Below are 288358 nucleotides of genomic sequence, written 5' to 3' on the forward strand. Positions count from 1 at the left end.
TGAGAAAAATCCTGATCCTGTCTATATTTAAAATTTGTATATTTTGTTCTTCAAGGACTTTTTGCAACAATTTTCATCTTTGAAAATATTGCATTATAATATTATTTATTTCGCTAATTACTGAATTTGTTGGCATGCTCTTAAATTTTGTGTCTCAAGTAAGTTAATCCCTCACCCAACTGTAGTACCAGCTGTAAAGTATCTGTAGGATGTTTTACCAAACTCTCATGGGAAGGCTTTTCCTGTTTTCCTATTCAATATAATGGGTTATCCCTCCCACCCCCATAGGTCCTTTAAAAATGAAGGGCTTTTCTTTTATTCCTGGCTTGCTAAAAATGTTTACTAGGAATGGTTGCTGGAGTTTAACAAGCGCTTTTTTAGCATCTCTCAAGATGATTATATAGTGCTTCTCCTTTGATCTAAGAAGTAGTGCATTACATGGATAACAATGAGTAAAGTTTTCCCCAAGTTTTTGTTATCATAAATAAATTATAAGCAATTATATTGTCATTTGGATTATATCCATAAGTCAGAAACCTTAGCATTCTCATAAACGGAATTAGTGGGTTGCCGTTTTATTTTAAGCTTTTTCATTTTAAACTTTTCCCAATGAAATTTTTTTTTAATGCTATTATCACTAGTAGCCATCTGCCTTCACTAGAAGTCTGGGGGAATTTGACGCATTTTCACTTCCTAGGGCCTCTCATTGTTTCCTGACACAGTTTCAATAACAGCGAAACCTGATGGAAACTTTCAATACATTTTTATGGGAAATGAAAGAAAATCCCCATGTATGGCAAAATTCTGTGAGGGGGGTTTACTACTGTAGCATCCCCCTAACATATCTGAACGCCACAGAAAAAAAAGTGGGAGCTTCGGTACAAGAAAAGGTAGCTGGCTCTTTTCTGTCTTCTCTTCAGATCGTGACTGAGAATAGGGAGTCTTTTATGACTGACTCACCAAGGGCAGTTAGGTCTCTTCTCTCTTATCTAGGAAGATCTGATGACTGATGGTTAATTAGGTAAGTCAATGTGAAGTCCTGCAGTGGAAGGACACAGCAGCACGGTGAAGCTGAGACGGTAAATGCGATAGCCCAGGAATGTGGCAGGGGTTGGGGAGCAGACTAGGATTAGCATATGTGCCACGAGAGCAGGGGCCTTGTCTGTCTCCATAGCTGCGTCTGTCCCACTTGGTATAAAGCCCCAAACACAGGAGTACTCGGTAAATACCCAGCGGTGAATAAAAGAATGAGCCACTAAATCCTGCCAGACCCCACCATCAAGGACTGAGCTAAAAAGTGGATTACGAGAAGTGATCAGGAAATCCAAAGACATGGTGTCAGTGCCAGGGAAAGAATGTTTCCAGTGGAGGAAATAGACAGCCTTGTCTTAAAGGTTGCCGAGACGTCGTAGCAGTTACAAGACAGTGTTCACCGGAAGTAAAAAATAGAAAAAGACCATCACGATGACTTAAAAATAAGGGTTTTGATAGTAGTGTTGTTTGTATGGTACATGACAGGAAGTTCAGAGGGAGGTAGGCTTAGACAGGGGCAGTGGCTCAATAATGCCATAGAGGCCCAGCTCCTTTTTCTCTTTCTCTGCCATCTGCAGTGTGTTGGTTTCCTTCTCCTGTCTCAAGATGGCTGCAGCACCTCCAGGTATCGTGTCCACATCCATAGCAGGAGGGGGATAGGCAAGAGGGTAAGGAGCAGGACACCTGAGTGTGTCTGTTTCCTCAGGAATACCTAAGCTTCCCCAGAACAAGCTTTTCTTTTCCACGCTTTGATGAGATTTAGGTCATATGGTCACCTTTAGATCAATTCCTGACCAAAAGTCTGCGATTCCATCACTGTTTGAATTAATCAGATTCATTCTCTATCCCTGAGAATAAGGGGTCTCCAACGGTGACTCGAAAAAATGGGCCTCTGGTGGAGGGAAGAAGGGAAGATGCATGTTGGGTGGACAGTGGATGATGTCTGCTACAGAAGTTACATTTTTAAAAGACCCAAGCAGGATTGGCTGCATAATTTGTGGGGCCAGGGCAAAATGAGAATTTAGAATCCTCTGTTCAAAATTGATTAAGATTACCAAGACAACAACAGCGGAGCATTAAACCCAGAACGAGGCCCTTCTGAGAGTGTGGCCCTGTGCCATATGTGCCTTCGTCCCATATCTGTGAAGTCAGCCTGGGACCCAAAGCCATCCATTGAGCTAGGCAGTCGGAGACCATTGGTCAATTCAGGTGAAGTGGGGAGGAGGGAGGAGAGGAGAATGCAGTTGGTTGAGGAGTGAACGGGAGGTGAGGAAGTAGAGATGGCATCAACACTCCTTGGAGAAAATAGACCGATGTCTTAGCAGAAAGCTCCTAAATCGGGAAAGAGAAGAGAGTGGGAGGCGACGATATGTACCCAGCAAAGTGCTGCCCAGGCGTTTTCTGTCTCTCTCTCCTGGGCCAGCTTGCATGGCAGCCTGGGGCTCACTTTCCTATAGGGCAAGTGGGGGAGGGGCTGAGACTGAGAGCCCCACTCACTCCTCATCGAGGCACACGCTGCCACACCAGGCGATCACGGAGGCAGAGGAGAGAGCCCCGGGTCAGAAAATCCCAGTTCTGCTAGGGACTGGCACCACTCTGAAACTCTTGTCTCTTAGGTCGCTCACCTGTCAACTGAGGACAGCAAAGCTTCTGTCACACAGTTAAGGAAGGTGACCTTCAAGCACGGTCGTTGCCCTTGGAGCAGACCCCTCCTGTCCATTCCCCATTACTACTGGCCCCAGCTCCTCCTTACGAATTGTAAGAAGGGGTGTCCATGTTAAGAGAGTCCATGAATTCTACAAGGATACTGTCAATACAAGGGGCAGGTGCGACGGTGAGGGAGGGGAGGGAGAGGAAAAGGCAGACATGTTTGTTTATGTAAACCCACTCTGTTCTCCCCGGCCCTGCCTTTGTCATCCATTAGAGACTTGGGCTCAGGGCTTTATGCAGCTGGGTGATGTAAACGGTGCTTTAGTGATGTCACCCCCATCGATGCCAGCAGACATAAATTTCATTTCCCAGAAGATGCAGCAGCCAGTGGCTTCTGGGCAAACAGTGACTCTAGCAATAAATATTGGCAGAGGAGAGAGACCTTTAATGGAAGAGCTTTATGAACCTAGAGCAGCCAGGCTGTAAATCTCAAAACAGAGAGGGATTTAATACTTTAGATCAAAAGACAGAATCATCAGATGCAAGATAAATAATTCCAAATGCCCATTGGAAGGAATCAACTTAAAATCTAAATACTAAAGAAAAATCACATCTAATTGAGGTAAGAAACCACAGAAAAAGAGGCAAAAGCTATCTCCACCCTATCGAGAGCTAGGTGACTCAGCAGAGGAGCATATCCTCCCCAGAGGTGGAGAAAGCATGGCCAACCAGGAGATGGTGGGCGGAGCCTGCTCTGGGGGGTGGGGGCAGGAAGACCCTGACACTAAGTCCTTTTCTAGAAGGGACCCCCACGGCCTGGACAGGAGTGTCCTCTGAGGTCTGGAGTCCACCTTCGCCTTTCCCACACTGGTTGCTTCTCTGAGTAGGCGGGGATGAGGGAGGGTGCTTGGCCCAGGGCGTTTGCCCCATAGGGTGACCCTGACCTCAGATCCAGATGTGGTCCATGAGAATCATCACTCTAGAGATTTCCCAGGGGAGACGATGACAAGGCAGGCTTGAGAACTACGGTTAGATGGTCACACCCTGAAAACAAGACCCACCAGGCCTTGTTCTTTCAGCACATTGTGTAACGTTTCGTATCCTCAAAACCTGTTTACTGAATAAATGAACAAATACAATTTGGATAAAATAACTGCATCTGAGTCTTGGCTTTGCCACCCAGAGGGTCTGTGTCACTAAGGAAATCCCCAAAGCTCTCTGAACTGTAGTTTCTTCAATAAATAGAACTATACCTTCTGGGGCTGTAAGGAGTAGACGTACTAAAGCATGTGAAAGAGACTGAGAAATTAAAATGCACTAAAAAATGTAAAACTCCAAGAGGAAGCATTGCTAACATTAAAATCCTTTTCTTGGTGAAAGGATTAAGAAGTACAAATTGGTGGTTACAAAATGGTCACAGGGATACAAAGTACAGCAGAGGGAATATAGTCAATAATATTGTAATAACTACGTATGGTGTCAGATGGTGCAAGACTTATGGGGGATCATTTGTAAGTTATGTAAATGTCCAACCATTCTGCTGCACACCTGAAACTGATATAATAGTGAATGTCACTGTAACTGAAAATATTTTTTAAAAAATTTAGAAAACAAGACTCCTTTCCTTGACCATCTGTTGTCTTTCCTTGCTACCCAATCTCTCCAGCTTCACACTAACTTATGGTCTCCCTGCCTGGCCTAATATGCTCTGGAGTGATGATGGATGGAGGGGGTAAAAAGGTAAATCAGGGCGGCCAGTTGGCTCAGTTGGTTAGAGCGCAGTGCTCATAACACCAAGGTCGCTGGTTCGATTCCCACATGGGCCAGTGAGCTGCACCCTCCACAACTAGATTGAAAACAACTACGTGACTTGGAGCTGATGGGTCCTGGAAAAACACACTATTCCCCAATAAAAAATAAAAAATAAATAAATAAATGGTAAATCAGCCTTACATCGCTGACAGTCTACACAGGGAAGTCTCTCTTACCTGGAAGCAGCGACTGTCTTAAAAATGTATCTGTAATTACCAGGGCAACCTGGAGACTGCTCTCCTGGTGTCCAGTACAACAGCTATGTGTCATGTTTTAGATAGATGTGTGTGTGTGTCCGTGTGTGTGTGCGTGCACGTGAGCATGCACCAGGAGTGGGGTGCTCCAGCTGTTGGGACACTGTGCACCCAATGGCTATTAAGAGCAGAAAAGTGCCCACTGAAAATCTGTGTACTCCCATTGGAAACAGGAAGTGGGCCTTTTGTGATGCATTAAGCCATGGGTTGTAAACTACAACCCATGGGCCACACCTGGCCTCTTGCCTGTTGGCACACAGTCCACAGTCCAAGAACAGTTTGTATGTGGTTGAAAAAAATCAAAAGAAGAGTATTCCATGATATGTGAAAATTATGTGACATTCGAATGTCCATGGCCATAAAATAAAGTTTTATTGGAACATCACCCCCTCCTGTGTTTACCTACTATCTGCGGCTGCTTTCACAGTTGGACTAGAGCTGCAATAGAGAGTGGACGGCCCACAAAGCCTAAACTATTTCCTATCAGGCCCTTGACAGAAAAAGTTTGCCCAGCCCCAGTCTAGGCCTTCACGTCAGCAAAGTTTCCATGAGAAGGGCCTGTGCCAGGCACAGGGCTTGTCCCTGGGTACGCTGATGATTGAAGCACCTCCTCTGTCCTCAGGAGGCCCAAGGTGTAGTCGCAGAGCACACAGGCTGAACACCTGTATTCTGTGTTCCCAGGGACGCCTGCTCCATCCTGGGAACCTGGATGGCGTAGAGATCCCAGTTTGAGGATATGTGGTCCCTACAGGGGGTCCTAGCCATTCATAATTCCACTGCGGGTACTGTTCTGAGCGGCACAAGTTGGTCCCTTGAGGTTCAGGGGTCTCCGCCAGTCCTGGGTATGTATGGGCTGGCATGCAGGTGCCACCCTCCGCCAGCCTGTTCTGACTGGCTCCTTGCAAACAGGTGTGGGGAGATCCAATTATGATAGGCTGAATTCCCTTGGGCCAAACTCCTACAGTCCATGGGTCACCTGCCCTCTGTGCATAGCTGTGTCCCCTGTTCCTTTAGTGGATTGTTTTATTGTTGCACTTTTACCGTTTTATTGTGGGTACTTCATGCAATCTGGTCTCTCCCTCTTACTACTCTCCCGGCCTCCCATGGACGTGTAATGTCTCCTTCCCTGGGGAGACTCGCCAAGTCTCTCCTGATGTCACCTTTGGTCAAAGGCTTTTCACAGGAGGCAGAGGCAGAGCCAGCAACATTTGGCACCAAGCATGAAGCAGTGACAACAAAGTGATAAATGACAAAATCATGTTCAAAATGCCAGTAGCCTAAGCGTTAACCTTTTTGGTGCAGAAGCAGACTGTCTCTTAGCTAAGTGTGAGGGAGGAAGTCTACACTGAAAGTTACACAGGCCAATGGGTAGTGCGTCTTTCAGTGCCCAGCACATGCACAGTGCTGTCTAATGGGTTCTGTGAGCTGAGCTCAGACGTAATGGGCCGGGTTAACTAATTTGGGTTTTGAAAGTAAAAGAAACTCCTCGCGGCGGAATGGCAGGGACATGAGAGAGTCCAGGGAAGGTCCCCAAGGACACTATTTGGCAAGGAGAGAAAGAAGAAGAGAAATAGGTGAAGTAAACCTATTGTGGAAATGAACACTGGTCTGGCCTAAGAGGACTCACTATGGGGGGTGAAGGGTGTATGCATGGAGGAAGGAAGATTGTGATGGTGGGAGGCTGGGTTGCATGTTTTGGCAGGGGGCACTCAGAATGAAATTTGGAATCTTACGGGAGAGTTGAAATGGGCTGTGGAATTAAGTAACAGGTGAAAGATTTCACTGCGGTGAGGGGTGGCAGGGCTTGTGCACCTGCTTTCAGGGCCTGTTTTGTCCAGCTGCAGCAGCGAGTGGCCAAGTGGGTTTAGTACACACAGCCTCTGACTCTGAGGTCCAGGGCGTGGCTGGCAGCCTGACACAAAGGACTCACCCTGGGACAGACTGTGGGACAGTCTGAGGAAGTCCCAAATGCATCGCTGCCTTCACCATCTCTATACCTCGCTTTCTAGAAAGTTATGTATGAACAAGATGCATATAATGTCAATCAAAATACAAATGCACTAATGGACATTACATTTGCCATTGGTGTTTCCAGAGTGCTTTACAATGGCATAGGCTACTTTTAAAGGCACACTCTTCCCTTAGTCTCTGTGACAATCACGGGAGGTGGCTCTTATGGGTTTTACAAGTTTACAGATAAGGACGGTGAGACTTGAGAGGGAGCAGGCTACCTCCCATGGCAGTCAGTGCAGAGCGGGAAGCTCGAGGTGAGTCCAAGGACTCACCAATGTCGTCAGCGTTCCTGGTGCTGGCTGTTTTTTCCACTCTGCCCTCCTAACCTCTCAGCCTTGTCCCCAGGCTGTCCTCTTGGGTGAGAAGGTGGCTGCCCCATCCTCACACCACAAAACCCAGCGGCATTAAAGGGACTGTGTCTTCCCTGAGTTTATTTTTAAGGCTGAGTAAATCTTCACTAGAAGCCCTTCCCTGCAGACGTCTCCTGCCATGTTACCTGGAGTAGGGGTTACAGGTGCGCTCCCAGGAGAATCACTGGAAGGGGGGATGTATGATCAGGATGGGCTTGGATAAAATGCACCCACACTGACTGGTTTCACCCTAAATTCATGACCACTAACCTCAAGAAGGCTCTTACTGCTGCCTTGCATTATACCAGATTTTCTGATATCAGTGCTTCTCACACATACTTGTCCTCCTGGAAGGGCTTGGTGAGAAGGGATGGCTGCACTTAGAGACAGTTTCTGATCCAGGAGGGCTAGAGTGGGGCCTGAGAATTTGCATCTGACAAGTTCTCAGGTAACACTGACGCGGTAGGTCCCGGGACCACACTTTGGGAACCAGTTCTCCCTGACTCTCCGACTGTCCCAACACCATCAGCCTCTCCTCTGCTTCTCCCAAACGACTTTAACACCTCCCCACCACTTGCTCCTTAATCCTAACGGCTACCTCGCTGCCCACTTCACTGAGGACAGAAGACAACTTGGTGCCACCGTCACATCGAACACATTCCTCGTACACTCTGGTTTCCATTCGGTTACTGTGGATGAACTGCCCTGCTCCTGTTTACGGCCATCCCTCCATGTGAGCACTGAACCTCCTCTCATCTCTCCAGGAACACCTCTGCAAAAAATGTGCCCCTCATCAGCAAACATGCTCTGATAATTTTCTATTCTGAAACAAAACAGGAAACAACAAAAATAAAAACAATAACTCCCTTGACCCGAATCCTTTGTCAACTATTACCTCAATGCTGTTTCCCTTTTATCGCAAAACTCTGGAGACGTCCATACTTGCTCTCCTGGTTTCCTTTGTTTCTTTCTCTTTGGAACCCAATCCAATCTGACTTTTGTCCCCCCTCTCTCTCCCATTGAAACTGTTCTTGTCAAGCTTAGCGATGACTTCCTTGTTTTCCATTCCAGTAGTAAAGTCTCAGTTCCCATCTTACTGAGCCCATTAGCAGCACCTGACACCCTGGTCACTTCTTTCTTGGGACCCTCTCCCTTGCCTCTGGCCATTGCTGTCTCTTGGTTCTCCCCCTCCTCTCTGGCTGTTCCTTCTCAGTCTTTTATTTTTTTTTTCTGGGTTTTCTTCATTTCACTGACCTCTGAAGGTTGAGGAATCCTAGAGCTCATACTTCTCTACACCTCATTCGATGTAGTTCCATCTAGTGTCAGCATTTTAAATGGTACCTACATGCCGTGACTCCCAAATTTCTGACTCCAGCCTAGATCTCTCCACTGAACTGTAGACACATATATCCATGGCCTACCTTCCATCTCCAGATATATAACGGGCATGCCAAAATGCACATCTCCAAAACCAGGCTCCTGCTGCTCCCCAGCAACTCCGCACACACAGATACCAAGTTTTTCTGCCGACTCACAGGAACTGGAGACTTCATTCTTCCAGTTCCTCATGCCAAAAGCTTGGAGTCATCCTTGACTCCCTTTCCTCTCACACACCACATTCAAACCATCAGCAAATACCATTGGGTCTATAGTCAACATGTATCCAGAATCTGACCCCTGATGGCTGCTTCCTCAGCCACTGACCAGGGTCTAAGCCACTGTCATTTCCTGCCTCTACTATCACAAAAGATCTTAACTAGTCCCCCTGCTTCTACCCTTGGCTCCCTCTCCCCACCCCTTCACCTATTATCAACACAGCCAGCCAGAGTAGTACCATTAAAATGGGAGTCAGATTCTGTCACTCTTCAGCTCAAAATCCTAGTCTGAGCCAAAGCCAGCATCCGTTCACAGGCTGCAAGGGCTCTGGCCCTGGATACGTCTCGGACATCGGCCCCTTCCCCTCTCTCACTTCTCTGCAGCCCCACTGGCCTCCTTGCAGTTCCCTGAACTCATCCAGGGCAGGCTCACCTTTACACCTGCTTTGACTCGGCTGGGGGTATCCCTCCTGCAGAAGTCTCTGGTTCTAGCTTCTTCCGATGTCTCCTGATCAGAAAGGCTCTCCCTGACATTGCCAAATGAAATAGGAATAAAACCCTGTCTCCACTTCTACCCCAACACGTTCTCTTCCCCTTACCCTACCTTCATCTTCTTGCAGCACATATTACTCCCAGATGTTTTATATGCATACTTGCTTCCCCTAGAATGTATGTCACCTGAGGACAGGGAATTTGAGCGCATAGCAGGCACTCAGTAAAATCTGTTGACTTAATGGAAAGTGGAGCTCCCATAGTAAACCAACAAATTGGCAACTAAGTTATACTTTGGACTCTTATGGGTTAGGTTAGTGGTCATCAGTCCTGCAGAGTACTGTCAACTCTATTTCCAGAATGAGCTTCTGAATCTGCAAGGCCAAGAAACAGACTTTGGACTACGTCATCTCTTTGTAGGTACTGTCATGCCAACAGCCCCAGCCAGCCAGCTGCCCTCAAAGGAGTTCCATCTTTTCTCAGATTCTCCAAGTCCTGGGTCCTTAGTATTTAAAGAAACTCGTGGCAAATTTCTTTTGCAATCCAGAGAATTCCTCCCCGATTGTCAAGTTCACAACCAGCATTGTTTTTCTCAAAGCTGGCTACACATGTATGCACCCAAAAAGAAACCTACCCGGTACAGTTCGCCCTCTCCTTTCCTACCACCAGGTAATACTTAGTTACAACAACCTGACCATCCAGACTAGGATGGTCTGGATGACTGTCCAGTCACCATATAACCCACCTGTACTTGACAAAAAAGTGGATTATTCCATCAGGAGACTCACTCTTTTATTGGCATTGATGTGACTTTCTTCTTGCATCTGAGCCAAAATTTTTCTCATCCCCAGACAATGATGCTCTTTTGTTTAAAAAAAAAAAAAAATAGAAAAAACACAGCATCCTGTAAAACCGGCAAGAATTTCCATGAGGAATTGTCTCGTTTGGAGCCTTGCCAGTGTGGCATTTAACACATGCCTACACTACTAAGAGACGTGACGTGACCTCTGCAGGGGACTTTTTTGAGTAGCCAGGCTATGGATTTTTTTCTCTTCCATGAAAGATTGCACTTCAGGTTAGAGAACAATCCGATAGGTCATGAAATTGGCAAAAGGAGGCACAGGCACCCGACTGGAAATGAGACAGGGTCACCTTCCTGCACCCTGCCACTGAGAGGGATTAAATTGAACTAATTGGATTACAGGCTAAAGCAAGGGGTCTGGGACGCTGAAAGGGGCCAGGAAGGCTTTTTTATTATCTTACCAACAGTGGTGCACTGGTCTCACTGGTGTAGCCCAAGGCACCTGAATTCCAAACCCAAGGCGAATTCCAAACCCACTGAGTGAAATGTTAACTGCATTGAACCTCAACTCTCCACCCCCTTTCAGCAAGAAACTAAGACCCTTTTGGGGGCATATAGTTTTGAGAGGTAGCAGAGCTGTATGAAGCAGGCAATCAACACCTGAATTCAGAATATCAGGTTCGCCCTGTCTGCAACTGGGTCAAAACACGGTGAAAATGGCCTGGGGCCACCCAAGAAAAGAAAAGTAGTAGGTACTCCTGATATGACAGTTAAGGGATTAGGTAGTTTGTTTCCCTTTACCTGGGCTGGACTTGGGTATTTCAACATTTTTTTAATAGATATACAACTAGTCTTAGGTGAAAGTGCTTCATAAACTGCAAAAGGTTAAAAAAGAAAAAAACTGTTATATATTTTGTTATTTCGCGGCTATTATCCAAATTCATAATTTATATATTAAAAAGCTCGGTGAGTTCCTGTGTTACTGAAGCCTTAGTTACTCCGGTAAGATATTATTGCTGCTATGCCTGAGGTCCTCGCTTATCTGACTATACTATCAAGATTCAGGTGGCCAGGGCGAATTAACACTCAGAACTTACCTAGCTCAAGAGCGGAACCTGTCAAACTGTAGTGTCACCTTCAAATTAGCTGGGCCATCCTGTTCAAATGCAGATCCTGGTGGGCAGCCCGAGATGCTGCATTTCTAGCAAGTTCCCAGGCGCTGCCAGGACCTCTGGTCCAAAAACCACTCTCTGCGCAGCTGGGCTCTGGGCTACACAATTTACAACCTCAGTTTTCTTCTCAATGATGGAATGTCCAAAGCAATGGGTTGGATGTATATAACCGGGTAGGTCGACTGGAGCTGCGGTGCTCAAAGTGTGGTCCAGGGGTTGGCTGAATGGACATCACCTGGGAACTTGTTAGAGATGCTAATTCTTGGGCTCCCTCCCCAGAGTTTCTAACGCAGAAACTGGGAGTCAGAGGTGGGGAGTAATCTGTGTTTGATAAGCCCTCCATTGATTTGGAGGTGCACCAGTGTTTGAGAACCATTTCTCCAGCACATTAAAATCACCTGGGGAGTTAAAAAAAAAAAAAAAAAAGCGAGGCCTGGGTCCCATCCCAGAGCATCTAGGGGTGGGACCCAGGAATCAGGATGTTTTAAAAGCATTTATGGGGATTCTAATGTGCAGCCAGTGTTGAGAGCAGCTGGTCTAGAACAGAAAGCTAAGGCTGCTCACGTGGAAGAGGTCGTGGTGGAAGTGACCACCACGCAGGTGTGGACGTCTGTCTGAGCAGTGTGCACCCTGGGTCTCCAGGGTGACTGGGGCACCGAGTGTGGACAACGCAGAATGAAGTCCTCACTCCTCACCCTGACACTCACCCTCGTCCCTGGCTGGCCTCTCTCTCCCTTTGCTCATGATGCTTTCTGGCTGGAACACCCTCCAATTGTACTGTCACCAAAATTTTCACCCATCCTTAAAGGCCCATTCAAGCCCAGGTCTTGAGAAGTCCCTTCCTATATTCTGTTACTAGGTTAGATTTATCCTTCCACAGAATTTCATGGCATGTTATTTGCCATTCTTATTTTACCTAGACTGAGGTTATTTCTTGACTCTTCCCCTGCACAGAACTGTAAACTCTTGTACATCAAGAACTGCAGAACATCCAACATTGTCTCTCTTTCTCTGGTGTAAGGGCTGCACTGGACCCTCGTAGGGCTTTGCTAAGTATCTTCTTGAATCTGGGTTTGAAACATGTGGGTTTGAGGCTTGCCTTTGCAATTGGTGGCTGTGTTCCAGAGGGTTAGATCTCTTTGGGCCTTGCTTCTCTGTACAATCAGGATGTCGAACGAGATGGTCTTTAAGGTCCCTTTCAAATCCCAGATCCCATTATTCTTAACCCTGGACGAATAAGTGTAAACATAAACCCTACTGATACTAGGTGTAGTTGGCTGCTGGGTGATAGATAGCCATAAATTCTTTGATTCTCCTCCCATAGAGAGATGGGGCTCCATTTCCCCTCCCCATGATTCTGGGGTACACTGTGACATGCTTTGACCAATAATAGTCTGCAGCAAAAGTGACGTCGTGCCAGTGCTGAACACAGTAAATTGGTGTCTGAGTCAGAGTCGGGGGGGAGAAAGAAGGAGAGAGGGGAAGGAAGAAGTTGGGAATGTGGGGACTCCAAAGAAAGGCCTTAAATAGGGTCTGGCAGCCAGCTTTCTGTGTCCTGCAATGCCTGGTATTGGAGACCTAACCATCATTTAAAAAGTCTGGCCGCTGTGCTGGAGAGACTATGTGGAGAGGCGTTGAGCCTACACAGAGAGAGGGGCCCCTGGACGTCAGCCTTACAGCCATCCCTGCCAAGGTGCCAGGTGTGTGAGTAAAATTGTTTTGCACCCTCCAGATTCTCTCCACCACTAGCTGAAAACCACCGAGTGACTCATATCGATGCCACAGGGAGCAGGAGAATCACCCAGCTGAGCCCTGCCCTCATCCCGGATGTACAAAATCACAATACGTAATAAAATGGTTGCTGTTTAAATCCCCACGTTTGGGGGAATTTGCTATGCAGAAATGGATAACCAGGACATTCCGTAAATAGCATTATCCTTGTATGTGAAATTCTGTGCCATTTAACATGCAAATACTTGCTAGATGTCCGAGAAAATATTATATATACAAATACACACATACAATAATGGGCTTGGGGAAATGCACGACATTTTGTGCTCTTCCCACTGATTTTGATTCCTCAAGTCAATTACATGGCCTGTGGGTACATTTCTAGAGCAAAACGCACAACCACTGAAAACAAGCACCTGCTTGACAATCACGTTCAAGGCCTACGTACGAAACAACACCAAGTGCAATGTCGGGATTTGCTAAGCAGATGTAGGAGGAGCCTGGGAACTGGAATGAAGCCTTGAGAAGGCGGAGCCCTTACACAAAGAGCCTTTTGTCTGCTCTTGTACACAGTGTGGCCATTTCCTGGGGTGAAATGTTCAGTTTGGGAGAGATTTGCAATTCGAAAAAGGGGGGTTTTGTTTCCTCTTCTCCCCAACTAATTTAACCCTCCTCTGATCCCAAGGGAGCTTTTTAGTGCTGCATAATAAGGACACTTTCAGAATCACAGCTTCTTTTTCTGAATGTGTTTCTTATGTAAACGCTGCGTCACAGAAATTTCCCTCTGCTTTCCACTTTAATTCTGCTTTTAAAACCTGCAAAACAGAAACACAGAGAAAGACACCTTGAAAATACTCTGGGTTTCATCTGTTTTCCATTTTTTACGTCAGGCTCCCACGTTTTTGTCTTTTTTTTAAAATCTGGTTCTTTAAGTATATATAAAAATCATTCTCTGTTGAACTGGGAAAGCAAAAAAAAGAAGAAGAAGAAAATGACGATTCCTGTATATTTAGGCTGCCCAAATATTCCAAGAAATACAAGACACTTCATAATGATCTAATAATCTTCAACATGTCACAGTGAAGTCAGGTGGCCCAGGCAGGAGAGTCAAGGGACATTTAAAGAGGTTCCACCTGAGGCCTCTGTGCCCCCTCCCCCATGCCACAGTACTTCTGGAGGCAGCAGGGGGTGGAAGGGGCGGGGAAAAGGCCTGATTCCATGGGTCTCTTTCAAGAAGGTTTTCTTTCTTTTCCTGACTCCTTGGTATTTAGTGTTCCTGGGCATCCACGGTACCCCACACAATGACCATCAGACTAGTGGTCACCTTACTGTGAACTGATTTGTTCACGTCTATTCACCCATTTGAGAACACAGCAAAAATAACAGTTAAAGAATAATAATGAATGAATGATAGTTTAAAAAATGAATGAATGAATGGATGAGAAATACACAGGAGCACACAGCAAAATAAAGAATAAAAATATGCTTAATGACTGAATGACTGAATGAATGGGTTTGAATTCCAACTCAGGCACTTACCAGCTGCATTTCTTTGGGCAAGTTATTTCATGTCTGAGAAGACACTGGTTTCCGTCTCTGTGAGATAGGGAGAATAGCAACCACCCCATGGGTAGCTGTGAGGAATAAAAGAGGTAACATTTGTGCAGTGCTTGGCAGGATGTGCTACGCAGTACATTCTCAGCTGAGGTTCAGCCACTCCTCTTTCCCAGACCCACCACCGAAGGCCGAAGGCCAAGGGCCGAGTCCAGGGATGGAATGGGCCCTGCCTATGTGCTGCAGGGACACTTGTCAGGCTTGCTGTGCCCTCAACACTACTCCACATTCCTGGCTGTCACTTAAATCAATTTCCTTAAGGAACTGTCTTTTAACTGGAGGTTTAGATTCTACTTCAAAGGCAAATCTTGGGGTGGGAGAAGGGGGACCCTTCAGGCTGTTGTCAGTCCCTGGAACCTCAGTGTGAAGCAGTCCCAGACTCTCCTCACAGAACTCACTGTAATGGAGAAGTGGGGCAGAGAGGGCAAATGGTGCCGGAGACAGGGTTGGAGATGGGATAAGGGGAGAGAAAGTAAGGAGGACATTGGAAACGTTGGGACCTCAAAGAAACGAATCAGGAAGGGCTCCTGGGATACAGCAAAACATTGCAAAGTCAGACAGAGATCAGGGCTCAAGTCCAGACTTTTCCTGCTGCTGGAAGAGTGACTGTCAGCAAGTTACTTACCCTCCCTGAATTGTAGTTTTCTGATCTGTAAAATGGGGCTAATACTAGTTAACGTGTGGGGTGATTGTGGGGGTTAAGTGGGGCAATGTATATAAAGTTGCTTAGAAGACGGTTGGAGCTGGCACCCATGCACTGCGTGTGCTGGAGAGAGGACTGTACCAGGCTGGCTGGCCCCACCACTTAGCAGGAAAGACTCATCACGGCTGTGGTTATTATTTCCCTTCCTTCGCCTCCATTTCTCAGGCTCTGCTCTTTGCCAGGGCCAGCGGTGACCACAGTGACAGCCACTTAAATTAATTATGAGAGAATACATCTCCATCCTCAAATCCCAAACCAAAGACAGGGGCGAGAGAACAACAATAATACATCACTCTAGCGAGACAGTCTCCTCAGCCCCAGCTCCAGGACAGTAATGGTGAAAACATTCCACCATCCCACGGCAAGCTAGGAGAAATGCAATCAGGTAGGAGGCAGGGCTGGGACCCGGCAGGCGGAGCCTGCGCTCCCGGATGGGTGCAGGTGGGACCAGCCCACCCGTTCCCCCAGGGCGTCATTAAAACCGGGTCAGGCTCCTTCCTGTCCCCTGGGACGTGCTCCTGCCCTTTTGTTTTTTTGTTCCGAGCCTTCCCCCACCCCACCCCGGCGCCCCCGCTGCTCCTGCACCCCCCTCTCCAGGTGCCCAAGTGGGGGACACCAGGCCCCCAGCCGCAGCACGGTGGGGGACCCAGAGAGCAGGGAGCTGCCAGCAGGGTCGCTGCCTTAGTCGTCCGCGCCCCTCCCCTGGCTCCGCCTTCCCTTCCTTTCTCTTTCCCTCCTTTCTCCTCCTCCCCTCTCCGTCTCCTTCATCTCTCCCCACGCCTGCAGCCTTCCCCTGCCGGGCTGGTGCCCCTGATGGTGATCCCAGCACATTGCTGACCTTTTCTCGCTTTGCAGGAAAGACATGTCCGCAGCCGCGCCCTGGCTGGCATGTCCCAGACGGCCAGCCTGCAGGGCTTGCTGGGAGACGGGAGCCTGGGCCCTGCTCCTGGGCATTCCACGGACTGGCACTCCCTGGGTGTCCAGTCTATGCGGGCCCCCAGCCCCAGTAAACTAGACAGACTCAGTGACATCACCTCTGAGAGCCACAGGCTGGGGGAAAAGCGAAACGTAACAAAGCTAAGACATCTTCCACTTGGCCCTGGGGACAGAAACACTCCAACAGGGCTGGGGTTGTTCCCGCGGCCCAGTGTAGGGGTGGAGGCAGGAGCAGTGTGGGTACAGCCCAGGGATGGGGCTCCAGGGGAGCCCTTCGGCTAAGACTGCAGATCCTTCTGCCTAGACCTGCCCAGAGCAGAGCGGAGCCTTATCTAGATTCAATCCTGCCTTCTGGAAGCCTTTGACATTTCCTCCTCTGCGGGATGGGCTGCACTATAGGTCACTTTGCTCTAGGAAAGAAAAAAGAATCGTGATCTGAATTGTTGTGGAAAGGATTTACTTAGAATCTTATTAAGGTTTATTTTTAGAGCCTGTCTGCTGGCCTTATCACCAGACAAATTCTAGAGGGGTCTCTGCTCTGCTGACCTTTAAGAAAAGGCTACCGAGATGAAAGAAGAGCAGGGAGGCAGGGTCTGTCCTGGAGGGACAGGTTTTGCAGTGCTACAGCCCTCACCTGCCTGGACAGGGAGGCAGCCCTGGGGTGGGGGGGACCAGCAGGCAGCCTGAGGTACCACATAATGCAGGACGGGGGACTCCTTTCCAGGGGTGAAGGCCCTGCCCCTCCTTTCTTTCAAGCCTAGACACCACAAAAGACAAGTCTCTCTACCCATACCCACCCCACCCTCCTGCCCAGTGGACCCTGGGAAAAGGCCAGATTGACTTCTGGAATAGTCTCATTATAGCAACGACAGCGCTTTCTACCTGCCAGGTACTGTTTCAAGTGCTTTACACACTGTCACTCATTTACATCTCACCATAACCCCATTCCTAGCCCCATTTTACAGATTAAAAAATAGAGGCACAGAGGGCTTGAGCAATTTGTCTGAAGTCACAGAGCTTTCCAATTGTTTTCCTCATCATAAGAGAGTCCCTGCCAGGAGGCACCCTGCCTAAGCCTTACTGGCCAAAGGGCACTATTGAGGGTGGTCACACCTGGGACACCTGGGCCCGGGGGCTGAGGACAGGGGAAGGAGACAAGGTGCTAAGGAGAAGGGCGCATGGGGCAGGAGAATTGAGCCGCTGCAGAGGGAATGACTATGCATGTTATCTCGGAGCCAGTGCCAAGAGCTGCCTGCCAGGCTGCAGAACCCATCTCCCTGCCTCTTGAACTGCTACTTCTATCCTAGGAGCCCACCAGCAGCTTATTGTCACACTCTCCATCAGACTCCAAATAGTCACAGGTTCTAACGGCCCCCACAGTTCCCAGTTCTCCCAGCGTGGCAGGGTGATGTGGAGGCTATGAGTGAAATCCGCAGAGGTCCAGACAGGAGCCTGCAGGCATCTCAGAGAGTGATACTCCCCCCACTTGGAAACCAATGAGAGACAGAAAGACTAGGAATGGGGGGCCCTCACCCATGAGCTGTGTCCACCGGGGTGGGGTACAGGCAGGTCAAAAGGGGATGGTGATGGGGTACAGAAAGGCTCGGACACAGCCCTGCCATGGCTCTGGGCACTGCGTCTGAACCGAATGTTTGCCAGCTCCCTTCTGATGTGGCTGGGGGAGGGCCAGGGCAGCCCACATGGCAGGGGAGGAGGGCAGAATCCAAAGCTGGAGGGGCTGCTCCCTACAGGAACAAAATCAAGCCCACAGAGAACCAAGCTGCATCCCTCAGCCTGGGTCACCCTGGAACATTGCTGGGGGTCTTGGATCATCCCAGGAGGGACGTCAGGGTAGCTATAAGCCACAGCTGCATTTAGAGCCACTAGGAGCGTGCGCCCATGCACACGCACGAGGGTACACAGTTATATACCTCCCTCTTTCGCACACACACTTGGACACAATTTATGCTCATATTGGTACGTAGCCATATTTGGACACAAGCCCTCACACACACACACACACACACACACACACACCAGTAATGCACACCCTTGTGAGATACACATTTGTCCGTTTACACCCGCAGACAGACCCAGACCCAGAGATAGGCTGTGACAGGCTCTAAGACATGTCAACTGAGCATTCCTGGAGAGGGTCCCTGTGGCCCACTGCCGGCCAGGCCCAGACAGCTGGCCCCAGAGCCCCGGTGTCCAGCAGCTGGTGCCCAGGCTGGTTCTGGGAAGCTCTGAGAATCCCGGGACTTGCTCCAGAGGTGCCGAGCTGCCCAAATGGATTCCAGACACTCTCAGTCGGGGGTGACCTGAGAAGCTCTGGGAACATCCCAGGGAGGAAGGATAGCTTTGTCTACTTGGAATGGCCTAAAGCTTCCATGAGGTTCCTTGTCTCACATGGGTGGGGGTCAGCGCTAATCAACAGTACTTCTCGGCTCCACAGTGTCCACTGGCTTGGACACCAAGTGTCATGGTGGCCACAGTTTGTTGTGTACGTAGATCCACACAGCAAAAAACACCAGAGCTGCTGGCTGAATAGCACGGGGTTATAAAAGCACCAATTATGGAGCCAGACAGTCTGTGTTCAAATCTGCGCTCTGCCACTCACCAAATGTGTGACCCTGAGCAAGTTCCTTAGCCTCTCTAGGCCTCAGTTTCCTCAACTGTGAGACGAGAACAATAATAACACGTATCTCCGAGGATGTGTCAGAATTAAATGAGTACATTTGAACAAAGTGTTTAAACATTGCTGTACTTCCAGCGCCCTGAGGAGGTGAGAAGACAGGTGAGAGGGCCTGAGGCCCACGGGCCAGGTGACAGGTGGCTGATGAGAAAAGAGGGTGGGGTGGGGAGAGATTAATGGTCTGGAAATGACCATAGACCTGTGTCTCTGTGCTGTCAACGTTGATACTCTGAAGGGAAAATAAATAAGAGCATATTTCCTCATGGAACACGGTGTGCTCAGAACACAGGAACATTTTCTCATTATTATATAATAACATGAAAGGCAATGTCCTCCTTCTCATAGGAGCCCAGAGCACTTAGAGACTGCGTAGTCAGAGCCCAGCTTGCACAGGCCCTGGGCTGGGTGGCCGAGGCCAGCAGCGGCCGCGCTGGGCTGCTCCTGTAGTGGGGATGGCAGCACCTGGGCCAAGGGCATTGTGGAGAGCCCCCTCACCCCCCCACACACTCAGCAGAAGGGCTCCATCCTCAGCTCCTGCAGCAGGGGGGCTGTCACGTGGCTGACCTGCATAGACAGGACACCAACCTTGGAGGTTACCACCAGCATAGAAGCCTTGGAGGAGCTCCACAGAAGGAGCAGAGGGGTCCCTGCTTGCTGCATACCATGTGTCCCCGAAAATAAGACCTAGCTGGACAATCAGCTCTAACGCATCTTTTGGAGCAAAAATTAATATAAGACGTCGTATTATATTACATTATATTATATTATATTATATTACATTACATTATATTACATTACATTACATGGACCCGGTCTTATAGTAAAACAAGACCAGGTCTTATATTAATTTTTGCTCCAAAAGACGCACTAGAGCTCATGGTCTGGCTAGGTCTTATTCTCGGGGAAACACAGCAGTCAACAGGAGAAATGGGGGCTTGTTGGAGGCCCGCCAGCTGCATAATGGCTCTTACTTCCCTCCTCCCTTGCAGGCTATGTATGTGTCTGAGAAGTTCCCATGAGCTGGGGCAGAGTAGCCAGAGGGACGCTCCATAAGGGAGGGCAAGAAGTGACTCCTTTTCTGTCCGGCGCAAGCCCTTGCTGCCTTGTGAACTCCATTCCCGGGCAGCTTCTGCTCTGGACCGTTCTGCGCGTGTGGGGAGAGAGGTTTTCTCCTTCGTGTGAAGAATCAGAGAAACCACTGAAGGACTGCATGAGTCCAAAGATATTTCAGAGGGTTGGTGACCTGACAGAGTCACTGAGGCAAAGGAAAGCTGACCAGGATCAAGTGTGAGTCTGGTGTGGGGAAGACTCCATACTTTTCTCCACTAGGAAACCATATTTGACATTTTCCTCTTAGGAGAAAGAGGGAAGCAAATGGCTCCTGACTTGAGGTCTCAATGCCCTGATTGTAGACCTCCTGCCTTCCTGGGCTCTCAGATGCAAACACTGTGCTTCAAGCTGACCCCTAAGCCCTTTTGGCGAAGGATGCATGGACCACTAGCATTTCCTGAATACTCCGCAACCGGCACCAGGGAACCCAGAGCCATAACACTTTTCGCCTGGATGTCTGCAAGATCTAGGTCTCAGAAAGGGGTCATAAGACAAGTAAAACCACTGTATTCCCAGTGCTTTGAGTCAGGCCCAGAGGTGCTTCCAGCTTTTCAAGGCTTTCCCATCACTGACAGCTTAAGAAGAGCAACGACCCTGACATCAGCAGTGATGACCCACCTCTGCTGAGTGCTGATTATGGGCAGGCACGGTGCTGCATGCCTTGTAAGTATTATCTCATTTAATGTTCTCAGCAACCCTACGAGACAGGTAGTCTTCTTAACCACGGGGGACAGATGAGGAACTTGAGGCACAGAAAGGTTAAGTACTTTGCTTAAAGCCACACAGCAACTAAGTGACGGGGCCAAGCATTTGAACCTGTGTAAAGTGCAAGCATCTAGCTGAGACACACAATGTCTTTTGGCACAAGCTTCAGTCCCCTCTCCAGCTTTAGCTCCTGACACTTTATACCTCGTACTCCACTAACAGCTATAGCCTTTCTTCCTCTGCCTCTCCCCTCGCCCTTCTCCCTCTCCCTCTCGCTCTTCCTATCCCTCTCCCTGTCTGCCTAGGCTGTTTTTTCTACCTCACCACCCTCCCTCCAGCTTCACCATACCCTTCTCCGGGTTAATACCTAGTCTTTTTCCATAATTCATTTTTCCCTGTCACCTCCTCTTGGAAGCCTCCCCAGATGCCCACTCCCTAAGTCTCCAATGCTGAGCTTGGTGCCCCACTTTTGTGCCTCTATAGCAGCATGTGTACATGGGTATGACCCCATCGTTGCACACATTACACTTGCCGTGACGGTGAATTTATTTTCTGTTTTGCATGTAACTATTGCTCCATGAGGTCAACAAGGGTCTTATCCATCACGGCCTCACCAGCACCTGGCAGGATGGTTGGTCCTTGGCCATTGCTTGTTGAGTTGTGTACTGTACCTATAAAGTGCCAGAGGGTCAATAGAGACTTTGTAGGCCACATGCAGACTCTATCACTTCCTCTCCTCCTCCTCCCCCCAACCCTTTAAAAACGTGAAAACCACGCTTAGCACGAGGATCACGCAACAACAGTGGGTCTCACTGTGCCTGCGGTTCATACGATGCCAGCTCCACTGGCGTTGAGCAAGACAGTGCTAAACAAAAAATTACTAGTCAGACTAACGCCATGAATTTCAAAATTGGGGGAGGGGTGAGCAGGTGGTTTGGTTGCCACGGCGACGAGGGGGCATTGGTGAGCCACACACAGTGGCCAGAGCCCGGGCAGCCCTGCAGAACTGGGAGTGACTCACCGAGGAGCATGGCTGCCCTTCGCGGCTTCTCTCTCATTGTTTTCCGGTAGCGGTGAAGCCACCTTGGGAATTCACTGAAAGAAAAGACACTAGAGAACCAATTCCGCCTCAGATCCAATTGCTTCGGTAGTAAGGCTAGGAGAAATGAGAATACAAGCCTCCAGGCGAGGCCCCTCCTAGGTTCCTCACGGCATCCCTGGCACAATGCCAGCACACACAGGCCTCCATTGCTGTGACTCTCACCCATCTGTGCTCCTGAAGCTTGGCAGAGGGGGGCTACACCTCAAGATCTGCTGTAGCTTCCTGTGTCTTCTGAGGTCTGCCCACAGCAGGGCTGGCCCTGAAAGAGCAGGACGATCACTTGTCACAAAATGGGTCACCATCTATCTATCCTGAGCAGGCCGGATCCTTCTGTGAGGCGTGTCCCCTGGAGGCATGAAGATGCGTGTTGGCAGGCTTCATTGCAAATGCACGACCAAGCCATGCAGTGGAGAGGCTTGACGACTGCCCCTCCAATAAGCCCAGAGCAGCCTGCAGAAAGCCAGCGGATTCCCTCTTTCTCCCTCCCTTCGTCCCCATTACACATCTGGAGTTTACGCACATACCTTGCGGCTTAAGTCACTTAGGTAAAACTTCACATACTCTCATCGCAATAACTCATCAAATATTAGTCTAAACAATTACTCAAGTGCTGGTAGGCACATTAAAAACTGTGCCATAAGCACAAAAGGGTTCAGTCTTCCTTTTGAAACTTCCTTTGGAATAGCTTCAATGGTCACCCCCTAGCCGTAGAGACCTGAGTTGGAACTGGACATAAGACGGGGTTCGAGACCACTTCTAGCCCTTCTTAGCCGTCAGTGAGTTCCTTACTCACTTAGCGTCTTCATTTCCCCATTTGTAATGCCAACGTGATCCATCCCTTCCCAGCCTTTTTCCTGGGAGTGATTTTGGTAGTCCAAAAGATATGAGGCATGTCAAACCTTTAACAAACTACAAAGTACCATGAAAATATCAAATGCCTTAGGATGTCTTGTTTCTACACAAATCAGAGTCTGGAACTTCATAAAAATTCCGTCCGCCTTGGAATTATTCCTCTTTAAAACAAACTTGTTATTTGCACAAGAAAATAGGTCATATCGACCTTTCATTTTTGGGCCAGAGATTAAGGGACAAAAGTTAGTTCCAATTTTACAGCATGATTTGGGAGTTCAGTGATAAACTTTCAAAAAGCCTTGGGGTGATTTATTTTCCATCTATGTATTCATAGCAAGGGTTCTGCATTTGCCCAGAAGCTAGGTGTTCTTAAGGAGGCTAATTTATTTTCCCCATATCATAGCAACCTCACGAAGTAGGTATTATCTGTCTTTTACAGATACGAAAACTTAGAAAGTTTAAATAACTTGTCCAAGGAAATTCAACAAAAAATTAACCGTGTCATTAAAAATACCTAAAAACAACTTTCTATGAAATGTAGTTATTTTCATCTTCGCTGGAAGACTGGAAACGAGTATTTCCTTCTTGTTAAATCACCCACACAGGTGCAATCATTCTTCAGCAAAACCCAAAATAGGCAAGTGCAAAATAAATCAATAGGGGAAAAAAATGCAAATTCCAAAATTTCAGACACATGGCTTTTAGGTTTTTTTTTCCTATGTGCTGAAAGCGGACCCTACAAATCAGTTTTTAAAGAAAAACAGAAAATGAAGTGAAATACGGTTGAAAACTTTAGGAAGAAGGAAAAGCTTTGTTATAAGGATTTAGGGCTGTTAATTCTCTTTCCCCAGAATCCTTTCTTGTTAGTGGATCTCTCCTGTGTCTCAAAGGCATGGAAGCCATTTTTACCTCGTGCCATGAACAGGAGCCCTCAGGCCAGAAGCAAATATTTTCTCTCCCAGCGCCTGGCACTCCACTCTCCTTTGGCTTCAAGAACTCCATGTTCTCTGGGCTTCTACAGGCCAGAGAGGCTCAAATCCCAAAGCTAATTGGACTCATCATGTTCATGACAGGGCCTGCCAATGAGTTGTTTTATTGTCTTGAGTCCTTGATTGCCAGGTTCTTAGCTTAATTTCTAACAAAGGAGAAGAACAGACAGTATCTATGAGGTTATAGGAGGTGAGAGAAGTAGCATACTCTTTTGACATTAGCTTTATTTTTGTCACCCCACCTTCACCTCTGCCAGCCCAGAAAACACCGAACAATATCCATCTCTCTAAAGGCTTTAGGAGTGGCCTTCAACAGTCATGTGAGTCTGTGAGTTCACTCCTCAGATGGGTGTGAACTGAGCAGGCCATGTGTGCCATGGGGCAGCAGTCTTGGCTGGGCACTGGGGGGAGACGTGTCCACAGGGCAGGAGCTACTGCCACTGGCAAAGTTTCCGCTAACCAGAAATGGCCCTCGGCTAAGACCCTTACTATGGAGACCCTACCCATTCTCAAGGCCCATCTCATACACTTGACCTTGACCGGTCAGCTGGAAGGGACCCCTGTGCTGCTCTGCACCACAATAAAGCATGTGACACCGACCACCATGTATCCTATTTGCCTGAGTGTCTTGGGTTCCCTCCTAGACAGTTTCTTGAAGGCCAAAGCTAAATCTCATGTAGCCTTGGACCCAAAACAGCACCTTGCCTAGTACTTGGTACACAGGACGTGTTCGATTTTTTAAAATAATGGCTTCTTTAAATTCCTGCAGTTTTCCTAGGCTTAATGGTTATAAAAGCAGATGTGTGGAAATCTCTAAACACTTGGAAATTAAACACTTAAAAATAATCCATCAGTCAGAGAGGAAGTCTCAAGGAAAATGAGAAAACATTTGAATTAAGTGAAAAGGAAAACCTACCAAAATTAATGGGACGTACCTAAAGCAGGGCTTGGAGGGAAACTTGTAGGATTAAATGCTTATGTTAGACAAAAAGAAAGGTGTCGAATCAATCATCTAAACGTATACCTTAAGGAACTAGAACAAGAAGACCAAAACCAATCCAGAGCAACAGAGGAAGGAAATAACAAAATAAGAGCAGATAGCAATGAAACTGAAAACAGAAGAACAATAGAGAAAATCAATGAAACCAAAGAAATGGTTCTTTGAAAAGGTCAATAAAATTGATAAACATCTAATAAGGAAAAAAAAAAGGCAAGAAGGCACAAGTTACCAATATCAGGAATGAAAGAGGGATATCATTCTAGGCGCTATGGACATTAATTAATGAGATAATTACTACAAACAACTCTACACACACAAATCTGACAATTGAGATGAAATGGACCAATTTCTCAAAAACCACAGACTCCCAATTCAGTCATGATGAAATAGATAAGCTGAATAGTCCTATAATGATTATAGCCACTGAATTCATAGTTAGAAACCTTTCAAAAAAAGAAATCTCCACGCCTACATGGTCTCCTTGGTAAATTCTAGCAACCGTTTCAAGAAACAATGAGACCACATAGAAAATTTCATTTTCGTTTATGAGGCCAGTATTACCCTGATGCCAAAACCACACCATGGCAGAAGAAAACTTCAGATCAGTAACCCTCATAAGCTTAGGGGCAAAATCCTCAACCAAATATTTGCAAATTGAATCCAGCAACACGCAAATAATAATGCACCATGACTAAATGCCCTCCAATGAGTGGTACTGATACTCTTCTAGATTCTCACCATGGTGATGGTTATACAAACCTACACGCCATTATAAGTCATAGGACTATACACACAGACATCAATTGCACTGTAAGTGACTTTCAAAAGGTTTTAAACATTTGTGTGTTTTGAGTGTGTGTTAGCTCTGTGATGATGGTAACTAGCATTTGTACTATATTTTTCAGTACAAAGTGCTTCCAAATACATTTCCCATAACTTTCTCCACAACAATCATATGAAGTATGTGTTACTGGTCTCCTTTTTTAGATGGGGAAACTGAGTCTTGGGTGAAAGTCCTCCCATGCACTAATGAGCAGAGCCAAGCCACAGGTCCAGGCCCTCAGTGGGATGTCCCCATCAGCAGAGACCCCGCAGACTCGCCCCTGGCCCAGGGCTTATACCCCACTCCCACCCCCCAGATGGTGATGACCATGAAATTCTGTCTCCCAGATGGAAAGTGAATCCAGGATCAACTCTGCTCAAGGCTGGTGGCTGCTGGGATCTCGGTGGAAAAGGTTTTCCGCAAGAGTGTGTGCGCACAGCTTCCGGCTACTGCCCTCAATCTCCGTGACACGGAGAATGCAGTTCACCCACAATAGGTGCTTCCGCCCCTTTTCAATGTCTGCTCTCCAGACATTTATTTTTTTTTTCATTTTGTGATTATCTCTTCTTGCGTAAGGGTATGGTGGTATTCTATCACGTTCCAAGTAAGCAGGGGGAGGTGGGTTTGGAGGAGCAAGAATAGAGAGTGCTTGAGTATTCTATTTTATTTTCTTCAATTCTCTGCAACTTTAAAACATGTACCTGAGAGACCCTCTACTCCCCACCCCTGCTCCCCCCCCCCAAAAGCATGTTTGCTAAGGAGGAGAGAGCAGAAAGTAGGGAAGAGACCCACAGGGGTCTTGATTAATTGAGGTGGTCAGAAGAAGTGGGTGGTATCGCAGGAACACGCTAACGAAAAGTGTGCTAATGAAAGACTGTTATATATTTGTATTTCTCTCTCCTTCTTCCAGTGCAATTAATATGTATCACATCTCTGGAAGGGTATGTGTCCAAGCAATTGCTTCTATGCCTTCTTCATCAGAGACATAGATCTTGATGGCCAAAGGTCATTTTTAGGGGACTTCATTTTGAAATGGAATAACAGCTCGAGATACTGTCGAAACTTTTGCCAAAACTCTAGAAGCCATCAGGAAATTTTGGACAAGTGAGGGGCAAGGGAGTTTCCCAGTGGTCACCAGGGCAGTGCTTACTCTGCTGGGATCACATCTTGTTGGAGAGACACTGTGCTTCCAGAGGCTTCATTCTGGCTTTCACATCCCAAAGCTGCATCACCCCCTACCATTCCAGCCTCTGTAAGAAGTCTGGCACGGGGGCTGTGGGCCTGAGTGAGCTTTGGAAGGCATAGAAAATATAAAACTGAGTCTGCGACGATGTTGGCAGAGAGCGGTGGGCTAAGGGAGAAGTTTGCAGGCCTCTGCAATCTGTGTTGGGTGAGTAGAGACCATGAGCCAGCCACGTTGCACATACGGGCACTAGCGGGTCACGGCAAAGGGCAAGAGATGACTTTACTTTTTCTGGGAGCATGAGGCATCAGGCCGACGTTTTAGGGAAGGCAACCGTGTGGCTCCTGTTCTTGAAGCCACAAACCGTAATGGTTGGAAGAGCTGCAACCCTAGGAGGATGTATTTCAGGGAAGAGTAAGAAAGAGCCCAGGTGCTCCTCAGGCAGCCCGAGGTTCTCCTGGGAGACCAGCATTCTTTCTTCCTTAAGAATCCAGAATGGGAGATTTAGAAATAATATTGTTAAAATATCCCCATAGCCAGAAGTGGGGCAGACAACCTGCCTTAGTGTTGCCCAAATAAAGCCAGTCCAAGGACCAAGAATCATCCTGAATACATTTCATGATGATGGAATGCTTTATTTTCATTTAAGAAACAATTTCTCACATGCCGTCTCATTTGTTTTTCCGATTCCGTGAGGCATGTTCTATGATCCCCACTCTACAGATGAGGAAGTTGAGGCTCAGAGAGATTAAGAAGCTTGCTCAAAAGCTCTCAACAATTCCGAGGCAGAGCAGGAACAAAATCTGGGTCTGGGCCCTGCCCTTCATCACCTCTCCTTTCTGGACTGAGGCTCTCACACTGAGAATCATCTCTAGGGATTGTGAAGTTGACCAAAGCAAGATGAGAATTTCCCTTTTATTTTAATTCTGAACTTCACAAGATATTAACAATTGCTCCTCTGCTGACTGGGGGTATTTGTTTAAATGCTTCCCTAATCCATGCCTTCCTTTTTTCCTTCCTCTCACGAAGACACTCTGAGGGTCTACTACACAGACAGGACGACGTTTGGCATCGTGGAGGTTACAAAGATAAGCGAGACTCCGATTCTTCCCTCGCAGGGGTTACAGGGTCGGATTTGATCACCAAGAGGCATGTTACCAGGAGGCTGTAATGAAGGCCGTGAATCCAGGAACTCGCTCCTCTGCTGTACTTACTGGAACCTGTCATTTCTTTGCCTGCTTCCTTCGGTTCCGTCCCCTGTCACCAGCAAGCGCCCTATGAGCTGGAACTCGTTTGTCCCATTCGCCACTGCTTCTCAGTGCCCGGAACAGCACCTGGCACATAGTTGGTGCTCTATAAATATTTGTGAACTGAATGAATAAAGAGAAATTGGTCTTGAATGGGGGCCTTCTGGAAAGTTTGAAGGAAAAAGTAGCATTTGCACTAGGCCTTGATGAAGAGGTAGTTTGACAGGTAGGTATGGGAGCTGTGCGTGGTCCAGACAGAACATAGGGAGCGTGGGGACAGGCAAGGACAGTGGGGCTGTGCGTGAGGGACGTGAGTTTGGTTAATGCACAGGGTACACGTGGGAGGGAAGTCCGGTTGGGCCTTAATCATGGAGGGCCCCGGATGGCAGTTGTTTGTTCAGTGGGCCACAGGAAACCTTTCAAGTGTCTGTAGTGGGGAGACCTGTGTGTTGGTGCGATGGCTCTGGTGATGACGCTGTACTTAGGTCAGTGTGGAGAATGACCCCATGTATGCTGTGGAGGGTGTTCAGGGCAGTAGCGAGAGCCCATGTGAGAGGTGACACGGGCTTGCACTGGGTAGAAGTTGTGGGACGGTAAAGAAGAGGGCACTTCACTACCAGAATGTCCAGGTCTCAGGAACCGAGTGAGTGTGGAGGTTGAAGAACAGTGAGACTTTCAGGATGATATTGAAGTTCCCAACTCAGAGGCCAGGAAGAGAACAGGGGTAGTCAGGGGAGTTAGCTGAGAAGAGGGGAGGAAGGGAAGGGTGATGTGTTTGGTTGGTGCATCTTAACTCGGAGTGCTCAGTGGGATGCCTGGTGAAAATGTCCAGCCAGCTGTCAGAATGTCAGAGATATGGGTGTGGCCTGACAAGCTCTGTAATCAGTGAGCCAAAAATAGTCAGCAGCGCTGGGCTTGCCTTTGATGGCTGCCTGAAGGATACAGGCTGCAGAGCACCAGGCTCGGAAGGGACCTTGGGGCTCACTCCTCTTCTGTACAGAAGGGGAATCAGAGGTCTGGAGAGGTTGGGTGACTGGCCCAAGGTCAAGCAGCCAATTTGTCCTCTCTGATTCTTATAGGAGGTCAACTAACTTTTAGGCGATTGGAATATTAAAATTGAAAAGCTCCCAGCTTACATCTCTCTATGTGCAAAACTGACCTGGGTACTATAGTAAAGGAATAAAGAGAATGATCTCTGTCGGTAAACGTAACTGCCACCCAGATGAGAGCAAGGTCCTAAAGGAATCAGAGGCAGGAGGGGTGGTGGTTTGGACTTTGTTTGTTTGTATTTATTTTGGTTTTGGTACGCTTTTGTCTCCTAGGGTCTCCCGCAGAGCACCCCACAAGGGCCACAGCGATAGACGATCAACTTCTTCTGAGTCCTGAATTCATGACCTCTCACTGAGAAAATGTTTCCAGACTCCTGGGAGACAGAGAGCAGGTCGAAAACCAAGGCTCGTACTGCACCCCGGACTCCTTTCTTTCTCACCTAAAGGACATTGGTCCAATTACAAACTCATGGACTTTTAAGAAAAGCAAACACAATCCCAAGCACATGGCAAAGGTCATCTGGCCCGTGGGGAGAGTGAATGATTAACTCCCGTGAAAGTGAGTTTTGAGGATTCTGTTTTACAGTGGTTCAAAAGTGCAACTAGAAAATTTTAGCCCGGGGCAAATTCTAACAGCGGCTCCCTCTCCCACCCATCATCCCATGTGCTCCACCCCTCCCCCCTTTCCCTAAGGACCTTGACCATGTCCACGTGAGGAGTGTCCTATGTCCAGAGCACAGGGTGTGGGCCCCTCCCTACCAGCTCCCTCTCCCTTGGTTCTTGCAGGCTCATTTGGTTGCAAAGCCAGCAGGAAATGCTGAGGCCTCCAGAACCCACGGCCTGGTCTGCTTTGTCTCTGCTGTCACCTGCCCTGTGAGAAATTCACTAGGACAAATGCACAACACATGGCTCTGCTCACTTCCAGCAGGGTGACCGTCGGGGAGCTCCTTTTTCTCTGAGTCTCCACATGCTCATCAGCAAAATGGGTTTATGATGCTTACCTTCCTCAAAGGGTTATTGAGGGGATTAAATGAGGTAAAGCATAAAGCACCCCAAAAATGTACCTGGCACACAGGAAGTATGGGCACATGGCGGCGAGTTTTCCTTTCTTGGAGCCTCCCTTCCATCCTTTCTCTCAACCCTCTTACCAGGACGCCTCAGGGCTTCTACGTCTCCCTCTCCTTTCCCCTCATACATTACCCAAGGGAAAGGAGTCCACAGAGCAAGACAGCTGTCTTCCCTTTCCTGGGGCCCCTCTAACCCTGCAGGGGAGGTGGCTGAGCGCCCTGCAGCCGCACAGGTGTGTGTGCAGGAGCTGCTGCCCGTGCTGAGGTGGACTTGACTCCCCTCATGCAACAAATAACCCCACTGAAGAGGGGCCCAAGGGAGCATGGTCAGCCCTGTGGATCAGGCCAACCTTTCTGGGTACCAGGTGAGCTGAAGGGTCACCCCAAGGGCGCAGGGCTCAGGTGGGGGCCGCTGTGGGTGCGTGCTACGCGCCCCTGAGCGCAGGCACGGGCGGAGGTCGCCTGGCAAGCGCCTGCGAGCAGCACAGGGACACTGGACTTCGCGGGGTGTGGCCTGGCAAGGCCCGCAGTATCCCCGCCTGCTCTCGGGAGAGGGGCCGAATTGCCCCGCTGGTCGGAGCCCTGCAGTCAGTTGCGTGGTCTGCTCAGAAAGGAGCCGCGGGTGCCCCCTGCTGCTTCACACTCACAGCGCACCGGAGACCCATCCCTTCCCATCTTCCCCTCCAGCCTGGCTTGCTGAGGGTGTGACCAGGCCTCGCCCTGCGCAGGGCGGGACGGTCACCTGTACCCCCCCCACTCTGTGGCTCCTCCCCACTCCTTCAATAGCCCTTGTCCTAGTCACCAAGGGCACAAGTCACTCATGGTGACCCCTGGACAGAGAGAGTCAGGGTGGACCTTTCTTGAGGTCCCTCACGTCTCACCAGGTGGGCAAAGAGCATCTTGGAAGGAGGCAGAAGAGGAGAAGAAAGAGCAAGATGAAAGGACGGCCCCGCTGAGAGGCTGTGATGATGGGGAGAAGCTTGGAACCCAGAGCTCAGCTCCCTTTGTCCCCCCCCCCCACACACACACCACCACTAACTGTCCCAAACCATGCCTTTCACCATACCAGGGCAGCCTGGCTTGCTCACCTGGTCTCAGACGTGAAACCACACCTTGGGGCACTCATTAGTGAACACACAGCGTCCTAATATCCTAACATCCCTCTGTGCCCTGAAGAGGGCAGTGCCATTTTACATGATACTCAAGAGCTCTGCCTTAGATCCTTAGGGGATTGTGTTCATTTACATTGACCTTCTCTCTCACGGGAGGGCGTCTCACTTGGTCTCTTGCGTTTGGTGTTCAAGAGTTAGGCCCTTGACAGGAGACGCACAGGTTACAAAGCCCAACAACACAGCCAAAAAATAAAGTTGGTTGAATGAGAGGAAACGAACGGTCTAGACTCAGAGATAACGAAAAGCAACAGAGACCTTCTGCCAAGACCACTACTGTTTGTTCCCATGCTTGGCAGGAAGGGAGGGGGAAGAAGGCCTGAACTCCTTTCTGACGTGCTTTGTTTAAATGAAAAGTGTGTGTGTGTGCGTGTGTGCGTGTGTGTGTGTGTGTGTGTGCGCGTGTGTGTTGCTCACACAATGCACAGAACGCCCATGTAGGATCCGGTCGAGCCGGCTGTCTCCTGCAGCAGCAGCAGCTAAATGAGTATCAGCGGGCGGCAGCCTGGGCGGCTGGGGTATGGAGCCGGCCCCTCTGCAGCATGAGTGAGCTTCCATCCTGCAGCAAGAAGAGCCAAGCCCTTCCTGGAAAAGACGCTGCTGAAGCCAGAGGTAATTTTTCTTTCTCTAATGCTAAAGATGTGATTCTTCAACCTTCACAATGTTCTTCTGTAGGGGAAAGAACCTGGCCTGAGAGTCAGAAGGCCTGGGTTCCAGTCCAGGCTTTGCCACGAAGCAGATGACTGTCATGGAGCAAAATCATTCGCCCTTCATCCAATTATCTATCCATTTAACAAATATTCATTGTGCGCTTGCTATGTACCAGGCATTGCTCTGGGTGCAGGAGATACTGCAGTGAATGAGACAACTCTCTTCCAGCAAGGAGCTTACATTCTAAGAGGGGAACAGGAGACTATGGCAAAAGTAAAGGAAGGGACAGATGATGGGATGCTCTCTGTGTTAGACTGCCAGGGAGGGGTGGGCTGTGTCAATATGCAGGGCAAGGGGTTTTTGAGCAAAGGAGCAAACAGGTACACAGGCCCTGGGGCAGGCATGAGCTCAGTGTGTTAGAAACAAAGCAAGGAAGCCAGCATCCTGTGGCTGGAATGAGGTGGAAGGAGTGGTAGTGGGTGAGGGCAGAGAGAAGGGCAGGAAGCAGATCCTGTGAGCTTCATGGGCCACGGTGAGGAGTTTCAGTTTTTTCCTATGAGGGATGGGAAGCCATTGGAAGGATTTAGAGCAGGGGGAAACCATGATTGGCTGTGCACGTTGAAAAGACCACTCTGGCTCTTGTATGGGGAACCCTGGTGGGATGGGGCAGAGTGGCAAGAGTGGGTACAAGGAAACAGGTTAGGAAGCCTGTGCAGTCTAGAAAGGAGAGGAGGAAGGCTTGGCCTGGGGCTGGGGGCAGTGGAGGGTCATACTTGGACTACTTTTAGGAAGTAGAGACAAAGGATTTGCTGGTGGATTGAAGGTGCTGGGTGATGGGAAGAGAGGGCTGGCGGAAGGATAACTCCTGGGTTTCCAGCTGAAGCAAGTGGTGGAATAATGACTCCATTTACCGAGGTGAGGGGCAAGTTTGAGAGGGGAAATCGGTTCAGTTTGGGACACAAAACATTGGAGCAAATCATTTTTCCTCCTCTCTTGGCCTCTGCCTTCTCACCTATAAAAGGAAGGGGCTGCCCGTTCGATCACTGGAATCTCTTTGTGGTGACGATGGTTATTTTTCCTAATTCTTTCACATTCCCATGTCTGTTAAACCCACCAATATATTCTGAATTCAGAGAAAAGTGACAGGACTCTTTTAATTCTCTTTTGATGACGGAAAAAGAGGGAGATTTTTTTTGGGGGGGGGAGAGAGGGGGAGAGAAGGAGAGAGGGGAGAGAGAGAGAGAGAGAGAGAGAGAGAGAGAGAGAGAGAGAGAGAGAGAGAGTCCCCATGTCCCACAAGGAGTCCTGCCCATGCTGATGTCCTGACAACCAGGAAATAGGAAACAGGGTGGGGGCATGGGGAGTGAGTCAGAGCAAAGGGCACAGATGAGACAGAATCACCAAAAATGTATGCCTGCAAAGTTCAAGTTAGATTTCATTTCCTACATTTCTTAGGTTTGCATTTTAGACTTTCAATTGCAGATTAGCTGAACATTTGAGATCTGAGCCCAGTCATTCAACCTGTCTGAACTTCAGTCTCCTCCCCGTTAAACGTGAGGGCCTCTACTATCTCTTCAAGCTAGAAAATTCTATGATTCTGTTGCTTTTCAGGAAAGAAAAAACCCAGATGCATGTAAAAATCCAAGAAACTTGAGACTGAAATGGATAGTTTTTGAAGGAGTTTTATAAACACTTTCATTTAACACATTATTTACTGGGCACTTACTTTGTGCCAGGGTTGTAAAGATACAATCTTGAAAATACAGATAAAGTCTCTTCCCCGTAGAACTTTCAATCTGGTGGGTGGGAGATAGGTAGGTAGGTAGATAGATATAGAGAGCTAGGTAAGTAAGTAGGCAGGTAGGTAGATAGAGAGATAGGCCAACCATCCAGATGGTGCTAAGTGATATGGAGAGAAAACAAGCAGAGAAAGGGGATAGGACATGTCAAGACTGGGGTGAACAGGGGGGTGGGGAAGGTCTCTGGAGACCTTGGGGAAGGTCTCCAGACAGAGGGAACAAAGTCACGAGTCGTGACTGGAGGTGGGTGTGAGAAAGAACAGAAGGAGGAGACAGGTTCAGAGGTGGGGTTTCATGTCATCTAGGGCTTTGGATTTTAGGATGAGTAGGATGAGAAGTGTTTGGAGGATTTTGACCAGAGGACTAACATGATCTAAAAAATTGAAAGAGGACCCAGATTCTGAGTGATCCACAGAGACAAGGGAATCCCTGGGAAACGAGACACCATATCAAGATGCTTGAAGCTCTACAGCAATCAGGCATATTTGTTCCAGCAAGTGCTTAACCAAAGCTGTTGACCATGGTGAGAAGCCTGAGCCATCCCCGCTGGAAGCTTCATCTGCTCATCCACTGAAGGGTTATTGATTACTGGGGAGACGATGGGATAACAGACACGGTCTCTACCCAGTCTACAAAGAAGCTGAGGACTTGCTAAGTTGGGCAATAAGCAAGGCTACAGGTTAGGAAGTGGCAGAGCTAGAATTCCAACCCAAGGTTGTCTGACTCTAGACAAGGTAACCAACATTGGCAATCCTGCCTGATATTCAGATGAGGTAAAGCACTTTGAGAAATGAAGAGACTTGCCCCAAAGCACAAAGTTGTAAGTGGCATAGCTGGGTCTCAAACGGATGCCAGTAGACTCTCTACCCATGTTGTCATAGGTTGGGCTCCCTGGAGAGCAGCTCTGTGATGGAGAGGGCAGCAGATGCCTAGTGGGGAGTGCTCTTGGGATCAACCCCAGTTAATAGAATGTGTCAGGGGAGGAAGCAGAACTAAGCTGAGGAAACAACTGAGCTGTGATGCAGGACCAACGAAGGCCTCAGACCATGTCACCAGGAAACTCTGGAGTTGGAGTAGTCTTTCCGAGTTGTCCCAAGTTGGGGTGAGGGGGCTGGGCCTTTACACATCCACACTGATCAGTCCTTGGGTCTGGGCTGCCCTTGGAAATGGGGAGTGACCTTGGGTGATGCAGTTTTCTTCAGCCAAGGCCATCCCAAAGTGGGATGACAGCTAAGGGTTGCCCTTCTAGCAACTGAGGACACGAGTCCTCATTCCTCTTCCCATCCAAAGGGATCTGGGCAGAGGTTGTCTCTCACCACAGTCTGTGACGTCCCTGTCCCTTTTTCAAGTTACAGAAACATCATTGAATCCTAGTTTACATTTGATTTTTAAAAAATTCTCTTTATGCTGTCTTTCCCACCATATTTTCCATTTCAAAATGAGTTTGTTTCCCTCTCATTTTAGACCCCTGCCCTACCACCACCCATGCATTTCACTAATCTGTTTCTCACCAGTCTTCTGGAGATGTTGGGCAATGGAGAGAGTGGTACTCAGGTTTTTTTTTTTTTAAGAGCCCTCTTTGTACAATTAGGGGGAAAAATAGAAATGCTCCATTTTATATATTAAAGCTACCAATGACCAGTAGAATATCAGCTTGCGAAACTCCCTGTAAGAATTACATGAGTCTGTCTGAGCAAAGTCAGGGGGTAACATTAAGTTGGAACTGCTCAAGAAATATCAGGTGGAGGTGTTCTGTAGGAATTATCTGGAATACACAAGGAAGGTCTGGCTGGAGCTAGGCACTTGGACACCCTGGGATCACAAATAGTATTTGGAGCCACAGGAGTGGGTACAATTGTCTAGGCTGAGTGTGTAGAGTATGAAGAAATATGTACATGTAAATATATACCTTTGAGTATACCTTTGAGGACCGAGCCTTTGAGGGAGTGGGTGAGAACACTTAGGTTGGGGGCAGAGAAGGAGTTGGAAAGGATACCATAGAGCAGAAGGAGAAGCAAGAGAGTGTTGTCACAGGAATCTAGAGAAGAGTGGTGAAAGGAGGAGAAGTCAACTGTGCTGAATGCTTCAGAGAGGTTGTGTTAAATAGGAACTGAAAAGTCACATTCAACTTGGCCTGTGGGGTGGGGCGGAAGCCACATTTGAGTTTACGTTTGAACGAAGTTTCTAGCTGGCTAGGGTCGGGCAACATACCTGGTAGTATAGCAGATTAAGCACTCTGTATGACTCCCCCAACCAAAAGAGCTAAAATGCTGGGTTAAATACAGAGGATGCCAAAAAAATGTATACACATTTTAAGAAAGGAAAACTATTACAATTGTAATACCCAATATATACTGATAAGAAAAGAAAGATGAATACAAGTCACGTTTGACTTCTGCAATTACAAGAGGTGCTCAAAGGGGTTACCATTAGTGTCCAGACACTTCTGATTATGGTGAACTACTGCTTGAGCAACGCTGACCTAAGTGTCCATTCATATACATTTTTTTGGCACCCTTGGTATATATTTTTTAAACTTTTATAAATATCTCCCTGAGTTAGAATGAAAATAATAAATTCATGGGCTCCCAAAATGAAGTAGAATTAGGAACCCTGGCAGGTGACTGAACAGCGAAGCTTGCTTTGTACCCTAGGGGTCTGCTGACTCTTACAGACCTGGACCTTTCATTGGCAGCTGTACTAGTCCAGAGGACAGATGAGAACATCTACAGCCTACCCACAGTGAGAAGTCTAGTAGTGTTCCCGGTATAAATTTGGAGCTCAGAAGGCTATGCCCTCAGAATTAAGGTGAGTAAGAAACAAATCTTCCATGAAGGGGGAAACCAGAGTGCTTTGACCTTGGCACTGCGTGGAGGGAACCCACTCCTCCAAATCTGCAATCACAAGCTAGCCTCAAATGTTTTCTGTCTGAATTCACCCATCTGTCAGCCTGAAATTTTTCTAACATTTAAATTTAATTTAGTGCTCGCTTCGGCAGCACATACACTAAATTTAATTTAAATGGTCTCGGGTTATTTCAATGAGATTTTAAGGGAAAATGAACAGTTCACATTAAAACTTACAAAACTTACAAGGAAACAGGCTCTATGACTGACAGCAAAAACAAAGAAAGAGACAACAGAAACAACCAGTCAAAGACTTCAGATATTAGAATTTCAGATAAGGAATGTAAAACAATTTTGTTTATTATGTGTAAACAAATAAAAGAGAAGCTTAAAAACATGAGCAGGAACGAGACTTTAAAGAATGAACAGGCAGATTGAGGAATTACCAAATAGGCCTCCTAAAAATAAGAATTATAACACTAGAAACTGAAAACTCAATAGATGGATTGAACTTCAATTAGAGGCAGCTGAAGAGAGACTTAGTCAGCTGGAAGATAGAGCCAAAGAAATTACTGAGAATGCAGTTTTGAATGATAAAAAAGATGCAAATTACAAAAGAGAAGTTAAAACATATAGAGAGTAGAATGATAGAGGCTGCTATACATCTAAATTGGATTTCTTTCTAGAATGGAATATACAGATAATGGGAAGAGGCAACATTCCATGCCAAATGCTGATAATTTCCCAGAAATACTTGAAATAATTCCTCAAATTCAGGAAGCCAAGCAAATTAAAAAAAAAGAGAGAGAGAGAGATAGGGGATGATGAGGAGGGGAGAGAGAGAAAGAGAGAGACAGATTGAGATAGAGAGAGAGAGAGAGAGAGAGAGAAGAGAAAAAACAGTGAGAGAAGAGTGAGAAGAAGGAGGAGGATTATTAGAAATGAAAAGCAGTCAGAGAAAAAGCAGATCCATACAAAGAAATAACAAATAGTCCAGTGACTGACAATAGATAGCAACAACTGAAGCCAGAAGACAGTGGGAAAATATCCTCAATGCGATGAGAAAAATGTTGTGAACTTAAAATTAAATACTCAGGGAAACTATCTTTCAAGAATGATGGCGAATCAGGACAATTTTCGACAAATAAAGAGCTAACTCTTATGCTGTGGATGCCTGGTCATGGCATTGTACACCAGAGGCTGGACATTAATGAATGCCAACTATAATTTTATGTGTATGATGTAATGGCTCGGTGTGAGGTCGGGGTGGTGGTGGATGGGGGGAGGGGGGTTCACAGTGTGAGGGATGTAAAAAAAAATAAAATAAAACTAAAATAAAAAATTAAAAATTAAAAAAATTAAAAAAAAGTTTACTTAATTAAAATTAAAAAAAAAAAAAGAGCTAACTCTTGCATATTCTCACTACAGGGAAACGCTGGAGCTCATAGTCCAGGAAGAAGGAAAATGATCCCTGACAGGAAGTTTGAAACTCAAGTAAGAGTGGCGAGTAAGGATAGTGGCAAATCTGTAAATAAAATAAGAATTTTGTACAATAATAACCAGAACATCCATTTTATATATGTATATGGTGGGGCAGGGGTGAGGGGATGGCAAACAGACTAAAACCAAAATCTTGGGTCACACAGTAGCAGATAACGTGGAAGGGGTGCTAGGAGTCTAGGGACCTTGTTAGAGAGAACATTTAAAGGTATTGGTTAACTTTTGACTTTAGTCTATATAGTTTAGTCTATATATGTAAATAGCCTTGGTAATCATTAAAAGGACAGAGATAGGATATGAATCTTCCAAACTAGTAGAGGGGAAAAGGAATGAAAAAAGGAGGGGGGGTGTTAAATTATTTTAAAAGGCAAGAAGGTGGGACAAGAGGCAGAGGAAGATTTATAAAATGGGTCAAACAGAAAATAAATAACAAGAGAGTATCAATAAATCCAGATGCATTAATCTCCAGAATAGATGTAAATGGACTAAACATTAGAATCAAAAGACCTCAACTGTCAGATTGGAATTTTTAGAAAATCAGTGATTTACAAGAGACACAGTTATCAACAACATAAAGATACAAATAGATTGAAAGCTAAAGGAGAGAAAAAGATATACTAGACAACTGGTAACCAAAATAAAGGGGTGTCACAATATTACTATCAGACGAAATCAACGTTTAGGTAAAATGTCTACAGGTCACCTTATAATGACAAAAACTTCAATTAAATGGGAAAACATAAAATTTCTATACCTGTATGTCCCTAATAATATAGTCTAAAAGTATATTAAGCAAGAGTTTGATGGAACTATAAGGAGAAATTTTAAAATCCATCATCAACATGGGAGATTTTAAAACAATTCTCACAGTAAATGTTGTGAAATGTAGCCAAAACGAAATCTGTAGAAAATTCGAGCAGTGCATGAATGGCTGCCATTTATTGAACTTTGTGTCTAAATCTGTATACTTTTTTTGCATGCACAGAGAACAGTAAAGAAGTGGGCTACAAATGCTGGCCTCAGCGAGTATCACAGGATGGGGGCTTTTCAGACCACTTTCTCTGACAACAATGCAATTCAGTTAGAAATCAATAACAAAAACATAACTAGGAAACCCAATATACTTGAAAATAATAATTTTTAAAAACTTCTAAGGACCTCATGGGTCAAAGAGGAAATGATGGTAGAAATTTGAAAATGAATAGAATTGAAAGAAGATGAAAATACAATATACCAAAACCTATGGGATTCCACAAAAATGGTATTAAACAGGAAATTTATATACTTAGAAAAGAAGAAAAGCTGAGGATTTCTGAGCTAAGCATTTAAGAATATATGTATATCAGAATAAACCTAAAGAAAACAGAGAGAAAGAAAGATAGCAGAAATTAATGAAATAGAAAACAAATATGTAATAAATAAGATCAACAAAACTAACAAGTGGTTCTTTGATGTGTCCAACACATTTATCAAGAAAGATGAGCACAGATGCATCAGAATTTAAATAGATAATAATAAAATATTATGAACAGTTTTATGCCAGTAAATTCGAAAACTTAGATGAAATGGATAAATTCCTAGTAAAATACAAATTAACAACACCTGCTAAGAAGAAATAGAAAATCGGAATGTCCTTTATCCCTAAAAGAAAATGATTATAGTTTAAAGTCTTCTGACAAAGAAAACGGAGTCCCAATTGGCTTTTTAGATGAGTGTTACAAAACTTTTAAGCACACAGATTATTCTCATATTATTGGAATAGAATATATATATATATATATATATATATATATATATATATATATATATATATATACATGTATATATATAAACCAACAGAGGCACTTCCTAACTAGTGAAAGGCACCACTATAAAATTTCAGAGAACATAGGAACCTACCTCCATGAACCTGAAGAAAAGGGAAGGATTTCTTAAATAAGACACAAAATGCGCTCCATTATAATGGAGAAAGCCACTGAAAATTCACCTACATTAAAATGGAGAATTTAGATTGGCACTATCATTTCAGAAAATATGTTGATGTTACCTCATAAATGTAAACACACACATATTTGAACCTGAAATTTCACTGTTATGCATATACCCTTAAAAAACTTGAGTGCGTCAGAATACACGTATAAGAATGTGCATCAAAATAGTTCAAATCACTAAAACTAGAAACAACCCATATGTCAGTCAGAGGAACATGAAGTGGAATAATCTTGCAGTGGAATATTATTCAGCGGTGAAAAGGCACATACCACTGGCCTCATGCGCCCACATGGGAGCATATCAAAAGCATGTTGTAGACCTAAGAAGCAAAGCAAAGAAGACTTCATACGGTATGATTCAATTTACACAAAGCTCAAAAACAGGCAAAACTAAAAAGATACTGGGATGAGGCAAGTCCAATTTTGTTGATTCTAAAATACACCTCTGCACATCTTAATCTCTAAAAGTGGCATGCATCTTACAATCACTGGTGTTCTGTAATTACATTTCAAAGCCACACTTTTTCTTTCTTAGCCATGAAATAATGAGGCATTGCACAATCGTTGGGGACTTAGGTTCAATGAAATACGATAGGTAGATGGTTAAAAAAAAAAATCTATGAAGAAAAGCAGAATGGCCTACATAAAATGTGGAATCATGATTACCTATGTCAGGGAGCGAGGGGCTAGGGAACGGAAGGGGCACCCAGGAGAATTCTAAAGTACTGGCAATCTGTTACTTTTTTCCATCCAGACAGTGAGTGTGTTGGTGTTTAATTATTACTCTTCAAACCATTTAGACTCTCTCGTATATGATTATTTTTCACACACACATACACACAAGTGTAAAGAGCTGAGGCAGGTATAATAACTCAGGGAGCTGGAGAGTAAAGGGAGGAGGGGGGCAGGCAGACACTGCAGGACAACACGGAAATAAAGGAAAAGACATCCCCAAAAAGCTTGGAGGCAGCAGTCCATCATATGTGGAGAAAACAGGAGAGATATTTCCTCTATTTTAGCAAGAGGAACAAAGGAAAAGGCGGGTTTATGGAATTTGTGGTGCAATTCTGTGCATGTTTTCCTTGTGATGGTTTCTAATATCTTTATGAAGAATTCATACGTGGGGTGAAGGTAGTTGTCTGGAATGGCAGAGATAGACAGATGGCCACGAGGGCAGGCGTCTAAATTGCTAAACATTTATTCGACTCCATGCCAGGTACCAGACAAAGAGCTATTTAAATCCATCATTCCGTTTCATCTCATCAAAGCGATGAAGTATGTATTCTTTCACGATGCCTGTGTTAGTTTCCCAGAGTCACCATAACAAAGTACCACAGACTGCGGGGCTTACACAACAGAAAACGATTTTCTTGCAGTTCTGGAGGCTGGAAGCCCAAGATCAAGGTGCCAGCTGTGTTGGTTTCCCCTGAGGCCTCTCCCCTTGGGCTTGCAGATGGCCTATTCGTCTCTGCACGCCCACCCATGATCTCTCTTCCTCAACTTAAAGGGATACCGGTCCTGTGGGATTAGGGCACCACCCTAACAGCCTCCTTTTAGCTGCACCGTCTCTTTAAAGACCCTTTATCCCAATACAGTCACACTCCGAGGTATTGGGGGTTAGAGCTCAACATATGAATTTGAGGGGACACAACAGCCCATAACAATGCCATAAGGAAATGGAGATTGAGGGAGGTTGAACAACTTGCCGGAGCAGGCGGTTACAGTGTCAGAGCTGGGATGCAGATTCCAACAGATCAGTTACAGTGGCTGAATAGCAACCATTCCACTATAAAACAATCCTGCGCCCAGAAGATTGGAGATGAATAGGAGAGCTCTTTTGGAGAATTAAAAAAAAAAAAGGCTGACCAGAATAAAGGAGTAGTAATATTATCAGACTTTTCTGAACCGTGCAATATGTCCCAGGAAGCAGAATGAGCTGAATATGCCTTGGTCCCCAGGATGGACTATCCTCTAATAGGTTCCCTTTGTAAATCGGAGCTTCAAGCAGAAAGATTGTGAATTTTGGCCAAAGTGGCAGGAAAGAAATGATTTAGCAACAGCTGGAATCCACTGTCCCTGCTTGCTTCCTTTTTTTGGAGAAGCCAGGTGTAAATTATAGGCAGAGGAGGGTGACACCTGCTGGGTTAGGAAGGGACTGGGTGGGAATGTGGCTCTTTTCGTGAGTGGGCGCCCACTGCCCTCTGCTGGCCAGCAGTAGGAACACTCAGGAATCTGCAGCTAGCCCTACTTCCTCCAGAAACCACAGACCTACAGGGAAAGGTGGGAAGAATCTACTGGCGTCAGTGTGGAGTATGTAAGTACCACCCCTCTCCGTACACATGCACCCATTTCAAATCAATGGTACCGTCAACTTACACTTTTTAACATTCTGTGACTGCAGAGCTGTTTTAAAACTTGCTCAGCTGTTTTCTTTCATCATTAAAACAAATAAAAATAAAACTGGCTATATCTGACACCTTCTCAAACATGTTTCCCAAGATCCAAGAGGGAGAATTTGAATGCAAGTTTTGATGATTTAACAAAACACGGGTTTGCTCATCAGCTCATGTTTTCAAAAATTGTAAACTCATTGTATGCTTGGAAAGATTCCCCCCGCCCAACATTTTAAAACCACGATTTCCTATATGACAGCCCAGGAACCCCACCATTTGGTTACAGTAATTTTGTAAAAATAATTGGTTTCATTTTCAAATGTGACTTCTCTTTAAAAAAAAGTCAACAGTTCATGCTTTTAGAAATTTCACTGTTACATATTTGGCGAAAATGTTCTAAGTAATAAAGGATTCTCTTAAATTGACAAACACTAAATAAATGCCAGAAGAAACCACTGATCTCACCAGAACTACTAGGATTCCTGATAAACATGCTGCACAGGATATGTGGCCTTGGGACCTCAGAAAAATTCAAAATATGGAGCTCAAGAGTGCCTTCCCTCCTCCCCACCCTGGGTGAGCCCCAGACCCTCTTTATGCAGATGCTAGAATGAGCACTTAAAATGCAAATCAGATCACGATACCGGGAGAGGCCAAAAGTCACACCTTTCATTTTAGAATAAAATACAAATTCCTTACCAGCTTTCCAACCCCACGTGATGTGACTGATGAGGGAATGCCTCCAAGTCTTCACTGGCTCCCTTCCCTTCCCCTTCAGCTGTTGACCATTTCCATCCTTCCAGGATCTCTCTGTGGCTCTATTTCAATACTCTGTTTATTCCTTCAGGGCACTTGCTACAATTTGTAATAATTGCGTTTATGTATCTGTTGTTCATCTCCTGTCTCCCCGTTAAGCATCATCCATCAGGTAAGGCTTGTCCATCTTGCTCTTTGTTGCATTTCCAGTGCCCAATGAGCATATATTTATCAAGGAATGAAGGAAGGAAGGAAGTGAGCAAAGGGAGGTGTTGAGACGTGAATGACAGCCGAGTCATTCCACGCAGGTCATAGCCCTGAGTTCATGCACAGATCTAAGGTAGTCCCATCCGGGACCCACAGCATGAGGAGCAAGGAGAGGGCAGCAGGGAGAGGAAGGTGGCCGACAGCGCTGCCCTTTCATCTTTGGCTGACACTAGTCACCAAAACCACTTCCTCTACTTGGAGAACACCAGGGATGCAGAGAGAACCACAAACCTGGAACCACCGCTCAGGAGAGCTGGAGAGCACTGAGGGCTACACAGGCACGCTAACGCGTCGGACGGAATTGTTTAATCAGCGGGAAGGTTACTGATGCAAGATGCAAACGCCAGCCACTAAACCAGTGAGGAACCCTGTTAATCCAATGCCTTCTCCTTGAAAGAGCCCCAGCACAGTCCCATAGGCTCACAGCCCTGCCCTCAGGGAGGCATGGTAACAGTCCCATTCCACAAATGGAAAAATAACGAGCCTGTGGTCAGGGGGATGGAGAAACACTGCTGGGCAGCAAGCTGATGCCTGGCCTTCCAGGGGTCCCCATCCGACCATCAGCACCTGAGCAAGAGAAAATAAATTCAGGACTGTCATCAGTTCAGAATCTGTGGCCTGGGGAGGCCTGATGAGAATTGTCCCCATAAGAGGTAGCTAGGGACGGCTGAAATGCTTGCTTGGCTCCACGGATGCCTGGGCCAGACATCCGAGGACACGGGCTTTCCCTCTTGAGTGCTACTGGGCCGATGTAAATTGGTCTGCCGTACGTAGCTTCGCTCCTGAGCATGTGACTAGAACAGTCCACAGAGGTCAAGCCAGAATGAAATGTCCAAGAGCCCCCAGGCTGGCACAGCCTCAGGGCAGGTCCATCTGGGGGTCCTTCAGGAAGAGGGCCAGTTTCTGGGCCACGGCGTCCAGTTCACCTGAGTTGGCATACCGAAAGAGGTTGCTCTTTGGCACGAAGAAGTGTTTGAGAAAGTGCTGGCTCACACACTTGTGCAGTTTCCTCACCAGGCGCAGGAATCCTTTGCTGAAGACATGCCAGTCGTTGGAGTGGGGGTGTTTCTCACAAGTCCAAAAGAGCACTGTCTGTGGAAGGAGGACGTGGTGTCAGAACAGGCAGCATTCCAGACAATGGAGGTGCCTATCTTCAGAAACACACTGGGCTCCCATGGCCTCGGAAGGGGGCAGAGAGGCTCTGCCCTGAATTCATGACTCCCACCCAGCCCCAGTGGGCTCTCGGCCTTGTCCTGCTGGTCTCCTGTGCCTCTCGGTTCATTTCCTCGCTCTCCACTGACATTTCCCATGATCCCCATCCTACCCACACATGCTTTTGCCTCCAACTTGGCAGGGAAAATGGAAACCCTCATGCCCACAGACCAGACAGTCCTGCGGACATCAGTGTTTTCTTCTCTTCCTAGCTGCACGTGCCACTCCTAGCTGGGCAAACCCCTCCCTCCTTCCAGGAACTGTATGTGATGGATGTCCCTTCCTCGCTGGCTTTGAAACCCCTTCCAAGCTCTTCTGCTCTCCCATTCCACTTCTCTCTCCTGCCATAAATCTCACCTTTGCACATCCAGGTCTCTCCAAAGAATCCTCTCACAATTCTTTGTCATTATGCCCTCTCCCCCACTTCCCTGCCTCCAGTGTGGATACTTCTGCCACCAGTTCTGAGAGCTGCTCTCCTTAGATCCAGTAATCTCCACATTGCTAAACCCAGCAGGTCTTGTCAGCCCCTTACCTGGCCTTTCAGTGGAATCTGATTCTCTCATCCCTACCCTCTGTCTTGAGCCATTCTTCAGTTGGCTTCCAAGACATGATACTGTCTGGGTTTCTCTCAGCATCATAGCTACTCCTCGGCAGGCTTCTTTTCCTTTACCTGCCTTTAAGTGTTGGAGTTTCTCAGCTCTAGGCCCTCCTCTCCTCTTATTGTATCTTCCTTCCCCAACAGTGGCTTTCATTCCTACTGGATATAGCTGATTTGCCATTCTCTTTCCCCAGCTCAGGCTTTTCCACTGACTACCTTACCTGGCATTTCTTGAAAACTCTGAAAGTCATCTCAGTCAACATGTCCACAGGGAACTCACAGCCTTCCCCCACAAACCTGGTCTGCCCCCAGAGTTGCTTAGCCGGCCAGTTATGTAAGACACAAACCCAGGAGTCATCCCGTCCCTCCCCAACCCCAATCAAGCCCTGCCAAGCCTCCTGCCTAAATATTTCTCAACTCTACCCACTTCTCTTCATCTCCAATATTACCCTCCTCGTCTACTTCTTCTCACCCAGACCTCTGTAATAGCTGTCTAACCAGTCTGCACCTAATTCTTGTCACCATGGAATCTGTCACCAGTTACACTGCAGCCAGTGTGATCTTTTTGAAATACAAATCTATGATTCTTCTTTTCCAAAATACCTCCAAGTCTTCCCATTGCTTGTTAATTAAAAATACAACCTTACTACAGTTTGCTTTGCAAGGTTTGGTCCCTACGTTCCTTCCCAGCCTCATCTTGCCCTACATTCTTCCCTGGCTGCCCCTTCTGGCGACACCAGCCTGGTTTCACGCTCTCTTCCATCACATCCTACTTCTTCCGCACGGAGCATACTTCTTACCCCTCTTTATCTAGGAAATGCATTCATTAGATCAAATTTCCCCATGACACCCATTAAACATCCTCTTTGCCGTGTGTTTCTCACAAGCAGCAATGATTACGGTAGTCGTTATTTTTATATTTCCTACGCATTCCCGACTAGACTGTAAACTCCGTGCGCGCAGAGGGCTCCACTGGTTTTTATTTACTATGATGTCACCATCACCCAGCAGAGGGACTGGCCCAGGAATGTTTATAGACCAAGTGAAATAAGGTATGAACTAATGTTATGGTTTAGATGTTGAGTATTTTAAAACATAGTCTTTACGAAAAAGTAGAAAGAACAGTTTTAGGCTCAGAGCAAGATCTTGAACATGTTTTGATTGAGATTATATTGCTTTGAGTGAGTTATATTGCTTTGAGGAGATAATTTCATGATAGTCAAGGTTACCTAGATACAAAAAATAATTATATAGTAATTCCTTTTGTCGCTAAGCTTTTATCGCCCCAAGCAAACTGAAACAGTTACACCCATGATCATCTTTGAGTGGGTTTTAGAAATAACTAAGCCAATGAAAGATAAACTCTTCCTTCACGTGAAATCACTTTAGGGAAGAGCCTCTTTGGAGAGGAGGTGACGACTTTCTAGGTCAGTGTCAGACGGAAGGTGAGGTGACCGTGCCTGGCTGTCGTACAGCCCATTCTCTTCCACTTTTCCCAGACTAAAGCCTTGGAAGGATCCTGCACACTCGAGCCATCATCAGGGATAACACCACAGGGACGTCCCCAGCCGCGTCCATCCCGATACCTAAATGGGAGAGAATCCTGCCCTTTGATCAAGGGTAGACTGGTGAAAAGGCCATGAGTCCTGTTTCTATGTGTCCACCCTTCTCAACCAACAACCGCCTTTTAAATGCCCATTCTTAAGAATGCACAGTGTTATTGTGCCATGTAGGGGGTTTTGGGAGGACTGAAACAGACAACCTTTAAGGAGTTGCCCTAAAATCTTCTAGATGATTGAGAGGCAACTGGAATGAAAGTGACTCCATGGGTGGAATGCAGTTTTGAGAGCAGTCAAGGGCTGGGAGGCCCATGGTGGCCCTATTCAATCTGCCTAAAATATCCATGCCACTTAAAGTGTGTCATCCATCGTAACTGTGAAGCAATGATACCAGTGGTTAAGATTGTGGGGTTTTGATGTGAGACAGCCTGGAGTTTGCTTCTCAGCTCTAACTCGTCCTAGTGTGGTCTGTGGAAAGGCAAGGAAGCAAGATGCTAAATCCACCCAATGAATTAGACTGTTTTCAGAAAGCCCAAGCCCTCAGCCCAGAACAGGTAGGTGTATGTTTTTTTAAGGGGAATGTACCTGGGGACATGTGAAGGCTGTTGAAACTCCAGAGTAAAGCCCCCATATGTGCAAATGAGATATTAACAGATTCTTGGGCAGGCCAGGAAAGACAGATGATCAGAAAAGATAAGACTGCAAAGACTAGTGATTTTAAGAGGGTGTGGGGGGAGTTGAATAAGATGTGAAATCATTCATTCATTTGATCGACACATATTTGCTGAGCAATTACTGTGTCCAAAGCACTGGGAGAGAGAGTAATGTATAAGAGCAGAAATGTATAAGAGCAACACGGTACTTGCTCTCAAGTAGATTACATTAGAGCTACAAGCTTAACACATGGCTGGAAAATGGTTGTCCATTGCACGAGAGGAGGCACAAGTAGAAGCATGCAAGGAAGGCAGCACACAGAAAGGTGACCACCCCAGGGACCTGTGCTCACCTGTGCAGAAAGTCAGAGAGAAGGGCCAACGCTAGGCTGGGGCTGTGCGGTCTGTAAGAGGCCCATCCTTCCCGACGCCAGTGTGCTGCACACAGTGTTACATGAGAGTCAGTTCGCCATGCGCAGTGGGAGATTTGAGAAAGAGGAGTTGAGTGTAATCAAAGGCCACCTCCCCAGGGGAAGGCCCCTGAACCCTCAGTCCAGGTTAGTTATGTTCTGCTGATCTGAGCCCTCATAGAACAATGTTCTTTTTCTCCCTGGTGCTTCCTGCATTGTGTGATTCCTCACACACCCGCAGGACTGTTTGACCAAAGTCTGTCTCCCCTGCTAGACCATAGGTTCCACGAGAGCAGGACCTACGTCTGCATGTGTGCACCATGTACCTTCAGGTGTAGAGTAGGTGAGATGTGGGGGTAGATGTCTGGCCCATAGTAACCTCAACAAACATTTGCTGAGTCAGTGAGTGAGAGAGCGAGTGCATTCGGGAACGTGTAATGTTGGGTTTGGGGCAAGAGGAGGCAGATGCTGGCAGAGCAAGAGAAAAGCTATGCCCAATGATTTGGAGCCCAGAAGTGTAGGTTTGCAGCAACGTGCTAATGTCCACATTTCCTGGTTTCCTCCCTTGTGCAGAGGGTTTGGGTACGTGTGTGAGTGAGTGGCTATGCTTGGGTTAGAGTGGGGACTGAGGGAGTCAACACACGAGGGAACACATGAATTTATCTCAGGTTTGAGCAATTCGCAAGATTTCACCAGACTGTAGATTTCTCAAGGGCAGAGACCATGTTGTAATTCATTTGTAAACCTCAGCAACGTTTCTGACACAGGATAGGCACTTGTGTTGCTTTCTTGAATGAAATAAAAGGAGGTGAGAGATAGAGAATGACAGAGAAGAAAAAGAAAGAAAGAAAAAAAGAAAAGAAAAGGGAAAGAGGGAAGTAGAAAGGAGAAGGGAGGCAAGTGGAGGAGATTTTACCCAAGCCAGGGGTGTTATGGACACATAGACAGCCAGGGTTTATCTACCTCCATGAGGAATAATTTGTAGGACAGCAAATACGGACACTAGAGCCCCATCCTGAATTCGTCACACACACACACACACACACCCTTCCGCATGGCTACCCAACCACAGCTGCCCTGGGCCCTCTATGGCCGCTGGCCCGCACACTCACCTGCAGATGGTGGGATGTGATAACAGGCCTCTCTCCTGGACACCAGACATCCTCCTTCATCTGCCTCATGGCCTGAAAACACTTCCTTCGGCAGCCCCCATCCTCGTCCAACTGCTCCAGCAGCATTTGCTCGGCCTGCACAAAGCTCAGCTGCCAGTGATAAGTTGACTGGGCCAATAAAGTAAATCCAAATGACTGGAAGAAGAGAAACATCGCAGGAAAATGAGAAGGATGATGCTTGCCCGTGTAGAAAACCATCTCCAAAGCAGTCCACTTGTCTGAGGGACCAGCCCCAGGGCAGGCAGTACATCCTACCTGGGGACCTAGAGGGAGCCTCAAGGCAAAACCCCTTGCAGTTAATTGGAGAGGCTGTGCCCACTTCCTCTCGGGCAGTGGTTCTCCAACTTGAGCCTATACCACCATCACCTGGGCTTCTTAAAGCCCAGATCGCTGGGCCCCACCCACCAAGCCTTATTCAGTAGGTCCAGAGCGGGGCCTAGGCATCTGAATTTCTAACAGGTTCTCACGTGCCACTGCAGGTCCTGGGGCCCACACTTTGAGCACTGCCAATCTAGTGAAACCTCAATTTCCCTTTTGGAACTGGTTGGCAGTCAGTAATGCTGCGGATGGTTAAGCTGTGAGGGTCTGAGCTCTGGTGAGCTGGGGCCCTGTCCACCAGTACCTTAATGCACCTCACTCTCTCTCGGGAAGGCCAGCGCGTCAGACACCGAGGCCACCGAGGCCACCGAGCTTTCTTGGACCAGGCGTTGGGGATCTCCACCGCGGGGGCCAGCTCTAGTTCCACCGGACCTTGGGATGTTTCCACGGCAAGCCAAACCGCAATGCTGTTTGTTAGCATGCTGACCTTTCCTGGTGGGAAATGAACGGCAATGAGGTGAGAAAGCTGGGCTCAGTACAAGCACTCAGAGAAGGGATCTGTGAGCGGTGGCTCTGACCAGCTCCTTGCAACAGGCGGCCCAACTTTCACGGTGTTGGTAGCATGCCAACGGGGATGTTTATGTCAAAACTAGACAATTAGCCAAGTAAATATTGACAGGAGCATTGCTAGAAAAATCTCGTGGTTGGTGCGTTTTTCTTTTTTCCTTCTCCTCCTTGCCCCAAAACTTTTCTGCTACCACTTCTTCTAAATTAATAGATTCTTTTCAGAAGTCTCACCTGAAGGAACGAGATACTAAATACAAAGGAAAGGTACAGGATTTGCTACTGTCAAATGAAATCCAACCATTCTTCTATATCGCCCTCATTCCGCCCAGATGTCCTTTGTTTAGGATGACCTTGATCTCCCTCTTACATATTCATTTGCCTTTGGTGGCGTTCGGTTTAACCCATCTCTCATCTGAGTCACAGGCTCTCCTCCGATGGTATTTGGTCCCACCACCCATTAAGCCAGCCTTGGCTCAGATGTATATATCATCATGAGCCCTTGTAATCGCAAAATAATTCAAAGTGTGGTGGCATTGCCACTGGCTGAAAGAGTTGAGTGAGCAGAAAGTAGCCCTCACGTTCCTCATTTTCCAACCAGACAAAGAGAGGGAGAGCAAGTTTTCCAGCTCATGTACTAAAATCCATTTCTAGTCTGTTCCCCCTTCTTTCACAAGCTACACAGTAATTTTGTTTGTTCGCCTTCATGACAGATAAGGATGAGCCCTCTCGGATCAGGATTTATTATTTTGCTTTTCCTTGTTCAGAGAAGATGGAAGCCCCGTCATTAATTGTGTTAGGCTGTTCAAAAAGAAAACAGGCTTCTCCTGAGCTGGGGTATGATAAAGAGCTCACTGTCTGCATCTCATCAGAGCTGCCCAGGCAGGAACACGACAACGTCTGGCACTTCGGCCTTATTTACTGAGATTTCCTCATCAGCCTGGCCGGTCTGAACCTCTTCTACGCACTTTCACTGCTGACAGTGTCACAAAGGGGAGAGGTGAGCAAATGCTGGAACCGTCTGCCTCGCCCACACCCTGCTCGCTCTGCTTACTTGGTGTGTGACCTTTGACATGTTACTTAATCTCTCTAAATCTCAGTTTGCCTTCATCTGTAAAACAGATAGAAAAATAATTCTTACTCTGTAACGTTGCTATGCGTACTAAATAATCCACGAAAGCGTGCTATACATGGTAACAATCCATTAAACATGAGCTATTTCCAGGATGGCACCTTTCTGAATTTCTATCTAGGCAGGAAAATGTACATAGAAATCCTTTACTTTCTGTATGAATGGCATCACGTATTGTTTGGCAGTTTGGTTTTTCACTTAATTATCTAGCATGGGCAGTTTTCCCAACTCTGTGTTTGTGTGTACACACATACCTCTGTTTTTAAAGCCTGCATATTAGACCACTAGGCAGACGTAGCATAATTTATTGTCAATTTTCCTTTGTTAGCCACGTATATTATTTCTAGTTACTTGCTATTATAGAGCCTATGGCAGTGTATATCCTTGTGCATATTTCTTTGTGTATCTACAGGAATATATTTCTAGAACTGGAATTGCTAAATTGCCAAGTAAGCATGTTACAAAATAAAACTGGACAAATTGCCCTTTAAAAAGTAGGTACCCATTTACACATCCAAGAACAATGTATGAAGATGTGCGCTACCATACTTACCCACGTACTGAGCAATGATCACATTTTTTCATCTCTGTCAACCTGTTAGATGTGTTCATGTACATTTATCAACATACATGTTAGATGGAACACTTTTTAAAAAATTTTTACTAGCCATTTATATTCTTTTTCTATGGGTTATGTTTCTTTGTCATTTACTTCTGTTGGTCTGTTTGTGTATTTACTTACTGGTTTATAAGTACTCTTGTGTAATTATGCAAACTCGCCATTTTTCCCAGTTTGGAATTCACCTCTTTACTCTGAACAAAATGTACGTGTGCACGCATGTGCACGTGTGTGCCCGTGTGCCACACTGCACTGTAGCTTCAGATTAGGGGGCTGTCAAACTTAATCAGTTCTTCATGGTGTCTGGATTTTGTGTTTGGTTTAAGTCCATGGTTTCCAGATGTGTTCTCTCCACACACTGGGTCCTACAGTCCAGGGCATTGTGACAGAAATGCGATACCCATAAAGGTCTGAAGTTTATGAGTAGTCTGTTTTTCGAAAAAGGTACGCAAGTTCTAAAAGCGAACATCCTGGAAAGGGTGCGTAACCCAAAGCCAACCATATCTGTGCCAAGGCAGTAATCTGCTCCAACCCACAGGAGCGAGCTGGGATTGAACTCCATTCTTCCATGTGTTACAGCAGAAAAAAGAGCTACTTCATGTGATGGGGACTGGACAGGTGTAAAGAGCACGTGATTGTTTTCTCAATGTAGGGGCACGAGCTCCAGGTCACACCCACGCAGTGGATTTTTAGAGCAAGAGGGAAATGCCAGAAATGTTCCTTGTACTTTTCTCGATCAGCTCACCTGACAGGCAACAGGTTTCAATTGCGTTTTCTACCAGTTTCCGGAACACCTGAAGGACCTTGGCGGGTACAATGTCTCCCTCGATGTTCACATCTGCCTCGTGCCACTGCCACAGGCTCTTCATAAACTGCTGTATCTGCAGCCACTGCTGCAGGCCCTCTGGGTCCCGCAAGGGGCAGGGCAGCCTGGTGCCCTCCAGGGTGTAGTACCTCCAACGCTGCTCCCTGGTCTCCCTGTACCCAGCCAGGCCCCTCACCGGGACGGTGACAAGGAACTGGCTGGGGGCCAAAACCTGGGGACAGGAAAGGAGAAAGAGGGTGAGTTCACAGATGTGGAAAATAACAGAAATCCTCGCAGAGCCGATCTGTTGAGCCAGGCAGCTCAGTTAAGGACTCAATCTTCGGCAATGTGACGAGGTGGGCAGGAAACCGCATCTGCCGGAAAATCCGTCTTTGTTCTGTCATGAATGCACTGTAACGCTTTGGGCTGTCAATCAACCCACTGAGTCTTGGTTTCAGGAATCTGTAAGGAAGAAGAGTGAACTAGACCTGAAACACTCTGCCTCATTGGAGGGGAGAAGAAAACGCAGGCAAAGGAACTAGTATCCACTTAGTTCCACACATACAAGCAAACACTACAGTTCTTGGATTAGCCCGTTTGATCTTCATGGTCACTTAATAAGATGGGCTTTGTTGACATGTCTCAGATCAGGAACCTAAAGCTCAGGGGGGCCCTGCCATCTTCCCAGCATGTGACAGACCCAGAACTTGATTGCTTGTTCAATGGTTGCTTTTCTATCCTGGGCTGGTTCTCAGTCAAAAATGAATAACCTGGGATAGGTGAAAGGTCTGGTATGAATAAAGGGGGGGAAGAGATGAGAGAAGAGGTAAAACAATTCTGCAAATGCCTCTCAATCTTTTTGCCTTGTACTGATAACCCCTCCAGTATTGATGACTAATCCTTAGAAAATCACAGGGAAAATGAATGCCTGTTTGTTGAGACAATGTGAGCTATTGAGACGAGTCTAAGTTTAACGAGAAAAGGGAACAATCAGAGTCTACCTACTCCCTTTCTACAGGAACCAGTTAAGCAGTGGTCAGGGGGAGAGTGGTCAGGCCAATAGTCCAAGGGGTAGAACAAATTAGTCAATAGCATACAGAGTCCCATCAAAGGCACCTGACCTTTGACTATATCATGGCAGCTCGCTCCACCCTGCACCTTTCCCATCAGTCAGCTGTACACTGGAAGGGCCACTTCCTTGTCACAGAAAGTTCTGACAATGGAAGTTGGTCAACCTTTGCCCAGGGACCCAGTCACTGGCCAATTCACAGATGACCTCCCAAAAAGCAACCACGGATTCTGCCTCATTTTCAGAGAATAACAGTTTGATGTTTTAGGTGACGAGGTCACGTGACTTCTGGTATCCACAGAAAGGCGGTGGGATTAAAAAAGGGTGGGGGAATCAAAACCACACTGTTCAAAATCTATACATCCTTGGAACCCACTTACATGTGAATCCAAGAGTACAACTACCACGTTGCTAGTCACATATAAGTAGTGCTTAATAAATACTTGTTGAAATTGGTCTAAGATAAAGTACAATCAATTTTCAGAGGCCCCACTGCAACCCTTTTCAAAACTGAATGTGCAGGACAGGATATATATAAACACATGATATATTTTAAACTATGAATTCTAAGTCAGACCCCAGAAGGAAATTCCCTCAGCTAGAGCCCTAGGAAAAGTGATGTTATGTTTCTATTCCTAGTCACTGGTCTATTTTTGTTTAATTTAGGTTGGCCTGGGCGGTAGAGGTGGGCACATGAATAAAGGGTGAAAAGGGATGGGAGAAATTCATCCCGGGATGAATTTCCTAAGATCTGACTGCACAAGATCTGAATGCACAAGACCCAGAATCTGGTGAGTGGCACCTGTTCTTTTGTTTATACACTAATTCTTTTGCTCATTCATTCATCCATTTAATAGAAGGTGAATGTCTGCTGGAGGCCATGCGTCATGCTGGGTGCTAGAAATGGAGGAACCAATAAACACGATCCTTACAATCAAGAACTTACAGTCTGGTGTGAGGAAATAGGGCATGGATACATGTAAGTTTAATATCAGGGAAAGGGGTTCTTAGGTGTCATAAGAAAAATCGAGACAAAGGAGCACAGAGATGAAGAGTAACTCAGAGCCTCACTTCCCTCATCTCTAAAAGGGAGAGAACCCTAATGTCCATCCCACCAGGTTGTTTGCAGGTTTGAGTGGAATCATTTCTGTGAGGACAGCTTTGTCTACACCACAGTGTTGCATGAATGCTGGTTGTCACACACTGGCTCTGGTGGCTTATAAATCTGAGGGATTCCTCACCAGGAATAGGGATTACAAGGCTGCTCGTGCAGTTTCTAAAGGCCACCTCTTCCACTTTCTTCCTTCCCCCATTTGCAACCCATAGACTATCACTTTCAACTATTTTCTCAACAATGCCCTGAATCCCCTCTGCCCAGTCCCCAATCTATTAAGTAGCTGCTTGATAAATGAATGGGTGCTCAACTGAACGTTAATTGTTATATTGGCACGTGCTTTTGGAATCAGAAGCCCCAGTTAAGAGGTCTGGCTTCAATGCCTAATATGACCGATCAAGTCATTTGATGTCTCTAAGCCTCAATTTGTATCACCCGGAAAGTGGGAATACAGGGGCTCAGCTGAGATAACGGCTACGCAGCGAGTTTGTGAATGGTACACACTAAGGGTACCCATGGGAACAGGAAGTATTCCTAGTATTCTTAGTGGTGTGAGTGCCTGTCATCTACTGAGGCCTGCCCACCCCATGACCTGGGCTCCCAGGGTGGGCACCTGGAGACAAGTGACACCAACTCACCTTAATGTTTCCATTGTACGTGAAAGAGTAAGGGATGGCTTGAAATCGGATATCGTGGTGACTGATTTCCGTGGTCAGACGGCAGATGACTTTCTGTACCTCCTCCACAGCCTGGGAAATCCACTGGCGTCTCAAGTCCACCTGGGTGGGAAGGGAGCGGCAAAGACGGTTATTTCTAGTGCAGGCCCTGAGGCACTGGCATCAGGAAGTGACGGGACAGGGAGCAGTGGTGGGTGACCACAGAAGTGCAGCCCTCAAATTCCTGCCTTCCCAAGAACCCCAGGGGAAACGTTAGGTCTGAGGGTTCTCCCCGGTGCTTCAGTATTCTCTTGTAAAATAGAAGAATCCATTCAATGTTTATCTCGTACCTACCATGTGGCAGGTGCCCATCTAGGTGCTGGGCACAGCAATGAGCAAGATAATAGCGAACAAGATAGAGACATTTGCCCTCTGGTTGAAAATACAGGAGATATATATATATATATATATATATATATATATATATATATATATAATATATGTGTGTATATATATATAACATATATACGTATATATATACACACACATACACACATGTATATATACATATGTATATGTATACACACATGTATAATGTAATATCTGGTATAACTCCTGTGAAGAAAAATAAAGTCGGATAAGAAATTAGAGAATAAACAGGTTGCTATTTTGGATCAGATGTCCAGGGAAGGCTTCTTGAAGGAGGTGACATTTGAGTGACCCCTGATCACAGGTTGGCCCTTAAAGCAGGAACATCTTGCCAAGGCTCGAGGGCCAGCAAGGAGACCACTGTGGCTGGAGCTTGGAAAAGGAAAAGGAAGGGTGACAGGAGATGAGTTTGGAAAGGAGGGGCCAGACCATCACGCTGGGTTTTGTGAACAGTGGAGAGACTATTAAATGGGACGATAAGACCTGCTGATCAGGTTCGTGACATTAACAGTTTAACGTGTGTTAACATGCAGCAGACTATTTCCTGCTTAAGTTTTCCCTAAACGATGCTTCCCTTCTCCTCTGTACCCACCCTTCTTTTTCCTACTAGAGCTGTAAGAAAGGGTACGCACCTACGTTTCTTCTGACATTGCACGGCAGGTCTCTGAGAACTGGAAAATACCCACAGAAAACCGAACGCTAAAAAATATATACCCTTAAAGAGATAAATCCGGTTTAGGGAAATATATGATGTCTGACAATTAAGTTCGAGAACATGTTGCAATGATGTTGCTAACCTTTTTTAATGTCAGAGGGATTATTCATTATGAATTTGTACCAACTGGACACACAGCCCCAACCAAGTTTATTATTTGGAAGTGCTGAAAAGGCTGCGTGAACAAGTTAGATGAAAACGACCTGAACTTTTCGCCAACAATTCATGGCTCTTGCATCACGACAATGCACCAGCTCACGCAGCACTGTCTGTGAGGGAGTTTTTAGCCAGTAAACAAGTAACTGTATTGGAACACTCTCCCTACTCACCTGATCTGGCCCCCAATGACTTCTTTCTTTACTCAAAGACAAAGGAATTACTGAAAGGAAGACATTTTGATGACATTCAGGACATCAAGGGTAATACGACAGTTCTGATGGTGATTCCAGAAAAAAAGCCCCAAAATTGCTTTGAAGGGTGGACTAGGTGCTGGCATCAGTGCATAGCTTCCCAAGGGGAGCACTTTGAAGGTGACCATAGTGATATTCAGCATTGAGTATGTAGCACTTTTTCTAGCATGAGTTCGCGAACTTAATTGTCCAACCTTGTATGCTCATCCAAAGGTAACTTTCTTGAGCAGTTGCAAACTATCAAGATTCTGCATCTTCCAGAGTGTGCCAGTGGAAGACAGAAGGTGGTCACAGAGGAGCAGGTTGTTCGCCATGCCCAAAAATAAAGGAAAATGCTTTAGAAGCCTGTGGTGAAGGGTCTTCTCCAGCATAGGGCTTCTATGATTCCACGCCACTTGGCCAATTTTTGTTGAATATCCACAGGTTCTGTACACCCATGTTGTCAAGAGGTTTACAGATGAAACAACAAAGTGAAACTGAATAAACTGAATAACTGAATAACAATAAACTGAAAACTAAAATCACAGCAATCTCGTCCTAGGTGAAGGTTTGCACACATGCTCTGGTTACACACAAAAGGGAAACTTCATGTCATTTGGGGGTTGCGGGGCCCTTCCTGGAGACATGGAGTGTCAGAGTTGTATTTCCAAAGATGAGTAGGAGTTAGCTAGAAAGAGAAGGCTACGAAGGCTGTTCTAGAAAGAGAATATGCCATGAGGAGCACAGGGGAGCACTGCAATTGTTCCAGTGTTGTTGGAGCAGACATTGCCTTGGAGGAGGATGGTAAGGTGGGAAAATGAATAGTGAGAAGTCTTGAAAATAAAGAAGAATTTTGAGAACAAAGTCAACAGTATGTGGCTGAGTACGATAAGGCCTGAAAAATGTCCATCGAGTTTGACAACTACAACAGACTCAAGGTGTTCAGAGAAGTGCCGGGAATTAAGCCAGATAGAAGTGGGTTAGGAGGCAATGAGAGAGGAGCAAGTGAAGAACACAGTAAGCCATGCCTCCAGGAAGTCTGGCTAAGGAAGGAAGAACAAACAAATGACACCAACAGGGTTTTTTTTTCAAAATGACACACAGGTTTGAACATGTTTAAATGCTGAGAGGCAACAGAGAGCAAAACCACGGGGGAAGGATTTCCCAGCCAGGAAGAGTTGGCAAACCCAGAAGCCTGGTGAGGAATTCACCTTGGGTTGTCAGAAGGAAAGAAAAGGACAGGGAATGGTGGGAATCCGAGAGATTTCCTATCTGATGTCTATTTTCTTGACAGAGCAGGAGACAAAGCAATGTGCTGAGAGTGAGCTGGAGAAGTGGAAAGTAGGGGACTTCAGGGTGACAGACAGGAAATAGCTTCTCTATGGAATGAGGGGCTATCTGGACACGTGTGGAAGACTGTGGGTCCATGGGATATCGGTGGGTTGGGTTCTAAGATATTCTCCAGCCCCACAGGTAACAGCTGAGGTGTTTAGGTTAGAGTGCGCTGTGCAAGATCTGGAGGAGAGTAAAAGAGCAAGGAAAGGTCCCCATCGTGGGCCATGTTTTCCAACCTGGGCAGTGGATGGACAGAGCCAGTTTAAGTCTGATTAGAATAGTGGGGAAAAGGAAATGAGGGCTAACTAGATCGAACATTGCAGTCAGAGGGTTGGAAAATAGTATTTGCATGTAGTTAAGTGCTCAGAGTGTTTTGAGGACTAAGGTGAACCCCCCAAAATCTCCCAGTCCACTGTTGTGCGTCCATAGCACTCAAATATTAGTAACACAGCCATGACTCTATATTATGTGTTACATTTTGTTTCTCAAGTTAATAAGCTAAGAAAGACTCATCACCATGTTGACACTACGAGATAATTTTTAACTGATAAAAGCTTGTGTGTGTGAGAGTGTGTGTGCATTTACACACCACACAATAATCAGCTCATTGCAACAAGTTCTCCACTGTGAATCTCTTCCACAAATTATGCCTTCATTCAATGGTGGAATTTTCTTACTGGGCAGGACAACTTCACACACTCCTTAGAAAACACCTAGAAGCTCTCGCCAATTATACATCTTTAAGACCCACTTTGATTTCTGCAGGTTGAAAGTCAGAATAAGGGAATACATTTCTGGGCCTAGAGCCACCAATCCTGGTTTCGATTTTCTTCAACCATCCCTTCTGTTGCAATTTAGACTCAGGATGTTAGAAATTGGAAGGAACCTCAGAAATCACATTGTCTGGTGTCACTTTTCAGAGAGGCAGAATATAAAGTGGGTCTCCTAGTGTCACATGGGTAGTCAGCAGGACTGGACTTAACGCCCAGGTTCCCCGACTCCTTTTTTGGTCACACTGTGGCACAAAGTGGGGGCTCCAGAAGGAATACCTACCTTTATCCTCTCCTGACTCTCGCCAGGCCCTCAATTTGGAGTCAAGTCTCATGAAAGTTCAACATGTCCCTTTATTTGGGCATCGCTGACTGTTCTGGCATCCCAGACACTCAAGGGTAACACAACAGGCCTGACAGAGAGGCAGGAATGGTGGAGGAGAGCCCTGCCTTGGACAGGACTGTCCTACAGGGCCTGGGTCGCTGCGGTCAAGTGGCAGTATCTTTCCTGTTGGGTGATGGGCTGCCCTTCCTCCCTGCGTCTCTGGCTACACTATGTGCAATTGGTTCTTACCTATACATGATCGATCACAGTGCTATTCAGCAGCCCCAGAGGGGTTTGTCCCTGGAGCTGTCCCTGGCTCGGTCCCACAGAGCTCTCGTCACTCCCATGGTGTAATCAGAAGCTAGAAACCCCCGTCTGTTTCCCCCGCACTGTCCTGACCATACGAGTAGCCTATGGGCAGAGTAAGAAGATTCCACATCGCGGAGAGGAGATGCAGTGAACAGGGCCTCAGGTAGCCTTCCAGGGAGTGATTTTAGGGCAAGAAGCAGGCTCCCGCACAAGGAGAAACCCATCACCAGCCCGACCCCAGAACCCCTTTCTTGCCTCTCAAACCTCAGGAATCAAGCAAGGTGCTGTAAGTTGCAGCCTTGTCACCACATGTATTTCATGGCAAAGCTCTGAAGCAAATTTAAGGGGGAAATAGGATAACTTAAGAAGATGGAATCAAAGCGTATTCAATCCACACTTGACCTCTGGTGCCGATTTAAATCTCCCTCACCTCCTTCACTGATCACGTCCATGAACAAAGGTGTGTTTTTTTCTTTCTTAAAGACAGCATTTATGGAAGTGATGGAGCAAAAGCAGAAATGAATTCAATTAATCAAGCACATGATTCTCGATGTGGTTAGGTTATCTACTCCAACTCTTACTGCACTGACCTTGGAGAAGTTATGCTATACTTGTTACCATGCAGATTCAGTTACTCTAATTAAGCAGAGTTTATACGAAAATAGTCATCAGAGGAAACCTGTAAGGGTGCCATCCATTTTCTGTGCCCCCCCACTCTCCAGGCCATGTCTACAAGCCCATACACATGAACACATCCCCTTCCTGAGCTACTTTCCTTCCTCCACACATCATTTGTTACTATTAATAGCTCAAGTTTGTGGTCAATTTACTGTTTCAAATATAAATTATTGGGAAGTCAAGGTTGTTCCCTATAATAACATCATTCTGACTCACGTGCATTCCGACATGCTTCCTTGAGAAAGAGGTAGAGGGATGGCTAAGTAGCATGCCAGGAATGCCATACCCCTAGTCATGTGACCTGTGCGATGTCATCGTGATGAATGCCACTGGGGAAAAAGGCTGAGAACTTCCTTCCAGACAACAGGAAGTCAGACTTTTAATTCTGGAATTGCATTAAATCTAATAGTCAGTTAAAACAAAACAAAACAAAACAAAAAACAACACACACCCTCTCTATCTTCCAGGTGTTAATAACAGAAAGGGATGAAGACATCAATTCAGTGGTACATACAGGTAAGACTGTAGGTTTTCCACCATCATATCCTCACCTCTCAGACTAATTCTTCCATGAACCAAATGCCTGGGCCATACAAAATATGTGCAGCTCCCACACATAGCAGAAGCTGTACCAACCGCAGCACTAAGTTGCAAAGACTGATGAATCCTTCCAGTGTACAGAATACTTTAAAAGGGTTAACTCCTTTGAGCCTCCCAATGACCCTGGAAGTTGGGTGCTGTGATTGTCCCCATTTTACAGATGAGGAAACTAAAGTTCAGAAAGTATAGTAAGTATCCCAGGTCCCAGCGTCCGTAAGTCACAGAACAGGGATCCACAATCAGGCAGTGCATTCTGTAGCCCACCTTCAGAACCACTGAAAGGCTCTGCCTCCCCAAGGACAAGGCTACCCGGAGCGAAACCCATGCCCACTGCCTGAATGGGTTCTTAGCCTGCCTGGCCTCTCCTGTACTCCTCCACTTATTGAAATCCTACACATGCTCACCGGCTTGGTCTCCACTCCTCCTTCCATGAAACACCTGTCCCATCAGAGCTAACCCTCCTCTGTTCTCCAGCAGCCTGTTTAAATCCTATTGCAGCCCTTGGGGTTAGCCACGTATAATATTAAGCATTTTCCTGTCTACTCATGGAATTCCTCCTTGTGACTTTGGAGTTATATGCAAAATCTGCCAGGAAGACAGGGCCACCTTTAGAGATACCTAGAGCACAGAATTTCTCTGTCACTTAGCAGGCCACATGCCAGACCTGTGTTTTGGGCACAGTGTTTTGCACAAAGCAGGTGCTTGGTGTGTGTTTATGGAGAAACATATAGAGGGGTTCCACAGAGGAAATATGGCGGTAGGGTAAAGAAGAGTAGGCTGGAACCTCAGCACCTTTACTATCTCACTGTGTGACTCTGGACAAGTTATTTCATCTGCATGAGTGCCTGTTTCCTCCTCTGTAAAAATGGAGGCACTACACATGTGTCACATAGTTGTTGATTAGGTTAAAGGATATACTGTGTGGGCCTCAACCTGCCAGGCCTTTCTACACTGTTCTCGCATTATCTTCGGTGAATCCTGAAGATACTTCTCACACATACGTGCAAAAATACTATGTGAATATTAAGGGGGAATAAAGATATCCAAGACTCTGTTCTTCCCTCCAGAAACTTATAAACAATCTAATGTTTAAGCTGCCACCCAAGATAATAACAGGAAAGGTGTCAGAAGTCAATATACAATTCATTGGCAAATAAATATTACCAGTAGTAATTACGATGGGAATCCACAAGAAGGTACAAATGTTTTGTGCTGGGGTGTCAGGAAAATTTTTGTTGAGAAAGTAGACTCTGACCTGAGTTTGAAGGCTGATTATGAGCCAGAAAAATAGAGAGGAGAGAGGCTATCTTCCCTGGTAGAGGGGATGCAGGAAGCACGGGCCTGAGACCTTCTCAGAGCACAGTTGTGGGGCAGGAGTGACAGACACAACCATCTCCAGCAGTGGATTAGGGGACACAGAGGGGCGGGAGGCAGATGTCAGACTCAGGAGTGCTGCAGCTCCCGGGCAGCCCATGGCTGCCAGGCAGAAACTGGGACCAGTGGTTTCTAGATATCCTGATTTTCCTACCCCCCAGAGATGAAAATCTGGATTTCTACACACACAGACAAACACACACACACACACACACACACACACACACACACACACACAACCTCACTGTTTTGAAATGTTTGTAACAAATGCGAAAAAAATTTTAAATGCTCTATAAGCCAAAGAAGGCACATGCACAGGCTGGATTTAGCGGAACACTGTTTAGAATTTCCGCTATCGGAGAGGCAGGGCAGCAGAGAACAGAAACATCAAAGTCTTACTTGAATGCCAGTCTAAAAATTTTTGCCTTTTTTCTTTCAGAAAACACAGGACTATGGGAAAATGCTGGCCAAAACTCCTTCCATCTATAGCCCCCAAAAGGAGAAATAATGGGAAATTACTTTGCTATAATTTTTATCACCAGAGGTTTTCCCTATTTCTCTCTCTTAATGGTTTTGCCTAAGAAATCATCTTTACTTATTACTATGATAATGAACTCTGAATCAAGGTTGGGGGGTGGAGGGCTGAGGAGGGGTAGGAGGGGTGAGAAGGGGTGGGGAAGGGTGTATGGGAGAGATCAGTGTCTGTCCTTACCTTATCCAGTAGGCAATCGTCTAAGTTTTCTGTAATCAGGGATTTCATGGCTTCTCGTTCAATCCTGAGAGGGGCAGCAGTCTTAGTTTTTCTCAGCAAAGGGCACACTTGTGGTAGCTCTCCCAGTAACGTTAGTCTCTGAGTGCTAAATTTCTCTGGGAATGTGTACCTGGACCAGAGACTCACCTTCTCAATTTATCACTTAAGTTCTTATTTCCAAATTGTGAGCCTCCATCTGTCATCTTTGGGGGAATTAAAAAAAATAATAATTTAAAAAGGAGAGTTGAATTGGAGTCTAACTTAGCTTTACTGGACGTAGCTCTGTGCTTTGACGGAAGGGCAATTTTCTAAGTTGTATTTCCCACTCAATCCCCTAAACGTTGGCCTCTGTAGTTGGCTTCTGCCCACCTTTTTATGTTCTTGCCCTGAAACTAGATGCACCCTTGAACTCGGTATCTTACATCTCCTTGTTCTTCTCCTGTTGACAGTAAATATCCCTTGCCCTCCAACCCAGAAAGTCCCACAGATTAATTTAACTCCTTTACAATAAACAAAATAGGAAACTGCCAAACGAGCAGACTGGCACCCATCATTATGCCTACAAACAAGTGCTCGGGTCCTGTCAACCAGATCAGGGCACAACAACTTGCATGTGGAAAAGTACACACACGCACACGCATGCCAGAGACATGCAACCCCCTCATCACCACCCCCACTCCCCCGCACACACACAGGCACATCCAGCAATGAAAGGGCAGGGATCCTTCTGCTCACCTGCTGACCTTTAAATATAATCGCCCTCTTCCCACTTGAAAGCTGGCAGTAAAAATTAAGCCAGTGTAAACAAGCCCCTTGAAAGTCGAGGAAATAATCACGTCTGGTTTTGCCAGCAAAACCATGTTGGGAAACAGCTCAGGCAGTAAATTCCCACTCTGGTTGGCTGGCTGGAGCTAGTTTTAGTACAGGAGAAGAAAAAAAAAAAAGTCATAATGAGCTGACCTGATCTCCCGGAAGCTGGTAAACATTAGAGTCTGTTATCGGATGATCTAAAGGAATTACAGCCTTTCTGGGAGCCCAGCTCACTTCGGAGCAATGTTCCAAACCCACCGCAGAGTGCTACCTCCCAGAGCGTAGCAACTGGGTTGGTGTCTGGGCGACCCCACTTTCTGTAGCCCCTGAGTTTGCCCTGCTGAGTTGCTGAGAAAGCCACAGTAGAGATCCCTTCTGTGAATCTGTAGTCTGATTTAAATATGGGAAAGCCACGCCTCCTCAATGCTGCCTCGATTTTCCATTGTCTTCCATTTGTCATTCTAAGTCTTCTTTGGATAGGCAATTGCTCCCGGATATTTCTGAATCTTCTTCCCTTGGCTTCTCTTGCCACCCGCCAGTTTTTCCAAACAATTGGTTTTTCAGCAGACGAAACAAGAGCCTCTCCCTCTGAGCTTCTGGCAATTCAGAATTCTCTCCCCACCTCCTTTTCAACTGCACGGAAGTCCTCCTGTTTCTCCAATGTGCTTTTGTTTTTGTCCTTCCTTCTGCTTGACTGGAATCATTAACTGGGGGTCCTTTTCCTCTGGTAGGGCTTTTCCTTCCAGTCTACGGTTATCCCAGATACCTGTCATCGCACGCACAAACTTTTGGCATTTTGTGCCCGTGGCTGTCCTTCCTCAACAGCTGATCAAAATGCTGAAACGAATTTTCCTCTTGCACTGGGGCAGGGACTGTCAGGGACGCCTGCCAGATGTGAGCAGGGAAAACAACAAAAAGGGCCAGCTGAGGAGCCTGGGAGGAGAAGAAAGAAGCCTGCTCGGGGTGGCTTACTGCCGTCTATTTTCACCTGGATGTCAAACTCAGGAGATAGGGGTGTTGCATAAACACAACCAGGTTCCTTACTTCATGATGTGCTTCCTTACAGGCAAAGGTTCCACAATATACAGCGGTCACAAATACCGGCCCTCCGATAGGCTGGCAAAGACACACTTCCTTTGTAGATACAGATCTCTGGATAATTGGATATTGAATCAACAAATATTGATTGAGCAACACTCTGCCTCTGGCCCTGTGCTAAGCCACTGAGAGGGATTCAAAGTTGACTCAGATTCTTCTCCTTTCTCATGAAATAAGCGTCTTCATGTCTCATGACTGACACCAAAGGCAAGTATGAACAGGTGAATCAGCTATGGCTCAACTAGTGTTGTGAGGACCACGAAGCTATTTCTGAAAGGCAGTTTAACAAGGTATTCAAAACCCTAAACCATCGTGAGAAGTCCTGGGAAGATAACGTCACTAGCAGAGGTCTTTGTTATCGATTTTCCTCGTGGCTGAGATTTTCATTCCAAGAAAGAGAAGGGTTGGCTGATCCAAATCAGTCTTCAATACACACATCTGTTCCACTTCGCCACGGGTACAAACTCTTAAGTTATTTTTTCAAAGTTTTCCTTTAATCTTCGAGTGACTCAAATCTGACAGCACAGGGGCCCAGACAGAGATAATTGTCCATGCTGCGAGGAGCCCCTGGCAGTGAGCAAGGAAGGGACCCTGTCTGTCTTCTACCCCTTATGTAGCCTAGTACCTAATACATAATTGAACCTCAGCAAATAGTGCTGAATGTTTGATTGTATTAAACATTAAAACAACATTCTAATAAATATTTTGAGACACGTAAAATCACTTTATATATTCCCAATTTCATTTCATGCAGCCACCTATCATCTCTTTGAATTACTATCATCTTTTGTTGAAAGGTCTTATATAGAAGAACTTTAGCATAGTACCTGGCACATGATAGGACCTCAATAAATATTTGTCTTCAGAGTCCATTTTCTTCTTTGAGGAAAAAAGACCCTTCTTTTTTTTTTTTTTTTTTTTTTTTAGTTTTATTTTATTTTATTTTATTTTTACATCCCTCACACCGTGAACCCCCCTCCCCCCATCCACCAGCACCCCGACCTCACACCGAGCCATCACATTATACACATAAAATTATAGTTGGCATTCATTAATGTCCAGCCTCTGGTGTACAATGCCATGACCAGGCATCCACAGTATCCCTGAGGTGGTCTCCCAAACAGGACACATGTCCATCGGACACCCAACAAAATCCCCAAACACCATTGAATAAGTTCCCCAAAGTAATTCTCAAAAAACCCTGAGGCCATCCTGTGGTCACCAGCCGCCCCCCAATCCCTTCACCCTTCCCCTCATCCCCAACCCCCTCACCCCCGCCCATCTAACAACCCCTTCTTTTAATGGATGTAATTCTCCTGGTTTTATCCCATGGGTAAGATCTTACAGTGGGTTGGTGCTCACAGTTCCTTTAAAAAGCTAATCCCCTTTCCTCTTATTCCAGAAATGGCAACTGCAGTCATTTAAACTTGATCTTTTGTCGAGGTTCCGAGATAAAGGATCCCAAATTCAAATGCCTGCGTGGGTCAGTCAGGTAATAAGATAAATATGATAGAGTAGAACAATGGAAAGGCGTGGGGGCTATGGTGGATTTGAGAATATGTTCCCTATCTAGGCTATTCTAGGGGTGTGTGTGTGTGTGTGTGTGTGTGTGTGTTTAAAGCAATTCTGTACTATCAACTACTGAACAACACAAAAGCCACCCTGTACTTCATGTTCACATAGTACTAAAATCGTGGCAGTATCCTGAGAAAGCCTTGATGGATAGGCAATGTTCTCTGCTTGGACACTCTCCTCTCCCTGCCATTCCATTCCCTGGGCCAACTTCTATTTGTCCTTTAAAACTCATCTCAGCTGCCTCCTGCTCCAGGGACCATCTCTGATTCTCAAGTCTGAGTAGGGGTCGCTATGTGGTGTTCCTCGGTCACTTGCTGGTTTCCCTGACTTTATCAAGGACACATCAAGGACATGCTCCTTGAAGGCAAAGGTTTACCTTACTGATCACAATACTTGACATAGAGTAGGTGTTCAGTAAATATCTGTAGAATGAATGAATGAACAAATGAATAAATGTGGATGGTCCCTTTTCTCATTTTACAATCTAGTCCCATCCTACCTATACACGTAAGATAAAGTGAGAAAAGTAAAAGGTAAATAATGAGGAAATGCTCACTGGTCCACTTAGGAGCATAGTTAACAAAAGTGGAAAGGGAATGAGGAAATGTCCCTTGGAAAAGCTGACTTCAACTCAAAGAGCAGAGCAACAGGATAAGATGTGTCTGCACCTGAAAGAGCCACTATTCACAGATGAAAATTGCTAGGACTACCCAAAAAGTGCCCAATGATTAGAAGACACCATATGGATCTTGGTATCCAAACACCCATGTAAAAGTCTTTGTAAAAGTCAAGTTTACAAACACTTTGTAAAAGTCATGGCTCCATCTGGCCATTTCAATAAAAAGTACATTATGTCATAGCTGCAATTATTATCCTAATACACCCAGAAAAAGGAGTAGTCCTCCAACATCGGCCTAAAGGGAGAAAACATATATTGTTTACTTAACACCAACGACTCTACCACGTGTACAGCCTCTGATCAGAAGAAATAATGAGAAATAATTAGTGCTGTCAACTCCACATTTTATGCAGCAAAGCTGAACTGTTTTAGTTATAAAACAGTTTCTAATATATAATCCCAGTCTGAGCTAGGGGAAAGGAGACTATTGAGATTGGCTTCCGTCTGTCTGTGTGTCCATCCATCTATGTTCCATTCAAAATCATTCTCATTCAAATGGCCCATGCTGAAAGGCAACCCAGAAACTTATTTTTACCAGAGACCAGCTATCGATGTAATAAAACTCCTGCTATGGCTTGGGTGACACTTTATTTTCTAATTAAACAGTAAAAGGTGCTTCCATTTTCCCTATGTCCCTACCAGATAAACAGGGTTATATTTTCATCTGACCCCTTTCCTTAAGTCAGAATGCAAGTCCCTTCCTTCTGCTCTGAGTCATGTGGCTTGTTTTTCAGTCGACACCACCAGGAAAACACTGAGAGTGGGGAAAGCATTTAAGGAAGAAGACATTTGGTTTTATTAATTTGTTATACCATAAAACTAATGGGTAACTCTATTGAGCTGTTCTCCTCGGGTTCTTTGACACCTGAGTGAGGAGATGTCAGGAACCTGAGTGAGGAGGTGTCAGGAAATAGGCGATGGGAGGAATTAATTGCTCCTGGTTTGAGACCACACAAGGGACTGCTTTTCCCCCCACCCTCTATTGCTCACAACATACGACAAATTTGTCTGTGTTTTGTCTTTCCCTTCCCTTCCCTTCCCTTCCCTTCCCTTCCCTTCCCTTCCCTTCCCTTCCCTTCCTTTTCTTTCTTTTTTTTTAGTTAAAAGAGACCCAGAAAGATGACACAGACACAGAGATCAATGAAACAACATAAAAAGTCCAGAAATAGATTCACACAAATGCAGCTATTTGATCTTTGACGAAGTATAAACACAATTCAGTGATGAAAGACATTATTTTCAATTAATGAGTATTGGAACAATGGGTCATCCATAAAAAAAAAAAAAACAGCTAGACCTTGACAGAAAGCTCACACCTTATGTAAAGAGTAACTCAAAATGGATCATGACCTAAATGAAAAACATAAAACTATAAAATTTTTAGAAAAAACACAGGATAAATCCTTGTGACCTGGGGTTAGGTAAAGAGTTTTTGAATGACACCAAAGATGCATAAAAGACAAAAACTTGATAAACTGGACTTTGTCAAATTTAAACCTTTTGTACTTCTGAAGATACTGCCATGAGAACGAAAAGACAAGATATGGGCTAAGAGAATATACTTGAAAACTATGCATTCACAAAGAACTTGTATCCAGAATATACAAAGAACGCTCAAGCTCAACAACAAGAAAACAAATAACACAATTGAAAAAAATGGGTAAAGGACTTGAATAGACACTTCACCACAGAGGATATAAGGATGACAAATAAGCCCATGAAAAGATAGCCAATATCATCAGCCATTAGGGAAATGCAAATTAAAAACATCATAAGATACCATTACTTATATACTTATATGAATGGCTAAAAAAAAATACTGACAATACCAAATGCTGACAAGCATATGGAGCAATTAGAACTCTCATCCATTTCAAATGGAAATGTAAAATGGTCCAGCCACTATGGAAAATGATTTGGTAATTTCTTATAAAGCTAAGCATATATTTGACCCCCAGCAATACCACTCCTAGGTATATAGCCTAGAGAAACGAAAACTTTGTTTACACAAAAACCTGTACATGACTGTTCACAGCTGTTTTATTTGTGATAGTCAAAAGCTGGACACCAGCCCAACACGCTTCAACAGGTGAACAGATAAACAAACTGGTACATCCAAACCACAGAACACTATGCAACAACAAAAAGGAAGAAACTATTGATACACACAACTTGGATGAATCTTTCAGACATTACGGTGAGTGAGAGGACCAAGCTGTGATGATGGAGAAAAGATCAGTAGTTGCCAGGAGTTTGGGGTGAGGTGAGGGTATGAAGTGAGGGTCCTTTGTTATCCCTGATAATTTTCCTTGCTTTGAAGTCTGCTCTGTTTGAAATTAATATCGTTACTCCTGCTTTCTATTGATTTGTGTTAGCAGCGTATATTTTTCTCTATCCATTTCCTTTTAATCTTTATATTTAAAGTGGGTTTCTGGTAGACAACATACAGTTGGGTCCTGCTTTTTTGGATCCACTCTGACAATCTCTGTCCTTTAATTAATGAATTTAGACCACCAAAGTTCAAAGTGATTACTGATATAGCTGGAATCATATCTACCATACTTATCACCGTTTTCTTAACCTACTAATTCTTAACTCTACTAATTTCTTAACTCTACTAATGCAGAGTGGCCATAACTTTTGCAGCTTGAGGTGCAACCGCAAAACTAGAATGGATTTATTTTTCCTTCTTTACAATTTAACATAGAAGATTTGTTCTCACCATAGATCGTAGCAATCTCAGCATACAATTTATTTTCCTTTCCCTATTGAGAAATCACCTTTTCATTTAAAGAAAGCACTTTTCAGCTTCTCTTTGGCATATCTGAATTGCCAGCATCACTACTCTTGGGTTGTGGGGCCATTTTTAAGTAAAATCAGGATTACCTGAACACAGTCACTTCCACACCATGACAGTCGATCTGATAACCAAGAGGACTATTAAGTGACTAACGGGTGGGTCACATATACAGCTCAGATATGCTGGCAAAGGGACGATTCATGTCCCCGGCAAGACAGAGTGGGATGGCGTGAGATTTCACCACACTACTCAGAACAGTGGTCAATTTAAAACTTATATTTATTTCTGGAAGTTTCCATTTAATATTGTTGGACCGAGATTGACTGCAGGTAATGGAAACTGCTGAAAGTGAAGCCACGGATAAGGGAGGATTACTGTATTTGGGGAAATTCTCAGTGTCCTTCGGGGTGGCCTGCGGGGCCTCAGTTCCCGCTCCCCACATAAGAACGCAGGACATGGTGAGGCCAAAAAGGAACACCCACGGAGCCATAGGTAGGGGAGTCATACCACTGTATTTTTTCTGGTGGCGGGGGGAGACACACGCAGTAGTAGCCACACTATCCGCAGTCTGCCATTCACTTCTCTGCCTGCCAACCTGCCAACCAACCAACCAACCAACCAACCAACCAACCAACCAACCAACCAATCAACGCAGCCCACAGTTACATCAGTAGCCAATTGGCTAACTGGTTGCAGCTGACGGCCAACCAATCACAGTTGATGGTCATTCACGACCCGAGCCAGCACCTCCCCACGCCAGGCCAAGAGCCTGGGAACCGCTCTCTGGGACTCTGTCCCCACACTCAGTCATTATTATTGTTTCAAATATTTCTTGTGTTTCTTTCTCTGTTTCTTCTCCTTCTGGTATTTTCATTACGTGCTTTACACTTTCTGTAGTTGTCCTACAGTCCTGAGGCATTTCGCTCTTCTTACAATCTTTGTTCTCTTTGCTTTTCCGTTTTGGAAGTTTCTATTGAGATAGCCTCTAGCTCAGAGCCTCTCCTCAGCTGTGTACAGTCTACTAATGAGCCCATCAAAAAAGCATGCTTCATTTCTATTTCAGTGGGGTTTTCTCGCTAGCATTTCCTTTTTGTTCTTTCTTAAGATTTCCAACTCTCTGCTCACATTGCCCATCTGTTCTCGCATGCATCCACTTTATCCACTAGAGCCCTTAGCATTTTAGTCATCACTGTTTTAAATACCCTATCTGATAATTCCAACATTCCTGTCATGTCTGACACAAACTGTGTTTTTTTGCCTGTCATATACCTTGTAATTTTTTCTTGAGAGTTGGACATAATGAGTGGGTAAAAGGATCTGCTGTAAATGGGCTTTTGGTAATATGGTACAAGGGGAGGAGAAGCATTCTGTAGTTCTGTGATTAGATCTTCGCCTTTCAGTGAGCCTGCCTCTGACCTTGAACTTCAGTAGTGCTGCTCAAGTTTTTTCCCCCTCCCTCCTGAAGTGGGACAGCATGGCTAGAGTGGGCTGGAGTTGCTTATTTTCCTTCTCCTCATGGAAGGCTAGAGCTTCCTGGAGTTGGATGTTTCCCTTCTTCCAGATCTGTTAGGCTCTTCTGCTACCCCAACAGGTTAGGCTCTGGTTAACCGGTTTTGCCAACATTATTCTGCACAATAAGAAAAGAGACCCAATCTTATCATTTGAAACCAGGAAAGTATTATTAGCACAACTGTCAAGCATGTATTTCTGTGTTGGTTTTCTTTATCAAGATATTTCATGCTGAGGCAGGAAAGCTATAAATAGAAAAAGAAACAAAAGTGTATGTAGGTCAGAGGCAGCAAGAGAACATTCATAAATCGTTTCGTGGTGTACGTCTATCTTTTCAAGGTAGCTTCACAATTTCAAGGGCAAGCATTTAACAGAAATATCTGAGTGCACTGGGAAATTTTAAAAGAATCTTCAGACGACACCACCAAACTCACTGCCCTCCTGCACAAGTCTTGTGCTGGGTGCCGATAAATGCAAAGATCCTATTGATTCCAAAGGTCCTCCCTTAGGTACAATTAGAGTCAAGCCCAAAGTATGAAGAATGGGATCATCAGTCTTGTACTCCTGAGTCAAGTTCCCCTGCTGACACCCAGCAGGGCCGCCTGGTGTCAAGGTTGGTGTCAAGACAAGGCTGAGTGCACACTGCGGTGAGTGCTAAGAGAGGTACGTGGGAGGGGGCCTCCTAAGCCAGGGATGTCAGCTTGGCATGGGCACAGAGACCCAGGCAGGACTGGGGTCAGAGCAGTCCACCTGAAGGGTACCAGGTGAGTTTGGAGAGACTTCCCACGGAGCTGAATTCAAGGCTAAGGTATTTTGAATTTTTTTCTTGTAGACAATGGGGAGCCTTTGCAGGATTTAGAACAATACACTGATAGAAATTGTTCTTTAAAGTGATTTTCTTTGCAGCTAGTTGCCTATGGGTTTATCCATTCTACTAGCCTGTCAGCCTTGCAGAGATTGTGTCCGGTTCACTGTCGTCATGGGATTCAAAGCGGGTACCAGCCACTTCCTCATCACTGTACCTATCAGAAAGGGCAGCCCCTCTGAGTAGATCCAGTCCTATCAGGACAATGCTTGGTGACCACACCTGTGTGAGAAAGATCTTCCCGGAAGACGCAGCCCACACACAGTTCCATGGCTTGGTGAGTAGAACCCACTCAATTTCAACCCCACTTGCCCCTCACTCTGTCATCCTTGAGAGATCCTGGGGATTGTCTACCACAAGCACGGGCCTTTCTAATAAGTTGGCCCATTTAGCACCTCAGTGAGGCCTCTGCTAGAATATTCTGTTTCCAAAGTCTGGTCCCAAGGCACTGGCTTCTCCATGGATTGGCCCCTGTTTCCTCCGTTCCCATGTGATGATGTTTAAGCATAAGAGCTTACCCAAGGAAGCTTTTTTTCTTTTAATTTACTAGTACTTATAAATGCTGGCTTAGAAAGAGGTTGTAAAGGACATTGAATCATTGGTTGGCAATAATATTCCTGTAATGAAAAGGTTTACTGGTTCTCAACCTTGGCTGTACATAGAATCATCTGGGGAGCTTTCAAAGAACACAGATGCTTGGGCCCCACCCCAAACCAATTAAATTAGTGTCTGGGGGTCAGCTAGGGCACAAGTCATTGAGTTTGATATTTAAAAGTTAACTTGGAGGGATGTCCATCAAAAGTTGCTACAGATGCTAAGAAGAATACATTCTATGATGCCATTTTTGAGAAAAACAACTTAGAAAAAATCCAATTGAGTGTGTATCTATATCTTTATATGTGTATAGATATATACAATATAGATACAGATACTATATATAATATATACCAGATATAATATGTACATATTATATAGATTTAAAATAGATACTACATATAGTAACATGTAAAGTATAATACGTATAACATTTAAAAAGGGTGAAAATATACACCCATGGTTGTTACTAGTTAAGAAATGGGGTACCAATGGCTCACGAGTAGGGTCAGAGAGGGAGGAGGCAGAGGGAAAAATGGAAACGGAAAAAAAAAAAAAAAAGGCTTTAAGCTGCTGGTCACCCTATAGTCTCAAAGTAGTTTTCTCAAGAAAGTGAGATTTCAGGTAATTTTTAAATATTTTCCTGTGTAAAGAAAAATTTCTATAAGTATGCATGGTTTATGTAATCAGAAAAAACATGCATTATCTTTTTTAAAAAAAAACAACTATGTTTTGTATAGGGCATTAGCACACACAATGCCCTCTACTGGAACAACAGTCCTTTGATTTTTTTTCTTTTTCTTTTTTTTCTTACTTGGCTCACTCTTTCTTATCTTTGAGGCCTCAACTGACGTCAGTGCCTTAGAATTCTTTTGAGATGGATTTGTTCTCTGTGTCCCACTCAGTCCTGTCCCACTGTCCTTTGCTTTTCACAGTTTGAAATGATTTGTGTGGCTATTAGACCGAGGTCTGTCCACCCGGCTCTCGAGTGGAAGCCACAAGAGGTCAGGGACCAGGTCTGTTTGGCTCCCCAATGAGTTCCCAGGGCCTTGCCCAGTGCTGGACACATAGGTCTCAAAAACTCCTTAGCAACTTCTTGGATCATTTCTCTGTATGTAATCACTTTCCACACGGTCCTACCTCATGCCTGAATGAGATTTTCGGCTCTCTGTCTGGGACTGTGTCTTCCACCTCTCAGGACTCTCCTGAGTACTCAACAGTCTCTGGCTGATTTGATATGGTGATAACCCTTGGTTTCCCCAGGGTTCTATCATTCCCACTGCTGCTGTCACCTTCTCCTGCTGCTCTGGGGGAAAAATAAGTTGGGATAAAGATCCTCACTGTCTCAAAGGTTTCAGTTGTTTGACTACACTTCAGCTCTTTTGATTATACTTAGGTGGTCATGAGTCAATTACAGGTCCTTTTTTTGTAGGTTTCCCCCTCCTCCTCTCCCAGTAGTACAGCTTATTGTCACCTCTTGTTACAAACTGAATTATGTCCTGCCACCCCAAATGCATATGTTGAATTCCTAACCCCTAGTAGCTCAGAATGTGACTATATTTGGAGTCAGGACCTTTGACGACGTGATGAAGTTACAATGATGCTATTTGACTGGGGTCCGAATCCAATCTGACTGGTCTTCTTATTAGAAGAGATACCAAGGATGAATGTGCAGAAAGAAAAGGCCATGTGAGGACACAGTGAGAAGGGGGTCATCTGCAAGCCAAGGAAAGAGGCCTCAAGAGAAACCAAACCTTGATCTTGGACTTCTAACTTCCAGAACTGGGAGAAAATAAATGTCATTGATGAGGCCACCTCATCTGTGGTATTATACTTTGTTACAGCAGCCACAGCAGACTAATACACCTCCGCTGAAGAATTCACTTGGGTTTCCCAGGCTACACAGAGAAGCACCTCAGTGACCCCCCCACCCCTTGGCTGCACTCCCTGCTACCTGTCAACCAATGACCCCAGGCAACAACTTTACAGCTGGTGTCTGCTCAAGGATGAGTAGCTTGCTTTTCTGGGACACGTTTCTGCTATTCTTCCCACCTCCACCAGACATTAAAGACGACTTGATCTTTTCTCTTTACTTAGAAGTTTCAATCCTAGGACCACTGGAAGCTCACTATAACCACCCCTGCCCTGTTCCCCTTTATTACTTTTCTTCAGGTGGCCTACCAGGTACTCTTCAAATGAGTCAGTCCCCTGGCGATCAGTCTTGATAACACTTCGGTTCTTGATTTAGGCATCCAAATTAGGAATCTACTACAGCAAAATCTTCTGAGCTTTTTCTCAGGACTGGAGGAAACCAAGCAAACCCACAAAGGCTACACTGCCCTTCCTCTCAGGAAGGTAAAACCACTCAAAGGACATGCTGGAGGCATCATGACCAAGAGGAACACTCAGACCCCACTTCTCCGTTCCACTACTCAGAAGCCACAATATTTGTTCTTAAAACATGACTAAGGAAACCAAGTGCCAAGACAAAAATGTGGTTTTTCACCATAGGTTTATGGCAGTTTATAATCTACAATCAATGCTGAGAAAATATAATTTGGCGTTTTGGGCAGGTGCTCCTTCAATAAAAGGAATCAAGGTCAAACCATCCAGACAAAACAATAACAACAGGAAGAAAGAGTAGAAAAGAAATGAAGTTTGATATCTAAATACCAAGTGTTTTTGTTAGTAAACATTTCATTAAAACAAAACAACCCTGGTGGAACAAAGTGTCAAGTGACTGGTACCAATTGAAATAAGTCTTTTATACATTTGGCTTTAGTTCCTACACTTATCTCATAAACACTAAAATTCATCTTGCTATCAAGTCTCTGCTTCAGTATCTAAATCTCCTTGGGGTCATGGAATAATGGAGTGAGGGCAGAGACAAGTCTGATTTGCAGAACTGTGGGATACTTTTACTGTCTTCATTTTTCAGTCCAGCATTAAGAGAGGCAACATGATGTTTCAAGTCCTTTTCAGAGGAAGGCTATAACAAAGTCCTATTCACAAAAGATATGTAGGTTAAGTCCAGTTCTCTCACATTGCAATGCCTATCACTGCCACCTCCTAATTCATTCTCTCCCATCACCATGACAACCAACCCCCATCAGTCATAAGCAGCCAGAACACTATCAACCAAGAAGTAAAGAGTGAGACTTTATCCCCAGCTCATGGGGCTTTATTTCAAATAATGACCTTGTTTCTCAGTAAATTCTTGCCTTATTACAACATTGAGTAGCCAGTCATTAGCACTAGAAAGATCCAAGGGCTCCTGAGCTCTTGGCACCAAGGACTGCTTAGATTCCAGTTTCCTCTACAATATCCAATTAAGAGCAAGATTACATAAATCCTCAGCTTCCCAGCTCAGTCGAACTATACCTCAATCATTAAATGAGACTAAAATGATCTAAGATAAAAGGCAATGTTGAATGACACTGGGCACCAAATTATTCACACAGAGGCCCTAAAAAAAAGGAAATGAAAGAAATGGCAAACAGGCCAACCATGCCTGCAGTTCTTTGTACCTCATCTTGGGTTCCCAGTATGGCTCACCCTACCTCCTTTTGATTAACTACCTCTATATGCTTCCTAAACCAAAATATCTGTTATAAATATTTCAGGCTAATTGAGATGACCCAGTTTAAGATCATGGCTGTAATTATTGGGAATTATAACAGTTCTTCTGCACAAACCGTAGGGATTATTCTTCATATAGTTTGTAATCCTGAATTGGGTTAAAGCCAACTACTCCCAGAAAGACTATTATGAAGGTAGACAAAAGAACGTATAATTGGCAAATCTCTCTGCCATTTGGTAATCTGTCCATAATTTGGTTTTAATCTCTTAATAAATGGAATTTGCATTTTCTACTTTAAAGCCTGTAGTAAAGTCTCTCAGGATAGCGGTGTGCATTTTAGTTAAACTATAGGACAATGATAACTTGTGTGGTTTATTAAAAATATTAAACATGATACCACACTGGAGAATTGCAAACACAGAAGAGAAACCAAAAGGGCCCATTTTCATGATGAGAGAAACACAGACACTTACTTGCAATACAAGTAAGTATATCACAAGGGTGATAAGTGCAACAAGTGGTAAGTACAAGCCAGACCATTCATGGTACTAAAGCAAATAAAATCAATATTGCCCAGCAGGTGAAGGAAAACCTCACTGAAGAAGGAATATTTAGACGGAGTCTTGAAAGGTGGAAAGACTTATGAGAGAGAGCAAGAAGGGAAAGGTGTTCCAAGAAAAGAAAATAGCAGGTTTAAAAGCATGGAAACAAGGGATGTCAGTGAAAACAGCAGAGGAAAGACCACCAAGAAGTCTCTCCGTCATCAAAGTAAGGAGAACACGACAAAACTGGGCAGAATTAACTTTTTCAGAAATCAGGAAATTAACCAATGGCTTGCAGAAATATGGGGAGCATTTATTCAAGAAAAACAACCAAATCTTGGTAAGAAGAGAGAACTAAATGGTGTTTTAATTTTTCCTATATTTCACTCCCTAAGTCCACAGTAGCCTTGCAAATTAACAGCCCATACTCATGGTGAAAACTAGAAGCTTGGCAGCCAACAAAGGAAGCAGAACAAGGGAGGATTTCCTCCAAAGCTTCATTCCAGAAAATTACCTAGCCAGATTGAAAATTATCTGGGAGTTCCCTGGGAGACCTCACTTGCTGTCTATAAATGACCTGACTCAGGGCTCTCCCAGTACAAAAAGACTTTTCCCTAAGGCATCTGTCAAAACAATTACAGTTAATTGTTTAACATCATGGCTTCCTGAGAGTGAATAATAGTTGGGGCAAACAATAGATTGACCAAGAGCTTAAAAGAAAGAAATGGGGAATGAGATGTTCACAGGAGCTTTGGAAGGCTCCTACATATTTCTGGGAATCTAGAAGACTATGCTTATACATAGGCTTGTGCATATTCCTAGGGCTATAAACATGCTCAGGAAAGAACTGAAAAGGCCCTAAGCTCTCATTTGACTTGAGGCTCTGCACAAGCAGGAAGTGAAGGATAGGGCAGAGTTATAAACTGCATGGCTGTTGAAGGCATGCCCCAGCAGACAACAGAGTCCCTTGGCAAAGGTTGGAAAACATATTGATTGCAGACGGTTAAAAAAAAAAAAAATCTCTGTCCAATCATTAGCTGACAATTAAGCTAAATGAGCAGAGACTTCAGTGGCCACACACAACAAATAACACAGACACACAGATTACAGAATTAATTCAGAAAAGTCACTAGACAAACAATAATTATAACAAATAGAAATAATGAAAACCCTGGGGAGGGGAGGAATCTGGTTTCCACAGTTGTCATGTTATATATTTAAGACGTATAGTTTTTCAAAAACAAAAAAATATGTGATCTACAAAGAAACAAGAAATTATGTCACACACAAAAGGAAAAAAAATCAATAGAAAGTATCCCTAAGGGAGCCTACATATTGGATTTATTAGACAAAGACTTTAAGTAAACTATCTTAAATATGTTCAAAGAGCTAAGTAAAACCATGTCTAAAGAATTAAAGAAAAGTATGAGAACAATGTTTCATCATATAGAGACTATCAGTAAAGAGAATTTATGAAAAGGAACCAAACAGAATTTCTGGAGTTGAAATGCACAAAGACTAAAATGAAAAAAAAATTCACTAGAAGGGAATATCAGATCTGAGCAGGAAGAAGAAGAATCAGCAAACTTGAAGATAGGTCAATTGAGATTATTTAGTCTGATAGATGGGGGAAAAAAGAATATATAGAAATTAACAGAGCCTCAGAGATAAGTAGAACACAATCAAGTATGCCAACAAATGAATTATAGGAATCCCAAAAGGAGAGAGAGAAAAGGTGCCAGAAAGCATATTTGAAGAATTCCCAAATTTGTTGAAAAACATTATTCTACATAGCAAGAAGTCCAATAAACTCCAAGTAGAAAAAACTCAAAGAGATTCATACCTAGACACATCATAATCAAACTGTTGAAAGGAAAAAAAAGAATCTTGACAGCCTTAAGAGAGACGTGACTCATCATGTACAAGGGATTCTTAATAAGATTAAATGCTAATTGCTTATAAAAAGCTATGGAGACCAGGAAGCAGTGGAATGACATGCACAAGGTGCTAAAGGGAAAAAAAAATCTGTCAACCAAGAATTCTATATCAAGCAATGCTATCCTTCAAAAATGAATAAATTAGGATATTCCCAAATAATCAAAAGCTGACTGAATTTATCACTAGCAGACTGGCCCTACAAGAAATACTAAAAGGAGTCCTTCAAGCTAAAGTGAAAGGACACTAGATAATAGCTTGAATATACATAAAAAATAAGAGGAATCAGTAAAGGCAACTATGCAGGTAAATAAAAAATAGAGTATAAATGTATATTTTTGTTTCTAACCTTTTTTTCTCAAATCTGATTTAGAGGACAACTTCATAAACCAATCATTATAAATCAGGGTTGATGGGCAAAGTATAAAGATGTCAATAACAGCACAAAAGTGTGTGTGGGGGAGTAAGAAATAGAACTATACAGGAGCAAAGTTTTTGTATACTATTCAAGTTAAGTTCACATCAATTTGAATTAGATTATTATGAGTTAAGATGATAATTGTAATCCTCAGGACAACCACAAAGGAAATAAGTAAAAATATATAATAAATAAAATGACAAGGAAATTAAAATGGTATACTAGAAAATATCTATGTAACTCAAAAGAAGGCAGTAGTAGGGGAGAAAAGAAACAACAACAACAACAAAAACATAGGATATATAGAAAACAAATAGAAAAATGGCAAATGTAAATCCTAACTTATCCATAATTACATTAAACATAAATGGATTAAGCACTCTAATTAAAAGGCGGAGATCAACAGAATAGATTTTTAAACATGATCTAACTCTCTGCTGTTTACAAGAGACATACTTTAGATTCAAAGATGTGAATAAGTTGAAAGTTAAAGGATGGAGAAAGAAACAGTAACCAAAAGTCAGCTGGAGTAGATATACCAATATCAAGCAAAATGCACGTCAAGATAAAAATTGTTACTAGAGAAAAAGAAGGATATTTTAAAATGATAAAGGGGACAATTCATTAAGATATTAGAATTATAAACATATACATACTCCTAACAATGAAGACCCAATATAAATAAAGCAATAACTTACAGAATTAAAGAGAGAAAAAGACAATTCAACAATAATAGTTGAAAACTCCAATACCCCACTTTGAATAATGGGTAGAAGAACTAGACAGAAGATCAACAAGAAAACAGGAGATCTGAACAAAAACTATAAACCACCATAACTAACAAACATCTATAGAATACTCACCTAACTACAGCAGAATGTACTTTCTTCTCAAGTGCACATGGAAAATTCTTCAAGAGAGACTGTAAGCATGGCCATAAAACAAAGCTCAACAAATTTTAAAAAACTGAAATCATGCAAAATATGTTCTCTAATCACAATAGAATTAAGTTAGAAACCTGTAATGTAAGAAATTTGGGAAATTCACAAATATGTAAAAATTAAGCAACACATGCTTAAATAACAAATGGGCCAAAAATGAAATCACAAGTGAAAATAGAAAGTACTTTGAAATTACTGGGAATAAAAATACAATATACCAACATTTAGGGGATACAGGTAAAACAGTGATTAGAAGTAATTTTATAGCTGTCAATGCCTACGTTAAAAACAAAGAAATATCTCAAACTAATAACTTAAATTTGTACTTGAAGAAACTAGAAAACTCAAAGAAAGCTGAAAATAGTAAATAATGAAGATGAGAGTGGAAATAAATAAAATAGAAAATAGAGAAAAATCAATAAACCCAAACGTTGGTTGTTTGAAAAGATCAACTTAATATTGGCAAACCTTTGGCTAAAAATGACCAACAAAAAGAGATAAGACTCAAAATACCAAAATCAAGAATGAAAGCGGGGACATCACCAGTGACCTCACAGAAATACTAAGGGAACACTATGACCAATTGTATGCCAACAAATTAGATAACCTAAACGGACAAATTTCTATAAAACACATAAAGTACCAAAACTGACTCCAGAAGAAATAGAATATTTGAATAGACCTATAACAATTAAAGAGTTTGAATCAGTAATCAAAAAAGTTTCCAGAATGAAAAGCTCAGGAACAGATAACTTCACAGGTGAATTCTACAAAACAATTAAAGAATAATTAACACGACTCACAAATTCTTCCAAAACAAAAAAGAAGAGACACAAACACTTCCCAACTTATTTCATGAGAGCAGTATTAACCTAATAACAAAACCAGATCAAGACATCACAAGCAAAGAAAACTATAGACCAATATTTCTAATGAATATAGAAATATTCAAAATACTAGCAAACCAAATCCAAATCCAGCAGCATTTGGATCATACACCATGACCTAATCAGGTTTATTGCAGGAATGCAAGGTTGTTTCAACACATGAAAATCAAATAATGTCACACACGATATTAGTAGTATAAAAAAACAAAGCCCACATGATCATCTCAGCAGATGCAAGAAAAGCATCTGACAAAAATTCAATACCTTTTCACGATAATGAAAAAAATTATCAACAAATTATGACTAGTGTGTTAAGCCATCCATGTATAAATAGGCCATCTATGAAAAACCCACAGCTAACGTTATACATACTTGATGATGAAAAACTGAATGCTTTCTCCCTAAGATTAGGAACAAGATAAGGATGTTCACTTTCTCCTCTTCTAGTCAACATTGTTCTGGAGGTTCTAGCCAGGGTAATTAGGCCAAAAAAAAAAAAGGAAAACAAGAAAAAGAAAAAGGAGGGGGAAAAGGCATTCAGAATAGAAAGACAAAAAACAATCTCTGTTTGCAGATAAAATGCTCTTGTATATAGAAAATCATAAGGCATCCACACAGACAAAAACCTATTTGTGCTAACAAACAAGGTCAGCAAAGTGGGTAGATGCAAGTTCAAAAATCAGTAAAGTCAGTTTTGTTACTAACAATGAACAACTGAAAATGAAATTATGAAAACAATTCCATTGAGAGTAGCATCAAAAAGAATACAATACTTAGGAATGAATTTAACAGAAGTGGAAGACTTGTACGCTAAAAATGATAAAACGTTGACAGAAATTCAGTAAGATTTAAGTTCATGTTCATTGAATGGAACTATCCGCCAATTTAACCTACAAATTCAGCACAATTTCTATAAAAATTCCAGCTACCTTTTGGGACAGAAATTGATGAGCTGATTCTAAAAATTACATTCAAATTCAAAGGATGAAGAATAACCAAAGAAATTTTGAAAAAGAGCAAATTTGAAGAATTCATGCTTCCCAAACAAAACTTGCTACAAAGCAATTGTAATCATGACTGACACTGGCAGAAGTATAGACATGTAGAGCAATGAAATAGGATTCAGAGTTCAAGAAAAAAACAACAACAATATACGTCAATTAATTTTCAACAAGAGCGTCAGGACAATTTGAGAGGAAAGCACGGTCCTTTCAAAAAAGGTGCTAGGACTCTGACTATCCATATGCAAAAGAATGAATTTGGGTGCCTACTTCATACATATGTAAAATTTACTAAAAATGGAACAAAGACCTAAATGTAAGAGCTAAAACTTTAAAACTCTTAGAAGAAATACTACGTATAAATCTTGGTGGCCTTGGAATAGCAATGATGTCTTAGATAGGACACCAAAAGCACAAGCAACCAAAGAAAAATAGATAAATTATATTTCATAAAAGTTAAAAACTACTGTGGTTCAAAGATCACTATCAAAATGTGAAAAGACAATCCAAAGAATGGGAAAAAATATTTGAAAATTATATTTATGATAGGGTCTTGTATCCAGAGTACATAAAGAATTTTTTCAAACTCTATAATAAAGATAATTAACTCAATTAAGAAATGGGCAAAGGATCTGAATATACATTTCAACAAAGAAGACATATAAATAAGCCAATAAGCACATGAAATGATGCTCAACATCATTGGTCATTAGGAAAATGCAAATGAAAACCATTATCAGTAAGATGTGACTTAACACCTACTAGGATGGTAATAAAATAGACAGTTATAATAAAATAGACAAATGTTGGGGGGATATGAGGAAGTTAGAACCCTCATATATTGCTGGTGGGAATGTAACATGGTGCAGCCACTTGGGAAACAATTTTTTAGTAACTCAAGAAGTTATCACATCTAACAACTCCACTCCAAGCTACATACCCAAGATAAATGAAAACATATAGTATGTCGACACAAAAATCTGTACATGAATGTTCATAGCAGCATTATTCATGGTAGTCAAAAAGTGGAAACAACCCAATTGTCCATAAACTATTGAATGAAAAGATAAAATGTGCTGGATACAATGGAATATTATTTGGAAATAAAAAGGAATGAAATGCACCTTGAAAACATTATGCTAAGTGAAAGAAGCCAGATACAAAAAAGCTACATATTATATGAAGTATCTATAATGAGTAATCCATAGAGACAGAAAGATTAGTAATTGCCAGGGGTGGGGGCAGGTGGGAATGGAGAGTGACTGCTAATGGGTACAAGGTTTCTTTTGAGGGGATGAAAATATCCCCAAACTAGATAGCAGTGATGGTTATACAACCTGGTGAATATGCTAAAACGAAACAAAACACAACAGTGAATCATATATTTTAAAAGAATGAATTTCATAGTATGTGAATTATATCTCAATAAAAAAAAATAAAGACAACATGGAGACATACCAACTTTCCCAGAGCATTCTCTATATGCTTCCTGCTAACCTACTACAGACGTTATCAAAATTGGATTGTAATTAATGGTACACTCACTTGCCTGTCTCCGCAACCAGTTTTAGAAGAGTCTTGAAGTCTGCAGAATTTATCAGAAAGACTTTGTTTTCCCAGTGTCTAGTTTAATGCCTAGCAGAAAGTAGGCTTAAATATTTTTAAAGAGAAAAAAAATACATGCAGCATAAGGTACATAAGAAACTGAAAGGTGCTTGTTATTGTTGGAGTAAGGTGGGAAGAAGTATGATTTGAGAACTTAGAGGTCAGCAGTGTCCAGATAATGGCTGGGCTTTACACGAAGATGCATCTGAATTTTGTCCTATAAATTTTGGGGAACGATTGAGAATTTTTAAGCTGGGGAGTAAAATGATAACATCTGCATTTAGAAATAAATCGCTCTGGTGGCAGAAAGAAAGATGGCAGCAGAATGGAGATGCCAAGTTAGGAGGCCATTGAATGACAGCAGACTTGCAATCAAATGGCAAAATAAGCCCAGACATCAAAACCCCTCCTTTACTCTCAACCCCAAGCAACAAAATGACAAAATGGAAAACAACAACATATGTCTGTGTTTTATTCACGTTGGAACTAAGGGGTAATACTATCATTATGTCACCAACTGCAGATGGATACAAATTGGAAGACATTGAAGAGCCAGCTCCCAGTAATGACAGTGAGGATGGGATATGTGTTATAGTAGGTAGGTATGGGTTCTTCCAAAGTCCATTAATATTCCCTAATTTGGAAAGAGAGGGTGGAACACCACCCAGGTACTTCACCTCTCCCAGTTCCCAGTTGCGGGGCACCAGTCTCTTAAGTTGTTGCACGGGAAATCCTCAGATGATGATGAGAAGCCCAGCCAGACAGTGATCCTACTAGACCTAGGAGGACATGTAGACTAGTAAGAACCCAGGTAGAGTCACATCGACCATCGGGGATGGCAGCCCAACCAAACAGAAAATTAAATTCAGCAAACCAGACTCTGGTCCAGAGGCTTTGCCCAGCATGGAAGGGACCACATTCTCCTGCTGGGATGACCTGGAGCCCCAGCTCTGTCCCCCTGCCCTTCGGGGCCTGGGACATTGAATGAGTTAGGTAAACTTTTATCAAAGTCATCTCCCAAAGTTAAAATCCACTGAGTGAAATTCTAATTTTAGGGGATCCAATAAGAATCCAACAAATTTGCTGGCAAACATCAGAACTGGACCTGTCCTTTTGGGTCACAGATCAGTTAATAATCAACATGGAGTTGTGAAAGTATTATATAACCTACAAATGTGGAGGGAAAGAATCATTCAAGACACGGGGCATGGGGATATTTATGAAAGGACTTACTATAAGAAAGAAGATGGAGGCAGTTTCTGTTTTCATGGTGTATATAAAATTCAAGAAAACACAGAATTGATTCAACAAAAGGTGAATGGTGACACTCTAAGGCAACAAAATGGGATAACAATCGTCAAAAATGAATTTTAAACAGACTTTTAATCTGGGGACAAAATGAACAACTGAAGAAATGGTGGAAACGACAATACTCAGCTTTTCAGAAAAATAAAATAAATAAAGCCAGGTCCCTATATCCCTCCATACACCCAAATCAACTTCCAAGTGAAGTAAGGAGTTAAATATAAAAACAAATCATAAAAAGAACCATAAGAAAAAGGAGAACATATCCAAATTTGGGTATATGAGGAACTTATGCTGAAGGTACCAACAACTTGGACTAAATAAAAATTCAAAACTTCAAAATTAGAAAATATAATTTCACTTTATAGAATAAGTAGAGAACCAGAATGGGCAATCCACAAAGGCAGAATAACACATGGTTAATAAACACAGAAAGTCTCACCCGAAGCATGCAAATTAAACCTTAACATGAGATACTCCCTTCATCTGCCCCTCCCAAGCCCAATTTGATAATTGGCCAAAAATCAGAAAAGGTAACGGTGCTTAGGATATGTGGGGAATCCAGCCTTTCTTTATTAACAATGTGAGTGTAAACTGATACGACAATCTTCTTCAACATTTTATAAATCATGCCCCTTGACCCACTGAATCTGCATCTTAAAATTTATCTGAAGGAAATACGAGAGGTATGTCAATTCTCTGTACCCCTCATTTGTAATAGGAAGAATTGGATGTAAGCAGGTCACAAAACATTACCCACACATGGAGAAAGGGTTAGGAATGGTTTTCTCTGGGTTGTAGGATTGCCTCTAATTTTTATTCTCCGTGTTAGCTTTTTTTTTCATCATCTGACATTTCTTTTACCGTGAACTTACTGCTGTTTTCATAATCAGAGAAAAGATATAATATAGAAATAATAACACTCAATGTTCAGAGTAGATGACTGATAACTCAGGGAGAGGATATAAAGTGGAAAGGGAAATGGGGCAAAGGATCAAACCCAGGTGAACAACTAGATATAAGTGAGTCTGGTAAGAATACATTTGTGTCCTTAAAACAATGAGACCTGTCAATCAACCTTAAGGGGTGGTGTCATTAATATGTAATTGAATTTGCTTCCTGTTCATTCACCAGAGCCTCTTTTGGGTTCCATGATTGAAATACAGATGACACTTGGGTCAGATCCCACGTGTCCTGAGCACAACAACAGTCAGAAAGAACCTTCAAGAATGGAATTCTCTCTCCCTGGGAATGGTGCTGGCCTCCTCTCCCCAGTTCCCTTGTAGAGTTCTAGATGCAAACACACACACTCCCCAATTACCTCTGTCCCACACTTACCGCGCCAAGCTGCTTCCAAAAGGGAAATAGAGAACTGCTGTCCGGGACTAGAGGAAGTGGTTTTTTATAATCCTTCCAGACCTTCCACCAGGAGGCTAAGGCCGCCTCCCCCACCTGGGGATTCCTGCGGACAGGGAGGTGAATGGGGGAAGGCAGCTTACAGGCATTCCTTTATAGGAAATGACAGTTCAAGGACAATAAAGAGGAGGAAAGTAGTCTCATAAAAGTCATCAGTTACATCATTAGTTGGCAAATGAAGTGCATCAGGTGAAAATATGTTTTCTTGAAACATTTCCTATCAGTTTCATTTGGGAAAAAATATGGCACCATGAGAATTCACTAAGAAAGAAAGAAGTGAGGGAGGGAGGGAGGGAGGGAGAGAGGGAGGGAGGGAGGGAGAGAGAGAGAGAGAGAGAGAGAACGAAAGAAAGAAAGAAAGAAAGAGAAAGAAGGAAGGAAGGAAGGAAGGAAGGAAGGAAGGAAGGAAGGAAGGAAGGAAGGAAGGAAGGAAGGAAGGAGGGAAGGAAGGAAGGAAGGAAAGAAAGAAAGAAAAAGAAAAAGCAAGCAAGATTTTAAAAAGTGTGTATTAAATCCTTGTTCTACAATCTTTGGCAGTTCCCAAGTGGTATGATTTAGTGAAGCCCTTGAACAAGGCAGTTGGAATTTTACAGACATATTACTTAGTAAACAGCACAACAGACTTATAATAAAAATATTAACATTTCATGTTAATTTAAAGAAGACCTTCTTTAAAATGAGGATGAGGAACAAATCTCCCTGATTCTAAAACCATATTCATGGGCTACTGTGAGGACTTCCGAGGATACTTACACTGTCTTTTGAACTACTCTTAAGCTAAAAGTTATTAAGCATCAAATAAAGAAGTTGAAGGAGCAATGGGGTGGGGCAGGCTTGTAGACGGGTGATGGTGGCAGTTGCTCTGGGCTTGTAAATGTGGCTGATGTTGATAAAGCGAGAGAGTATCTGCAAGAGGAAATGTTTCTGTATCCCTTTGCTGATAGCAAGGTTCCTCTCTCCCCAGATAACAGAGTTTAACCTGTTTGTTAATTTTAATTATTGACATAATTAAAAGCATAGGGTGAGGGATAGCATAGAGGTTATGTGAATTAGACTTCCTTGAGACCACTAGTAGAAGGCTCAGCCTGAGATCTCACGTCTTAAGCAAACCTTCTTTGGAAAAGAAATTCATTTCTGTTATGAGTCAGTTTCTCAACCTTAGATCGCAGAGGCTCTCTCTAATCTGTAAAGGCCTTTCACTTTACAGTACTTCAACTCCCCCTATGTCCCATTTAGGTCAAAGACACTGAGAAGGCTCAGCTGTCTACTACAGTGTCTGGCATACAAAATGGTCTCCGTGAATTCTCTTGAATGTATTTGATAGATTGGTTAGGTTAATAGGTGCTCTAAAGTGAATAATGAAACTCATCCCAAAGGGCACCCCAGAGATAGAAAGTTTTTTTTTCCATTTCCTCTGTGAGATGATAACTGGATTTGGCCCATGAACGAGGAGTCTGACACTTGACAAACTTCTCAGACCATACTATTGATTGACAAATGTATTTCTCCATTGATTTAATTGTGGAGAAAAAAAATCTCAATGATTCTAAAATACAGAGAAAAACATTAATTTGGAATCCTTCTTAACGTGGTCTGCAGCCAGAAGGAGCCTAATCAAAATATCTGAGCCTTTGTTTCGTAAGAGTTCCACCAGTGGAACTCAACCTACTATTCTTGTTCTGAAAGCCAGGGAGAAGTTGTGGCCATTTCTAATAGTCTTTGGAAGAGAAGGGTCCCCTCTTCTCTTGAGTTAACTCTCTTTTATAGGAGGCAGGTCAGAGGGATAATTAAGTGCATGGGCCTTGGCATGAGACAAAATGGAATCGAGACTTAGCACTGCCACTTAGCTATGACCTTGAGAAAATTATTTAATGCTTGTGAACTTCATTGTTTTCATCAACAAAGCAGGGATTATAAACCTACCTAAAAGACTTGTTGTGAGAATTGAGTGGCATAACCATAGAATGTATTTGACATGGTAGCATGGTGCATGGAACTCAATGTGTGGTAGTTACCATCAACAGCTCGTAGGAAAATAAGGCCTGGCTAAAATTCAAGAACCCCTCAAGAATTACAGCAGTATAGCATAGTCAGTTACGTGACATCTGAAGTCAGATAATCTAAGCTTTGCCAATTATTAGCGGCTTGACTTGGGAAAATTACTTAGCTGGAGCCTCAGTTTTCTCATCCATAAAATGGAATCAATTGTGAACATTTTCCTAGTTTTCTTCTGAGGATTGGATGGGCCAAGGAATATAAACTGTTCAGAACAATGCTCGATACATGTTATCTCTTTTCACCCAGCACCTAGAATAGGCTGCAGCACATAGTAGGTACTCAAAACATTTGATGAATAAATAAATGAATGTGATTTTTGTTTTCCCTCTGAAATAATATCTCGAATGCTAGGAACTAGTTAAGAAAACCTTTTGATGCTTTGTGCATATCTTCCTACCATAAACTTGAAGCTATCGGGGGTGGCTTGCAACGCTGGAAAGGAAATGGAAAGACAGTGGAAGCCTAGCTCGTCATTCCATTTCTCACTGGATGTCATTTTATGATGCCTTTGTCAACTAAACCTGTTCATGATTCTATTCCTCTGCTAACTCAAATACTTTGTTGCACAAGAGAAAAAGAACATGAACTTTGCTCTTTGACAAAATATTTTTCGCCCCCAATTCTCTATTGCCCTAGGTCTTCAACCTGTTACAAGCCATTGTTCTTATCAGCTGAATCCTTATCAAGCCTTATCCCTCTTCTGATGGACTGAATTGAGAAAATCATAAATTCTTTCACTGAGAGAAGAATGTGTGCTATGCTATGTCTCTGCTCAAAGATGTTTTGGAACCTACTCACCAAAGAATAAACAGTTTCTTCTGGGATGTGACAGGATGGACAAATCAATTCAACTAGCCCAACTGTCCAACTTTTCCCCTAGGCATTACTTTCAGTTGTTTTCAGGTATTTGTTCATTCCTCTGACAAAGCATTCCTCTCATAAATCGAAGGTGACCTATATTTTAGTCAACACGGGACAGCCAGCATCTTAGCTATCTAGCAAACAGAAAAACCTAGACATTGATCCAACACCTAAGGATTAATTTTTCTCTTAATGTGCTGATCCCTCTAGTGTCTGGAATCAAATCGACAGCATTTCCAAACTCTTTACAAGTTGTTTCCATTGAATTATTTTAAGAGAACGGAATGTTGTTAACAGTGATGGTTATGCCAAAAATTCCGCGCAAGAATGCTTTCACAGGGTACAATCGTCTCTATGGGGGCAGGGAGAGGTCTCAGTTTAAAAAAAAAATCACCACGTTCATTGATTCGACAACTCAGTAGAATGAATGGCACTTCGGTAATATCTATAAATACGAAGGCAAGATTATTATTTAATAATCAATCCTTCTTTGCCTACTTCCATTTTCAGGGTAGACATCTGAGACCTTATTAAAAGGCATCATTTCTGTCTTGCATGTATTGCAATCCTAACTTTACCTGGCACAAAATGCCATAGCTTCTAGAAGCTGCAAGACACAAGGAATGGATTTTTCCCTGGAGAATTCAGAAGAAACCAGCTCTGCTCACATATTCATTTTACCCCCTTAAGTCTCGTTTTGTAGTCTGATTTCCAGAACTATCATAGAACAAACCTGTCTAAAGCCACTAAGCTTGCGCTCATGTGTTACAGCAGCGATAAGAAACTAATCTAACACTTGATTACTTATGCAAACTAAAAAGGTCCTTGGGCGTCTTTATGGAAAAGTTAGTTCGACAGACATTTCCTAACCTCAGTTTCCTGCTGTCATTCTTCCTGTAAAAGGAAAATAACCTTCGCCCTCCTCTTCTTCCTTGGTTATAGCATCCACTCAGAGGAAACTATAATGGAAAAATTAATTACAATAAGTAACGGGAATAATATTATTGGAAAGTGAACTGCTTGCCTTACCCTGTGCTGTGGCCCGAGGAGGCAGACTTGTGCGGACTGGAACAATAGGCTTTCTTCCGCTTACTACCTTCTCCATTGTGGGTTTTGGAAGCTCTGCCCACATATTGGTAAATCATTCATTTAGGAAACTCTCCTCCAAGTTGAGTGTGCATTTTTTGCCCATCTTGCACAATCATTTCATTCAGTTTTTCGAAATCATATTTTGAAGCAAAGAGATTCCATCAGAATCTATTCTTTTTGCAATCAATTGCTCTGCAAGATCTAGACTGAATACTTATTTGGCTATGTCGGCCCTTGACATTTTTCAATAAATAAATAATTTCTTCTAAGCTTTATCCTACAGAGCTCTAGGGTCTCAGCTGAGACGCAAAAGTCCTTTTCAAGAGAAATTCAGACCAATAAGGAAGAGCGATAACTCTTCTTTTGGGTGGGAATAACAGTGAGACGTCTATATTTTTGTCAGACAGTATCAGTTATCTTGACTATAAAGTGTGACGTAAAAAGCATTTGCATCTCTTTGATTAGCAAGTACTCCAGTCTCTCACTAAAGAATTTAACCATGAAATAACTCTGATCTAGCAAAAATTTGGCAACATTTTGCTCAACATTGTTTACATCCATCCACCTCAATATATACAACTATGTTTCATTCTATTTTATGGACATAAAACTGTATCTATACATTTCCTTACCAAAGATATTTCATTTCATTGTTTTACTACAACTACAGTGGACATTTCTGTACACATTTCCTTGCACGCATGGGCACTAACTAGGCACGTACTAAGGCAAATACCAAAGGCATCGTTTCAATTTTTCTATTTGCATGTTCTGATCTATGAATTATCAAATCACTTTTGTGTGTCTACACCAGTATTCTTTTCATTTTAAAGTGAAATAGAATAGAAAATGCAATGCAATGTATATAGTAAGGGCATTCTTTTACAAAACTTTAGATGTGTACTGTTATGTGTCATAATGTAAAACATTTTTCTTATAATGGGTTATAGTGAAAATATTTGAAAACTGTTCCATGATATAGACATAGAAGAATTTCTATATTATAGAATTTGCACATTTCAACCTGACTTGCTAAGTGAAAGTCTAGTTGATGAATACATTTATGCTTCTATCTGGATGTAAATTCCTTTTTCTTTATACCTTCAAAATGATTTTATGACTTCTTTTCCTCCCAATCTAATGGATTTTAAATATATTAATGTCTCAATTTCTCTGATCCTTTAATGAGGCTGGGGTTTTCATTTGTGTAATTGCCTAACAAAAAATTTTTAAACTTTCCTATTACTTTTCTGATTTGCACCAATTCTCGATATATTCCGGATATTAATCCTTGTCTCTTACAGAAGTTGTAAATATTTTTTCCTAATCCATTGCTTTTCTTTTAACTTTGTGGGTCGTTTAGTCATGGAGAAGGAAGTGTTAAATTTTGATGTAGTCAACATATTCAATCTTGTCTTTTTTTAAAATGATGTGTGATTTTCACTTCTTGTCTGACAAATCCATCTATCCCCCAAGGTCACAAGGATATTCTCCTATATTACTTTATTATAGTTTCAAAGGTTTGCTTTTTCTTCATTTAGGTCTTCAATTCATTTGGAATTTATTTTTGGTGTGGTGAGAAGAAAGAACCTAAGTGTATTTTCTTTGCTACAGAAACCCAGTCATTCTCACATCAATAATTGAATAGTTAGCTATTTTCCCACTGATCTGTCACCCCGCCTTTAAAAAATGCCAAGTTGTTTTATATGCTTGGTCTTGTTCTGCGGTTTCTGTTATGTCCTATCGATTACTTGTCTATTGCCACACCAATACTACAGCTTCAGAAGTTTAGATATCTAGGAATTCAAGTCCCTTCTGTTTGCTCTTAGCTTTCAGGGTTATCTTCACTAGTTTTCAATCCTTACATTTCCATATTAACACTAGAATTATTTCATTGGGCTCTATGCAGAAATCTTGTTCTAGCCATGTTCTACCTTGTTCTATGTTCCATCTAAACTCTTGTGAAGATTTAAATCGCCCCGGACTGTCGATATCTGGGCTGAAACTGCCTCAGGAAATCGAAAGCCTCCACCACTGTGCACCCAACAGAAGAAAGCTGAAGTGTCGGCTCCACCTCACTCCCACCTCCCAAATTCCATCTGTATCTGATGGAAACTAAATTGTGCCTAGAAGCCTAGTTGCAAGGGACTTTGGGAAATGTACGTTTTAGCTTTAAAGCATCTGCAGTACAGAGTAGTGAAGAGTGGATTTCAAACTGTGGACTGTAACCTATCAATGGGTCATGAAATCAGTTTAGTGGGTCACAAATGGCATTTTAAAAATTAACTAAAACAGAATATAAGTTATCAGTATGCCTAGCAAGAATAAGTATTGTTTCATGAAAGTTTTATAAATGTGTATGTTTACACACACACACACACACATATAAACATTTTAAACATACAATCATGTATGACATGATGTTTCAGTCAACGACAGTGGTCCCATAAGAGTATAATGGAGCTGAAAAATTCCTATCACCTAGTGACATCACACCATCATTAACAGAGAGGAATGTTCAATGGGTATTACCTGCTTAGAAGCAAATCTATGATGAAAACAAGCAAACCACCATGGACACATTTCTGAAAAGAGTGACACCTCCTCAAGGAGAGCCTCAGGCAGGTCCTTAGGATGAATTCCAGAAGAAGGCATTGTTGTCATAGAAGACAGCTCCCTGCCAGTCATTGCCCCTGAAGACCTTCCAGTGGGACAGGACATAGAGGGGGGGGACACAGGATACTGATGACTGGGCCCTGTTTAGGCCTAGCCAGTGTGTGTGCGTGTGTGTGTGTGTATATGTCTTTAAAGTTTTTAACAAAAAATTTTAGAAAGTGAAAAAAGTTTTTTAATAGAAAAAAAATTACAGATTAAAGAGATAAAGAAAAGCTTTTTGTACAGCTGTACAATGTGTTTGTGTTATTACAAGAGTCAAAAAGTTAAAACAACAAAGTTTATAAAGTTACAGTAAGCCGCTGTTAATTTAACACTGTAACCCGAGTGTACGTGTTTATAAAGTCTGCAGGCGCGTGCAGTCATGTCCTTCCCATCCACTCACCCCCCTCACTGACTCACCCAGAGCAACTTCCGGTCCTGCCAGCTCCGTTCATGGTAAGTGCCCTGCACAGGCGTACCACTGTCTTTATAGCATATCTTTACTGTCCCTTTTCTATGTTCAGATATGTTTAGATACACATTTACCGTTGTGTTACAGTACTCAGTGCAGTAACATGCTGTAAGGTTTGTAGCCTAAGGAGCAATGGGCTGTACCTCCAGCCCGGGTGTGCAGGAGGCGGTACCATCTAGGTGTGTGTAAGTGCACTCTGTGATTGCACAACCATGAAATCGCCTACGAGGCATTTCTCAGAATGGATCCCTGTTGTTAAGTCACATATAACTGTATAACTCTCTCTCTATATATATAATACATATATAACATTTGTATCGTTTCCATATATAATATATATTTACATTACACATGTTTGTAAGGGGAGAGGAAAGAGAGGGAGACTATATATATATATATATCCCCCCCCCCCATTGTGGGTCATGATCAAAAAACTTTGAAGACTGAGATACCAGGAAGGTGAAGAGACACTATTTGCCAATTCACCCATATGTACCACAATATCCCTTGTTTTGCTAAGGAACTTTCCCTCTTATTCCTCGTCTGCTAATAGCTTTTATTTTGAGTAGGTGCTGAATTTTGCCAAATACTCTTTTTGTATCTATTCAGGGAATCATAAGGTCTTTCTCTTTCAATGTACTACATTATAGAGAACTTGTCCAACAACGCATTATCATTGCATTTTTCTAGTTCTGAGAATATTTTTACAGTTATTTATTGTGTCCACAACTCCCTAACTTCGTTATACAGTCCCTGTATAACGTCCCACATAGCACTCTGAACTTCTAGCAGATTCTATATTTGCCCAGTTTGTCAAACATGCTACTACACATCCTACCACATTCTGTATGAAGAAAAGACCTACATTTTGTGATTCTTTATTAAATTCATAAGAAGCCAAACACCTATACTTCATTTAGTTTACAAGATCCTTTATAGTTATCTTTCGAATTTAAGAACCAATAACCTAATAAGAATTTACAGCTATTGGAAAGCTATATTTTAATCCTGATACAATAATGTTAAGTATTTCAACGTTTTTGTTAATATAACTCTACTGAAAGGATCTTGGTCATCTGACCTCCATAAAAATACCTGTCCAGATTATATTCACTTAAGCAGCGCCCCAGAAACTTTCACTGGCTTCTTATTTATTTGCTATATTTGGTTTATTTATTCATGTTTAAATACTAAAGCACATCTGTATTGCTTGAAAGCAGCCACATGACAAATTTTGCGTTTTCAATGGGCAGTGGCTTCCACTCACCAAATCAGGAAACTACAACACAGTTTCTTTCAACATGTCCATTGGTGCAAAGGTTCTTGAGAAGCTGTTACAAGACCTTTGACCTTGGAAACCCTGGAGTTTCTTGGGCGTCTTACATTTTTCTTGCTGCGTTTTAGGAGAAAAGAAATTTAATTTTGAATACAATAAAACAATATTTAAAAAGGATACCTTTTACAAATCATTTGCACAAACAACATGTTACCTATAAGTTAAAAGCCTTTCAATAATTTAATCAATATAAATATACACAGGTACACATTCTCTACAATCGTTATACTTTAACAGTTAATATCAAAAGGAAAACAATCTGTTTTTATAAAAGGCAAGGGAATGAAAAAGCTGTAATTACCGTACTACACTTTGCCAAAAGACCATCTTGAAAGAAACAAAATTCTGTGACACATCTGACATGAGTGGCTGATAGCCCATCTAGCCTTACTAAGCAACATGTGCTCAAACTGTGTATCTCTTCCTCTTTTCTTCCACCCCATAGCTGGGAAAAGAGGATACCCAGGGACAGAACTAATGGAATCCTCATTTATTTAGCCAGGGGCAGAGGGAACTCCCGTGACAACAGACAGATGAATTCCCAACTGAAAATTCCCAACAAAGCCTCAACACTGGTTGTCTCTGGGTGTTGAGACTTTGGGTGATAAATTAACTTCTAGTTTCCAAATTTTCTATAATGGCTATAATGGGATGTATTGCTCTTACAATGCAAAGAGAGTTCCCACCAACCCCAAATCACAGGTATGCTAGTATGCTGTTTTATTGTGAATGCTCTGACCGTTGAAGAAGAACTTCGAAGTGTCCTTGCAAGTTCTTCCTTTCTTCCTCTCCTGGTGGTGGGCAGGGTCTCCATTTTCCAGAGAAAGATAAGCAGGATTACACAGTCTGGGGATTGGGGTCAGATCTGCCTGGGCTTTACAAAAATGATGTTGGGAGGAGTTCCACAATTTCCCTGATGGCTAGAAACAAGGATACTTACTAATCCTTGTTGTGTCTAGGCCCATGTTCTGGGCACAACAGAGGGAGATAAAAAAGTAATAGAGCTGGCCCCTAGTTAGGAAGAGCACAATCCATAATCAAGGGCATAAAGAACACAGGAATAGTTTAACCTATACACAGGTACTGGCTGATACAGCGCAAACTAAAAGGAAGAAGATGGGAGAGTACTGGAGCCAATTGGGAGTGATGCCTCCAAGATTTCCAGAAGCAGTCACAGTGATGTCTTCTCTTTACCTCTAATGCAATTTCTTTTTTCTCTACGAGATTAATAGAAATGGAAATTCTGAAAACACAGGAATTTTTCCAGTTGGGAAAGTGACCTAAAACAATGCTGCTCAAGCTCGCTGACGTAATACTCAGGTTTGAGGTAACATTCAAGTTTCAGGGTAAAACACATATTTCCAGCACATGATTTTAAGAAACTATGGGTATGATTTATTTGAAAGTCGGTAGTCCTTAATGACAAAATCAAATTTTCCTATAACATTACTGTGTCTTCCACATTTGACGGAACAGGTAGGGGCTGATCTGGGGGCGGGGGGAAGAGTTAAAGTTCTTAAGTGTTGCCTAAGTCCCTCAGGGCACAATCCTGAAAACAACTCAAATAAAACACCGTGTAGTTTCTTCCTTATACAAAATGGCATCTCCCCTCCCCGCCTTTTAACGTCCAAGTGCTCACCATGTCACTTTGTGACTGCCCTCCACCTTCATCAAACAGCATCATATACTGGGCAGGATTCTGAAGTTATTGCTGGAACTAGGGCCTGAGCTGGAAATTCTTTTGGAGGTGCGCCCAAGTGGGGAACTGAAGAAATTACACAATTGGAGTGGTGAAGGGAGCTAACAGAGTTGCAGTCACACCTCTGATGCTGAGAAAGTTGCTTTGGTACAATTGGCTTTTCCTAGAGGATCATCTGTGAGAATAAAGGCACAAGTTGCTCAAGCCAAGCATGAGGCTGGGAACCAAGCTGAGGACCCAAATGTCATCAGTCCCAGTGAAGCTGAAGGGCCTTGGGCCACACAGATGACCTCTCGGTGCTTTTCCTCTGGCACAAAAAGAAAACGCTCACACCAACCTGCCTCAGAAGATTCCTGGTGAGGAGCCACTGATAAGGGCAGATGTCAAATACGGTATGAACAGGAATCTTAAGGACCTAAAGATGAAATCTTAAGGGTGTTTATCTTAGTCCCCTAAATTAGTGGGAAGAAAGTTTACATACATGCTTTTAGATGAAGGACAAGCAACATGATCAAACTTCTAGAAACAAATCAGCTTGCCACGCTAGCATGTATATTTGAGCTGTCTGGCCAGAGGTCATGATTCTGCACTAAACCTGAATTCTGGACATTTAACAACTATTCCCTCAAGATAGTAACGGCCTCTCCCACGAAATCTCTTCTCTGACTTGCTCTGTGCCTGAAAAAAAAAATCAGTCTCCATGCGGAGTACTTCCCATGTCTGCTCCAGCCTGTCTTTCTCTAAGTCTGTTAAGTTTCCTGGGAGAACCTGCCTTAGCCAGAAGCACAGAAGATGATCTGCTTCCGAGAAGGATTCTGGGGTTCTTCACTTAATCATCTGAGTCTCTTCATCCGCGTCGTAGAATTCTTCTTCCTCACTCTCACTCCCGACAGCACTCTCCTTGTCCGCAGACTGAAAACAGGAAAGGAGAAAAGGGCAGCGAAAGGACAGCATGACATTTCTAAAATGAAAATTACTATCCAACATTCATTCCACGGACAACTGTCTTTTGATGACATCCAGCCCCTAAGAATTAGCTCCGAAGGTGTTCTAAGAAAGCGAATGAATCATCGAGTATCTTGATTTCTCTGAAAATCAGCGGCTACTAGATCCCACCTTTGTTTCCAAGCAGTTTTGCTGGGTTCTATTTAATCTAACCAGACATACTTCTTCCACCCCCACCCCCACCCCCACCCGCACCCCATCATTATCTAAGTGGTAAATCTCAATGTTAGGACTAATACTTCCATACCTGTGAGGGATCCAAGGTCTGTAAAGACAGAGCTTCCTCCCCCAGCCTCCGATATGAATATACCTGGAGGTCAGAAACTGTCTCCAGCAACGGAGTGTTAAGGGTTTCTGGCAGTAATAAACTCAGGAGGCCGGAGGTCAGGCCCGTGGCTCCAAAGACAATGAAGGGTAAAGACCACTGCACGTATTTCTGTGGGGGCAGGGAGAGGAATGGAAACAAACAAAAACTCAGTATTAGTTTCCTTGGAGACGACATCTGCAGACTTATGACTGAGCGACTGCCCTGTTGACCATCCAGTTCGTATGTTCCCACTCGACTACACTGTAACCCACTTCTTTCCCCATAGAGAATTACCCTGGGAATTCAGTGATTCCTCAGGCACCCAGATAGAGGGGTGAGTAGATCACACAGCCCTGCTTTGTGGATCAGAAGCAGCAGACTGCTTTGTGTGGAGGGTGGCGATTGTGGGAGGAGCAGCCAATCCTCTGCGGCCCAAGTCTGTCAGGAACCAGGTGCTCAGGTTCTATTCCAGGCATGTAGCTTCTAACACAGTGCTCTCCCCATACTCTTCCCTTAGGAGACACCCCAGATATTGGCTGGTGATGAACTTGAAAGTTCTCAGCCCTGGAATCAACCAAACAATCCCACAAATGCTCGCTGATTCGCTTAGCACCATAAATGACACGCACAGGGGGGTTAAAGGTATCAACGCCCTGAGAAGAAAAAGAGAAACCCAAAGAACCCTACACATACATAGGGTTGGAAAGTACCTGAACTGAACATGACAAGAGGCCAGTGATACAAGCACTCACTTTGGAGATCCAAAAAATATTCTCAGGAAAATTGAAACAGTGTTTTTACACACAAACAGGTTCAAAGATAACAACACAGAAAAACAAACAAAACATGGTCCTTGCAAGATGGTGCCCTGGGGCCTGAGCTGATATTGACTTTCTTGATTGAACTCCTGCACAGGAGTTGCTCAGTATTATCTCCTTGTTTGGGCTTCCAAATTCTGTGAGTAGGACCACTACCGGTTAGGCTGTCCCCTCAGGTAATATTTTGCTGATTTTTCAAAAGAGAACAGATGATGGAGGAAGAGAACCTCTGACCTTTGGCCATTTACATGCAGACACATGTCCAGCATTATGAGTGTTGTTGTTGAATAAAAGGGAACAGAACACTTTCACCTCTCCTCAATTGAGTAAGAAATCAGTAGAAACACAGTGCTGGGTATTACGGTGTTTTAGGAGAGCCATCCAAAGGTGGGTATCTTTCATGATAGACCCCCTCCTGTGAGACACATTTTGCAGAATGGAACTAATGACTCCTTCATAAGAAGAGTCCTAGAACCTAAAATTAAGCACGAGACCTGGAGAGAGATACTCCGAAAAAGGAAGTATATCACAACTCAAAAAAAGAAAAAGCTACAATGGCATTTCAGAGATACCCTGTCCTAGGAGGTGGTGAGTCAAGTTGCCTGAGTAACGAACAGGTTCAAAGTGCCACACCAAATCTAGTCACCCTTCGCTGAGTCTTAGCTGGGAAAGTCAGAGAGCAGACCAAGCAGAGACGCGTGTAGGTTCTGTCACAGAACCTGAACATTTCACGACTGGAAGGATGACAGGGCTGTCATTTAAGTCGAGCACCTGTGTTTTAACTATAAAATTTAGAAAATGGCAACAAGTATGAACAAACACACGGCTAGGCGTATTTCTCTTCTCATTTTCTTTTCCAAGAGGTGTGTCTTTGGGGAAGGCATCTGATGCCTTTTTGCCGTCCTCTCGTCTGTAACACAGGGTAACAACAATGCCTACCTCAGATGGTTACTATGAAGATGGCCTAAGATGGCATATGTAAGGAGGTTAGCACAGAGCCCAGCACACAGCGGAAACTTAATAAATATTCACTAGTGGACTAACTTGTGAATGGGGACAGAAAGGGGGTGAGCTGGCATTAACTCCCCAATGAATACAGACAAACAAAACATCAGAGCCCTGGGGGGGAAAGCATCCTCGGTAAGAGTACATCCGATTGACTGATATTTAATCTAAAAGGACCTTTAATCTCAGCCGAAAGGACCTTTAATCTCAGCCGGCCCGGTGGCTCAGGTGGTTAGAGCTCCATGCTCCTAACTCCGAAGGCTGCCTGTTCCGATTCCCACATGGGCCAGTGGGCTCTCAACCACAAGGTTGCAGTTCAATTCCTCGAGTCCCGCAAGGGATGGTGGGCTCCGCCCCCTGCAACTAAGATTGAACACGGCACCTTGAGCTGAGCTGCAGCTGAGCTCCCAGATGGCTCAGTTGGTTGGAGCATGTCCTCTCAACCACAAGGTTGCCAGTTCGACTCCTGCAAGGGATGGTGGGCTGCGCCCCCTGCAACAGGCAACTGTACCTGGAGCTGAGCTGCGCCCTCCACAACTAAGACTGAAAGGACAACAACTTGAAGCTTGAACGGCACCCTCCACAACTAAGAAAGGACAACAACTTGACTTGGGAAAAAGTCCTGGAAGTACACACTGTTCCCAAATAAAGTCCTGTTCCCCTGCCCCAATAAACAAAAAAAAAATATTTAAAAAAAATAAAAGGATCTTTAATAAGGCACAGGTTCACATGTGTGGTCGGGCTGATCCTAAATGGCCGCTGTTCATTATCTCTTTCTACTCAAAAGCACAAGCATGTCCACAGCAAAGAATCAAGAAAAACAAAACCAGGAGGTACAAACCAACCAGTGAGGGGACGAAGGGAGCGATAATCCCACCAATTCGGGAGAACATGGAACAAGTCCCAAGCCCAACATTCCTGAAAGGCAAAAGAAACAGTTAAAGAAAAATCAGTAAGTTCTGCGGGGACATTTGAAGACCCTGGGGATTAGTGGGCCTAGGATAATATATTCCAAAGTGGAAGCACAGCGTATCCAGCAGAGCTGCCTACCAGAACTTTCTGTGATGTGGGAAATGCTCTATGATTGCGCTGTCCGATGTGAAAGTCTCTGCATGCTAGACACTGGCAGCTACAGAGCGCTCAAAAGGACGACAAACAGGGAAATGAATGTTTAACATTTCATCTTAATTCATTTAAATTTAAATAGTCACCTGAGGCTAACAACGACCACATTGGACAGTGCATCTCTGAGCACGTGAATATTTCTTGCCGAACGTGCTCATGGGTTTTTTACGTCTTGGGTCTCCAATCAGTTAATACAACCATAGGGGAGCCAGGGCTTTGTGACCTGAAACATCTGCCCATTTACTGAAACTCAACTAATTAACGATGAAAGGGTCAGGCTTATAAATAGGAGTTGACTGAGCTCATATTCTTAGGGAACCAGGAACATTATCTTCTTGGGAAGTGTAGGTATGAAAAAAGTGGGAGGAAGAGAGAATGGTAATAGTTACAGGTAGGGTGACCATACATCACCCCACCACCCCAGACTAATTGTTAACAGCACCCACATTCCTCTCACACGTGTCCCAATTTGGACAAAGTGGTCCTCCTAGTTTCATAGCCAGGAGCCAAAGAAAGCAGGTTATGGGCACAAGTAGGAAACGACTAGCCAATTGCAGAAATCTGATCTCTTACTAGGAAAAAGATGGAAAAAAAAACCCATTAGGCTTCCTGTATGGATAAGGGAAAGAGAAGGGTCCATTTGGAATGAGCCTCAAAAAAACTGCTCACTGAGGGAATACCAGCCTAGCCCACAGAGGCAGTGCTGGGAACCCCTGCCCTACACATTTTGGGGTGTTTTGTTTTCAGACCTATTTTCTGAGGAGAAATTTAGGATGAAAGATGTTCTTTTTGAGATAAGCAGGTCCTACTCATCAAAAACCACCTTTAAGAACTAATGTGTAAATCGAATCGTCACTCATTACCATGTGGAATTATCTTCTTTAAAATGTGTATGTTTTGTGCTCCCGTGCAGGCTCGGGGAGAACAGGGACTTCGTGTCTTGGTCTGCCGTGTGCCTGACACAGGATGATGGGTGACTGAATAAATGAGGTCCACCGAAATGCAACGACATCCGAGCACTATTTGGGTGACAGGATAGGTTTGGAGCAGAGCACTTTCCTCACCATTTACAGGAGGGACTCCAGCTCCAGCTCCAGCTCCACTTTCCTCAGCCCAATGAGCAAAGAGCGGTCTACACGGACAGCTTACAACTGCTTGCTGAATTGTTGCTGGCCCTTACTGACTCAGCTCCAGGTGAAGCAGGAACCGTCACCCTCGTTGATGTCAGCATCCATGCCAACATGCGGCATGGGTGAAGGAGAAGGTGGCTGTGTGTGAGACGTACCTGATGACTGTAGGGTAAAGCTCCGAGGTGTAGATATACACGACGTTGAAAGCAGCACTGATGGTCAGCTTCCCCAGCAGAGACAAGGAATGGCTGTTCACCACTGCAAACACACCTGTGTCTGAGGAGGACAAGTGCCACACCTGTGAGGGCTTTAGCGGAACGAATCTTTTTTTAAATGAGACATTTAATTCTGAAGGAGTAAGAGGCAATCAGGGTGATCTCAAACAGCAAAGAGGGAAGACGACTGAATACACATTCAGAAGGTTTCGTGATCACAGCCTACACACATGCAACCATGTTCGTAATGCTTTGGCTATCCCCACGACATTGTACGTAGTGGTGGTTGTTATGTGGGATTAAACTTGCAATCACCGCTGCATGACAGAGCCTCCTGAAAACTTCTCTACTGCAGTAAAGGGAGCTTCAGGGAAATCTTAAGTTTCCTCCTCCAAGGGTGTTACTTTCCTCTCCTTTCTTCCCAACCTTGCTCAGCAATCAATGCTGTACAGTGCTGGTCAGCATGCCAAGCCCTGGCTTATGAGGGGAGTTAAGTCTGATAGATGAGGGGAGCAGAGGTGAGGGCCAGAAAAACTCCTACCTTCGGTTTGCATTCCTTGGTGTTCCATTGCAAAGATAAGAAATAATCCCATGAAATTACTCCCAGAAGACACAAAACATCAATGTTCATTCAAGAACAAGACTTAAATATGGGAGCTATTGTTCATCCTTCTTCCTCCCCAACTTCTTATCTGACTTACAAATCTGACAATAATGATAATTGAGTGTCTTAATGCAACGTATTTACAGAAAATGCAAAAAGACATTTTATGCCAGTTCATTTCCTTATTAAAAACATTATCAATTATCCTGTGGTTCGTTTTCGAATGTATTTAACCTCTCCTATTGTCCTCTGCCTTCAAAATAACAATTCTCTTCTGAGGAAAAAATAAAATGCTCAGCAACTCTGTAATACTTTCCTGGCTTCGTTATCAAACATCTCCAACGAGTGACGAGCCCCTCACTTTCTCACGTGCATATGCCCCATAAGTCACCACGACCTGGCTCCCAATGCCATCCTCTCCTGAAACTCCTACTCTTATAGGTCAACAGTGATGTCCGATTCACCAAAGTAATTGCCTCTCATTCTCTCTGACATTTCTGCCAAATAGAACACGCTTGTCCCCTCTCTTGGGACTGGATGCATGGCTCATCTAAACCACTCTTCCTTTAAATAACTCAAACGCAATACTCGTTCCTTCCTTTGACCTTCACTGCCTCTATTTCCTGATCCATTCAACTGGCTCACTCCAGACACTCTCCTGCAGTGGCCGACGTTCCCATCTTGTCTGCCCAGAGTCTATTTCGAGTTACCTCAGGCTGAGGCTGGCATCTTGTTTGTATCTGTGTCCCTCACAGCACCTCCCATAGTTCGATGCGCAGTGGTACTCATTAAATATTTGGGGAACAAGTCAGTAGAAGGACTACAATAGGGTTAATTTAGTGAAAAGAACCTGTGTTCGTGCTCGCTCAGCTTCTGAGGAAGGAGGCACATGATACACTCCATTCTAAAATATGTTTCACCTCCCCTGCTTGACAATGACATAAATCTTCATCAACTTTAAAGATGGTGTCATGAACACAGTGGCCCAGGCACTGCCAAACTCGACCATCTGGGGCTTTCTCCTCGTCTGCCAGGCTATTTGGAAGAAGATGCTAGCCATTTTAAGTACTGAATATGTTATTTTACACCATGAGGTGCTTCTGGAAAAAGAATCCCACCTGTCAGCATTTACCCCAAAATATGTGTCTGGACCTTACCACTTCAATTAATAATAATGAGGACTATTAAATTCACCAATTATTTTCCAGAAAAATGAGTGAGTCAGGAAAAGGTATTGAGTGGCATGGAAGCAAACAGAAACGTGCATATCTGCTTGACTGCAAATAATCTCCGGGACTGTTTTCAACCCGAACAGGATGGCATCTTTCAGAATTGAATGGAGACACACTAAAACATCCCTAACAACAGGTTACGGATGGCCATCCTGAAAATTGAAGCCAAATGGCACATCATAGAAGGCTTGTCATCTAAACACCCACAAGATCCAAAGCTGGAATAAGTCTCCTATGTGGGGCTCAGGACACTTCCAGCTGTGGCCCATCTGGGGAACCTGGGACCAGCCCCATGACCTCAGGGTGCTCCCATCAGCCTAACACCTCATCTGATGCTTGAAACTTCTGTGTTTCTGTGCCAGTGTTCCTGCCAACAGAGTCTGCAGTCACCACTTAAACTTGGAGGAATTCCCTTTTGCCCAAGTTAGCCCATGTAAATTTCAGACAGCTCTGTTTATTAGATAATTATTTCCCATTCTTTTTGAGACTCCTGCCTGTGGAACTGCTGGGCGTTGGTCATCCTGAGTTAACGTTTAGGAAGGCTTTGCAGCCACTGGGCTGGTTCCCTGATTTCCTGACCTTAGTTCTTTACCAAAAAATCAGATATTATTGGCTATTACCAATGAATGTTCAAAGCAACTGTTTAGAAAAAACCATGACTTAAAAGGGAAAATTTAACTCAATTATCTTTGCAAAAAATGGAATTCTCAAAATGCTTGTCTCCTTCAAAGTAATGAACTCACGAGGTTGTTAAGTTTATTCCTATGATGCAGCTATTAAGGTCTTAATTTTTCGAACTAATTATCTGGAAGTTTTCTCAGAACTGATTTGGGCTCAGCAGGACAAAATGTCTCAGTATGTTACAGTCACGTTTCAATGACCCAAAATATACAAATTCAACTTAATCATCCACTTCATTCACTGGGTGACTATAGCAAATGTTTTATTGTTTGTGCATACAGTGTTTCCCCGAAAATAAGACTGGGTCTTATATTAATTTTTGCTCCAAAAGATGCATTAGGGCTTATGTTCAGGGGATGTCATCCTGAAAAATCATGCTAGGGCTTATTTTCCGGTTAAGTCTTATTTTGGGGGAAACACGATATGTAAAAAAATCTTTAAGACACGGGGTGGCCCGTTAGCTCAGTTGGTTAGAAGATGGTGCTAATAACACCAAGGTTGCCGGTTCAATCCCTGCATGGGCCACTGTGAGCTGCGCCGTCCTTAAAAATGAATGAATGAATGAATAAATAAATAAGTTTTTTTTTTTTAAATCTTTAAGACAGCTGTAGGCCCTCTATTATGGTACATAGGTTAGGCCAAAAAACACAATTATTTTGCTCTGTTTGGCTTTTTTTTTTTAATATCACATATGCACACAGTTCCGTCACTAGAGAATCACCATTTCTAGAATTTCACATGAATAATTGTTTGTAGACTTTTGTGTCTGGCTTCTTTTTGTTAGTATAACGCTTGTGAAATTTCTCTCTATTGTTATGTGTATCAGTAGGTTTTAGATCCTTCCTTGTTGCTGCTTGAGTAATATTTCATTGAATGGACATACCACAATTTGTTTATCCATTCTTCAGCTGATGGGCATTTGGTTTCCTTTCAATTTGGGGCTATTATTAATAAAGCTACTATTTGCATCAAAGTCTGTGTGGATCTGTGTTGCTGCTTCTCTTGGATAAAGTTGAATCGTATAGTATGTGTATGTTTCACTTTAAAATAAGCTGCTAATGTTTTCCAAAGTATCTGTACAATTTTACATTTCTTTTTTTTTTTTTTTTCAATTTTACATTTCTCTTGGCAGTATATAAGTGTTCCAGTTCCTCCTGTTATCACTGTCAACATCTGGTATGGCCAGTTTTTTTCATTTTAGTCATACTAAGAGGTGTGTAGTGGTGTCTCAGCATGGTTTTAATTTCTATTTCCCTAATGTCTAATGATATTGAACATCTTTTACCATGCTTATTTGCAATTTTTATATCCTTTTGGAGAAGTGTCTGCTCACATCTTTTGCCCATTTTTTCCTCATTACTGAATTGTAAGATTCTATATTACGGATACAAGTCCTTTATCAGGTATGTATTTTGCAAATATCTTTCCCATTCTGCACCTTACTTTTCATTTCGTTAATGATGTTTCTTAAAAAACAAAAGTTTTTAATTTTGATGAAGTCTTAAGGTGAATTTCTTTCCTTCTGTTCCTTCTGTGTCCTTTTTAAGAAATCTTTGCCTAACTTAAAGTCAACAAGATTTTCTCCTATGTTCTCTTTTACATGGTTGAATAGATTTAGCCTTTACATTTATTTAGGTCTACTATCAATTTTGAGTTAGTTACTGTATATGATATAACATGGTTGAAGTTAAATTTTTGCATATAGATATCCAATTATTCCAGCATCATTTGTTGAAAACATTATCTTGTTCTCATTTAACTGACTTATCTTTGTTAAAAATCAATTGACCGTGTGCATTTTTCTCAATGTATGTTATGACTGAATAAAACATTTATAAAAGGTGAGTAAAAATCTCATCCCCTCCTCACAAAATAAAAATCAATTGACCATATAGGTGGGTCTATTTCATACTCAATTCTGTTCCACTACCTATCTCTACAACCGTTTCTATGCTAATATCATATTATCTTGATTAATGTAACTTTGTAGTAAGTTTTAAAATCAGGTAGGGTAAGCCCTCCAACTTTGTTTTTCTCGATAAACATTATTTTGGATCTTCTAGATCCTTCGCATTTCTATAAAATTTTAGGTTTCAACTTGTCAATATCTATCAATAAAAAGAAGCCTGCTGGAAATTTTGTTGGGATTGGGCTGAGATAGATCAATTTGGGGAGAATGGACATTTTAAACAACATTTTCTGATCCTTCAGTATTGTAATTTCTTCATTGATTTTATTATTATTACTATTACCACCAATTCATTTATCTGGTCTTTAATTTCTCTCATCAGTGCTTTATATTTTGTAGTTTTCTATATTTTGTAAAATTTAGCTCTACATCTTATGTGTTTTTAATTTTACTACAAGCAGTATTGCTTTATTTCAATTTTAAATTACTTAGTGTTAATACACAGAAATAAAATTCCATGTCACATGACTCTGCTAAACTCATTTATTAATTCTAGTAGATTTTTTTGTACGTTCCTTAGGATTTTCAATGGAGATAATCAGAAGTTTCACTTCTTTCTTTCCAATTTGGATCCCTTCAATTTCTTTTTACTGCCTTATTGTAGTCACTTGTAATTTCAGTACCATGCTCTATAGAAGGTGTAAGAATGGACATCCTTGCTTTTGTCCTGGTCTTAGGGTGCAAAAAGGCCAGGTACGAGGTCTTATTGATGAACAGTATTTTGTATAGAGCAGGCACTAGAGAAGTCAGCTGAATAAAAAATGGGCAGGCCAAGAGTGACAAAAGAAATGAGATATAAAGGCTCCACTAGAGCTGAGTCTGAGCACACGCCCTTCAGCTATGAAACTTGCTCATCTAGTCACGTGCTGGGACTTCCCAGTATTCAGATTCTCTGGCAGGACCACCACTGCCAGAAACCTCCTTGCCAACCTCCTTCCCCGGTGCCACGCTGACAACCCAGGTTCTTGAACCCTAGACATTTCCCATCAGGCCTGTCCACTGAAGACTACGAACTGGCCAGCGTTAATCCTCTAATATGACAGCTTCACCATTTGCAATGAATACTTTGGTTCTAAAATTCTAAGAAGGCAAAACAGCATTCCCCAACCAACACTGATTTAAGAGTCATAAAGACCTGAAATCTGACTCCCAGGTGTGCTACTTACTTGCTGTGCAACTTTGGACAAGTTGCTCGACCTATCTGAGCTTTAGTTTCCTTATAAAATGGCGACAATATATAATAGCTTCTATATATGAAAGGACCCAGCACATAGTTCTCTTGTCTTTATTAAGACACTTAATAAATGGTAGCCAGTATTGTAAGCTTACTTAGGATCCTTCAAGCAAGATAAAATGTATGATGACCAATCTGTGGAAAACCTTAGTGGCTACCTGGTAACATCATCCCCAGAGGGAGAACATTCATCTGGAGGCCAGCCAGTGTGCCAATATGAACTGGACAGAGCACTCTGTCTAATAATTATAAACCACAGGCTGAGAAACACCAAATAATCTATTTTCTAGCTGTCTGGCTGTCTCTTCTAGTTATATCTCTATGTCTGTGCTTTAGACACAGAGAACCACAGTTATATACAGATACCAAAAAAAGGCTGGTAGGTAGAGGGACACCTGAGTTGGCAGAAAGGAGAGAATGAATGCATGTTTGCTGGGGGAAAAGAGAGGGGAAAATGAGCATAAAAAGCTGTGAGTGGTCTCCAAGCTCACACAAGATGCTGACAGAATTTTCCAACTACTAAGCCTTGTTTTAAATATGTGTTTATCAGAACTTTCATCACATGTAGCTTAAAGCTCAGGACCTTTAAAAAAAATTGAGATTTCAAAGAAAGCCATTGAAATATGTTAAAGAGTAACGATGAGAGGTTCCAAGAAAGTTTAAAAAAACAAATATTTTTGAGCTCAAAAAAGAGAAGATTCAGGATCAGCTAGACGGCTCTCTGCAAGTGTAGAAAGGATTATGCGAAAAAAGGAAAAGGGTGACCATCTGTTCTCTGTCTCCAGTGAAGAATAAAATGAAAGGAAATGGGCTCAATTGTCATGGAAGAGCATCATTCTAACATTCTAATGGTTATCAAAAATAGAAACAATTTTGCTAAGGGACATTACGAAATTTCTTTCCCTGGAAATCTTCAAAAATAGACTAGATGTCCATTTTTCCAACTATCATAGAGATATCACGTGCCTGAGGCACGTGGAGTGTGCAAGACAGGCAGCTATGTTACGTTTCTTACACTCTGCTATGCTAGGTGTCCACCAAGGGGCACAAGTGATAAAGGATTGAAGCTGCTCCCTGAAAACAGGCTGCAAGTGAGCAGAGTAAGGTCGGTCTAGACCCGCTTCACTTTGGGTTTTTGTAGAAAGGGCCATGTGGCAGAGCCCTAGGCTACAGGTTACCGGGCGTGTACAGGTTTGTGGGAGGGAGGAAAGGCCCTTATGGGCCTGGCTTGCGTAGCTGTGACAGGTTACAGGTATGCTGATAGTAACAATAAAAAGTTTCTCTCTGGAAGGTGACATATAGAACCCTGGAGTACTACAGGTAGAAAACAACTGAATTTCCACGTTGTCTATGAAAAGCAAAATCTGCCAAACCAAAAGCCACAAAGATCTGCAGCTCACTGTTATCCTGTCCCAGACAAACAGAAGTGGGCACTTAGTCCCACAAGCCCCCATTGGCGCAGCAGCTCAGGAGTCCCTCTTTCCTGGCACAAGCAGAGGCAAGAATTTGCTGAGAGAATAAGAAACAGCCAAACTTACTGAATTCTCTAGGTTCCATGAGTTCATGAAAATCACTAGAAGGCTGTTCTAAATGTTGGGTAAAATCCTAACGAGTGAACCAAATGCGCCCAGATTCAAAGCAAAGAACTGCAGCGGGCAACCGAGAGCACGGCCGGTGTACTGGAGGGTTACAGAACTGGAGCACGTGGCCCTGGCGTCTTCCACATATCGGCACAACTGAACCGCGAGGCGAAGCAATTGCCCAAGGAGCATGAATATGGGAAACGCTCTGATGGGAAACGACTTCTCAGCTGCCTTTCCAGTACTTATCAAACCTGGACATTCAACCGTCTCATGATTCCCACGGGCAGTACAAGCTCTGAGAGGGAGCTCGATGAAAACCGAAATGCCCCCCAAACAGGGCTTTTGTTGAACCATATACCTCGGCAGCAGAGTTTGTTATCACTCGCTCCTGTCACTGAAGAGCACTGCCAAAACCACAGTTCCTGATGTGACCGGTAACTGGCATGCCTCAGGTGTGCCCATCCAAAAAACAAGTGAGAACCCATGCTATCTACAGAAGTTCCATACAGGGGCAGGTAAGATTAGATGAGGAGGACAAAAGGGACCTTTGTGGAAGCTATGTTTGCATAGCAAAGCTATAAATATATGAAAATACCAAAGTTCCCTAAGGATGTTTTATTCACACTTTACATAAGACTGAGAAAATGTCAATTTTCACCAACCATGAATAGTCTTCTTATTGCTGCTGCTATTATTATCGGGAATATTGATAGACTGGGAATATTGAGGGGTGCCAAAGCCACCTTTCACAACCAGTGACACTGATCTCCCTACCATCTTGTGATTGGCTGGAATGACAAGTACAATCTGCAGCCTTGGCTGGGGTTTCTTTCTGTGCAGAACTAAACGGTCCTCCTCATCATCAAATAAACAACTCTAACAGCACCAGTACGGCAGCCCAGACACCCCAGATGGTAGCTTAATCGCCTGAAAGAATTAATAGTGCACCTCTAAGCACATTATTCAGCCAGAGAACAGTTTAGGCAATGGAAAGAATCTGGCCCATTATACCCCACACAATTGCTAAATAATATGCAATCATAGAAATGAAGCATGGCATATGGTAATCTCTCCACGATATTGAGATTCATTGTAATAAAAGTGCTATACAAAACCCTTATGGAGAAATTCGAAAGGCATACCTTTCTTTTCTGGAAGAAACATTACAATAAGACAAGCCAGTCCTCCTAGGCATAGAAATGTTGCCAATGTCCGCTTCCGACCAAACCTAAATAATAGAAAGAAATTACGCATTTCTCTTGAGAATCTCATCAACTCATCTGCTTCTTCCCCCAACTGTCCTTTTTAAGCGTCCTCAGTTTTATCATACATATTTGTCTTTTCTTAAGGAGTGCATGGCACACGTGACTGACCAGGGCGTGAAATAAATAACCTTTGAAAAACAAAGGGAAACCTTGCTGGATGGCAAGATTAAATAATGTGCGCAGTGGGGGGAAATCATTCTCTCTATTTCTGTGAGTATTTACTATGTTCCAGGCATTGCTTCAAATGCTTTCTATTATCTTACTTAAGCCTAATAATAAACCGTACTGCTATATTCTCTCCACCTTCCAGAGAATGAAACTGAAACGTGGAGAATGGAGCCTTCTAGCTCATTTTTTAAGTTTCGGTGACTTGAATCTTAAGCAGTTAAACATTTTAAACACTGTAAAACAAGCCCCTCTCTTAAAAATATAAACAGAACAATTTTCTTGTTAGTAGGTCAGAATTAAGTGAAATTTATTGCATGCTTTCTTGTGGGGGGCAATTTTCAAATCAGAGCTCTAGACTTGGAAGAAAGATATTAACATTCATAAGACCCCCTTTCCGGGGGACTGCTACTCGCTAGGTCCTCGTTAGGAACTTCAAAGTGACCTGTAATTTTGATGACAATTTTGCTAGGGGAATGTTATAATCCCTAGTTTAAGGCCGAGTACATAGAGGCTTAGGGACGTAACTGGCCAAAGTCACAAAACTAACACATGGCTGAGACAAGATTTGAATTCAGGTGTTTGATCCCAAAAGCAGTATTCCTTCCTTCTGCTTCAGATTGTAATCCTGACTCTGGTGGGAGCAGCGGGGAGACCGGAGATGACTTGAGTTCTGCAGGTCATTTTGCTTAATTTAACAGCCAGTATCGAATGCCTTCCACGTGACAGGTCCCATACCAGGCAGGGCCCAAGGACGTATAGGATCCTCCCATGGGCAGTGTCCTATAATACTTTCGGTGGTGGTGAGAAATGTGCACCAGAAGCTGTAACTGCACAAAGGAGGGGAGTCTGGCACACTGCAGAGACAGACGGTGGGGACAGATTTCTGAATATACCGCCTAACCCAGCTCTTAGACTATGATGAGAGGGGTCAGCAGAGGCAACTGGGAGCCTCCCCTCCCCGCCCCCCAAGAAAAACCCTTCAACTGAACAGAATCCAAACCTACCCTTCAAAATGTGCCATGGTCACGATAACAGCTCCAAGTGCAAGGCTAAAGGAATGCTGGTTTCTGGAGAACGAGAACTGGCACAATTCAGCCGATTCCTGGCTCACACAGAATGGGATTTTTAGTTGCCCTGGTCATGGCTCAAGAACAGAAGGGAGCTGAGAAAACTGAAGAAAGGGTGCTCTACAGCACTTTTAAAAAGTATTTCAGAACTGTGCCCACTGACAATGAGTAGCAAAACAGGATATATTCTTCCCCTCCACAAAGTCAAGTGGGTCTTAAGAGGTAAGAAACGTCTTTCTCGTTCGTCCAGTTCTTTGTCCAGTGTACGCACTTCTAAATGACAGTTACTGGCTCTGTGGGGCTTTACTACATGGAGCCAATAATCCCATTTGTGGGGACTAACAAATTATGCACAGATGACTCAAACGTCTTTCAATATTGGATTGAAAGCCCCCATAAAAACTCGTAAACGTGAAACCCAAGAAATACTGTGCTAAAAAATGAATTCTGTGTCTGGTCTGAAAAGAATTCTAATCACTGTGGAGTAATTAACAGATACTGAATATAGTCAACGACGGTGATATTTAGGTATTTACATATGTGAGAGTGTATGTATATGGTACACTCCAATATTCATCTATACTCACCATTTTTGGTTAATCAAGTAGATGCAGAGGGGGTAAGACGGAATCTCTATGAGGCCAGACAGGGCCAGATTGACATAAATACTTCCTCCTAGATCACCTGCACTCAGAGTTAGGCCATAATACACCAAGCTGCACACAAACCTGCAATTGGGGGTGGGGGTGGGGTTAAAGACAAAAAGGACAACGGAAAAAGCACATAAGAATTTGCCAGAGAAGATTCAAACATTGGTTCAATATAATGCAATCTGTTTCAAGCAATAAGCTTGACTCTCCCACTAATTAGGACTTCTATTCTAATCTAAATTCCTATAGGAGGAAAAATACCAAAAAAATAAAGGGGCCTTGGAAATCATTTGTCGAGATGTTAGATGAAGGAAATCAGTGGCCAGCTGCTGAAAAAGACACTGTGCTTTCATCAAGCATTTCTGCATTTCCTAGAAGACAATGACTCTATTCTGACTTTATTTAATACAATTTATAGGACACTTGCCTGAGGCAAATTGTTATGACATTGTCAAAATGACTCTAGCAAAGAACTCCCATGGAGAAAGCCAAGAGAACAGGAGCTGAGAAGTGACTATTCCATCAGTGGGTCACCTGAAGGCCAGAAATGACTGGCACTCCAACGCCCAACCAGGTTCTCACCCCCATCCAGCATTCAGCAGGTGCCTATGCTGCAGATACCCAAAACAGGAAAGAAAAGACAAAGGTGATGGCAGAGGCAGGATCCTCCAGGATAATCAACTGGCGAAGGGCCCTTCATTTATTTAGTTCTGCAAGCCAATGCCGAGACACTCAGGGAGCGCCCCCTGGAGGGCTCGCATGTGCCTGCCGCTGAGCCTACCTCCCATAGGGCAGGAACTAAGGAGCCCAGGAGCTAAGCCAAACAAAGTGCCATCTTGAAGCTGTAAGGTGGGGCTTCCTCAGAGTGAAAGGAATAATCGCAACTTTTGTGTCAAGGAAATTGCATCATTAAAAACAAAACAAAATAGGACTGAACAAACAAACATAAAACCCTGAAATCAGGCTTTACTAGTCTAGGACTCCATTTCTGGAAACCATAAATTCCTATATAACACTTGGGCTTTGGCAGTTCGCCAGTTTTTACGTTTTTGCAATTCACTTTGACAAGTGTTTATGATGAGGAAGTCCTTCTAGTTTTCCTTAGAAAAAGTCCAGGGAGCTCTGGCTATGATGAAGTCAAATGGGAAAGTTTTCTGTCCATCTCTGCCAAAATAACAAAGTGTGCCCAGTGCCCTGAGCTATTAAGAATGGGCTACAGTAACCCAGAGGGGTGCAGAGGAGGGTAGAGGGACCCCCTGGAGCTGAACTGCTTACTGGTCTTCCCTCTCCAGCAAATGAGCCAGGGGTAGCGGCTACTTCGCATTACTTCTTACTGGGTAGAGCTGTCACTCATCTACTAAGGACAATGAGCAGTGTTGCAGTCAGGATGGCACATGTAAGAATGCAAGGTGCCACCGAGTTGTCTCTTTTCCCTGTCCCCTAGCACCTTACCTGTAAGCAGCGGGTGAAACAAATTTAAACCCAGTTTTCTAAACTATTTTAAAAGTTCTTTCTACCTGCAGTAAAGACCCTGCTCTGACATAACACTATTCTTGATGTCTTGCATGTGTTAGTGTGTGTCTACTCTGTATGGAAAATAGAAATCCCAGGGAAGTAATGCCAGCCATGGAAACACACACTTCTATTTACACCAAGCTGTGATGGTAGCAACCAGAGCCAGTTTTGAATAAACAAAGCCAGTTCAGGATACTTGAGGAAGGTAGTTACCAGCTGGTGGTGAGAGAGAATGGGAGAACCCGGGCAAGGAAAGGAAAGCACATGGTCCCAAGGTGGAGACTCTGCCTGCAAGTTTCGTTGATGGCAGAGCTGGTCATTGGGATGAGCGACTACAGCAATTAAAATCATTTCAATGCTCTTTATGGGCCCCAAACAAAATTTAAAATGCTTGCATAATATTTAACAGTATATTTAGGGCACCAAAGAACTATTTAAAAAGGCACTACAGTGGGAAATAATCAAAGGAACAGATGTTAAACACAGAGGTATAATTTTACTCCCCAGTTAAGGCTTTCTTCAATGACAGATCCACAGAGAAGACTTTAGAATTTTATAGCATCTTCAAAAAGAACAGCAGTATGTGAAATGACATTGTCTCTATTACCGTGTATTTTAACACTCTGAGCCTGGGGCTGGGGGGAAGAAGTTTATTTGAGAAGAATTCCTTTGGCTGTCTGTGTACAATAGAAAATAAGCAGGGACATTCTCCCCGACTCTAAGTTTAGCTTATCTGTTCATTTGTTTTTTTCAATCTCCTGATGGTCAGAACCCCAAAATGAATATGCCTCAAAAATATAAAAAAATAAAAGAGGGGCGGCCGGATGGCTCAGTTGGTTAGAGCACGAGCTCTCAACAAGGTTGCCGGTTCAATTCCCACATGGGATGGTGGGCTGCTCCCCCTGCGACTAAAGATTGAAAATGGCAACTGGACCTGGAGCTGAGCTGTGCCCTCCACAACTAAGATTGAAAGGACAACAACTTGGAGCTGATGGGCCCTGGAGAAACACACTGTTCCCCAATATTCCCCAATAAAATTTATTTAAAAATAAAACAAAATAAAAACTTAAAAAAAAGAAGTAGGGGCGTCCTTCAAGGCTGAGGGTTTGACTGTCTGCATGATATGCAAATGCAGAGTTTTACGAAGCCCAAGGCACCTGGACATAGTTTGTAAGTATTTACTTTCCCATAGCTAGGAACTCAAATTAGCTCTTATGCTGTGTTGTCAGGTGTGGCTTTTAAAGGGTTCCTTAATCTTCACGCCTTCAAGCTTGTGTCCTCAGTTCAACATTTATTATGCCATCTGTGATATTCCAGCACTGTGCAAGCTCCCTGAGGAAGGCAGCAGGTGGTGTGACCTGGCCTTTGACCAGGCGGCAGCCAGGGCTTGATTGCGTAAGCAAAGAGAATCACGATACAGAAAAATATCTCTGCAGCTTCTTATTCTCCATCTACTGTTTGTCTCAGCTTTATACATAAATCACTTTCATATAAAATTGCTCTCCTTCATCTCCACGTGATAATATAGGTTTCCACGTAGGCTGCATGGCAAATACATACAAACCACAGCACAACAGTCCCTTAGGCCTGTAAATATGACGTTCACAGCCGACACTGGACCAAATAACACCTCTGGTACCCTCGCAGAATATGCCATGTTAAGACACAGGTGCACTTCACAAACTGTATGTACTGCTCACCCATGTCTCCTCTTTCCACAACTTCATTCTTTCAATAGAACCATCTGGAACCATTTAATGCAATTTACATGAATGCCAAGAGCACTTTGAGAGACAGTAAGTAATAAGCTAAACTTGAAAATCAGGTTCAGAGAGTGTTAATCCATTCATTCCCTGATTTGCCTGTGTCGTGTTGAGTCCAGTCACTTCATAGTCACAGGACCCCATTTGTCCAAGGAATAACATTTAGCCATCCGAGTGGTGAGTGGGAATGCCACACAAAATACAGCCCCGAGCATTGCGATTACAATGTGCTATCCAACTGCTTGATGCCAAAATCAAAGGTACATTTTTAAAGTCCTAGTTAGAAACTGTTCTGTTTCTGCTATGCTAGCTTCTTGCTTTCCTTTTTTCTGGGGATGGGGGGCGGGGGCAGAGAGGGGGATGTAAATATTTACACCAGATACCTCAGGAGCAAAGATGTGTTTCTGACATTTGTTTACTAACTTCAGCAAACCTGTGTCAGGCACCACCATTTTCTCCTTAAGAGAGAGGATGTGAAAACAGAGGGAAGCACAAAGCCAGGCACTCAGGGACCGGGGTGGGGCGGGGTGGAGAGTGGGGCTTCCTTCTGTGAAAACAGCCTCATGCTGACAGAAGTGGTAAAATTCAGATTATCAATAGACCTTTAGCAACCTGAGTTGAAGATGAACTTTCACCCAGTAGGTAGAATAATTACCAGATGAACATCAGGGTCAGCGTGTGACCCAAGAGGACCCGGTACCGGAACAGGTCCAGGAAACTTCCAGTCTCCCTGTGGCTCCTGCTGGCCGGATGTGTCAGTGAGAATGTACACTTGAGCTTGCGGTTCCTCTTGGCAATGAAGTACAGAGCAGTTTCCGCCTCACTCAGTCGACCCTGGGAGTATAACCAACGAGGTGATTCAGGAATGAATCTGAAAGAGACGTCATTAAAGGCTGTATATTCATATAGGGACGTGTACATAGAAAGGAGACAATTCACCTACAGTGGGTGGTCCGTGTTGGGTCTAAAGCCTGACTCTCCCACTGGCATAGGGAAGAGAGAGGGGGCCTATTTTCAACAGCATGCCAACGTTAAATGGCGTCTGCTGGATGAATGGAAACCAAGGACACGCTTCCAAAGTAACAGTAAACATGGTCAACAGTATGCATTTACTTTTAAGCAAATGTTTACATACGAATGATAAGTCTACCATACTAATAATACAAAGCACAGATCAGCGATATGGCTGTAATTCACAGCCAAGCATTGTTAGAATAATACTGCAGAGATAGTCGTTTTTTTAAGTTCTGAAAAAGCTTCACAAAGAAGATAAAAAATCTTTACCCCGTCAGGAAAAAAATGATTTTTTAAAAAGTGCTTTTAACGTAGTGATATGTTACTAAGAAGGTAAAGATTATTTTATATGACACATAAAAATTAAACAGGGTTTATCACAAATTAGCTGCTTTTGAGCATTTACTGCTTCAAAATAATTGAATCAGCGGACACATCCGATGTAATATGTAATGAGGATATTTCCTGATCCTCCAAGACCTTAAAGAATAAAAGTTACCTTTTGGTTGACTTCCATTTACAAAACAGTAGTAACTCTACTACAACTACAGAGTATTATTGAAGATTTATATCTTCCAACAGTTTCAACACTCAGACACCACAGATATCTTCTCTTCACAGTTCTGCAAAACGCTTTTAGAGGACTTTTCAGACAAAACTGTGGCAGGAACATGGAAGCCTTGTTTGCTAAACACAACCTCAAGTACCTTTGGATCTAATTTGACATTACTGACCTAAAATGAAACTTGTATAAATAATATTGGCTATTTAAAGTGCCTCTTAGAATTTGCCATGCTTTTCAGTAAGGGTAGCGAATTGACAACAAACACCACAGAATTTGGGACTTCATAGACAGCCAGGAAGTCAATAACCCTTTACTGGGCACTTTCATTTTGTACGGAGCAGTGTAATAGGTGCCGAGAGGAAAGAAAATGGAAACAAAAAGGCAGGAACGTTCCCAGGAGTTTTGCTACTGAGAGCCCATTCACATACCACATTTAATCGTCAAAAAATGCAGGAACAAATGCCTTCTGCAACGTCCTGAAAAATCCCTTTAGTTACTTCCTCATTACCATTTGATTATTATTACTGATACACCAGTAAATAATCAAGTAAAATATTGTTCTGTTGGAAGTCACGTCTGCTCATCAGCTATTGGACCAATGGACCCTCGCCACAGGACCATCCGAGGTGCCATGCAGATGACCCGATTAAGTTTAACCACAAACAAGAAGAATAAAAGAAGACTACTGGCATGATTACAGAGAGTATACTTAGAGTAGAAAAATAAGTGGAATACTAAAAAATATCTGATAATTAAAACTGAGGAAGATTGGGAGGAGTGAGAAAGTACCAGCACGAATAGCTAAAAAAGTGACCGGCATTATCTTTGGGTAATTTAAGTCATTTTCCCTCCCCTTAAACTTATCTGTGTTTTCAGAATCGTTTAAAAGCCAAAAAATTACTTTTAAGACTTTATAAATCATTTTTAAAGATGACCGTTGAGAGAGAGTCAAGACTTTGGACATTTAACTCTGAGTAAATAAAACTATACAGGGTACCAAACAATGTATACACATTTCCAGAAAGGAAAAAACTGTATTAAAATTGTAATAACATATACTGATAACAAAAGATGAACATAAGTCATGTGTATACATTTTTTTGGCACCCCCTGTATTTCTACTTGGGAAAGTTGGTCTTGATGATGCAAATTTAGGACCTCAGATTTCTCCCCAGTTGGAGAAGCCAGTCAGCTTCTCAGTAACAAAGGCTCACCTCGTTGCCCATGGCCAGATTTGGGACTATGACTTCCAACACATGGAAATTATGCTGACCAAACAGTACGACACGTTTCTACAAGAAAAAGCAGGCCTTTGAACACACTACCCTTTACACAGCCCTGGTGTCACCTTCAGAAGCTACAGGGCTAATATAACAGTGTCGCTTCTGCTTAAAAGTGTTCTGCGAATTTCTTAAAAAGTGAAAAAAACATTTGCAAATGTTTTTTAAAATAAAACTGTTCAACTTCAAGCATTGTTAAAATTAGGAACTTTGAAGTTAAGTAATAATGGTTTTAAGTAAGACAAACAAACAAGGTATGACACTAAAATAATGTGACTTAGTCTCATATTGCTGATGGTTAATTCCAAATGTGTTTGCGCCGACATCTGCTCAGTGGATACGAAGGCATCTACTGTGTGGAAGGCCCTGGGCGTTGGTGCTGGGGGAAATGCAACCTGGCAAAGAGCCTGCTGCAGCCAGGGAGCTTCAGGTGTGTATCCTGGGAAAAACAAGCAGCTCAGTGTGCCTGGAACAGAGCGTGGGAAATGGGACAGAAAATTAGGAAAGATAACTTGGAGGCCGATTGTGGGAAGCCTTCCATTCCAGGCCTAAGGGAATAAATATACTTCAATTTCACGTGGTTTTTTCTCTCTGTTTCCTATTTTCTATGACCCAAATTCATTTCCCAATGAAGAGATGTCCCCCGCTGGCACTAAGCAGTAAGAAAGTCAGACTACACACTCAGAAAAGAAAGGCAGAATGGCTGTGTCATCCATCAAAGTCACTCCACTAAGGAAGGAGAGGTGAGGGCCGGATTGGACTGAGAAATATGAGATTTTTAAATACTTCAAAAGAAAATTCATTTATTTACCAATATTTACATGAATTCTTATTACTTCAAGGACTATACTAGGCACCCATTTATTCCCAAAACGTGTGATACGCAAGCTAATAAAATATTGTTAGTCTCCCTTTCTAATACAATTATCTCACTCCAGTTTACACAACTGAATGTATTTAATAAATATGTTCCTTGTTAAATATTGGTTAGCTATTTCTACCATATTCATTTTTGCACTTAACAACTCTCTTACTTTCCCACCTGAACAAAGAATAACTAAATTAAAGATCTATCTGAATTAACATTCTACTACAGGTATCCCTCGCTTTCTGGCACAGAAAAAAAGCTGGTACCACCGGCTGAGAAACTGTATTTATCCCAAAGATTTTAATGATTAAAATCAGAGGTCTGATACCACGGGAGAAAACCTTTCAGAAGCACATTAAAACTTCATAAGCACATTAAAACAGCCCTACTTTGGTGGCTCGCCTTTTAGCATTTAGAGCACCACAGTGGGACACTTTAGGTGAGTCATTCATAAACCCTGTCCAGACCAGGAAATTGTCCTTTTACTGAGGTGAGCCCACGCACACTAAGGATTTCTCCCATGTCTGAAAATCCCAAGGCCACAGTTCGAGGCCCTGAAATGACACTCATCTGTAGGATGAGGCATTGCTATTACACGACATATTCAATATGAACAGAGTGTTCTACAAAATCAGACCTCAGTCTCACATTTAGCACATGATCTGATCCAGCCTGAAGATCTTTAAGCTTGAGGCAGTAAGTTAAAAAAGAAATGGGTACCCTAGGTCACAATTTGACGGATAAAATGCAGTCCACTGAGAGTTTACTGTAAACAAGGGATACCTGCAATCTGAATTATTTAGCATCTCTCTTCCCAGTTGTTGCCAAGCATTGTAGCGCTTGCGGAATTAGCTCTTCACCCCAGTCAGTTCAGGTAAACTCCTGAAAGGGAATAACGCCGCTCACTGACCCATCGTCTGAAGACACTCCTTCTGCTTGTTGAATTAAAACTACATGAGGAAAAAGTACTTACAGAGATAAGAGAAAGACCACTGTTCCCTGCAGGTTAACCAGCACAGCCAGGGTTCTCCAGGAGCGGATGAAGTACCCCAACAGGGCATACTGGGCGATGCCAACTGCAAAGAAGAGGCCGCCAATTGACCCTAATTCAGGGAAAAGAGACTGTTATTGAAGAGGCACCATCTTCAGACCATTTCCAACCCAAGTCACAGAGCCAAATCCTTCCTTGTGAGATGCCATCAGAAAAGAAAAACCTATACAAATACTGCGCATCAGATGATATAATAAAAGAGAGAGCACCAAAGGAGTGGAACTAGGAGGAAGGAGAGATGAAAAATACAAACCACCTGTGGTCAAAATGCATTGGAAAGAAAGTGCCATGTGCTTTCTGCACTGCATACTGTACTGACTTCTGCCCGGGCCCATGGCTCAGCTTGGAAATATGTCTTGTTATCTGGCGATAAGGATTTTAGGTCATGAGGTTATCACAATACTGGGACTGCATCTTTGTCACAGAAGTTGTCCCTGAAATCCTTATTTTAAAGCACAACCTACCTCTCAGACCTCCCTATTGCCCTTCCCTACTTATCACCACCAGATAGATAACGTTTTATATTTATTCGTTTCTTGTCTGTCTCTCCCAGAGTAGAATATTAGCTCCACGAAGCATGGATTTTTGTCAGCACACTGATAAGGAAAAAAAAAAAATCAACCATGGGATTGTTAAGAATCCTGCGTCTTTTGAAATAAATGCTGAGATGGGTATTAAACCCACTGGCTAGCCCAATATACCTGTAAATTCTTTACCTCTGTCACACTTTCTATAACTTCTACTATCACTACTAGTAAAAATAACTATTTATTTATAGAATAGCAACTATTTATTGAGCATTAAGCCTTTTACATACTGTGTTTCCCCAAAAATAAGACCTAGCCGGACCATCAGCTCTAATGTGTGTTTTGAAGCAAAAATTAATATAAGACCCAGTCTTATTTTAATGTAAGACCGGGTACAATATAATATAATATAATATGATGCAATATGATGTAATATGATGTAATATGATATAATATGGTATAAGATATAATATGATATAATCTGATATAATATGATATAATATAATACCGAGTCTTATTTTAATATAAGACCAGGTATAATATAATATAATATAATGTAACGTAATGTAATGTAATATAATACTGGGTCTTATTTTAATATAAGACCGGGTCTTATATAAGACCCAATCTTATTTTAATATAACACAAGACTGGGTGTAATATAATATAAATACCTCTTATATTAATTTTTGCTCCAAAAGATGCATGAGAGCTGATGGCCCAGCTAGGTCTTATTTTTGGGGAAACAAAGTACATTGTCCTGTAAAGCAGTTGCCACTATTAGCCATATACGGAGGGAGAAAATAGCTCAGAGAGGTTAGGTACCACCATCTAAGGACACGGAGCTGTGTGTGGCATGACTGGGGCTCGTACCCTAGTTGGTCTGACTAGAGAGACTGCACTCTGTTACATTCCTCACTCAGAGCCCCCTTCGAGGGGAAGGCAGGCTTCTGTGGGCGTCCCATGGCAACAGGACTTTGTTAATCCTGTTATAAAACTTTTCTACGACAATCCTGCCAAACAAATGTTTTCTTTTATTCTTGTTCATAGATTCTCAACCTACAACTAGAAATAATAACTTGTGTACTGTTTACTTAGTGAGGCAAAAGGGAGAGCTGACATGACAGCATGTTCAGCGCGTTCTTGGAACACCAACTCAGAACGCGTGGTCCGGTAAGTAAGAAAATGGGGACACTGTGATTTAAGATAAGCGATAGCTTTTCCAGGTTCATTACAGTGCAGCAGATAATACCTGGTTTCCAAGATTAAGGCATTTTGCCCTTGCTCAGAACAGTTCTGAGTGCTCAGTATCCACTGACAACAACGTAGACAAAAAAGAAGCGAGTCCATGGGATGGGACCTTTTCAGAGGGACCCAGTTCAGACCCTACTTCTGTTTCACGCTGCTGTGTGACGATGGGCAAATCACTAAATGTCTCTGAGCTTCAGTTCCCTCATCAGTGAAAAAGAAGCAATGCCTACTTCGAAGGGTACTTGACAGTTTCAGATAAAATGATGCATGCTATACAAATGTAAGTTATATTATCCTACTATAATATGGATATAGGCCAGTATATCTATTAACCTCCCCCCAAAAGCCATCTGAAAGCCTCCTGTGGTGTCTATTACAAAATATTGTCTATCTAGCACCCCTAATTCCAAGTACACCCCTTGATTGTTTTGGAGAGCTTACCTCCCCTTACTTCATCCCTGCAGTTGAAGAGGGGGGCGCCAATCAGAGCTCCCCTAGCTGTAAGGGTGATCCCAGCCTGGCCAATCAGAGCTTTTATCCTGGATTTTAAATACTGGGCTTGGTGGTGAAACCTGAGAGTTGCTGGACACCATCCCTAACTGAGCAGAGGAAGCTTCTTAGACAGGACGGGGAACAGAGATGGGAAGCTTCTGACTTCCAGGTTCTGGGCATCTCCAAGGACTGGCTCTTCTGGGTTCGGTCATGTTAACCAAATGATTTCCCTTTAGCCATAGATTCATCAGAGTTGTATCTCTGTCACAATCAGTAAGCTCTGCCTACAGTTGGATCTGATGGACAAGAAGAAATGATTCAAAGGTTCTAGTTGGATGATTTTAAATTCTGTAATGACTTTACCATAGACAGAGGTCCCAGAAGATAATGGAGATTTTTTAGATGAAAGAAAGCAACTCTTTTTATTTAAGGGGCCAACAGACGTTCATATCTAAGGTCCAGCAAGAGATTGCACATGTATGCCTGGAAATGATAACAGGGATGAAGTGTAGAGATTTAGATATGATAAGGCTCTAGGATACATGGTTAACAAATTTAATTTAAAAAATGAACATTTCAAATTACCACTTTTGCATACTATAATTCTGGAACACTACAGATGGTGCTGTTAACTGTTTATGGGCCTTCGGATATTTTTGCTTGTTTTTCAGATTTTTGCTTATTTTAAATTAATTTCAAGTCTGCTGTGTCCTGCTCAGTGTGCACTACGAAACGTCACATTTCAGCAGGTTAGAAAATGATGTATGGTGATGACTTTATTTTAGTAAATGGCACCAATCATCCATCCAGTTTTCAAGCCTAAGCCATGAATTCTTGATTCCTCTTTCTCTTGTCCTCTCTGCTGATTCTTTAGCAAGTCACGTTCCCACCCCAAACCAGCTCAAATGCACCCTTTTTCCTCCTCCCCCCAGGACTCCCACCTGATCTAAGCCACCATCGGGTTTTGGGGCCAACCACAACAGCTTCCTGAATGACCTCTCAATTTCTACTCTTGCTATAACCCATTCTTCACACACCTACCAGGGTGATCTTTATGTAACATCCTAGCTCCTATCGTTCCTCTATTTAATTTGCCCAGTGGGTTCCCACTGCACTTTGCATAAGAAAACCAATTCCCCATTTGGCCCACCATGGGCCTTACGTTATCTAGTCGCTCCAATTTGATCTTACTCCAATCTCCTTCTGCCTCTCCACACTGCAGCTACAGGCGTCTTTTCGGGTTCTCATTCCTAGAGAAGCTCATTCCTACCATAGGACCTTGGTCCTTGCCATTCCGTCTGGCTGGAACGCTCTCTCAGAATTTCACACGACTAAGTCACCTCCTTATTCACGTCTTAGATCAAACACCTACATCAAGGTTTGCTCCGACGATCCCATTTAATGTAACTATTCCCCGCAATCACAGTCTAGACATTTACGCTGTTACATTTTCTTCATTGTACTTACAATTTTGTGATATTACCTCATATTTGTTTGATTACCTGATTAAGACGTAACCTCCATGAGAGCAAGGATTTTCCCCCACCCATTTTATCCTACGTACGTGCCTAAAATAACAGTCTGGTTTGTGGCAGGGTCTGTTTGATAAATGAAAGCTGTGGAACAGATATGCAAAGGAAAAGCTCTGGTTGGATACATGGCAATATGTTAATCATTGTGGGGAGGACTGTGTGTATTCTTTATACTTCACTTGTACTTATTTCTGCATTTTATTTTATAGTGGACATCAATTCCTTTTGTGGTAAGATATTAATATAAGGACAAAATAAATAAATATATTAGTGGAAAATTTTTCATAGCTTTAGTATTTTATTTTTTAATTCTCAATAATTTCCAATTTCCCTCATTCTTATTAAGCGCTACACTGCAAATTGGTCAAAATGGGTATTTCCAGTTTATACTTATACCTTTCTGCTCATATACATACTTTACTTAGTATTTCATACAAACTGCAAATATTATTTTGTAATCAAGCATAATCTTCCAAATTCCTTTTTTTAACGGCTAAACAATTACCCTACTTCCAATTCATCCCCTATTGCTAAACATTTAGTCCCCCCCGCCCCCACCCCCACCTAACTTCTTACAGTTCATTAGCATATTTGAAGCCATAGGAGTATATAAGACTGTGCTGGAGAGAACCAAAACCAAGTCCGAGGACAACAGTCTGCGGAAGACCCCGGATTGTGGGGGAGAGAAGGAAACCTCACACAAAAGAGTTCCAGGTATCGTCAGAAGTATCCTTCCATCCTGGGAGCAGGTCAGTGCACTGGCCTTCCGGGAGCTCTCTCAGAATCACTCTAATTTCACACTGAATTTCGCAACCACCTGGTTCCACTGCTGCAGGTTTTTTTCCTTTCTCCCTTTTTTCTTAGTTATAGACATTTTAATTGCTTCATCTTAACCCAGCTTCAAGGGCAAGAATGGGAGGTTAAAACAGTTTCATAGGAATCCTCAATGGCTTTAGGAAACTGGCAAGGGTACAAACAATCAGGAGGTTTTTCTTCTTTTTTACCAAAGCATGAAACAGAGCAGGAATAATCCTAGATGATCTGGAAGGGAGAGGGCCGCGTATGTGTTTTATAAAAGAGCGTCTTCTTCAGGGAACAACTAAAGTCAAACGTGAATATTCTAAGAGAGGAATGTGCTAGGTAGGTACAGGAAACAGTACCCGTGCCGTAGGTACTCGTGACGTCCTACGTGAGCACGATTTCAGACTCAGGAACACCCTAACCACAGGAAGGAGTGCCTTTGTGTCTTCCCTGGATTATGTGGAAGGTCACAATCATTACTAATCTCATGGAAAGTCTCAGCAAGTCTGACTCCATGTCTCGAAAAACTGCCATTCAAGTCTCAATGCTAACTGACAACTCAGAGGAAGCTTTCTCACTGGTCCTAGTTGAGGAGCTGGGCTGGGGAAGAAAGCAGCCTATTTTTAAGTGCTTTGGGAGCTGCTCTGGATGCAGTGAGTCATACAGCACCTATCCATGCAAGCACTGTCCTGCTGGGATGGAGCTGGTGTCTCCTGCTCACCAGCCTGCTTCTAACTCATCCAGCCCTCTGCGGCCTTCAGGTTGAACAGCAATTCAGTGGTTATACTGAAGTTCCAAGAAGACAGTCCTTGGGGAACAGCGGGACGACCTGAGCCTGGGCGTCAACCAGCCCCAGGTTACATCCTGGCCCTGTCAGTCATGAGCATATCACCTCACCTTCCAGAGGCTCAGTTTCCTCATCCATGAGACGCAGGTAGAAATTCTCAACTTATAAGCTCTGGGAACATTACAGATCTGTGCCAAGTGCCTAGTGTGCCAGGTGCTCAGCACATGGCAGCTGGCACTCTCTCATCTATACCCTCACTCAGACACATCTGTAAGTGACACAATCAACTGGTGTCCCATATTGGTCCAAGGCCATCAATGGGGCTCAAGAAGTGTCAAATAAATGAAAAGCAAACAAACAAAACGTTATCATGGCAAACCCACAGTCCACAAAGTGGAGTCTTAGATGCAGACACTGTCCCAAGACATTATTTGAAGTCAAAGAAACTTTTAAAACCAGTTATTTTACTACACTGAGAAGATGATGAGATAGTTAAAAATAATACAGACTATGGCTTCAATTTAGAAACTTAAACATCTGTCCAGAAATGCTCCAGTCGTACTGTCTGCTGACCTGAAGACACAGTAAAAACGAGAAAGGCCTATGAGACTAGGATTAAATAAAAAAAAAACAAGAAGGCTCTGAGAAAGAGTTTCTAGTATTGCCTATCTCTGAACTATTTTTCAGTTTAAGGTAAAAAGCTGTTAGGCCCTTCTGAGGACATCGGCACTCACCACGATATGTAGACAATCGGTGAAGCTCAGGGGCCAGCTCTCCATCTATGAGGCAGACCCAGGGGAGACTTTCCAGAGGGATAGAAATAAAGTGACTCACTCAAGGGCATACAGAACAAAGTCAGGAAAGCAAATCTATTATTCATAGTTGGATAGAGCATCTTAAATCCAGATGCACTTTTAGACTCTAGGGTTAAATTGGTTCCCTACAAGGTTTTGGGGAGCAGCTCCGCGTCTCCGTAACTGCAGAGATTGAAGCAGTACCTGCGAGAGCCCAGTAGGCGGTGCCCACACATTCGTTCAGCAGGACGAAAGCCACCAGCGACATGCCTCCATTCATCATGCCCACCAGGAAGCGAGTTATTACAAAGAACTCGTACGAGGGGGAAAACCCATTTGCAATAGCGAATAAGATATCAAGGGCAAATCCTAGAAAGAGAGGAACACCATTCAATACTCCGGAGGCAAAACAGCATTTGGGGAAAGTAATCAATTTATATCCATTAGTTTATAAAGATAAATCTCTGTAAACTTCAATTTTCTATGGTTGTTTTTTGTTGTTTTTGGTTTTTTAATGGTTTCTTTTAAAAATTATAAATAACAACTACGGTTTTCTTTCTTTGTTACAAGTTAACATCTGTCAATCACGCAGTTTTCAATTATTCACAATAATGCTGGAAACTTAAAAATCCTAGCTCTCACCCAGCTTGTCAAGAGAACTGTGCTGTGAAGCTCATTTGAAATGAATCAACACACGGGGTATAAGGAAACGGATCTAGCAGGATTTCTCAATCTTTGTTCTCCTTAGAAACATGGCATGAATTGGAATTTGGGGGTTGCAGAAAGCACTGTCATCTATGAAAAGCTTGCGTGCAAATATCTGGTCTTCGGCAGTGACACTGGTCACTTGAAAATGCTTGGCCAGAATCAACTCTGGCTGCAGTTTGGCCTCTTGTCAGTGTAATAAAAACCAGTTCTGGGTCCACAGGGCAATTCCCTGAGAGCCTTAAGGAAGGAGGCCCCTTATCATTTCCCTGAGAACCTTAGAGAAATATGTTCTCTTATTCAGTTCATGAACACTCTAATAGATTACCTGTGAGGTAGACTTTTTTCCTTCCGAAGCGATCCGAAAGCTGACCAAAAGAGATCACTCCCACAAACACACCGCTGAAAAAAAAAGAGCTGGCTGCGCTGACTTTGTACGATTGGTTGGCAATTAAAAACCACTAGAGGAAGAAAAACCAGGAGAGAGACAATTAGGTCACAGAAAAGAAGGGTGGATTGAGTTAGCTATTAAAAAACAAAAACAAAACAAATGTACAACAAAACATGCACACGGCTACTTCTCCACCGCATTACCCACTATTAACCAGAATTCAGTACAGCATCCATCTTGGAAAACATGCAAAGAGATTCTGTCTTCAGAAACACCAGAAATCATTGTTATTGTAATGTGCTCCCACAGTACTGTACACACATCTTATTAGAGCCCGCGACACAGGACGTAGTAGCTAATTATTTATGCAGCTGTTGACGATGTCCCTCATCCCAAGACCCAGTGTCTCTAGGTAACAGGAGCCATGTCTAATGATTTCCGTTTCTCTGACACCTAACATACTACATGGCATATATGAGGTAACAAACAAACAGCCCTTTTCTCCAATAGATTAATGGGTTTAAAATCCCTTAAGTACTTTTCTCAAAAAATTAAACATACAATTACCACACGATCCAATGATTCCATTTCTTGGATATATATACACAAAAGAATGGAAAGCAGGGACTCAAGCAGATATCTGTACACTAATGTTCATAGCAGCATTATTCACAGTAGCCAAAAGGTGGAATAAACCCAAATGTCCATCAAGAGATGGATAAAGAAACAAAGTGTGCTATGTACACATGATGGAATAGTATACAGCCTTAAAAAGGGAGGAAATCCTCACATATGCTACAACATGGATAAACCTTGAGGACATCATGCTAAGTAAAATAAGCAGACAGTCGAACAAACTCAAAAAGAGTCTGGAGGCTTTGCTAGAAATGAATGAGAAAGATTTATTACATATCTAGGCAAAAACCGAGAAGTGTTCCAACATAGAAAGAATAGTTAAAAGTTCTTACAGCAAAAAGCACATTCTTGAAAATTATCAGTCCTGCATTCTTAGCCCTAGGATTGGTCTGGGATGGTTATCAGTCAGGCTGATGGATGCCAGGTCCTTCAAGGGGGAATCAAGGGCCCTTCAAGGGTTAACTAGAAGGTTATCCAGAGGTCCAGATGTACATCAAGGCATAAACGTAAGACTGGAAAGTTCAAAACGTTTAAGTTCCCAGGCTAATTAGAACAAGAATAGAATCTTTCTTCACGCCTCAGTCTTCATAATGGTAATAATTTTAGCAGCTTGGTTAAAGTGACTCCCTTTTATATATTCCCTACCATCTCTCTTTCCTTACACACAAAAGGAACAAATATTGCATGATTCTATTTATGAGTGTGTAAAAAAATATAAACAGAGCCATTTTAAAACCTAGTTGGAGCGGCCATCCCAAAGGAACTGTCTTACTCCTCAAACCTTTGGAAAGTTAAAACTGGGCAAAATAACCTTTGGACAGGGCTTAAAGCAGCACTGTATCCCAAACAACTGTTATAACTACCGACTGAAAATTAAAGACATTCTTTAGAATGAGCATCACTGTGTTAGCTTATCTGAGTCACTTATGTTAGCTTATTCCTTCCTTAGCTTATTAACACTCATAGAAATTCCTTCTGTATATTCATGTAATTGTTCCCCTTCCCTTTATTATAAACACCCCTTGCCTTCAACTCCTAATCAGAACACTATTTGGGTTTCTGCCTGAATCAGTGCTTTGAGAATTCTATTCAGTGCTATTCTTTTGGATCTCGAATAAAAGCTTGTTGCCTCTAATTATACAGCCTTTTTATCTTTTGGTTAACGAATGTAAGCAATTTACAGTAAGAAATATATATTTGGTCTTCATCTACTGTTCCTAGCACATAGCTCCCGAACCCCATGTAATCTCCTAAGAGCCACAGGGGCATTTTTTGTTATAATCTTTAGTTTTGTTCCTAGTTCCTAAAAATCTTCAGAGCAATAAAGGTAAAAGGGGGTCTTGTTATTTACAAGCCCCTTTCAACCACACCTGAGTATACGTTAATGAAGTGACTTTTGGAAAGATGGGGGCTGGCTGCCAGGGGAACCAACCATGTGATCAGAGTCTTGGAACACTCAGCCCTACTCCCTAGGCTTCCATAGAGAAGAGAGGGACTGGAGGTTGAATCAATGGCCAATGGCCAGTAATTTCATCCATCATGACAATGTAATGAAGCCTCCATTAAAAACCCAAAAGGTGGGATTCAGAGAGCTTCCAGGTTGGGGACCATGGGGAGCTTCTGGCACTCCCACAGAGAGCATGGAAGCTCTGTGCCCCTTTCCACATGCCTTGCCCTCTGTGTCTCTTTCATTGGGCTGTTTGTGAGTTATATCCTTTTATAATAAATCAGTGATCTAGTAACTATAATGTTTTCCTGAGTTCTGTGAGCTGCCCTAGCAAGTTAATCTAACCCAAGAAGGAATGCCATTATCTAAAGCCCTGTCTAGCGACGCGTTAAGGTAACCTTTGGTTATAAAGGTAAAAGTCAACCTGTGTTGCAGAGGTAACCTCAGAGGACCAAGAGAATGTTCATCTTTCCCCTTTGCAGCTCCTTTCACAGAATGAGCAAAGACAGGGTGGTGAAAAGCCCCTCCTCGAAAACTTGCAACAAGGCACCTCTGTTGGTTGTCCCTCCTCCACCTTTCAAACCACTCCCTTCCCATGCTTTGACAACCAGTCACTATGGCCCAAAGCAATTTAGCTTCTCTTCTCTTGTATTTTCTGTGACACTGAATCGATAAAGATCTTGACGAGACAGCTTCTGTACAACTAAGCGTAGCAACAACAACAAAAACAAAATTCAGGCATTGGAAAATAAACAAGGATAACGGCCCCTCAAGAATGCTGTGCTTTACTTCTAAAGTCTTCTGTTCTTCACACGTAATGCTCAACAAGGTACGATACCCTTGGTTTGCCTAGCCCTTAGGAACAGTGATCAGGAAGTCACAGCTTTCAGTGGTCGCCATCATTTAAATAAGAGTGATGGAAGCCATACGACAGAAAAACGAACTATGCTCCAGACATTTTTTCATTTGGGAATTCAATAAATATTTGATTAGTTTCTACTAGGGGTTAATAACTATTCGAAAGACTGGGAATACAGATGTGAATGAGCCAGACATGGTCCCTGCCCTCACGGTGAACAAGTGCCAGTGGAGTAAGATAGGCATTACACAAGTAAACACATAGGGAAAGACTGGGGGGAAACCCCTTTAAATAGGGTATTCAGGGAAGGCTTCTCTGGGGAGGTGACATTTGTGACGGTGAGGATAAGTGCAATGGCCCTAGGGAAAGACACACCAGTGCACCTCTCATGGAGATGGTATGAAATGAGGCCACAGAGGTGGGCAGGCATCGGGGCATGCAGGGCCCTGAGCCATGATAAGGAGCCAGGGTTTTATTCCAGTGCAAAGGGAAGATGATGAACTACTGGATTTATGTTTCTAACGCTCACTCTGGCCACTCTTAGAAAATGCAATACAATAAGAAAAGTGGGAGCAAGGAGCCTGCTGCAATAGTCCGGGAGGTAATGGCAGCTTGGACCAGGATAGAAGTAATGGTGATGGAGAGAAGTACGTGAACTTGGGGTGTATTCTGAAGGCAGAACGGGCAGGACTTGCTGATGAATGAGATGTGGAGGGGGGAGGAGAGAAAGGGAGAGTCAAGGATTATACCTAAGTTTTTGAGCCACTCAGTGGACAATGGTGACGGTTATTGAGATGGAGAAGGCTGCAAGGGGGTATCAGGTATGTGATGAGAAACTAAGAGTTCTGTTTAGACATGCAGAGGTTGAGATGCCTATAAACCATCCAAGAGGAGAGGCCAAGCAAGCATTTGGATCTGAGTCTTGAGCTCCAGATTTGCTGTGAAGAAGAGCTAAGAAACGGGACAGTATTTGACAGATCTGTGAGGTCAAAGATTATTGGTATTTTTTTTAACACGTGTGCATGTAGATGAGAGCGACCCAGTACAGAAGATATCCTTGCAGGAGGAAAGCACGAAGGGATGGGTATGACTGTGCAAAGCACAGAGGTCAGCCTTTCACAGAAGCAGGGAGGTAACACCGCAAAAGGGAGGAAGGCAGAATGGGTTCAGAAGCAGGCAATGCAGGAACTCCTACCTGCCTGCTTCATTTCCTTTTCATTGAAAATATCAAATGAGGTCAAGAGTGGAAGGAATGGAAGTGGAGGGGGAGTCAGAAGTCTAGGGAGGAAGATGTCACACAAGATCCCCTCAGGAGTGGGACACGGCCCATTCAAGGGAAATGCTGTAGGACTGCCAGGCCAAGCTGAACGCACCTTTGAGTTCTGTAGTTATCGATCCTAAGAGAAGGAGGTGGGGAATTAAGCGTACACAGAGTTGGGGATTTCCCAGGAACCCACCGAGGGATAGTGGCCGCGGGGAGTTGTGGGGATTTGCAAAGCAGTGATTATTGTAGTGAAATATAAGCTGGTTAAGGAGAAAATGAAGACATACAGGGGATGGACAGTGGGGCGTGAAATAATGTCACCATCAGGAAAACCCCTGATAACCTTAACCTCTCTGTACTTTCCATTCTTTCCCCAACTGAAGTTTGGTTGTCCCCTGAGGAAATCACTTACTGAACTAGCTCCCTCTCAACTAGAGGCTGCTTTTCTTTTTACACCGATGGACCTGAGATGGGAGTAGATAACCAAACTTGAAAATCATCAGCTCACCTGCAGATTACGTTATTGGACTGTGTCACCCATTACCCTTCTGTGACAGAGAATCTAGCACATTTTGAAATACCCATTCTTCTTTTCTTCCACAGTAATAGAATGTTTAGCCGGGCATATGGCTACCCAGAAGGAAGATTAAATGTCCCAGTAGCCCTTACCATTAGATATGGCCATATTATCAAGTTGTGCACAATGAAAGTAAGCAGAAGCATCATGTGGAAACTTCCAGGAATTTCTCTGAAGAGACAGCTGATTTGCCCTTTGCTCCATCTTTATTTCTACTATCCTAGTGCTTAGAATGTCCCTTTGCCAGCTAGAGCTCTATCTGGGGCCATGAGGAGATGGCCACATATTCGGGGTGGTCAAGTCAAAAGCTGGAAGGAGCCTGGGTCCCTGAGGACACTCGGGTAGGGCCAGGCATGGGCATATTTTTTTAGGTTCTCCAGATGATTCTCATAGGCAATTAGGTTAAGAGCCCCTGTCCAGACCCTGCCATCCTTAGTAACTGCATGACTTCTAAGTTTGGATTTTGAAGATCCCACCCCCTAGTTTTCGTACTCATTTCCTTCAGTACCCCTGCCCCACATTTTTCAACCATTTCAAGACCTCCAACCCCCCAACTCTACAGTAAGTACGACCTGAGTCACTAAGAAAGATTAAACCATGTTAAGAAGCCCTGATCTAAGGATCTGTTAAAAAAAAATAAAAAAGAGTAAAATACATTTTAAAGTTTCATATAAAAGAGATTAAAAAGAGTTTTGGAATTTGAAGAAATAGCGTTTTGTGAAAAACTAATTTATTTTGGATATGTGGGTGAGAAAGGCCTATGGTGATATTTTTCCAGGTCGAAAAATGAATCAAATATTAAATGTCAGGTTAGCCTAGAAAAGAGAGGACTGTAGTTATCACAGGGATATCCCTTCTCTTATAATGGCCAGTAAACAAGGCCTAATTGCACTTGTTTTTAATACCTTGGTGCTCAAACACTTGCTTTTATTTTTTTCACGTCTTTGGTGTTTCTTTCGGTGTTTTCATGCCTTTAAAATGTGGCCTGCAATTTTGATTATCCTGCACCTCAATTTCTGCTGGTGTGTTTGTATGGCCAAGATGTTTAGACTGACATCATCTGTTTTGTGCTACTCCACAACCAATAATTCTCTTGCCCACATTTACAGAACTTCTCCAATCCATCAAAAAGGCTATAACAAAAACCTTCCAACAACTACAGAGCAATCACCTTGGATGGCAGTTTTAGGAAGAAATGGCCCAAGGGATGTTTCACTAGCAAACTCCAAATTGATTCTCAGACTGCCAGTTCCAGTGTCAAAATAATTTCTAGTAATTTTTCTTCAGATCGGTGCTGGCTGGGCTAATGCATTTCCCTGTTTCTCCCGGAATATATTTAGGAACTGGTAGGAAAACTGAAAGGCACTGGCAGGTTTTAAGAAAGCACATGGGAGAATGTGAAGCTGGTACCCAGAAGATGTCCCTGACAGATCTGGTCAAATAAAGTGGTTGACTCAGGAGCTTGAGGACTTGGGAAATATGTTAACCATCAGCTTTCCACATTCCCGCCTCCTCTAACATGCGCTATTTTCACTTAAATGTTTGGTTTGGTTTCCAATCTTAAAAAATTTTCCAATACAATTTACATACTTATCATTTACCTACAATGTGAACTAAAGTTTTATTTTGTCAAAGCTCAAACAACATATCCTAGGAGAGTGGTCCTATAATATTTGAGAAAATGTATTGGTATAACTTGTTTTTAAAGTTTGGGAAAGATATCACCCACCAGACGAGACTCAACTGCTCACTTATTTTCATACCCTTTCGGTCAATTTTTAGTACCAAGGTAAAACCCAAAGCACATATCACCAGGACATCAGAAATTAAACTATAATAAACCTTAAAAAAATTATGAGCATGACATGCTTGAAAAATGTGTTTTTTATGAGGCTTTAAATCTTAAAAATCATAAATTTATAAGTCACTCAAATCCTTAATTGTCTCAAGATTATTAAAGTGATGATTCTCCTATACTCTTTACATGAAAAGCCAAATTGTAAAGCTACAGAATGAATGCTCTTTTTTATACCAATTCATTTCAAATTGAAAAATCACTTGCAAATTGAAAAAGCAGAAACCTTCTTTTCAGATACATGAAAGAAAAGGAAGAATATAAAGACAAAATAATTTCAGTCCTTCAGACCTAGCTAAATCCATTTTTGTTTTTTTTCTTACAGCATGTACAATAAACTCAAGGACCAGCCCGATGGCTCAGGTGGTTGGAGCTCCGTGCACCTAACGCCGAAGGTTGCCGGTTCAATTCCCACATGGGCCTGTGCCAAATGGCTCAGTTGCTTGGAGCGCGGGCTCTCAACCACAAGGTTGCCGGTTTGACTCCCGCAAGGGATGGTGGGCTGCGTCCCCAGCAACTAAAAACGGCAACTGGACCTGGAGCTGAACTGCACCCCCCACAACTAAGACTGAAAGGACAACAACTTGACTTGGAAAAAGTCCTGGAAGTACAGAGTGTTCCCCAATAAAGTCCTGTTCCCCTTCCCCAAATTAAAAAAAGAAAAAGAATAAACTCAAAATGGATTGAAGACAGAAATGTAAAACCTAAAACCATAAAACTCCTAGAAGAAAACATAAGCAGTAACCTCTCTGACATGGCTCTGAATTTTTTCTGATATATCTTCTTGGACAAGGGAAACAAACAAAAATAAGTAAATAAATAAATAAACAAATGGGACTACATCAAACTAAAAAGTCTTTGCACAGCAAACCATCAACAAAATGAAAAGACAACCTACTGAATGGGACAAGCTATTCACCAATGATACATCCAATAAGGGGTTAAGTTGATGTCCAAAATTTATAAAGAACTCATAGAACTGAACACCCAAAAACGAACAATTCAATTAAAAAAATGGGCATAGGACGTCGATAGACATTTCTCCAAAGAGGACATACAGATGGCCAATAGACAAATGGAAAGATGCTCAACGTCACTAATCATCAGAGAAATGCAAATAAAAATCACAATCAGATATCATCTCACTCCTGTCAGAATGGCCATCATCAATAAATCAACAAATAACAAGTGTTGGCGAGGATGCAGAGAAAAGAGCACCCTCGTGTACCACTGGTGGGATTGCAAATTGGTACAGTCACTGTGGAAAACAGTATGGAGCTTCCCCAAAAAATTAAAAACAGAACTACGAGTATGCACCCTTATGTTCATTGCAGCGTTATTCACAATAACCAAGATATGGAAGAACCTAAGTGCCCATCAATAGTCGATTGGATAAAGAAGGGATACGTGTATACACTAGACTATTACTCGGTCATAAGAAATGAAATCTTACCATTTGCGACAACATGATGAACCTAGGGGGCATTATGCTAAGTGAAATAAATCAGACAGAAAAAGACAAATACCATATTATTTCACTTACATGAGGAATCTAAAGAACAAAATAAAGGAACAAACAAAACCTTAATAGACTCAGATACAGAGAATAAAATGATGGTTGCCAGATGGGAGGGGTGTTGGGAGACTGAGTGAAAAAGGTGAAGGGATTAAGAGGTACAAATTGGTAGTTACAAAATAGTCACAGGGATGTAAAGTATAGCATAGGGAATATAGTCAATAATATTGTCATAACTATGTTTGGTGCCAGGTGGGTGCTAGACTTATCTGGGATCGCTATGTAAATTATATAAATGTCTAACCACTACGCTGTACACCTGAAACTAATACGAAATAATATTGAATGTCAACTGTAATTGAAAAATAAAAAAATAAACAACATCTGTGTTTTTGTTCATATGCTTACCATAATCACTAGACATAGTTCACACGTTCACTTATGATACTGTATTCTCACAAAGGATTTGAGGGGCCTAGCATTAAAAGCACTGGAATCAGGCACAAGTGGGGACAGACAACAACAGCAGGTGCCTGGAAAATAAAGATAAAAGGAACATAAATACGGCAAATACCAAAGTGAGGTGCCATGCAGAACGTTCTCACTCTGAAAGAGGGAAAAAGGCAGGCAAGCAGAAATGCAGGGAGTTGAGACAATTACTACTTCTGACTGGATAGGAATGAAGCACCGGAGAGCTATTTTTGTTTAATATTTGAATTCTTACTGTTTAGAGGCTGAGAATAAAGGGCATTGTCCCAAAAAGGATAAAGTATTGGTGTACGTCAAGAAAAGAGAATAGAACAGGGGCCAACAAATATGGGTGTGGGTGATCCAGGTCAGCCTGGGCAGGGTGGGGCATCAGAGAAGAGAGTGGCTTCAAGCTGGTTATAGAAACCTGGGCCAAGTCATCCATGAACAGGGATTATTTGAAGCCACTAGCATGGATGAGATCAACCACAGAGTGAGGCTTGAAGACAAATTTTAAAGGAAGCAACAAAATGTGTCTTGAAATCGTCAAACCTTAAGCTTTGTGAAAATGTCACAAAACAAAGCAATCATTACTCTGACCTGACAGAAATAGGATAATCTGAAAAATTAAATCATTGTTTTAAAATGGGCTGCATGCTTTTTAATCCTAAAAATGAATTAATACCTGAGTACTAAAAATATATATCAAAGCTATGTCAAGTAGAAAGGCTGCAGCACCTTTTAACCAGATAATTAATAACCAACCAACTTTTATAGAACTTTCTCCTCTAATGCTAACAACCACCCTTTAGAGTAGGTATATCATTATCATTATTCCCAACTTGATGATGATACGACTGAAGCCCAGACATTATTACACCCAAGTGACCAGTGGAGCCCGGACCTGATGCCGAAATATCTGTCTCAAAATCTCTTCCTCTCGGTACTATTAGCTTGACTTAGTCAAGTCTTAGAATTCTGGCGCTAGCGAGTGATCTAACACTATATTTGAATGTTTTAAACCAAAAGTACAGAAATTACAACATGCTGGGTAGAGACTTTCTATTTTTTAACCCTTAGCATGTGTTCCACTCAAGAAGCAATAAAAAAATTAACTATGAGAAGGAATACTAGAAACAAGTAGGTCCTGTGGCTTAGGGTAACAGAACCAGGGGTTGGGAGAGAGGGAGAAGGAAGAAAATAAAGGTTCCATGTCAAATAGAAAGTTAAGGGTACCTGGTCTGTGGGCTTGGGAAAGATAAGGAGAAGGCTGGGGGTGAGAAGCAGAGAATAATGTATTTTAAAATCAACTTCCAAAGTGTTTTGGCTTTTTTTTTTTTTTTTAAGGGCGATTTGTCTCATTCTACAGTGCAGGCTTTAAACACAAATACTTAATGAAACTTTTATTTTTTTAATTAAGCTTTTATTATTTACTCTCTATATGACATCCTGGTGTACCCACGTGACACAAATATAAATCATCCTCAGGTTGCTTTCTTTTCTTTCCTCTGCTGACTAGCACTGAGCTGCCGTATTCTTCCCCTCTGTACTAGAACACGAATTACAAAAGGTGTTTCTTAAGTTGGTCATGAATATCAGGAAGACTGAAGAGCAAGAGCCCCGAGATTTTAAGACATATGCCTGCCTCTGCCGTGAGCAACCTTTCATTGGCTCGGTCAACATCACAAGTTTGTCTCTGCTTCTGTTTTCCCGTGACCTGAACAGCTCATTCTTTCCCCCACCTCTAATCTAATGTATGGTGACATGTCATGGAACAAGAGTTGAGAAACATGTTGAGAAATGTGCTATCACTACAGACCACTTTAATGGTAGGGGCAGTGGATGGTAACCAAAGACCCATTACGGAAAGTTTTTTCAAGGCTGGGTCATTTCCCTCCCCAAGGAAGCTGTGCCCCTCAGGCCCTTGTTTTGGCCCAAGGCAGGTGAGTGACTCTGCAACACCCACATGAATAATGCAGAACCACGGGCAGGGGAGGGCACAGCTCTCCAAAGGAAAACAAACATTCCTCATTCCTGTTTTGCCAAGAAGCCTGGCACTTCCGAGAACAGATTACTCTTCCAGCCTGTGCCCTCGTCCTTCACACCCACCCCCACCCCACCCCCCCCACCCCCCCCACCCCCCGGCCTCAACCCCTCCCCAGAGAGCCCCATTCATCCATGACACACCTTAAGCAGCTCCTCTCACCTGAAGGCCCACCTGATTCACTCTCCTTGGGGCCATATTCCTCTGTGTTTGCTTCTAGTAATATGATGAATGGTGAATTATTTGTTTACTTGTCTCTCTCCTAGGAGGCGGTGAGCTTCATAAAAGCACATTTGTATCCCAAGTGCTTACCTGACAGTGCCAGCACTAACTAAATATTTGCTGAATTATTTATGTAATAAGAGTGAATGCTACAGTCTTGCAGCCATCTTCATAAACAATATCTCAATGTCATGACTTCAAGCGTCAAGTTGTGAGTTTAGGGACACGCAGGGAACTACCTCACTGGTCATCTTTTCCTTGGAGCCACTGAAAGACATTCTCACCAAAGGGGTGTGAGGGAGATTTCAAATTTGAAGGGTTTTCCTTCTTCCTATAGCCAATCGGACATATGGAATACTTTGGTTTTATCTGTCGCCTCTACATTCATGAGGAAGAAAACTAAGGGGGGGGGGGCGGGAATAAACCACAACAAGGACAAGCTGTAAAGACAAAAATCTGTGCCCATGACACACATGCGTCCCAAAGCCTGAGCAAGTGAAGCTGTGTGGCCCCTGAAAGCACTTTCACTGCTCCACCAGTGTCCTCTCATGGAGGATCAGGCGGGGATAAGAACTTAGTCATGAATGATACACAGAACAGCAGTGAACCCATAAGCCAGGCAGGTGCCATGGCGGGTCCAATGGTGGCACCCAGGCCCCTTACCTAGCTGCTGTGTCTCTCCTAAAAGACGGGCTTGTTCACAAGCCCAGGGTCAACTTCTAGTCCCAACTCTGGCTTCCCTGAAAGGGGGACAGACCCCATGGCTGTCCAGAACATAGCCTGCCTAATCATAAAGAACAAGGAAGACGAAGGCAGCTTCCCCTGGCTGTCAACGGAAATGGGCAAACAAGACTGGGCTCATACTTATAGGTCGAGCATCAAGTCATCCAAAGTCCTGCTATGATGAAAAGCAAGTCATATTATAAGTGCCATGGTCGTACCCGGACTCCCAGCATGTCCGTATTTCAAGGCTGTGGCGCTAGAACAAACAGGAGCTCCCACACTCCTGCCGCCTGTTCCTGAAGGCTCTGCACCAACGGGGAGCTGGTAACGGTTCTGTGAAAACTTCTCAACAGTTCTGATAACAATTCCAACCCAACTTCTGCCCCGCACTGTCCTGTATTTCCCATAAAAATATTTACAGCTTGGGATGGAAAAATCTCACTCTGGGAGACAATCAGATGATCAGAGGCCTTCTGTGATTAGGGAGTACTTGGACAGAGTGTTTCAGGAACCGTTTCATGGTGATTAACTAACTCGCTTCATTTCAGTGTAGTTGTCACTCTGAATTACCACTTAATGGGTGAAGTGTACAGGCTATAACAATCAGTAGTACAGATGTAAGGAAGAAGACATTAAAAAAAAATTAGCCCCTAAAGCAATTATTGCAGTGAATTTTTCAAATAGTTTTAATACTCTGTCTTTTGACCCCAGGGTACGGCTTGGGGAAAATACATTAATCTCAAGATAATAATAAGTCAATTTCAGTTGTCCAATATCTACAATGATATTAAAGATTCTAACCTTACTCTTTTTGGTTGCAAACATTAATTAAGCATGATAATTGTGTCTCTCCGTGATATTTGCTGCTTTCTGAATGAGTCAGAGCTCAGGGAATAATTTGAATATGGCGGACAGCAATTTGCTACATAAATTCACCCCAATGGCTATTAGCTCATTTTAAAATAGTCAAGACTCCTAGATTAGACGGGTGTAAATTTTTTTGCATTAATACCCAATTAATCACATCTATATAACCTTTTATTCACCCTCCCCCAAAATCTCCATGAATAACCTCTGCAAGGCCTGACCCAAATGTAATGAGGTGCAGGGTGAGAGTTTTACAATGTGTATTATTAACACAATCTCCTTAAACTCCAGAGTCCTGCAGACGCTATCTTAATACTTCTTTGCAGGAGTTGTTATGAGAGATCAACAAGAGTTTATAGTTGTGTTTTTAACTCACATTTATATCAAATAATTTCAATAAGAACGGCAGATTATCTACATACCATATATTGTATATTAAGGATATTTACCAACTGATTGACAAGTTTGGGTACCAGTTTCAATATTACCACTCTGGAGATTTGGAGGGACACCTGACAAACTAGAGAGGTAATCAAAATGGAATGAATGCTAAGAAATTAAGTGGAGGGTTTGGTTTGGGACTGCACTCCACGGGCAGCTGCTAAAGGACGCCGGCTACAGAGCGCCTGATGCCATCACCTCGCCTGGCACTGCTGGCTCCGGCTGCTCCTTGACCATCACTCTCACTCTTCTTCCCTCTGCTGCTGTGTCATTTTGGTGGTGGCAGCAGGAATCTTGGAAGCCACCCATACCATCCATTCCAAACCACTCCAGGACTGGGACCACCCACATGGGGCTCCGATGACCAAGGCAGAAGTAGAGTGTGTGCACTCACATGTCACTCACACACTCTGAGCGGTGGAGGTGAGAGCACACAAGGCGGACACTTCATTTGTACTTTGAATGAAAATAAAATGACTTCGGGGAAAACATGAGGTTCTGCACTAAAAATATAAAGCAGGTGAGCCTCTTCCTGCATCTACCTGGGGACAGGTAGAGGAGAGGAGGGGGTGAACTATTAACATGAGGGCAGCAGCCCGCTGGGAGCTGAACATGTGGGAGGGCGAACTGCGAATTGAGGAGCCTGGGAGCTGTTTGTTTTATTTAATTCTCCTTTGTCATTTTTTGTTATATCCAGAAATCTGTAAGTTTATTTGGCCTTGACAATATTTTTTCTAAGCTATACTTCCCCCCTTTTTTTCTTTTTTTTAATTAATATACAGTGAAATGCAATATTATATTAGTTTCAGGTGGACAACATAGTGATATCACCATGATAAGTCTAGTAAAATATTACAAAGTCTACTACAATATTGATTATGCTATACAATACATCCCTGTGACTTATTTAATAACTGGAAGTTTCTACCTCTTATTCCTATTTCACCTTTTCCACCCATCCTCCTACCCCCGCCCCTCTGGCAACCATCAATTTATTCTCTGTATCTATGACTCTACTTTTGTTTCGTTTGTTCATTTGTTTTTTAGATGCCACATGTAAGTGAAATCATACAGTATTTGTGTTTCTCTATCTGACTTATTTCACTTAGCATAATACCCTCTAAGTCCATCCATGTTGTCACAAAAGTCAAGATAGCATTCTTTTTTATGGCTGAGTAATATTCCACTGTATATATGTATCACCTCTTCTTATCAATTCATCTATCAATGAACACTTAGGTTGCTTCTATATTGGCTACTGTAACTAATGTTACAATGAACATAGGGTGACTACATCTTTTCAAATTAGTGTTTTTGTTTTCATCAAATACCCACTGGGAATTGCTGTATAGTAACGTAGTTCTAGTTCCAATTTTTTGAGGAATCCTCATACTGCTTTCGATAGTGGCTGCACTAAATTACAAGCTTAACTAAATCATTACTACCTCTGTGGCACCTGTATGATTTTTGTGTGTGGGCTCACTAGCCAGAATCCTCATGAGTTGGATACAAATAGCCTAAGAGTAGCATCACCTTAGGGAAGGCAAGCTCGAGACAGATTCATTGGTGGGCTGACTCCCTGCCTCCTTTCCTGCTTCTATCACATGCTTCTGGAAAGTCCACAGAAGTCAGTGGCCACACTCCTCCCTTTACTAACTGTGTGACATTGAGTTAAGTCACCCAGCTACTCTGAACCATGCACTCATATTTTTAATTTGCAAGCCAAGATACAAACATTAGGATTAGTTGTTCTCCTCCCTTAGAATTCACTCTGTCGGAGGGAATATCAAGCAGGTGACTGGCAGCCCAGGTAGGTATTTAGTTTGCGTGGCTCTCAACTCAGTGTGTATGCACCACATGCTGTCATCGCACGGTCACCTTGCTAATCTTCTCTCCAATCCACCATCCATCCACCCATCTACCCATCCACTCGTCCCACGCAGAACTGAGCTCCTCACCCAGTTCTGCATGGAAGTTCTTTTGGGGCTGTCAAGGACGACTGGCAGTGGCAGAGGGGTTGGGAGCCCTGGACCCCATTCCCCTTCAGTGACAGCAGCAAAGCATTGGGCTCTTTTATTACTGAAATGCCAACTAAGATACCATTTAAAACTAAAGGTTTCTATTCATTAAGAGGGAAAAAATAAGGTAGAAAATCACTGGTGTAGTGGAAAGAATAGGGGTTCATCAAATCCCAGACCAGCGGCTTATGAAGTATGTGATTTAGGGCAAATTCTTTAAATTCTCTACATTCAGTTGTTTAATCTAGACTGAGATGGAGAGAGGTGAGTATAAACACACAGAAATACAAAATGACAGAGAGAAATAATGAGAGAGAAAAACAAGAAGGAAGAAAGGGAGGTAGGAAGGAAGAGAAAGAGGAAGGGAGGGAGAGAAGGACAGAGGAAAGGAAGGAGAGCGGAGGGGACACGTAGAGTTACAGTCTGACAATGACAGGTGGCAAGAGAGACCACTCACAAATACACCCCACGGGTAATAACAGGAACATGAGGCTACCTTCTCTCACAGGTAGGTAAGGTAAGGGCCATCTTAGGCCTTTCCTCTTTTTCTTTTCAGAGCTGCTGTAAAGATCTTCAGCTCTTGCCAGAGAAGCCATTTAATTCCATTTCTCCTGCATCTACTGACTCTTGGGATCCACAGCTCTCTGGGCTCCCTTGCCTCCATATCGAGCCTCTCATGGAGCTCTGCTCATGGTGAACATCCTAGGGAGCAGCACAGAAGGTGGTGCAACCATGACCAGGGCACCCATTCCTGCTGCGCTGGAGTGTAAGGTCTAACAGCACTATCCCTCTTGCCTCAGGGCCTTCTCTAGCATCAGGCAAGTCGTAGCCGCTCAACAAACATTGGCTACCGATGGTGTCCCTCTTATGATAGCTAACAGGGGTCCCGATTACAGGTGTCGTTAGTGTGATTTCTATTCCACTGAAATCTGTTGAGTGCCTGTTGTGCCGAAGCAGTGTTGCTATGTTATTGAAGTAGTAAGCACATACTGAGGGATATGCTGCATAAATGTTACTTAAGGCCCCATTCACTCCAGTCCTATCAAGGTTGCATGGTCCAGCAGTGGTCAGCTGGCCTTCTCTTCAGAAAGCTCATTCTCCAGAGGAAACTCCTACAAGGGCTTTTGTAGTCACTGTCCCTATCAACAATGGGTGTTTTGCTTGTTCTTGTTTTAAAAATAGTGGTCTGGTAGGGCTAGGGCTAGGGCTAGGGGTACTAGCAAGGACAAATAGAAAAATGGACTATCCCTGTTGAAATCAAAGACATTCACGATACATGGATTAGCTCAATGTATTTTAGAGACACTCACCGCCCTTCCATGAATTTGAAACAATCCAGTGTGGTCTGCATGCTTTAGCTACAGAGGAGATTTCCTAGGCTAAAACCCCTCTTTGGTCTTGAGCCATAGGAACGCTGGAAGATTCTGCCTGCTTGATGCTGGCAGGGAGGGGGACGTCAGCACACTGACCATGAGAACGGGAGTTTGTCTCTAGTGACCTGTCATGCAAACAGAGTTTGGAACACCCATAAAGCCACAGAGCTAAGACTTCTGAGGCCTGCAAGAAAGTTAATTTTGTGCTTCTTTGATAATAAGGATTTAGTTAATAAGTGTTTATGTGTGGCAGAATTTGGTCTGAGATTTACTTTCATTATAATGTGGTAAAGGGTTTGTTGCTGAGCAGACCTATAGCTCTCACCCATTTCAAAATCCTATGGGGGCAATACAGAGAAGCAGGGCTTTTTGGAGAAACGGCTAATTCCATGGTCAGGGCACGAAGGTACAAGATGAATCTGGAATACCTATACCTTATGATGCCAAAAATTTTTGAAGCACTTCAAAAAATGATGGATATGTCAAAAGAACACAAGCGGACTTTCACCTCCAGGAAGATGGAGTAAACATAATTTTCCTTATTGTTCCCATTAGGTACCACTAAACACCCTGGACATTATATATGAAACCAACAGAAGACGACACTGAAAGGTGGAGAGAACATCAGCAAGGGACCCTGGGACCTGAGGAATGACACAGTGATGGGCTCCCTGGGTTTCTCTTTGCCTTACAGATCCCGGGCTGGGTGTCAGAGAAGCCAGTGATTCAGAAATGCTAGGAGAAGTGACAAAAGAAGCGCCAACAAAGCCTGCTTTCTCTAGGCAAAGGCCCAGGAAAGGGGTATACCTTTTTTTTTTTTTTTAATGTATGATAACACTGTGTTAAGAGGTTCTACAAGGGTGTAGGAAAATATTTAAGATAATTATATTATAAACTGGGGAGGGCAAAAGGATGATAAGTGAGGGAGAGTTTCTGTATGTCACTCTTATGATTTGATATCAGTAGATTGTGAAAAGTTATGTACATACAATGTAATGCCAAGAACAATCACTAAAAATCTATACAAAGAGATACACTCAAAAACACTACAGACAAGTCACAGTAACCTACAGGAAGGCAAGAAACATAAAAGAGAAAAAGAAAAAAAGAGAGAACAAACAGAAACCCAAAACTCAAAATGAAAGAGGTATATCCTAACATATAAATATTAAGTGTAGATCATCTAAATATACAAATAAAGGCAGGTTGGCAGTGTAGAGTTTCAAAACCTGACCCAATTATACACTGTGTACAAGAAACAAACTTCACATATAATGATATAGACAAGTTGAAAGTAAAAGGAGGAAAAAAATCTGTATCATGCTGACTCTAGTTACAAAAAGCAGGAGTGGCTGTATTAGTATCAGATAAAGCACATTTTTGAACAAAGAAAATTATCGGGGACAGAGAGGGACATTATAAAATGATAAAAAGGTCAATCCGCCAAAAAAGACATAGCAACTATAACTACATATACACCAAACAACAGAGCTGTAAAATATGTGAAGCAAAAACTGAGAGTAGTGAAAGGAGAAATCAACAAATCTACAATTATAATTAAAGACACAAACACTCTTCTCTCAACAATCTATAGAACAACTAGACAGAAAATCAACAAGGATACAGAAGAACTCAAAAACACCATCAACCAACAGGATCTAAACAATATTTATAAAACACTCTACCCAAAACACACATTTGTGCCAATGAGACATATACCAAGAGAGACCACATCCTGGGCCATAAAATAAACCTCAACACATTTAAAAGAATTAAAATCATACAGAGTGTGTCCTCTGACCACAATAAAATCAAACTAGAAATCAAAAAGAGAACGCTAATAGGAAAATGTACAAATACTCGGAAACTAAACAACATACTTCTAAATAATCCATGGGTCAAAGAGGAAGTCTTGAAAGGAAACACATACACTGAGCTAAATAAAAATGAAAATACAAGGCATCAAAACTTGTAGGACACAGCTAAAGCCACCCTGAGAAGGAAATGTATAGCACTGAAATGCTTACATTTGCAAAGAGGAAGGTTGTCCTCAATAATCTAAGCTACCACCTCTAGAACCTAAAAAAGCAAAAAGCAAAATAAACCCAAACAAGCAGAAGGAAGGAAATAATAAAGAGCAATAGAGCAATAAAGCAATAGAGCAATAAAGAGCAAAGAGAAATAATAAAAATAAAGCAATAGAGCAATAAAGAGCAAAGAGAAATAATAAAAAATCAATACAATTGAAAATAGGAAAACAATAGAGAAAAATGAATGAAATAACATGTAGTCTTTAAAAAGGTCAATACAATTGACAACCTTCTATCATGACAGACAAGTAAATAAGAAAGAAGACACAAATTACCAATATCATGTAATAAAAGACGGGATATAATTTCAGACTCTGAAGACGTCAAAAGGATAGTAAGGTAATACTATGAACAATTTTATACATATAAACCTGACAACTTAGATGAAACGGACCAATTTTTTGAAAAGCACAACTGCCTCAACTCATAATACAAAACAGATCATTTAAATAGCCTTGTAACTATTAAGGAAATGGAATTCATAATTTTCAAAGTCCCCAAAAAGAAATCGACAGACTGGGATGATTTCAATGGAAAACTTTATCAAATCTTTAAAGAACTAACACCAATTCTACACAATCTCTTCCACAAAATAGAAACATTTCTAAATTCATTTTATAAAGCTAGTATTACCCTAATACCCAAACCAGACAAAGATAGTATAAAAAAAGGGAACTGCAAGTCAATATTCATCATGAATACAGAAGCCAAAAATCCTTAACAAAATATTAGCAGGTAGAATACAACAATATCTAAAAAGAATTATATGCCATCCAGAGATGTGAGGCTGGTTCAATATTTGAAAATCAATCAGTGTAATCCGCCATATTAGAAGGTAAAGAAGAAGAAAAAAATCATATGATCTTTGCAATTGAGGTAGAAAATTGCAAACTGATGTACATGACAAAATTCAATACACATTCATAACAAAAACTGAAAAAAATATTTGAATGGAGGGACATCCAGGGTGGCAGCAGGCAAATAGATAGGTTGTGGGATGAAGGCGAAGGAGACAGAGTATTTCAACATTTTCACAACCAGTACTGGTGCTTTCCAGCTAAACATAAGCCCTGGCCCTCTCATCCTAGAGTTTCTCTTCACCATACTGTATACCCTCAGTTTATTTACCTCTGGCTGGCTCAGAAGGTACTGCCCTTACCAGAACCTTCTTGGCCAGCAAAGCCCCCTTCAAAGTTAAGGCTTCCTGGCCACGCCAGGTGGTACCGTTTGTATGTAAAGTTTTACACTCAAGGTACCCCATGCAGTCTACACAGGGGACTGGACTTCAGCATGACCCGTGGATGTCATAGATGGGTGATTACTTTTCTCGCTCTTTGTTAGTTTTTGTGTCTGGAATAAAGAACCATGAACGTTTTAGTTCACTTTTTACAAGGACACGATCATCGAAGTGTGGCTCTTCTGGAGTTTATCACTTCCTTCATTGAACTAGCTTGGTAAGACTTAGGCTTCTCCCATTTAGAGGAGAAAGGAAGAAGAATGTGTTTTCATAGGATGTTCTCCTTTGACTCTCAAATTTCCTGTTAAGTTATTTGAAGATGTGGCTGAAATTAAAATCAGCAAGACAAAAAAAGTGGCTCCATCTGGACGAGGAGAAGCAGCCATTTAACGATCGGAACGGCCTGTTTCTCTTTCACTCTCCATCCCTCCCGGGCTTACCTCAGAGGCGATGGAGGTGAAACTGCCGCTGAAGTGCAGGTGCTTGTGGATCTCGCTGCCGTTGGCCGTCAGGAGCCAGTGCCCAAGGGCCTGGTCTTCACCAGACGACTGGTTGCCATGGCTCTGATTGGGCAGGAGCTCTGCCAGGTCCCAGTGGTACGACGGCGTGGCCCCGACCAGTGCGATGAGGATGGCTTCCGTGGCCACGTAGAGCTGGGGGAGCAAACACAGAAAACCATCAATGGTGGAAACGCAATCAGCAAGCTTGCACACCTTGAAAGATCGGTTCCTTGCTTTCGTGATGTTATGAGCTACAGAAACGAGACACATCAGAAACAAAGAAAAACATCAAAAGGAAGCTTCACTATCTCCTGCTAACACAGGCATCGGCGATGCCACTTGCAAAGCCCCTGGTACTTGCTCTGAGGGTTTTTTCTTCTACTTGTGAGATACGTCTGAGGCTGAGGACACCACACCACTCTGGCAGGTGGGGGGAGAATTACCAGCTGATTTAGGAGACTAACATTCCAACTATTTTCTCTTCAACCCTATACCCTCAGTTCAGATAAGCAGTCACCAGGGTCCTGGCTTCACGATCTAAACAAGAAAACTTTTTGTGGCATAGTTAAATGTCTCAGAAAACTGTGTATGGATACACACACACACACACACACACATATACACACACACACACACACATGAGCAAGAGCAAGCAAGCGAGAGTGCCTTATTAAAGCAGGTGAGCATAACAGAATATGTACTTGAGTAGGTACTATTTTTAAAAATAGTATACAGCTTATAATACGATTTAAAGAAATTCAAAATCCCGGGGACATTCAATCCATAACCTGCGGCCATACTTAATCATTGTTTCGTCTAACCAGAGTAGTCTCCCCAAAGGAAAAAAATATATATTTTACTTATCCATTTAAGAAATATTTTTCAGCACATATGCCATTTGTCTCTGACTGTTCTGGGCTTTCTAACTACTCACAATTGGGCTTATACGCTGTTGAGCCCAGTGCAGCCTTTTTAACGTTATGGATTTCCATTTATATTAGTTCTCATTGTTGGATGATTATTCCAATCTGAAAATGTACTAAGAAAACACAGAATTAGTCTTTTCCATAGTGAGACAATTTTATGTTAAGAAATTATCCCTATTAACTTTGAACTTGATGTCTTAAAATGCCTTTAAACAGAATTACGTATTAAAAAAAGACAAAGCGTGTGATTTCTCTGCAGCACACAGTAACACACCCCCACTGGATGGATGTGTTGACTGAGGCGCAAAAAGGTGGACAGACTTGCCAACAGCTTTATCTCCCTTCCTCAGCCACCTCCCAGCGCCATCCATACCATCTGGTAGGGGCATATGCAGCTGTTAAGAGGATAAGCTAAACACCAAAGGCAGAGTAATTTATCACAAGTAGATGATGGAATTACTGTCAGGGAAAGAGAAAAGCAGTCACGACATGGTGTGTGTGTCGTAACAGAAAGCTAATGTACAACCAGAGATGTGATTTTCCCACTCTCAGGAAGGCTGCAGGATATAAGACAGCCCCAATCTATTTGGAGAGGGGTGGGCCTCAAGATGTACAAAGCTGCCACGGGTCGGTCTGCATGGGAGATTTATTGTAAAGGGCACAGGGAAACATGTTTCTAGATTTGTATTGCTTCCTGGCCCCTATTTGCATACCATTAAGGAAGTTTTAGAACAGAAAGCGGTCAGCTTATCAAAGCAGAAACCTTAATGAATACGAGAGCAGGCAGATGACACATTTAGCAGCAGCTGTAATTCCAAAGCCACTTGTACCTGGTATAGTCACTGTCCCTCCTGATTATTATCTGCTGAAATTTACTGATGGGTAAAGAAATGGGAGGGGGGCGGAACGGGGCAAGGGAATGCAAGAGATAATGCAAAACCAGGTCCTGGTAAGCGCACAGGCTTTAGTCCGGCCAGGCAAACTAGTTACATCTTCTCTCTAAATACGCTCCTTTCAGCTTTGGCTCCTGCCAGCCCCTTCACCTAGAAAGCACTTTCTCCTGCTGTGAATGTCTGGACCTTTCTCATCCTCCAACACACAACTCAGATGCCACCTCCTACCAACCTGCCATCCCCTCCAGGATCTCCAGAAGCGCTCTCCTGCTTCTGCTCTCCTCCCCCACCAAAATCTCCCTCTAGACCTTTCTTAGAGCCCATATCGTGTTTTTTTTTTTTCAGTGCATTATATTTATGTATTTGCTTGGCTATATTTTTCCTATTGGAATATACCCTCCCAGAGGGCAGGATCTAAGTCTGAGGCACCTTTGGGGTTTCAAAGCAAATAACTCAGGGCCCAAATATGTGTCATCACACACTCAACCTGTGAATGAACGAACAAATGACAAGAATACAGCACTAATTATGACAGCACACACTTGTCTCATGCTAACTATGGGCCAAGTGCTGTTCCAAGTGCTTGCTGAAAATATATGAACACGTCGCATTCTTGTCTGGATTAGTCTAGAAAAAGCAACGTCTTAGGTAAAAGAGGAAATGCCCGAAAGGGTCCTCTAATCTGAGGCGTGCTACATTGTGAAGGATGCCTTTCTCGGCAGAAATTAAAATGTGTAGAGAGCAGTTGAAAAATAAAGAGGTGGAGCTGATATATACGCTACTTCACAATGTAGGGAGCAATGGAATCTAGTTGATCAGGATTATTTGTATTAATCGGTAGTATTCCCAGCAATCTATAGCCTGAATAAGCACCTTCCACGTCTCCCATCTCCTCTGCCCTCCCCCCACCCCTCAAGGTTTTCATGCCCACCCCACACACATGCTCGTGCACACATACACAGGGCCACGGCTTTATGTCCGCAGAAACATGAAGCTCTTGTATGCAGTGCAGCCAGCATCCGCCATTCTGTCTTCTCTGACACACGTGATCAGGCTTGGTTTCGGTACAGGTAAGGCACACAGAGGCAGGTGGCTCTGCCACGGCGTGATAAACGCCAGAAAAGGGCACCCTGAGGCTTAGGTAACAGATGAAACTTAGGCTCTGCACAGAGATTCATGTTAGGCCCTTTACACCAGAGTCACACACAAAGGTCATGTGGTCACAGGAAGTCAAAGATGGTTTAGCACGTGTCTCGTCATGAGAATGTGCCACCGACATACAACACTGGGGTGGTTTTCCACGGCTGGGCTTCTTCAACTGTGACGATGTCACAGAGCTCACATGCTGCTTCTTTCCCCCCAGAGTACAAATCTGTCCTCCTTCTCTGCTATTATTCTACAACTACCAGGCACACATCCACCCCCATATTCTTGTCTAATGAATCGCACCCATCAGCAGACGGGCCTTCAAGGCATGACGAAGAAACCACCATCCATTCTCCTTCAGAGTGGGACTAACAACACCTCAAATAAATCATTATCTTCTCTAGTGCTACCTCCAGGGAAGGAGAACAAGGACCACAGATGGCTGGGGTTTTTTCCCCCCTTTCAATGTAATTATAATTAGAAAAGTGACTAAAACGCACTGGGGGATTGAAATTTTTAAAGTTTCAAAAAGTGAAGGTTTTCAAAGTAATTTTATGCTAACAGCACATTATAAGCTTTTATAATACTCAGGAAACCAAAAAAAAAAAAAAACACACAACTCCCGTAATGATCTCATCACAATATCCTGTGCTATGAAGTCATGGCAAGTAGGATGTTTCTGTTGTAAGCAGGAAAAATAAACTACAGAACAATTAAGTGAACTGTTCAAAATTACACACAACACTATTAGCAAAAGCAGAATGACACATGGGAGCCACCACACTTTGGGGCCAGAGCTTTTCTCAGAGGGAAAACAAAACAAAACAAAACAAAACAAAACAAAACAAAACAAAAACGGGAAAATCAAAGATGATTTTATTCTTATCATTGTTCGTCCTCCACATACTTAGTCCTCGGTTAATGCAACGACGTAACCAAAAGCATTACATGAACGAGACCATATCGTGAAGGCAACACCAAATACCCAGTACCCAGCGCAAAGTGAATATTCCAGGAATATGTGGGGGGTGACTTACTGAGACTACCTAGTTTTTTGAATTTAAAAAATTTAGTTGTGCCCTAAATAACTGGTGTCTCTAAGCCGTTTCTTCACTGACTCTGAATCCATCCACATAATGCCACCAGATCAGTCTTCTGATCAAAACATATTAATGGATGAATGGTAAATGTCCTAGCATTCCAGATCCCCACCACGTGGCCCAGTTGCTACTAAATCTGCATTCAAGCTTTCTGTGCTAGCCTCTTCAATTCCCCGGACACGACTTCCCATTGTGCAGTGGGAAAAGTACAGGGATTCTGTATACCAGAGTCTGAACCTCAGCTCTAGGAAACTTGCAGCAAATCCAAACCTCTCTAAACGTCCTATTTTCTTCCAGTAGGAATGGACACTAGTAGTACATTTTTAACTGATTCACTTGTCTCTAACCCATTCTGAGGGTTAGATGGGATGTTTCGTCACCCCGCAGGAAATTGTACAGCGCCACACAAATAACCTGTATCAGTGCTTCCCAAACTTATGTGCACAGGCCGATTCCATCAGCTGGGGAGCGAACTGAGATTCTGCATTTCTAAAGAATTCTGCTGAGATCAATGCTACTGGTCTGTGCCACATGTTGTGTGATTATTCCCTCTTCTACGTTTTTTCCCCAATTTTATGTTTCCTACCTGAAATGACCTTCCCACTTCTTCCTAAACCCAAGCTTCAAAGTTCAGCTCAAGCTCAGCCCTCTTTCTGAAGCCTTCAGCGAACCACTCCAGACCATGCTGAGGTCTCCTTTCTTAATTCCCCAACGTGTAAAGCCCGCATTAGCTCCTGGGGAAATATTATTTTGTATCATTATTTAACAGTGTAGATCAATTCTAATTTTCTAACGATTTGTCATCTCCTGAAGGAAAGAAACTCTTATACCTCTGTAACCTTTCAAGAAGCCCAACACACCACTGTGTATATAATACCCTGTGATAGATGTTAAATAATTCCTTGCAGAATGGTGTAGCGAAAAAAAAAAAGGTGATGGATTAAAAATCAGTATTTCTGGGACCTCATCTTGGTTCCAACCACTAATTAATTGGACACATTGTTTAACCTGTGTCTGTTTCTCTCTCTCTCTCCCAAATAAAGCACCTCTCCCACCACCTAAGCACCTTCCTTCTGTTATTTCAGTTTAATTTTTTTAAAATGTTAGTGAATACCAACGCTTTGCAACACATTGTCTTATGAGCCTCAGGTGATAACAAGAATGGATAAGAAACAGTTGTTTCCTTCTAGGCACATACATTCCAGTCAGGACAACAAAGACATGCAGTTATAAATACAAGGCAGACTCTGACCAATGCTACGTTAGCCATAGGAGAAATGAAGTTAACGAGAGCACAAAGAAAACAGATGTTAATTCCAACTAGGGTAATAGAAAAAGGTTGTAAAGGTGACACCAGAACTAGGTAGGTAAAGACTGCTAGGGGTTTAATCAAAACAAAAAGCAGGGGAAGGAATTTTTAGGCGAAAGAAATAGTCCAATCCGAGTTAGGAAAGTAAAGAACATATTTTTAGTGTTCTCTGAAGATACATTATAGGCCTAGTGTGGCTCTTCCCAAACTTGAGTCATCTGAGTACCCCCTATGAGAGCTTTACAGGCCTACTTTCTCTTTTCTATTATTTACAGCATGGTCTTCTTTGAAATTGGTTCAAATTTTTCAACTTACCTAAATTTACAGAGAAATAAAATTTTATATCACTGCAGACATGATTGGCCAAATGGAACTATAAACACAGACACTGTGTTACAATGCAAAGTGTTGGCTAGCATGCTTTTATTCAAGGTGGGCCACAAGAGATGTTTTCGGGCAGGATCTGGGGGGGCAGGATAAAAGCAAAGGGGCATCCACTTGGTTAACATGCTCAGAAAGTTGGGGCAAGTGCCTTTGTGACTCACAAACATTGTCACTTCTTCGCTGCCTCCCCTTGTTGGTGCGACACAGCAGCTGGACCTACAACTGTTCCCTGTTCCCCTGGACCCTCCTTCAGTTTCATGAAGGATGGAGGCAGTGAGAATGACACAGATTCCAGGCAGTTCTGAAAGTTCCAGATATATCTTCCTTTCCCGAATGCCTGCCCTGAAGACTTTAAGCTCCAACATCAGACACAAAGCCTTATAGGAACTGCTGAACCAGCTCCCACAATTGCATGTGGTCAAAACCCCGTAACAAAGTATTCATTGATTACATATATAATCATATGCATATAGATGACACATACACACGCCTATATACACCTACATATGTCTCCATCCTAGGAGTCCTGCTTCCTGCTTCTCTGGTTGAACTATGATTGACACAACCTTCAAACAAATATGGCAGAATATTAGCATGTATTAAATCTGGAAGTAGGTACATGCATGTTTGTGATATTATTCTCTGTACTTCTTTTAAAAGGTTTCCTAGTTTAAAAAGAAGTTTTTTAAAAAATAGTAAATGAAATGAGAACAGAATATTAAATTCTAACTAGGTAATGTTTTCTGCCAAAGTCTGAACCTTCTTTAAATCTTTAGTTCTAATTCATTCCCTTTGTTAAAAGAGAAATATCTGCAAATGTGTTGAGAAGTGCTAGCACCTAATAAGACTTCCTTCTTAGATAAACAGAAGGAGTAAAGAAGAATTGAAAAGGGAATAACCCTCTCACTTGATGAGTTAATGCAATTTAAAACTATTTCCATATATAACCTACATCTACTATGCACGCCATTCTTTGGGATGTCAGAGAAGGCATCAAGATAGAGGATTACAGACTCATAGAATCAAAACAAAGGTGAGAGGATATTCTTGGAAAGGGTAGAGATATGTCTTCCTCTTGGACACCATGGAGAAACATAATGATAGGTGAGGATAAAAATTAATTTTGAGGCCAAAGGAAAGGATGTTTAGAAAGTTTACACCTAGTTACTTCTATTTTGTTCATAAAGTTGGAACAAAGACTACCTGGGGAGAATGAGAGGAATGGAGTCAGGAGAAATTTGGACTTGAGAAGAGTGATAAACATTCAGCTGGGAGAAGTGAAGGCCAGAGCTCACGCACGACCCAACAGCATGGGCTGTGTGGGTTTCAGAAGTGTGAAAAAGAGGAAACCAACCTACATTTGCAACAAAAGAGAACTGAATAAGCAAATTAATTATGGCATAGCCAGGCATTGGAACCCTATCAAATCTGGAAGTAGGTACATGTACGTTTGTGATACTATTACTACTATCTTATAATAATTAATAGCTTATCATTACTACTAATAATTAATAATCTTATTACTGGGGTGTACGGGTTGGTCTTAATGTGATATTATTATGAATGGCTATAGCCATTAGAAAAAGGTGTAGTTGTTTACTTATGAGCACAAGTCACTTACAACATTGTTGCGACAAAATCAGGTTAAAACACAAATTTTCACAAAAAAAACATAAAGGTACATATTTGTATAATAAAAAGCCTAGAAGGACATACATCAAAACGTGAGCATGTTTTACTTCTGGTGGTAGAAGTTCTGGTGATTTTTGTTCTGTTTTTCTTTTCTGTATTTTCTCTTTTTTCTACGATCCCATGTACGATTTGTTGAGTACCATACGATTCTCATGAATGAAGGTACTAGCTTCTGTTTGAGCGTTGGGTCAAGCAAGTCAGAGAGGAGATTCCTGAACTGTGTGGGTCTTTGGATTTCAGGGCTCTTCCTCCTAAGGCAGCCTCTAATTGTGGTGAGAAAAACTTCGAGGTCCAGATTGCCACAATGCCAGCTAACTGCCGGGCATGGGGCAACATTGAGAAATCCTAAATTTGCAAAATAAATTGGTTCACCTTTCATGATCCAGCCATTTCCAAGAGCACAGTGAAGACGAGGGGCCATCTGCGTAAGTGCACTCAGCCATCTTGCAGCAGACTGACAGCATTCAAGCTTAGTGTTCTTCCTGCCATAGGCACATTGCCTGTCTTCATACTTTTAATGACGTTTTTGGGCTATCTTGGAAGGTAATACTATCTCTGACAGGGCACATGTCAAGCAGCTGTGGGTGACCCTGGCCAGGCTTGTTGCTGGCGGTTTGGGTGCTGTAGAGGTGTTGTGCTAGTTGCTTCCCAAGACACCTCCCAATTCTTGAGATGCTCCATGCTCAAGAATTTAGGAGCTCCCTAAACCTTCCGGAGGCCCCCTGTATCTCCACGGCCTTGGATGGAAACCTTAGGGTCTGATACATGTGCGGCTTCATCTGCGTTACACCAGGGGGCAGTGTCTGTCTACATACAACTCCCTGGGGATGTGGGGGTCAAGTGTAGCTAAGGTCTCTTTGACCTAGGGTGTCCCACTCATCTAAACTGATGGAAGGAACACCAGGCAAAGAGTCACCAGACTATCACCCAATTCCCAGCCATTTTTTATGGGTGGACAGAACTAAATTTGAGGGTAAGGGCAGCGTCAAACTTGCTCAAACTAGCAGAGAACGCTGGGAGATCACATGCTTTGGAGTCGCCCTATGGAAACCCTCATAATGCTCTAGGTTCTCATCATGGCTGATTCCTTGGCAGTGGTGAGATTCCCCTGCGGCATGCGGGCTGGTCTTAATGGCTGTGATACAAGGAGGTCTTCACTAGAATTTATGGGGTAAACTTCATCACTTGCTTGTGGCTGAGCGGTTAGAAACACCAGCTTACCTCAGTGACACCTCATCGAAAGATCGTATTCCTACGAATCTCCTGGGGAGAGTGGGCATGGTGACAAATGCACGCAGGTGGGAGATGTTAGTTGTGACAATTAGGACAGTGTTTCCACACAAAGTTTAATAAAGCATCTGAACAAAAAACTCACTCTACCTCACTCTCCTAAGTGTTAAATGACCACAATTCACAGCCATAATCGGTGAAAGGAATAGCAATACAAGAGTGAGCTGTTGTTCTCATATAGTGAACTGTAGCCTTCTCTCCTCGCTGTACATATCAGCTTTTCTTTACTGTTTTTTTTAATTTAACACAGAAAATCAAACAAATAAAATAAGATTCACAAACCCACCACCACAATTAACAAGTCACATTTTATCATATTTGCTTCAGATTTTTAAAATGGTATGACAGATGTAGAGGAAATCTCCTGTGGACTCCTCCCCCAGCCCACTCCTTCCCTTCTTTCCCAAGAGCAATCCATCTCATGAACTGGGTGTGGATCCTTCTATTCCATGAGTTTCTACTTTTACATTGTTCGTATACATTCATGAACCAAACGTAGTATTGTTTTGTAGGTGTTGGAAATTTGTAATAAGAGTACATGTCACATTGTATATATCGCGCTTGTTATCTTTTTTTAAGTGTTCAATCATTGACATCTATTTTTGATTCTCTAATCTTTTTTTCCTCAGTGTGTATATTTTATTTATTTTAATTTTTAAAAATAATTGACTTTTCAAGTAGACATTTATATAACTTAGGAAGTGGTCCCCCTTAATAAACCTAGTATCCATCTGACACCATACATAGTTACTACAATATTACGGACTATATTCCTTATGCTATACTTTATATCCCCATGACTATTTTGTAACTACCAACTTGTACTTCTTTTTTTTTCAGTTTTTCAATTATAGTTGACATTCAATATTATTTTATATTAGTTTAGGTGTACAGCCTAGTGGTTAGACATTTGTATAGTTTATGATCCCCTGATTAGTCTAGTAGCCACCTAGCATTTAACCTGGGGTTGTAGAGATTTGTCCAAGTAGCTGTGTAGACCTAGTTCATTCACTTTAACTGTTACATTCTATCAAGTTTATGCTACATTTTAATTATCCGGTCCCTTTTTGAGAGTCATTTAGATGGTTACCAATTTTCGTTATTACAAACAGTGCTGCAATAAACGTCCTATACATATTTCCTCATGCACATATTGAAGAGATATTGTAGGACAAATCCCTAGGAGTCCAATGCTGGGTTTTAATTTTATTAGACAGTGGCAAATTGTTCTCTAAATGGGGTAGTTTCTCAGTTTCATCACACTTGTACTGTTAGACTATTTAATGTTTGCTAATCTAATAAGTGTGAAATGACATTTCATAGTCACTTTAATATGCCTCTCCCAGGTGACCACTGAAGGTAAACATCTTTTCACATGTTGATTATTATAGTTTCCGCTTCTGCAAAATACCTGTTCAGTCATTCCACTTTCTAAAACACCATGAAAATATATCTATTACGTGGATAATGTGAAAGCACTGGTAGTTCCAGGATCAGAAAAATCAGGTTGGGGTTATTAAGAGTTGACATAAAAATAATGCATTCTGGAAATACCAGAGGACCGTACCTCAAGCTGAGGTTCACAGAAGCACCAGTTTGGCTGTGAAGCAAATGCTTGTTACAGGTTACACGTTCCTGCTGGTTAATGGATGTTTTAAATTCTGTGCAAATTAGACTACAACCTATGATTCACGATCCTAAAGAAAACGAAGAAGCTGGAGTCTCTGGCTTAGAACAAAGAAATAGGGTTCATTTTCACTTATGTCTAAAGGGATCAAGAAACAAAGAACTGTATTCCAACCTACTTCCTCCAGACAGCCTGTCAAACAAGTACACACAAACACAAACACAAAGTACTGCGGATGGCGTCAACTCTGAATCACCATTGGAAAATAGAAACAGTAATAAGTTAACAGAATTATTCGTACTGAAATACCACAAATAGCTCTGACCCAAGGGAGAGTGTGTATATTCGGGAGATACAATTTTTTTCTGACTGTAAAATTGTAAATCTTTCTTATTGCTTGTTCCTAAGACAACCATATTTACACAGGCATTTTTTTTCCCTTTAGCTTTTTGCTTATGTGCTTTAAAACCACTTATCACTATCATTGAGGCATTTGTATCTTGTCATGCCCAAGAGAATCTATAAAAGCTGCATCTATTCTTCATGCACCTAAAAGTTGACCACTATGGAGATGCCAGAGATTGTGTATGCAGTAGTGTGAAGGACAGTAACTGGATACTGAGGTAACTTTTGAGGAGCTAAATGACAGTATCAATAATCCAAGAGAACAGTTAACCTAAAGACCTTGAAATCTGGCTTTGTAATGTGGTTTTGTCCTCTTAATTTGAACTTGGATGTGTCTGAAGCAAAGGGAGTTAAAACCATTTTTAAAATAATAATAGTCTCGGAAGGAAGAAAAAGCCAACGGATCTGTAAAGTTTCCATCCCTGGCCCTCTGGTTTGTGTTCCTCAGCTGAGTTTGGTCATTACCAAACCGCAGATGCGGACTAGGCCCCTCTCTCTGCAATCCTACAATGTGCAGGGTAATCTGTCCAAGTTACCTCTCTGGCAGGGTTCCCTCTCTCTGTGCTGCTGGCAGTTGGTCTGTACCATCCTCGGGCAATGGTACACAAGTGCTTTGGTTTTAAAATCAAACAATGTCAACCTCCTTCCACGTAAGTCAATTCTGAAAGGGCTTCTGACTTTTTCCTCTGTCGGAGGAGGCAACCCCTACAAGAATGATGACAGCATCGTGTTACAATTATGTAACGGGACTCCCCAGTACTCCCACTCTGCAGGCCAGCTCCCCTAGCCCAAACCTCTCCAACAACAGACTTGGTGGAGAGGTCTCTGGGGAACTCCACTCTCACATCCAGGATAGCTTTGGGCGACCCGAGGATCACCTGTCTCCTCTATCTCAATGGGACGGTTGAGTCCTCATAAACATGGAACAGCTGAGAAGGGTTCACTTCTGCCTGGCCTGGAACAACCCATCTGTTGACATAGGCACAGCTACTGGCACCTCCCCAGCCCACACCTGTAAGATAAGCAGTCACTTCACTCCCAACACTCGAAGACCTGGTTTTTCTACAGCAAACATTGACCAGATGTCAGGCAGAATTCAATGAAGAGCCACAGTCATGGGCTTAGACCTGGTTGGTATCAAACTCTAACCAAAGTGGTCAACCATAAAGGAAAGGAAGGAAACATTAACAGGTGCTGAACCCTTTTTAGTGCTACACTCCACTCAAAAGACAAACTTATTCCTGGTTGGTGGATGCCTGGCTAGGCAGGTAAGAAGATAATGACACAGGAAGTAAAATGGAGTACAAGGATGAGGAGGTGAAGAGGTGGGATTGCTCAGAGAGCTAATTATGTTCCGGAATTCTTCGTTAGAACAGGAAAAGAATTTTCTCAAAGTGAAATATTACAAATTAATATCAGGAAAATATTGACCACATGTCAGGCAGAATTCAATGAACAGCGTTGCTTCCTCCCAATAGGCAAAGTACATTTAAGCTGAAACAATGAACTTGAAGGAACTTCAGAATACTGCATATTTGGCAACTGAGAACCTGTTTTGCTAGAGAAAGAACTAACTTCATCTATCAGTCCATCATTTGAACGGTTCTCCTAGCTGGTGATGAAATCGACCAAACTTCTAAACAATTTCATGGAAAAAGGAATCTGTAAGTCAACCCTTACCTCCCCCCAGCCCGATCTTCCTGTTGAGCAGTTTTCCTTACGCAAGATTTAAGCAACCGGCAGCCTGGTAGTTAAACTCATGACCACCCTGTACTTTCCTCAGAATGACTATCATTGCATGTTAATGGTAATTATTTGTTTGTCTGCATGCCTGACCCCACCCCCACTAGAATGCAAGCTTCATAGGAAAGGGGTTCTGATTGTTTATCACCGTAGCCCCTTCTAAGCACATAGTAGGCACTCATTAAATAGCTGTTGAATGAAGAAATGAACACAATGACTGACTCATGGTAAAGACTACTAAAGGATTTGTAAACAAAATGTCTTTATAATATTGAGAGAATTGATGTCAAATGGACCATTTAAGCTGCAAAGGAGAAGTCACTCTTGCCTGGCCAAGTGCATTTGCAGTGACCTTGAGAATACAGAACCCACAGTTTTAGGGTGGGGTGTGCAAGTCGTCTGAGAATTCTGTACAACGAAGAAGTGATTCCATGTTATAACCACACATCATAAACGGCATGATTCGACTTAATAAAAGTCTCAACCCGAGGCTGGCCTCTGGGCAGACAGACCCAGCAGAACATAAAACAGAGGAATAAACCCCATACATGGCCAGCCCCTGGAATAGGAAACCCCCTGAAATCCTGGAGAAGGTGCTAAGCAGACACCCAGCGCTGAAGGAGGCTGCTAGAACTTTCCTCAGCGGGTGACCAGGGCTTTCTCCGTGCTCTAGACTCCCAGGTGCCAGTGCCACAGGTTGGAGCAACCATTCTCTTTGGCATTCACTGCCTAGTACAGGTAACAACAGAATTTTGCCTGCCTTATTAACCAGCCCGCCGGCTGAAGTGCACCCCCATCCCCCCTCACCCTCTCTCCCCGCCCATCACACACACACACTCTTTCTCCACTGGAGGGGGGGGTGGGGGGGCCTGGCAGAACCGCCCAAGGAGAGAGGGTCTGGGGCGGACAGGCCCGCAGGCGACCCAGCCTTCCGGGGCCCGGCCGCACCCTCGCGCGGGGGCCGGGCGGGGCAGGCTCGCCCCCTCCCGGGCGTTCGCAGAGCCTGGGCGTCCCGGCCGCGCGGGGTGGGGGCGGGGGGACGCCTCGGCCGGGGACTCGGGAAGCGGTCGGGGCGGCAGGGGACTCACCTGCAGCAGCACGGACAGCAGGAAGCACAGGTACATCTGGAAGATGCCCATCTCCCCCACCGCCTGGAACGCCTCCTCCACGTCCATGGCGCGCCGCGCGCTCCGCCCCGCCCGCCTGCCCGCGCCCCCCACTCCGCCGCGGGGCTCCCTCCCTCCCTCCCTCCCTCCCCCGCGCCCGGCACCCGCTCCGGGCAGTGGGAGCGCGCAGCGCGCGTGGGGTGGGCGCCGAATCCCGCGCGGCGCGGACGACGCGCGCTGTGGGGCTGGATGCCGGGTACCCCGGCCTCTGCGCTTCCTGTCACCGAGCTTTTTTCTACGAGGGATTGGTGTCTGCGCCGCTTCAAGTGAGAGGAAGAGGAAGTGGCTCGGCGTGAGGCATCCTCTCGGATGGAGAAACCCGAGAGCTGCCGCCGCGTGGAATGCGTGGCCCCTGCTTCGTGGGGCCGGGGGCGCAATAACGGGTGGGCGACCTGGTGGCAGCTCGTTCGTGTTTGTCCTTTTGCACGAAGCGGTGTGCTGCGTATGGTGGGTGGGGAGCGAGGGTCCTAGGCCCTTCGGAGAAGGGTGCTGTTTAACAGTTCTTCCCAGGCCTGCCCTGGGCTGGCCGTGTGGTCAGGTCACAGGCAAACAAAGCCTTGCGCAACCCCGAGATCGATTTGCTTATATCAATATAAGGTACAGAGGCAACACAAAAGAGGAGGGATTAACCCCTAGGACGCGAGGCGATGGCTGCCACGGTGTTTGAAGGGTAAACGAGTTTGTCACGCTGGAAATGTGGGGCAAGACGCAGCAGTTCCAAGGGACACCAATCGGGTCACCTGCCTTAATCCGCTCATCGCTCCACCCCCTTAGGTGGGTTTTAACAGCTACATAGTGTTCCATTGTCCAGGCCATGGCCTGAAAAACAATACTGGATAGAAAGAGGCAACCAGCTAACGTTTCATATAGGATTTTACATCTAAGAGCATGGGATAGGTCTATAATTTTCTATTCTTCCTACTGCCCCTGTCTGGATTTGGCGGTAAGATTATAGTTGTTTAGTAAAATGAATTGCAAGTGTTTGGTAAAACTCTCCTTGAAACCATCTGTACTGGGCTTGTGTTTCAGGGAGAACCTCTATTACAGAGATGATGGATGGATGGATGGATGGATGGATGGATGGATGGATGGATGGATGGATGGATGATAGACAGACAGACAATCACATATTTTTATAGCTTTGTGTTCTTGAATTCCTCTTATTTTTTTTCTAGAAATGTTTCTATTTTAGCTAGTTTTTCTATTTTTTGGAATAAACTGGCTCATCTTGTTCTCTTCGGGTATTTTAAAACCATGCTGTAGCTGTATTTAGGCCCCACTTTTCAATCTTAATATTGTTCATTTTTATTGTTCCATTCTTGTTAGTCTTGCTAGAAGTTTGTCTACTTTATTATTTTTTAAATAACTGCTTTTTATTTTGTGATGCTTGTTTTCTATTTTACGGATTCTATCAGTTCTTTTCTTTCTTTACTTACTTTTGTTACTCTGTAATTCTCTTCCTAGCTACGTGACTTGAAAGTTCAGTTTCCTTGCTTTCAATTTTCTTTTTTTAAGACTAATTATACTTAAGGTTATGCATTTCTCTCAGGGTGCTACTTTGCTCTGTCCCATAAGTTTTGTTCTGTGGTACTTTTGTTGTCTTTAGATTTAAATGTTCCATGACATTGTAATTTCCTCTTTAACTAATGAGCTATTTGTTAGTGCATTTTTTTTTAGTTTTCAATTAAAAGTTGTTGCTACTTTGTAGCCATCTTTTTATTGCTGATTACTAACCTAAATGCTTTGTTAACAGAGATGATATTAAATCTTGAGTTTTCTTGTGACCTAGTATGTGGTCATTTTAGAAAAATATACTGAATGTATTGAAAATATTCTCCCTTTGTTTGGGTATAAGGTTTTCTATATATTAGATTAAGCTTGTTAATTTTTTTCAAGTAGTATGTATTACTACTGGATTTTTCTTCTGCTACATGTAATAGTTTTAATAAACGTGTCAAAACCTCCCAAAATTATTATCATTTTTTGAGTTTTTATCAAGTTCTTTTTATTTCTGTAGGTACATAAAAATATCAATTGAATCACTCCTTTTATCATGATAAAAATGGCTCTTTGTGCTTTTAGTGCTATTTGTCTTAATTTTTATTTTATCTAATGTTAATATTGTTACATCAACTTTTTACTGTTTTTATTATTTTCTTTATAATCTTTTTATTTTCATCCTTTTGGTTTTGTTATGTTCTGGACATGTATCTGGAAGGAAGTTTCTTTTGTCTATTCATTTTGATAGTCTCTGTCTTTTAACAGAGTCTCTGTCTTTTAAATGTTAATATAAATAACATTTATATTTATTGTGATATATTTGGAATGATTTCTACCATTTTGTTTTGTTTTTCTGTTTACCAAATTCTTTTTTCTTCCTGGCCATCTGTTGGAGTCTTAAAGGCATTTTTATACTGCCCTTTTATCTTTTGCTATTTTGAGGAGCTACAGATTGCGTTATTATTATTATTATTGTAATTACTCTCTCCTACATTTTTAACATCCACATAACTATACACTGTTCTACAATGTTTATAGTAATTTATTCTCTCTTCAAACTCATAAGGACCTATATAAGACTCCAAGAATGCTTTATCTGAGAAAATGTAAGAGGACATAAAAATATTATGTTCTGGAAAACTTTGTTAGGTGACTCAAGAAATAACTATTGTGGTGCCAAAACACTGATGGAAGAGATTCATGTGAAGTGTTTTAGTAAAAAAACTTTCATTGTTAAGAAAAATTATCCTGCACTTGGAAATAATAAGAAATCAAGAAGCAGACAATAGTATGTTTTTCAGTGTGGTAATGAAGCATTGTTTAGCAGGCCCACCCTGGAATTACATAATTCTGTAAAATTACCTGTGTTTGACTTTGCTGTTTACTATGCATTGGAGTCCAGATACTGTGCAGTTACATGTAAATTTGTAGATTTTTGTTTAGTTGAGATGTAAATGATTATGTTTAGCAGGAAAGATAATCTGCTATTTCATTGCCCTGTAAAACATTAACTTGTTTTGTATCTAATATATAATAATCATATTTTACATTCTGTTGTTATTTTCTTTCTAGAAATAAACAGTTCCTCAAATGCTCTTAGAATCAGCTTTACCATCCTACTGGTTCCCTCATCAATTAAAATAAAATCTCTGACATGGGTTCATTCTGTATTTGTTAGAGTCATATCTTTAACTTTTGAAAGTTTTTCTTTGACATTATGACGTGTTGGAGTGAAAAAACTATAAATTAAAATTTTACACAGTATGTAGCTAAATTAATAAATTAAGTGTTAAGTAGAAATTGGGTTATTTCATCTTCCTAAACATTTATAAATTTTAAGTGAACCAAATACTCTTCTATATATTCATTGTTGGTTTGCCTTACATTGGGACATACATGCTAAAAGGAATTGGTTATTGTGAGAACAGAAAGTGCAACCTGGGTAGTGTCAGAAATGAGATCTGATGGGTTGACAGAGGCCAGGTATGCAGTGTGAAGGAGTCTGAACTTTTACCTCCAGGTGATGGAGAATCACCGATGTGTTTTAAGCTGGAGTAGTGTGACTTTTAAAAGGGGATTTGGCAGCAGTGGAAAATGCATTGACACCAGTTGAGGCCTATTGTCATGGCAGGACCCAATGAGGGCCTGAGGACGTAAACCAGAACAATGCTAATAGGGATGGAGAAATGAAATCAAATTTAAGGTAAAATCTGCAAAAATTGATAGTGATTGCATTTTACAGAGACAAAAAAAGAAATCAAGAATGTTTCTGGCTTTGATGACTAGGAAATGGAGGTACTACCGTGTTTCCCTGAAAATAAGACCTCGCCGGACAATCAGCTCTAATGCGTCTTTTGGAGCAAAAATTAATATAAGACCCGGTCTTATTTTACTATAATATATGACCCGGTCTTTAATATAATACAATATAAGACTGGGTCTTACATTAATTTTTGCTTTAAAAGATGCATTAGAGCTGATTGTCTGGCTAGGTCTTATTTTCGGGGAAACACGGTATTAACTGAGATAGGAAACACAGAAGGTAGAGTAGGTTGGTGGTGCTAGGTTGAAGGGCTTATGACAGGAATGATGGGGTGACAGGCGTTGCTCTTTTAAATAGTCATTGCACCTTTAAGATCCTGCCCTTCCCCCTTAACTCACCCAGGCCCAGCTGGATTTCCTTGCCCTAATTTACAGTCAGTGCCAGAGCTTCTGAGCGTGCACTGAAGGAAGTGTGGACTAATTAAAGCTCTCCCGAGGCTCCAGGTATTGCATCTGTGGCTCTTAGCACAGAGTTCCATTTTGAGAGCATTTATTCCCCCATCTGACCATTCTTTTCTCATTTTTCTATTTCTTAAGTCCTTCTCTACCATAATTTCATACTACTTGTATCTTTCTTTTCTAACTCAAGAATAATGAAAATCTGGGTTGTTGTTTTTTTAATAATAATGTTTAGAATAGGGTATCTATCAAATACACACTTTTTGGGCTATGAGAGGAAAAGAGGTTAACTTTACCTGGTCAATTACATAAAGCTTTGAAGCAAATATACTCAATCATTATCATCTTTTTTATTTTAGAACCTGCATCCCCTAACCACTGTGTCATGTCTTTTGCTTCATTGGTAATTTGGTGTCCTAGAGGCTACTGAAATTTGGTGTGCCAGGTAATAGACTTCGTGTATGTTACATGTGGTATCAAATCCTTGGAAATCAGTGTTGCATACCAGCCTACGTGTACCCAGAGCTACTGTGTTTTCAAAATATTGGAAGAGTATTTTTCCTTCTGCATAAAAACTTCATGCTGAGATAACCTTTTGTTGTTAGTATGTCACAGCAACTTACGTAAAGATAGCCAAAGTCCAAATACCTCTGTCAACATTAAGTTGATATAGGCACAACAAATGTGATGGCAATAATCAGATCACAAGAAGCCAGATTCTGTGGTAGATGTCTGAAAGGAAGGAGCAAGAAGACAAAGGAAGGGCCGGCCCAGTGGCTCAGGCGATTGGAGCTCCGTGCTCCTAACTCTGAAGGCTGCCAGTTCGATTCCCACAGTGGGCCAGTGGGCTCTCAACCACAAGGTTCCCAGTTCAACCGCAAGGGATGGTGGGCTCCGCCCCCTGCCACTAAGATTGAACAGGGCACCTTGAGCTGAGCTGCCGCTGAGCTCCGGGATGGCTCGGGTGGAGTGCGCATCCTCTCAACCACAAGGTTGCTGGTTTGACTCCCGAAAGAGATGGTGGGCTGTGCCCCCTGCAACTAGCAAAGGCAACTGGACCTGGAGCTGAGTTGCGCCTTCCACAACTAAGACTGAAAGGACAACAGCTTGAAGCTGAATGGCACCCTCCACAACTAAGACTGAAAGGACAACAACTTGGAAAAAAGTCCTGGAAGTACACACTGTTCCCAATAAAAGTCCTGTTCCCTTTCCCCAATAAAATCTTAAATGTGTATATATATATATATATATATATATAAAGAAGACAAAGGAAGGAGAAGCAAAAAGAAAATGGAATTAGCAGTGAGGCGGACATGCTTCCATCATCTGGCTGCTCGAACCAACAACCATCATTCAGAAACCATCCTGAAGTGGGTGAAAAACATAGAGTAATACAGACCCAAATTTAATGTGGAGCAATTGGCCATTTCCATGTCTCTTAGCAATAAAACAAAAGAGTATGAATAGAGGTTGTTCTCAAATTCAGCAGTTACAGAGAGGGCTATGAAATATGAGGGAAATTAGGCATTAATTATGTTTGAATTTAGATAGTAGAGTGTTTTGCTTGCTGAGAGTCCAATTTTACATGTTGTCCCAAGAGGCACTGAGTTTAGATAATAGGACATTCATATAATTCAACAAATTCATTTCTGAGTGCCCAACTTTAATGAAAATGTCAGTGCTATTGTTGCTGTTACTGCTGCTATTTCTTTCATAGGAGATTACACAACTAGGGAATACAGGTTGAAATGATGAATTTTCTATACACATGGGGTCGATAAATTGAGGCTATGATTCAATAGGGTGGATGAAATGTGCCCTTTACAAGGACAAATGTCTCCAAGTTCCCCAGGACTAAAATCTAGATTCTGTTGGAACTGCCTGAACCACTTCAGTTGGTTGAGTATTGCATCAAGATGATGATAAACCTGCATATCAAGAGTTTTAACCTCACCTGGGATTTATAAATTAAAACCAGTAATGTACATTGCATTCAGAAAATAGCGCAAGTAGAATTCAGAGAATCAAGTTTGATCTACTCAGTCCCAGAAAGGAAAGGTCCCCATCCCTAACCCATTCTGAATCTCGCATTCCACAAATTCTGACTGAGCAACTAACTATGCTGGGCTTTGTTATAGGTGTGAGGGATACACTAAACCCTCTCTCTGGTGGTGTTTGCATTCCAGAGATCACTTCCTACTTGGCTGCAATACTGGATGGGATGGGTGGGGGGAGAGCCAGGAGAAAGAGGAAGAGTTGTTGACTATGGAAATTTCCCATTGCTCTGTTATCTGATCATGAAATCAACTCCAAATCAAAATGTAACAACATGAACCAAGTAGATTAGATTATAAAGAAGTGTTTATAATCCATTAAATCTTCTTCAGTCTAAGGGCTTTTCTTGTGTTTATCTGCCTTAAGAAGAACGTAGCCAAAAATGTATATTAATGCACAAATTCATAAAGAGAATTTGCATGATTTTCAGAACCAAATTAATCCCCAATTTACTGGCATACAGCCATTGTAGACAAAAGATCATATTGCATTTTAAATAATATAAACTCATCATCTTCATCAGTCTTCATTTGCATAAGAAGAGTGTCTTATTCTCAGCCAAACAGAGCGAATCAAATCCTCCCATCAGTTTTCTGTTCCAGCACAAGATTTTGAATATTCTCAGTTTCATTTTCTAGTCCTATCAGGGTTGAAACTGATTATTCCTTTAACCTTTTTTTAGCCACAGGACCTTTCGTAAATCTAATGAAAGTTAATGGTTTTTCTCAGGAAAAGGAGGGTGCAGGAGAGGGTGCCCTCATACACACACGTTTTGCATACCAGTTTTTTTCAATCACTGAGTCCAACCCCCACATTATAAAAATGATATGTCTATGGGAGTTTAGATAATATGTTTAAGATGATTAAGAGACACACCAAACTCACAGTTAGTTGGAAGAGCAGTACATAAAACCAAGTGCTCAAAAGTTGGTGGCTTTTGGGATTGGGTTGTTTGGTTTGGGGGTTTTTTTGTTACTTGAAACCACTCTCGGGTATAGGCCCTGTCTTTGAACCATTTTTCTTATCTGGAAATACTAATATAGAAGGACATTGTCTTTGCAATGCATTTGCACTCTGATTCCTTTGTAAACTGTAAGTGTGTCCCCAGATCTACAATTTTAAGGTTGGGGCTTTAGCTGAGTAGGGCCTTCCCTGCCTACCTCCCAAGCCAGGAACTCTAGCGGGGATACCTAATAACTCAGCGACTTGACTGCAATCACAGACATATGCAGAAAGAGTCCTCATCTGTTGTGTTTGAAGCCCAAAACTGGAATAGTGTTGTAGCTTTCCTTTGTGGGTCATTCCTTACTCAACACCATTCTGCTTTTGACTTGAAAAATTGGGCCACGGAGCTCCTCCACCATCAGGCATGTTTCTTATTGGGCTGTGAACGGTTAGCATATGGCTAATGACAGTTTACACCTACTTATGTGCTCTGACAATCCAGTAAAGGCTGATTTGTCTCTGCTATACTGTCCATAGCACTTTTTGCAGATAAAGCAGTAACCGGTCCTCTTGGAGGTACTTTTTTATTTCAGATGATGATGGGAGAGGATGATCCTCTTTCTGGGTTGTTAATGATGTACCTTAAGCCTGGTCTGTTAAATGACTGTGTTCTTAATGATGTGACATTGCCATCACTGTCCTGGTGACCAGCTTTCCTTTTCTTCCATCTTCCTCTCAGGGTGGAGACATGCTTATGGAGGATAAAATAAAGAACTAAGGCAAGTGGAAAAAAGACAAGCAAACTGGAGCAAAATGTCTATGGCATAAAATACATGAATACAAACGAGAATAAAGATATTTGGGTCGTTTTGTGTTTATGTCTTTATTTTTACCATTGGTCTTTTCAGCTGTATGTGTATAGGAGATAAAAATGGGCTCTATTGCATGGCGATGGGTGTCTCTTGAAACAACATAGCATGGAAAGAGATCTCCTCAAAGTTAATTTAGTTTTTAATTTATTGGATGGAAAACTACAACTGATAACTTGACATCGCTTAAGCAGAGAAGTTTTCTGTTTAGTGAAGTGGCTTGCTCAGCAAGTGGAGGTCCTGACGGAGAAGGTCTATTTGAAGCTGGATAGGGCTCTCCTCTGGCTCTGCCAGCAGCTGACCAGCTGGCACCAAATATAAGCAGGAGAGCTTGGTGCACTCACCTGAGACCCCCGTTTCTATTTTCCTTCATCGGGAAAGAGCTAAAAACACCATCTCTAATTCCCTTACTGGCATGGGGCAGTGCAGGAATAAGTGAGTTTTCAGTTAAAGATTCTAAAAAATATATGTATGTCCAATCATTTTGAATTTTAAAGTTTAAGCCTGACAGTAGTGTTTTAGGAACTACAGTAATCCACGAACTAAAGTAATGTGAGCCCCATGAGTCCTCCACTATATAAACACACTTGAGAAGCTAATGAGATGGGAGAGTTTAAATTTGAAAATTCAGTTTTGACACCAATCTATGTGGGATGAGTATCTTTAGGGAAGACCTATCCGTCTTTCATGGGAATGCAGAGCTAGGTGACAAGCTCCAGCTCTCCTTCTACCCTAAAGTGCTTGATTTGACTGAGATTCAACATAGCTACTGTGTTTCCCCAAAAATAAGACCTAGCCGGACCATCAGCTCTAATGGGTCTTTTGGAGCAAAAATTAATATAAGACCCAGTCTTACTTTAACATAATATAAGACCGGGTATAATATAATATAATACTGGGTCTTATATTAATTTTTGTTCCAAAAGACGCATTAGAGCTCATGGTCCAGCTAGGTCTTATTTTCAGGGAAACATGGTATGACAAAGACTTTCATAAATATGGGCAATGAGCTCCCGAACTTGAATGTTTTATAATTAATAGTTATCTTTTAATTTTAAGGGTACCTTTAAAAAGTGCCCTGAAAGCTCCCAAAACACGGTTAAAAGGAGGAAAGAGATAATATGGCCAGCATAGGAGAGTTTTGCCACAATAAGGCTCAGGACTGTTAGACCTTACATACAGGTGAGCCAACACTCAGGTGGACCTGAGACATTAACAGGTTCTGAGGAACAATGCAACCTGATCGTCCCTTCAGCCCTAGGCGACTACTCTGTCCTCAGAGACCAGGAAGTCTTGTGCTTTTACAAACAATGCCAATAGGGGCAGAAGTGCACCTGGAATTCTAGCACAGTCATACCATCCTCTCTACTTCCCCAGCACCTGTCAAGATGACTGTAAACTTTCTTTAGCATTATACCGGGGTGCCAAAAAAATGTATACACATGACTTGTATTCATCTGTCATTATTGGTATATATTAAGTATTTCGATTTTAATACAGTTTTTTTCCTTTCTTAAAATGTGTATACATTTTTTTTTGCCACCCTCTGTATATAGTATGTTCCCCAAGACAATTCTAAAATACTTCATAGAGGGAAACAAAAGTACAAAGTTACATGAAACAAAATGTTTTACAGAAAAGAGGCCACAGGGCTGGTCATAGCTTTTTTTGGAGAGGGAGCTTACTGAAAAGCAACTTTTGATATGATTGCTTATGTTTTCCTTTTTTTATATCTTCCACTTCTCATTATATTCACTTTTTTCTTTTAAATACATGGGCACATGTATAATAACGTTAGAAGTCCTTGTCTGCTAATCTGCTAGTTCTGTTATCACTTCCTTTCTGGATTTGTTTCTGTTGACTGATTTTTCTCCTGGTTATAGATCCCAATTTCCTGCTTCTTCTCATATATAGTCATTTTTTTTTGAATGCTAGAAATTGTGAGTTTTTATTATTGAGCCCTGGGTTTTGTTGTCTTAGTTAAAGAGTGTGAGACTTTGTTCTAGCAGGCAGTTCATTTATTTGTACATCCACTTAATCTTTGAAGCTTGTTCTTAAGCTTTGGAGTGGGTTTGGAGTAGCCTTCCTGCGGGGTTAATTTAGTCTTCCAACAAAGGCATGACTCTTCTGAAGTGCCTTGTGACTGTCCCAGGTGTTCACTGTGGATTTGTCACACTTGCTTTTTCTATACCCTGGAATTGCTCTTTCTGAGATCACCAATGACTTACACGAGTCCAAAGGATACTTTTCAGTTTTCATCCTATTTGACCTCCTGGTGGTGGCATTTACATCGTTACCCACTCCCACCTTCTTAACACTTTCGCTGCGGTGTTCTGTCTATAGTCAAATATTTCCATACTGCTGACTGCAGCATTTGACTTTACCCCACAAGTTCAGTGGCCCAGAAAGGCAGTTTAGGAAAGCCAATGTACCTTTTTCCGTATTTTTGTGTTTTTCAAGAATGAATGACAATAGGAAATTTTCATACCTTAATCATTTATTTTAATAAAATGTAGCACCTTAACGGTATTTACTTAAAAATATAAATACTGTAATTATTTTCTGTGGATTTTTGACGCATTTTGGAGAACAAACTTGAAATCAATTGACACAGTGACACACACTATTCTTGAGACTTCTGTCTCATGATGTTCTCCTTGTTTTTCTCTTACCTTCATGGCTATTTTGCTAGTTCTCCTTCAACTCTGAATATTCCTCAGAGCTTTGTCTCAAGCCCTCTTCTCATTTTACTCGATTCTTTCTCTTTCCCTAGGGGATCTCATTCTGTCCCACAGATACCATGACCGTCTATTTTAAAATGTGTGTGTGAGTTTTCTCTATCCCAGACCTCTTCCAAGCTTCAGACTCCCCGATTACCAACCACTTCGTCAATATCTCTTCTTGGCCATTTCAAACACACCGTGTTCTAAAGAGATCTCTTGATTCCAGCCCATTGGTCTACGCCTGCTCCTCTTCCAACGTTCTTATCTCATTGAAAGGTACCATCCAGTTTCTCATACAAAAACACTTACCAGTCATTCCTGAAGCCTCACTCCCATGAATATGTCATCAAATACAATCATTTTTTCCTTCTAAATATCTCTTTAATCTGTTCAAGATCCAATAAGAAACTGTTGATCCTGCACACCAAGCGTGGTTCTAGCACAGAAGAGAGATACGTGACATGTTGATGTAGCAGAGCGGAGGGCCTCAGAGCATTGTCTACTGCCAGATTGTTTTGGAAGAAGCAGAACATTTTCTCTATCCTTGGAGAACAGTTTAGATAGTATAAGGAATCAGTGTAGCAGAAGCTTGGGTCAACCTCTGACCATATGTCAGATGGGACCAAGCATGTGTTGATGGATTCCAGAGTCGATATACAATCAAGGAGATCAGATTGTTTACCCTACATGCACCTTAAACAAGATATCAGCATACCTTTCTCCCCACGTTCAGATCAATACCAAGGAAGGAAAGATGTCCAAATTGACTGAAATCAAATTTCCAACTTCCAGAAGAATGGAGGCTTGAAACCAAAACTTACTGATAGAAAAAAATGATATTCTGCTTCTTTGCAAAGGAATAAAAATCATACCCAATATATGAACTATATCACTGATAAAGACTTGATAGGTAACCTAAATCATGAACAAGTAGAAATGCAAAGATTAAGTAGGTTCTGCAATTAGAGAATCTCCCTTGCCACCATCCTCATCCAAGCCACCATCAGATCTTGCCTGAACGCCAGTAATCACCTCCTAAATGTTCACTCATTGAAACATTTACTTACCTCCAATCCCATTCTCCACACCAAAACGTGTGATCTTCTTGAAGTGAAAACTTGATCCTATCATTCCTCTACTGATAACCCATTAACAGCTTGTCTTTGTTCTTTGAGTTCAAATTCAATTAGCAGGGCCTCCAAGGACCCGGGCTGTCTGTCTAATTACCCCTCCAGTCGTCTGTCCATTCTCATTTTCCTCTCTACACACTGGACTTTTCTCATCTCCTCTACTGTGCTAAGTCCCTTGGACTCCCTCTGCCTGGAATGCTCCCCTTCAGCTCCCCTCCATGCACACACCAATCTGGCCAACTCCTATTCATCCTTCAGTTCCCTGCTCAAGTGCCACTTCCTCCCCAAAGCCCATTTCCCTTGCCCAGATCAGTCTGGGTCCTTTTATGAGCCCCTCTTATTTGATGTCATTTTACTACCACTGTGCTCCATGAGTACCAGGGTCTCTCCTATACTCGATACCCAGGACACATGTAGACCCCCAAACAAGGCTGTCTAGTACAAAGAGGTCATGCAACAAATATTGAATGAAGGAAAAGTCGAGAAAACTAGGTCCCACCAAACTGTCACCTGATAATGGTTTACAGTGCTTCCTGGAGAGTGGAGGATATCCAGATAAAACTTCCAAACTTAAAGGAGCACATCTCTACTGGTAAAGCTCCAATTACTGGCATATTTCGTAGCTAGAAGCTTTCCAGCTCCTGACATGTCCAAGCTGTGCACTTGGAGAAAAGGGAACAGAGATGTCCGCCATTACCCTTGAATCCCTAGGTCATCTATTTCCTGCCTGCCTCTGTGACTTTATCTTGTGCCATTGCCCCTCCCCTCCCACTGTGTTCCATCCAGATGGGTTTTGTTTCCATCCCTGGAACACACTCTTTTCCCAAATGGGTTTTTTGAGTGCTGGCCTTCTGTGTGGGATGCTTCCTTCACCTAGACCTTGCCCTTTACAAGGTGAGCTCCTCAACACAAATGCCACTTCCCAAGAGAGGCCAGCCCTGTTAGCCTCTGTCCCTGCATTCTCTCTGTCTCATGGTAGCATTTAGCCGCACTTGGTACTTTTATGCATTGATTTATTTACTTGTTTTCATTTCTCTCCTTTACTACGGTGAAAATGAAGGCAGGACCCCATCTATGTTGTTCACTGTTGTTTTGCCAGGGCCCATCTCAGTGCCTAGGGTATAGTTAGTATGTACACACAGTTGTATTTATTGACTGTCACATCATACAGAGCTTGACAAGGAAAATTGGAATGTTTCTGTTAACACTATGGAGGTTTGGCAAGTCAGACATAAAAGTTCATCAGAAATATAATAGCATCTGATCTGATGGATTGCTAAACTAGGGGTGGAGGACTTGGGGAAAGGGGGGGCAAGGAAGGACAAAGGGATGGGAAATACAAGGCTAGAGAGTGTGATAATAGGTAAGGAAAGGAAAGGTGCAGGAGCAAATGCTATTTAGAGCACTTAACCCTTTGTGTTCTCCCAAACTCTTTACCTTAGAGATTTCTATTTTCTATGCTTAAAGCCTGTAAAAGCGAATGTGATTGAAAGAAAAAATATTCAGCCTCTAAGTTAATTTTGTCATCAGGATCCTTTCTCAGCTTCCTTTTGTTGCCATAACGAATTGCCACAAATTCCGTTGCGGTGGCTGAAAGCCACAGGAATTGACTCTCTTGCAGTTCTATGGACCAGAAGTCTGACATGAGCCTCATGGGGCTCAACTCAAGGTGTCAGCAGGGCTGGTTCTTTCTGGAGGCTCCAGGGGAGAATCTGTTCCCTGGCTCTTCCAGCTTCTGGGGCTGCTGACATCCCTTGGCTTCTGGGACATCACTCCAGTTTCTGCTTTTGTGGTCACACCGTCTTTTCCTCTTCCGTAGTCAAGTCTCCTTCTGCTCTCTTATTATAAGGATCCTAGGATCACATTTAGGGCCCACTATAGGATAACCTTCCTATATCAAGGATAATCTCTCTACATCAGGAGCCTTCACTTGATTACACCTGCAAAGTTCCTTTTGCGATATGAGGTGGCATTCACAGGTTCCAGGGATTAGAATGTGGAATCCATTGTGGGCCGTTACTCAGCCTATCATGGGTCCATGTGAATTTCATGGGTCCATGGGTTCATTGAATTTCTGTCATAACAACTCTTTAAAAAAAAACACAGGTGTTTTACTTGTTTTTGGTTTGGTTTATTTTTGGCACTAACAGGTTCTTTATTTTTCTTTAGAGAGCACTAGCAATTGTTAATACTAATCAAACTCCAGTTCTCATTTCTCATAGACCCAAAACTTAGGGGTTTTTTTTTTGGGTTTTTTTTGTTGTTGTTGTTGTTGTTGTTTTTAAGAATATTTCTTTTTTTTTCTTTTTTTTTTTTCAAGTGTGTTTTTCCAGGACCTATTACCTCCAAGGCAAGTAGTTGTTTCAGTCTAGTTATGGAGGGGGCAGCTCACAGTGGCCCATGTGGGGATCGAACCTGCAAACCCTGTTGTTAAGAGCTCTCTAACCTCGCTCTAACCAAATGAGCTAACTGGCCACTCCCAAAACTTAGTTTTTACAAGAAAGAGAAAGTGTAATCATAAGCCAGCAAAACAATTTCAGTTTTGTTTCACATCAGGCATCTCTTTTGAAAGGTGCCTCCTGTGAAAGTACACGTAAATATTTACCTGATTAAAGAGTTGTTTTAGAGATGTCAAAATGTAAAACTTTCAGATATTTCTGTTAGGCAAAGGGCTGAGCAACAAATGTTTTAATATGTTTCTGATCTTAACAGATCTAGTCCCATATACAGAGATGAAGGAGAAATTCACTGTAAGAAGTGTTATGCATTTCTGCTTTTATTCTACAAAACTGGTACTTGAAAATCAACTTAAATGGAGTTTTCCCTGTAGGTCTTTACCTCACAACCATGAAAACCTGTTAAACCAGGTGAGTGTCAAGTTACTCTTAAGGAAAAACTTTAATGACCACTCCCAGAGGGCACATAATTTGAGAGCCTGAGTCCAGGGTCTCAAGCTGCTCTTTAAAGGAGATCCTAGTCTCAGGCCATGCAGAGAGGGAGCCATTTCTGGAAAGAACCCCAGGCTTCTCGGCTCAGTTGCCATGAACATGAATTAGTTTCAGCCCAGTGCAGTTCAAGCATTAGGTTTAAATATATAATTTAAATTTTTCTAGCAGTCACTTTAAAAACAGCAAAAAGAACAAGTAAAATTAATTTAGTGATAAAGTTTAAACCAATATATCCAAAATATTATTATTTCAACATGAATAAAGAAAATAAATCATTATCGAGAGACTTTACATTCTTTTAAAATATTTTCGTATTAAGTCTTGATTCTGGTGTATATTTTTACTCTTCCAGTTTGGACTGGCCACATTTCAAGTCAGAAGCCATGTGTGCCTAGAGGCTACTGTATTGTTATAGCCTTTTTGGATGACTCACAAAACTTTACTTGGTCAATAGTGAGTCTTCTCCATCATAAATGCACTCTTTTACTCCTTTATATGCTTTCTAGCTTTGTTGTTAATTTTGCTTATTAGATATCTTGTTAGCTGTAAATCTTTGCTTTTATTTTCTTCGATGGGAAATAGGGACGCCAAAGAAATGAAAGACAGGTTCACAAACTGGCCAAACTTTCACAACAAACAACAAAATCAAGAGAGAGAGGAAAGAAACCAAAAAGATCAAGAAGAAAAACAATGAACATCAGAAAAGGCCTTAATAATTTAAGGAAATAACCAGTAGAATAAAAATAGAATGTGTAACTGTTGAGTCTGTAGTATGGTTTCCATCTCTGCTGCAATGTTCTCATGTATCTTGTCCTTTTCACCTAATTCCTTTAACGTATTAATCATAGTTATTTAAATTCTCTGCCTGATAGTTTGAACATCTGAGTCATCTCTAAATCAGGTTCTCTGATTGTGTCTTGACAATTTTGTTTTCCCCTCTTGACATTTCTATGTCTTATAATTTTTTATTGAATGCTGCTCATTGTGTGCAAAAGCACTGTCGAGAATAACATTTATGTCCAGAAATAGATATGCTTCTTTTTCTGATAGCCCACAGATATGGAGGGCTGTCAATCTAGTCAAGTGTTGAGCTTTGTTTGGTACCTTACATGCACCACTAGATTTCTGTTCAATAAAGAAAATCTAAACACAGGCCATTGAAAGGTGATAAACTGGGAGAAGATATTTCCAGTATCCAACACTAGCAAGTGCTATATATCTAAAGTATATAAGAAACAACTTCATATCAACAACAACAGCAACAACGAAACAGGACACCCAATAGAAAATGGGCAAAATATAGGTATAGACAATTCTCAGAAGAGGATATTGGAATAGCTAACAAGTATATGAAGACATAATCTCTTTCTCCACTTTTCACCAATCAGGTTGGCAAGAATTAAAAAGTCTGATGACACTGAGTGTTGACAGAGGTGTGAAGAAAAAAAGTCCTCATGTGCTGCCAGCACACCAGTAAACTTCTGAGCAAGGGACCAATGTTCACTGAAATTAGGTAAGCGACCCATTCTTGGGGATATGCCTCTGGGAAACTCTTGCATAGGACAAAAATAGAAACATTGCCCAGTACATATTAGGCATTTCATAAATGCATATTGAGTGAAAGTGTGAAAGTGTTCATCATAGCATTGGTTTTGGGAAGTGGAATTGAGGCAACCCAATCATCCATTCCTAGAAGTACAGGAAAGTCTAACTTATGTGAATAGCTAACATTGGCCAAACGATTGCAGCATGCCAGGCTCTCTTTTAAATGCTTGTGTGTATTAACACAATTATCCTCACAACAATGTTATAAGGTATTTATTTTGCACAGAAAAGATTAAGTCAGTGTATGCTGGAGGTCATGTAAGCAATGAGGCAGAGCTGGATTTGAACCCAGGCATCTAGCTCCAGTAGCCTAGTATTGAACCACCTGTGACAAGGGGCTGCCTGCTTTCTGTACTGTGTGTCTCTCCTGGAGACGTGCCCCATGGTCTGACCACTTCCCCCTCCCCAGCCAGTCCTCTATGTTATGGGTCTTCTTTTCCTACTCAAGGGGAGATGGTTTTCCGTCCAACAGATAGAAGCATAACATAACGAGGCTCTGAATGGTTAGTCCCCTGTATAGTTAGAGAAAGGGTGTCCTCCCAGGCCTTTCAAGTCTTTATGGTACTGTATTAAGGAGCTGGGACATGAAGAATCCTCTTTCCTAGTCTTCTTGAGGTTTATTTTCAAATAACCAAAGCCAATCCATTGAGTCCCTCCTGTAAGTCCCTTTCCCCTGGGCTGTAGGTACATTCAGTCTTAAAAACAGGATCTTTCAGAGACACTCTTTGTGTATCTTTGTGTGTGCCAGCAGGTTTCAGACCACGTGAGCGTCCATCATCGCCCTGGGCTGTGGTACAGTGAGACCCTCAGAGGTGGTGTAGGTCTGACCTACCCTAAAAGACCCCAGACTACAAAACTTTGGAATGGTTTCATCTTATTTTTATGAAATTTTCTATCTTCTCCTTTGTGTATTCATTATCTCTTTTAGCCCTGTCTCTTTTATCCCTTGTCAGTGTGTTTCCCACTTGGCAACATTCTTGAACCGCCGGCCATCGGAGATCAGATGACCTAGCTTAGTAAAATTGTGCCTGAAGAAGTCATTAGGTCCTGAGCCAAATACTAAAGGATGGTGTGGACAAGCTTGGTGCAAATTATTTTCAAATTCAATATCAAACATTTGCCGAGCCATGACGTGCCACACACTCTGGCCTGCTCAGTGCTGTGTTTCTTACTTCATCCTCAGGACCCCCCTGGGAACCAAGTAAAAGTATCCCCATTATGCAGACACAAGCTCAGGGTGAGTAAGGGCCAAAGGTCAAACAATGAAAAGGGTGCTGAGCCTGGAGGAAGCCCAGGTCTTTCGGCACAACTTCCTCCAAGTTCCCATTCTTTTTGTTGTTGCTGATTTGGATGCTCTCAGTGACCAGTTAGTTAACCTCTACTTAAATGGTATTTAATTTCCTTTCTTTTCTAAAAACAAGTTACCTGTCATTTGAAACACTCTCTTACTTTCTTCAGTGGCCTAGTAGAGATTAATGAGCACATGGGAATTTCCTGCAAGGAAAAAAAAATCCTTTCATTACACAAAGCACAGTTCAGTTCTTTTCAGGCAGAGCTGTTTCCGGCAGTCAGGGAGGTGGTGTCTCCATTCCTTGGAGCAAGTTGGTTTGTTGATTTAGCAAACACTTCCACGGTGCACTATGTGCCCGGCTGTATCCTGCTCCCTCTACGACATATTAGCTCACTCAGTCCTATAGTAGACACGAATAACATCACCCACCTCTTACACAGGAGGAGGCTGACGCCAGAGAGGTCTAGCTACTTGTAAGAGGCACGGGCAAAATTTGAACCCTAGAAGTTTGTGTCTGTAGTCCAGGGGCCTAAGCACTGCACTACGGTTCCCTCTTTGCTAGCTCGTGTTCTGTGCTATGCCAAGCAAAGTAAAACAATGGCACGTAAGAGGGGACAGAAACGGGGAGAAGCCAGGAGATCCTTCTTTCTAGATGGGTTGAAGGAGCTTAGGCCAAACAGCCTAAGATAAAGGTACCCCCAGTGCCTCCATCGACTCAGCGGTTTCAGGTCTGCCTGTCAGGAAAGACCTAGGATCTCTCCAGTGTCCCGAGCCAACCTTTTCATTTACTTATATCATTGGAAATTAAAGTGACAGATTTTACCCTACAAAGCCTCCTTGAGACTGCTCAGCCATTGTTGGAGTTAAAATCATTATTGTGGACAGAGAAAGGGACAGAAGCCCTCAGTGTTTGTTAGCTGACACTGCTTTGGTCTGAAGCAAATTCGTGTGGAGGAGAAATGTGTGAGCCCTTTAGATAACCTATAGCAAAATGACTGCCCACTCTGGCTTTTCTCACTCAAACCACCTGCCTGGCAGTTTAGAGGAAGGATCCAACTGGGTGTGTTTAGAACACAGACGTAAGTAGAGCAGGCTGTTGAATCAGAAAAACATATCTCTCATGGGGAGTGGATTGATGTGTTCAGTTCATAATCATGAAATAGAAAGAGAAAAAGAAAGAATTGCATTTTACTTCTGCTTTTAGAGTTCACAGAATGAAAAACACACTCAATTTTCCCTTTGTCCACAGAGGGAAGCCGGGGGGTTATAACGGCCCGTTCTCAGCACAATATATTCAACTTCTACCCTTCAGAGTCAGGTTCTTATGTTTGTGGATTCTCACGACTCTCGCTTTCCATTTCACTTTCCTCTTGGTTCCAGCCTTTGGATTAGTTAGGTCGCAAGAAGAAGAATGGGGTAAAACTAAAAAGATGAAGGACAAATTTGTTCGCAAGTTTCATTTCTAAAGGTTGATGAGAAAGAGTTTCAAAGAGGATCATGTGGTTTCAAACAGGAACAGAGATTCATCCAAGTTTCCCGGGCAATTCAGAAAATCCTAGAAGCCCCATGGCTGGGTCTCTCTCTTAGCATCTCTGCTTCCCTCCTCTCCCCCTAGCCCTCTGCTTGCTTTTCCTCTCTCTCAGGGTATCTCTGTGTCTCTGTCCTCTTCTCTCCACCAACCACCTTTCTTGTTCTCTGTTTTGTAGAGCATACACTTCACCTCCTCATAACATTAGCTTCTGGGTGATTTTTGAATCAGTTTGACATCAGAACCTCCCGTACCTTCAGTTCAACTGCCAACTCTTCAGTCTCTCAGTTTCCCAAAGCCTAATTCCTTTAAGAGCCATCTGAATGGTCCATCTTTTCAAGACAACATGCATAAGTCACAGGTTAGTCTGTCCATTGCTCATCAGCTGCGGCAATCAGTATGAAAAGTGTCTGCTTCTGTTACAGGGACTGGATAGAGGTGGGACTTTCCCTTAGAGGGCATGTGGGTGGACAAGCTCCGTCACCAAGTCCAGTACAAGACCCGTGAAGCTCAGTTAGAATGAACACACTTTGCCTGGAGCCACACTTTAAAGGTAACCTCAGCATTTGTGCCACTGACCTTATTCTACATTAAAAAGTGATCAGTGTCTTTATGGTCCTTCCAGAACAAAATCCTTTGCATGGACTCCAAGGGACATGCTTTGGATCTGAACTTCAACCATGGCTGAGCAGTCTTATGGAGATTTTGTAGGGTAAAACCTGTCACTTTAATGTTTAATAGCATAAGTAAACGCAAAGTATGGCCTGGTACTATGAAGAGGAGAACTTGGGCCCTTCCAGTCAGGCAGACCTGGGCCATTTTCCCTTTGAACTACGTGTGAACTTCCTCATCTGTAAAACACACATAACACAGTAATATTTTCCTCACAGGAAGATGTGAGAATTAAATCCATACGGAAATGCTTTTCATAGTACCTGGCTCCTATTAAGTCCTCGATAAATGGTATTTGTTTGCAGCTTTATCGCTTTTCCTAGGCTATCTTTTGGGACTCGGAGGGCCTAAATTTTACGGAGAGGAGGCTGTTAAAATAAGTAGAGACTTGGTAAATATTGTCTCCATTCTAGTAAGTGTATTTACCATCTGGCCAACTTCTAAAACCCTCAACACCAAAAAGAATCACAATAGAAAGAGAAGCAGTTAACCAATCACCTTGTTATCAGCCAGACTTCTTAGCGACCAGCAACAAAACTCAATTCTTGAAGCTATCAGCAAAGATATACTGAAGAGATATTGGGGTGGCTCATTGACTCCCTGGGAAAGCTGGAAAATCAGGGTCAGAAAATGACCAGGAACAAATGGAGGCGAGGAAGTGAGAGCCACCACCAATGTAACACCCATGGAACTGCCAGAGAAAACTGCTGTACAGCCGAACAGGGGACGCGGGGCCAGCTCCCCCTCTGCCCTGGTCCCTAATGCTGCCGCAAGGCACTGCTGGCCTGGGCACTGCTGGGGCTGGCTCTAGAAATAGATTCTTCACTGTCCCTCGTTCTTTTTCCTTTTTTTAGTAGACTTTATTTTTGTAGAGTGGTTTTAGGTTTACAGAAAAACAGAGAAGATACAGAGATTTCCCATATACCCCACCCGTACACATGCACAGCCTCCCGCCTTACCAACACCCCCACCAGAGGGGTACATTGGTTAAACTGATGGACTGATACTGAGACGTCACAATCACCCAAAGTCTATAGTTTACCTTAGGGTTCACTCTTGGTGGTATGTATCCTACGGGTTTGGACAAATGTATAAGGACATGTATCTACCATTTTATAGGATCATACAGAGTATCTTCACTGCCCTGAAAACCCTCTGCGCTCCCCCTATTCATCCCTAGTTCTTTGTCTCACTCATTCCCTCACTCCAGGCTCTGTGGCAGCATCTTGGCCACCAGGAGGGGAGACATTACCAAGCAGCGGAGGATGGAGGGGTCGGGCGCTGGAAAGAGCCTGGCTCTTGGATGGCATTGTTGAGCCACTGAACCCACCCTTAGAACTGCCTTCCTCCAGACTTCTCACGGTTTAGGTTATGATTTAGGTCATTTTTAAATAGGATGCTGTAGGAGTTATTTAAAGCCAAATGCACCTAAACAATACAGTCCCCTTAAACAGTGGGGCTCAAAAGCCCTGACCTATGCCTTAGCTCCCTTTTTTACCTGTTCACCACTGACATGAAGAGCCCAAAATGGCCAGGGGACAGTCTCAGTTTCTAGTTAACTGGGACTACAGATTGCTTTATCCTGGACTGTTCCTGCTTCGGATTCTAAATCCTCTTTATCAGTGGGGACCTGAATTACAGGGAACATACGCAGGATTTTCCAAGTGACAGTGAGGCACAACTCCCATTCCCCCCTTCTCGACTCCCAGATACATATATTCTTGCTGTGGCAGAAATGACCCCATATATGGGCCACCGGTTCAGAGAATAAAGTGTACCTCCTAGGACCACATTGTAACATCACCCACTCTTGTTTCAAGTGAGGCTAAATAGCAGAGCCTTTGATGGACTGTTCCGCTCCTGTGTTGCAGGCAGTATATAGTAGTGGTTACTAGCAAAGGCTCTGTAGCTGGACCATCCAGATCCAAATCTCAGTCTCCTCTTCCTCCCTGAGTGACCAGAGGCTGTTTATTAACCAGTGTCTTATCAGAAATTGGTATCTTGGTGGTAATTACCTCAGAAGGCTGTTAAAAGGGTTAAATGAGTTGGCATGTGTGAGGTTCTTAGAACATTGCCTGGCGTGTAAGTGTTGGTTGTCATTGCTATTCTCTAAGGCCAGCTGCTTCTCGGTGCTGGGGAATAAGGCCTGTGAATCCCATTCCATTACTTCTTTCAGACCATAGTGAGTGTCTGGGTCAGGACCAGTGCTGTGTGGGATATAATTGCAGTATCTGAGGTGCCATTACTTCTACAGGTAACAAGGAGGGCAGAAGCATGGCAGGCAGGGGAAACAATTCTGAACCCAAGGCACAAATCTACTCTGTAGAGGGTAAATTTCTGCTTCCACTGGAAGGGAGGAGCCTAATGTTAGCGGGGGAGGGGCTTAGCTGGCCCCCCTGGGGACTATGGTACCATATTAGGGTCCAGGTAATTAACACTGAGAGCAAGTTGGACACTCGGAAGTGACAAAAGCCAACAGCAGGGCAGAAGGGAAGTCCCTGATGTTAAATCTAGGGATATTTCAGACTCTGCCTTCATAGTCAGTGATGGTTGTTCGAGAGCCTGTTGAGCAAGCCCTGGGGTATTCGGGGGAGGAGGGTGACCAACCCACAGAGCACGAAATCTCACCCACCTGATTAAAATCTTTCTCTTTGGAAGGGACTTCTGGACCATTTCCAGGGATCTACCATCTACTCTCCAAATCTTCTTGCTATCAATCCTCCAATCTGTGCCTTCCTGACCATCCAACCCTGTCATTGGCTAACTGCTTATGAAGCAGAATAGATCCTGACCTCAGGCCATCTCTCCTTCTACCGTGTTTCTCTGAAAATAAGACCTACCTGGACCATCAGCTCTAATACATCTTTTGGAGCAAAAATTAATATAAGTATTATATTATATTATACCCAGTTTTATATTATATTATATAAGACCCTGTATTATATTGTATTATATATTATATTGTATTATATTATATTATTATACCGGGTCTTATATTAACTTTTGCTCCAAAAGATGCGTTAGAGCTGATGGTCCAGCTAGGTCTTATTTTCGGGGAAACACGATAAGAAAAATGCTCTGGTGTCCTTGAAATTCTGCCTTCTGGAGTGATCTTCTTTCCTGACTATCCTGCAGGGCCACCCGGAGTAGAGCTATAATGCCCCATCCACTTCCACTGGTGTCACCATATCATGCAGAGCCATCTCTAAACAAGGCTGGCTTTCCCCCCCTCCTTATCCAAGGCCCCATAGGAGTGGATTAAAGAAACTCACCCATGGAGAAGAATCTGCTCAGGTGACTATTAGATCTTCAGGACCTGTTTAGACTGCCCTATGTATTCCGTCTCCCTGATGATATGTTGTTGCTGGCATGCCAATTTTATGGCTAAGAGAAGGTCAGCTCTCACCCTTCAACAAGCCAGGTTGCTTGCCAAAAACCATGTAAATAAAGGTAAATCCATTTAATAAAATAAAATAAAATAAAATAAAATAAAATAAAATAAAAATCCCTTGACTGTGTAGAGCAGAGTTTGGCAACTTTTCCTGTAAAGGGCCAGACAGTTAATATTTTGGGCTTGCGGCCATACTCAACTTTGACACAGTATGTTAAAGTAGCCGTAGATAATATATAAACAAATGAGCATTTACACTCATTCATACAGACACTGAAAATTGAATCTCATGTAATTTTCACATCATAAACTCTTCTTGTCCATCATTTAAAAATGTAAAAATCATTCTTAGTTTGTGGGCTATACAAGAACAAGCAGTGGGATGGATTTGGCCTGTGGGCCAGTGTTTGCCACCTGCTGGTGTAGAATATTATATTTTACAAAAGGGTTTCGTATGCCCCAATGTGCCTCACTTGTTTCAAAGACCCACCCACTAAAGCAAGTAGGGAAGAAATTATTAACCCCATTTCACAGAGAAGGAGAAAATCTCAGAAGGATTAAGCAAGGTACTAAGGATCACAGTTAATAAGAACAAGAGATTAGATCTAACCCTCGTCTCCCGAATTATGCTTTTACACTATATCAACTTCTCAGGGAGACATTCACCTTTATGACAAATTTTAGAAAAACTTTCAGCTCCCGGCTGTGTCTACACAAGGAAGGGACTGCTCCCACAGGAGAAATGAGAACTCTCATAACTGCGGATTTGGTAGTACTCTCTCCATTTGACATTTGGGAGTGGTTTATATTCACTGTAAGGAGGACTATGATGGAAATATATCTCCTGAGGCTCCCTAGCCCCAGAAACTTGACCACAGGGGCAGGTCCCGAGGGATTTGAGCCTCCTCTGAAAGCCCTTGTGATGGCAGTCCCATAGTGCTTCCAGCACACCTCCTCTCAAGGCCACCTGGCCTCTGTTTACTTTTCTATCTATTATGGGTCCCAAAGGCCCAACACAAGGAATGAAAAAGGAAGTAGAGAGAAAACAAGAGCAATAGCTGCAAAGTGTGGGCGTGTGCCTCACCTACACCATGGAAACTGGAATTTTTCCTTGGCATATTGCCTGTGTGCTGGGTATTACATCACCACATTGGCTGTTGGGTCCTGGTTATGGCTCCATGATTTGAATACCAGCTTCTGTTAGATGTGAACCTCTGGGTCATGGAAAATATTACGATTCACATTCAATTAGGAAGTTATTTTACATTCAACGTTAATTTTTAAAAAAAAAACATTAAAATGACCAATCTGTAGTTATAAATGTATATATAATGTATATATATATATATATATATATATATATATATATACACTATTGTATAACTACACATATTCACAAGCAGAACAAGATGTAGAGACATGTCAGGACTTGAGTATAGGTACTGTCTTAGCCTGCTGGGGCTGCCATGACAAAATACCACCAACCGAATGGCTTAAACAACAGACATGCATTTCTAACAGTTCTGAAGGCTGGGGAGTCCAAAATCAAGATGCTAGCCAGTCTGGTTTCTGATGAGGCCTCTGCCTGGCTTGTAGTGGCCCCTTTTCCCTGTGTCCTCACATGATCTCTCCTTTGTGTAGCCGGGAGAGAGAGCCCAAGCTCTCTGGTATCTCTTCTTATAACGCACTAATCCCATCGGACCAGGGCCCAACCTTCATGACCTCCTCTAACCCTAATTACCTCCCAAAGGCCCCATCTCCAAATGCCATCACATTTGGGGGTTAGGGCCTCAATGTATGAATTTTGGGAATGACATAAACACTCGGTCCATAACAGGTACTATTTTCAGTAATATTTATGAATATAACATTTTCCTTTTTCTTAAACTTGGAGAAAAAAAGCCATGCAACCATTCATTCATTAGTTGGTTATTTTAATTATTTTTGAGCATCTTCTGTGTGCCAGACCTGTGCTCTTTACTGGAATAAAACCCTGAGGACTCACAGAGCTCCCTGCAACACAGAGTAAACATCCCCTTACCTCCTTTCTCAGTGGCTCTCATCACCTATTCTTTTCCATGCGTCATTATTGAGTAAATTTCCCAAGGGTTTTAAAATACTGTTTCCCCTTAGATCTCTACCTTTCTTTTAATGTGGCTCAGCAAACAGAAAATGCAACTCTTACATGCACCCCACGCTTCCCAGTGTGATTTCCCAGTAACTCTGTTTTTGCAATTAGTTTTTACCTCTGCAAAACAGAGGCCCTCTCTGCTGGCAGGTAGTACTGTGTTTCCCTGAAAATAAGACCTAGACGGACAATCAGCTCTAATGCGTCTTTTGGAGCAAAAATTAATATAAGACCCGGCATTATATTATATTATATTATATTATATTATATTATATTATATTATATTATATACGACCCGGTCTTATACACGACCCAGTCTTATATTATATAAGATCCGGTCTTGTATTATAGTAAAATAAGACCGGGGCTTATATTAATTTTTGCTCCAAAAGACTCATTAGAGCTGAATGTCCGGCTAGGTCTTATTTTCCGGGAAACACAGTATGTTTGGCTATTAGATGCTTAATAATTAATTGCTTAGATTTACAATTCTTATTAATTCTAGCAGGCATCTAGTTCACTTATAAGATTGATTCAGATTTTTAAATGGCTATCTTCTTTTCCCCAAAAACATACATTTTAAACTCATTATCTACATAACATTGAAATTATGTTTAAAATAGAAATACAGAATGTTTTCCTGTACCACCACTCTGATAAACACAGGGTCAGAACCTCTGTAGCTCTGGGAAGATAATAAAAACGGTTGTTTTTATTATAAAAATGGTCCTCACACACCAATTGGAGGAAAAGAGGAGGATATGTCCCTATCCCAGCTGTTCTGACATACACAGACTGCTTCGTTCATTCCTCTATTTGTTCTCACAAGTCTCCGAGTTAGTGGTTCGCAGACATTGTGTCTTGGTGCAAATTCAGGCAGAATCAGGTTTGGGGGGCATCGTAGGTGCTTGTTACTTCTACAGCTTTTAAGTATGCAAACAATTTATATTTTCCATAAACTAAGGCAGAGACAAGGTTTCCCCCTCAGTACCATTACTATAGGAAGAAGGAGGCAATAGAACATAACATGTGAGGGCACTCTGGCTCCATACTACTCAAGTTCATGGCCACGCTCTCCCCATGACAAGTGGAACAACTTTAGTCAAGACACTTCAAATGAATAAACCTCCATTTCTTCATCTATAAAATGGGGGTGGTCATAGGATTTAGGTTGTAAATTGTGAGCATGAAATCCGAATATGGATAGAAGAGCAGAGTGTTTGGCACCTAGTATATATTCAATAAAGGTTAGCTAAAATAACACTATTTTTAAACGTACTGTTACGACTACTTGTTGTCATTATTATTATTTAAAAGGTCATCTAATAGAGTGATGAAGAAAGAAGCTTTCAGTTCAAACAAACCTGGTCAGGCTGTAGCTCTGCCACTTACTAGTTCTGTGACCCTGAACAACTCGCTTAACTTCCCTTAGCCTCAGTTTCATCATATCAAAAGCGTACATAGGGCATCGCAGAAGTTAAAAGGGGAATAAGTCATGCATGCAAGAAAATGCTAAGTGCCTGGGAGGAACTGTTCAGTAGATGTTATATCAACCATCATGACAGTGCCCTCTTAAAAGTGAAAGTGAGGCAGGAATCGTGTTTAGGAATGTCAGATCCATGATCCATTTGGTCAAGAAAATATATTAGTGATCAGGGAGTGGTTGTCCCAGCTGACTTGAGAAATAACGAGGACAGAAACATGCCTGGCCAACTCTTCTCAGACAGTCCCAAACCACCAGAGAATCCTGGGCTTAGAATCCTGGGACAGAGTGAGACTGGGTATGTGTAGATGAAAGCTGGGAGTTAATTGCTTAATGACTACGTTGCTGATTTGTATAGTATTGACTATACTGTACTTTTTTATGCTTATTGTAGAGTGTATTCTTGCTCCTGATAAATTTAAAAAAAGTTGGCTGTAAACAGTATGCCCTGTTACCCTGGCAGCAGCCTCATACATCTCATTTACTGAGTCTCTCGATTGCATCATCTTCTCTTGTGGTTGACTGAATCTCTTGGTGCTTTATAAATGTAGTGTAGCTTAAGTGTACAGTGTTTATAAAACTCTATAGCAGTGTAATGTCCTAGGCCTACACATCCACTCACCCCCCACCTCACTGACTCGCCCAGAGCAACTTCCGGCCCTGCCAGCTCCGTTCATGGTAAGTGCCCTGCACCGGTGTACCACTGTCTATCTTTATACCGTCCCTTTTCTATGTTCAGATATGTTTAGATACACAAATACTTACCGTTGTGTTCCAGTACTCAGTGCAGTAACATGCTGTAAGGTTTGTAGCCTAAGGAGCAACGGGCTGTACCTCCAGCCCGGGTGTGCAGGAGGCGGTACCATCTCGGTGTGTGTAAGTGCATTGTGACGTTTGCATGACAATGAAATCACCTAACTGCACGTTTTTCAGAACATATTTCCACTGATAAGCAGGGCATGACTATACGTAGAAAGAAGACCAGCCCTCTAGAAGAAAGTCCTCGCACAGGCAGCGCAGTTTTAATTAGTTGAGTATGGAGACTAATTAATATGCAAATGAGGAGCTTACCAATATTAATCATCTGTTTTACTAGGCAGCTCTTACTAAAGGGTTTCTAACGAGTTTGCAAATTAAGTTTCTTTGACATTAAAAATCAGCTAAATGCCTGTCGGAGAATAATCTCTTCTAACTCAAGATCAAGAAGGGGGTATTTTTTTTTTTTTTGGATGGAAAATAGCAATGCTTAAAACCAATTCCCATGTTGGCAAGCACCGTGCAAGAGTTCTGCATCAACTCTTTCCAGGCTTTAATTGAAACCATTTCGGCAAGAGAGACACCAGAAAACAGTTGGAACAAAAGGCAAATAAGAGTCATGGTGATTTAAAGATGCGTGACCTAGAAAGCTACATCACAAAATTTGTTGAAGTTGGTGACTGGTATTGTTAAAACCCAAAAGAGGTTACACACATTTTTAAAACTCCTTTTTATGGCCTTTAGCGGACTCCTATGGTTCTCTTCTTGGAAATGTGGATGATTGGGTTGGACCCCGATTTATCAGGGATGGTTTGAAGTATGGAGATGGATTACAACAAGGCTTTCCTGAGGTCACTGCTTTTAGGATTCATTTTCATTCAGTTTGTAATGAAGTATGTGGGCTTGGGTTCAATTGTGTAAATAATTTTCAGTGTCAGCTAACTCCATTCTTGTGCCAGTTAGCCATTAATACAAAACAGTACAATGCAAATTAATACAACACTTTAGGTTCTCTATTTCCAGGAAGACTGTCAAAAAGGAATCTGTAAAGGAGACCGACAGATTGAATACACAGCTCTGAATATCTGCTCCACCGATCAAAATACACAGTTGCCCTTAAAAAAAAATGTTTTTTCTCTCATTCATCCTATCCCTATGGAAATTCAAAGGAAGCTTTGACGTGATACACTTTCAATTGACTCGCAATCCATGTCTCTTCTCAAATATTTGCACCTCTTCCCTCACCCCTTTTCTATAGCTATCAGCTGAAAGTTATTGGATTAGACAAACGTGTGACTGGCAATCTCCTTATGTATTCATTAATTCGTTCAATTAATATTTGTTGATGGGGTTGAACCAAGGTGCTGAGTACCTCCTACTGTATCAAATACTCGTGGGATGCAAATATGTATCGTTCGCAGTTTCAAGGGACTTAAGGTCTACTAAGAAAAGAAAACATGTTCCCAATAAGCCCGCTTTGAAGAATTATGTGATGTAAGTAATGAGAGTCGTTCGTGTATCTTATGTGCTTCGGGAAATGACTGAACAATCTTGAGGAAACATTCTGCCTCACTCTCTTTCCTAATATAACAGAGATAGTCCTAGAGAGCTACATGGGAGAAAAGGACATGATTGCTGATTTTAGGACTTCTAAGTCTTTGTAAGTTTAAAGTGGCCAAGGCTTCAAACACTGGCGAGTGTTCCCACCTTTTCCATCTTAGAGGAAGACCTTTCTTCAGTCTGTGGGTATGTTTACTCCCTGACTGGCAACGACGATGAGCCAATGACTGGTGTTCACTTAGAGATGTCCAGTCTGGGAGCAGTGGACTGTATTGCTCAGTCTCTGCCATAATCTTCGCTTGCCCAAAGCCTTATTCCATTTGGTCAAGACCTATGCTAAATGTCATGGCTGGTGGAAAACACCACGAGGTTCAGATTCACTTACATTCATGGCACAACGAAAGTCCTTAATCAAAGGCACAAGATAGATTTTGAAGGAAAAAAAAAAAAACGGCCAGAAAATTAATCCAAAACACGCTTTGGTTCGGGCTTCTGTGCAAGCACAACTTGGCAGCAGGTCTGGACCCGAGGTTCTGGGAGTTGCAGGAGTGGAAAATGGAAATGGCTCATCTACACCTGCTTTTCCTCCAGAGATTAGGCTCCTCCTCTCCCATGACACCGCAGGCCTGTTCACATTCAGAGAAAGAAGGCTACAGACACCCCTCCTTGGGTGTAGCAGCCTGGTCCCAAAAGTCTCCGTCACCAAAACTATACTAAGTGTTTTACAAATAACTATGTGATTGGATAGAAGATGTATTTCTGAGTTGTGTGAGTTCCAATCTTTTGCTCTTGAACAGCTCTGTGCAATAGAACTTTCTGCGGTGACAAAAAAGTTCTATAAATCTGCATTATCCAATACAGTAGCCACTAACCCCACGTGGCTATGGAGGACTCAGAATGTGGAACTAAATTTTAAATTTTAATTTAAATAGCCACATTCTATAGGCTACTATCTACCATAACGGACAGCACAGCCCTAAAAAGCGACTTTGTCCCTTTGGATTTCCATGAATGGACATGAATAAAATGATCACCGTATGATAACGACACAACTTTGACTTAGGAACATGAAGTAATTCTCTTAATTTTAACATACACATATAGAATCAAAGTCCGAAACTCCCTCTGCCACCCAGTATTCAGATGGCATCTTGGCTGTGTCTCCTCAGTATACAAATAACAAGATAAAAAGAAAATCAGTTTTAAAAGCTAGACGTTTTACGAGATGATTATCTAGGTATTTGGAATATCGGTAGATAATTATAGCATCAGACTTCTTCATGTCCTCCGTCAATATTTTTAGGCAATCGAAAGCAATGCATTCTGATCCAGGAAATTTCAAGGAAAAATACTTAGGCTTTCAGCTACTAATGAAAAGTAAGGCTTTAACTTCTGCTGTCTAGATTGAATACGTAACTGACCAACTGCTCACTCTGATTTGTTTTTCTTATATTATACATCTTTGTTTCCCACTCCTAGCCATAGACAAGTAATACTTCAATTTACTAGTCCTCCATCTTAGGAGCAAAATAAGGTATGATAGGACCCTTTAACCAGGACAAAAATTATAAAAATAAAGTAAATGCAAATTATAATATTAATAAACTCTAGATAAGCAATTCAAAGAGCTGTTTGGATCAGACTCCTGAACTTGGTGACACTTCTACCCTGGAGCTAAACTTGCCATTACTTGAAAATTATAGAATCAAGTACTGTTGATGATGTGTTCTAATGAGAAACAAAGACAATCAGCTCTTGTGGGTACGGTAATATATGAAACTAAGCACAACTAATGCAAAGTAGCATGCAATCCAAAAATATTTATTTTACTTTCCGTGAGATTCTAAAATTTAGTGTACAGTTCATGTCGGGGAGAAAATATCCCCAATATCTACGACAGAATTAGAAGTGACCAGAGACTCCATGGGTCTAATTCTGATGGCTGGAAAGTGAACTCTCCTGAGATATTAGGCCCCCTTCCTCTGGCTAACCCATGTTGGTCAGCCTGGACACATAAAACAAACTGGTATTTTGACCCTTTTAAATCTGCCACCATTGGGTTGATGCCATATTCATGAATATGGTTGACTTAGACTAGGCTGAAAAATCCAGTTGTTTTTTGTCTTGTAACTAGGGGTTCAGTCAAATTCTAGGCATGAGCTAAGGACTCTTGCCCCTGTTGCTGCATTAATATGGTTTCTGGTAATTCGATCCGCTTGTTTATACAGCCTGCCTCACTTCATAGGATTCTTGTGAGAATCAAATGAGATCCCAAGAGAGTTAGACTCCTGTGGTTGAAAGAGCAGTCAGATGACCAAAAATACCTGAATTCTAGTCCAGGGATTTGGCTTAATTTCTTTGCATTTTTGTTTTCTTATCTGCAGTGGGAAGGTAGGAATATCTGCTCTGTAGAACTCATGGAGTTGCCGCGTGTATTACATGAGACATCCTACAGGAACACACTTTCTACTTCCCATGCTATTATAGACGGCGATTTCTGGTCACTGTTTTCTAGATGAGATTCATTTACTTTGATTTAGTCCCTCAGTCACCAGTTGCGCGAATATTCAAAAGGATTGGCTGGGATTAGTGGTGTGGTCTGTAAAGGTGAAATTGAGTGAAATGAGAAGAACCATAAAAGGCCCCAAATCCGTGGCCTTAACGTCATTAAGCAGGCGCAATATTCATCAACGTGATCCATCTTCAGTCAAAGGCAGCCTTCTGACCTTTTGCCAGCTTAGCCCTGCTGTTATCAGCCGGGGGCCCTGCTGAAGGGCAGAGGGAAGGAGCCCCAGGTTCCCCACGTTGCAGATTATCTCAGAAATAGTCAAAAAGGACTGTAAAATAAACCACCCCCAGTCTTGTAATTTTACTTCAAAAAGCAAAAAAAGCTCCCAGATAATGAGCATTTTGCTCTAATAAGAACTGTAGGATTGATTAGGTTCAAACTGTTAACAGACATCCTGATGGTTAATGAAGCAGCATTGAAAAATGCCTCTTGATTCTCTAGAAACTTAAATCATACAAAGGCAGCATGGAACGAGAAAAGGAGTGGAGATGGAATAGATTAAATTGTCTGCTAGTTAATATACTCCAGATAATGGACCCCAAAAAAGTGTATTCTTTGAAAAGTTAATATTTATTCAGAGTTATCTCTGCAGTGGGCAAGCCATAAACTTCGATGATTATTGTGAAAGCATTCTTTGGGGTAACATGTTTTTCTGTGACTCTTGAGTGGGGGACGAAAGCTTCTGCCATTTTAATTCCTTTGTTAATGTCTTTATGAATGCAATTAACACTTCATTCACGCTTCTTTGTTTCTGGATCCCATTAGGATGTGGTTTATGCCAGTTTCTCTCTCCCCGGAGACAGCCACATCACACAACATTTCACTCAGCTGTGTGGCTGGGCACTGACAAACTCAATTTACCAAAGGCAAGAGTGAGCTGACACCATGCTGTGGCAGTTGTCCTGATGGGAACAAATGACTCATTTCATTCCAAGGGGGAACCCACCTTTCTCTGAAAAGCACGCTTGTATTCAAGCGCGTGGAGGCAAGGAGGTACGGAAAGCTTCCTGGCTGACACAGAGCAAAATCACTGCAGGTCAAGAAATGCTAAGAACCAAGGCCTTCAAATAAGGAAAGCCAGCTATTGTAGGCACAACAGGCTGCTCTCATCTTCACCAAGCCTATAGGGAGGGCTGACTAGGCAGCAAGTAAGGGAAGAGCTCTGGCGTAGATCTCTTCCCTCCAGAACATAAAACGGAAGTGAGGGGCGAGAGAGATACAAGCAAATACATCAGCCAGGAAGTAAAGCATATAGCTGAGTCCTGAGCCAGAAGGGTAGACCAGAAGAACATTAAGGAGTTCGGGCCTCTGGGTGATGGCGCATTGGGGAACGCTTTTCTGAGGATGTAGGACTTACAGTAAAGCAGTTCCCCAGGCCATTGTATGAAGATTGCCAGGAAGGAGGGGGAGGGCAGGAAGAATTACAGAGACGCAGGCATTAGCAAAGATGCAGAGGTCCGAAGTGAATAAAAGGGCTCATGTTCATGAGAAATTATTTTCCCTTTATATTGAAGTCTCTCCTCCAACTGATGGCATCATTTCTATTTCAAATATCACTGTGATATTTGCTTAACAGCCAAAGGCACTGTGGATGAATCTATCTGAATCGTACTAAAAAATACTATACGGAAGGAGATAGAGGAGGTCTGAAGGGACAGCACAGACAAAGGAAGTTAAGAAGAAAGGAAGCTCTGCCCACCAGTTGGGGTGATATTTTTTTTTCTTTAAATGAAAAATAATTACCTATAGGCCTTGTACCTGGGCCATAATTTTAAGATTGGTTTTCTTTGACAAAGATAAAAGAACAGAATTTCTAATAAGTGTTGCAGAGCATAAAATACCACCAGGAGAGGAAGTAAAACAGCCTCTAGCCCCAAGTCCTCTGTGTCTAGCATTAAAGGTGTGCCAATAAATCAAAGACAGTATTTCATTTGCAGTTTGCACATTATTTAATGGTATGATGATGGGTGGTTTCCTTTTCTCTGAGTTTCTCCAAAATTCTAGCCTTTGTTCCATTAGTATCTGTCCTTCTTACCAAGATCTTGCTGTCTCTCAACCAGACGTGGGCTGTCACTGCCATCATATTCTATTATAATATGGCCCAGATTGGCCAGCGCCTGTGCATTAAAGCGTTACAGAAGTCATGCCCTGGCCCGTTTTTGCGTTGAGAAGGGTTTTGTTTACATTTCATCACATGTGACTGTCCTTCATGGGAAAAAATGTATCCTGTGTACTGACTACAAAGAACTAATAATAACTAACCTACCAGGCTAACCAAAGGTTAAAGTGTTGGTAGTTTTAGTTTTAGGAGGGGCTGTCTCTTTTTCTGAAGCAAATAGTTGTCAGTTGTCAGTTTTGGAAGTGCTGTGGGATTTATTGGAAGAATAACAACTCATGAGAATTACTAAATTAATACCCAACCATTGAAAGGCGAAAGAAAAAAGATGACAGTCTGTGTATATGGGTGGGGGAAGGGGAGAGAGACTCTGAGGCTCAAAAACAATTTTACTTCTGTCCTTGTGTGTGTGTGTGTGTGTCTGATAGAAAAATGTCACTCTGCGTTCCTTGGCCTCAAGCCACTAGGTAACTGTGTAAAACATAAACAGGGTCTGTGTTTTGCTGCATTTGAGAAAGATGTAAATGTGTAAATATGACGGAAGAGGTTTTCTTTTCTTTCTCCTTCTCAGGGATGGTCTGACAGCCCCAGGCTGGAGAATGTGTCTCTCCCAAGTGCTCTGTCACCCCGGTAACCATGGAGACCATGACGATCGATTAGATGCCATCTGATCTCAACCTCATAAAAAAAAGGCAGCAGATGGCAACCAGGCCACTAGACCTGTCTCAAGAGAGATGCAAAGGAAGAGAGAGAAGGGAAGGAAAGAGGGGAGAAAGAAGACAAGGTGGGGCGGATTGGTGCAGGGAGAAGAAAGCATAGAAGCACTCTGGAAAAGAACATTTTAGAAAAGAGTATAAATAAAAACAGAAAACAAGGAAAGCAGGAGAGGGGAAAGAAGAGGCACAATGAAAAAAATGAAACTAAAACCCATCTGTGCAACACACCTCCATAGTGAGTGGGAGGAAGAAAACCTGACAAAGAAAGCTAATCATGTCTTTCCTAACTTTCCACGTGCGTTTTTCGGACTCAGAATGCCACGGAGCCTGCACCCCCAAGCTTCTGGGAGGGGCCTTCACAGCATTGTGCTGTGGCTTTCCAAAGCAGTATATAATTGATACACCTGCCAAAGAATCCTGATACCTGGCTGTCTGAATGCAAGTCCTGATCAAACAGGGTCGTCCCCATGGCTTTTCAGACAATGGGACGTGTCAGTACCTGATCAGCTCTTCACCCCATCTCCAGCAATGTTCTGTTACCCTTACAGAGTAAGTGCTATGTAACAGGCCAGCCGAAACCCAAGGTGAACAGAACAGTTAAGTCAGTGCCGGCAACAAGAATCTCAGCCAGTGTCCCAGCGTCACATAATGGCTGATATTTATAAAGTGCTTCTAATGTGTCAGACACACGCATACAGTGTTCAGCTTGAAATACCATTTGGTTAACCTGCCTTTTTACAATAATATATTACAAACACCTTCCCAGGCTTTTAATTTTTCTTCTATTTCATCATATTTAATGGCTACACAGCATTCTACTATCTGAAGATATCATAATTTATTTAACTACTTCCTTTTATTGAACTGATTTATTTCCTGATTTTTGCTACTATAAATAATCCTGTGGTGATGGTCACCCTTTTTGGTTCTCCTCTGAATTTTCTTTTAGGATGAAAACATAATTGCTAAATCAAAGGGTATGTTTCTTAAAACTTTTAAATTGAGGTGTAACACATACGTCAAGTGACTCAATCTTAAGTGTACAGCTAGTTGAATTTTATATATGTATATACAACTTATATCCACTATCCTGACCAGTGTATCAAACATTTGCAGTGCCCCCACAGTGCTCTTTCAACACCCCTTCCTGGCAAATACCTACCCAATGTTCTTGAACTTCATATAAATGGAATGATAGGGTGTGCATTTTTTTTTCTGGCTTCTTTCACCCATGCTGTAGTATATCGCATTAGTTCATTCTTTTTACGGCTGTGTTGTATTCTATTTTTTTGAAAATACTTATGATTCATTTTACTGTGATGGACATTTAGGCTATTATGAATAAAGTTGCTATGAATAGTCTTGTGCATGGCTTTTGGAACGTATTTGCTTTTTAATGTAAATTACAAGTGGAATTAGTAGGCCATAGATTGGCACACGTTTAGCTTTACATGCAGAGCAAATATTTTTAAAAGAGTTTTTGGGGGCCTACTTTTAAATCGGTCTCCATCAGTTGTACCAATTTGAACTCCAACCATACAATATTATGAAAATGCCCCTCCCCTCATATTTTTACCACCTGCAGGCAGGCACTCTCATTCTTTTTAATCTTTGCCAATATGAGAGATGAAATGGTATCTGATTGTTTATGCCGTGTTTGATGACCAGGTATGTTAAACAATTCTTGCTATGCTACCAGACATCCTCATTTGTTTCATAAATTACCCATACATGTCATTACCTTATTTAGTAGTGTTAGCTTCAGGATAAGGCAAAACAGTAAAACATAATCCATATAGTCTGTACAAATTCACTGGCATTGTCAGAAAATGCTTTGACATTTATGACCAGAACAAATTTACATTCTTTGCATAAGTTGACACCGTGCTCTATGTACTTCCAAAGGCAGCTAACATTTACCGAACTCCTATTACTGCGCAGCACATTTACTCTTTAGAACAGCCCTATTCATTTAATTCTTATAGCTTCATTTCACTTCAGTAGTAGCATTTAATTTTCACCAAAGCTCTAAAAGACACTTCATAGTCTGCCTATTTTCACAAATGTAGAAATCAAGGCTCCCACGGGCCACAGCCACACAACTATGTAAGTAGTGGGACGGGGATAAAACCCAAGACATTGCAAGTCCAAAGCAAATTTTTTCTCTGTTCTCTAGATACCATTGCCTTGGGCAGTGAGTTTCTTTTTTTTTTTTTTTCCTTCACTTTATAAATCCTAAGAGGGCTTCTGAATTCCAGAACCCTATTAACCTTCTTCCAGCACCAACACACGTATACCATCCTATCACCAACTTCCAGAGGAGTGGCCGGGTCACTGTGCTATGGAGGAAAAAATAATAATACGGAAAAATCCATTTTCATTCATTTCCCCCATTTTCTAAATTTTTCCTTTGGCATATGTATGTGTAGTGTATTTTAAAATCTGAGTAATGGTTTAATCCACCCAGAGTTGGAATGAATAGAAGCAGAGGTGGATCCAGGCTTTCTTCCTCTTAATAAATTATTGCTTTTGGGACCTGAGGCATATATAATTTAAGAGACTTTTTAAAGAAAAAGAAGGGAAGGTTACTAATAAAAAATGAAGGTCAAGAATGAGTGTTAATTTAGAATGAGTACATAAATTGCTATAAATCACACATTTAAAAAATATTTAAATGCTACAAGCATCACAAAATAAGATTTAAAAAATCCACAATATTTTTACTTACCTGCCTGATAATTTTGCATAATTTTTCCTTCATTTTCTTTTGGCTTCATACTCTTGGATTACCTCTTCACATGACAAAGATTTTGTAGTATTTTCTGTGTAGAGAATGTAAAGATAAATCAGGCTTTTCTGTAGGACGGAATGTTTACATAAATGTTTAGGATTAAAGTCAAGTTTTAGAAATTTCAGCCAAATTTTTTGTCACATATACGTTATAATATTTCAGAACATTTCCAGTTTTTGTTGTGGTGGTTGTTTAGCACCTAATTTTAAATATGTTTTGAAACGATGGTGCTCACTGTAAACTAATTTGTTGCTAATGTCCTGATAGTAGTAATGTATTAGGAGTTACATGATCGTCAACATAAATATTCTTCTCAAATCATAAAGACATTTCAATATTTTTCAAATATAGTCATATAACTCACTCTTCTTCATTAACTGGATCAGTAAATGATTTAAGAGCCTATTTATTCAAATTATTTCTATTAGCAATGGATCTCTTCCCCTTAATGATTTACTACTTTTGGAATGATCTGATATTTTGGGGTATGATTCCCTTCTAGATGTCAGAATAATTTCTATTGACTTCATTTGCAAATATAGGAAAAATAACGTTAGTGCATGTTACAAAAACACAAAAGCATAAGCTGCATCTTCCTGTGTACTCCCAATAGGCGAGAACTTCATTTTGACTAGGTGTCAGTAGAAACCGAATCCTTTGTTTACAGTGATTGGAAAGGATTTTCCACAGACTAGCTTCCAGCTCCATTTCAAACCTCTCTTTCCCTCCACTAAGGTCACAGAAAACATTCGTATTGTGACACAATATTTAGATCTGCCACTTAATGTTATGACATCAGATGCGTTTCCATAGTAGTCTGTGGGAGTATTCCGGAAAGGCACTCCCACTACACGATGGCTAAAAATCATTACACATGCAAGTGACAGGGAATCACATAAGTACATCCCACTAAACCCAAATTCATGTATTTTCAGTTCCATTTGCCTTAGCTGCCCCCTCGAAACCTGACGATTCCTGATATGAGGGCAAGTTTGGAGCAAAGAGAGCAATCTGACCTACTGTGACTTAATCTGACTTAGAAATTTTGCTAAAACACATGACAAGTGAATGCAATGTTGGGGTTCCTCCTAGCAAAAAAAAGCTTAACCTCATCAACTTCATGTAAATCCACATCTGGACTTTGGGGAGAGGACTTAGGGGGGTTGATACTTGGAGAATAAAATAAGAATAGGCCTGGGGGCGGGGGGTAAGTGTAGATGCAAAGTGGTTCTACTACTTGGTTCAAATACTGTCTGTGACTCCCTATCCTTAGAAAATCAGAGTCTTCCAACTCCCTGACATGGACCTAGTGGCAGAATTCAATCAGGGACTGTCCTAGACTAAATGAAGTAAGAACAAAATTGTATTTCCAAAATTGTCTTTTGTCCCTTTTTTACTTGCTCCTTTTGCTTCGGCACGGTCCACTTTTCCTTTATTTCTGCAGCCATTTAGTAACTTCTAAAGATTTTCTTCTCTCCTGTAAAAGTTTGCTCTTGAAAAGGACTCAGATATGTGTTATTCCTTTATTCACAAATGTTTATTTTGCATGTACTATGGATTAGGCAGTATTTTAGTAACAAGGGATAAAGCAATGGACGAGACAAAAATAGCCCTACCTTCACAAAGCTTATATTCTAGGGCTAGTGGAACAGAAAGTAAATGAATATCTACTATAAAGCAGCCAATTTCTTAGTATCATCTTAGTGTTCTCAAGGGAATTTGCATTTGAGGTCTTTTATCTCTTATTAAAAGATAATGAAGAGACTGTCTTTATTCCTGAGTTACCATAATTGGGGGAGTTATTTCAGATAGAGAAGAACACTTTTCCAATCTCATGAAGGCTTCCTTTTTTACTTATACACAAAACTGGCCTTGGCTTCCACAAATTTGATTGACCCTTGTCCAGCCCATGCCCTGCCAAAGGGAACTATATTATATTATCAGAGCCTTTAGAAGTCTCCTGATGAAAGCATCTTGAAGATCATTTTAAACTGTATACCAGGTTCTATCTACATTCTCTCCGACAAGTCATATGCTAAGGTTGGCCTGGTAGATATCTGTTTATAAAACTTTAGATCATTTTACCTACTCAGAATCAAACTCTCCTTGAGTGATGATGATGACAGTGCTTTAGGTGCAGTTCAGCTGAATTGTTTCATAACTTACTCATTTGCATTGTAGAGGACGCCATCTTGAATGCAGTTTCTCTTTTGATCCATTAGTCAACATTACATTGTTTATATAGGCAAAATGTTTTGTCTTTGTCATTAGTGCTATTTAGACGTTTTTAGTGTTTGACAACTTGTATTAGCTCAGATTCCTTTATTTGCAAACAACAGAAAACCCAGACTGGCTTATAAAATAAGACACAGTCCAGCTCACAAAACCCAAGTCCAGATGTACTTGAGGATTTGGGGTAGGTGGGTCTTGTGGTTCCCACTCCAATTCCTTGCAGTTCTCTCAGCTCTGCCGTCTTCCCTCTGACAGCCTCATTCTCAGCCTGGTAGAAAGACAGCTGTAGCAGTTGGCCTCATAGCCAGGAATAGTGACATCTAGTGATGTTCTTCTCGTGGCATTCTCTGAAGAACAAGGGTATTTTCCCCAGAGGCTCCCAAAAAACCTCTCCTTTTGCCTTGTTGGCCCAAAGGATCACATGGTCATTTCTGAACCAACCACTGGTAACGGGCTGCCCTGGATCGAGTGGAGGTGGGAAGCTGGGTTTGGATTCACTTCCTTTGAGGCACATGGGCTTCCTGGAGAAGGAAAAAATGCCAGACGGAGCCAGAGTTCTGACAGACAGGAGAAAATAGGGACAGATTCTGAAGAGGCAAATGGCAATCCCCCTTCTGCTTTGGAAGTCATTCTAGTTGCCCCAGTGATATTTCATCAATTTCTGAACTTATTTCCTCAGTTTCCAGATAATAAGACCAGGCTCATTCATGTCAGTTGACCACCATAAAAAAGAAGCTAAAGGGACATTCACATCTTTTGTCTAAGAAAACAAGGCTGGATGTGTTACATACATGACTAAAATAAATCCCCTCTCTTTTTTTTTGGCTAAATTTTAGTTTTTGAAAATACTTCACAGGCCTTAACTGTCCTAATTTCCATGGACAGGTTGGATAGGTTTTACTGAGTATACGTGCCACACAGAAAAAACCTTTCCCAACTTCACCTCAATGTGTACATAATGGGGTCACCGGTTGTTTGATTTCACCTGTACTTTAGATGTTTTGGTCATACTCTCTGGTTCTCTGCCTTCCGCCTTCAGAAGCATTTTCCTTCTTGAATCAAACCTCAGGTGGCTCCTAGCATTTCAAGGAGATTTGCTGTTCTCCGGCTGTCTTCTTTGAGAGGTGGGACACAACTGAGCTGTGCAGAAATCCTTAATTTTATGTAAATGACCCACCTTCTTTCCCTGAGGTGTTATAAAAATTAGCGTTCTAAAAACATTTTTATAAAATGCTCCCTTGAGATGCAAACTACCGGGATGTCAGCCCAGCAGTTTCTCTACAAAAGCTTTTCAGTGGGAGGAGGGAGGAAGAAAAAGTCACCGCACATGCCTCTGGCATTTTTCCAATTTGGGAAAATTTTAAAAATATATACACCACCATAGAAAGTATTTTGGCTTTCCCCATCAGCTGGTTCACAGATTGGGCCTGTGTTCCCTTTTTCCACTTGGCTCGCTGTTGGCTTAAATAGGGGGCCTCACTGGGAAAGGTTAGCCTATCAGAGGGATGCTTGTTGAAACTGAAAAGTGATAAACTAGGTCTGTATTTACTCTACTATGACCAAGGTACTCTTCACATCCTTTTGATGTGCTAATAGTCCTTCCTAGTGAGAATTACGTAAACAAACTATTAATTAAATCAAGAGCAGCAGTCCCTGCAGAAGTATAGTATGCAGATTTGCTGGTCCAGATGGACTTAGCCAGACAGCGGCCAAGTCTGCAAGGGATGCTCGCAGGGTCAACTCTGCATCTTCCAGCAAAGACTACGGGAGTCTTGTTTCCACTCACCCCTCCAGGACCCCTGGCTGGGGGGCACTGAGCACATGTTTCCAACTACCCAGGAAGATCAACTACAGATCCCAGTGGCTGAACATGGGGACTCAGGAAGGCAATATAGAATTTTCCAGAGACGCTGTGAATTCCTAAATAGTTGTTAGAGTTCCTGGATGGTTTACAACTCTCTACAGAGATGGAAGAAGTTGTACCGCATGACGACCCAAAAGCCAAAAAGATGATGTGTTGTGCTCTCACCTGAGGCTTGGCTGGCTGAACGCATTTCACCCAAACGACTACTTGGTCTAGGAGCTACCATCTGTAAATATGGCGTGACTATTGCTATTGTTGGGCGACTAATGCTAATTCTGGCCCAACTTGGGCCTGACAACACGTGCACACACATGGGGCACACACCCTCAGAGGGACATGCTATTTCTTGGTCCCAGCTGTGTTCCAGTTTTATCCCTGGCCCAAACCAGCCCCGGCTCTCCTCCATGCTTTATCGTGCTGGCAGTTTCCATCTCACTGGCTGCCCACTCTTCCCGTTGGGTGACTTTTTAGTGCACAGCTGCCTACAGACATTGTGTCGCACGTGATTTTTTTTTTTCCCTCTGTCTCTCCTTCTCTCTAGCTCTAGGTTTATTTTCTCCCTCCCAAGAGTAATCCCTGCTTGCCTTTTTTTCTGTCCAAGCTTTTAATTGTTTCGGTCAGGCTTTTTCTCACTTTCCTTTCCGGAGACGGCACTGAGTGCTGTGTTTCACACTTTGCAGTGCTAATGTTGTGAAGTGTTTTTCCACGTAAACCTCACGACTCCCACGTCTTGAGCTGGACCCTTGTGTGAAGTTCTGTCCTCTTGTTTTTATTCCACCCTGCCCCCATCCAGCCTTGGAAGTGGATGGAAAAACGCCCCTTTCTCTTCCCGTGGAGTGTGATAATAAAAATGCCATGGTGAATTTCCCTCATCTTATTAGCTTGGGGAAACCTAAAAATGGCACTACTGGACATGTAGTCCTTTGGCCAAATTAAGGCATTTTTCTTACTTAAAATGAATCTTTCTAGGAGGGGTCACTTCAGCGTAAATGAGTCACCTGGGCCTTCTAAGGAAAGGGTTCTGAGAAGCAAAGGATGTCAGGAGAATATTCTAGAATAAGTTCTAGGGTGGGAACAAGGTTGGGGAGGTAGGTGGCAGAGGCAGGAAGGATATGCTCTCCCCTGACGAGTCTCACCTGTCTCCCACCTTTGCTGATGGCCAGTCCATCCTCGGTGCATTCGCTTCAGGAGGCAGCATGGCCCCGAGACTCACTGGAGATGCAGGACTCGCTCACCCTGAGCCCCGACTGACCTCAAGACAGTTGGTTTTGGCAGGATTCCTGGATTCTGCAAAACAATCCGTTAATCCAATTAAAAAAGTCCCTCTCGTTCTGGGGAATTCAGTTCTCTTCGTTAAACTGACCGGTTATTCTTGGAACTGCCCAAGTGTGTCACTGAGTAGTCTGGTTGCTTTGCTGAAGAATCACAAATGAATAACATGAAGTGTCCTTTTCTTCTTGTGTAACCACAGCCTTAAAATATTAGTTTCTGTTAATGCACAAGCAAGGCCTCTGGGAATATGGCCTAGTAGCTAAGAATGTAGGTGAGGGGTCACAGGAGTCTGGGGTCAATTCCAGAAGCCTCCCTGTGTTAGCTGTGGGACCCCTCCAGGTCTCAATCTTTTCACTTGCAAATGAGATAACAGTAACAGCTACCTTGTAGAGTTCTCTCAGGGTGAATGATACAGATTGCAGGTCTTACACAGTGCCAGTCAGGAGAATACTAAGCATTCAACAGACGCCAGCCACTCTTTTTAATATTCGTAGAAGGCCAACAGATCAGTTATTTAATAACTAGTATCTTGACAATCAAAAAGAATGACAGCATCTTCCCAACGAGACTAATTTATTCCCAGAGGGTAGTACCCAGGGAAGAAAGTGCATCTGCCACCTTCCTGACCCAGCTGTGTACAAGGGTAGAAGATAAGAGGAAAAGGGTCCTTTCCCCCAACATCCTACAAACCACCACTGCATATGTAGAAAGCAGCACCCACCATTGACTGTGTGGCCTTCTGGAGGAAGGAGCAAGGATTGGGGAGTGTGGAGCTTTCTGAGACTGACTGGTTCCCAGTGCATTACTCTCGAGATGATGATCTGTGTTCACAACACATGCATATGTGTATGGCCTCAGCGCATGTACATGCACACGGAGTCTGCTCCCTCTCCCCCCCACACACTCACAGGTTAGGGCACTATTGTACTGGATGTATTTGTTCTTGTCTTCCTTCTCATCTCCTGCATCCTTTGCAGTCCATTCGGGCATAATTATTATTGCTTTGCTGGCTCGGTTCTGCAGCTCTCCAGAGTGGAGCAGATGTCGACAGCTCGGAAAAATCCCATGCTATTACACAGCAGAACAAATGAGGATGTCAAAAAAGGCTCTTCAGTCTAACAAGAAAACAGAGGAAAGAGACAAAAAGAATAAAGCCTTTGGAGACCAGCAGACTCGCTCTGATTAGATCTTATGCTAACATGATGCCCATTCTTCGTACTAACAGTGGTTTAATATGTTGAAACGATACAGGGGAAATACGTCTTGGGGGGGGGGAGAAGGAGGGAAGAGAATTTCTTCCGTGGCAGGCATGATTAAGACGGTGTGGGTTTCCTAGGACAACGGGACTGCAGCATGAGACCGTTGAGGATAGGCCCAAGCGTATTTACCTACAATGACTGACGTTGTCTCATTACACTGAGCAGCGACTGCTTTCTCCATCACTGGTTGAGCGATGGGCGTTGTTCTGATGGATTACCTGGTTAGGTGCATGACGGAGTGTCAGGCTCACTGCGCAGCCATTGTTTCTTCTCCTATTGTAAAAATATTTTATACATATATACGTATATATATATATATATATATATATATGTATATACGTATATATATGGTCGTAAGTCCACAAATCCTAGTTATCCAGAATAAAGATAAAAAAATACTCTAAAATTTTGGCAGGGCGGGGAAAGGGAGCTCTCTAAGCAATCAAAGGGGTGCACAAAAGACCATGGCTTATAGACCTATAAAGTAACGTGCTGACTGCATAGGTTGTCAGTTTCTTGTTCTGAACCTATTTACTCATCTTCTCCTTATAATTCTAACTATGAATGGAATAGTTCTCTCTTCCACCAGATCACAGCGGACTGGAGGAAATAATTTAGAAAGGCTAACTTTGGGGTAGGAAAGATGGAGTGACAGGCTGTTAGACATACATAAAATCCTGACAGTATCCAAAAGTGATATCTAAGTTGACATTGAGAGGACACAAATGCTACAACAAAGCAGAGAGCATTATATATGGGTGTTTTCCCCTTATTTGTTCTTAAATCCTTCCCCGGTGGATCTGAGGCAATTGTCTATGGGCTTTTGCTATAAAGATAAAAAGTAGCCCATATTTCAAAAATCCCTGAGGAATAAAAGTTAAGAAAAAAAAGCAACTCCCTGGAGGGGAGCAGGTTATCAATGTTCATTGTTGAAATGCAATAAATTGAAAACCCCAGGAATTTCCCCTGCACCTAAAAATGCCCAGACTCTACAGTCCAGATGTGAGGAACTGTCTAGCAGCAGAGAATCCCTCAGTGGGATGAGAACTCAAAAGTCAGCTGGTCCAGTGTTGTTCCTGACAAATGGTCAGTCTGCCTGTGCTTGATGCCATCTAGGGACGTTCCCTCATGAGATGTCCGTCCACTGTCAGAGCGCTCTAATTATTAGAAATGTCATGCTTGTCTGAACCTAAGCATAATTCTTTGTATCTTCACCCCACTGGCCATGGCTCTCCCCTCCAGGACTGCAGAGAGGAACAATCTCAGCCTGTCAGACAGAGGAGGACAGGAATCATAACACCCAGCCTGTCCCCCCCTCCCGCCCTCTGGGCCCAGCCCCAAATCTTTTCCCATTCCATACGTGACATGATTTCCAGTCTTCAACACCGTTAGCTTATACATGCTGTCTTTTATAAAGGGAACTGATATACCGAAACCTAGCACAATTCTCTAGGTCTGAGCTAACGGGCCCACCCACAGGCAGCCTGGAGCGGTCAGACGTTGTGTCCATATCCTGCCTCTATCATGGGATTTGGGACAAGCGATTCAATCTCTCCGAGCTTCAGTTTCTTGATCTGTACAATGGGGGTCATAGTAGCTCCTCAAAGGCCAGGTATGAGAATAAAAGAAAGAATCCATAGAAAGATGTTTGACATACAGAAAGCACTCCGCCAATATGGGCCATCATTTGGAGTAAGAGAGGGTGTCGCCCCCCCTTAGATCCTACCAACCTTCCACTACAATCAAACCTTCCAGGTCACGAATGATTCATTTTGAGTTCATAATCCATTGAAACATCTCTAGCATTTTCACATAGGCTATTGTCAAAGCACACCTCTCCGATGCTTATTCCATTTTATTTGCTTGTTTATTTTAACCAAGTGTTGGACTTTACATTTATCCCCATTAAACATAATCGTATTAGATATGGTCCGTTGTTTCAGTCTGTCACATCTTCTCTGCATTGCAATTCTGCTGTCTAGTGTATTAGCCATCTCTTCCAGCTTTGTGTCACCCGCATATTTTATCACCAGGCCATCAATATCTTCATCCAACTCATTAATAAAAATATTTAACAAGGCAAGAAGGAGGCCAGAAACCTGTGGTGTGAAAGATCCTTTCTCCAGATCAGGAAAGATCCAGTAATTAGTATCCTACATACAATCAGTTACTCACCTACCTGACCTGGCCACCATCAGTCCTTTTGCCTAGAGGTGCAACTCATCTTCAAGAATGGAGACTTTATCTGTCAAATGCATTGCTGCAGCCCAAAGGCATTCTGTTTACATAATACCTGAACAACCAGTCTGGCAACTCTCTCAGAAAGAAATGTGTAAGTCTGGGGAAATGCACTGACTCCTTGCCTCTCACCTGGGAAGATGCCCAGCTCACCAGACAAGAAATCATCCAGACTTCCTGTCCTTTATTTAAATGATCACATTTTTTTCCTGTGGCTGGGCTTCTAGCACCTTTCCTCAAAGCTTCAGCCCCTTGAGGCAGAGAGCAAGTCTCCTAGAATATAATTTATCTGGCCAGGCCCCTGGACCCCAAAAGTTTCCTTTGGAACCTGCATTTTTGCCTTGGGCTGCCATTGTTTGTCACCGATATCTGTGGGAAACGTACCTTCTCTAACTTGAAGTCACTTTGCTGGATAGGGAGTAGGGAAGGAACTTAAATGCTGAAAGGGTCTGTTTTCTTTCTGTCATCTGTTTATATTATGCCAGTGGCGATACTGATCTCAAGCAAAGGACTTATTTATTTGTCCTTGGCAAAACATAACTAAAAACTCTTTTTGTTTTCTTTGCCTTAAAATTCCATGTACCTCTTAGAAGCCCTGAGGCATTATCAACAGAAAGCTAGATGGCTCACCACAAGGCAGCCTGCAAGGACAGCGGCTTACCAAGGGGACCCTGTTCCAGCCACTAGGGTCCTGACTGTCGCCCAGGACCATCTCCCATGTCAGATCCCACCACCATTGGAAAGAAACAATGGTTAGGATCTTGGAATTCTATCAAATGCCATCCCGTACCATATGCATGGCCTTGTGTCAGTCTGTAAGGAAGGGAATATGGTAATGACCTCAGAGCGGTTGTGAAGACCACCTGGTATAATGGCTTTAAAGGGCCATGCACAGTGCCTGGCACATAGCCAAGGTTAAACAGTGTCGTCCACTATCGCCTTCTGGTTTCTGCTCTCGTCTTGTCCCCATTGGTTCTGCTCTTGTCACCCATCCCTTGTCTATCCCCTCTCAGTCCATCTTAGCTCTGTCCCAAACTTTAATGTCCTGCTTACCCTTCATAGACTGCCCCGACCCCCAAACTGGCTTTTGACAGTCCTTTGTGTACGTTGACAATTCCTTGATGACTCCAGCTCTGGAAACACAGAGCAAATATGTGCATAAAATCCTATCCGCTACCTGAAGTTCCTTATTTATGACAAGTCCCAATGAATAAGGGATACCAGTCCTAGAATTGTTTCAGAAATCTCCCAAGCCATAGGGTCTGGGATCAAACCCTGGCTCCTTCGCTTTTTAACTGTATGACCTTGGGCAAGTCAGTTAACCTCTCTAAGTGTCTGTCCTCATCTGTAAGGTGGGCATAATGATATAGCGTTGTTGGGAGCACAAATTGTTGAGCATCATGCCTCTACATTACTAAATGCTCAGTATATATTAGCTGTTACTATTATCAGCATCATTATCAGCATCCTTTCATTTCCTAACAGTATCTATTTTCTTAACAGATGCTCATAGCCCTTTCACATTTGCTCTTGGGTATGCACTCCTCTTTCCTCCTTTGGTTTACGCCCATTAAACTTCTGAAGTTCATTGTGAGGTCTCTGAAACCATATGGATCATACTACATCATGTCATTCTTTCTTTGAGAAAAGGCATATAAACTATAAAGCATGGTGAGAATGGTAGCTCCTATATCACGATAAATTGAGAAATTCCAATCATATTGATCAGATTCCATTTTTAAGAGTTCACACCAATCCCTCTGTCTTCCTAGAGCTCTTCTAACAACTGTATGGAGCCATGTGTTTCCATATTACACCATGAGTCCTTGAAGGCAAGTCCAAATTTTCATCTTGACCCTCCTCCTTTCAATCTTCAGGATTTGTAAATAAATTAATTCTTACATTTACTAATTTTTAATGTGGCAAGTACTGCCATACAGAAACCCTACGGTGTAATTTCTGCCTGCAAGAAGCCAAGCTAGTAGGGGGAGAGTTGTTTCCGGTTAACATGGGAAAGATCGCAGTAGACCTTCATTCCCATAGCAACACCAAGAAAAACTTGGGTAACATCAAAAGTATACAAAGTACAATTTCTGGCCACACTGGAATTTAATTAGAAACTAATAACCAAAAAAAAAAAACACCACAAAAAAACATATCTTGAAAATATTAAAATATTTAGAAATTAAGCCATACATTTCTAAAGAAAAAAGAATCTCAAGGAAAATTGGGTAGTATCTTTAACTGAATGGCAATAAAAGCAACATCTAAATTTCTGGCATGCAACTAACATGATGCTAAAGGTAATATTTAGAATTTTAAATGCTTGCATTAGAAAATAAAAAAGGCCTAAAATCAATGATGTCAGTTTCCATCCTAAGAAGTTAGTAAAAGAACACTAAACTCAAAGCAAATGCAAAAAAATAAATAATAAAGAATGGAAGCCGCAGGCGGCCGGATGGCTCAGTTAGTTAGAGCACGAGCTCTGAACAGGGTTGCCGGTTCGATTCCTACATGAGCCAGTGAGCTGCACCCTCCACAACTACACTGAAAGACAATGACTTGGAGCTGATGGGCCCTGAAGAAACACACTGTTCCCCAATAAAATTAAAAACAAAAAAAGAATGGAAGTCAATGAAATAGGAAACATACAAACAATAGAGAAAATAAAGAGCCAAAATAGAATGTTTTGAAAATATCAATATAATTGATAAGCCCTTTAGTTAGACTGAACAAGGAAAACAATAAAGAGAAAATGCAAATGACTGATTTGAAGAATAAAAGGAAGGATATTTCTATAAATCCTTAGACATTAAAATAATAATAATATAGGGTTGCCCCCATTTGATTCTGCTTTTGTTACCAGTCCCTTGTCTATTCCCTCTCAGTCTAATAATGGGCTGTTATAAACAACTTAATGCCAACAAGTTTGACAATGAAATTGAAATGGATACATCCCTTGAAAAATAGAATGTTTTGAAACTAACACAAGAAAACAATAAATGACCTGAATATCTGTTAAAGAAATTGAATTCACAATTAAATTATTTTCACAAAGAACACTTCTGGCCCACACAGTGCTAATAGAGAGTTGTATCAAACACTTAAGGAAGAAGTAATATTAGAAACAGAGGAGGAAGGGCTGCCTCTCCACACTTTCTAGGAAGCCGACATATTCATGGTATCAAAACCTGGCAAATCCACTATCAGAAGAGAAAATTGCAAATCAATATTTCTGATGAACAGAGATGTAAAAATCCTTAACAAAACATTAGCAAATCAAACCCGTCAATATATAAAAAGGATAACATAGCATAGCCAAGTGGAGTTTATCACAAATAAATGCAGGCTTGATTAAAATAATCAATATAATTGATTGAAAAACAATCAATAGGGGCCAACCCGGTGGCTCGGGTTGTTGGAGCTTCCTCTGTGCTCCTAATGCTGACGGCTGCCAGTTCAAGTCCCACAGGCCAGTGGGCTCTCAACCACAAGGTTGCCAGTTTGACTCCTTCACTCCCACAAGGGATGGTGGGCTGTGCCGCCCACAACTAACAACGGCAACTGGACCTGGAGCTGAGCTGCGCCCTCCACAACTAAGACTGAAAGGACAACAACTTGAAGCTGAACGGCACCCTCCACAACTAAGACTGAAAGGACAACAACTTGACTTGGAAAAGTCCTGGAAGTACACACTGTTCCTCAATAAAGTCCTCTTCCCTTTCCCCAATAGAACAAAATCTCTAATAAGAAAAAAATCAATATAATTCCTCCCATTATCAAAATAAAGGAGAAAAATTATAGAAGTATTTCAGTATATTCAGGAAAAGAATTTGACACATGTCAATATCTTTTCATGATAAAACCACTAAGCAAACTGGGACTAGAACAGAACTTCCTCAATCTGATAAAAGGAATCAATAAAAACTCTACGTAACTGATAAAATATGAACACTTTCTAAGGTCAGACACAAGGTAAGAATGTCTCCTTTCATTTTAACATTGTATGTGACGTCTTTCCATTAGGCAGAAAAAGAAATAAAAGTCATAAAGACTGAGAAAGAAGACATAAAATTATCTTTATTTACATACAGTGACATGATTTTGTACATAGAAAATTCAAAGGCATCTACCCTCTGAATTCTACTAAATCTAATAAGTAAATTCAGCCAGTTTTCAGGATATAATTCAAAATTAAAAACAATCATATTTCCATATGCTATCAACAATAAGAAAAGAAAATTAAAAGACAATACTATTAACTCAATATCATAAAATACCTACAATTATTTTTTAAAGGCATCTAAGACCTCTACACTTAAACCTATAAAATATTGCTGAGAGAAGTTAAGAAAGACCTAATAAATGGAGAGAGATATACCATACTTATGGGGTGGTAGAATCAATAATGTAAAGATGTTCGTTTATTCTCACAAAATTGATCTATGGATTAAATGCAATTCCAATCAAATTCCCAGCAAGGTTTTTGTAGAAACTGACAAGTTGATGGAAATAAAAGAGTTGGAGGACTTACGCAGCCTAATTTTAAGTCTCACTAATAAGCTTTACAGTATTTTTTAAAAGACTGCTTTGGTCTTTTACATTTCCATATAAATGTTAATATTAACTTATCAATGTCTAAGACAGTGTATTATTATTGTAAAGATGGACAAATAGATCAACAGGACAGAAAAAGCCCCCCCAAAAACCGTGATTACAATCTAATGATCTTTGCCAAAGCTGCCAAGGCAAATCAATGGGGGGAGGGACAGGCTCTTCAACAGATGGTGCTGGAATCTACTCAGCAACAAAAAGAAATGTACTACGAATATTTGAACCAACATGGACAAATCTCAGAAATATTATGCAGTAGATTGAAAGAAGCCAGGCACAAAGGAATACATACCTAAAAATCCCAATAATGTCAAGTCTAAGAACAGGCAAAAGTCTGTGTGGACAGAAATCACAATAGTGGTTGCCTCAGGATGGAGGGGGATGATGGCTAGGAAGGGGCGCAAAGGAACTTTCTAGTATAATAGCAATGTTTTATGTCTTATTTGGGGTGTTAAATGAGTTTTAACATGTATGAAAACTCATCGAATGGTATACTTAAGATCTACACATTTTATTTCATGGTATTATACTTCCATAAACAAATATTTTGGTTAAAAAGCCAGGAGCAGGATAAGAAGTTAGAAAATGACACAGAGAATTATAATATGCTGTTGTAAGTGTAATGCTAGAGACATGTACAAAGTAGTATGATAGAACATGGAAGGAGTACAAACAGCTTGATTGTCGACAAATCTTCCAGAAGATCTCATGTCGACAGATCTAGCTACATGAGAATAATATTTCTCTACCCCTTCTAGAATCTCTCATCAACTTCCTCTGAGAGTATCTCATTTTCCAGTGATTGACTGAAGTCCTGACACCGTGATACAATTCTGGGTCTGCCCCAACTCTTGACTATTTGAACATAGGACAGTTCAGGAAAAGGGAGATCCTTCACTTGTGTAGAAAGAGAAAAAAATGTGACAATGTAGGACCAACTCCATTACTGTCGAATACTTGTTTTTGCCGTTTTCCTTTCCTGCTCACCCAACAATCAATCCGTCAGGGTTCTGAACACCCCAGCTTTATGAATCCCTGTAGCACCAAATCCTTTCATTGCCAATCCCCTCCCCCGGCTCCTCCTGCCGCCTTTTGGTCCAATTTAACTTCAAGATTCAGTCCATCCAAATCTGTTGAAAAATCTGGCTATTTGCAAACAAAGAAAAGCTGTATTGCCTCATACATCAGAGATCAAAGTAAATCCAGATGGATGAAACAGAAATTTTTAAACGAAACCAAAATTTGAAAATATTGAGATGAACACTTTTCAGAGCTCGGGGTGGGAAAGGATTCTCTATACAGACAACCAATAGAGGGAATAAAAAAAGACCAACAGATTTCTCAAGGAAAACACAAAACAAGTCCATCAAAAGACATTAGAATATTTAAAAGCCTTATAACAAAGCATTTGTGGCAGAAAGCATTTGGTTCAAAGACTTCAGGAAAAGGACTTACATCCTTAATAATTAAAGAGGAATGTTATGATTACAATTTATAAAAAGTAGGTAAAGGACAATATAAAAGACTAACAAGCTTAAAAAAAAACATCAACCTCAGAAGTATTCAAACAAAATAACCTTGAGATACCATTTTAAAATCTATCAAAATAACGAAGAGTCTGAAAAATGACAACACTTAAAATCTGGTAAGATCGGCATTTTTCCGCCACTGTGGAGGGAGTGTAAATGGGCACAGTCTTTCTGGAAAGCAGTTAGGCAATCTTATGTAAAAAATCTTAAAAATGTTCTTTTTTGATTAAGAATTCCACGTGTGAATCTACCCAAAAACAATCAGAAGCACGAACACATTTTTATGTTACATTTTTATGTATAAAGACGTTGAACAAAAAAGGAAAACTAAGTGACTAATAATATGTAATTGATTGAATAAATTGTTGTATATCAAAATGATAGAATATTTTGCAGGCTTCACAGGTCAGTTTTTTTTAAAAAAAATTGAAGACCTCAAAAATGCCCAAAATATGTCAATTAACGAGGATATAAAACTATGTTGTATGATTTCGTTATGTAGTAAAACAACACACACATATATACATGGAAAAATACTGGAAGAAAATACACGTATTTACTGACTCTTGTCTCAAGAGAAAGCTGGAATTCCTGGTTTATGACTCCAGCCCATCCGGAAAAACTGGTTCTAGTCTACGGTGGGTTTATGTAGAAGGACTGTATCTCACTGTGGGGTATGGAAGGTCCAAGATGGAGAAAAGGGGAGCCCTCCACTCCCACATGCACAACTTTGTATCACTCAGGGACAACAACTTTCCTTCCAGATTTCTCTCCAGAGTCAGAGGGTCCTAAAGGCATTCTTATATGACTCTCTTCTTTCAACACAGTGAAAAGAGTTCTGATCGTGGAGACGTGCCAGGTTGAATTCTGACTCTTGTTAATAATGCTTGTTAAGTAGGAATCGAGCAAGAAAAGGTTAAAGGCTCTCAGCTGCTCAGGGCTTCTCTGCTTTAGTAAGAAATTAACCCTCTTTTAGAGCAGAGAATCGGAGAAGAAGGGGAAAAGGAGGTGCCTTTCCCTGGGCCTTTGGAAAGTAGAACTTAAGAGGAGGACCTGTGGAGAGGAGCAGAGAGCACCAGACCGGAAATCAGTCCCCACCGGTCTGGTTGTAGCTCTGTTTCTCAGCTGCACTGGGACCTGGGACAAGTCACTTCCTCTGGGTGTCACATTCTTCATTTATAAAATGGACATAGTGACAGCTACCCAGCTGACTCCCCAAAGTTTGGGGAAGATTAAATTAGCTGGACATACACTGTGAAATTGCCCTGTTATGCAGATTTAAGAAATAATTATGTATCGACGCTATGGCTGGTTGTTATGCGAGGATTTCAATCCTGTGTGACCTTGAATTTCCTCTGTAGTGTGGTTTGGCGGTGTAGGGCATATCATGCTCACAAATGAAAGCATTTCCTGGCTCATCACAAACCTGGCTGAATGGTATGTGCCAAATTTAACACATGCTCAGGAAAGTCACATAAAAATAAAGGTAGCAGAACAACTCTCTCTTTCCGAGGAGAAATCAGATACTGGGAGTCACAGCCCCCTCTTAAACCATAGGATCTTAATTATAACAGGGACAGATACAGTAGGTACAGGCTGTAGCCAGGAAACAATGCTACAGCTGAGCAATTAAACAGACAGCAGCAACCATACTCTCAGAGAATCAGTTTTCCACACCTTCTGTAGATAGTTAATCTATGTGACATTAACAACCACCTGTATATGGAAACCCTAACTGGGAAAGGAGAAAAATGCAGAAAAACAACAGAGGGGTTGATGTTTGTTTTATTATTGCTGTTTTGCTGTAAAACTAAAAAGTTAAGAGTGTACCTTAGTGTCAGAATAATTTGGGATTGAACCCTAGTTACTCACTTGTCTAGCTGTGTAACTTTAAATAGGTGCCTCAATATTTTTGCACCCTGTTTTTCTAATCTGTGAATTCGAGCTTTTCCCAATGCATAGGCCTGTGTTGAGAATAAAGGAGAAAATGTCTGTAAGCATGTAACATGATGGCCGGCACAGAGTATGTGTTCAGCAAACGATAACCAAAGTCACTGATAATCGTTGCTATCATGATCATTACTTTCACCAGGATATTTTGGCTAATACAGACATCAATTGCAAAATAAGACAATGAGAAACATCTAAATAAGTGGAGAGATATATCATACTTGAAGGTGGGAAAGCCTCAATAATGCAAAAATGTGTTTTCTTATAAAACGAGTCTTTGGAGTCAAGACAATTCCTATTAAAATCCCAACATATTACATGGAAGTTGAACGACTGATATAAAAAAAAATGTGAGAGGAGAAAGGGATCAATATTAGCCAAGATGTTTCAAAGAAGAAAGAGAGACTTATACTATCAGATATCAGGACTTACAAGAAGGTGTATTAAGATATTGGGTTTCTAGTATAGAGACAAATTGTCTAATGTAATACAATAGAGATTCCAGAAACAGATCCTTGAATATATGGAACTTTGATATTGAAGAGAGCTGGCATGGACAGTCAGTAGGGGATAAAAACTATTTAATAAATTAAGCTGGGGGTGGGGACTGAATACCCACATGGGGGGAAAAGTGAAATTAGTTCTTAAGTTCACACCATGTACAAAGATAATTCTAAATAACTCAAAGATTTAAATGACAAAAGCAAAACTATTTTCCTTTTTTTTTTTAAATAGGAGAAAACAGAGATGACCATCTTTCTAATCTTGGGGTAGAGAGAAATTTTTAAACAAAAATGTTAACCATAAAATTTTGAATAAATTATTTTTTATACTAAAGTAAAAACTTTTATTCATCAAACACTTTCAAGAATGTGAAAAACAACTTACAAATTGGGTTGAGAAAATATTTTAAATACATGTAACTGACAATGGATTAATAATGGCATATAAAGAATACTTCAATTCAGTCAGAAATAAACAAACATCACTTCCCCCACTCCCACCCAAAAGAAAAGGGCAAAGATATAAATAGAAAGTTACAGAACAGGAAATAAACATAAAAAGATGTTCAGCCTGAGGGAAATTCCAATAAACCCACAGTGAGATACATTTTATATCCAATTAATTAGCCAAAAGGAAGAATCCCAACTATACTAAGTGTTGGAGAGGATATGAATCCCTGGGATTGTCTATACGTTGCTGGGAGGAGTGTAAATGTGTACAAACTCTTTAGAAGCCAATTTGACATTATCTTAAATGCTAGCCCTGCACTCACCCTGTGACCCAACAATTTCATTTCGGGATATATATTCAATAGAAATTACCGAACATATGCAAGCATGCTTATAGCAGCACTCTTCATAATGGCAAAATCTGGAAACAACCAGAAGATGCAATGATATGAATATACCACAACATGTTTATCCATTCTCTTAGTATATTTATATAACTGAATGTTTTACAGCAGTCAAAACAAGGAATTTCATCAGTTATATGCAACAGTGTGAATGCTGCGTTTCACCGGGTCCTCTAAGAAAATGACAGAGTTGGATTAAATATGGAAAGGTTTTCTTAGTGGAAATGCTATGAGAGAATATGGGGAGAGATGACTAGGGGAGCCATCAGTCTGACCCTGAGTCAGGGAGGAGGAAAGAAAGGTTGGATGGAAGTGAACTAGATTGTGGTGAGAACTAAGGAAGATTTGGCAAGGTCAGCCAGGTATCCGGGGCCAACGTCAGGTATCAAAGGAAACTTGTGTCTCCCAGGAATGGGGCTGCTTTCGTGTCTAGCCACACTCAGTCACTGGCTGACAGCAATGTCCCAGGGAGCAGCAGGAAGTACGGTCTTGGTGTAACTCGCAATGGGCAACAGAATGCAGAAGCTGAGGGTCAGTTTTACTCACATTCTTATGATGACCACATATGCCTTAGAAATATAATGATGAGTTTTTTTAAAAAATAGAGTGTGGAGACAGAGGAGAATGGCATAATAAATCTGTGCAGAGGTCATATTAAGAACATTGGTCTCTATCTCACAAATAACAAGAATCCTTTGACAAAAGAGTCTTTTGTGTGAATCTTGGGATGGGATCCAGACAGGGAGAGAGTTTATATGACAGGACAGCAATGACCTTCAGTAACTTAACTCTGGAGGAAGGGTTCCCTGCTGTATTCCGTTAATGGCATCACGCATTAGGACATTCGAGACTACCATTTGCTAAAGTGTTTCTCTGAACACAAATCCTTCAAGATGTTTCTATCAAAAAGCATGGTGTTCAAATAAATGTTTGAAGCTGTTGTATACTGTCTAGCACCCTTGGAGAGTCTTAAAACACAAGGTTTTAAGTCTTAACTCATACAGAAAATATGAACATTGCTTAACCCAGTATTTCTAAAACTTACGTGGTCATAGAGACATTTTATTTTCAAATAAATCTTATTTCCAACCTGTAAGGCCAATGGTCAGTGAAATCCTTTCAGGCTGGTGTAGACAATCTGGATTCGTACATGTAAGTTTTGGGGTGAATCATACACAAAAGGAAATGAGCATCCCAGACTGGAGGAAGGAGGTAGTGGTAACATCGGGTTTACCAAACGTTGGAATGGCAGAATGTGAAGGCTGGAGGAGAACTAAGAGAATATCTAGTCCTACTCACTTGTTTTATGGATGGAGCTCCTAGTTACTAAAGAACTTTGCCAAAGTCACACAGCCAGAGAGTAACTGAGACAACACTAGAATGCCCTGTCATTTACTCCTCATCCTAGTCTCTACGAGCCTAATGTTAAGAGCAATGGCAACCCCGGCAGTGCAATATTAACCATTTAAATAAAAAACAATATCAATATCCTTATTATAACCCCAACAGAGCAATATTAACTATTTAAATAAAAAACAAAATTAATATCCTTGGAGCCTAAATTTTAAAGAATATTTTTACTCCTTAAGAGACAAGAAGAAAGGCTAAAATTTTTAGATGTACATGAACAGGGGAATAGAAAATGAGTTTCTAAAATGAGACACTGAACATTCTTTTTCCCAGTCCTTCATAAAAATGTATATGAACTTTTGTTTCTGAGCATAATCAAAAAACTATGCTCAAACATATCTCTTCTAATAATCACCATTGAAAACCCTGGACAAAAACAAGTAATCCACTGTCAGAAGGCTCTGAAAGGTAGATGAGAGTAGGCAGAGTGGGTAAAGATCACTAGACTCAAGAGACAACCTGGCTGTGATTTCTCTGGGATTTTTTTTCTCCAGTCTTTTTGCCTCCTATAGATCCTGACCTGGATGTTGGAGCAGTCTGAATCCTGGAACTTCCAATGGATGCAGAGAGAGAAAAAAAAGTCCCAAGTAAAACCAGAGTCTTTGGAAAGTGAGGATGTGGTGAGACAAACCCTCTGACTTTACCAGCCCTCCTCCAGGCAAATACCAGCAAAGAATGGGCCCCTCCCCTCCCATCGGTGGTCCCTGAGGGTCAGACTCCTGGTGACCTCCCTGCCCTACACATCAGGCGAGTGTCAGCAATGAGGCTGAGTGCCACCTCCTCCTCACCAGCACAGCAAGCCATCTGGGTAGGTTAAAGCCCAGCTTTCTAACCAGAACATCAGGAAAGGGAAACCCTGAACAAAGTGAGCTGGGGAATCATGAAGAGGAGGGAGCTAGAGCAAGCGGTATTTTAAAACTGTGTGTGAAGCTCCAGGCTCACCCTTGAGCTGTGCATGTGTGAGACTAACTGGAATCATTAGCTCAGTAAAGACTTTGAATGCTAAACTATGGATAAACCATTGCTCAGTTTTCAAACTGGCAGCTGGGTGGTAGAGAGGCAGCATGGACCAGAATAGCACTGTAAATGCTTTAAAAATTTGACTGACATTGAATCACAGCCCATAGAAAGTAGACCAGGTTGTGCAGTCTGAACCTAACCAGGTTGCTTACCTGGTTAACAAAAAAAAAAAAAAAAAAAGTTAATACTTTCTAGAAGATTGAAATAGGACTCAGAGTTTCATGACCTAATATTTAGAATGTCCAAGATGCAACCTGAAATCACTCAACATACCAAAGACCAGGAAAACCTAGAAATCTCTCAAGGAAAATAGCAATCAATAGAAGCTGGCATTGAGATGACTCAGTATTGGACTTGTCGGATAAAGACTTTAATGTAGTTATTATAATCATGCTTCAGGAAGCAGAGGTAAATACTTTTAAAATATTATGGAAAGATAGACGTTCTCAGCAAAGAAATAAAAGCTATAAAAAGAAACAAAATGAAAATTTTAGAATTGAAAAATTCAGACTCAGCAGCAGAATGGAGATGAACTCAAACTATACCAAAACATATGTGAAGCTTAACTCAAATTGGATCGTAGAACTAAATGTAAAATGAGTTAACGTTTTAAACTAACTAGTAAAATTAAAACTAAATGTAAAATTAATTCTAACTTAAGGAAGAAAAGATGGGGAAAAACTCATGGCTTTGGGTTAGGCAAAGAGTTCTTAGAAACAAGAAAATAAGGATAATCTATAAAAGAAAACATAGTTAAATTTAACTGGATCATAATTTAAAAAATAGTTTACAAAGGATATTGTTAAAATCCTATAAAAGATAGGTCATAAACTGGGAGAAAATATTTGGAATCAAATATACGACAAAGGACTTGCATCTACAATACACGTATGTAAAAAAATTCAAGATTCAATAATTAAAAACAACCCATTTAAAAATGGGCAAAATTTTTGACAAACACCTCACCAAAGAAGATATATGGATAGCAAATAAGATGCTTAAAAGACTACTTGACATTAGTACAGACTTTGAGCAAGTCCTCTGAAATCTCTGGGACTTCATTTCCCCATTTATCACAAGAATGAGTTAGGTTGGAAAAAATCTCCTAAGAGTCTGGGCAAGATTGACATGTGGTCCTTTAACTTGTATATTAGATTGAACCCAATGAAAATGTTGATATTTAACCATTTTGACCTACAAAACAATGGCAATTTCATATGGTTCAACATATCTAGGATGGAGCTGACTCATCAGACATGACCAGTACAGGGGATCTATAAAAAATGCTTAAGATTAATAGGATTTATAACATGAATGTAAAGTTCCTTAAATACAATTTACTAGTGAAACACAAATTAAAAGACAATTCTAAGTGCTGGTAAGAATGCAATTCAGCAGGAGCCCATATATCTTGTTGGTGGAAACGTAAAATGGTACACCCACTCTAGAAAATCGTTTGCAACTTTCTTACAAAATTAAAATATATTTACCACATGACCCAACAATCCCACTTCTGGATATTTATCCTAAAGAAATGAAAACTTACGTTGACACAAACACCTGTACATAAATGTTTATAGCAGATTTATTCACAATCTCCAAAAAATGAGAAACAACCTAATTAGCTTCAGTGGGTGAATGGATAAACAAATTGTCATCCATCCATACAAGGGAATACTACTCAGCAATAAAAATGAGTGAACTATAAACACACATAATAACACAGGTAATTTCAAATGCATTACACTGACCGAAAGCTCTCAGTATCAAAAGGTAACATACTATATGATTCTAGTTTATGACACTCTGGAAAAGGCAAAAGTGTTGGAACAGAGACCAGATCAGTGGTTTTTAAGGGTTCTGAGTGGGGGGAGGGTCTAATTAAAAGAGGCAAGAGCAAGGAATTTGGGGGGATATTCCAATCATTCTATGTTCTGGCTGTAATTCTGGTCATAAGAATCTATGCATGTGTAAAAATCTGTAGACCTGTACACCAAACTGTGAATTTTACTCTATGTAATTCTGAAAACTAAAGAAAAGTTTAGAGTTTCTGCTGTGTACCATAGGAGAATGAGTTAATCTTTTGGAAGGGAATTAAAATGCCTAATATGAAAACGTAACTTTTTAGATTTCCACGAGTCTAGTTTTCTCACCCAAATTACTTCACCTTCTCATTAATTTCATCTATTCTAAGACTTTATCTGCTGGACTGTAGTAGCCAAGCGGGGAAAGAAAGGTCTACTAGTTTGTGAAGCTAATGGGTGTAAGAGGTAGGTGAGGACTCAGAGAAAAGAAGTTTGATTAGAAAATTCAAACATTTCTCTTTTCTCTCATGGCTGGTGCTGACAAGTAATTTGAAACCACTGAGCAGATGCTGTGACAAGGATCAGCGGGGTCCATCTTGCCCAGAGCAAGAGAGGCAGAGCTTCAGCTAATCCTGCGGTTACTTAACCCTCCCTGCATGCAGTTCCAGCTGGCCTTTTATTTGGAGGATGGAATGAGGAATTGTATAAGTCAAATGTATATTCAATGTATAATGTATAATCAAATGTAAGTAAATATACAGAAGTTCCTTCATGTCTAAAATGACCAAAAGAGGGAAAACGGGTGGTATTGACCAGCCATGAGAAAAATAAGAGAATGAGTATAAAAACACTGAGTAATAACCTCATTATCAAATTTAATACCCAAATATTCATTTTTGTCTCTCAAAATTGTTTACGCTGCAGGTTAGAATTCCTTGAAGCAATGGGGTTTACTACGTGGAAATTCAGGCGGGTCCAGGCTGTAAACAGGATAAGTTTTTCTTTCGCTTAAGAGTGAAACTAACTTATTCACCGAGAAAAATTACCTTCTAAAGTACAGGTGTGCTTCCCCAACAACACAAAAACAGCCTCCGCCCTCTCACAATTAGAGGAGGCAAAATCCCAGACGACCAAAGAGATTAACACTGCTGTGATTATTTTCATTTCAAAAAGGGTCCACTTAAAATATTTACTCTGGTGGTTCCTTCAAGTGTGGACCACCTCGGGGGCATTTAGATTTCTTTCATAAATCATTAAACACTGAGCTGAGGGCATGCAGTGCCAGAGAGCTCAGAGTCCTTGACAGTTGGAGATCAGTAGAAGTAAAGGTGTGTTATCCCTGAGATGAGGTCTACTCAATGGGAAAGACGTAATTATGTTTTACACGCAGTACTTTAGAAAATGTGTCCATGGGATGAAGGAAGTGAGGTCTACAATGTGGAGGTGGGAAACCGTTCCTCCCAAAGCGGGTTGCAGGGTGACAGGAGAGAATCAGGAATGTCCTGTCACTTCTGCCCTTTGTCCTCTCTCCACTCAAAGCGTCTATGACTGGAGGTGACAGGTATTGGTGAAGTTCAATCCATTCTGCCTCTGGGCCTCCCTTGCTCATTAGGGAAGGCTGCAATTTCATTTCAGATCGGCAGTGTTAAACCTGTTGTCACATTTTATGTGACGATGTTAACTCTGCGATGAAATTATACCCTGAGAATACCCCAGAGCCGGCTCAGTACGTATAAATAGCCATTTATCAGATGCAAACCATAATCTTCCCACTGCTGTGACCCATTCTGTAATTTTCACTCAGCTGACAAACTACAAATGAAGAGTGTACTTAGATTTCAGTTATGAGATTTAAAATATGGATGTGGATTTTAAAAGCTAAGCCCTTCAAGAAGAAATCAGGGAATTTTTCCATTAAATTCTAAGGACCTTCATCCATCTGCTGTATAGTCATACAAGAATCCTGTGGTATCTTCACTGACCTCTGTCAACAAAAGGTTGTTGCCTCCAATCCAATGCCAACAGGAGTCCCCAGTCTGAGGTGTAGTAAAAGGAGACACTGTTCAGGTTTGCGAAATGAGGATACCAGGAGGAAACGGAAAGTGCATTCCCTTGAGACAAAGGGGAGGCCTGATTAAATAGAGAAAGTGCCTGCCTTGGTATCTGACGGGTCCATTTTTATGCAAATGAGGAATCCAACTTTGCAGTTTGATTGCTCCAAATAGCACTGTCCTAAGTGGTCGGAATCTTGTGTCTTGATTGGTTATTATAGAGTCACTCTGATTGGTTGGTAAAGATGCTAATGAAGATATAGCTGCATGGCAAATGAAGATGGGGCTGAGCTCAGCCCATTGGTTGAAACATCAGGAACTCTTATGAAGGGTGACGCAGAAAGAAGGAACACAGTGCAGGAGGCTGGCTGCTCAGTCTGTGGCTTTTCCCCCAAATGCAGAGTAAATGAGAGGTTTCTGCCAGCAATAGCTACTGTAGTCTGATTATGAATTTGAGCCTAGTTAACCACATGGACCCCTTCTTGGCAGACATATTCCTTCCAGGACCAACACCTCCAACATAATTTCTCACCCACTGACCTTCTATCACCTCTCTCTCTTCTAACTGGCCCATCACCAATCGGGGTGCCCATTCCCTCAGACCCAGCAACACCCACACATTTCTCAAACATGCATATAGAATACCTCTGTAAGCCGAGAATCTCATTGTGTTTGTGGACATACGGACGTAATCTTTAGCTACTGAACTATTTTTTTCCCCAAAAACCAACGTTTCATGAAATAATACTGGGTGCCAAACATTATGTATTAGATTCCTTACACATACATATACTCTCATTTTATATGTGAGGAGACAGGTTCAGCACAAACTGTCTTAAGATTAAACAGAGTTAACAGTTAAAGTCACAATTTGAACCTAACACTAACAAACTGTATACGTTTCTTGTTGCTTAAACACCAGAAATGTGTTCTCTCACAGTTCTGGAGGCCAAAAGTTTGAAATCAACAGACCACACTCCTGGAGTCTCTAGGGGAGAGTCGACTGCTTACCTTTTTCAGCTTCTGGTGGCTGTCAGCTTTCCTCGGCCTGTAGCCGTATCTCCTCTGCTTCATCTTCCCATCACCTTCTCTGCATGTCTCTCTCTCTCAAATCTCCCTCTGCCTTGCTCTTACAAGGATACATATGATTGCCTTAAGGCCCACCTGGACACACCAGGTTACACTCCTTAACTTAATCAAGACACCTAATTACATCTTTTTAAAGTAACAGTCACAGGTTCTAGGGATTTAATGCGGGTACCTTTGGGGGGGGGGAGGGGTGTAGTTTTCAGCCTACCACAGACTTCAAACCTGCCTAAGTCCTGATGGACGAAGGTCCCCATCATTTGTCATGCGTTAAAAGATCCTTGAGCTGGAGGAACTGGAGGTAGGGGCTGCCTAGCCTGTGAAGTGTAAGGGGCTTCTTAGCCAGACTCTAGTTACTTAAAATCTCCATTTACTGAAATTTACAAACTCCCTTAGACTCAAATTTGAAAACATCATGAAAAACAAGGAAGGTATCTTGGAAGAGTAATGAGGCATTACTAGCCACAATCACCTTATGAGAAATCATTGTATTAGATTACCCTTGTCACTCATAGCCCCGCAGAAACAAGACACAAACAAGGTCAAGTCTGATGGCCAAGATGGGATAGTAATACTTTTTTCGGGTACAAAATTATGATGACATGAACAATGGGTTTGAAATGCCCCTTGAGACTTTTTATTTTTTTCTTGAGGCATTATGTGTTGAATACCAGAACATCTGGATGAAAAAAATAATGCAGTATTTAATTAATTATGTGTAAGTTTTAGCTACATGACAAGTTTTATATGCAAGATTATTCACAGAAGTTAGCTATCTGGCCATCTCCTTATAGGTTTAGATTATTTGTCAAATTGGCATTTCTTGATCCATTTGTTTGTTGTGCCCGTGTCCCCAGGCTGGGAACGCTCCAAAATATTTTGTTTTTCCTCCTGGAAAGGACCTTTTTGTAACCTTTTAAAAACTGCTTATTTTTCAAAGAATTTTATGTCAACATTAAAGAACATTTTTGAAAGGATAAAAAAAAAATCACCCATAATCCCACCAACCTAGCAAACAAGAGTTTTCATGAGAGAGGAGCGTGTTCTAACCTTATTGAAGATCACCTTGCTCCTCCCGCAACAGCTTGAGACTGTATGCAAAAGAGAAACAGGAAAATATTTGCTTTTCAGTTGGAGACACAGACCTGTTCCAAGAATTGATTAAAGCAGAGAGGTACCCCGGCAAAAGTCTTATGAGTAAATAGGTCCTCGTCATACCCTGGTCCCAGAAAAGGTTAACAGATGTGATCAATTAAATGGGCAATAGCCTGGTAAAACCCCAGGTCCTGTAAATTTTCACTGTGATTCATTGGAGGGTCAATGCTACATCTTTGTCATAAGAAATCAGATTTGAGTCCTTGTGGAGGTTTGGTTTTTTCGTGCAAAATGCTCTCTTGCTATCTCACTAACATTCAAGCCACCTCTTCCCACTATCTGCTGAACCCAAGAAATGGGCTTTTACCTTCAGGATTACCTGAAATACTGGAGAAACCATTTTTCCTCCTGCGGGGGAACCATTAACATGCAAAATATAGCTTAAGTCCCAATGATCGTTTAATGCTTTCTTGAGAATTGTCATGAGAACATGAGTGAAGATGATTACGAGTTAACTGTAGGAGAAAATTGTCAGGTTGGTAAAGTCTGCTCTGCTGACCCCGATATTGCAATATTGCAACTTTTCTGCCCCCTGAAATGCAGCCCCCAACATGCTCATGTGGTACTCTCATGGTACAATTGTCACAAAGAAGAGGACACCAATGGCCCCTCATTTGATCTAAGTGTGAAGATTTCAATGCAGAACTCCTTCCAGAACTCTCTGGGGAGCCCGGGGGGGCGGGCACCAAGGGATGAATCTGGACTGGAGGTGCTGGATCCTGTGGCAGATGAAGGAAGGGGTTTTCTGAGATTGGGGGAGAGGGTGGTGGCTTTCCCAGAACACGTTAAACTCTCTCATCACACCGAAGAGGTGGCTCCTTCCTTTGCATAAGTAAAATCTAGATCTTGTTGGAATCTGGGTGTGTGTGTGTGTGTGTGTGTGTATACATGTGTGTCTACATGCATGTGTGTGTATGTGTGTGCATGCATGCAAAGAAGAAAAACTGAAAAGTGGAGTGTAAGTAAAGTCACAAATAATTGCACTTCAGGAAATCACTGTCACATGAATCTGGTAGTAAGTACGATTAAAAGAGATGTGTGCTCATGTCTGTTTTTGTTTCATGAAGCTGAATACGACAGCAGAGCGTTTAATGGAAAATGACCTTGACTAGACAGAGCAGGAATTTGGTTGCGGGTCCAACACGAAGCCTCTGTGTAAACTTGGGTGAGGCAGTGAGCACTCTGCAGTCCACTTTCCTCATCTGTAAAATGGGTGTTGTAGCTGACTTGCTAAAAGGTCATTTCCAGCTCTAGAGATCCGATTGAACTGTTTTGTAAATTCGGGTTTTCTTAAAACTAGAGTCTGTGTTGTAACTCCACAAAGTAGTAGTAACTTGGACTCCATCTCAAATACCCTGGGAGTACCAAGTTCACATCAGTCTCAATGGCTAACAGAGCCTAAAGATCAGGTGAGCTTTTTAAATACAGCTTAGGGTGGCCTTGGTTCCCAATCCCTTTCCCACCTGGGGATTCAAACAAGCTGGTGGAGATGTAAAACCCCATGCTTTCAATGGAACTTCAGTTCTGTTGGGCCTCTCTCATCCATCACTTCTGCAAATTGAATGTTTGAAACTAAATCCAGAATTTCACATTGATTTCTGTTAAAACCCATTTCATTATAGCTTCAGTCCACCATTCCCCAAATTGTAGAAATCTGTCTGAATCACAATTCTATCGCTTATCTCATTAGTTATCAATCCCAGCTATGTGTCATCTGAAAATGGTCCAAGCACTATACATGTCCATGTAAGCTTTTTGACAAAAATACTGAATAAGAGAGGTGCAAGTATTAGGCTGAATCATATAAAACTACCATTTTTATAGGTCAAAAGTACGCAAATGTCACCATTGTTAGTGGTGCAAATAAATACATTGTCCCAGGCGCTTCCAGGCTGGCAGAATGCTTCAATCAAGCTTCTCTTGTTGCAACTGCTTAACTAAGTGACATTCTAAGTACAGGGTGACCTGAACTGCCTCATTTTGTCCTGAAGAATAATTTGATGCACATATTGTCGTAACGTTGTAATAAAGAGGAAAAGCAGTGGCTCTAGCACCAGCCTACCTTATTTGAGCTCCAGCTGTATCATAAGTTAGCTGTGTGACCTCTCACAAGTTAACGGACCCTTGTGCCTCAGTTTGTTCATCTGGAAAATGGGGCTAATGGTAGTACTTACCTCACAGGATTATTTGAGGCTGGAATGAGTGAAGTGCTGAGGCATGGTACACAGTGGGTTCTCAGTAAATGCTGAAGATTATTAGTATAAAACTTTTCCTTGGAAAATCATGCTGAGTCCAGGGATTTTTATTTCTTTATTGCACCAAGGACTCACAAATTGTCTGCTGATTACACCAGCCTAGAGTTTTGCCAGGGATCAGCATCAGGCCCACTGGGTATTGGTTTCTGAAATACGGATCCCACTTTTAAAAGTAAGCACATTTGTCCTTAAGTCTTTCAGCATGGGTCCTCATGCCTCATCCACCTCAAGTTTTCTGTCCGGGTTTCACCATCACCTCTGCATATCCTTTAACCAGCCTGCAGATCTGAGTCTACTGACAACGAGTAAAGTGAGCTCTGAAACTGTTTATTCAACCTCCTACGGTTGAATAAACCCTAGTAGGCTAGATCCTTTTCTAGCCAATATCATGGTATCCATTGTAATCTGAAGATCATTTTCCTGGATAGAAAAGTTTACAGAAAACTATGCAGGGAACTGTTCTGCCTTCTTTGTGCTGCAGTTAACTGTGAAATTGAATTATGGACATACGCTTCCTTGAGGGTCTTCCAACACCAAAGGCACCAAAATGTCTTTTCAAGCCGCCCCTAGTTCTGCCCGCTAGCGTAAAGGCACAGCCCCCCATTTGTGTTTGCCCTGGTGGGTGTTTTCCATTCACGCTGTGCGGGTCTTTTGAAGATCTGAACTCATCAGAGAGCACCGTCTGCGGCCACACTGACCTGTTCCCTTAGGTGCCACCTACCGTCCTTTTCATGATAATCTGTGACCAAAGAGTTAGAGCTTAAGCCACCTTCCCTTTTTAAATACAGACGATGGGGGTCACAGCAATTTTTTCTTCAAAAGTTTTGAATTCTGTTTTCTTCAAGTCTTGGGCACATATCAGAACTTGGACGAACATTTTCTTCCTACACCATCATGCGATGGTCCCTTATATATGAGGCGACTGTCAATTCCACTTCTCCCCTTCCAGTTATGCGGTTTGGGTGAGAACCACTGCTGCACCTGCGACCTCGGTCACAGCTCCTATTTCTCTTCCCTTTCACCTTTCTACAGAAAACCACTGGGCACTTTCTCGCGTACACTCCCTTTTCCTACCTGGCATTCATCATCCTCTGTTTCTGTCTCCATATAGATAGATGGATGGATGGATAGATGGATGGATGGACGGACGGATGGATGGATGGATGGATAGATGGATAGATAGATAAATTTATATATCTATATAGATTTACATATCTATATCTATCAACCTATATATGTATAGATATATACATATATCCATGTACACACCCACACACACACACAGAGGGTGCCAAAAAATGTATACACATTTTAAGAAAGGAAAATACTGTATTAAAATTACGCTGATGGTAACCACTTGGAGCACCTCTTGTCATTGCAGAAGTCAAACGTGACTTGCATTCATCTTTTGTTATCGGTATATATTGAGTAGTACAATCTTAATACAGTTTTTTCCTTTCTTACAATGTGCAGACATTTGTTTTTGGCACCCTCTGTATGTATGATCTGTCTGCGTCATGGAAGAGAAAGCTGGCATACTCAAAACCGCAATGTGAGAAGCACTTATTAAAGATATTAATTACAAAGGGGAGAGTATGATTTAGGGAAACTGAGGCAAGATACTGCAGCACCAAGGGTATGGCAACCACCTGGAGCCATCACCAGGCCTAGGACTGAAGGGCAAGTGGAAGACGTGGTTACTTGAATGCAGAGGGAGTTCCAATATTGTTGGTTCCATTGGTTCAAGACAAATGGAGAGCATGGGAGGTCGGATTCCAAGGCACAGGGTAGGGGGGAGGAGGGCAGAGCGTGGAGCTGGGGGGCAAGTGGAAGAGGGCAAGGGGCAGCACAATATCTTCAGAGTTTTATCTGAGCACGTTTCTCTGCTCCTTTTCCTCAATTTCATTTTGAAGTCCTCTTTATCAGATCATACAGCTTCTTGCCAAACACATTCATCCCAGATTTGGGAGAAGCCTTCTTCTTCTTGCCAGGAGCCTAACCCTTCTAATATCACCAGCCATGGTTTCGAAAACCAAAGCCTGTTTTGGACACCATCTGTGTAGCCAGCTGTTCATTTCTCCCCTCCTATCTCTTCCAAAATTACAAACCTCAACTGGAAGAAGAGATGAGAACACCTGATTTACCTCATGAGATCTGGATGGGTTCTCCATCAGCTTCAGGGAAGAGTGGAGTATCTTCTAGTCCTTTCTTTGTCTTATGTTCAGATCAGGATTTGTCAAACCTTCAGTTCTGGGTGTTCTCTCGATTACTCTTGAGGGCACGCACTGCTGCTTTCCCCTCAGATGTGGATTCATCCTGAGCAAAAAGGTCTTCAGGGCTGGGGAAAGAGAGCTCCATTGGAATTTTCTTTTTGTCCTCCGAGCTGTATGCTTGCTGGAATGCCCACTGTCTCCTTTAAAAAATGTCCCCCATTTTTACTACATTCTGGATTATTTCTGCCACTCAGTCTAGGAACCCTTTGTCCCCTCTGATAAGGGAGACCAGTGGCATTTATGGAGAAAGAGGGAGGGAGGGAGGGAGGGAGAGGGAGCAGGCAGAGTCCAGAATACTTCCTTTGATGTTCCCACACCTGAGAGGCAAATTGAAAACCAACTTTCTGTAGTTCCTCCTATAAATTTCTGCTCCTGATTGCTCCTGGTCTCTTGGGATTCTTGGTAACAGTGCTGTCGGTTTGACATAGCTGTTTTCCTCCCTCTCTCACATAACCTCTGATAATCTGCAAGGTACTGGTAATTAGCAGTAAAATGCACTAGGTGTGAATCAGGTCCAGTTCCTCGCAGTGAACTTGGTGAGACAGCAACACAGCCCCTGACCTCACTCAGACCCACCACGGCAATCCTTCATCATCCTCCATGCACAACGTCCCACCTCCTGCCACGTATGCTCTTTTGCTACTGGGCTCCTCACTGTAATTGTAGATGATGTTATGCCAGTATTAAGACTTTCCTTTTCAGTCTAATGGTAAGCTTACCTTGTGGATTTTCAGTTTTAATTAAGGCAGACTGGCGCTTTAAGAAGTGCTTACAATAATCAGACTTAAGAACAACCACGTACACAAACAACATTGATAGAAAATGAGTATGGCAATCTTCAATTTGTGTGACTTTTTTTTTTTTTAAGATTCTTTTATTAGGGAAGGGGAACAGGACTTTATTGGGGAACAGTGTGTTCTTCCAGGGCTTTTTTCCAAGTCAGGTTGTTGTCCTTTCAATCTTGGTTGTGGAGGGCGCAGCTCAACTCCAGGTCCAGTTGCCATTGCTAGTTGCAGGGGGCGAAGCCCACCATCTCTTGCGGGACTCGAGGAATTGAACCGGCAACCTTGTGGTTGAGAGCCCACTGGCCCATGTGGGAATCGAACCGGCAGCCTTCAGAGTTAGGAACATGGAGCTCTAACCGCCTGAGCCACCGGGCCGGCCCTGTGTGACATTTTTAGTTTTCAAAGTGCTCTCAACATTTTCCTAAGTTCATAGCATTATTGTGACATGTGTAAAACAGGTATTAGGTGTTTGTGTTTTTTTTTTTATCACAGATGAGATGACTCAGGCAGAGTCATGTGATTTGTTCTTCCCTTTTGACTCCATCAGTCTTACATTTATTATCTGATCAGATTAAGTCAATCTCTTTAAATTCTGCTGTCAACATCAACATTAATTTCCTGATTTGGATAATTATAGTATGGGGATGTCCTTATTCTTAGGAAATATATACTGAATTATTTAGGAATAAAGGCACCTTTATATTTATGTGCCCCTATCTATCTCTATTGATATCTATCTATCATCTAGAGACTGCAAATGAAATTTCATTGGTCCCCTTTAGAGGTAGCTAGGACACTACCCTATTATTAACCCTATCTGAAAATTGGGAAATAAACAGAATTTTTTAAAAAAATTTCTGTTAGTCATGTATTAGTGGTGAAAAGATTACTTGTCAATATATCCTTTAGAAGGTTCTCCAAACATCATTTGATCACGCATAACAATCAGTAAAAAGTTGTTTGAACACACTCCTCAGTATACATACCGTGTTTCCCCAAAAATAAGACCGGGTCTTATATTAATTTTTGCTCCGAAAGATGCGTTAGGGCTTATGTTCAGGGGATGTCATCCTGAAAAATCATGTTATGGCTTATTTTCCGGTTAGGTCTTATTTTCAGGGAAACACAGTATTAGGTTTGTGCAAAAGTAACTGCAGTTTTTGCGATTATTTTCAACCTTTTAAACCCCAATTACTTTTGCACCAACCTAATATGTTTGTTGGTTTATTTATAAATTACACATAGCACTAATGTACTGGTAGGAAATGCATGAATGGTAAATAAATCATATTTTAAAGTAACATACATTTTGTTTATTAATAATAGAAAATCCCTTTTTAATCACACTAAAACGTATATTAACAAATGATATATATATAGAGAGAGCAATGTTATTGAATATGCTTAGTTCATTTCTTAAAATCTTAGTTTGTGATTTAGCAATTCAAAGTTCTGGTTCCAAGCTTAGTCTATCCTGATTCTTGGTTTTAAAGAATGAAAAAGATATCTCACACTACGTGTAAATCCAAATGGAAGAGGCGGATCATACTTTCACTGCAGTTTGGCTAGCGAAGTTCCATTTTTCTCTGCTATAAACCACTTCATGCAGACCAATTAGAAGGCATTGCACTGTAACATTTACAACATCTGGGTTTAAAATTCATTGAAAGCTCTTGTCTTGGAAAATTTTATACAGATTAGTTTCTAAATTGTTTCTAAATTGATTTTAAATGTGCAGATATGTTTTTTATGTGTTGCTTCTTCTGGCTACAAAATTCCATTTCCATTCTTCAGAATGATTTCTCAAAAGCAACAGTTTCTTTTGCAACACTGCTACTTTCTCACATTTTCTTACTTTTCAGCAGCAGATTAAATACGTGTATTTTTTTTGAAAATATATACTTGGTTACAAACTACTTACTGTCATATGTTGGTAAGAAATTTGGAGCACTTCTCTTCTTGTAGAAGAAAAAACATTCAGTTTCATCTCTAAGTCCACAACTCTTCAAAGTGACTTTTTTTTTCAATTCACCTGCAAATTTCTATGAAGTATAAAAGATTTTCACAGTCATTCCTACTCCACATCTCAGTCTCCTCATCTCATTAAAGATGCCTCGATGTTTTAAAGGTCTTGCTTTAATAAAACTAGCCACACCAGTGATATCCTAGAGCCCTTACACTGGTAAACTGCGGTTCTGTGAGAGCAAAATAACAGGTGGGATTTCCACTGCTGACCCCTCTTTGCTCAGGGAGCATAGGTGGCTTGTGACCACGACAGTCTGGTACGGTGAGCTCATCACTGTCGGTCTGTGTATGAAATAATAGTAACACTTCTTGATTTCATTTTAGGCAAAACTTAAATATACAGTTCTAATATTTTCTTCCTGCACCCCAAAGGATTAACTTGCTTCCCTTGGGGTTCACATACTCCTCTTTAGGGACCATTAACTTAAAGAATATTTCCAATTCTCTGGTCTTCCTTTCACTACTGTACCTACCATAATGGGGAATCATTTCCTTATAGTGTAGCTTTTCCATTGCTAAGTTGGAACTGCATACAGCTGCCCGTTCCTTAGTGTCTTCCAGGCATTTCAATGGTTTTTCTCCCTGGACCTCTAGATTTACAAATCTACCCAGAAAAGTGTTCAAAACCAAACGTATTATCTACCTCTAAATCTTTCCTCCTTTTGATGATCTCCAACCTGTTTCAAGGTAGAGACTTTAGGTTCATTTGCGGTTTCACATCTAATTAGTCAAGTCCTACAATCACCACTGACATATTCTTTGTATCTATTCCCTCTCCCCCACCGTAACTCAAATCCCTGTGACCTCTCAGCTAGTACGCTACAGCAGAACAGGCCTTCCTCCCGCCTGCTTCTGTCCCATCAACACTAATGCAACGTAATTTGGATCTTTTCCTCTTTTCATCTCTTTCACAGCTATTTAACATGTTATTTAAGACCTTCAACGAGTAGGTCCCTGCTTAACTCTCTAAATTAATCTCCCTCTACTACCTGCCTCATACTTGTCAATCTAATAGCATTTGTTTTATCTCTGCTTAGAATAGCTCCACGTTACCTAAAGAACCCCTGCTCAACCTTTAAGGCTCAGCTTTGCTGTTCCTTTCTCTCAGAAAGTGTCTCCTGTGCTCTCCATCCCTTTTGCCCTCCTTCCAGGACTGGGTCTCCCAAAATGTGTTGTGCAAACTCTATCGTGGTGCCTGGTGCTTGATATGTCCCTTTATGTGCCTGTCTCTCTCCTAAGATTAAGTTCCTTAAGGGCAGGAAGTACATGTTATTCTTCTTTAACTCTGATGCGTTGTGTACTACTTGCTTCATTTTAATCACTAAATACATGTTTGTTTTTGAAGCTAAAGAAGCCAAGCAGGGCCACATGTAGGCATAAGACAGGGTGATGGTGGGGGAGGGGTGAGGGGGATGGGGGCGCGATGTGAGGGAAAAGAGGCCACGGTGACCTACAACCTGCTTTGGCGCCAGTGGTTCTGTGGCTGCCCCATTGCATTGGCTTCTGCTGAACAAGGACCAAGAGGCACTGGCCAATCTTTCAATTTGACTTGTCCTGAAGTCAGCCACCATGTGTTCACTTATTAAACAAGTACATATGTGCTGCCTAAGTACAAAACATCAGGCTTATACCAGGCACTGGGGGCTGGGAACAAACAGTGATTGAAATACAAGTTCTATGTTCAAGGAACTCACAGTCCAATGCAGTGTCTCTTCCGTGAGGGGTATGCAAGCCAGGGAGTACACAAAGAGATTTATTGCAATCTAGGGAGAAACATATTAGAAGTCTTAATATTGCTAATTTCTTCTTCTGATCTTCTAGCAAACTTGTATTCTAAAGAAAGAAATTAAGCTGTACTAATATACAATGTGTGGATTGGTCCTGGTTCCCTCAGTTGCTATTTATGTCACATAGTCATATGTCATGTATGGTATTAAAAGGCAGAATTGGGAGTTCTCAAACTTATAGGGGTTGACAGGTGGAGACCTCTGTCATTTAACCACTTTTAGTGCACTATGATATATTGCAGTTTGAATGTGCTTGGTTAAGAGGATTTGCAATTATATTACCTAGCTTTAAGAAAATTAACCCTCACAAAGAGACAAGTAGCTTAAAAACAATTCATTTAAAGATGCCATAAAGAAAATACTGATGCAATCACAAGCAAATAAGAAAATGGCAGCTGTCACTCTCTCTGCTGCTAACATGAACACTTCATCAGCCACATTTCAATTAAGAAAAAAAAATGTTGATCTAAATCAGGGGTGTCCAAACTGTGGCCTGCGGGCCAACTGCGGCCCGCGATCCATTTTTTATTGGCCTGCAGCAAATTCCAAAAATATATTTAGTTTACTTAAATAAACCAGGTGAGGCAATACATACTTCACGTACTTCACGTGGAGAGAGTGGCCTGGCTGTTTGTTTATTTTACCGCATATGACCCTTGGTGAAAAACGTTGAAGAAAGTTTGGACACCCCTGATCTAAATAGATCCAACAAGAACTTCTCCAAAAACTTAAAATGATCAGGAATGTTAATTAATTAGCAATGAAACTCAACCGAAGTATCTTTTACCTTATGATAGCTCAATACCATCATAATAACCAAGTTTTAACAATTAAGTATGGAGTTTCACTTCGATGTAGAAAGCTGCAAGAAAGCTGTGTGTCATTCTCATCCTAACAATGAGGAAATTCCATACTAAAAATTACCATCATAACTATTGACTCTATCAGCGAGCTGAGGTCTCAAGACAGTGAAACATCGTGAGTTCCAAAGAGAGACAAGACCTTTCAAGGAGAGATGGAAGACACAAACTCTGTCACCTATGGCAGAGCACACGTGACAGGTGCAGGCCTTGAAACAAGTGGGGAAGAAGAAATAGCTACAATTTTAAGGAACTGCCCAAATCCAGTATGGTCTATGTGCCAGTCTCAAATAGTGAGAGATCCAACCAAAGGGCATTCATACTCCTTCACCAGCTCTTATCCCTGGCTCTCTACCAAGTGCTCAGAAAAAGGACTAAGGTTGCAGCAGGTACATGGGAGGGAACTGACAGGTGTGGAGGTCAGGTACAAAACACCAGGCACTTTACCTTGAAGCCCAAGCGTTAAGCTCCTGGGGGCGGGGCAGAAAGGCTGTTGCCCAAAGCATAGGAAAAGATGCCTTGTGGAGGAAGGACATAAGGAAAGACTATCTCTGGGAGAGAACCACAAAACCACTGTGGACCTAAGAGCCTAAACTAGGATCCAGCAGAGGTTTCCTACCACCAGGGGAGGGGAGCAAAACTCCTGCCAAACAGCCACCTCTAATGCCTTCAAATTCTTTCTTAAAAGCTAACGATATGAAATACTGGTGAGGGTGTAGAACAACTGTGGAGCATTGCTGGTGAAAATGCAAAAGGGTACATGACGTTGTAAAACAGTTCAACAGCTTCTTATAAAGTTAAACAAACACTCACCATACAACTCAAAAATTTCACCTCTAGTTATTTACCCAGGAGAACTGTACACATATGCTCTCGTAAATACCTGCATGGGTAAAATTATACTAGATTTATTAGCTGTATTCTTAGTAGTCGACTGGAAACAACCCAAATGTCCGTTCATTTGTGAATGGATAAACAAATTATGCTACATCCTTACAATGGACTGAGTAATACAAAGGGATGAATTAGTGATACATGCGACCGCATGGATAAATCTCAGGAGCTTTATGCTGAGAAGCCAAACTCCAAAATCTACCTACTGTAGGTAGGAGAATCAAGATGGTGAAGTAGATAAATACTGCCTGCTTCTTTCCATGAACAAATTAAAATTACAACTAAATTATAGAACGATCAACCTGGAGAACCATCTGAAGTCTGGCTGAACAGAAGTTTTATAACTAAGGATATAAAGAAGCCACACTGAGACTGGTAGGAGGGGCAGAGATTTGGAACTGGCTAACCCCAAACCTCCACGTGGCAGTTGAAAATCAGGAGGAATACCTCAGCTGACGAGGTTACCCCAGAAAAGCGAGAATCCTCAGCCCCACGCCAGCCTCCCCAGCCCATTGTACTGGTGCTGAGAAAAGGAGTCCCCACAACATCTGGCCATGAAAAACAGTGGGGATTCCAACCATCTAGGTGGGATGGGAGGTGGCAAGAAACCGAGGTGTCCTCTTAAACAGCCTGCCCACAGACTCTCTCACTCCCAGGTACTCACCTTGGGCTCCAGTGGAGAGACAGTAACTTACTGGGTATGGGAGACATACAGAGGGTAGACTGAGTTGTGTTGCTTCAGGTTGAGGGCAGGAGGACAGTCACCATTTCCCTGTGAGGACAGTAGCTTGCAGGCACCACCTTTCCTGTGTTGAGCCCGCCCCCACAGACAAAATCTGAATCTGATTGGTCTGGTGAGTTCCACAGCTCTGCCCTGCTGACTCACTGCAACCCCATCCCACCCAACTCCCCCAAGGCTGGAGGAACTTTCTCCAAAAGCAGCCAACCCTATCCACATTGCACTCTTTCTTGGAAAACTATCAGAGTCTGACAGATTCCAGGTGGGCAACGACTGACCTCGGTGTGCTCAGAGACTTTTGCTGAGTAGCTTCAGGCTCAGCACTGGCACCAAACCAGAATTTACATTAACCTGGTGACCACAACTCCTTCCACTCTAGTGACACCCTGAGACCCTGCCTTACCCAACTTGTGACTACATGAGGCCTTCTCAGTGGCTGAACCTTAAGGGACCCGGCAGGTGGCAGCAGGTCTTGGGGTAGTCTGGCTTTTTGTGGAGCTACCCTAGACACAGTACTGGTGGCAGATGTCCTCAGTTTGCAGTGTGGCCTCTCCCACGTGCCTCCAGGGTTAGCAGAGGCACCAAACAATTGTGGGCTGCTTTGTAGCTCCTACCAGGTGGTCCCTGGCCAGTCACAGGCAGTGTGTGACCTGGGCCTGCCCCGGAGGCCCTCACAACCAAAATACTTGTAGATTGGTTTCAGACCACAGCAGACTACTCCCCAATTAGCCCCACAAGCAGCACACACAAAGGGCAGTTTCAATACGCAGCAGAGCCCACTTTGGCAAATCTCACACTGTGGGGTAAGCCCCCTGCACAGGAGACTCTAAGCTGTGGACATGGCCAAACCCCACAGCCAATCAGCCTGAGAGTCAATCCCACCCACTGACATGCCAATAGCAACCAAGTCTCAACTATAACAGGCGGGCACACACAAGAGACACTCCCGGAGCACGTGGTGCAGGTGACCAGGGAGACTGTGCCACTGGGTCCCACAGGGCACCTACTACATAAGGCCACCCAGCAAAGACTGGGGGATGTAGCAAATCTACCTAATACATAGAAACAAACACAGAGAAGCAGCCAAAATGATTAAACAAAGAAATGTGTCCCAAATGAGAAAATAGGAGAAAATTACAGAAAAAGAACAAAGTGAAATGGAGGCAAGCAACTACCAGATACAGCACTTAAAACATTGGTTATAAGGATGCTCAAGGAACTTAGTGAGAACTTCAACAGAGAGAGAGCAAACATAAAAAGGACATAGAGACCATAAAAAAGAGCCAGTCAGAAGTGAAGAATACAGTAACTGAAATGAAGAATGCACTAGAAGGAATCGCCAGTAGACTAGATGAAGCAGAGGATCAAATGAGAGATTTGGAAGACAAAGTAGCAGAACACACCCAATCGAAACAGCAAAAAGAATCCAAAAAAATGAGGATAGCTTAAGAGACCTCTGGGACAACATGACGTCACATCATAGGGATACCAGAAGGAGACGAGAGAAAGCAAAGGATTGAGAACCTATTTGAAGAAATAAAGAGTGAAAACTCTCCTAACCTGGGGAAGGAAATAGATATACAAGTCCAGGAAGTGCAGCGAGTCCCAAACAAGATGAACCCAAACAGGCCCACGCCAAGACACATTATAATTAAAATGGCAAAGTTTAAAGACAAAGAGAGAATCCTAACAGCAGCAAGAGAAAGGCAACTAATAACTTATAAGTGAGCTCCCATAAAATTGTCAGCTGATTTCTCAACAGAAACTTTGCAGGTCAAAAAGGATTGTCACAAAATATTCAATGTGATGAAAAGCAAGGACATACAACCAAGACTACTTTACCCAGCAAAGCTGTCATTTAGAATCGAAGGACAGACAAAGAGCTTTCTAGACCAGAAAAAGCTAAAGGAGTTCATCATCACCAAACCAGGATTAAAGGAATGTTAGAGAGAATTCATTAAGATGAAAGAAAAGCAAAAAAAAAAAAAGAAAAAGAAAAAAAGAAAAGAAAAAAAAAAGATCGAAATTATGAATAATAAAATGGCAATAGCTACATATATTAACAATATTAACAATAACTTTCAATGTAAATGGATTAAATGCTCCACTCAAAAGACATAAAAGGGTTGAATGGATAAGAAAACACAACCCTTATGTATGCTGCCCACAAGAGACTCACTTCAGATTGAAAGACACACACAGACAGAAAGTAAAGGGATGAAAAAAGATAGTTCATGAAAATGGAAATGAAAAAAAAAAATAGCAAATGAAGAATTGGGGTAACAATACTTATACCAGTCAAAATAGACTTGAAAACAAAGGCTATAACAAGAAACAAAGAAGGACCCAGTAATCCCACTTCCGGGTATTTATCTGAAGAAACCCAAAATGCTACTTTGAGGGGACATGCTCATCCATATGTTCATTGCAGCATTATTTAAAATGGCCACGATGTGGAGGCAGCCTGGGTGTCTGTCGACGGAAGAATGGATCAACAGGAGGCAGTACATACATACAGTGGAATATTGCTTGACCAGGAAAGGGAATGGGTTCTTGTCATCTGCGGTGGCACGGATGGACCCGGAGGGTATTATGCTGAGTGGAGTGTCAGAGAGAGAAAGACAGATGCAATGTGATTTCACTTATATGTGGAATGTACAGAATAAAATAAACAAATAAAACAGAAACAAACTCATAGATACAGAGAACGTATTGATGGTTGCCAGAAGAGGGCGGATATAGTTGGGAGTGAGGGGAAAAAGGGGAAGGGATTAAGCACAAATTGGTGGTTACACAGTAATCGTGGAGATGTAGGGTATAACAAGGAATACAGTCAATAATATTGCAATAACTACGTATGGTGCAGATGGGTACTAGATTTATTGGGGTGATAGATAGGAAGGGTTTGGGGGACAGGGTGAAAGAGGTGAAGGTATGAAGAAGTACAAATTGGTAGTTACAAAATAGTCATGGAAATGTAAAGCACAGAGAATATAGTTAATGATATGGTAATAACTATGTGTAGTGCCAGGTGGGTACAGGAATAGTCAGGGGGATCACTTTGTAAATTATATAAATGTCTAACCACTATGCTGTACACCTGAAATTAACATAAAATAAAATTGAATGTCAACTGTAATTGAAAAATTAAAAAAGGGGGTGGGGAAAGATGAAGGGACATAAGTGATCCAAATTTCCAGGTATAAAACAAATTAAGTCATGGGGATGTAATCACAGCGTAGGGAATATAGTCAATAATATTGTGACAGCGTGGTATGGTGTGAGATGGTTGCTGGACTTCTCATGGTGATCACTTCTGTAGGTCTATAAATGTTGACTAACTATGGTATACACCTGAAACTAATATAATATTGTATGTTAGCTACATTTTAATAAAAATCTGTTTTTAAAAGTCTGCATACTGTATGATACCATTTTTATGACATTCTGGAAAAGGCAAAACTGTAGGAACAGAAATCAGATTAGTGGTTGTCTGAGGTTGGATGTGGATAAAGGAATTGTCTTCTAGGGGTACAAGGAACTTTTTAGAGTGATGGAAATGTTCTATATTTTGATTATGTTGGTTATATGAACGTGCACATTTGTCAAATTCATAGGACTGAATACCTCTGAAGAGTGAATTTTACTCTAGAGAAACTATACTTCAATGAATTGATTTCAAGAAGCATCCAAAACATGAAAGGAAACCTCTTTTTAGTGATGTTTATTAGGTTGGTGCAAAAGTAATTGCGGTTTTTGCAATTTTTTTTTTTAACCTTTTAAACCGCAATTACTTTCGAACCAACCTAATAAAATTACGTCACATTCAGTCTTTCTCAATATTCAATTTAAACATTTCACTAAATATAACGATAAATGGTTAGAAGTCTTTTTGGAGGTTTTGCTTATTTTATAGCGAAAGCCAAACGCTCTTGGGGAAACAGATGAAATAGTACACAGAAACCAATGAGATGACAAACTAAAATGAATGCCCGTGTTGCCAAATTCTGTTGACAAACACCTGAGAGGCACTGCTGAAGATCTGAAGAAACCAGCATTAGACCAATTTATGTAGTGATGGAAGTTTGCTATTTAGTTGGAAAATGAAAGAGCAGCAGCTTTTTCTAACATGTTTCAGCTCATGGTGCTTTACAGATTGTTTCAATCATGAAATACATGAAAAACTTGTCTTTTTGAGGGAGCATTAAAAGTAAAATGCATGGGAGAAGCTATACTCACAACTGAAATGATCTTTAATAAGAGAAAGATTTATGGAAAATTGTGGAGGTATAACCACTAAGGAAATGGCTGCTTTAACTCAAATAAATATAGAGTCCGGGGCCAGAGAAACCATCACTAACATAATGTATTCACTAAAGAATTTCCCATAAGGACATTGAAGCAGAAATGTACAGGATGTAACTACGTCGTTAGTTTTAGAAATACGAGTCCTTTAAAACGTAGCTGAATCATTGCAATAAATGAAAATGGAAAGGACCATGAAATTCTGCAGTCCCACAAAAACGTATTCTGATTAGCACGTGGTAAAGCTCTTAAAGTTGTTCAACTTTAAGATATGTGTTCCAAATTTATTTTTCTTTGATTACAAAAGGCTATCAATAGTGTGCTACCAGATTGAAAATATAAACACACACTCAACATATCTTTTTAAGTAAAGTATATATTTTTAAAAGAGTTAAGTGGCAACTTTTTAAAGAGAAATTTGTGCAACAGAGAAGTCATTTTGAAACGAGATGTTTGGAAATTTTTCTATTGTTATGTGATTTTTGTTGCTCCACATAATGGAAATATGCCAGTTATTAAAATATATCTGAACACTTAAAACACTTGGATATAAACAATTTCTAAACTGTTAAAACAAATTCCCAAATAAGTAGTTTCAGGGTTTTGAACCCATTTGTTAAAAAGAATAACTATTCCACGTTAGATTTTGCTAACCAAATTTCAACAAAACTTTGGCATATTTGGTAGATAAGATAGAAAAATGAGAATCATAATTTAGTTAGCACAATCAATGATGAACTTCTATTTCGACCTTTGAAATTTTGCATTACATCTTTTTCTGCTACATTAACCATAAAAACTAGATTCTACAAAAGTTGAGCATAAGACCAGAGCATGAAATTATGCTATCACAAAGGGTTAAACAATGATTGTAATAAAATTAAGATCATTGCTCTCAAAAACTATAATATTATCAATAATACCTAGTGCTATAAATAGGTTTTGTATGTTAATAAATACAATTCTTTTATAAATATTATTAATTTTCTGTTTATCATGTTTAAATGTCTTTTTGTGTATGCTTTGTGTATAATGATACACTCTGCTAGCACAGGAGTACATGTATACAGTGCATTAATAAACATACATACACGAGATATGTATGATCAAAATTTTTACTGATGGGTACAAAATTTAAGAAAATGGATTGGAAACAGCTATGTAGTAGAATTAATAAATAATTATAAAGCTTTTGTTGTCCAACAGCATCTGGCAAAATACTACATACATGATAAGTATCAAAACTTGGGTTCTCTCACTGACCTCTGAATGCAAAAGGTGGCAACTGTTTTGTGTGTTGTATATTCTCCCTCCAAACACGCACTTCATATGAAGAATTCTCCTGCATGCGTGTATCTGTGTAGCTAACCATGGCCATAGAAGCAGTAGTGCATAGTGGTGGCAGTGTCTGAATATAGACCACCTCTATCTAAATGTTGTCCCCATCATTTATTAGTTATGTGACATTGAATAGATTAACATCTTCTCTGTGTCTCAGTTCCCTTATATGCCAAATTGGGACAACAATAGCACCTACCTCATAGCTTTGTGGTGCAGATAAAATGAGTAAATCTGTGTAATGTGTGAGAGAATGCATGTGTGTGAGTGTGACCACGATCTTGTGACACACACACAATACTGGGTATGTTTATATTTCATGTGATTTCATTTATCTTTCTGGCTCTTGATATGTATTTACATTGAATAACGACAATAATATTAACAACATCAAGAGCCAACACTTATTGAGCATGAATTCTAGGCATTAGTTTAAGCACTTTACACAGGTTATCTGGTTCATCTTTGGCAAAAACAGATGACACAACAATACAGCATACTTTTGACATTCCCATTTTACAGATACTAACGGAGGTCCAGAAAAGCTAAGTAACCTATTTAAATTCACACAGCTAGCATACGATAGAGCCAGAACGTCTGGCTTTTTCAATCACTGCTTACCACCTGCCCACTGATTCAACAGTATTATTTAGTAGTCCTCCTAATACTCCATAATGTCTTCATTTGTTTGGTGTATACTTTCACAGGCAGTGAGTGTTATAACCAGCCTGTGACATGAACAGGGCAGCAGTTTTGCCCTCAATTTTATAGGAGAAAAAAACTGGTACAGCTGAATCCCTATGTGTCTTTAGGTGGAAGTGTTTCTGTTTACAAACATTCTGGGTGCCTGTCTACACAGGATGTTATTTACCATAAATACAGTGAGTACTTACAATGTATCAGACATCGGTGCTGGGGACATGAGCTCCCAACCTCCCCGAGCAGTGTCACAGCCTAGTGGGAGACACCAATATGGAAACCAAGAATCACGGCACACGATATGCAGTCTCTAAGGCAGCTATGAAAAGAGGGCTTACAGAGCACAGAAGGAGGGACCATCTGTGCCAGGGAGGTCTTAGAAACGGCAAAGATGGCAGCAGGGGGCAGAGAGGCTTTCCTGGAAGAGAGAATGCACGCGTGTGAGTGTGAATCCATGCTTGTGACATGACTGTGTGTCTAAGAGTGACTCTGTGTGGGTCTGAGTGTGTACCTGCTTACACAGGCTTACTCGTATATAATATATACACATGAAGGCTGTAAGTGTGGCATCAGGAAGCCTGAATGGAAAAGAGACTGTGTCTGGATCCACACACACCACAGCAGAATCTAACCTGCCCTGGTATGTCCCTCCGTTGCCCCCTGAACCCCCCCCCAACACCACGGTAACAAGAGACACTGGTTACTTCCCACTCTAGCAGTTGCCTCATGAACTAGGATGATTAGATCCACCAGGTGTTTCAATCTGTCGGTCTTAAATGTGGTGGTGTCACAGAGCCCGTCAGCTTGTGTGAGAAATGGGGGTGAAGAGTACAGGCATCTGAGGACACGTCTGAGTGCACACTTCCGGCTGTGTGTGAATGCGTAGTGTTGGCTGCTCCCCACCAGACTGGGGAAACTTGCCTTCTCCCTTCATCTTCACTACCTTGGAGAGCTCATCCACTCACTTGTTTCCATTGCCACCTGAATGTGACTGACATCCGCCTCTACTTCTATGTCCTTCCGTGCTGGGGCTGGGCAGAGGCAATGCTGGACAGTGTTGGTGCCCATTTTCTGTGGAGGCATGCCTTGCTCTCCCCCACCTGCCCACCAATTCTGGTGCAGGAATCTCCCATTGGATGAAAAACGTGGCAGCCAGCAGGAACCCAGAGAGTCACGCCCAGGGGTGGGCTGGTCAACCCCCTCCCCTGATGATAAAACCTGTTTTTAGGGCAAAATTGTCAAGGAGGAAAAGAGAGGACTTCTCTCACCACAAATGTTCCCCCCGGGACTGGGGAGGTGGGGAGTAAATACTCTTTTATTTCTTTTAAGCTGGCATAATCAAAAAGGCTGAAACGACTGCAAATAATATGGAGCCGATGGTGGCTAACAATATCTCTATAAAGTGGCGAAATAATTGAACTAGATTTTTCCCTTTTGTTATAAGGAATAGAAATTCCAAGCCACAGGGTCATGTAAGGCAAAAGCATTACGTGCTGGAATACACTGGCGATTTGTATGTGTTTCCATCCTCGCCCAACGCACTGCCACACAGTGAAATATTCGCAGGTGAAAATAAGCAAGAACGAACAGCAATGATCAACACACACAGTGTGCCGTATTTTAAGTTGCATGAATGAGCGGGTGAAGAGAAAAACAAACGTATTCAGGAAGTAGAATGGTCTCATGTAGTGATCCCTGAAATTATAATACCTGGATTCTGTTCCTATTTCCAAAGACTTACTCTATTGAAAGGTTTACATCATATATTGGAAAATTAGCCCAGTGGCAGGACATCTCTCAAAGATAGGAATAGGCTTAATGAAGCCTAGTTGAAGTGCCTTTTAAAATGTATATGATCACCAATAAATGTTAGCGGGTGCATATCTGAATGTGTTTATTGAAGCACCATATATATAGTACATATTTCCATGTTCTGGACAGAAATATTTTCCTCAACATTAGGGAAGATGCTGGTTTTATAATACGCCAGAAGAATTTTTCCCCAGTCAATATGTTGTTCATTTGCACTTAAATACTGCGTCAGTAATCTGAAAAAGAGAAATCATCTGATTATGGCTACAGATTCTGCTTAGAGTCTAAGGTTTCTATCACGGACTGCTTTCAGCTGTTATATTTTATGGCACCAATTCAGTGGGAATCTGATCTGCTAAAATATTTGGGCTGTGAAAACTCCAACACTGTGACAGATGTCAAGTCCAATTAAGTGACTCATGTCCAGGTTTCTGTCCAATAGGATTTCCCATTAAATATCAATTTAGGGAAAAAAAAATTCCATCCCCCTTCTTAAGCCTTTATCTCTTCCACCATCTCCAGGCTGAATCAATTGGTACCAGGAGAGCCAAGAAGCCACGCGCATCTCTGCCTCGTGGCTCTCTCACCCTCTCCCTTCTTTCTCCTCTTGCCTGTCACTGTTCCTCCGGGAGACGTTCACTTTTCACCAACCTTTCTCCAAGCATCTCCAAGCTACTGGCTGTGTATATTTTGCTACAAGGTAAAGAAAGGCCGGGGGGCGAGGGTGGGAGATTTAAGCAAGCCTTGCAAGACTTTGAAACTGGAAATAGGTGTCTGTTTATACAACATACAAGTAAAGGAGGGAAGAGGAAGAAGGAAGCTTAGCCCCCAGTTACAGTATTGTGTTCCTGGGAATTGGGGAGACATCAGCTGAACAAAGCCTTATCTCAAAAAAAAAAAAAAAATCACTTCTGAGCAAGATCGCATCTCTGCCTCGCACTTCCCAGTTTCTGCTCAGCCTGATGAAGGGAAGGCAAAGGGAATGTTACAGGAGCTTGATCCTATCTTAACCATCTTTCTTATTGATTCTTCCACTATTAGAAAGTGGAGGGATCAATCTTTTGATGTGATGTGTTTATCTCTGCATCTCTTTTGTTATTTGTAGAGACCCAGAAGAGGAAAAAAGGGACGAGACTTTTCAACACATCGTTTAGGGAGAAACACACACACACACATACACACACACACAAACCATCAACGAATTTCCCGAAATGTTTGAGAACAATTAAAAGGAAAACTAAGTAAACGGTCGTTCCTATCGTCCACATCCTGAGACATTACCGTCCCTCACGGTGGACACCGGCGAGATGACAGCTGCTTTTTCAGATGTGAATGTAATAAATATTGGTTGCTTTTAATACATTTCGGGATTTCTCCCCGCGATTTCCTGGAATTTTAACTCTAAAAGATTGGAGAAAAGATTATCGAAAAGGCATCTACAAGGTAAGGCTCCTTTAATTTGTTTTTTTTCCCCCAGCTTGGAACTAAGTCAGATTGTTCATATTCCATTGACAGATGCAGTTCAGTTAATTGTGAAAGAAATAAAATGCAAACACGACGTGCTATTTATAAATATTTAAAAAGGTATCTGGAGGAGATTTTAACGTGCTTTGAGTGCAACCCAGGAACTTTTTTACCTGAACTACAACTAAGTAGTGGCTTATTGTGATTTTTCCATTACTCGCTGATTTATTTATGCTCTTTCCAGCCTGCTGTTTAGGGCGCAAGGTGTTCTGCTTAGAAACACATCCATGGAAAGCCCGTAGGGAGTCGCATGTAGTTCACTCGGAGCATTTGTTTCTATTTTGCCTTAGAGGACCCGTTTTCCTCCCAGGGAAATGAAATCCAAATTCTCTCCTCTGCAGCGAGCGCGGTGCTGGGAGCCGACCCCGCATCCCGGCTTTTGTCTCCCTGCCCGCGCCAACGCTTCGGCCGCACACGGAGGGGCCCGGGGCTCGAAGCCTGGTCCTCGCCCCCGGCGCCCGCGGTCGGTGCGCGCGGCCCCCGCCGGTGCCTTCCACCCCTGCGGGTCTCTTTCCAGAAGCCCCCCGTTCCCCGGAGCCCGGCGATCGCAGGCCGCCCCATCCCAAGGGGCGCGCAGTCGGGGCTGGTCCTCTGGGCGCCCGGGAGGAGCAGGGCGAGGCGGCCTTTCCAGGAGGCCATCGTTCGAGGAAAGCTGGGCCCCGGCCAGCGCGGCCCCGGCCAGGCCTCCCGGGGACAGCTGCGGGCTCCCGACTCCGGCCCCCCGAGCATCCAAACTTTGCGGGCGGAGGTGCTGCTCCGGCGCGAGCATCCCGCCCGGCGAGTGTCCCCGCGGTGCCGGGGCCCCCCAGCCTCTCCTCCCCCAGCGCCCCGGCCGCTGGCGTTTTCCCCGCGAGGTGGTCGGCAAGCTGCCGGGCGCATTGTTTTATCCCTCGTCGCCGCGTCCCTGGGTCCCCGGCGTGTGGCTGGCTGTCTGCGTGACAGATGGCGTTTCGGAAGCCGGCGAGGGCATAGGGGTGGGTGTTGTCTCCACGCTGTACTCCTTCCTTTATGATTTCGGCGAAGGGCGAGGGGGACCAGGAGCCCCCCGCGTTCCGGGCGCCCTGTCTTGGCCCAGGGCCGGGTGGTGTCCAGCGCCGGGCGGCCCCCGCGCCCCAGAAGGCCCGCGCCAGGCCATTCCCGCCGCCACGTCCGAGGCCTCCGGGCGGGATCCCCGCCCCCGTAAGACCCACATGTGTCGTCCTTCCCAGTCGTTTGTTTGCGGGGCTTAGAAGTGCGTGAGGCAGAACGGCGGGGTCGGGATACGGCTGGAGGGGGCACAAACCCCAGGCCTCTGGGGCCTGCGTCCCGCCCCCGGGCCAGGCCCACAGGCCGGGCCGAGGCTCCTGCGGCCGAGGGGTCCCGTCCAGGATGCGGCCCGGCCAAGGCCGGCCTGCCCCGCAGGGCCCCGGGACGCGCGCGGACGCGCGGGGGAGGCCGTCGCCCTCTCCTGCCCAGACGGAAAGCACCTCCTGCCTTTGACTGATTGGTTTTCTGACTCTCCATCAGCCTCCAAAATGATGCTGAGTCCGGACCAAGCGGCCGACTCGGACCACCCCAGCTCGGCGCACTCGGACCCGGAGTCGCTGGGCGGCGCGGACACCAAGGTCCTGGGCAACGTGTCGGACCTGGAGCCGGTGGAAGAGGCCGAGGGCGACGGCAAGGGCGGCAGCCGGGCGGCGCTCTACCCGCACCCGCAGCAGCTGAGCCGCGAGGAGAAGCGCCGCCGCCGGCGCGCCACGGCCAAGTACCGCTCCGCCCACGCCACGCGCGAGCGCATCCGCGTGGAGGCCTTCAACTTGGCCTTCGCCGAGCTCCGCAAACTGCTGCCCACGCTGCCCCCGGACAAGAAGCTCTCCAAAATCGAGATCCTGCGCCTGGCCATCTGCTACATTTCCTATCTCAACCACGTGCTGGACGTGTAGGGCCCCACGCGCGGCTGGAGGCGGCGGGTCCGGTGGTCGCGGGAGGACGCGCTCAGCGTGTAGCGTTCTCGCGGATCAGCAGGGCGACCGGCGAAGGCTTCCGACTCTGGAACGTGGGGGTGTCTGGCGAGGGCCCCGGGGCGTGCAGGGGGGATATTGCAGGCCCGGTGGGCCTCCTGCAGGCACCAGAAATGAGCAGCATCCAGGCCTCCCCTCCACGGGGCAGGAGCCCCGTCAGGGGGGTTGCTTTAGCTCACTGGAGACCTGGGCTTCTCCTCTTTTTATCTGCCACAGCTCTTCATGTGTTTAAAGAGTGGAGGCAGAGGCTTGGAGTCGAGGTTCACAACTTTAGACGATCTGAATTTTTTTTTTCTTGTAATTGACAAATCATCAAACATTCTGAGGGGGAGGGAAGTGGAGGGACTTTCCTCCAGCGTGGAGTTTTGAGGCCTGTGGAAGTGGAACAGGAAACTTCCCGGACTGTTGCGAAAAGCAAGCTTAGATTAGGATCCAAATACAACAGACAAACCCTGCGTATTTGGTAACGTTAAGAAGAGACATTGAAAACAGATACTTTGTGGGAGACTTGAGCTGGGTGAGCTTTGAACCCCCAGGAATGACACTAACGTAGACAGGAAAAATCCATATTTAAATGGAAAACTGAATATCTGATTGCTATTTCAGGCGAAGTGCCCCTTTATAGATCCAAAAACATCTATTTGTGACCTTAAACATGTGGACCCATAGGTGCAGTTAGAAAAAGACAACCTATTTTTATTTATGTTAGAAGGAGTAGAGTATTTTTTCCAAGACATTTATTTTTCAGAGTGGTGATAATGTTACTTTGGATACTCTGTGCCAATTTATTTATAGTCAAGTGTTTACACTTTTCCTGTGGAATAATTCTGTCTAACTTTTTACGTGTTTGTTGAGATTATACTGTGGTCTTTCTTTTTTGCTCTAATTATATTGCACTTGTATAACAAATTCCCCACTTTTCCCTGTTTCTAAACATATTTTATATATTAAGATGTTTGTTCTTGAAAGGTTCTTTTGTTGTGAGATCGGCAACACTAGCACTTCACTATTATAGTTTTTTAAAAAAGTAAGTGTTGTTATTCTTATCTGTAGTTATGTCTGAAAAGTACTTTACAAACTGTTTATAAGGAGAGTAGCTTCTTTGTGTGTGAGGGTGTGTGTGATGTTTGTGCGTGGGATGATTTTAGGAAATTAAGTTATTTTCCTAAAAAAAAAAAAAAAAAAGAATCAGAACTACTTTCCTCTGTGACAACCAAAAAGAAATGTCTATAACCTGAAAACGTTTCATGTTCTCAGCTGTGAAACTCTTAAAACAAGGAGTGTATTTTAGAGACAAGGGAAAAAAAAAAAACACATCTACTATCCAAAGATTTTAGTCTTTTTCAGGGTTTTTTTGTGTCTCTGTTGCTTTATATAATGCAATATTTTGTAGTGAAAATAGATATAATCTGGTTTCTATCCGACGAGTTTTTCATATCTCATGAATGGTGCGCTGTTTTGCATATAAATAAAGGTATCAAATAAAGTCCTTTCCTTTATTTTAAGCATACCGTCTAAAAATAATGAATGTACCGGCTGAGCATGAAATACCTTCATGGCCTCAATTCCTCGGAAAAGAAAGAGTAAACAGAACAAAACCTTAACATATTTATGTCTTGAGATATTGGATGTTCTTCCTAAATTTGGCCACTAATCAGTCTAGGAATAGATGCCACTCATACAATGGTGACATAGATGTTTCTCTTCATGAAGAAAACACTATAGTGTTTATGTAAAACTATTACTTGAATCATAGATTCTTTGGCTCTAAATGGCAACTTAGTAACTAACCCAACCTGTTCCATCAGAGTTAGGAAACTGAAGCCCAGGGCGTGTAAGTCCTTGTACTAAGACATAACTATGGCAGAAGAAGGCCCCTGATATGACTCAGTCCTCATGCCCCTTGTTAAGAATGAACGCACATTACTACTGGAGCACTCGAACATCTCATCAGGACATGACACCTGCAAACAAGGAAAAAATTTAGCCCTGGGCCAACCTTGAGATATGAAGACTATCATCTACAAAAGCCTATAGATTAGCATAAAAAGGTGAAATATTCTGTCTACAAGCCAAAGACATGAATAACTTAAAAACTATACATATATAGGGTATATACACACAGTATACACACAAACTCACATACACGTAGAATATTATGAACTATGGGTCTATATCACACCAAATCTCTGGTCGCAGCGTAAAAGATACAATTATGTGGACGCTTGGTTTTATGTCTATAAATAATCTGGGATTAGAGTGTTTTTCCCTTTTTACCCAGGTGTCTTGTAGTCAGGTTGACAGATACATAATAAGTGAGATTTCATTCTCTTCTTATGGCGGTACTCAGTAGGAAAGCACTTCATAGGACATGAAAAAGAATGATGCTTTCTTTGGCCTTGTATCTGAACCATGGCCTGGTCACTGCAGCTATGGCTGCCTACGCTGGCCTACAGACAGATGCTACCTTTGGGTGAATGTTTGCAGGGCTTCCCACCTCTAGGAGTGGGGAGAGAGGGCTACTCCCAGTCCCAGAGCACTTCTCTAATAGACAACAGAAAAATCAGTCCTGCTCCTATGCCAAGAAAATGAAGTCAACTTCTAACCTCTGCAGACCTTCTGAGGGCCTCCCTTTTCTGGTTTATGAGCCCAACTTCCAACTAACCAACACAGTCCTGCCATTGACATCTAGAAGGAACACACTAACTCACCACCCTAGACTGTGGCTCTTGCCCTTGGAGTTGAACATAGATCAAAATCACTTCCCAGCTACACACAGCCCATGTGATCCCAGGGGAGGATCTTAGCGGTATCATTTCCTATCCAAGGCTGCTGAGCACCCTCCAAAGAGAAAAGCAGCACTGTGGCACTCGGCTAGACCAGATGGTGACCGGCTCATCCCTGGCATGTAGCACGGACTCCATGGCTGTTCAGCCACAGAGAAGGCAGCAATGATGCTTCTTTGAATAATGATGATGATTGTTCAGTCTTACATTCAGCAAATATTTATTGAGGACCTACTGGGTGCCAGGCATTGTTCTAGAGGCAAAAGATAGAGCAATAAATGAGACAAAGTCTACAGGAAAAGAGCAGCACACTGCCAACAAATAAACGATATTTCATTTCAGATACTGCTAAATGCTGTGAAGAAAAGTAAAGCAGGGTAAGGAAATAGCTGGCAGTGCCGGTGAGGGGCATCATTTTAGATAGCGCTGCTAGGGAAGGCCTCTCTGAGGACGTAACTCTGAGTAGAGACTTGGATCTGCCTAACCAGCAACGTCCATCATTGCTGCCACTTGTTAACCTGTCCTGGGCTTAGGCCACCAACGCAGTCCACGCCAATCACTCCCCCTCCCCACTGGTAGGCTCCCCACTTTTAGCCCCAGCTCGCTCCCTCCCTAGTCAGACCTTGGACCACAGTATCTCCTGCTGCTCCTCTTGCCTTCTGCTCTCTGTCCCCAGCTGCTCAACAACTGGCCAGGGCATTGCTGCTCCCCAGAAAACATAGCCCCACCTGGCCCAGCTGACAATGCCACCTGTGTTGAAGAGTTCTATGCCCAGAAGGCTGCCCCACTTTTGCCACTGTCCAGACACATCCAGAGAAAAGAGGCAAACGTCCTGGGCAAAAAAGCCCTTTCCTTAGAGGGAGAGTGTGTGTGGTGGGATGAATCGAGAAAGGAAGAACAGGCTGAGGACAAGGGCAGTGGGTCTGGAAAAAAATGAGCCTGGATGGAGGTGGAGGACAGGGCCAGGGGACCGACAAGAACCCTGTGCCCAGGGCTTCCTTCAGCAGCCCTGGCCCCAGGAACAGGCAGCACCAGATGAGGTACGTAGACAGAGCTGACCTCTGTAATGCTGTGAATTACCCAGTTCCCACCACTGCTGTCTGCCTCTGGATTCCAGGCTTCCTCCCACTGAGGTTTGGGGTGGCAGGGGTTAACGGGGAGGGGATAGCAAACGCTTTTCCAGGCTTAGAAGGGCTATCTCATTTGTTATCGGTAGTAGTAGAAATATTAATGGATAACATGTATTGAGTGTGTACTCTATGCTTACTAAGATTTTTGCCAGCATTGTCTCATTTAATTCTCACAACCTAATGAGGGAGGTACTTGCATCACCTCCGTTGAACAGATGAGGAAATTGAGGCTTCAAGAAATTAAATAACTTGCCCAGGGTCATGAAGCCTTGTCTGTGGGTTTATCCAAGTACCTGTCTTTACCCATCATACTCTCTGGTTTTCCTTTGCTAGAGTATCACGCCTACACACAATCCATCTCTCCACCCAAGTAATCCATCTCTCCACCAATGAACTTAAGGGAAGCTTCAGCTCAGGCAGTGCCATAAGAGTACAGGACACCTGCTCTCTAACCAAGGGGATGGACACGTGGAGGTGAACGTGGAGCCTGAGCTCTGCTTTCCAGGTCAAACGTGTACCCTGGCTTGGGGCTGTCGGGAAGACACTGCAGGCTAGTGGTGGTCCTGGACCAGCCCCTCCTGAGGGAGAGTGGGGCTAACCTGACACTGCCCAAGGCTTTACTATTCGCCACCACGTGGGTGGGGCTGGCGCCCCTGTGTCCCCTCCCCCACCACACTCTTTAGCACGTTGAGGCCTGTTTTCATGTTGCCCCAAGAACCATCTGACTTCACTCATATGTGGGATATAAAACTAAAACCAACAAAGGAACAAGACAAAGCAATAAAGAAACAAAAACTCATAGACACAGACAACAGTTTAGTGGTTACCAGAGGGTAAGGGGAGGGGAGTGGTAGAAGAGGGGAAAGGGGGTCAAATATACGGTGATGAAAGGAGAACTGACTCTGGGTATAAGCACATCATGCAGTAGATAGATGATATATTACAGAATTGTACACTTGAAACCTATGTAATTTTACTAACCATTGTCACCCCAATAACTGTAATTTTTAAAAAAAGCCATTTTTTAAAGTAGCATGTCATCCCCTGCCTGAAAAGTCTTCTTAGCACCTCATTGCCTATAACAAATAAAACTCAAGTTTTTCCTCTGGCCACAGAAATCTTTCACACTCTTGTTCCCGACACTCTCTGGCATCATTTCAGCCTCTCTCCCTGAGGTTAAAAACTCCTGCCAAATTCAGATTTCCTCACTTCCCTGCAGATGCCTGTTCTTTTATATCCTGTACCTTTGCACTTGCTGTCCCTCTGCTTAGAATTACTCCTCCAGCCTGGTTTTTTTTGGTTTTGTTTTTGCCCAGAAAATTCCATTGTCACCCAAGTCAAACGTAACCACTTAGCAAAATTTCCCTCGGTTTCTTTGGATGGTGTTAGCAGTTCTGCTCTCTGAGTCCCATGTTCAAACATCACGATGCCAGAATTTATCTGTTTCTCCCATCCTTGTGTTTGAGACACAAGTCTGGGGCCAGGTTCATATCCTGGCTCTAACTTATCCTAAATGTGAGGTGTTGAACATGATACTACATATCCTTCAGCCTCTGTTTTCAAATGTGTAAGATGAGACAATACACGCTCCTACCCTCAAAATGCTTGCTTTGAGGATTTCAGGCAGTAATGTCGAGTGCTTACCAGCATAGGAAGAACGTAGTAAGTGCTTGATAAATGTGAGCTATGACTACTACCTTTGCACTTATTAGTATGCATAGGAGAAGCTAAAAACAATAATGTCATAATAATTCATCAATGCAGTAATGCTCTGTGATGCTCACCAATGTACTCATCTGATACAACACGTTTTAGGTGCTAGAAAAAGTCAGACAGACACAACCTCTGCCCTACAGACAGCACACATTATAGGTACGTGAATAGTAATCCATGGAATAAACCATAAACACATACATAAAGTTATGGGCATGTCTGAAAGCCCCACTCCGCTTCATGTGGGAGGCCTGACCCTGTGCTTCTTCTTTCTTTACCTTGGTTTTCCCCAGAGCACTGAATACTGTGACGGGCGCTGCTGCAGAGAGGTCAGGAGCCCAGACTGACCAAGTGTGTCTGCGTTCAAACCCCAGCTCTCCTACTACCTAGATGTGGCCTTGAACAAATTACTAAATTCTGTGCCTCAGTTTTTTCACCTGTAAAATAGGGGTGATTACAGTACTTACCTTGTAGCATTGTTAGGAAGATTAATTGAATTAATAGATAGTGAGAACACTTCCGGCACATGCTCAAGACCAATCAGTTTTCTACTGGGTTGTGTGACAGGCAACTTTCACAAAAGCTAAACAGTTAAATTATTTTTGAAGTAATGGCAAAAATAACTCTCCAGATAAACCCACAACAAAAAAAAACACACGGTTTATTCGGGGAAAAAAGGAAAAAGAAACAAAAACCACCACCGCAGGGCAGGAACGCACACCTCCAATCTGGGACTCCAACTGGCTCCCACTTGAAGAAAAATAATGGCTGGGTTCCAAGATGGCTATTCTATTTATTAGCATCCTGCCCCCTGAAGTTACCACAAAGTTCAGCAGGAATTCAGGGCTAGAGAGTCAACTGGGGGTGGGGGGTGGAGGGGGCACAGCTCCTCCCACAGCCCTCCCAGTTCCATGGTTAAGCATTCCAAGATGTCAGCTCACTTTTATCAAATGAAAGAACTTGTTGGAATGTCCTGTTCCATTTTGCTACAGGTTTCCAGATCAGGAGGGATGTTCCTCATCTCCTTGATGATCATTCCAGAAAGACATCAGGAAAAGGGGAGATTTCAAGAGCTTCTTGAATCCCAGGAAAGGTGGTAAGATTGGTGGGTGTAGGAGTCGGGAGGTCCTCCCTAGCCCACCCGGGGCCAGGATGGGTGAATGGGAGGAAAAGGACATTGGAGTTAGTCTGCCTGAGAGGCTCAAAGGGTCAGACTGACTGCAGGGCAGGATATGAAAGAAACAGCTTCCAGAGCTGACCACAGGGTCTGTGGTCTGTGCTGGAGGATGGAGTCTGCCATGAGGGGGAGGGAGGTGGCCTTCGTTCTGGTGGGAGTGACTGGGGCCTGGGCAGTAAAACTCCACTAGCATCAATTGTCTGAGCAACGACATTTTAGAAAACGCTCTTACGGAAAATTTAAGAACCTCTGCAAAAGCGAAGGGAATAGTAAACTGAGTTCCCCGACATTTCATTTATACTCTTCTCACTCTCCTACTACCCCTTTGGGATGTTTGAAGCAAATCCCAAAGATCACATCATTTCATCCACAAATACATCAGCAAGTCTCTCTAAAAGATAAAGGACTGCTTGTTTTTGTTTGCTTTCATACAACTAAAACACCATTATTACAATTAAACAAATTCCCAGTATTTCCTGAGTCTCATCCGTGAGCACTGACATTGTTGAGGGGAATTTCACAGCTGGCCTCACCGACCCTTTCTGATTATCTTTTTCCTCCAATCAGTTGGATGGTCTCTGGTAGTCGCCCATTCTGTTTTAAAAACCGATCCCTGTCCTGTTTAACTTTGGCACTTCCTCCTACACACATGTTGGATGTGAGTGTCCCTCTCGCTACCCCTGTTCCCCACTGCCCAGCATGGATGGACATGCCTGAGAACTGGCCATTTCAGCACAGAAGGCCATTCCATAGTCCAAAACTGCCACGTGTGTCTTCTAGGGTAGCTAGCAGTGGGCAGCTGACAAACTACAGCCCAGGGTAAAGGAGAAGAGAGGAAGGACGTACAGATCATGATAGGGTGGACATCAAGCCGGGGTCCAATTTAGGCTGACTTTGAAGGTTTACGAACAAAAAAATCAGACGGATTCTCTTAGCTCTTGGTCAAGAACTGACTTGAGGAGGTGACCTGAAGTAGAACAGGGGTGAAACCCACACTCTGAGTGGTTATTCGGCTCACCCAGTCTCATACCCTGTCAGTGGCAGAGCCACCTAGAAGCTTTTGACACCAATCCACACGGAGACCCCACACTGTCTGCCCCGGGTTGTACCCTGACGCCAAAAATGACAATATCAGCAAAAACAACTGCCCAGGCCTCGCACTCAGCCTGTCAGGCACTTCCACGATTAATTCACTCAATCCTCACACAACTCAGTGCGGCAGGGGCTCCTATTATTCCTACGTTACAGATGAAGACACCATGACACAGAGAAGTTAAGTAACACGCCCAAGGTCACACTCCTAATAAGGATTTGAATGGGAAAATAAAGCTGAAGGGCAGTAAAATACAAAAGCTTATACTTTGAAACCAGGAAAAAAAAAATAGTTTCTCTTTGGTGCAAAAACAAAAACAAAAAAACAACTACAGGAATCGAAAGGAGAATTGTTTTCTTTTAAGCAGTCTGGTGCCTGGACTAGGCATTGGACTTGTCTTCTCATGTTGAACCAACATCACAAACAATTGGACCAGAGGACGAAGGCATAAATATGGCTGAAGGCTGGGTGCTGACATGTCCCTTCCTGCTCTGTCTCACACCTGGGGCAGTTTCAGAGAGAGTCCCTCTCCCAGGATGACTCTGACAGCACTTACACTTCGGGAAATGCTCAGAAAGGCTTCGTGGTTAGTGCCCTTGTACAACGCTAAATACATGGAAAAAGAAATGAGTATTCTTACTAGAGAAGTGTGTGAGGGCACAAAAGGCTTACACAAAGAAAACAAGCCCATCCAGGAATCACACATCCGTTGTGCCATTGGGGTGACAGATGCGACCAGCCTACACCTGTCTCTCTCTCTCTCTCTCACACACACACACACACACACACACACACACACACACACACAGGAGCAAGGTCTCAGTCACCTTGCTCTTTATACCTAGCTCTCTTTCTGAACTTTGTTATCGGTACTGTTTAATGCCAGATACTTTGTTTTATTGTCATGTAGTATGCGTGGGAGGAGATATTACTTACTACGATAGCTAATTATGAATTTTTTAAAAGCTGAAAACCGCATTAAAGTTTTGGATGATTTTTTAGTAGTAGTTCCAACTTCAAGAGCTATTTGATTATCTTGGTTTGTGGGCAGAATCCAAGCGAGTGGCAGGCGTGCTGTGTGTGCTGCCGGCTCCTGTCCCTCTCCCCATTGTGGTCGCATTTGCATGTGGGCCCGGATTTGTCTTTGGCTCCTTGTATGATTTGGGATGAGACCCTCGCGTCCCAGGGGAGGGGGGCAGGTGTTGCTCCAGTCGAGCGAATGGAACCAAATTACAGGCCCGTCTGTCACCTCCTCTGGGAGAAGGTGGAGGGAGGGAGGGGTCTGGAGGGAGGAAAGGAAGGAAGGCGGGGGAAGGGAGAGGCCACTCCACCAGGAGAATGGAAAGGCTGCCCTGAAGAGGGCTGCCTGCGGTGTGAGACACCCGCTGTAGTGCACGTGGAGTGAGGGCGGCAGAACCACCGCTGGTGAGGGTGCAGGGGTGAGGGGGATGGGCGAGGGGCGGAAGGCAGGACGCCGTGTGGCCTGCGACCTCGGGCTCTTCACTGACCCGCCTCGACCCACAGCCACTTAGGCCGCGTCCACACGGCGCCAGCGAACACTCAGGCTGGAATTGGTTTTCACTAAATTGCCTGATATATTTTCTGACTGCACTGACTTGGGGCTGTGTCTGTATTCCACCAAATCTACCGAAAGCAGAATCATCCAACACATTTATGCCCTTAATCTTTTGGTCTACAATAGCGGCTTACACACACACACACACACACACACACACACACACTAATTAAGCCACACCAATTTAGACGTGTAGACACAGATGTCCCATCATGATTGTAGCCCTGGGTGGGCACCACCACTGCACCTCTCCTGAATTTGTGTTTCAGGGAGAGAATTAAGGCTGCTAGCACCCTGTGATGTCCTGCTTCTTCTTTAACACTGGGAAGTGACTTTGAGGCTGCCAGATATCGGAGGTAACGATGAACACTATACTGTTTGGGGCAGTCTCCAGAGATCACCCTTCTGCCCAAGGCCCCACTGGGGCTGAGAAATGTTATTCTAAGCTGCCTGAGAAAAATACAAACAGATAATGCATCCCTTTGTGGAACACGGTGGACAGGAATAATAAATTGCCATCATTGTGCTTTCTTTTGTAAATAGAGAGGTGCAAAGAATATAAGAGAGAATGAGGGGGAAAGATCTCAAATCAAATAGAGTGGTTCGAGAAAGACACAAGTCCTTGTCAGATTCTCCTGACTTGTGTGGAGAAAACAGTGTTTCACATGCTTATTCTTTCTCCTGCCTGTGGGGCGGGAAAGGTTAAAGAAATTGTCAGTTCCTACTAGCTCTTTCAGTAAGAAAAGCACTGAGGCAAAGAGTGATGATGGGCTGTGGGCCCAAGAAGAGACAAATTTCTTCCCCTTTTCTTCAGCAATAAAATGATTGACAGAGATAATTCCCAATGTGAGAGGGAAAAAAGAATTGCTAGCAGATAATGGGCTGTGCTTAGACTGTGGCTGGTAAGGCTCTGTCCATCCAATGTCAAGTGATGACTGAAAAGTGAAAAATTAATTCCATTATCCAGCTGTTGTTGCTGCTGGATGCCAAAATGCCCAGATGTTTCCAAACATCTGGGTGTTTGACAGCATGTTTTTACCATATATCCAGATGCTTGGTATTGTGTAGACAAAGGCCAAACCTAGTCATGGAGAAGAAAAGTAACTGACTGGGAAGACGGAAGCCAAGAATTGGTTAAGAGGACAGTTAGAAGGGGGATTGGGTAGTGATGGGGGAAGAAAAGGAGAAATGAAAGAAAAAACCATATGTGATAAGAGGTAGAAAAACAAGAGCAAGTAAATGTTCAAAAAGACATCAACTTCCTGTTTCCTAATAGCACACTCTTGTCCAGCTCCATGAAAAGCATTTCTGTTTGTCCATGTCTGGGTGACAGGGAAAAGGGTAAAAAAGAGTGACCTGGAAGACACCCATGAGGACACCTAGAGAAGCCATCTGGGCCCAGACATTAGGCTTAACGAGGGTGGGTGTCCACATGTCTGCAAAGAGGTGACGCTACAATGTAGAAAGGTGTTTAATACACCAGGGGAAGTAAGTGGTCATCACACACAGGAATGAAGTCGAAATTCCAGTCAAGGAAGTCCACATTAAGCAAAGCATTGAAATGTCCCGATAAGTCAAATTTGTTTCCAGTTATCAATCAGGATGATGAGCTTGGTATAGAAAGAACCAGTGATGGTGTAACAGAAGAAAAAGCGTAATTGAGTGGGGGAAGGTTGTGCAGTTTGGTGACAGATTTAGAGGAGGGGACATGATGTGATTGAGATGATGGTGGGAGTAAGTGTTAGGCTTTCAAAACAGCTCACAAAGCCTCCTATAATTCCCAAGCTGTCTGTTATCTATGAAATGCAAATCAGGAGGGGAGTGACATCATGTCTGATTATGACCATAGGGAGTAATTATTTAGACATTAAGGCTACTGAAGGGAGTGGTTGACAATATTAATGATGTCCAGATGGACAGAGTGTGATGCTGAAATTACTTTCTAGTACAAAGAACAAGGGAATTTTTATCAGGTTTTCTCTTCTATTGGACAGTCTGTATTTCTTGGAGGTTCGTCCCTCAAAGAGATGGTGACACTAAACGATGGCCTTTAGAGTCAAAGCACAATGGAGTTTGCAGAAAGAGCCACAGTCTCCGGCTCCTTGGCGGAAAGGCATAATCAATATGCAAAACATTGACATAATAATTGTTACAATAAAAAGAGAAAATAATCTCAAGATGGTGTATGTAACAAGCTGGTGATTGGAAACCCTTTTCTCCCAACACCCACACCACCCTATTCTGCCTTTCTTACCCAAATACAGCAGCATGCAGCAACTTGTCGCTTACTCTTCATGACATTCTCATCTTCCCTCCCACTGCAGTACAAACACGAATAGAGATACCTTGGCCATTAATACTGGTATCAACTGCACAACCACAGGTAATGGTATTCTCAGCCATCGAGGAGAAATGCAGCGTGGCCAAGACCAGTGTCAACAACAAGAAAAGAGGAAGCCACATCCTGGGATCCAAATTGGGAAAGATTCACTGGATGTGGCAGGTTAAAGAAGACCAGTTTCAAGAAGATCTGGTGGTAAAGTCTGCTGACTTAGCCTGGAGACCTGAAATGCTGCCTTGAGTTCTGCTCTCTTCCCAGAACAGGTAGTGAGGTTTGAGTGAGAATTCACCAGGGTTCCAAGCCCGCTGCTCATCTATCTGACCATGGGAGAGTGAATGATGCAGACAGAAAAAACCAAATGTGTCTCCAACATATGTGAAATTCCCGCATAAAATGAAAGGGATCAGGGGCACAAGCGATGTTTTAGCCTCTTACATTTGAAAGTCATTAAATGGGTGAAGAGGAGGATTCAAAAAGTACATAGATAACTATAAAGATGATTTCCAAGATCCTTCCCTGCCCCATCCCCACCCTCCCAAGGTTGTGGCTTACAATACCAAAACTTTTATTGATGGTGATTCTCCTAAGTCAGGATTCCTCTAAATGCTCCCATTACCCCTTATACCAGACTCTATCATAGCATTGATGTCACTGCACTCTACTGGCCTATTTATTTTTATGACTCCTCCCCTAAGTGATAAATTCCTTGAAGGCAACTAATCTGATTTACTGGCCACAGAATCATCAGCACCTTGGATGTGCCTGGTATATAAAAAGCCCTCAGTTAATATTTGAATAATGAACTATAAGGAAGTCATGGCAAGCTTTGCAAATTCTATAAGAGGGATTAACATGGAAACCTGACAGAGAGGAAGACGAATATTTATGAAATCATTAAACCCACTATAATGGAGGACATACAAAGAATAACAAAATGGAGAAGGTACCTAGTAATTATTAAGAGAAAATAGTTGGGAAGAAGATTAGAAATGAAATGTGCTGTCTCATCCGTATGCCAATTCAATTCAGTTATTTGAATTCAATTCAACAGATATTTACTGAGTACCTATATGCCATCATGCATCATATACAATATGAGTAATTATAAAAGGAAGAAACAATTTTAAGACAAGAAGATAAATATTTTTGCAGAAAGTGCTTATAACTTCGGTGTTTACTCATGGAGTGAAAATTATATGGAATTCAAATTTCAGTGTACATAAATTTTACTGGACACAACACACCATTTCTTCACTTGTTGTTTATGATTGTTCTTGCGCTACAATGGCAGAGTCAAGTAGCTGCAACAGAGCCTTTCTGGAACCATAAAGCCTAAAACTGTTACTGTCTAGCTCATTACAGGAAGTTTGCAAGTCACTGGTTTAGAACAAGAACTCTAAAGGCAAAATGCCTGGTTTCAACTCCCAATGCCACCACTACCGGCTCATCATGAGACTTTGGGTAAGTTACTCAAGTTTTCTGTACCTTGGTTTCATTACCTATAAAATGGATATAATACCAGTACTTTTCCCAAGGGACTGTTGAAAGAAACAAAGTGTTTAGAATGATGTTTAGAATGTATCTAGAATATATAAAGAGTCTCCCAAATTCAACCAGGTAACATGCAACCCAATTAAAAACTGGGCGAAACATTTAAACAGACAATTCACCAAAGAAGAGACACAGATGGCAAACAGCACATGTGGGCATGCCCCATACTTCTTAGGGAAATGAAAATTAAAAACTAAATCCATGATGAGATATCGCTGCATAACTATTGGAACAACTCAGGAAGACAAAACAAAAACCCAAAAAACTTGTAACACCAAGTATTAGCAAGAACATTGAGCAACTGGAAGTCTTATACATTGATAATGGGAATGTAAAACGGTACGGGGCTTTGAAAAACAATTTGGCATAAAAAGGTAGCCACACTGAGACTGGTAAGAGGGGTGGAGATGCGAAATGGTCGGCCCCCACACCTGCATGTGGCAGTTGAGAATCGGGAAGGATATCTTGGCCCCAGAGGTTCCCCCTGAGGAGTGAGGGGTCCCAGTCCTATACTGGGCTCCCAAGCCTGGAGCACTGGTGCCGGGAAGAGGAGCCCCCACAGCACCTGGGCGTGAAGAACAGCGAGGATTCCTACCCTCAGGGTCGAGTGGAAGGCTGCGGGAAACCCAAACATCCTCTTAAAAGGCCCGTGCACAGACTCACTCACTTGCAAAAACTCACCCTGGGCTCCGGCAGAGGGACGGTGACTTGGGAGGTATCAGAGACATATAGGGAGAGACTGAGTTGTGTGGCTGCCGGGCGAGGACTGGAGACACAGTTTTTCCTGTGTAGAATCCTCCTCCTGTGTAGCCAGGAGGTGAGTGACATCTTTCCTGTGTTGAGCTCTCCCCCACACAGCCAAATCTGAATCTGCATTGGCCTGGTGAACTCCACTCACTCCACCCTCCTGACTCACTGGGGACCTGCCCCACCCAACTCAACCAATACTGGAGCACTTTCTCATTGAACAGCCAGCCCTGTCCATGCTGCACTCTTTCTTGGACAACTCTCAGGCATCTGCAGGCCCCAGGTGAGCAGCGGCTGCCTTCGGGGTGCTCTGAGCCTTCTACTGAGTAGCTCCAGGCTCAGCACTGGAATCTACATTAAGCTGATGAACATCACTTGTCCTACCCTGGTGATTCCCTGAGACTCCACCTCACGCAACTCGTGTACCACACAAAGCTTTATTAGTAGCTGAGCCTTATGGAAACAGGGAGAAGGCAGCAGGCCTCAGGGTTCCCTGGGCTTTTTGCAGGCTACCCCATGCCCACAATTGGTGGCAGCTGTCTTCAGTTCCCAGTGAGGCCTCTCCCACATGCCTTCAGGTCCAGCACAGGCAGCAACTAACCTTAGATTACTTTATAGCTCTTACCAGTTATTCCCTGGTTGGTCACAGGCAGTGGCTGACTTGGGCCTGCACTGGAGCCCGTCTCAAGATGTTCCGGAACCAATATACCTGGGTGTAAGTTTCAGAACCCAGCAGAGCACTACAAATGGCACACCCAAATGCTGGTCTCAGGGGGCATCAGAGCCCACTGGGGCAAATCTCGCTCCACAGGGTAAGCCCCTCACACAGCAGCTCATCAGCTGTGGATGTGGCCAAACCCCACAGTCAGTCAATCTGTGTGAGTTAATCACATCCATGGAGGTGTCAATAGCAATCAAGGCTCTAGTATAATACAAGGGCACACACAACTCACACAAGGGACACCCCTGGAGCACCCAATGCAGCTGACAAAAGAGATTGTGCCACTGGGCCCTAAATGGCACCTACTATATAAGGCCACTCGGCCAAGACTGGGGGACATAGCAGATCTACCTAATACATAGAAACAAACACAGAGTGGCAGCTGAAATGAGGAAACAAAGAAATGTGTCCCAAATGAAAGAAGAGGAGAAAAATCCAGAAAACGAACTAAACGAAATGAAATGAATTTAAGCAACATACCAGAGACAAATGGTTATAAGGATGCTCTAGGAACTTAGTGAGAACCTCAACAAAGAGAAAGCAAGCATAAAAAAGGACAGAAACCATAAATGAAGAATACAATAACTGAAATGAAGAATGCACTAGAAGGAATCACCAGCAGATTAGATGAAGTAGAGAATTGAATCAGAGCTTTGGAAGACAAGGTAGCATAAAACACCCAATCAGAACAACCAAAAGAGGGGGGTGGACAGGTGGCTTAGTTGGTTAGAGTGCGAGCTTTGGGCAACTGGGCTGTTGGTTTGATTCACACACAGGCCAGCGAGCTGCGTCCTCCACAACTAGAATGAAGTCAGTGAGCTGCTGCTCAGCTCCCGGGTGGCCAGATGGCTTAGTTGGTTTGAGTGCTGGCTCTCAACCATAAGGTTGCCGGTTTGGCTCCTCGACTTCCGCAAGGGTTGGTGGGCTGCGCCCCCTGCAACTAAGATTGAACATGGAACCTTGAGCTGAGCTGCTACTGAGCTCCCAGGTGGCTCAGTTGGTTAGAGCACGTCCTCTCAACCACAAGGTTGCCGGTTTGACTCCTCGACTTCCGCAAGGGATGGTGGGCTGCACCCCTTGCAACTAATAACAGCAACTGGACCTGGAGCTGAGCTGCGCCCTCCACAACTAAGACTGAAAGGACAACGACTTGACCTGGAAAAAGTCCTGGAAGTACACACTGTTCCTCAATAAAGTCCTGTTCCCCTTCCCCAATAAAATATTTAAAAACAAAAAACAGCAAAAAATTTTAAAAAAGAATTTTAAAATGAGCATAGTTTAAGAGAATTCTGGGACTACATCAAGCATACCAATATTCCCGTCAAAGTAGTACCAGAAGGAGAAGAAAGAATATAAGGGATTGAGAACCTATTTGAAGGAATAATGACTGAAAACTTTCCTAACCTGGCATAGGAAATAGGCATACAAGTACAGAAAGCACAGAGAGTCCCAAACAAGATGAACCAAAGAGGCCCATACCAAGACACATCATAATTCAAATGGTAAAGTTTAAAGACAAAGAGAGAACCCTAAATGCAGCAAGAGAAAGACAATTAATTGCCTACAAGGAAGCTCCCATAAGATTGTCAGACGATTTCTCAACAGAGACTTTGCAAGCAAAAAGGAAATATTCAATGTGATGAAAAGTAAGGACCTATAACCAAGACTACCCATCAAGGCTATCATTTAAAATCGAAGGACAGATAAAGAGCTCCCACCAAACCAATATTACAAGAAATGTTAAAGGTACTTTTTTAAGAAGAAGAAGGGGAAAGGGACATAAATATGAATAATAAAATGGCAATAACCTGTACCTATCAATAATCACATTAAATATAAATGGATTAAATGCTCCAATCAAAATACATAGGGTAGCTGAATGGATAAGAAAACAAGACCCATACATATGTTGTCTATAAGAGATGCACTTCAGATCGAAAGACACACTCAGACTAATAGTAAAAGGATGGAAAAAGATATTTCATGCAAATGGAAATGGGAAAAAAAACTGGGGTAGCAATACTTATATGTGACAAAATAAACTTTAAACAAAGGCTATAATAAGAGACAAAGAGTGATATTACATAATGATAAAGGGCTCAGTCCAATAAGAGGACATAACCCTTGTAAACATTAATGTACCCTACACAAAAGCACCTAAATATATACAGCAAATGTTGACTGACATTGATCATATACAATCATAATAGGGGACTTGAACACCTCATCGACACCAATAGACAGATCTTCCAGATAGAAAATCAACAAGGAAACAGCGGCCTTAAATGACACACTAAACCAGATGAATTAATTGATATTTTTAGAGCATTGGATCCCAACGAAGCAGAATATACTTTCTTTTCAAGCGTAAATGGAACATTTTCCAAGATAGACCACATGTTAGGCCACAAACAATTCTCAATAAATTTAAGAAGATTTGAATCATATCACACAATACTCAACTTTGCTGGGAATAATGTTTGCATCATCTCAAAATTTAAATGTTGTTTGTAGTTTGTTTTTCATTTTTTATAATGAAAAGTTCAGAACACACAAAAATATCATATAGTACAATGAACCCCGATCATCACCCTGCCTCAACATTGATTCACTTCATGGCCAGTTTTATTTATATGTCTCACAATACCATGCAACGAAGTGAATCAGCAAGTGGTTCATGGAAATTGTATTTACACTGGGCCTCAGTGGGCAGGTTTCAATGGGCAAAATGGGAAAAAGCATCCCAAGTTGGAGGAATGGCGTAAGAGACGGACGAAGCTGGAAAACATCAGGGTAGATGGAATTCAGATCATCCAAGACCTGGAATGCTGTGCTCAGGAATTTGGGCTTCATTCTGTAAACACTGAGGGACCAGTGAAAGCTTCTAAGCTGAGAGTGATATTGCTCTGACATTAGTGATCATTTAGAGTAATCAGTATGATCCAGGCATTACGCAAAACACTCCACAGCCCTTCACTTACTGAGCCCTCCTAATGACCCCCTGAACATGGTGTACTTGGACAGTAGCTTGAGGATGGACCAGAGGCAGAATAGTTAAAGATGAGACGGTAGGAGAAGACATGATTTCAATGGTTCAGGGTTCAGGGACAAAGGCCTGAACTCTAGAGACCACTAATAGTGGCAATAAGTACTGGAGTTAGGATTCTGAGGCTAGAACCAGAGCCAAGTCGCTCCTGGAATCAAGGGGGGACAAGTGCATAAGAGATCTAGAATGAAAGGCTGCAAGTAAACAATGCCAGCAGTCCCCATGTTGGGACTTAGCTCCCCCTTACCCTCCACTAAAATCCCAACCTCAGGAGAATGAGGCATTTTGCCATCAGCTCATGATGAGACTTGGGAATTCAGGAGAGTTCTGGCAATGAGGGTTTTTCCAGGTGGTCCAGGTGGGATACCAGACAGGCTGCGCAGAGGCAAATTAATTATGAATAATAAAAGCAGTTCCCTGTATGAAGCACCAACTATGTGGCGGGTACTGTGCCAGACACACTTTATAGATCTCGTGTCACTTAATATTAACAATGCCCCTATGATGGTCCCTGCTTCACTATAAGGAAACTGAGATTCAGAGAGATTAGGTAACCAGTGCGAGCTCACCTGTTATAAAGGCTTCTGATTGGTGCATGAAACTGCCTAGGGGAAGACAGATTTCTCAAAAAGCAGGCAAGACAAGTCTGGCTCAAGTGGGGTTCATTCTCACATCTATTCAAGCATTTGTTCATTTATTCATGCATTTATTCCTACGTTAAGCAATGACTGAGCACTCACTGTGTGGCAGGTCCCGTGCTAGGTATTTAGGACACAAAATTAATAAGGCACCATCTCTGCCCTCAATGAGAACAGTCAACATTCTAGAAGCAGAGGCAGACAAGTGAACAAATAAATACAATGTGCAGGAGGAGGGCAGCTGACATGGCTTATGGGGGTGAAGAGGGAGTCAGAGGTGATACCTGAGCTCAATCCGGAGGGACTAGAGGGCGTCTAGGCTAAGGGGAGGAAGTGAGAAGATATTGTTGCAGACAGAAGGGCCGGTACAAATACACAGGCCGGACAGAGACACCATGAGCTCTGCACTGAGAACCACAAGCAACTGGCGTTGCTAAAGGCAAAGCTGGGAAGCAGAGGAGGCAGGAGGCAGAGTGGGGGCAAGGAAAGGTTCCTCTGGGTCATGGAGCTTGAATTTCATCCTGCAGGCCACCGGGAGCCACTGAAGGGCAGACTCACATTCAATACAGCTCAGCCAGGCGGCAGTGGGCAAGAGACAGGAGGCCAGGAGGTGAGGGAGGCAGCCGCTGCAGTGGTACAAGCGATGGACGGCAGAGACACAGAGAAGGAAGAGCCCAGAGATGTTTGGGGGTAAAATGGGCGGAACTCAGAGAGTGATCCTGGATGGGAACAGAGGGCCCAGGCCCCCTTGAGGAACTCACGTCCTCACCTGCATTCTCCAGCAGGCTTTCCCCTCTCCACAGGTAGTTTGGACACCGATCCAGCCTTATGCCGAGTACAGATAGCCTGTGGTTACCAAGCCACTGCCACTGTGAGATGCTGAGTCTCTACGGCGCGGGGCTTGAGTCCTGGGGCCACTGGCCAGGAAGCGTGTGTCTCCTCCCCATCCAGGAAAGGGTTAGTTGGGTCAGCAGGTCTGGGTTTCTCAAGCTCTGAACGTTCCCTGCAAAGGCCAGACTTTAGGAATGGTTCTTGGTCAGCTCCTGGGAGCTGAGCTCTGAGTCTTGGACTATTCTGCCTGGTAAGATTGTTTTTGTGTACTTGCCGCCTCGGGCCACATGGTACCAGTTTGATCAGATTGTCTATACCACCAATGAGATTTGTGGAAAACACCTGTTCTGCTCTGAGGGTTGGGGTCTACATGGCTGAGGTCAGCCACACAGTGCAGCCTGACTAAAGAGCAGATCCCCCAGTGAAAACCCTGGACACCCAGGCTCCTTGGCTGGCAACACTTTGTATGTGTTCTCACACATTCTTACCAGGAGAGTTAGGCACCTGCCCACTAGTTTTACTGGAAGGGGACACCTGGATACTTGTACCTGCTTTCTCCTGGACTTTGTCCCACATGCCTTTCCCTGTGCTGATTTTAATCTAGGTCTTTTTGCTGTAATACACTCTAATCATGAATATAATAGCTTTCTTGGGTCCTGTGAGTTTCTCCAATGAATCATCGAGCATGAGGGTGGGCTTGGGGACCTCTGACACACTCCATCCTGGGGCTACCTAGAAGGGACAGGTGGAAAAGCACACAACCCTAAACTGGTGTTTCACCCCAGAGTCAATTTGAGTCACGTCCGGTGCAAACAACTTAAATGGAACACTCTGTCCTGCACAGAACAGGTGGGTGGTAATGCCTGGTACCCTGGGAGGATATTTTTCGCCTTACCCAGAATTCAAGGTCACTCTGCTATTCTTCCAGTGACCTCTAGGATCTTGCTTTGATTCGGACCTCTATTATCCAACAGCTTTTTCAAAGTCTAATGTCCTCCCTCCGCCTTTCTAGCTTGTTTTTTTTTTTTTTTTTTTTTTTTTTGCCAGACAGTTGTGTCAAAATTAGACCCTTAACTGCAGGCAATTTCTAGACATTGCAAAACAGAATTTACCCTGAACAACAGATGTGAGAATCTACAGTATGCCCCAGAAATGCAATACACGCTGTGCTATTAATTTATAGGTTATTCAAACAACACACTGTGATACAACCGGGTAATCAAACTTCTCAGCAATGGGTATGAGCCACAGCCAGGAAACTGAGGATTGATTTGCTATGAATACAAGCTTCTGGGGTGCAGCCTTACTTCTCACTTTTACCACTTCATTGGTTTGCTTACAGAACATGAGCTATAATTAATGAATGGTGCTACCTCCTCTCACATTTATCTAGAAAAGGACTTAGATTAACAGGTATTTCTGCTCAACTTGCAGTCCAAACTCATCCTTGTTCTAAAGTCCAAGCCTAGGCACTAGGCATTTATATATATATATATATTATTACAATATTTCAGTTAAACTAATGACTTCTAAAGACGCATCCTTATATGTATTTGTAAAGCTACTATCAGGTGTCCCCAGGCCCAATCTCATGCTGGGTTAGTGTCCCTTTATGATCTCCCCTTCTCTGTTACATTGGGGTTCTCCATTCTGCACCCAGACCAGTGACAAGCAAGGCAGGAGCTTCTTTATCTGTTTATGACCTTCAATGAGGCAGCATTCAAACCAAAAAACAGAAACCTGGGTATTTTAAGCAGAAAGGAATTTGATACAGGAACTGAGGTAGATGAAGTTATTAGAAGGGCTGGAGGAACGGGTTTTAGGCTGGGATCCAGAAAGCCACTACTGCAACTGTTGACCTCAAGTACACACTGCCATGCCTGCTAACCAAGGAGCCCTCCATCACAACTGCCTTGAAACGCCAGGACGCTAGAGACTGACACTGCTGCAGGACATGCCCTGTGTCCTTGACCTCGCTCACCAGTCACGATAGCCAGTGGAGCAAGAAGACAGCCCCTGCCTCACTTCCACAGTGCACATCTTGCTTGTGCAGTTAGTGGCAGAACCTAAATTGCATGCAAGACCCTAGTGGCAAGGAAAGCTTGGAAATGACATGCTGAAGTTTCTAGAACCCGAAGTACAGGAAGCATGTTAGGAGGCGAGGATGGAGGCCATGTCAGGTGATTTGCTGCACCCGCTACAGGCCGCTAAGGTCACTTCAAGAGCCAGCATTCCATGTATGACCAGGATCCTGAAAAGGCAACAGCTTCTAGAGAACGATATAGAAGAGGGAATTAAGTATGCCTTCTGTACACATCTCCGCATCCACTGCCATTCCTTGGGAGGAAGTGATTTCCAGGTCATGTGCTGAAGTGAGGAGAAACCCAAAGAAATTGGAACCCGAGTTCTGACTTAAGCTTTGTCCTAATAATTCGGAAGGCTTCATGAAAAGGGTGTGCAGCTTTTGATACTGTGATTTAAAAGTGGCCAGGAGATTTGTGCCTTGCAAAAGGTAGAGATGTCATATCTACATGCACATACTGGCCTTTGAATTGAGAAAGCTCTTGGAATCGACATTTAGAAACGCAAATAAAAAGCAGGGCCCATAACTGGGAAGTGAGACCCTTGAGACATCATAACTGGAAGGTGAGAACTATAAATGAGTGGAGAAAAGTTGTCTAGGTTTTAGGCAGAGCTGCATTTCTGCAGATCCTGCTTGTGTAGGAAAAAATCTTTTCTAAGAAGAGATTTCAACTGCAGCTGCCTGTCTAGGTGAGCCTGCGTGTTTTCTTGTTCAATTAGTTACATCAGGAACAGGGTCTGTTTTCCTGAAGGTCTTTGTTCAATTCAGCAGAGCTTTGCGGGGCTGCTGCACAGATCTACACAGAGATGAGGAAAGGCTATTTCCCCCACTTTTCCATAAAACTCAGCACAGCTCTGACACTTTAAGGACTGGTGGGCCTGCCAACATCCTGGCATGGGTCTTGGCTTCCGGGGGAAGAGGGGAAAGGAGGGAGGACATCATCTAAAGTATAAATAAAGCCATTCCTTCTTGAAGCTTCATGATTAGCAGACATCAATTGGAGGAGGAGTCCAAGAGGAAAAGGTGCCATGCCATGCCTGTGAACTCACATAGGGCACCCGTGTGGGGACTATTCAAAACATGGGGCTGAGGAAGAGGAGGGCGTGAAGAGGTGAGGAAGATGGGTACAGGTGGGGGCAAAACTAGAAACTTCAGCTGATTGATAGCAATATCATCTTATTTATATCCATAGAATGAGAAAGCTGGCAATTTGGACTGAGTATAGTTCTAAGAAGTGACAGGGAAGAAATATGCAAGGAGGAAGCTCACCGCATGGCATTTACTCTCATGGGCCTCCTCTGGCAGCAAGGCTGTGCTTGTCAGCCTTCTCTTAGTGATGGCTGGTCTGTCTCATGGGGCACGCAAGAATTAGAGACCAGATTTTGCTATTTCAGCTCTCTCCATTTTGCTCCCATCCCGACTCCCTCAAATACCAATACAGATACAAATGCATACACGTTCTGCCTCACCTTGAGGAAATTGCTTGTATGCTATGGTTTTTCAAAAATTATTTTGAAGATTAGGGATTAGTAGGTAAAGCATTAAACTTGGCCAATGATGATGGTGATGATGGTGATGATGGTGATGATGGTGGTGGTGGTGGTGATGGTGGTGATGATGATGATGGTGATGGTGATGATGGTGATGATAGTGATGGTGATGATGGTGGTGATGATGGTGATGGTGATGGTGATGATGGTGATGATGATGGTGATGGTGGTGATGGTGATAAAGGTGATGATGATGATGGTGATGATGATGATGATGATGATGATGATGATGATGATTTAAGGAGATCATAACACTCCCAGGAAAAGTCATGAGTGGATGAGACAACTCTTCTGAAACATCTTTCTATTTGTAACCCAGCTTGTCTTGCCCACTTAACTTGCAGCTTTTCTGACTTTTTCCAGAAAGACTTACCACCTAGCTCCTTGTTTGTAAGGGTGGGCCCTGATCCAAGTCGGAAGCTGGAAGGGATCCTGGAGACAGCCTTTTATTTTATGGTGAAAGAGCTATGACTTGAGCACTCTGTCTTTTCTATCACATTTGTAAAAATATTTAAGGGAATCTCAGCAATGACAGAGATGTTGTAGTTTTCTGTTTTCAAATTTAGCAAAAGTTAAAATTTCCTAGCCTCTTCTGTCAAGTGTTAACCTTTTAATTTTGAATGCAAGTGCCCCCCCCCCGACTTTAAAGTGCCCTGGTTAATTGGACCTTGGAGGGAACTGTCCTTAATTCTGAAATAGGAAATATAGGGAGTATTCAGAAAGAACAAATATTTTAACCAGAGATGTTTTCATGTGTTTTATTAGATGTTCTATATATTTCTGTCCTCTTTCCTAAAACAATATGAGGTATGAAAAGCAGAGGTTAAAAAATAACACCCCCCACTCCAAAATGGAATAAGGTACTTGGGGTAGGGATGGGGCAGAGATTTGGTTAGTAAAAGAGAAATGCATTTGGGACCTCTGATTCTGAAGAATATTACAGAACTGTTCTTTGGATAACTCACAAGGAAGAGTCTAGGGAACATGAGAATGGGATTTCGTGAATTCAGGTGGAAGACAGGAGACTGACAGGAATACGACTGAATGTGATTGGAGAATGGACAAAAGATTGTTTAAAGGCAGGGTTTCTTAACCTCAGCAAAACTGACATTTTGGACCAGATAATTCTTCGTTGTAGGGGCTGTTCTGTGCATTGTAGAATGTTTAGTATTATCCCTGGCCTGCAGATACCAGTAAATACTCCACAACCCTAATCACCAAACGTGTCTCCAGACATTGATAAATGTCCCCTGGGGAGCAAAATCATTCTCAGTGGAGTACCACCATTTTTTGTTTGTTTGTTTGTTTTACTTTTTTAAAAAAATTAGTTTCAGGTGTACAAAACAACATAATGATTAGACATTTACACCTCTCACAAAGTCCAGAAACAAATCCATGCCTATATGGTCATCTAATCTATGACAAGGAAGCAAGAATTTACATTGAGGTAAAGATGGTCTATTTAATAAATGGTGCTGGGAAAACTGGACAGATACATGCAAAAATAATGAAACTGGACCACCTCCTTACGCCATATAGAAGAATAAACTCAAAATAGAATAAAGACTTAAATGTAAGACCCAAAACCATAAAACTCCCAGATAAAAATATAGGAAGTAAACTCTCAGACATTACCCTTAGTAATATTTTTACTGATATATCTCCTCGGGCAAGGGAAACAAACAAACAAAATAAACAAATGGGACTACATTAAACTAAAAAGTTTTTTCACAGCAAAGGAAACCATCAACAAAGCAAAAAGGCATCCCACTGAATGGGAGAAGATATTTGCTAATGATACATCTGATAAGGGGTTAATATCCAAATTTTACACATAAAAAAATAACCTCTTTCAACTCAACACCAAAAACAACCAAACAATCCAATTAAAAAATGGGCAGAGGACCTGAGTAGACATTTCTCCAAAGAGGACATACAAATGGCCAATAGACATATGAAAAGATGGTCAACGTCACTAATCATCAGAGAAATGATATCACCTCTCTCCAGTCAGAATGGCTATCATCAAAAAATCAACAAACAACAAGTGTTGGTGAGGATGTAGAGAAAAGGGAACCCTTGTGCACTGTTGCTGGGATTGCAAATTGGTACAGCCACTATGGAAAACAGTATGGAGTTTCTCAAAAAATTAAAAGTAGAACTACCTTATGACCCAGCAATTCCACTCCTGGGTATTTATCCAAAGAAATCCAAAACGTTAATTTGTAAAGATACCGTGTTTCCCCGAAAATAAGACCTAGCTGGACAATCAGCTCTAATACGTCTTTTGGAGCAAAAATTAATATAAAACCCGGTCTTATTTTACTCTAATATAATACTGGGTCTTATATAATAAATATAATATAATATAACATAATATAATATGATATATAATATCATATAAAGACCAAAAGGTACAGTAGAGCCGATGGTCCATCTAGGTCTTATTTTCGGGGAAACACGGTGTATGTATCCCTGTGTTTACTGCAGAGAACCACTGTTTTAAAGTATAGATGTGTGTATCAATGTGTAGACTCATATTGACAGAGAGAGTGAATGAGGTTGCTAGCATCTGGAACCTGGAAAGTTAGCAGTTCCTTTTTAATCTTACATATTTCTTTTAAGGGCTATCTTCAGGACCTCAGCAAATACCTCCTTTTTGCATTTCCTCTTCTCTCCAAAATACCACAGCCATCTCATTGATAAGGGCTCCTCCTACTGGACATGATGTTATTAACGCTTCAGTCACCAAAAGCTAAGATCTTACCCCTTGAGCTAGGATATCCCAGCAACATTCCCCCTCCGTTTCTTGTCACAAATGTACCGAGGAAGTTCAAAGGTCACCTACCATCCCCAGAGTAGAACAGTTTGTAAGAACAGTTTCCTTGATTCAGAGATTGAGAAAGGCTCTTCCTTTGCTCTTCTTACCTCCACTGTGGCACCACGGACCCCAGGAACTCCAGTCACGGCTTACATACCTTGTGTCCGAGGTGACATCAAGTCCAATAGTGGCAGAATTACTGGAAGGATTGCCTTTGATATCACCAAGTTCTGAACACCTCTAGGAAGGATGTAACCTACACATCAGTCTCTGGCAGGCATCCACTGATCTCAGGGGCTGTTAGGGGCAGGATTCACTCATTCAATAACTATTTATTGGGTATCAACTGTATGCCAGGTACTGGGTTAGGTTCTGAAGAGAGAGAGAGAGAGACAGAGAGAGAGAGAGACAGAGAGAAAGAGAGAGAGAGAGAGAGAGAGAGAGAGAGACAGAGAGAGAGAAAGAACCCTGCCTTGAGGGAATTCACCATCAGCAGAGAAAACTGATGAATACAGTGGCATAATAGGGAAGCACAGAGGTGCTACAGGAACACTTTCAAGAGTGTAAGCAAGGGCTGTCAATGACAGCTAAAACTGGAAGCAAAAAGTTGATGGAGGACTTCGTAGTAAGTGATTCAAGGTCAGGCCATCTGAACACAAGGATCAATCCTAACATCTCTAAGTGAAACAAGCAGTCATTATGTTCCTCCCAATGTGACAGAGTAAAAAGCACGAAGTACCATTTATGGACTATTACTGCAAACAAAACAAAACAAAATAAAATGGTACTGAATCTTTAAGTTTCTAGATTTCACTACCCATTTATAGGAAATACGGGGGTTAAAGGAACATGTTAAATGACACCAAAAGGATGCAATCAGACTAACTCAGAATGAGGGAAATTCTCATAGAGGAAATAACTTAGTTTTCTTCTACAAATAAATTGAATGAAATAGCGAAAAATAACAGGAGGAGCTGTTAGAAATTAAAAGAAATTTAAGACACAAATCAACCAAATATAACTTGTAGATCTGATTTAGATCTTGATTCAAACAAGTCAACCATATCATTTTGGGGGCAAATTACCTGAAATTGAACATGAACCGGTTATTAGGTGATATGAAAGAATTATTACTAACTTTGTTGAGAATACAATGGTATTGTGGTTATGTTAGTATTGAAAGAAAACAGTCCTATGTTAGAGATAGATAAGGAAGAGTTCACAGATTAAGCGATGTTGGGGTTGGCTAACATATTCTAGATATAGTCATGTATTACTTGTGCAATTAAAAAGTGAAAAATAGTGAAAAGAAGAAGAAAAACTAAAGTGTAGAGACCAGGCCTTTCTTATTCACCATTAACATACCAGAGGGTCCTCACTGAATCTAAGGAGTTGGGTAGAAAGCATGTCTACAGAAGCCAGGTTCCAACGATGCAGGTTATTACAGGGGAGGTCTTCTAGAGCAGAAGCAGAGAACCAGGTAGGATGTGTTCTAAGACCTTGCTATTCAAAGAGTGATCCACGGCCCAGAAGCATTGGTATCTCCTGGGTTACTATCAGTACAAAATCTCAGGCCCACCTCAGACCCACTGAATCAAAACCTGCATTTTAACAAGATTCCCAGGTGACTCACATGCATGTGGACGTTTGAGACCCACTGCTCTAAGTGCCTGCTCACCGTTTAATAAAGTTGCTTCATTATCCACCTGTGAAAGTGTCTAGTGACCAAATCTAAGATTTCATGCAGCATCCCCCAAGAGCAAAGATTTGTGTATTAATCTGTTGCAACACCTACACCGGTTCCCTTACTAATGGCAGATCCACCATCTATTCCTGGCCCCCAGCCACACAACATCCTCCCTGCCATGCTTCCTAATTGGTAATCTGCCACCCATGACCTTGACCAGATGGTGTACTGCCTTGGGACCCCTGGCCTCATCAGCTGATTCCACACTCAGCCAGAACCACATTACAAAAGGGAGGCTAGTGCCTGGAGCATCCATAGAGACGAATGGGCCCCCAAAGATTGTGGCATGCAATTAAAGGGAAAGAACTCTATTAAGTATTTTTATGAGAGGCCAAGGCCCTTTACAGATAGGGGTCACCAGCCCTGCTATTAATCTAGTCTTGCTCTGTCCTCCAAATAGAAAATATTTTACATAGGAAGAGATATGAGGAGGGCACAGGGCAGCTGTGGAGTGCTTCAAATCCATTCAGATAAGTGGGACTGTCTGCTACCCTCCCTTCTCCCAAGACAGGAAGGAAGGTCTGTCTCCATTAGTGTTGTCTTTCCTTTTGAGCAGAGCCAACGTCTATGTCTTCTTTGTGATTAACTTTTGGTCAGGCACATGGCTGTTTAACAGTACTGATGCTGGCAATGGCTTTGATGAATAGGGTCTGAGGAATTTCACACTTCGTATCTGAGTTAAGATGAGGCATGGGGCAACCGCATCACAGCCTTCTTTGTGAGGTGTCTCAAAAGGAATGCTTTCTGTGTTTCTGAATATTTACCATCAGGTACGCCCAGTATCTGTACGCCTGACCCTTTTTGCTTTGCTTCAGTAGCCCAGGGGGTCAGAAATGCAGAGCTGAGCAGTGGGACTGAGTGTGGGGGTAGTGGTTTAGGATGTGGGCTCTGGAGCCAATGACTTGAGTTTAAATCCCCATTTTGCTATTAACCTGCCGTGTAACACGGAAGTGACTTACCCCCTCTATGCCTCAGTTTCCTACATGTAAAATAGGGATGATAATGACTTCTACCCCACAATTTCGTTATAAGAATTCAATGAGGTAATATATATAAAACACTCAGAAAGTGCCTAGAACAGAGGAAGTGCTCATTAATGTTATTTATTATCACCTATGCAAATACTTACATTCCAAAACGGATTCTGACACCAACTGAGTGTCCTACAATTCAATCCAATTCTGACACTAACCACCCAGAATTAGCACAGACCCAATGAGTTAACGGCCTACTTCTTCAGTTCTGACAAAACCCAAAGTTAGTGTTAGATCCCACAAGACAAAGGCAAGGTCCCCACGACTACCCTTATTTCAGATGCCAATCACAAGTGGCATCCCCAGGAGACCTGCACTTCTGTCTGACTTGGCTACAAATTCGGGGTTTCCATGATGCCCCTTCAGGTTTGATAATCACTAGAATGACTAAAGGCTACCACCCAGGAACCACCAAGTGGAAGAGATTCACAGGGCAAGTTCTCAGGGAAAAGGCACAGAGCTTCCAGGAAGCTCTCCTGAGCACTGGCACTCACTTTTTATCTGGGGTTTCCTTACACTGGTATGATGGATTAAATGAACTCAATCTCCAGCCCGCCTCCTCTCCTCTGAGGCCAGGGCGGGTGGGGCTGAAAGTTCCAACCCTCTAATCATGATCAGGTGCTTGGTTTTTCTCACATGGCCAGTCTTTCACTATTTAAGGGGCCATCAAGGGGCACCTTATTAGCATCACCTCAGGTAAGGTCAAAAGGGACTCATGATAATAAAAGACACTATTGTCACTCAGAAAATTCCAAGGAATTTTGAAACTCTGTGCCAGGAAACTGGGACAAAGACCAGCTGTATTCTTTATAATATCACACTCAACAAATATTCTCAGCACTTAGGTTGGGCCAAGTACTATGCTAGGCACTGGGGGATAATCTGCATTTTCAATGGTGTTCATTAAACCACAAGCCTGCAAGACGGCGTCATATCCAGATCACGAATCAGGACCACCACCTTTGCTTCACCATCATGACCACCCATGTAGAACCAAACCTCAGGGGTCTTGAGAGTCACAACATTTTTCAGCTGCAGGGCACCTGAGGACTTACTGAAACAACTCTACCCCTTTGCGGATGAGAAAACCAAACAGTTAATTGGCCTAAAGTTACATTCAGTCAGTGATACACGTCGTGATGACCCGTTATTTCCATTCAACATGAGCCATGACATCAGCGATATCGGCACAGGTGCCAAGGGTGGGAGGACAATATTTACTGACCTTTAGATTAAGGGCCTGGTCATCTTCCTCTGTCCACTTACTATTACAACCCTCGGAGTTGGCCTGGAAGAAGTACAGCACATGATCCAGAGAGATGTAGATATAAGGAATAGACTATCAGAGCATGCTCCCTTCTCGCTTCCCCTCCTCCCAAGTCAATCAGTTCTGCTACCATCTTCCACCCATGGAAGAAAGGTCCTAAAACTTTGGCAAGTCTATTCTACTCAATATTGGGGGTTGGGGGAGCGTACCCACTATGTATAAAGCATCCTACTAGCTGCTGAGCATACAGAGCTAAGGAAGACTTGGTCTAATATGACAACTACGTATATAACTGGAATGCAGGGTGGGGGGAAATGTGGGAAATGTGGTACGAAAGGCATAACATACTATCAGAATATAGGGGAAGAGAGATTAATTAAGACGAAGAGTCCTAGTGAAATCAACTGCTCTGATTTCAAATTTGTCAACGACGGCAGAGAGAAGGGGTCCCATTTACATGTATGACAGACAACCTTCTTACACGAAACATGGCAGAATCTAACCAAACACTCCTTAAAGGTGCCTGAAACTGTAGGGTTGAGGGTAGAGTCCTCGTCATAATTAAACATGGTATGTTTATCTCTTGTGACTTAATATGCACAGAATGACAGTCACCCAACTATTAGCCTTGATTACCTTCCCTTTAAATGTATGATCTTCAAAGCTTTATTATCTTTTAAGTATAGTTCCTATTGTCCCCTAGAGCAAGATTTTTCATCTGGTGCACAATTTTAGTTTTCAGATGGACATCCATGGCAAAATAGAATTCTGTTAACCCCAAATTTCTCTTGTAGCCAAGCCTCATCTATTCTGATAAGTTGGTGTGTTTATATTCCTCTTTTCCTTTAGGAACAGAAGAGGAAATGGAGTGGGCAAGTGCATTTAGTTTACCAGTTATTAATGTCGTGGTTTACCTTCTCTGTGGATTGTAAGGAGTGTGTTTTTCATTCTGGGCCAACACCAACCGAAGTACCAGGGGAATAAAAACTCATTTTAAAATTAGCCCAAGCAAAGATAAATAATGAAGACAGAAAATGCATTATAAAAAAGAATCAGATGATGCAGGTTAAAGCCAGATAATATGGTTTTGATCAATTACCGCTTTGGACTGCCTTTTTCCTGCTTTCCCTTTCATTTGCATGCATAATTGGATGTTGAAGACACAATGAAAAGGAACACTTATGAGAAAATATTGCTCTCAAGATGATCAAGATTTGCTAAACTTGGATTAAATAAACTTCAAGCACCCACCCCCCGCAAAAAATTTCTCCCGTTTTCAGAGTTTGTGCCTCCTTAGATTTTAGGTCTGGTTTACTTTTCATGGGTAGCTGATGGATTTTCTAGGGAATGAGTTAGCTCTCCATACCCTGGTGTGTCTTAGGGATCTCTAACAGCATTTCCTTATGAAATTTCCTTGGACATTCACAATTCCCAGAAGATCCTAAAATGACGTTTCTTAACGCCCACATTTGCTTTGTATTTTCCTTTTCCTTTCTCCTTTCATCCTTTGGAAAATATTTTGAAGATGTGGTCTCCTTCATTCCCCAATATATAGTGACCTAGGCTTCTTGACTCCTTGGCGATCTCTGTGTGAGACTCTCTTCATCTCTTTCTTTTCTTCCTTGTCACAGGCATATAGCATCAGCATTCACTTCTACCAGGAGGAGATGGTCTACGCTTTCAAAAGAATGATAAGGGTATCTGCACGCGACGGTCACACAGCTCATGTGATGACTGATTTATTCAAGCATACAGTTTGTCATAGCGTTAATTGTTTGATGGCAAATTCACTTTCCCCTTTGGGGTAAGAGGGTTCAGTAGTGTGAGCCCGAATTTAGTGGAGTATGTTCAGAAAGTCTTTTCTCCTCCCACCTGCATAAGCAGCACCATGTCTCAGAGCATCAGCAAGCCTTGTACCATAATCCCTCCAAGTGTCCCATGGGTATCCTAGGAGCATTGCTAGGAACCGGTCAAACTCAATGAACTGCTATGGGAAAGTTCTCCTAACCTTCCAGAATTGCTTGCCAGGCTTCTGTTGACAAGCCATTGATCAGAAGGGCAGAGGGCAACTTGTTTTCTGGTCCGCCACTAGAATTTACAATATTTTTATGGACTCTCCTTAGGATGAGCTGGAAGTGCCTTCTTTTATTCCTTTTGTGATGTTAATTACTAATACCTTCAACTTCATGCAAAGTCAATAAAAATTGGTCTCCTACAACTCCCTACACAGGTAGTTACTCAGCAGATCTCACGACAACCAAATTGCTTTTTCTCCCCGTTCCATAGTTCCCATTTTTTAAAGCTACACTTACAAATGCAGTCACTGAGGAAAAAATAAAACTAGTCTTTGGGCCTAATGTATTTTTTTTTTTTTTTTACTAATGATTTTTTTTTTTTTAATGGGACCTACATTGGCCTGACTTCCTTTTGTCTGAATAAAAGCTTTAGCCCAGTATAAAGGGGTTGCATGTGCTGAAATGTTGCCCAAGGATATGTGTTATTATTCCTTCCCCCTTGACCAGCAGGGTCTCATTCTCTTTTCCTTTCAGCCCTTTGTTTGAACAGATGGGATTGGGAAAGTGAGGGAAAGAAAGCCATTCTGTTCTCATTAACTCTCCCGATACACAAACACAAACCTGGGCTTTGGGGACTCAGAAAAGGGACAGCTCCCACTCCACTGCCATTGAGACCTGATGTACTGAGATACAAAGAAAGCCAGGCTAAGGACCCACATCGCCATATCAGTGAGACTGCCAACCAGTGAAATTACATTTATATATGTTTTATAAATACATTCAGAAAAATTTGTGCCTATATGATATATAAAACAAGCATGTACTATGTATGTGGAATAAATCAATCTATTATATATGCTATGCATGATATATTATTTTTAGAACTCCTTTATCATGTAGAGTGATATCTTAAGAGTACAAATAATATATTTGTGATGAAAGGTTACAGGTATTCCATGAACTATAAAATCCTTTCCCCTTTTATTATAGCTTTTCTATATATAATAGAGTTAAACTATATTGAGAACAGTGGGGCTCCTATTACTTCATGTTCTTTTCTTTAGGAGTAATGTAAAAATTATTAATAAGGGTTCTCGTTTGGTCTTGTTTGTGAAAGTATTCCCGACCAAGAAAATTGTCACAAAAATTTTTTCAGTATGGTCCATGTATTGAAGGTTGCTTCTTTAGGAGTCCTTATAAAAGTGTGACTTTTAAGACTATGTTTTGAGAGAAAGTGAACGGTTTACAGAACGAGATGAGGGTGTTTCCCCCATGGGGAGCTAATTCTGGGAAGTGTTCTCTTTTGTTCTGGAAGCTGGATTAAGAAGTGGTCTGGCCCATTTATTAGATCATATTTGCTTTTAAAACTCCGTCCATCCTCATTACTACGATGAGGGAACTGAGGCAAAGATAAACAGAGACTGAAAAGATGTTTTCTCAGGGCCACATGCTACCATCTGAGCTTTCGGCTCCGTGAGCCCCAAGTCTCAGGAGGGCCGGGAGAAGAAGAAAACTGTCCAGGAGCAGATGCATTTATATTTCACAGCACATCCACACATTCAGAATAGAGTCCCAGAGGAGTGAGATGCTACTTCTATTTTTCTGGGATTTCTGAAAGTGTGGAATATGCAGAATACAACCGAAATGGAGAAAACTGGAAGACAGTAAAACAATCAGGTTGCTGAGAGTGGAGGAGAGGTGAATGGGCAAAGCACAGAAGATTTTTAGGGCAGCAAAGCATTCTCTATGCTACCATAATGATGGACACATGTCATTACACACTTGTCAAAACCCATAGAATGTACAATACCAAGCGTGAACCCGAGCGTCAAGTATGGACTTTGGGCCATAGCAATATGACAATGTGGGTTCACAGGTTGTAACAAATGTCCCATTTTGGTGGGGGTGTTGATAATGGGGGATGCTAGGCAAGAGGGGGCAAGAAGGTATTTGGGAAAGCTCTGCGTTTTCCCCCAATTTTGCTGTGAACTTGATACTACTTTAAAAAATAATTTTTTTTTTTAAAGAAATATCTACTTAAAAAAAAAAATGAAATGGATCCCTGTGGCATCTCTCTGGAAAGGATCGCCAAACACTGGGGAATATTTATGTCAAAAGATGAAACCATACCTAGGCGATAAACAAGCCTTTGTAGTTCTGCCAATTATTTCCTTGGAGTTTGTAATAAACACAAATACGTCAATTTACTTCTCTTTATACCCAAAGAAACTGAAGCACAAAATGCTCCAAGCCTGAGTGAAACTTTTGCTCTTCATTAGCAAGTTTTAACTCATGAACACAGGATTTAAAAAACCAGTTAAAAGCAAAATATTTCATCAACTATCCAGATCACATCAAAATATGCTGATGTTTAGTATCTTGTTTGAAAATTTTTTTTTTTAAAAAAACAGCCTCTGCTGTATAGCATAAATGTTCCTACTGCATTGAAAGAAAAAAAAAACACACGGATTTGGACGTTAACTAGAAAATCTTGGGATGTCTTTCGACATTTTTATTTTCAAAGCCGGTTCAGAATGAAGAGGCTGAAGGCAGAGGGAGATGACTATAAATTGGCCAAACAACCACAGGGGGGAAAAAAGGCCGGTGATAAAAGGCAGCCAATCCCAAGGGGAATGCCCAGCCAGGCACTGCAGGGCTCAGCACTGGGATTAGTCCTGTTTAGTATTTTTATTACCAATCTGAAGGGGGAGGGGAGATGGCATAAAAATGAAGTCTACAGATGGCTACTCATTACAGAGGGGGATTTGCAGACCCCAGGAAGAGCAGGAATGAAATTCAGAGGTTCATTTGGAGAGGTGGCCAGAGAAGGACAAAGAAGGCTGGAGGGCAGGGAAATGGTGACTCTGAGGGCAGTCACTCCAGTGGGGTTAGTAAAAGGCATCTCATGTGGCAGGAGTTCTGAAAGTCTCCTGGCAACCATCGCAAGGTTTACCCCTCCTTGTTGGGAAACACCTATGTCATTTTAGGTGTCTGGACACCTAAAGGTAAAGGTCTATGAGATTGTCTTGAGGTTGCTGGTCTTAATGATAAGAAGTCAGGATGTCGGCCTTCATAATTGCAGGGGGCTCCCCCTGCGGGGTGATTTAAGGCATATGGAGGATTGAAAAGACCCATATGCAACCAGGTCTGTGCCATTCTTTGATGTGCAGAGGCAGCTCCCTGTCCTCAGAGCCTGTCACTCCGTGCAGCCTGGCTCCTTAGATTCAGTTAGCATGAAGCCCACTAGCCTGGCCAGCCCTTCCCAGGGGCCCACTGATTGCTACAACTGCTGCCCTGACAGCTCTACAAGTAAGTACTCAGCGATCCTTGTTTGCTCAACAGAAAAGTCATCAACTGATCGGATCTCCCCTTTGCTCCAAATCCTCCATGGCTCCCCACTGCCTGTAGAAAACTGATATTCTGTGGCCTAGGATTCGGGCTGCTTCCTAAAGAATGGATAGGTTACTGCTCGATCCCAGGAATCAGTCAGACTGGTTGGCTTTAAATTGCATGACTCACCAAATGCCCATCATTGTAGGCACTTATAACTACCAAATGGGATGAGGATAACATCTGCCTCATTGTATTGTTCTAAGGGTTAAATGAGGTGAGTAGATACAAAGTGCTTTCACCGTGCTTTCATGGAACTCCCTAAGTTCTCCACTTACAGCCTTACATTTGACAATTATTCATAATCTGTCCCTAAAACCACTTTATAAAAGGGTCTTTTCAAAGTAATCTTCCTGGGTTTCCTCATGGTATGTGTTTTACCTTCCAGAAATCGGTATTTCCACGAAATATTTAATCTATAGAAATATGTCATATCAAAGTGATATTTTCCTGCAGAAGCTTGGTAACGACCTGCTCTGTGTCCGAACAGGTGCTGCTGCTTGTAACTCCACCTGCCGCATAGTGAACTAGCTTGTCACGTGACATCCTTCTGCCTCTGATGTTGGCCAACTTTCCAGCCTCACCTTTCACACCTCCACTTCCCAGCTCTCTTCATGGCATGTCTTCCAGGCACATCTGATTACTCACCTTTCTCTGACCCACAGTGGACGTGGTGACTCATGCTGTTCCCCCACCCCTCCAGTTTTCATGCCTGTGTGTTACTTGTACTGTTCCCTCTGTCTTTCCATCACTTATTCATTTGGACAAAAAAAAGAAAAAAGAAAAAAATATCTCAGTTATTTTCTTTAAGGCCCAACCAAGATGGCACCTCTTTTGAGAAGCCTTCCCAGATCTACTCTGCTCTATCCCTTCTCTGAGACAACAGACCTTTTCTTCTGGGGTCCCACTACTATACTTCCCAGCATGCTGCTTATCTGCCACCATCTCTGCTCTGAGACTTCCTGGGGACTGAACTGTGTCTGATTCAACCCACATCTCAAATTCCTGGCACATACATTCTCAACAAGCTTTTTCTATGTGTGGTAGTTAAACTTGTTAATTCATGAACGGAAGTTGTTCTTGTCAGAGAAAGGAAAGAAAATGCAGGAAATCCAAGGACCACCTAGGAAAGGGGCAGATCTGGAGGTCTGGAGAGATGAGAGGGGGGTGCAGTAGGAGCCCCCTGCTGGAGAGAGAAAGTGGGCACCAGCAGCTCTGAAATTAACCATGGAACCAGGGACCCTTGGCTCACGAGAACTGGGTCTGGGTCAGCCACCCAGTGAAGTGCTGGAAGTGAGACTCCAAAATGGAATTTCACAGTCGGAGTTGTCTCCCTCCTCCGGCACAGCAGCGGCACGTCTGCCCTGGGACAGGCATGCAGACTGTGTAATCAGGCGCAGCTGGTAATCCGGGAGCTGCCAAACGGACACACATCTAAATGACCTCCCTGTCCCAGACAAACTGGCCTTCTCGATGAGGTTAAAACCAATGATGGTGGGAAAAACAAAGGAAGGAAAGTGGCAGCTGCTCCCAAACACCTGGCCAGGAGATGGCTCCCAGTCCGTCCTTCGTCACCCCTCAGACCCTCTGAAGCCATGTTGCTTAATGAGGATCGAGCGTTTCAAACTGAAGGTATTTGGTGCCATCATTAGAGGAGGAAAAAAATGTGTGACCACAGGGACAACAAAAGGACGAACCTATTTCCTGTCCTCAGCTCCAATACTTGCCAATGGCCCAGCTAAGTAAACTTGGGTGCGACAATGTGTCTCAGTTTCCCTCTTTATTAATTGAAAGGGATGTGCCCTCACCTCTAAGAGGCAGATGATCAGACCTTTTTATGAGAGAAGGTTCCCTTTCTGTTCCTTCACGTGTGACCTTGGCAGGCCAGAAGAGACCTTGCAGTTATGGTCAGAACCATACAAGTTCATGAGCTGTGGGATAAAAAGTGCTAGAGAAAGGAAAGAAAGCACAGGAAATCAAAGGGGCATATCTGAGGGTTGGAGAGCGATGAGAGCCTACTCTATTCAACTGATATCTACTAAGGGCCCTGTGTGCCAGGTACATGCCGGGCACTGAGTGTGCATGAGTGTGTAAGACCAACCGGAAGCTTACCCTCGCCTCTGTGGAGCTTACAGTCTGAGGGGTGGGGGGGGCAAAGAGACATTAAACAAATCTTCCCACAAATCACTGTAAAATTGCACCTCTAACTGCTGTGAAGAAGCAAAGAGTTATGGGTGTGGTTAGTGAGGGACTTTATCCAGTTAGGGAAGGCCACTGAAAAAGTGACAACTGAGCTGAGAGCTGAAGGGTACATGGGGCAAACCCCACAAGGAAGGGAAGGGTGAACATTGGAACAGCATTGGCAAAAAGCCTTCTGCAGTTGCAAGAATAGCAGGTCTTATAATCTACTGCATCAGTTAGTGTCTGGTTCAGACACTTTATGCTATAGGGCTCTAGTATAGTGGAAAAATAGTAGAAAGCAAGGTTGCATGCCACTATGAAGACAGATGATGAGGCAGTGGTTCTTCCTGTGTAGGATGGTGGAGGGGGCTAGAGGCAGGTCCCAGGTTTCACTCAGCTGCCTGGCTAACAGGAACAACATCGAGATGTCCTGATACAGCTCTCGGGTAGCAGATGGAAAGATGGGCAGAACTTGCTTCAAGGAAGGGATTTTAGACAAGGTCTGTGACATCGCATCATCTGTATCTCAGCTATCGTCACAGTGATGCTGAAAAATAAGTTGGCCTGGACCTCAGCGGGTCATCACGCCAGCCTTTATGCTCATGCTCACAGTCTGTGGCTTTTCTGCAGTTCAGCTGATGCAGAATTGGCTACCCGGGAGGCTGTGCTTCAGGCTGTGGGTCAGCTGGGCAGGGCTTCTGGCTTCAGGTTGGGTTCAGGTCAGTTCCGTGTGCCACGCTAGGGGTCCAGTCTGAAGAGGCAGTGCTACCCAAGGCGTATTCTTCTCGTGGCACATCACTGAACGCAAAAGGCAGGGCATGCCAGTACACTGAAGGCCTCTGTTCAGGTCATGTCCACTAACGTTCCCGTAGGCAAAGAAAGTCACATGGCCAAGGTCAACATCAGTGGGGCAGGGGTGTGCACGCACAGTGGGAAGGGGTAGGAGTATTTGCTGAACAATAATCGAGATTCTTACACCAACATGTCGTTATCTTAGGATCAGACACCAGTGCTCTGCAAACTCACTATTTGTCTCGTCTGCTATTATTTCCTTTTTGTTCTCCCTTAGCATTTGGTTAGATTCTTTTGGAAAACGTCAGATTGTCTCAGCTGTGTATGAAGAACCAAGGGAAACGATTTTGTCCCCCCTCAAGCCTGAGTGTTAAGTGGAAACTGATGGTCCCCGGGGTGAGAATCCCAGTGGGAGGTGACACTCAGCGGCACAGTTTCTAAGAGACCTTAGAAAAGGCCTGCCCCCTGGTGCAGATTCTCCTTCCAGCATTCTTCTCAGCTCACTCCTTGGAGGATTCTGAGGTTTGACCTCATAAGAAAACAGTTTCCTTGCAGTGTGTACGATGTGTCAGACTACAGCCTAATAGACACAGTTGTGCTGTCCACCCTCTACAGAGATGCTCCCAGTTGACCTGCCCTCAGCAA

At 42.5% G+C, this 288358-nt stretch overlaps 3 protein-coding genes across 4 annotated transcripts; 1 reads left to right on the forward strand and 2 right to left on the reverse strand.

The window, feature by feature from the left end:
- Positions 1-25991: 25991 nt before the first annotated feature.
- Positions 25992-63623, reverse strand: MAB21L3 (mab-21 like 3). 2 transcript variants are annotated; one of them, XR_013991753.1, is made up of 7 exons: positions 62868-63623; positions 55214-55354; positions 52333-52624; positions 49577-49764; positions 48895-49089; positions 43027-44442; positions 25992-29351 (listed from the first exon to the last, which is right to left on the reverse strand). XR_013991753.1 is itself a non-coding variant. In XM_081026417.1 (6 exons), exons 1-6 carry the CDS (start codon positions 62913-62915, stop codon positions 44209-44211), a joined length of 1098 nt encoding a protein of 365 aa, XP_080882543.1. In that variant the 5' UTR covers positions 62916-63623; the 3' UTR covers positions 42975-44208. The 2 variants fall into 2 exon arrangements, 1 of the variants encoding a protein (XP_080882543.1); XM_081026417.1 differs by lacking the exon at positions 25992-29351 and having other exon boundaries at positions 42975-44442.
- A 31135-nt stretch (positions 63624-94758) lies between these two features.
- Positions 94759-161909, reverse strand: SLC22A15 (solute carrier family 22 member 15). The gene is made up of 12 exons (XM_081026866.1): positions 161771-161909; positions 148108-148320; positions 127968-128100; positions 127139-127303; positions 120673-120802; positions 116628-116843; positions 112632-112772; positions 110687-110772; positions 102182-102302; positions 100617-100689; positions 97889-98077; positions 94759-97548 (listed from the first exon to the last, which is right to left on the reverse strand). The coding sequence occupies exons 1-12, from the start codon at positions 161855-161857 to the stop codon at positions 97462-97464; spliced, it is 1641 nt and encodes a 546-aa protein (XP_080882992.1). The 5' UTR covers positions 161858-161909; the 3' UTR covers positions 94759-97461.
- An 84597-nt stretch (positions 161910-246506) lies between these two features.
- On the forward strand, positions 246507-250901 carry NHLH2 (nescient helix-loop-helix 2). Its single transcript, XM_081025212.1, has 3 exons — positions 246507-246659; positions 247065-247402; positions 248990-250901. Exon 3 carries the CDS (start codon positions 248998-249000, stop codon positions 249403-249405), a length of 408 nt encoding a protein of 135 aa, XP_080881338.1. The 5' UTR covers positions 246507-246659; positions 247065-247402; positions 248990-248997; the 3' UTR covers positions 249406-250901.
- Positions 250902-288358: the final 37457 nt, after the last annotated feature.

Source organism: Rhinolophus hipposideros, assembly GCF_964194185.1.
Source record: "Rhinolophus hipposideros genome assembly, chromosome: 19".
Classification (NCBI taxonomy): Eukaryota; Metazoa; Chordata; class Mammalia; order Chiroptera; family Rhinolophidae; genus Rhinolophus; species Rhinolophus hipposideros.

What these genes read in the sequence shown, in the direction of transcription:
- MAB21L3 (XM_081026417.1), bottom strand. Translation starts at nt 62,915, where the DNA reads ATGAAATCCCTGATTACAGAAAACTTAGACGATTGCCTACTGGATAAG. An exon ending in CGTACAATGGAAACATTAAG is followed by an intron (nt 52,625 to 55,213) that starts GTGAGTTGGTGT and finishes TCCTGTCCCCAG; the next exon opens with GTTTTGGCCCCCAGCCAGTT. An exon ending in TGAAACCTGTTGCCTGTCAG is followed by an intron (nt 49,765 to 52,332) that starts GTGAGCTGATCG and finishes ATTTCCCACCAG; the next exon opens with GAAAGGTCAGCATGCTAACA.
- SLC22A15 (XM_081026866.1), bottom strand. Translation starts at nt 161,857, where the DNA reads ATGGACGTGGAGGAGGCGTTCCAGGCGGTGGGGGAGATGGGCATCTTC. An exon ending in CTTTACCCTACAGTCATCAG is followed by an intron (nt 100,690 to 102,181) that starts GTACGTCTCACA and finishes TTTGCCTTTCAG; the next exon opens with GAATGTTGGGCTTGGGACTT. An exon ending in AGACCTTGGATCCCTCACAG is followed by an intron (nt 97,549 to 97,888) that starts GTATGGAAGTAT and finishes TCCTGTTTTCAG; the next exon opens with TCTGCGGACAAGGAGAGTGC.
- NHLH2 (XM_081025212.1), top strand. Translation starts at nt 248,998, where the DNA reads ATGATGCTGAGTCCGGACCAAGCGGCCGACTCGGACCACCCCAGCTCG.